This window comes from Oncorhynchus kisutch, linkage group LG5 (genome assembly GCF_002021735.2).
Source record: "Oncorhynchus kisutch isolate 150728-3 linkage group LG5, Okis_V2, whole genome shotgun sequence".
Lineage (NCBI taxonomy): Eukaryota > Metazoa > Chordata > Actinopteri > Salmoniformes > Salmonidae > Oncorhynchus > Oncorhynchus kisutch.
In genome coordinates this window covers 14976949-15265306 of record NC_034178.2, presented here as the reverse complement: position 1 = coordinate 15265306, position 288358 = coordinate 14976949, and the positions used below count along the sequence as shown (strand labels likewise).

Here is a 288358-nt window from a genome sequence, read left to right as displayed (position 1 = left end):
TGCACAAAGATCGTACTTTTTGGAGAAATGTCCTCTGGTCTGATGAAACAAAAATAGAGCTTCTTGGCCATAATGACCATCGTTATGTTTGGAGGAAAAAGGGGGATGCTTGCAATCCGAAGAACACCATCCCAACCGTGCACAGGGGTGGCAGCATCATGTTGTGGGGGTGCTTTGCTGCAGGAGGGACTGGTGCGCTTCATAAAATAGATGGCATCAGGGGAAGGAAAATGATGTGGATATTTTGAAGCAACATCTCAAGACATCAGTCAGGAAGTTAGAGCTTGGTCGCAAATGGGTCTTCCAAATGTACAATGACCCCAAGCATACTTCCAAAGTTGTGGCAAAATGGCTTCAGGACAACAATGTCAAGGTATTGGAGTGGCCATCGCAAAGCCCTGACCTCAATCCTATAGAAAATGTGTGGGCAGAACTGAAAAAGTGTGTGCGAGTAAGGAGGCCTACAAACTTGACTCAGTTACACCAGCTCTGTCAGGAGGAATGGGACAAAATGCACCCACCTTTTTGTAGGAAGCTTGTGGAAGGCTACACAAAACATTTGACCCATGTTAAACAATTTAAAGGCAATGCTACCAAATACTAATTGAGTGTATGTAAACTTCTGACCCACTGGGAATATGATGAAAGAAATAAAACCTGAAATAAATCATTCTCTCTCCTATTATTCTGACATTTCACATTCTTAAAATAAAGTGGTGATCCTAACTGACCTAAGACAGGGACTTTTTACTAGGATAAAATTTCAGGAACTGTGAAAACGGAGTTGAAATGTATTTGGCTAAGGTGTGTGTAAACGTCCGACTTCAACTGTACCTGTCTCAAGGCGCTCCATCAGTTTGAAATATTAATGGCGCTGCGGCTGCAAAGCTGCTGCGATAGGTTACATGGACAGTTACTATGACTAAGGGAATGAGAGAGGCAGCACCAAAGACTATGTGGGATGGACGATGTGCAAGAAATAGACTAGTGACATGAAATATTACAGTAGAGTGACCTTCATCCCTTTAAGAAAAGAAGAAAAAGTCTCCAATCGATCTCTAATGTAAGAGAATATCTCAGTGAATAGAACCAACACAAATTTCTTTTTGTGGCTTTAAGTATGAAAATAAAATATGTTCTCACAATCTAGCTCTCTATTCACATTACTGTAATGATTGATGGAGCTGTGCATTTCATTGCTCAGTGAATACAATAAACATGAATGAAATGAAAATAAGGTATGTTCTCTCACAACTGCATCGATGTTGCTGCGCATTTAAAAGGTCAGTGAATGGAAAAATACAAACATTTTCAGTCATTAGTGTGTACTAGTCATCCATCAAGACATCATTAAAGTCCAGCAACTACTGTAGTGTATTACTGTTACTATGGTAATATGTAACAGGTGATGTGGACCAATAAAATGGCTATATTTGATTTAAAGATAAATGTACACCCTTGCGGCCACATAATTCTCTAGTTTTTCAATAGACATAATATGGACACAGTATACAGAAGCTAACGGATACAGTATGTATGTAATGGATATAGTAGCAAGTGTTTGCAGTAGCTAATGATGCATACAGAACCTTCAGAAAGTATTCACACCCCTTGACTTCTTCCACATTTTGTTGTGTTAATTAAATTCAGATTTTGTGTGACTGGCCTACACTTGCCACATAATGTCAAAGTGGAATTATATTTTTTTGATATGTTTACAAATGAATTCAACATTTAAAGCTGAAATGTCTACAGAACATGCATCCTGTTTGTAATAAGGCACTAAAGTAAAACAGGAAAAAAATGTGGCAAAGAAATTGACTTTATGTCCTGAATACAAAGCGTCATGTTTGGGGCACATCTATCACAACACATCAATGAGAACCAGTCTTCATATTTCCAAGTGTGGTGGTTGCTGCATCATGTTATGGATATGCTTGTCATTGGAAAGGAGTAGGGATATTTTTAGGATAAAAAAAAAATGGAACAGAGCCAAGCACAGGCAAAATCCTACAGGAAAACCTGTTTCAGTCTGCTTTCCAACAGACACTGGGAGATGAATTCACCTTTCAGCAGGACAATAATCTAATACACAAGGCCAAAAAATACACTGGAGTAGCTTACCAAGACGTAATTGAAAGTTCCTGGTGAGGCCTAGTTACAGTTTTGATGTAAATCGCCTCAAAAATATATGGTAAGACTTGAAATTGGCTGTCTATAGCAATGATCAACAACCAGAGTTTGAAGATCTAAAATAATAATATGCAAATATTAAAAATATACTTTAATTTTGTCATTATGGGGAATTGTGTGTAGATGATAAAAAAAAAATATATATATATATACATCTCTCTCTCTGGCCAGGCACAACACCAGTGAGGATGGGGGGGGTGGGTGGCAGGTCAGTGGGAGAGAGGAGCCAGGAGCGAAACCGCCCACACACCTCCCACAAGCCCTGCCAGACCTGTCAGTCACACACACACACACACACACACACACACACACACACACACACACACACACACACACACACACACACACACACACACACACACACACACACACACACACACACACACACACACACACACACACACCACACCTACACACATTGAACTTATATGGTGCCAATGTTTCTGTTGATTTTAAAAAGACAATAGGAGGGGAGATGAAAAGGAAAAGAATTAGGAAAAGAGAAGATGGTTTTTAGAGGTAATCAGGGGGGGTGAGCAGAAAATAAAATGAGATGACCTTCCGACAAACAAAAACAATAAGAAACAAGATAGACTACAGTATTAATGCAATCATAAAATCTACATGCAAAGTTACCATTTTAGCCTGTGGTACCTGGTACATTAATGACAATGTGTTACTTGTGATATGTAGACCTATCACCACTGAAATTAAGCTTATCCACCTCGTGTTCTTCAAGTTAAGTGTTGTGGGATCAAATATTGAATTGTATCCAATAGTCAAATGTTGCTGTTTAATTTTTGTAATTAGAGTCTATTTAAATATACTGTTTCAGATACACACAATAGTTTAATTCTACTATTGAAAGATGTTTGCAAAATGATACAAAGCTGCAGAAAGTTTCAGTGAACACTTCCATGTTGACTGTTCCCCATCTAGTGGGCAATTCTGGTACTTCTTGTATTATATTGCAAGCGCTCGTTCAGGTGTCCCCAATTACATTCAGACTTGTGACGATTTTTCCTTGAGGGTATGGTTCAGGGGGCCTGAACAGAGTGCAAATTGTACAGTGCAAATGGACTGCCTCTCTATTTATGCGTGGGATTACTTGGGAATCACAGGAGGCTGCTGAGGGCTGGACGGCTCATAATAATGGCCAGAACGGAGCGAGTGGAATGGCATCAAACCCATGGAAACTAGGTGTTTGATGTTTTTGATACCATTCGACTTACTGTGCTCCAGCCTATTCCAAGAGCCCATCCTCCCAAATTAAGGTGCCACCAACCTCCTGTTTTGGGAACAGATTTTCTAAATTAAAATCTATTTGAGCTAATTTCCTGGTGATTTTTACAGTCTTCTAGTCCAAGAACAAAATTACTCCAAGAACGAAAATGTTAATAATATATAATAAAAATGGCACCGGAGGGAGATGACTGCCATTTGAACCAATTGTGGCATTTTATGTGTTTTTTCACTTTGTCACTTATTTTGTACGTAATGTTTCTGCCGCTGTCTCTTATGCCCGAAAAGAGCTTCTGGATAACAGGACAGCGAATATTCACCTCGAACTGGACTAAGATCTTTTCTTTAACAAGTCGGATGCGAAAGATTTACTCCAGATACCAGACCAGGCCCAAATGCCTGTCATTCACACGAAGAAAAGACGCCGATACAGGAGACGCAGGTCCGGGTGCCGAGTGAGAATTTGTTGGCGAGTGGGTAACACGCCTCTACCATCCTTCCTATTGGCCAACTTGCAATCAATGGAGAATAAACTGGATCAATTTAAGACTATCCTACCAAAGGGACATTAAAAACTGTAATATCTTATGTTTCATCGAGTCGTGGCTGAACGACGACATGGATAACATACAGTTGGCTGGCTTTTCCATGCATCGGCAAGACAGAACAGCTGCCTCCGGTAAGACAAGGGGTGGCAGTCTGTGTGTATGTCAATAACAACTGGTGTGTGAAATCAAATATTAAGCAAGTCTTAAGGTTTTGCTCACCTGAGGTAGAATATCTCAAAACCAGATGTAGGCTACACTATTTACCAAAATAATTTTCATCTATATTTTTTGTAGCTAGACCATAATTCTATTCTCCTGAATCCTGCTTACAAGCAAAAACTAAAGCAGGAAGTGGTCAGATGACGCAGACGCTAAGTTACTGGCCTGTTTTGCTAGCACAGACTGGAACATCCGATGGCATTGAGGAGTATATCGCATCAGTCACCGACTCCATCAATAATTGCTTGATGGTTCAGCATTGCAGAATTTCTTATAAGCTTCCGTGTTAGAGTCCAGCTCCTTGAAAGCATCAGCTCTACCCTTTAGCTCAGTGCGGATATTGCCTGTAATACATGGCTTCTGGTTGGGGTATGTATGTACTGTCACTGTAGGGACGACATCATCAATGCACTTATTGAGGAAGCCAGTGTACTCCTCAATGCCATCGGAGGAATCCCGGAACATATTACAGTCTGTGATAGCAAAACAGTCCTGTAGCTTAGCATCTGCTTCATCTGATCACTTTCTTATTGACCGAGTCACTGGTACTTCCTGCTTTATTTTTTTCTTGTAAGCTGGAATCAGGAGGATAGAATTATGGTCAGATTTGCCAAATGGAGCGTGAAGGAGAGCTTTGTGTGCGTCTCTGTGTGTGGAGTAAAGGGGGTGTCGAGTTTTTTTCCCTCTAGTTGCACATTTAAGATGCTGATAGAAATGAGGTAAAACGGATTTAAGTTTTCATGCATTAAAGTCCCCGACCACTAGGAGCGCCATCTCTGAATGAGCACTTTTCCCATTTGTTTAAAGCCATATACAGCTCATTGAGTGTGGTCTTAGTACCAGCATTGGTTTGTGGTGGTAAATAGACAACTACAAAGAATATACAGTGCCTTGCGAAAGTATTCGGCCCCCTTGAACTTTGCGACCTTCTACCACATTTCAGGCTTCAAACATAAAGATATAAAACTGTATTTTTTTGTGAAGAATCAACAACAAGTGGGACACAATCATGAAGTGGAATGACATTTATTGGATATTTCAAACTTTTTTAACAAATCAAAAACTGAAAAATTGGGCGTGCAAAATTATGCAGCCCCCTTAAGTTAATACTTTGTAGCGCCACCTTTTGCTGCGATTACAGCTGTAAGTCGCTTGGGGTATGTCTCTATCAGTTTTGCACATCGAGAGACTGACATTTTTTCCCATTCCTCCTTGCAAAACAGCTCGAGCTCAGTGAGGTTGGATGGAGAGCATTTGTGAACAGCAGTTTTCAGTTCTTTCCACAGATTCTCGATTGGATTCAGGTCTGGACTTTGACTTGGCCATTCTAACACCTGGATATGTTTATTTTTGAACCATTCCATTGTAGATTTTGCTTTATGTTTTGGATCATTGTCTTGTTGGAAGACAAATCTCCGTCCCAGTCTCAGGTCTTTTGCAGACTCCATCAGGTTTTCTTCCAGAATGGTCCTGCATTTGGCTCCATCCATCTTCCCATCAATTTGAACCATCTTCCCTGTCCCTGCTGAAGAAAAGCAGGCCCAAACCATGATGCTGCCACCACCATGTTTGACAGTGGGGATGGTGTGTTCAGGGTGATGAGCTGTGTTGCTTTTTGTGTTGCCAAAAAGTTCAATTTTGGTTTCATCTGACCAGAGCACCTTCTTCCACATGTTTGGTGTGTCTCCCAGGTGGCTTGTGGCAAACTTTAAACGACACTTTTTATGGATATCTTTAAGAAATGGCTTTCTTCTTGCCACTCTTCCATAAAGGCCAGATTTGTGCAATATACGACTGATTGTTGTCCTATGGACAGAGTCTCCCACCTCAGCTGTAGATCTCTGCAGTTCATCCAGAGTGATCATGGGCCTCTTGGCTGCATCTCTGATCAGTCTTCTCCTTGTATGAGCTGAAAGTTTAGAGGGACGGCCAGGTCTTGGTAGATTTGCAGTGGTCTGATACTCCTTCCATTTCAATATTGTCGCTTGCACAGTGCTCCTTGGGATGTTTAAAGCTTGGGAAATCTTTTTGTATCCAAATCCGGCTTTAAACTTCTTCACAACAGTATCTCGGACCTGCCTGGTGTGTTCCTTGTTCTTCATGATGCTCTCTGCGCTTTTAACGGACCTCTAAGACTATCACAGTGCAGGTGTATTTATCATCATTGGTCATTTAGGTCAACATTGGATCATTCAGAGATCCTCACTGAACTTCTGGAGAGAGTTTGCTGCACTGAAAGTAAAGGGGCTGAATAATTTTGCACGCCCAATTTTTCAGTTTTTGATTTGTTACCAATAAATTTCGTTCCACTTCATGATTGTGTCCCACTTGTTGTTGATTCTTCACAAAAAAATACAGTTTTATATCTTTATGTTTGAAGCCTGAAATGTGGCAAAAGGTCGCAAAGTTCAAGGGGGCCGAATACTTTCGCAAGGCACTGTATATAAACACCTAGATAGTAAACAACCCCAAAAACCTACAAAACCCCTAGACAGTACAAAAACACATACATCACCCATGTCACACCCTGACCTAACCAAAACATTAAAGAAAGCAAAGAATACTCAGGTCAGGGCGTGACAGACGAGCCATAAATTTGGCATCTGAACTGTGCATGAGATTACCTTTTTTTATATCCATTCCCATGTATAGATATTTCACCTCATGATTGCTGTTTTTGTCTAACTTAAGCAAACATCATTTTATTAACTGAAATACACATTCAAATGAAACCATTTCAAATGAAAAGAGGTGAACAAAATGCAAGAGCAGAGAACGCAGGAACACTGGTTGAATGACACATCTTTGGGTATTCTACAATGCAATGAATCTTCGTGTCTCCCCCCCCCCCATAGCCTGTCCATCTATAGTATCTATATCGATTCTATCACCTTGAAGAGACATATGATATCGGATTCTGTTCTTCATCTTTACTAAGGGGAGAATCCTATCTTCCACTTTGGTGACATTTTCACTTAGTCTCCCATTGACATCAATGCATGACTAAGTGAAAATACAACTAAAAGTTAGGATTGCACCCCTAATAAAAAATTGTTTTAAACAGGACAGGTGAAAGCAATATGGAGGATTCCTACCCGGAAAATGCTGTAACCTGTCCAATTTCTTTCCCATTACTCCAGATGAAGGAAAGTAGTGGAGGAGAGGAAGCCATATGGGGATGCACTCACGCTATGAATTATGTTTTGAACACATAGTGCTTGAGCTGCAGGGGGCAATATTGCTCTTCTCTACAGATTTCACTGCACTATCATCCCACACAGTTCTTGAGCTGTGAGGGAACAGTCGAGGTAAATCTGCCTTCACTGTATGGGAGGGATACGTTTCTTCTAGGCTATACCTGGAACTGGAAGAAAGACTGATGACCACTCAAATACAACAACAGAAATACTCATTTAAATATAGTTGACCTTACTCACTCACGTAAAACAGAGAAACACACTTGACAGGTAATCAATTGTGTAGATGAAACACTAAGTGTACAAAACATTAAGAACACCTGCCCTTTCCATGACATAGACTGACCAGGTGAGTACAGGTGAAAGCTATGATCCATTATTGATGTCATTTGTTAAATCCATTTCAACCAGTGTAGATGAAGGAGAGGACAATTGAAACAATTGAGGCATGGATTGTGCTCTGTCAAGGCAAAAAAAATGTAAGAGCTGTCAAACAGGGTATGGTATTAGGTGCCAGGCGCACCGGTTTGTGTCAAGAACAGCAAAGCAGCTGGGTTTGTCACACTCAACAGTTTATTGTGTGTATTAAGAATGGTCCACCACCCAAAGCACATCCAGCCAACTTGACAAAACTGTGGGAAGCATTGTTTACATAGGCCAGGGGGGGGGGGGGTGCAACTCAATGTAGACTGTTGGAGTGAAAACGGATTATTTAATTTGAATTAGAGCAATCCCCCTACCGAGGGTGCTACAGGACGGTATATCACTGTGTTGTGTGCACATTTGTTTATTTTCTCTATGGAGCAGCGCTGTCTGGCTCTCACTCATCCTCACCGTTTCTACCCCTCACCTGAGAGATCGACATGTCCTCCAGCTCGTGTCTCCAGCCAATCGGACAATAGCCATGTGTCTCACTCCTGTGCACTCTCTAGCCATGCAGTCTATCTAGGCCTTGATTGGTTAGTAGCCTAACGCATTCTCTCAAAGGGAGTACATTTTCCACACACCGAACGGTCTTTTTCCATTCTGTGAGTGTCGGTGGACTTGTATACATGTGATGCTTGAGAACATGTACATTTGTATCACTATTGTTATGCCTGTTGGACATGTTACTGGCGTGTTTACTACATACAGTGCCTCCAGAAAGTATTCATATCCCTTAACATATTTCACATTTTGTTGTGTAACAGCCTGAATTGAAAATATATTATATATTTTTTAAATCTCATCCATCTACTCACTGATGAAGGTTTGCACATTTATTGAAAATAAAATACAGAAATATCTCATTTACACCCCTGAGTCAATCATTTGGAGAAGCACCTTTCTGAGAAAGTCTCAAAGAGCTTTCCACACCTGGATTGTGCAACATTTGCCCATTCATTTTTCAAAAATGATTCAAGCTCTGTCAAATAGGTTGTTGATCATTGTTAGACAACCATTTTCAGGGCTTGCCATATATTTTCAAGCACATTTGAGTTCGAACTGTAACTTGGCCACTCAGGAACACTCATTTGCACATGCTGTATATAGATTTTTCTACTGTATTATTGATTGTATGTTTGTTGATTCCATGTGTAAATCTGTGTTGTTGTATGTGTCAAACTGCTTTGCTTTATCTTGGCCAGGTCGCAGTTGCAAATGAGAACTTATTCAATCAATCCTTATCCCAGTCTGCTGTTCCCACATGCTTCAAGAGGGCCACCATTGTTCCTGTTCCCAAGAAAGCTAAGGTAACTGAGCTAAACGACTACCGCCCCATAGCACTCACTTCCGTCATCATGAAGTGCTTTGAGAGATTAGTCAAGGACCATATCACCTCCACCCTACCTGACACCCTAGACCCACTACAATTTGCTTACCGCCCCAATACGTCCACAGACGACGCAATCGCACCCACACTGCACACTGCCCTAACCCATCTGGACAAGAGGAATACCTATGTGAGAATGCTGTTCATCGACAACAGCTCAGCATTTAACACCATAGTACCCTCCAAACTCGTCATCAAGCTCAAGACCCTGGGTCTCGACCCCGCCCTGTGCAACTGGGTACTGGACTTCCCGACGGGCCGCCCCCAGGTGGTGAGGGTAGGTAACAACATCTCCACCCCGCTGATCCTCAACACTGGGGCCCCACAAGGGTGCGTTCTGAGCCCTCTCCTGTACTCCCTGTTCTCCCACGACTGCGTGGCCATGCACGCCTCCAACTCAATCATCAAGTTTGCGGAAGACACTACAGTGGTAGGCTTGATTACCAACATCGACGAGACGGCCTACAGGGAGGAGGTGATGGCCCTCGGAGTGTGGTGTCAGGAAAATAACCTCACACTCAACGTCAACAAAACAAAGGAGATGATCGTGGACTTCAGGAAACAGCAGAGGGAGCTCCCCCCTATCCACATCGACGGGATAGTAGTGGAGAGGGTAGTAAGTTTTAAGTTCCTCTGCGTACACATCATGAACAAACTGAATTGGTCCACCCACACAGACAGCGTTGTGAAGAAGGCACAGCAGCACCTCTTCAACCTCAGGAGGCTGAAGAAATTCGGCTTGTCACCAAAAGCACTCGCAAACCTTGACAGATGCACACTCGAAAGCATCCTGTCGGGCTGTATCACCGCCTGGTACGGCAACTGCTCCGCCCACAACCGTAAGGCTCTCCAGAGGGTAGTGAGGTCGTCACAACGCATCACCGGGGGCAAACTACCTGCCCTCCAGGACACCTACACCACCTGATGTCGCAGGAAGGCCATAAAGATCATCAAGGACAACAACCACCCGAGCCACTGCGTGTTCACCCCGCTATCATCCAGAAGGCGAAGTCAGTACAGGTGCATCAAAGCAGGGACCGAGAGACTGAAAAACAGCTTCTATCTCAAGGCCATCAGCCTGTTAAACAGCCACCACTAACATTGAGTGGCTGCTGCCAACATACTGACTCACTTTAATAATTGAAATTGATGGAAATAGATGTAAAAAATGTATCACTAGCCACTTTAAACATTGCCACTTAATATCATGTTTACATACCCTACATTATTCATCTCATATGTATGTATATGTATATACTGTACTCTATATCACCCACTGCATCTTGCCATCTTTATGTAATACATGTATCACTAGCCACTTTAAACTATGCCACTTTTATTTTTACAATACCCTACATTACTCATCTCATATGTACAGTGCCTTGCGAAAGTATTCGGCTTTGCGACTTTTTGCCACATTTCAGGCTTCAAACATAAAGATATAAAACTGTATTTTTTTGTGAAGAATCAACAACAAGTGGGACACAATCATGAAGTGGAACGACATTTATTGGATATTTCAAACTTTTTTAACAAATAAAAAACTGAAAAATTATTCAGCCCCCTTAAGTTAATACTTTGTAGCGCCACCTTTTGCTGCGATTACAGCTGTAAGTCGCTTGGGGTATGTCTCTATCAGTTTTGCACATCGAGAGACTGACATTTTTTCCCATTCCTCCTTGCAAAACAGCTCGAGCTCAGTGAGGTTGGATGGAGAGCATTTGTGAACAGCAGTTTTCAGTTCTTTCCACAGATTCTCGATTGGATTCAGGTCTGGACTTTGACTTGGCCATTCTAACATTATTTTTGAACCATTCCATTGTAGATTTTGCTTTATGTTTTGGATCATTGTCTTGTTGGAAGACAAATCTCCGTCCCAGTCTCAGGTCTTTTGCAGACTCCATCAGGTTTTCTTCCAGAATGGTCCTGTATTTGGCACCATCCATCTTCCCATCAATTTGAACCATCTTCCCTGTCCCTGCTGAAGAAAAGCAGGCCCAAACCATGATGCTGCCACCACCATGTTTGACAGTGGGGATGGGGTGTTCAGGGTGATGAGCTGTGTTGCTTTTACGCCAAACATAACATTTTGCATTGTTGCCAAAAAGTTCAATTTTGGTTTCATCTGACCAGAGCACCTTCTTCCACATGTTTGGTGTGTCTCCCAGGTGGCTTGTGGCAAACTTTAAACAACACTTTTTATGGATATCTTTAAGAAATGGCTTTCTTCTTGTCACTCTTCCATAAAGGCCAGATTTGTGCAATATACGACTGATTGTTGTCCTATGGACAGAGTCTCCCACCTCAGCTGTAGATCTCTGCAGTTCATCCAGAGTGATCATGGGCCTCTTGGCTGCATCTCTGATCAGTCTTCTCCTTGTATGAGCTGAAAGTTTAGAGGGACGGCCAGGTCTTGGTAGATTTGCAGTGGTCTGATACTCCTTCCATTTCAATATTATCGCTTGCACAGTGCTCCTTGGGATGTTTAAAGCTTGGGAAATCTTTTGTATCCAAATCCGGCTTTAAACTTCTTCACAACAGTATCTCGGACCTGCCTGGTGTGTTCCTTGTTCTTCATGATGCTCTCTGCGCTTTTAACGGACCTCTGAGACTATCACGGTGCAGGTGCATTTATACGGAGACTTGATTACACACAGGTGGATTGTATTTATCATCATTAGTCATTTAGGTCAACATTGGATCATTCAGAGATCCTCACTGAACTTCTGGAGAGAGTTTGCTGCACTGAAAGTAAAGGGGCTGAATAATTTAGCACGTCCAATTTTTCAGTTTTTGATTTGTTAAAAAAGTTTGAAATATCCAATAAATGTCGTTCCACTTCATGATTGTGTCCCACTTGTTGTTGATTCTTCACAAAAAAATACAGTTTTATATCTTTATGTTTGAAGCCTGAAATGTGGCAAAAGGTCGCAAAGTTCAAGGGGGCCGAATACTTTCGCAAGGCACTGTATATACTGTACTCGATACCTTCTCCTGCATCTTGCCTATGCCGTTGTGTACCATCACTCATTCATATATCTTTATGTACATATTCTTTATCCATTTACCCTTGTGTGTATAAGGTAGTAGTTGTGGAATTGTTAGGTTAGATTACTCGTTGGTTATTACTGCATTGTCGGAACTAGAAGCACAAGTATTTCGCTACACCAGCCGTCATACCGCTCAGGAAGGAGACGCGCTCTATCTCGTTGAGATGAACATACTTTGGTGTGAGAAAAGTGCAAATCAATCCCAGAACAACAGCAAAGGACCTTGTGAAGATGCTGGAGGAAACAGGTACAAATGTATCTATATCCACAGTAAAATGAGTCCTATATCGACATGACCTGAAAGGCTGCTCAGCAAGGAAGAAGCCACTGCTCCAAAACCACCATAAAAAAAGCCAGACTACGGTTTGCAACTGCACATGGGAACAAAGATCGTACCTTTTGGAGAAATGTCCTCTGGTCTGATGAAACAAAAATAGAACTGTTTGGCCATAATGACCATCGTTATGTTTGGAGGAAAAAGGGGGAGGCTTGCAAGCCAAAGAACACCATCCCAACTGTCAGGCACGGGGTGGCAGCATCATGTTGTGGGGTGCTTTGCTGCAGGAGGGACTGGTGCACTTCACAAAATAGATGGCATCATGAGGGAGGAAAATTATGTGGATATATTGAAGCAACATCTCAAGACATCAGTCAGGAAGTTAAATCTTGGTCGCAAATGGTTCTTCCAAATGGACAATGACCCCAAGCATACTTCAAACGTTGTGGCAAAATGGCTTAAGGACAACAAAATCAAGGTTTTGCAACTTCAATCCTATAGAACATTTGTGGGCAGAACTGAAAAAGTGTGTGCGAGCAAGGACGCCTACAAACCTGACTCAGTTCCACCAGCTCTGCCAGGAGGAATGGGCCAAAATTCACTCAACTTATTGTGGGAAACTTGTGGAAGGCTACCCAAAATGTTTGACCTAAGTTAAACAATTTAAAGGCAATGCTACCATACACTCACTTAGTATACAGTATGTAAACTTCTGACCCACTGGGAATGTGATGGCAGAAATAAAAGCTGAAATGAATCATTCTCTCTACTATTATTCTGACACTTCACATTCTTAAAATAAAGTGGTGATCCTAACTGACCTAAAACAGGACATTTTTACTCGGATTAAATGTCAGGGATTACGAAAAACTAGGTTTAAATGTATTTGGCTAAGGTTTATGTGAACTTCCGCCTTCGACTGTGTAAATGGCTGGAATATTTCCATTTTGGATAATCTCTTATACAGTGGGTTAAAGTTATTTATATAAAACATATTTAACCTTTATTTAACTAGGCAAGTCAGTTAAAGAACAAATTCTTATTTACAATGACGACCTAGGAACGGTGGGTTAACTGCCTTATTCAGGGTGGAGAAGGACTGAGTTTTACTTTGTCAGCTCGGGGATTTGATATTGCAACCTTTCGGTTACTGGCACAACGCTCTAACCACTAGGCTACCTGCCGCCCCATAGTGTGAAATAGTAAATAATGGCTACTTCTCATAAAGTGTTAAACTGTCAAGAGAAGTAAAACAAGGTTGTCCACTATCGGTATATGTATTTATTATGGTCATCGAAATGTTAGCTGTTAAAATCAGATCCAACAATAATATCAAGGGGCTAGAAATCCAGGGGATAAAAATAAAGGTGTCATTGCACGCTAATTATTCATCTTTTCTTTAAATCCATAATTTGGATCCCTCTACAGCCTCATAGAGGATCTAGATAATTTTTCAAACCTCTATGGATTTCAAACTATTGTGTAGTTTACCAATAAAAAGGTCTGACGGTGAAATGGACATGCTTGATATTCATAACCCGAAAGTGATCTCACTAAAACACATTTTAATAGAAAGTTACCAAAAAATAGACAAGATCTTGCTACTGTGGAAAGGGAAATACCTGTCTATTTGTGGAAAAATTCCCCTAAATCAATCTTTAGTCACATCCCAGTATTTGCTCATATCCTTGCCTACACCTAGAGACTTGTTTTTTAAAATTATATTTTATTTTATTTGGAATGGTAAGCCAGACAAAATTAAAATGGCCTATTTATAGAATGAATATGAATTCGGAGGGCAGAAATGATGAAATATTAAAGCATTAGACCTCTCACAAAGGCTTCAGTCATACAAAAGTTATACTTAAATCCAAACTGGTTCTCTAGCAGATTAGTAAAAATGGCTCACCCCATGTCCAAGAATGGCATTCTTCACAAAACTATGAAATAACACATATGGAATCATGTAGTAACAAAAAAAGTGTTAAGCTTTATATATTTTATATTTGAGATTCTTCAAAGTAGCCACCCTTTGCCTTGTTGACAACTTTGATCACTCTTGGTGTTCACTCAACCAGCTTCATGAGGTACAGTAGTCACCTGGAATGCCTTTCAATTAACAGGTGTGCCTTGTTAAAAGTTAATTTGTGGAATTTCTTTCCTTCTTAATGCACTTGAGCCAATCAATTGATTTGTGACAAGGTAGGGGTGGTATACAGAAGATAGCCCTATTTGGTAAAAGACCAAGTCCATATTATGGCAAGAACAGCTCAAATAAGCAAAGAGAAATTACATCATTATTTTAAGACATGAAAAAAAAAAGTTTATTCAAGTGCAGTTGCCAAAACCAATCAAGCGCTATGATGAAACTGTCTCTCATTTTTTTATTTTTTTTATTTCACCTTTATTTAACCAGGTAGGCTAGTTGAGAACAAGTTCTCATTTGCAACTGCGACCTGGCCAAGATAAAGCATAGCAGTGTGAGCATACAACAAAGAGTTACACATGGAGTAAACAATTAACAAGTCAATAACACAGTAGAAAACGAAGGGGGGGTCTATATACAATGTGTGCAAAAGGCATGAGGAGGTAGGCAAATAATTACAATTTTGCAGATTAACACTGGAGTGATAAAAGATCAGATGGTCATGTACAGGTAGAGATATTGGTGTGCAGAAGAGCAGAAAAGTAAATAAATAAAAACAGTATGGGGATGAGGTAGGTGAAAAGGGTGGGCTATTTACCAATAGACTATGTACAGCTGCAGCTGCTCAGATAGCTGATGTTTGAAGTTGGTGAGGGAGATAAAAGTCTCCAACTTCAGCGATTTTTGCAATTCGTTCCAGTCACAGGCAGCAGAGTACTGGAACGAAAGGCGGCCAAATGAGGTGTTGGCTTTAGGGATGATCAGTGAGATACACCTGCTGGAGCGCGTGCTACGGATGGGTGTCCTTCATGAGGACCGCCCCAGGAAAGGAAGACCTAGAGTTACCTCTGCTGCAGAGGATTTCATTGGAGTTAACTGCACCTCACATTGCAGCCCAAATAAATGCTTCACGGAGTTCAAGTAACAGACACATCTCAACATCACTGTTCAGAGACTGCGAATCAGGCCTTCATGGTCGAATTGCTACAAAGAAACCACTACGAAACGACAGCAATAAGAAGAAGAGACTTGCTTGGGCCAAGAAACATGAGCAATGGGCAAAAGACGGGTGGAAATCTGTTCTTTAATCTGATGAGTCCAAATTTGAGATTTTTGGTTCCAACCGCCATGTCTTTGTGAGACACAGAGTAGGTGAGCGGATGATCTCCACATGTGTGGGTCCCACCGAGAAGCATGGAGGAGGAGGTGTGATAGTGCTTTGCTGGTGACAGTGATCTATTTAGAATTCAAGGCACACTTAACGAGCATGCCTACCACAGCGTTCTGCAGCGATACACCATCCCATCTGGTACTATCATTTGGTACTATCATCTGTTTTAAAACATGACAATGACCCAAAACACACCTCCAGGCTGTGTGAGGGCTAGTTGACCAAGAAGGAGAGTGATGGAGTGCTGCATCAGATGACCTGGCCTCCACAATTACCCGACCTCAACCCAATTGAGATGGTTTGGGATGAGTTGGACCGCATAGTGAAGGAAAAGCAGCCAACAAGTGCTCAGCATAAGTGGGAACTCATGCAAGACTGTTGGAAAACCATTATGAAGCTGGTTGAGAGAATGCCAAGAGTGTGCAAAGCTGTCATCAAGGCAAAGGGTGGTTACTTTGAAGAATCTCAAACACAAAATATGTTTTGATTTCTTTAACACTTCTTTTGTTACTACATGATTCCATATGTGTTAGTTCATAGTTTTGATGTCTTCACTATTATTATACAATGTAGAAAATAGTTAAAAATTAAGAAAAACCCTTTGAAGGAGTAGGTGTGTCCAAACTTTTGGCTGGTGCTGTATATTTCCCCAACAAATATATGTGAAGTGGAAATGATGCAGACAATTACATTGATTGAAGCCTATCTGTAATATTAAAGCTGCTCTACCCCCTACAAAAACACATTCAGGCTGTAACACAACAAAATGTGCGAAAAGTCAAGGGGTGTGAATACTTTCTGAAGGTACTGTAAGTCGAAATGAACTCTTTTTGCCCGTTGATGTTGCCTATTTGGGTGTAGCTTCACTGTCTCCATTGAATGTCATTAGGTAACCTGTGTATTGTTAGCATGAGTGCCGTTTGTGAATTTTGTTACTATGCAATACATGGTTATTAGATACAGTCCTTTGCTCAAGTTGTTCAATTCATTATCGTTCCTTCGCGCAAAACTTATCCCACTCTATTCCTTCACGCATAACTTATCCCACTCTATTCCTTCACGCATAACTTATCCCACTCTATTGCACTCTGCACATATCGATGCAGTGTATTTACATCCTGTGTATTATATTCATCATCTCTGTCTCTGTACGTTTGCAGAACAATCCCCATGTTCATCTTCATCAGTGTGTTTAAATAAAGTTCCTGTGTGTGTTAAGTCTTGGGCTACTTGATTCCCCTCTCACGGGGGTGTCAGTGGGTCACAAACCAGTAAAACACATAGAGCCAGGGCGCTCTCTTTGGGTCCAGATTGGGATACTGTAAAGCAATTTGTGACAACTGCTGCTGTAAAAAGGATTTTCTTATACACTGTATTGATTGATTGACAGATGGAAGTTGTGGTTGTTATGAGGAACAGATTGTTTTAGATGGTGTAACCAAGGACAATCCAGTTTTCATACTTGGGTCCTTCAGCAAGGCCGTAGATTTATCAACTGGTGAAAGATATACCAGAAACACAGGAATGGGCATTTCGCTAAAAGGTGACTTCTCTAACGTGTGACTACACACACACACACACACACACGCACACACACACGCACACTCACGTGTACAAACACTCGCACCAACTCACACGCACACACACACACACACACACACACACACACACACACACACACACACACACACACACACACACACACACACACACACACACACACACATACATACACACACACACACACACACACACACACACACACACACACACACACACACACACACACACACACACACACACACACACACACACACACACACACACACACACACACACACACACACACACACACACACACACACACAGAAATCCATTGAGGCAATGAACCAGGATTCTATTTCTCTGTGTAGCAAAGGAAAACCAAAACAAAAGTGCTGACGGCTCCCTTCACTCAAACCCAATGGGAGCGTTTATCACATTGGTGCCGCAAGATAGAAATCTGCTTTATTTATTCAGGTTGATGGTTCATCCTCATTTAAATGATAAGGAATGCATTGTTATGCTGGTGTGATGCCGTTTCCTATACGCCAATCAGGATTTAAGGTCACACTCTATTAGACATGAACAATATTGGTATATTAGGATTCATAAACGATGAGCAATTGCACATTTTTTGCTACTCCATGGAGGAACACTCTTTAGTTCCCATCTCAAAACGGGGCTCAGAGATAGGTTTCCTATAATCTGCCCTCCTCCCATCTCCCCAATACACACTCGGTGTATGACTGCAAACACAGAAATACAGTACACGTTTTGTATACGTACACAGACGCGCACACACAAATACACTACCGTTCAAAAGTTTGGGGTCACTTAAAAATGTCCTTGTTTTTGAAAGTAAAGCACCTTTTTTTGTCCATTAAAATAACATCAAATTGATCAGAAATACAGTGTAGACATTGTTAATGTTGTAAATGACTATTGTATCTGGAAATGGCAGATTTTTTGATGGATTATCTACATAGGAGTACAGAGGCCCATTATCAGCAGCCATCACTCCTGTGTTCCAATGGCACATTGTATTAGCTAGGCCAATTAATCATTAGAAAACACATTTTCTAATTATGTTAGCACAGCTGAAAACTGTTGTTCTGATTAAAGAAGCAATACAACTGGCCTTCTTTAGACGAGTTGAGTATCTGGAGCATCAGCATTTGTGGGTTCGATGACAGGCTCAAAATGGATAGAAACAAAGAACTGGCAGCTTCATTAAATAGTACCGCAAAACACCAGTCTCAACGTCAAAAGTGAAGAGGCAACTCCGAGATGCTGGCCTTCAAGGCAGAGTTGTGAAGACTGACCAATAAAAATAAAAGATTAAGATGGGCAAAAGAACACAGACACTGCTTGGAAGGCCAGCATCCCGGAGTCGCCTCTTCACTGTTGACGATGAGACTGGTGTTTTGCAGGTACTATTTAATTAAGCTGCCAGTTGAGGACTTGTGAGGCGCCTGTTTCTAAAACTAGGCACTCTAATGTACTTGTCCTCTTGCTCAGTTGTGCACCGGGGCCTCCCACACCTCTTTCTATTCTGGTTAGAGACAGTTTGCGCGGTTCTGTGAAGGAAGTAGTCAAAATAATTCACATTTTATTAGTCACATGCGCCCAATACAAAGCAAATAGTCTGGGTAGCCAGTTGACTAGATGTTCAGGAATCTTATTGCTTGGGGGTAGAAGCTGTTTAGAAGCCTCTTGGAACTAGACTTGGCGCTCCGGTACTGCTTTCCGTGTGGTAGCAGAGAGAATAGTCTATGACTAGCGTGCCGGGAGTGTTTGACCATTTTTAGGGCCTTCCTCTGACACTACCAGGTATAGAGATCCTGGATGGCAGAAAGCTTGGCCCCAGTGATGTACTGGGCCATTCACACTACCCTCTGTTGTGCCTTGCAGTTGGAGGCCAAGCAGTTGCCATACCAGGGAGTGATGCAACCAGTGATGCAACCATGCTCTCTATGGTGCAGCTGTAGAACCTTTTGAGGATCTGAGGACCCATTCCAAATCTTTTCAGTCTCCTGAGGGGGAATAGGTTTTGTCGTGCCCTCTTCACAACTGACTTGTTGTGCTTGGACCATGTTAGTTTGTTGGTGATGTGGATACCAAAGAACTTGAAGCTCTCAGCCTGCTCCACTGCAGCCCCGTACTCACCCTCTTTTTCCTGTATTCCACAATCCTCTCCTTTGTCTTGATCACGTTGAGGGAGAGGTTGTTGTCCTGGCACCACACGGACAGGTCTCTGACCTCCTCCCTATAGGCTGTCTCATCGTTGTTTAAGGATTTAAGGATGGTGTTGGAATAGTGCCTGGCCGTGCAGTCATGAGTGAACAGAGGGGACTGAGCATGCACCCCTGAGGGGCCCCTGTTTTGAGGATCAGCGTGGCGATGTGTTGCTACCTACCCTTACCACCTGGGGGCGGCCTGTCAGGAAGCCCAGGATCCAGTTGCAGAGGGAGGAGTTTAGTCCCAGGGTCCTTATGCGCTTTGAGGGCACTATGGTGTGGAACGCTGAGCTGTAGTCAATGAATAGCACTCTCATATAGGTGCTCCTTTTGTCCATGTGCGAAAGGCCATTGTGGTGTGCAATACAGATTGCATCATCTGTGGATCTGTTGGGGCGGTATGCAAATTGGAGTGGGTTTAGGGTTTCTGGTATGGTGTGTTCATGTGAAGCCATGACCAGCCATGACCAGCCTTTCAAAGCACTTCATGGCTACAGACGTGAGTGCTACGTGTCGGTAGTCATTTAGGCAGGTTACCTTAGTGTTCTTTGGCACAGGCTGCTTAAAACATATTGGTATTACAAACTCAGACAGGGAGAAGTTGAAAATGTCAGTGAAGACACTTGCCAGTTGGTCAGAGCATGCTTGCAGTACATGTCCTGGTAATTCGTCTGGTCCTGCAACCTTGTGAATGTTGACCTGTTTAAAGGTCTTATTCACATCGGCTGCGGAGAGCGTGAGCACACAGTCTTCCGGAACAGCTGGTGCTCTCATGTATGTTTCAGTGTTATTTGCCTCAAAGCGAGCATAAAAGTAGTTTAGCTCGTCTGGTAAGCTTGTGTTACTGGGTAGCTCCCGGCTGCGCTTCCCTTTGTAGTCTGTAATGGTTTGCAAGCCCTGTCACATCCGAAAAGCGTCAGAGCCGGTGTAGTACGATTCGATCTTGGTCCTGTATTGAAGCTTTGCTTGTTTGATAGTTCATCGGGGGACATAGCGGATTTCTTATAAGTCCCGCTGCTTGAAAGCGTCAGCTCTACCCTTTAGCTCAGTGCGGATGCTGCCTATAATCCATGGCTTCTGGTTGGGGTATGTATGTACGGTCACTGTGGGGACGACGTCATCGGTGCAGTTATTGATGAAGCCAATGCTAGCCAGTGCTAGCAAAATAGTCCTGTAGCTTGGCATCTGCTTCATCTGACCACTTTTTTATTGATCTAGTCACTGATGCTTCCTGCTTTAATTTTTGCTTATCAGCAGGAATCAGGAGGATAGAATGATGGTCAATTTGCCAAATGGAGGGCGAGGGAGAGATTTGTATGCGTCTCTGTGTGTGGAGAATGTGTGGAGTATAGGTGGTCCAGAGATCTTTTTCCTCTGGTTGCACATTTAACATACCGATAGAATAGAAATTTGGTGAAATGGTTTTAAGTTTCCCTTCATTAAAGTCCCCGGCCACTAGGAGCGCCGCCTCTCGGCGTGGGTTTTCTTGTTTGCTTGTGGCGGAATACAGCTCATTCAATGCTGTCTTAGTGACAGCCTCTGTGGTGGTATGTGGTGGTATGTGGTGGTATGTAAACAGCTACGAAGAACACAGATGAAAACTCTCTCGGTAGGTAGTGTGGTCTACAACTTATCATGAGATACTCAACCTCAGGCGAGCAATAGCTCGAGACTTCCTTGGATATTGTGCAGCAGCTGTTATTTACATAAATACATAGTCCGCTTTCCCTTGTCCTGCCTGTACATCGTATAACCAGCCAGCTGTATTTTGATTTTGTCGTCGTTCAGCCATGACTCCGTGAAGCATAAGATGTTACAGTTTTTACTGTCCCGTTCGTAGTTTAATCCTCCTGTAACTCATCAATTTTATTCTCCAAGGACTGCACGTTTGCTAGCAGAATGGAGGGAAGTGGGGGTTTATTCGATCGCCTACAAATTCTCAGAGTAAACAAAAACTCTGCCTTGAAGGCCAGCATCTCAGAGTTGCCTTTTCACTTTTGACGTTGAGACTGGTGTTTTGCGGGTACTATTTAATGAAGCTGCTAGTTATTTGTTTCTGGCCATTTTGAACCTGAAATCTAACCCACGAGTACTGATGCTCCAGATACTCAACTAGTCTAAAGAAGGCCAGTTTTATTGCCTCTTTAATCAGAACAACAGTTTTCAATTAGCCTTTTAAAATGATTAACTTGGATTAGCTAACACAACGTGCCATTGGAACACAGGAGTGATGTTTGCTGATAATGGGCCTCTGTACGCCTGTGTAGATATTCCATAATAAATCAGCCGTTTCCAGCTATAATAGTCATTTACAACATTAACAATGTCTACACTGTATTTCAGATCAATTTGATGTTATTTTAATGGACAAAAAAATTTGCTTTTCTTTCAAAAACAAGGACATTTCTAAGTGACCCCAAACATTTGAGCGGTAGTGTACATATATGCACGCACACACACACACACACACACACACACACACACACACACACACACACACACACACACACACACACACACACACACACACACACACACACACACACACACACACACACACACACCTGGGATCAAAATAACATTTTCTACACTTCAATCCACCAAAGGAAAAACAATTGCAGACTTTATTGCCCAGTGTTTAATACCACATAAAACCACATTAAAAGTAAGACAAACAGTGCTTTTGGTAGAGGTTCTTCTCATAGCGGATGGAGGCAATGTGCCATGTTTGCTTTGGGATGGATTTCTGCTTTGTCAGAGGAGAAAACCATCTGCTCCACAGTAAGAGATATCTGTGTTAAGTTCCCTGTTACAAACGGTGCCTTGGGCCAACCATTTATTTGTATCGTGACGCTGGCTTCGAGGTGAGCGAGAGGCCTCCACCTCATGCTAGCACAGCTGATATGGGAAAATAGGGAATCATAGGAAAATATGTCAAGAAAAAGGTTCTTCTGTCTTCAGCTGAAGTCTGTGATGATAGATTTACTGTCCAATTGAAACACAAGGAACATATGCATGGCATGTCATCGATAGTCAGAGTAAATGGATAGGCTATTACTTTAATACTTCTCCAGGCATCGGGGGATCTGATCATATGTGCAGCCCAACTGCAATAAAGACTACCTGGAACATACCCAATAACAAAGATATAAGAAAACTAGCAAGGCTGTAAGCTATAATACTGAGGTTATATGCTACTGATGTAGGTTTTATTCACTAAGAGAGTACACTGTGACACGTTGCTCTGGGTTAGAGACTAGAGAGAGAGCAACCTCTGTCAAATGATCTCTTCCGACGATCTCCATCACAGCCCATAATGAACTCCGTTAATTAAGATCCTGGTCAAGGAAGAAAAAGAAAACGAGGTTGATAATGGAGGAAGATTATTTAATTAGCTTCCTCCGATCCAGACTCACAGGACATAATTAAGGATCTCTTATCCTGCCTTAATGGGCTTCAGGGAGCCAGAGCCCCTAATTCATTCTCTTATTTAGTCTTTTGCTAACATGCTGATGACATGCTACCACTAACCTCTTTTAGAGCAACACAACACGGATCGAAATGTGTGTCAGACGTTGTGGCTAAGTCTATCGGTAGAAAAATGAAAAGGTTAGAAAGAACGGTTTTGAATACATTGAAAATAGTTCTTCGTGGAGATCACTCTGCAACAATAGGTTCCCCTCAATCGGTCTTTACTGTAATTTCCATATTTTATTCGGAATTGTGGGTTGTTTTCATTTCTTCGTCTGGAGGAAATTGATATTACTGTCTCCAGAATGGAGGGTTTTGTGTGGAGTAAATAGAGGGGTGGCGAGCTATCCTGTCTCCGCATCTTCTAGTACATCTGTCTGATAATCAGTCTCCTGATGTTCCAGTCCCTTTCGTCCATCCATCTGTGTGCGTTCACGCGTATTTGCGTGGTGTGTACGTATGTGTGTGTGCGTGTGTGTGTGTGTGTGTGTGTGCATTTGTGTGTGCTTAGGAAGAGAGAAAGGCTGCGGGACAACCTTCGCCTGCAATAAGGTCACTGTCCCTCCCAATGGAAGAAGAAGGGGTGACTGCCCTAAAGAACCACACCTCAAACCCCCCCCCCCACCACCACTCACTCCAAAACGTCCCCAAAGGGAGCTGCAAGAATTCCTGTGATCTTTTTTTTGTTTTGTACCCTAGGCTCAATTGATGCTATTGTGAGATTTGTTTTCCCACTCATGTTCAAAGCCATCCATGACCACTTGGTGTTAACTATCCTTTGTTTGGGACAAATCCTTCCTACTGACAGCAACTTGCAGATCCACTTCCTATGTCTCAACCACACTACGCCTCAGGACGACAACTAGGGCTAAAGTGAGGAGAGTAAACATCTCAGGAATCACATTGATATGATGTGCAGCATGACTGCAGTCAGAAGAAGACCTGTAATTACGACCGGTTATTCGGTTAATGTAATTGATTGGCTGGTGAGCACATTTATTTCATTTATATGAATAGGCTCGATTTTAGAGAAAAGACCAGCATTTACAAGTCGACAACTAAAACGTAATATAGGGCTCTATTAACTCTATATTGATGAAGTATTACTGATTGCGCAATATACATTTTAAAGTCAGCGGTTTACCGTGAATGCAGTCTCCACTAAGGTGGGAACATTGCCTTTACGTTTCAACCACGCTGGACTTCCGCTATCAGGGTTGAATACAGCCCAGACACTTTTCCTTCGCAAAAGCACTTCCTACAGAACCATATTTTCACATTTGCCATGGCCATTACCAAACTAGCGCTGTCACAAGGTTAGCCTCGGCTAGCCTGGTTAATCTTAAAATAGACTGGTGAAGATTCTGGTAATTCTGTTGTTTTTATTAGTGTACGACAATCTAGAGCTAGGATTCCTTTAGAAACAAATAAAACGACAGTCCAACAAGATGGGTCTTCCTTCTCGCGGTGGCCTTCTCACCGTACCAGCGGCGGTGAATTCATGAAACGTGGTGCTCATCATGAACTGTTGCTTACCAGCCTCGGAAGATGAATAGACATGATTAAAAAGACCATTGCTGTGAGCCTTTATTACAGTCATATGTAACACCCCACCTTAATAGGGTGTTTGCTCCCATGTGCAGGCTTGGCGGCTGTGTGTGTGTGTGTGTGTGTGTGTGTGTGTGTGTGTGTGTGTGTGTGTGTGCATATGTGTTGCGTGCTTTGTGCCTGCCGGCTGGGTATTTGATTGGTGGGGTAGGGGCCTACAGAGGGCGCTATGGGGTAATGAAATAATAGAGCGTGGGCAGGCCACATGACAGCAGTTTCCCCCACATGACGGCAGTTTCCCCCACATGACGGCAGTTTCCCCCACATGACGGCAGTTTCCCCCACATGACAGCAGTTTCCCCCACATGATGGCAGTTTACCCCACATGATGGCAGTTTACTCACATGACGGCAGTTTCCCCACATGACGGCAGTTTCCCCCACATGACGGCAGTTTCCCCCACATGATGGCAGTTTCCCCCACATGACGGCAGTTTCCCCCACATGACAGCAGTTTCCCCCACATGACAGCAGTTTCCCCCACATGACAGCAGTTTCCCCCACATGACAGCAGTTTCCCCACATCACGGCAGTTTCCCCCACATGATGGCAGTTTCCCCACATGACGGCAGTTTCCCCCACATGACGGCAGTTTCCCCCACATGACAGCAATTTCCCCCACATGACAGCAGTTTCCCCCACATGACAGCAGTTTCCCCACATGACGGCAGTTTCCCCCACATGACGGCAGTTTCCCCCACATGACAGCAGTTTCCCCCACATGACAGTAGTTTCCCCCACATGACGGCAGTTTCCCCACATGATGGCAGTTTCCCCACATGACGGCAGTTTCCCCACATGACGGCAGTTTCCCCACATGATGGCAGTTTCCCCCACATCACGGCAGTTTCCCCACATGACGGCAGTTTCCCCACATGACAGCAGTTTCCCCACATGACGGCAAGTCAAGTAACGGGACAAAAGCAAGGCCCGAACGAGACTTTAGATAGTGTGTGTCCTACAACTTTCATCTTTCCAGTCGTTCCATACGTGTGAACACAGACCCTCCTACACCTTCTAAGGCTTAAGCCAAGGAGTGGGCTAGGACCAGGCCAGAGAGAAAAGAGAATTTGAACAATTGAGAATAAATTCAGTGCATCATTCTACTGTTATTGCCCGAATGTGTTCACAGATGTCTAACTGTTATCGTTTTGTGGGGGCGCAAATTGACAAGTTAAACAGTGAGAGTGTAAGAGTGCGTGTGAGTCTCAATTTGAATGAGTGTGTATCAGCCATTTTGCCTGACAGGATACATGACCTGGAGGCTAGCCACACATCAAACGTAATGGCTGTGTCCCTAGCTACGGAGAGAGGCCTGTCACATGTCTAGCACACAGATCGAGTGTGATGTTGAATAGATATTGCTCCATGACATTGGTATGCAACGGCCATATACACATACTTTCATACCACAGCCGTGTTCGATGACAGCACCGAGCATGAAACACCAGACGGCATGTAATTGTGATGACTGGGATCAGGGCTGGCCTTAGCCTGCTTAAACCAGACTGAATGTTGTTCTCACCATTGAGTGAGTCTGGTTCAGTCGGATTTAACCACGCTAGCCAACAGTAGGCAATACTTGGTTCACAATGTAACCGTTTTGTAATGGTCGCCGCAACTTTGAATACGGTTTATGTCAGTGATTTGGGGAAGTAAATGTTATATTGCGTTCAGGGTTGGGTAGGTTACTTTCTAAAAGTAATCCGTGAGTTACTAGTTACCGGTCAAATTGTAAAAATCTGTGATGTAACTTTTGGATAACCCAAACACAGTAGCATATTCAGATTACTTTTAGATTACTTTCCCCTTAATAGGCATTAGAAAAGTAAAAAGGATCCATCAAACGCATTTAGTGTGTCAGTGGTCTCAGGCTTAGGGTCAGACTCGCTCAGATAGAACAAACTCAAACTCAATGCTGAATTGAATGTCATTGAGAAAACAGAACAATGTCATAATGTATTTATTTTTGCGAACATCCTTTCTGAATTTAAAAGTAATCCATTAAGTAATCTAGTTTCCAAAATGATCTAATTACAATATTTTAACTGGTAATGTAGTTACATGTAATCAGTTACTCCCCAACCCTGATTGCATTTTATGTGAATAGATTTTTCAAAATGAATGGTTGAACGTGTTACCAAGGAGTTGTTACTGCTTACTGGCTCGTTGATTTAGCTTCCGTCACATGGGGCTGCAGTATATGCTGTTTATTGTTCTCAAATCCCGCCTATTAAATGAGAAACCGAGCCGGACACCACAGCCTCAATTACATTAATTAATCAGATAAATTGGTATTCCAGGTCATCTTCCTAGCGACCGGGATGAAAACTTGCCACATCATAATAATGGACTTCAATGGGATCTGATCATCTGCCTCGGCGCAACTACGATAACGATCTGGAACCTACCCTATTCCAAAGATAGTAAATAAGACTGCAGAGAACTGGAGTCAGTTCACAACAGGTTTATTGTCATCTACATGGTTGCTTGCCTGTGGGGTTGGCGTAGCCTCAAATACAGCAATGTCGCCAGTGCAAGTGAGTGAGACCACTCCCACAGCAGCCAGCATTATCCCCATGAGAGACACGCCTGAGGAAGGAGGTTCAATTACTTCACTCGGAATACAATACAGTGTTATCATACACCTGAGTAATACAACATTTCTGTCCAAATGTTTACCTACAAGCTCTTGCTTATAGCATGTGTTTTTAGCAGTTTCTCAAAGCTTCAGTTAGTGGAAAACATTGTGAAATAGGGAGGTATCTTAATTTGTCCAATAAGAACGCAGAGTTTTACTTAACATTGCTAAATGTTTCCTTAAGGTGTGCCCTAGTGAACAACTACAGCTAAATGCAAAAGTCCTTCACCTGTTGTGCTCTGGTAGTTAACCTCTAGTTGAGACGCCTGCTCCTCAGGGAACTCATTCGTCTGTAGCCAGTCAGAGTCCTGGACTAAGATGGAACCGAGAAAACCATGTATAGCTTTGGGTCCTAGCTCTACACAAATCCAATAAAGAAACATCCATGTTTGCAGAATTATAGTTTTGTGCAGTTTAAACTCGATCCCCATAGACAAACCGGTTTGCCACTGTAGTAAACGAGCAAGCCTCGTGTTCTGGGTCAATGGAAGCAGAGGCCGACCTTGCTCTCAGATGACATGTGATGTACATTTATAGGAAGGTAGGAGAGATATGACCTGTACAGGGTTGTGTTCATTAGAGTACACAACAACAGAAAGTCAAAGTCAGTGTTTCTTATTGGAAAAGTCCAGGTATTCCCTATTTGTTTCTTCCATTTAGTGCCTAATGAACATGACAGGTGAGTACAGTACATACAGACTAAAAAATGAAATGGCCTTCAGGTGAATGCGTCGTTACTCACAGAACTCCTCTCATCTTGGTGGAACCTGAAGGCCTCAAGCTGAAACTGAAGTTTGTCATCCTGGGTTTGCTGCAGGAAGTGGGACTTGGAGCCTGTCTGTCTAGCATCAGTCAGACACCTAATGGGATGAAATAAAAACAAAGTTTAATTTACATTCACAATATACAGAAGTATAGTAAGGGGAATGCACACGCACCGCTCACGCACCCATGGTTCTCAATGAAGGAATATCCACGGTTTAGAAGCCCTTTCAGGGGCCAGCGTAGCCACACAGCTGTCCACGGAGACACGGAGAGTTGTGTGGTGGGCTTGGATAATGGAGGCTCACAACTCATGACATACCCCAGAAAGTAGACACTGGAGGGCCTCTCAAATCGCCAGTCATCTGAAAGAGAAGAAAAGCTAAAGCAGCAATAGGGCCCTAGAGTTGAGGTGTCATAATACCCATAAAACCTAGCAGTCAAACAGGGAAATGGTTCCAGTTGTTTTTCCACCATTCATTTTTTTTGCTCTGCTCTCTTTACTCTCAGATTCTAAAATGCTAATTAGCATCCATGTCGACATCATGCAAGACTCATGCAAATCCCCGCAAGGACCTGTATGTCATCTCTAGCTGACACCTTTGCTAGCAGGTATTGTGTGAATTTCAAACTTGCACAAAACAGTACAGAGAATTGTCAATTTAAATAGACTATGCCAATGTATCCATTACTACATTTAGCCATCATTAGATAGTTAATCCAGAGATTCTTACCTTTGCCTTGATTCGGCAGTCTCGTCCAGATCATCATGGCATTTGTAGTGCTTTATGATAGCCACATTAGCATTTCATGGGGGGGGGGGGGGAGGGGGGTAAATACAGGAGAATACATAAATTAAAGTGACTGTCCTAGAGAGATTGACACAGTTATCAAAACATCATGGCAGAGTAAGCCTACATAACAATGCCCTATGGGGAATATGAGTGGAACCACTTCCCTGTTTGACCGCTAGGTTATGGGTATTATGACTGATACGGTGGTTCTCTATAGCCCAAAATGGCAGAGGTCAACTTTAAAGGTGTAGCCTCACCTTTATTTCCAGTCAAATATGCGGCCCCTGCGCTTGTTTTCAAAGTTTGAGGGCAGGCCTTGGGGATTAAGAATTTGCTTTGCTTCTTGGCCAAATGTGTTCACAGTATCTCAAGTTTCTACTGGAGTGATGAAAGTTACAGATTCCACCTTTAAACCCTATGTTCTATACCCACCTGTCAAGAGCCTGAGAGAGATAAGACCAGCTGCTGCTCTGAGACCTTGGTGGAGGCGAAGGGAACCCAGGTAGGCTTCAGAGCATTACTGGTCACATTGTGCTTCCTGATGGATACAAACGTTTTACAGCCAGAGCCAGGGTTGTGTTCATTAGAGCATGACACAGAAAACATTTGAAAAGTGAGAATTAAATAAATGTCCTTAGCTTTGATAATGGCATTCAACTCCAAACTCATTTGTTCTTACAATGGGAGTGCCTTTCCCAAGGACATCCTGCTTGACCTCCACCCGAACCACGTCCTCCCTGCACTGGACCGCTACACTGGTGGCAGACACTGGATTCTTCCGCTCAAACTTATCCGGCTCTTTTGCTTCCTCCTTCACCATATGGTTCCGGACTCGGCCATGCACAGGCGGTTTCCCTGGTTGAAACGCCGGTTGCTTTCTGGCAGGCTGTTGAGGTTCATATTTTACAGGCACCTGGGTTGGTTACTGAACAGGGTTTCTATGTTCAAACTGTACAGGAGATGGTGCAGGTCTCCCGTGCTCAGTGTGCACAGGGACTTGAACAGGTATCCTTTGTTCAAATGGCATAGCGGTCTGAATAGATATTGGGTGGGTATCCTTGAGTCTGTGCTCACAGGCTCTGCGGCTTGCTGCTGTGGACCATAGCTGGCAAGGTTAGATGTTTCTTGACTACGTGATTGCATTGGAAAACGTCAACTCTGAGCATAACTAAATGACCTGAATGAGACAAGCACAACAAACCCGACCAAATCTACTCGCAGCCCCATTCTGATTTTTGGACATAGTGTCCATTGTGGATTCAATGACATTTCATTTTAAAGCAGAATCTGTGCGCTTGCTCCTGACTCCTCCCGCTTGTCGTAAGTGAAATTGCTGCCCGGAGAGTTGCACAAGATTATGGGTGTGTCTCAATACTCTTTTGTGGTTTTCTATCCTTGTCTCCTGTCACTCATAGAGGGTAGGGCATGAAAGGACTCTACACTTTTGAGATGCACCCTCAGTATAACTGACTTTTGCTTATAAGCTGTGTTCGAATTCTCATACTAACTGTACTATTTGTGACGTAAATTGAGTATAAAGTATGCTTATTGGTCATAGTATGGATATAGTTAGTATGCCAAAAGTACCCGGATGTCGTACTAAGTACTTTCTGGGCCCATATTGCAATTCTTCCGAAAATGGCGGAAAATATGTAGCCTAAGTCCGACAACGCATTGAAGATTGGGGCAACATGTAGCCTAGTGGTTAGAGTGTTGAACTCGTAACTGGAAGGTTGCAAGATCAAATCCCCAAGCTGACAAGGTAAAACATATGTAATTCTGCCCTTGAACAAGGCACTTAACCCACTGTTCCTAGGCTGTCATTGAAAATAAGAATTTGTTCTTAACTGACTGCCTGGTTAAATGAAGGTAAAATTCTATAACTGAATGATATTTATAGTTTTGGTTATGACAAGAGGACAGATAATTAGGGCTTTCAAAAGATTCAAAATGTAATCAAGTTAATCACAGGATTTCCTGTGAATAAATTCTGAATTTGCTAAAATGAAGTTGTAATTTAGGATTTTTCATATTAAAATAGAGCGAGTGCCCATTTATAAGCCCTATGAGGAAAAGCCATCACACCCTGGGGGTTTGAAGCTTGGCCTCTCTACGGGGATCTTAAACGTCCACGTCAGATGATCAAGTGGCTCCAGTGGCTTGAAGAATGTGGACTGTGGCTGTGTGTGTGTGGCTGTGTGTGTGTGTGTGTGTGTGTGTGTGTGTGTGTGTGTGTGTGTGTGTGTGTGTGTGTGTGTGTGTGTGTGTGTGTCCGTGTGTCAGGTGATTTATGATCGTTCCCAGTGGTGCGTCAGATGGAGGGGAGTGTGAGGGACAGTGAGCAGGCCTCATCTGGAGCCTATATGAGCTGTCAACAGGCCTGTCAATCACACCTAAGGGGCGGGGAGACAGAGGGCCAGGAAGTACATGGCTCCAGTCTTTATGGTTGAATTACAATATGAAAACGTCCTCATTTACTGACCTCTACCCTTGTTGATTTTCTTGTAAAGAAATAGGAAAATGCTTGGATGGGTATCAAGAATGTGGCAATGTAGTAGAAATGCTGTCTAGGCTTCAGTTCAACAGGCTAACCCTCGATGACTTGGGTTTAAACACACACACACAGCCACACAAATAGACACACACAGACATTCACCTACTCATCTGTGGAAATTCTGAAAAGAAACATCACATATTAATCTGTAAGGACTATTCTTGGAAGAATCAGCAAACCCATCTCCCGTAACTCATAATACAATACCGTAGCTACCTTTGCGTTGAAATACTGGAATACATTAACTAACTTTCCTCAGCCGTTTTTTTCCGAAATACATCCCACCTGAAAACCCTCCATTGTCGGGAACTGCCTGTTATCTCCTGATCAGCAGTCAAACAAAAGACAGAGGAGAGAATAGAGACTATAGCCCTGAGATGAGTCTGAAGTCGCCCCAAATGGCACCCTGATTCAGTCTGGCAGTGCACTATATAGGGAATAGGGTGCCATTTAGGATGCAGTCTGAGCCCCGGTCTGTCAGTCAGCTCCCTTGGTCAATTTCTCCATCTAACTTAGTTAACAGGCTTTAATGTGGCCTATGGGGAGCCCTAATTTGGCCCCCGAGGGCCTCCAGATAGGGCCTGGCAACCTCTACGACTCTGTTTCCAATAAGCCTGGCCCATCTGGAGCTGAAGGGGAGCACAGGAAGAAAGGTAGCCATGACAACAACCCCCCTCACACACACGCACACTACACATACACTTGACACACACAAACACCCACACTCTGCCACACCAGCAAACCAGCTGCTCATGTGTTTATTAAATGAGAGGGCAGGGATTGGGGAAAGCTGTTGACTATAGGAAGAGCACTGTGCTTTTCACTTGACCCATCGTGTCTGACTCCAAGGGATACAGTCACCGATACAAAGTTTCAAGTTAAACGTTTTTTTTAAATTAGTTGTATGGCATACACTGTCCAGCAAAAATGCTTACTTGCAGGTTCCTTCTCGACAAAAAGAAATTTAAAAAAAGACAAGAATAAGTTGTGTCTTTGAGATCCTAAAATTCACCTACAGGGTTCTGTACTTAACTCTATGTTACACCTACTCAGATTTCTCATGGACACAGATGAGCACTGTCCTGTTATGAGCCTCGTCAAAAAAGTGTTGTCTGTGTGAGGTAAACGGGGTGGAAGCCAGCACAGATGTTCTATAACACCAACACACTGAAATAGACCAACACAAATACACACGTATAATACAACCTCGCAGAGTCAGAAATGAGGTGATTTTGCCACTGCTCCACAGTGGAACATATGGGTAACGGTTATGATGCTCAATTAGGATGTGTAGGAGACACAGAAGGAGTTATAGCCTTCTGCTTTGGGGAGAGAGAAGTGTTCAAGATTAGCAGGTTTATTGCTTGTTCATCATCATTCCGCAACGGTGATTGCAAAATGTGGATGGCTGTTTGGGACATGGTTGGATTCTGTGAGGATTTTATCACACCATCCTCTCCCAGTGACTGCCTTTGCAGTCTTGGCATCTGTGATTACGTTATTTTACAATCATTAGCATGATTCACATAGCTGCTTGCTTTATGGCCACTGATACAATGTACAATTGTCTTGTATTGTGTTCCATTGGGGGCCGTTTTTAATTTTGAATCTGGTGGAGAATGAGAATAGGTAGAAGAAAAAAGCTATTGAAGAGAGGGGCGGAGATAAATAGAGAAGGGAGAGACAGACAGACAGACAGACAGACAGAGGGAAGAAAGAGAAAGAGAAAGAGAAAAAGTGAACGAGAGAAAGAAAGAAAGAGAGAAGGGAGAGACTGCACAAACAATGGAGATACAGGAGGGGCAAAGGGAGGATGTTTTACTCTGGGTGCAGAGAGAAACATCAGAACCCCCCCCACCACACACACACACACACACACACACCACCCCTGGTGATATCATACAGAATTATCCACAGAATGATCCACTGTACACCGAGCGTACAAAACGGTAGAAACACCTTCCTAATATTGACTTGCACCCCTTTCTGCCCTCCGAACAGCCTCATTTCGACGCAGACATGCAATCACAACAACAAGGCTCTCTGATTCACGAGCCATCAGACTCAATTTCCAGCAGCTTAGCTTAGAAGATGGTCTGTCTGTTCCACCACAGCTCTAATGTACTGTTATTAAAGATATGCATCTCACCACATCCCCGCAGACCACACCAGACCACACCAGACCACACACACACGGCCTTAGGCAGGCAGGAGCACACACACACACACACGTCACACACTAAAATAACACTTTCTCCGGCATAGCTGCTGTATCACTTAGCAAAGCGGTGCAATGACGTAACATGGTGCTGTCAGAGGCAGGTTGATAGTTTAGACTTGGTCTGTGTCCCAAACAGCACCATATTCCCTATGTAGTCAAAGGTACTGTAGTGCACTGTATAGCGAATCGGGTGTCATTTGGTTTGCACTCTTGGTCTACTGTTACACATCTCATTCCTAAATGGTAGCCTATGTACAGTGCATTTGGAAAGAATTCAGACCCCTTCCCTTTTTATACATTTTGTTACATCATAGCCTTATTCTAAAATAGATTCAATTGTTTCCCCCCCCCTTATCAATCTACACACAATACCCCATAATGACGAGGCAAAAACAGGTTTTTAGACATTTTTGCAAATTTAGTCAAATAAATCAATTGAAATATCACATTTACATAAGTATTCAGACCCTTTACACAGTGCTTTGTTGAAGCACCTTTGGCAGTGATTACAGCCTCGAGACTTCTTGGGTATGACGCTACAAGCTTGGCTCCCCTGTATTTGGGGAGTTTCGACAGATCCTCTCAAGCTCTGTCAGGTTAAATGGGGAGCGTCGCTGCACAGCTATTTTCAGGTCTCTCCAGAGATGTTAGATTGGGTTCAAGTCCGGGCTCTGGCTGAGCCACTCAAGGACATACAGAGACTTCTCCCGAAGCCTGTGTGCTTAGGGTCAATGTCCTGTTGGAAAGTGAACCTTTGCCCCAGTCTGAGGTCCTTGGCTCTCTGGAGCAGGTTTTCATCAAGGATCTCTCCGTTCATTTTTCCCTCAATCCTGACTGCCTTTTACTAATGGGTGTCTTCCGTCTGGCCACTCTTCCATAAAGGCCTGATTGGTGGAGCACTGCAGAGATGATGGTCCTTCTGGAAGGTTCTCCCATCTCCACAGAGGAACTCTGGAGCACTGTCAGTGACCATCGGGTTCTTGGCCATCTCCCTGGCGGAAGGCACTTCTCCTCCAATTGCCGGCCAAATTGCAGTTTGGCCGGATCGGCCAGCTCTAGGAAGAGTCTTGGTGGTTCCAAACCTCTTCCATTTAATAATGATGGAGGCCACTGTGTTCTTGGGGACCATCAACGCTGCAGAATGTTTTTGGTACCCAGATCTTTGCCTCGACACAATCCTGTCCCGGGGCTCTACGGACAATTCCTTTTGACCTCGTGGCTTGGTTTTTGCTCTGATATTATATAGAACAGGTGTGTGCCTTTCCAAATCATGTCCAATCAGTTGAATTACCCACAGGTGGACTCCATTCAAGTTGTAGAAACATCTCAAGGATGATCAATGGAAACAGGATGCACCTGAGCTCAATTTCGAGTCTCATAGCAAAGGGTCTGAATACTTATGTAAATGAGGTATTTCAGTTTTCTCTAAAAAACAGTTTTTACTTTGTTTTTATGGGGTATTGTGTGTAGATTGAAAGCAGGGTTTTCCTGGTCAAAATTAGTGCACTTCTATAGGGAATAGGGTGCCATTATTGATGCAGCCTATGCCATTACGAGTGAAAGGTTTTCCGTCTGAACAGGTCATAGGCCAGATGTTATATGGAGCAGCAGACTGATGTCACATTCTAAAGGTTTTCCAGGCGATGACTGCAGGTGAAGCAGTGGACAATCGCGTGGTCATACACTTCCTTGTGTGTAGCAGAGAGCTGTGGAAAATGTTACGAAAACCATACAAACCAAAACTTTTGTTGTTAAACGTTATTGTTTTCTCAGCTGTAACCTAGTATTGACAAATGAAAATGTAAATGATTTCACATTTAAAATGCAGGATATCATGAAAAAGATCCATTATATGGGAATTGCTTTGATAATACACTATTGTGGTACGGTGCTGTATATAAAAATCCCTGGTCGTGATCAAGAGTCCCATAGAGCAGCGCACAATTGGCCCAGCATCGTCCGGGTTAGAGGAGAGTTTGGCCGGGGGGGCTTTACTTGGCTCATCGCGCTCTAGCGACTCCTTGTGGTGGGCCTGGCGCCTGCAGGCTGACCTCCGTAGTCAATTGAACATTGTTTCCTTCAACACATTGGTGTCACGAACCCCGCTTCCTGAGTCTGTGTTTGCCTGTGTTTCTGTCCTGGAGTGTGTTTCCGGTGTCCTGGAACGCACCCTGTCTGGTTGCCGGGCAGATTAGCTTGTTGGGAGATCGATGTTCACCCGCACCTGTATCCCATCAGTAATCTGCACACCTGTCCTGATCATCACCTCTCCCCTTCAAAAGCTCTGACCTGACATCCATTCCCTGCCGGATCGTTAGCCATGAACAGTATGTTGTGCCATAGTATCAGCCTCAAGTTGGATAGAATTTGTTTTGTTGTTTTGTACGTCTTGCTTGCCTTCAACTTACCTCCGTTTGTTCTGTCTTCAGTTACTCACCCGGATCATTTACCCCATTCCCGCCTGGTCATCGGAGGATTCCGCTTCCCCATTGGATCCACCTATTTACTCCCATCAACTCACCACCGCTGCCCGCTACGCCACCTGGATGTATCTACCCACTCACATTCACTTGTAAATAAATACTCACCTTCTTCCTACTCTTCTTGTCCTGGTCTGCTTCTGGGTTCGATTTTGAAGAAACGTGACAATTGGTGCGGCTGGCTTCTGGGTTAAGCGGGTTAAGCGGGCGGGTGTTAAGAAGCCCGGTTTGGCGGGTTATGTTTTGGAGAACGCATGACTTGACCTTCACCTCCTGAGCCCGTTGGGAATTTGCAGCGATGAGACAAGATCGAAATTGAGAGAAAAAGGGGTAAAACACCAAAAAATCTAAAAATGAATAAATACAAAAATCCCCTGCACTCACACACACACACACATCAGAGCAAGGTTAATGCCTCCTGCTCCCCACTGAATCGCTGTCATTTGTACAGCAACCGAACCCCTTTTGTTTAATAAACAATTTGTCAGTGATGTATCGAAAGCCAACTCTAATTTGATTTACCCATGAAATGGGGCAGTCGGCGGATGTGCATGGGACATTTTACTTTCTTTGTGAGGGTAAACATAAATGTTATAGCCAGTGTGTGTGCGTGTGTGTGTGTGTGTGCGAGCGAGCGAGCAAGCGCACACTGCCTGCATATGTGGAGAAGCGATCCTTAGTGGCTTGAAATGACATCTAAATGACATAATCAGTCAAGATGGATGACTGCCTCCCGTCCAGAGTGTTTTGAACTCTCAGCCGATCCAACTTAATCACGTCTGGAGGGAAATGATGGAATGTCTAATGGTTTCCCTCTGTGTTGCTCTTATCCCCTCCCCTTTTTACATAACATGATTGTTATTGTGGTTTACTGACTCTGCTTACATATCTGAAGGAGGCTGACGTAACTAAAGACGGAATGTGATTTGTGTCTATAGTCTTGGGCAGCGTCTCAGATGTCACCCTGTACCCCTTTATTGTGCACAACTTTTGACCAGGGCCTATAGGGTTCTGGTCAAAAGTAGTGTATCCTTCTATATAGGGCAGGGATGGGAAACTTTGATGGGGGTGGGGGCCACACAAAAAAAATACACATCCATACCCATACATCTAGTCAGAGCCGGCCCTAGCCTTTTGGGGGCCCTAAGTGAAATGTTGTTTCCCCAACCTTGCGAGTGAAACATTTTAGGGGCCCACCTCTTGACAGCGGAGAGAAAGAATTCAAGTTTTAGAGTTAATTTCCTGCAATTCTACACATTTTGCCATGGGGCGTAGAAAACATGTTGAAGTTTTAAATTAAGCAAGTTTTTACTGCAAGTATACATGGGGAGGAGTGAAATGTAGAAATTGTATAACTCATTTCATGCAATTCTACTCATTTTGCCATAGGGTGGAGAGCAATATTTGCAGTTTTTAATATGATATATGAATGAGAGTAACTAACAAAATCAAAGGGGGCCCCCTGGTTGGTAATTCGACCATGATTACTACAAGTTTAGTGCAGTGAACAGTTAAGATGTCACGACATCCGCCGAAGTTGGTCCCACTCCTTGTTCGGGCGACGTTCGGCGGTCGAAGTCACCGACCTTCTAGCCATTGCTGATCCACTTTTCATTCTCCATTGGTTTTGTCTGGTGGCGCCGGTAGTGTGGGACCTGGACACGGACATTGAGCAGGCGTTACGTGCAGAGCCCGCTCCCGTCCAGTGTCCCGCTGGGCGTCTGTACGTCCCGTCTGCTGTTCGTGACCGGTTGATCTATTGGACCCACACGTCACCCTCCTCTGGTCATCCTGGGATCGGTCGGACAGTGCCCTGTTTGAGCGGGAGGTACTGGTGGCCTACCTTGGCTAAGGACATGAGGGTTTATGGTTCCTCCTGCTCGGTGTGTGCCCAGTGTAAGGCTCCTAGACACCTGCCCAGAGGTAAGCTACACCCCTTACCCATTCCACAGCGGCCTTGGTCGCACCTGTCGGTGGATTTTCTGACTGATATCTCACATGGTAACGCCGTGATCCAGGTCATTGTGGATCGTTTCTCTAAGTCCTGTCGTCTCCTCCCTCTGCCTGGTCTCCCTACGGCCCTACAGACTGCGAAGGCCTTGTTTACGCACGTCTTCCGGCACTATGGGGTGCCTGAGGATATTGTGTCTGATCGGGGTCCCCAGTTCACGTCTAGGGTCTGGAAGGCGTTCATGGAACGTCTGGGGGTCTCGATCAGCCTTACTTCAGGGTTTCACCCCGAGAGTAATGGGCAGGTGGAGAGAATGAACCAGGATGTGGGCATTGTTCTGCGGTCCTATTGCCAGGACCGGCCGTGGGAGTGGGCGGCGTTTGTGCCCTGGGCCGAGATGGCACAGAACATGCTTCGCCACTCGTCCACTAACCTCTCTCCCTTCCAGTGCATACTGGGATACCAGCCGGTTCTGGCGCCTTGGCATCAGTCAGACCGAGGTTCCTGCGGTGGACGACTGGTTCAGGCGCATGGAGGAGACATGGGAACCTGTCCGTGTTCACCTTCAGCAGGCCGTGACATGCCAAAAGAAGAACGCAGATCGCCACCGCAGTGAGGCCCCGATGTTCGCACCGGGGGACCGGGTCTGGCTCTCGACTCGAAACCTGCCCCTCCGCCTGCCCTGCTGGAAGCTGGGTCCGCGGTTTGTGGGGCCATTTAAAGTCCTGAGGAGAGTGAACAAGGTTTGTTACAGGTTACAGCTTCCACCCGATTACCGTATTAACCCCTAGTTCCATGTGTCTCTCCTCAGGCCGGTGGTGGCTGGCCCGCTCCAGGAGTCTGAGGTGCGGGAGGTTCCTCCGCACCTTCTAGCCATCGCTGATCCACATTTAATTTTCCATTGGTTTTGTCTTGTCTTCCATCACACCTGGTTCCAATTCCATCAATTCCATGTTGTGTATTTAACCCTCTCCCCCCCTCCCACCCGGGTTTTGTTTGACCCATTTATTGTACTGTTCTGTAGACGGTGGTTTATGGATATTAAACGGCACCGTTGTAAATCAGTTTTCGTTCTCCTGCGCCTGACTACTCTGCCGCCAGTACGCACCTCACTACATAAGAGCTGTCGTCTGAATCTGAAGGGAGCATACAGTAATAATCAACACAGTGCTTCATTTGCAACCCTTGTAGAGACGTCAATAAAACATTATTTTTTTTATCAAGGTGTCTCTGTCATATTCTTTTCAAATAATAAAATGACCGGTTGAGAAACCTTGCAAAGGCTATAACCATGGTTGCCTTGTTTTTTGGCTTCTGTCCAAAAACAACAACTTTCAAGCGCGAATTGTTTGTGTCATTACCCACAATTCCTGGGCCGGCGAAGAGGAGATCCTCTGCCTGGCGAAGCCGCCGCTGCCGCCTTCCTCGCTCTGTGCCACGCTGTCTGTCACACGGTAGACCAAGACAGATGTTTCAGGTTACGAAAAACAAACAAACAACAAACAACTTAAAAATAGAAAAAATGTCAATGGGTGATACTTGAGATGATATTGAGTGTGATTGGCACATTTCCTCTGATCTTTTGATTACCCTGGAAACGGGATGAAGCAGTAACGCAAGGCGGAGCTACTTTCCCAGTAGATTTGTGTCAATATTTTTTGTTTCCTTATGATCCTGTCAATGGTGAGTACGGGAGGCGAAGTCAGGTGCAGGAGAGCAGAGTGTAGTGAACAGGCGCACTTGAATTCCGTTCCACAATGTACAGCACATAAAAACAACAACGTGCCAAAAACATGGAACATGGCAAAAGTAAAGCTCCCGACAATAATCCACATCACAAACAATTACACACAAAGACATGTAGAATGATTAGGGAATGAATACCAGGTGTGTATGGGCTAGAAAGCTGGTGACGCCGAACGCCGCCCGAACAAGGAGAGGAGCCAACTTCGGCGGAAGTCGTGACAGATCCAGGCTAACCTACCTGGGCCAGTTCAAGACCATTTTCACACTACTGTGACGACCCAAACCATTTTTTCCCTTCATATTGTCCTTTCCAGAACTTTCCAGCTTCTATGGTGGATATGTAACCAGGCCACCCCAGCTCGGCTTGATTTGATGGTATAACATACTGGAAATGACCGGCTTTGAGCTGTATGCGTATGGCCAGACAAGTTCAAGTTCAAGTTTAATTCTAGTTCCATGTAACTACAAGCACATACATCAGGGAATGAATTCTAGACTATAACCTAATCCAGGCTTGTCAACCTACCCTATCCCACCTGCCTTACACCAACCTATGGCCTATAGGATGTGTAACGAGTTACCTTAGGCATTGCCTATTTTCCGTCCACTGCCTGTGATCTCCACTGCCACATAGTGTTTGTGTGTATTTCAAAGCCTTCTCAAAGCCTCCACAAGCATAACAGTCCTCTCTTGACCTCCTCTCCTGCACCATAACAGCCATTAGAATGCAAACACCCACGCCACAACGATCAGTGAAAATACGACAGAAACAAATGACTCTGAGAGAAGCACCCATGGCAGAAAAATCATTCATTCCTAATGTCAGCCCCGATCTTGACAATGACAAACAGAGAAAGGACTCAGAGGAGGAAAATAATTTCGGAAACCCTCCAGGTGACATTTGAGAGATATTTACCTTGTGAAGATCTTGACATTTCACTGTGGCTGTCTAATAATATCCTGTATATGAATAACAGTTTGTGTGGAGTGTCTCGGGGTCCGAGGTAGCTGTTGGAAGATATTGATCGCTCCTGCAAGAGTGAAAACTGCCACCAGCATATAGACACCTCCGAGGGGTTTACCTTGTGTGTGTGTGTGTGTGTGTGTGTGTGTGTGTGTGTGTGTGTGTGTGTGTGTGTGTGTGTGTGTGTGTGTGTGTGTGTGTGTGTGTGTGTGTGTGTGCCTACCAGACTCAATGGACTAAGCTATTGACATGATGATTTAAAATGCTTCTCTTATAAGTCAGTAACAAAGAATTATACTGTCATATTTTATGATGAATAGGGCATAATGCTCATTAAATCAATGTGTGGCTTTACATACTTTAGTAAACTTTATTCTACTTTCAGAGATGTAATGAAATTGTTTAGATAGATTTTTTTTTTAAAGATACTTTACTGCAGTCAATGAAGGTTGCACGGTTTTCTAAAATTGCCGCTATTGATCACTGGTTGTCATTCATTTTAACTCAATTTTAATAGATTTTTTAAAAGCGGACAGAGGAGAATACTGCCAGGGTTTCTTTGTTGGAGAAAATGTCTTATTGTTCGTTGACTGTACTGCTGGGGGTAAAATGAAGAGGCTTGTCGGGGAAAAAAAAAGGCTTGTAAGAAAACCCAGATCAATCATCCAAGAAAACTATTAAATATGTGTTTGCATCGATTCGCTAAGTGGATCCGACTGAGACAGAAATGTTGTGAGTTTGAGTGAAAAGTTCAGCATCTTCAGTGAGTTTTCTGTGTAAGTGGCGATGCATTCAAAGATTTTCAAATGTAGTCTGCCAACCAGGCGGTGGAAGAAAAATAAAGGACTATGGCTAGTGTTTTTAGTTGACCAGCAGTGCACTTTCCACCGATATAGAAACAGAATGTTCTTCTATCTTCGAACAGCTCTATTGCCTTCTCCTTATTTGCTCACATACGTACAGTACAGGCTCACCAACACTCCAGTCTTAGACTGCATCCCAAATGGCACCATATTCCCTTCCCATAGGGCTCTGGTCAAAAGTAGTGCATTATATAGGGCATCATGTGCCATTTGGGATGCAGACGTAGGCTCGAAGAATGGTATTAGACAGGTGTATTATGGTCTGGATGTTGCCATGACTGTTGCCAGGTAATGCACAGGTTATTGATGTGTTGTAATGGAGGCCATACTCCCTCCTCCACACTCCCTCCTTCCTCACACACAAATCCCCCTTTAGGGAGGATAATCCAATGACATACAATTTAGCTGGAGGGATTGACATTTTATTATTTATTTATACATCTCTTTTGTTTTTACAAGGCAATTGTTTTGGTGGCAAATAGAGAGAGTGGGGGAAGAATTAATAACCTATCTTTCCATTACTTTTCCCTTCTCTTCTTCTCCTCCCTTCATCCCCCACCAACCACCACCCCCTTATCCTTTCTAGATCAAGCTGACCAAGAGAAAAAAAAGGCGTGTGTCACAGTGTCACATTTCAGCAGTGGAGGAAAGAGGGTGAGGTGGGCTTTAGGGTCACAAAGTCTTTCTCTCTCTTACACACACATTCTCTCTCTCTCTCTCTCTCCCCTTTGTGATTAGTCTTGGCGGGGGTATAATCAGAGACGGCAGTAATGTATACAGTAATCAGAGACGGCAGAAATGTATACAGTAATCAGAGACGGCAGCAATTTATACAGTAATCAGAGACGGCAGTAATGTATACAGTAACCAGAGACGGCAGTAATGTATACAGTAAATCAGTGAAGGCAGTAATGTATACAGTAATCAGTGAAGACAGTAATGTATACCGTAATCAGTGAAGGCAGTAATGTATACCTTAATCAGTGATGGCAGTAATGTATACAGTAATCAGAGATGGCAGTAATGTATACAGTAATCAGTGAAGACAGTAATTTATACAGTAATCAGAGACAGCAGTAACGTATACAGTAATCAGTGAAGACAGTAATGTATACCGTAATCAGTGAAGGCAGTAATGTATACAGTAATCAGAGATGGCAGTAATGTATACAGTGACCAGAGACGGCAGTAATGTATACAGTAATCAGAGATGGCAGTAATGTATACCGTAATCAGTGAAGGCAGTAATGTATACCGTAATCAGTGAAGGCAGTAATGTATACCGTAATCAGTGAAGGCAGTAATATATACAGTAATCAGAGATGGCAGTAATGTATACAGTAATCAGAGATGACAGTAATGTATACAGTAATCAGAGGCGGCAGTAATGTATACCGTAATCAGTGAAGGCAGTAATGTATACAGTAATCAGTGAAGGCAATAATGTATACAGTAATCAGAGACGGCAGTAATGTATACAGTAATCAGCAAAGACAGTAATGTATGCAGTAATCAGAGACGGCAGTAATGTATACAGTAATCAGAGATGGCCGTAATGTATACAGTAATCAGTGAAGGCAGTAATGTATACAGTTATCAGAGAAGATGGTAATGTGTCCAGAAACCAGAGATGGCAGTAACGTACACAGTAATCAGAGAAGACAGTAATGTATGTATACAGAAACCAGAGATGGCAGTAATTTATACAGCAATCAGTGAAGGCAGTAATGTATACAGTAATAATAGACAACAGTCATGAATACAGTAATCGGTGAAGGCAGTAATGTATACAGTAATCAGAGACGACGGTAATGTATACAGTAATCAGTGAAGGCAGTAATGCATACAGTAATCAGAGATGACAGTGATGTAAACAGTAATCAGTGAAGACAGTAATGTATACAGTAATCAGTGAAGGCAGTAATGTATACAGTTATCAGAGATGATGGTAATGTATACAGTAATCAGAGATGGCAGTAATGTATACAGTAATCAGTGAACGCAGTAAAGTATACAGTAATCAGTGAAGGCTGTAATGTATACAGTTATCAGAGATGACGGTAATGTATATAGTAATCAGAGATGGCAGTAATGTATGCAGTAATCAGAGCCGACGGTAATGTATACAGTAATCAGAGATGGCAGTAATGTATACAGTAATCAGAGATGGCAGTAATGTATACAGTAATCAGTGAAGGCAATGTATACAGTAATCAGATACGGCAGTAATTTATACAGTAATCAGCAAAGACAGTAATGTATACAGTAATCAGAGACGACAGTAATGTATACAGTAATCAGTGAAGGCAGTAATGTATACAGTAATAAGAGACAACAGTAATGAATACAGTAATCAGTGAAGGCAGTAATGTATACAGTAATCAGAGACAACATTAATGTATGCAGTAATCAGAGACGGCAGTAATGTATACAGTGATCAGTGAAGACAGTAATGTGTACAGAAATCAGAGATGGCAGTAATGTATACAGAAATCAGAGATGGCAGTAATGTATACAGTAATCAGTGAAAACAGTCATGTATACAGTAATCATTGACGGCAGTACTGTATCCCTAACCAGTCTGCGGCCAATTACCCAGTCAGAGCCACGGACTCTCACCTCCGCTGTGACTGGCAGGATTAGTGGCTAAGTCACTTTACCTGTCATTCCAACATCAAAAACCCTTTTGCCTCATGACTTCTTCATGAGTCAATACAGAAATACACTACAGAAAAAGAAGGAACAATATGTCAGAAATCAGCTCAATATAATTGAAGACTATCCACTTCTGGGAAAATTGGAAAACACAAAACAAACAGCCACACAAAGAGTTATCTATCCAAAATAGAGATGTGTGGGTAAACCACTTTCATCCTTAGCTCTGGCATCTTCCCCCATATTTGGAACCAAGGACTCATCACCCCAATCCACAAAAGTGGAGACGAATTTACAAAATAACTACTGTGGGACATGCGTCAACAACAACTTTGGGAAAATCCTCTGCATTATCATTAACAGCAGACTTGTTCATTTCCTCAGTGAAAACAATGTAGTGAGCAAATGTAAAATTGGCTTTTTACAAAATAAACGTACAACAGACCACATATTCACCCTGCACACCCTAACTGACCAACTGGCAGGTGTCTTCACTGACATTTTCAACATGTTTGAGTCTGTAATGCCAACATGTTTCAAGCAGAACACCATAGTCCCTGTGCCCAAGAATACAAAGGCAACCTGCCTGAATGACTACAGACCCGTAGCACTCATGTCCGTAGCCATGAAGTGCTTTGAAAGGTTGGCTCACATCAACACCATTATCCCAGAAACCCTAGACCCACTCCAATTTGCATACCGCCCAAACAGATCCACAGATGATGCAATCTCTATTGCACTCCACACTGCTCTTTCCCACCTGGACAAAAGGAACACTTATGTGAGAATGCTATTCAATGACTAGAGCTACTACAGCGTAGTAGCTTTACACTGGAGCTCCCCAGGGGTGCGTGCTCAGTCCCCTCCTGTACTCCCTGTTCACTCACGACTGCATGGCCAGGCACGACTCCAACACCATCAATAAGTTTGCAGACGACACAACAGTGGTAGGCCTGATCACCGACAACGACGAGACAGCCTATAGGGAGGAGGTGAGAGACCTGGCCGGGTGGTGCCAGAATAACAACCTATCCCTCAGCGTAACCAAGACTAAGGAGATGATTGTGAACTACAGGAAAAGGAGGACTGAGCACTCCCCCATTCTCATCGACGGGGCTGCAGTGGAGCAGGTTGAGCGCTTCAGTTCCTTGGTGTCCACATCAACATCAAACTAGAATAGCCCAAACACACCAAGACAGTCATGAAGAGGGCACAACAAAGCCTATTCCCCCTCAGGAAACTAAAAATATTTGTCATGGGTCCTGAGATCCTCAAAAGGTTCTACAGCTGCAACATCGAGAGCATCCTGGTTGCATCACTGCCTGGTATGGCAACTGCTCGGCCTCCGACCGCAGGGCCGTGGGGTGAGACAGGGATGCAGCTTAAGTCCCACCCTCCTCAACAAAAATATCAACGAATTGGCGAGGGCACTAGAACCGTCTGCATGCAGCACATAATATGACAATTGAAATGTCTTTATTCTTTTCGAACTTTTGTAAGCGTAATGTTTACTATGTAATGTTTACTGTACATTTTTTATTATTTATTTAACTTTTGTTTATTATCTATTTCACTTGCTTTGGCGATGTAAACATATGTTTCCCATGCCAATAAAGCACTTAAATTGAAATTGAAATTGAGAGAGAGCGAGAACGAGCGCGAGAGACCGTCTTTAGGTTGAGGAGGGGGAGGAAGAGAGAAAAGTTCAACTAGTGAAGAACAAACACCACCGTAAATACAACCCGTATTTATGCACATCGTTATAACACTGTATATAGCCATAATATGACGATGGAAATGTCTCTATTCCTTTGGAACTTTTTTGTGTAATGTTTATTCATTTTTTATTGTTTATTTCACCTTTATTATCTATTTCACTTTCTTTTTTCAATGTAGACATATGTTTCCCATGCCAATAAAGCCTTTTGAATTGAATTGAATTGAATTGAATTGAGAAAGAGAGGGAGGTCAGTGGCAACTCTCTGTGGCTACTCTCCAAAAAATCATCCCTCCTTCTCACAAAAAAATACACATTTTAAACACAAGACTGAGGATCTGCCTCTCACAACAGATTGGCTCAAAGAGCTTGAATTGCTCTTGGCTTAAATCCCTCATGTATCTCTCTTTCTCATTTCAAATGGCCTTTATTGGCATGGGAAACATGTGTTTACATTGCCAAAGCAAGTGAAATAAACAAGCAAATATGAGAAGAGAATACAACATCAACAAGAAACTATTTGAATTTAACAGTAAATATTGCACTCAAAACGGTTTCAAAACTCTCTCTCTCTCTTTCTCTCCTTTTGAATTGTTCTCTGAAGTTGAGGGAGGGAGAGTATTGGGTTGAAAGGAAAACAGACTGTCTCTGCTGAAAAGTAATGCACCAGAAAGGGAATTCGGTGCCATTTGGGACGCGCAGAGGAAAAGCAGACAGTCCCTGCTCAAAAGTAGTGCACCAGAAAGGGAATAGGATGCCATTTTGGACGCACAGAGAACACGTCCTCTGCATTAAGAGGTCTAGTTGGTTGGAGACGCCGAGTCTAGGCCTTTGAACTTTGTGACACGTCCAAACTGAGGAGAGCTTATCCCTATCACTTCAAAGCGGAGGACAGTTTATCCGTATCACTTCAAAGCCTCGTCAGGTGAGGCAATGTTACGTCAGTGTCAGTATCTCCATGGTCTCGTTGAGACCGGCTGCATGCTCTCGGACCAAAAACCGAAAGCTAAGAGAAGTGTCAGACTTTTAATCTTCGTTTACATAGAGCCTTTCATGTGTGATAGAATGTGTCTCAAATGACACCCTATTCCCTATAAATTGCACTACTAGTGACTTTCTAGGGAGTTTTTCCTAGTCACTGTGCTTCTACATCTGCATCTCTTTGGGGTTTTGGGCTGGGTATCTGTATAGCACTTTGTGACAACTGCTGTTGTAAAATGGGCTTTATAAAGTACATTTAATTGATTGACTAGGGAATAGGGTTCCATTTGGGATGCACACCTAGAGCAGTAAAAGCTTTGGGTCACCTCAGTGTGGGAAGTTTGGGTCATAGAAATCAAATGTATTAAATTCATTCTATTTCTATGGTTTGGGTTTTGTTCGCAGTCTGAGTGGTACTGTGACTGTTCAAAATCATATGGTCTCACACTGTGCAAGTGGGGATTTTCTCCAGAAATTGCAATACGTGTTTTTGGTGTGTAAGACAATGCATTTCTTTTTACCACTGAAATGTCAAGCATCTCAGTCTCTCAAGGCAAAGTTAAGTTTTCCCTTTGTTGGCATCTTTAACCCACCACCCAATAGCCAGGTTAAAGGTCCAATGCAGATGTTGTTTTTTTTATATCTCAAATCAAATCAAATTTATTTATATAGCCCTTCGTACATCAGCTGATATCTCAAAGTGCTGTACAGAAACCCAGCCTAAAACCCCAAACAGCAAGCAATGTAGGTGTAGAAGCACGGTGGCTAGGAAAAACTACCTAGAAAGGCCAAAACCTAGGAAGAAACCTAGAGAGGAACCAGGCTATGTGGGGTGGCCAGTCCTCTTCTGGCTGTGCCGGTCTGAGATTATAACAGAACATGGCCAAGATGTTCAAATGTTCATAAATGACCAGCATGGTCCAATAATAATAATAAGGCAGAACAGTTGAAACAGGAGCAGCAGCATGGCCAGGTGAACTGGGGACAGCAAGGAGTCATCATGTATGGTAGTCCTTAGGCATGGTCCTAGGGCTCAGGTCCTCAGAGAGAGAGAAAGAAAGAGAGAAAGAGAGAATTAGAGAGAGCACACTTAAATTCACACAGGACACCGAATAGGACAGGAGAAGTACTCCAGATATAACAAACTGACCCTAGCCCCCCGACACATAAACTACTGCAGCATAAATACTGGAGGCTGAGACAGGAGGGGTCAGGAGACACTGTGGCCCCATCCGAGGACACCCCCGTACAGTGCCAAACAGGAAGGATATAACCCCACACATTTTGCCAAAGCACAGCCCCCACACCACTAGAGGGATATCTTCAACCACCAACTTACCATCCTGAGACAAGGCCGAGTATAGCCCACAAAGATCTCCGCCACGGCACAACCCAAGAGGGGCGCCAACCCAGACAGGAAGATCACATCAGTGACTCAACCCACTCAAGTGACGCACCGCTCCCAGGGACGGTATGAAAGAACCCCAGTAAGCCAGTGACTCAGCCCCTGTAATAGGGTTTGAGGCAGAGAATCCCAGTGGAAAGAGGGGAACCGGCCAGGCAGAGACAGCAAGGGCGGTTTGTTGCTCCAGAGCCTTTCCGTTCACCTTCCCACTCCTGGGCCAGACTACACTCAATCATATGACCCACTGAAGAGATGAGTGTTCAGTAAAGACTTAAAGGTTGAGACCGAGTTTGCGTCTCTTACATGGGTAGTCAGACCATTCCATAAAAATGGAACTCTATAGGAGAAAGCCCTGCCTCCATCTGCTTGCTTAGAAATTCTAGGGACAATTAGGAGGCCTGCGTCTTGTGACCGTAGCATGCATGTAGGTATGTACGGCAGGACCAAATCAGAGAGATAGGTAGGAGCAAGCCCATGTAATGCTTTGTAGGTTAGCAGTAAAACCTTGAAATCAGCCCTTGCCTTGACAGAAAGCCAGTGTAGGGAGGCTAGCACTGGAGTAATATGATCAAATGTTTTCGTTCTAGTCAGGATTCTAAGCAGCCGTATTTAGCACTAACTGAAGTTCATTTAGTGCTTTATCCGGGTAGCCGGAAAGTAGAGCATTGCAGTAGTCTAACCTAGAAGTGACAAAAGCATGGATTACTTTTTCTGTATCATTTTTGGACAGAAAGTTTCTGATTTTTGCAATGTTACGTAGATGGAAAAAAGCTGTCCTTGAAATGGTCTTGATATGTTCTTCAAAAGAGAGATCAGGGTCCAGAGTAACACAGAGGTCCTTCACAGTTTTATTTGAGACGACTGTACAACCATTAAGATTAATTGTCAGATTCAACAGAAGATCTATTTGTTTCTTGGGACCTAGAACAAGCATCTCTGTTTTGTCCGAGTTTAAAAGTAAAAAGTTTGCAGCCATCCACTTCCTTATGTCTGAAACACATGCTTCTAGCGAGGGCAATTTTGGGGCTTCACCATGTTTCATTGAAATGTACAGCTGTGTGTCATCCGCATAGCAGTGAAAGTTAACATTTATGTTTTCGAATGACATCCCCAAAAGGTAAAATATATAGTGAAAACAATAGTGGTCCTAAAACGGAACCTTGAGGAACACCGACATTTACAGTTGATTTGTCAGAGGACAAACCATTCACAGAGACAAACTGATATCTTTTCCGACAGATCTAAACCAGGCCAGAATTTGTCCGTGTAGACCAATTTGGGTTTCCAATCTCTCCAAAAGAATGTGGTGTTCGATGGTATCAAAAGCAGCACTAAGGTCTAGGAGCACGAGGACAGATGCAGAGCCTCGGTCTGATGCCATTAAAAGGTAATTTACCACCTTCACAAGTGCAGTCTCAGTGCTATGGTGGGGTCTAAAACCAGACTGAAGCATTTCGTATACATTGTTTGTCTTCAGGAAGGCAGTGAGTTGCTGTGCAACAGCCTTTTCTAAAAATTTTGAGAGGAATGGAAGATTCGATATAGGCCAATATTTTTAAATATTTTCTGGGTCAAGGTTTGGCTTTTTCAAGAGAGGCTTTATTACTGCCACTTTTAGTGTGTTTGGTACACATCAAGGTGGATAGAGAGACGTTTATTATGTTCAACATAGGAGGGCCAAGCACAGGAAGCAGCTCTTTCAGTAGTTTAGTTGGAATAGGGTCCAGTATGCAGCTTGAAGGTTTAGAGGCCATGATTATTTTCATCATTGTGTCAAGAGATATAGTACTAAAACACTTGATCCAAGGTCCTGGCAGAGTTATGCAGACTCAGGACAACTGAGCTTTGAAAGAATACGCAGATTTAAAGAGGAGTCCATAATTTGCTTTCTAATAATCATGATATTTTCCTCAAAGAAGTTCATTAATCTATCACTGCTGAAGTGAAAGCCATCCTCTCTTTGGGAATGCTGCTTTTTAGTTAGCTTTGCGACAGTATCAAAAAGGAATTTCGTAATGTTCTTATTTTCCTCAATTAAGTTAGAAAAATAGGATGATCGAGCAGCAGTAAGGGCTCTTCGGTACTGCACGGTACTGTCTTTCCAAGCTAGTCGGAAGACTTCCAGTTTGGTGTGGCGCCATTTCCGTTCCAATTTTCTGGAAGCTTGCTTCAGAGCTTGCTTTATCTCAATAGCAAATCATTTCTGGGTAACAATTAAGTACCTTAGTTTTCAAATAAAACTGTAAAAAAAAAAAGGAGAAAAAAGCTTCTAAGCAAAGAGCAATTTCTCAAGCAACAATTTTGCTTGGACTGTCTAGGAGTGGTCTGAGTGGGAAGTGGAAAACAGACAACTAGCTGTTATTGGCAGAGGGGTTTGGAACTCTCTTTCTTATTGGTCTATTAACTCATTTACTGCCTGGTGATGTCACAAGGCAGGCCAAAGCTCCATCCCACCAAAACAGGCTGAAATGTCAGGCAGTCTTTTCAAACAGCTCTTACACTAAAAGGCAGTATCATCATTTTCCCAATTTCACAGTATTATTCCAACCTCAAAAGCGTGGAAATATAATAAAACACAGGAAGTCACGCTTTTGACTGCACTGATCCTTTAAGCCAGACTGAGTGTTCCACTCACTATTGCACCCATCACCCCAAACCCCTTGTCTGTGTTCTCACATAATTTATTCATGATCCTAAAACTAGAGAGGACCTCCACAATACCCTTGGCTGCTCCTGATCACTGCCCAGGCACCATTTTATTTATTTTTTACACACCCCTACTCAGTTTCCACATTGAGAAAGATAGACAAGGAGATTGAGTGCAGTAGATCCAACATCGCCTCCACATGCAGTGAATATGACTCACAGGAACAAGCCCCCAATCTGCAGGTTTCCCTTCACACAGAATAAAAGAGAGAGAAAGAAAGAAAGAAAGAGTGGATGGAAACGGGGGTTCAGGAACACCCCCCCCACCTATTGTTTCTCCCCAGCCGACCCCTAGCGTGCCATCTCGGGGCAGAGTGTGCCACCGTTCCTTCGCTCCTCCCCCTCTCCTTTCCCCCAGGTTTCCATGGCCCCCCCCTGTCCTCTCACCCCCTGGCTCAGAGTGAAAGTGCTGGGGTCAGAGAGGAAACGACTACCTCAACTCCTCTGGTTCTCTCAGAGGAAAGACACAGGCAGAATAGGAGACGACAGGAAGTCAAAATTAAATAATAGGAAAGGGAATAAAATGAGTAAAAATTTCACAAAAAAAAAGTACTGTTTTATTGAACCTTTATTTAACTAGGCAAGTCAATTAAGAACACATTCTTATTTACAATGACAGCCTAGACTATGTCTCTGTCATCTAGATAATCAGCATTTTTGTCAGTGAAAGCTAGTCTTCATCCCTTCCCAGACTAGCTATTCTTTTGGCAATTTCCTTTACCATAATTTTGCAAGAATAAAGCAATATCTTTATCCCCCTCTTCCTCCTTTCTTTTGCTGAGGAAAAACACTAGTATCGATTGAATCACGACAACGGCAGTTTCTCCAAGTGTTTAAGTCAATTACAGCCCCAGCACGCTGTGAAGGTTGGGAGGCTATGGGTTCACCCACCACCCAAATTACAGAGGAGCTGCAGACAGAAATAGCTTCAGCTTTCATCTAAACCTTGAGTTAGAATGCATCTCAAATGGCGCTCTATTACCTACATAGTGCCCTACGTTTGACCAGAGCCCTATGAGCTGGTCTTATGGACAGTGGTGTACGGGAGGGTAAATGCATGTAAACGCACTTTTCCTTTTTATTTTGGCCGAGTGTTCACCCACCTTTTGCGGAAAAGTGCATTGGAAGTATAGGGAGTGTTTCTCCTCTCATCCCGATCAGCATTTACCCATGTACATATCGACCACTACATCACTGCCTAAGGGCCCACTTCAAAAGAAGTGCACTTTGAAAGTAATATGGGGCCTTTTGGGGTTCAAGCAAGCTGTGTAGACATGATTTCAGCTCTGTAATCAACACAGCTATCAGGTACGAAGGTAAGACCGAAGTGCAGACGGTGTGAAGTAACAATGCTTATTGTAACACCGGGACCAGGCAAACGACAGGTCAAGGCAGGCAGGGGTCGATAATCCAGAGTAGGAGCAAAATACAGGACGGCAGGCAGGCTCAGGGTCAGGCAGAGTTCAGTAATCCAGAGGTGGCGAAAAGGTACAGGACAGCGGTCAGGGACAGGCAGAGAGGTCAGGCAGGCAGGTACAGGGTCAGGACAGGCAAAGGTCAAAAATCCGAAGCACGAGAAAACGAGAGGCCGGGAAAAGACAGGAGCTGACAGAACAAACGCTGGTAAGCTTGAACAAACAAGACGAACTGGCACAGACAGACAGAAAACACAGGTATAAATACACAAGGGATAATGGGGAAGATGAGTGACACCTGGAGGGGGGTGGAGACAAGCAAGAGGACATGTGAAACAGATCAGGGCGTGACAACGGTAAGTAGACAATACTATTGCATGGTTATAGCCTACATATCAGTTGTCTTGAGAAGGGAAAATGCACATCTACAAGAAATACTTAAAGATAAAAAAAATAAGGTAGCCACAAATTACATAATTGGTTAGAGTAGACAATAAAATCACAGTTTTCTAGGATTGTATTCCCTAGCACCAAATGGAAGAAATCAGACTGAAACAGGCAGCGATTACCTAAACTTGTCCAAATGCAGATTGGATTTTTTGTTGCGAAACACTTTGCTACTGTGTGCACAGGAGCGCAGTACATGACTAGGTAGTACCTAGTTGAATGGATCAATGAGAGAAAGGACCACTGAGAATGGGAAGTCATGTGCTGCGTGTAATGAAGAACACACCTTTAGGGGGCAGTGTTCATCCTCTATGAGAAACGAGAGACTGTTTCCATGATGTGATGACAGAGCGATGCAGCCAAGCTTCCTCTAACAGGTGAAAAGAAAACAGACACATTTTCTTATGTCTTCCCTTGACACCAGTCGGAACTGTTTCTTAAAGACTTCTGAGAAAAGTAGCAATCAATTGGCAACGTAACCATGTGGCGAGGCAGCGCCTGGGTAGGGTTAGGAAGCAGATCGACAGACGGACATACAGACTGCACAACCATCTGTTCACACCTCCATGGAGGTAATCAGATATCCTCAGCTGTACAACGTGACTCCGGACAAGCCCCGACTGGTTCCACTTATCCCTCATCGACCAGTGTTCCCCCACCTACCATCTCCACAGACACAGGGGATGTCCGCTCTGCTCCAGTGAACAGTCAGCCTTACCGGTTATTTGTGTGAAAGACCTTTTAAAAAAACACGTTTTTGACTAGGCAAGTCAGTTAAGAACAAATTCTTACTTACAATGATGGCCTAAGAACATTGGGTTAACTGCTTTGTTCAGGTGCAGAACAACAGATTTTTTTTTTCCTTGTCAGCTCGGGGATTCAATCTTGCAACCTTTCAGTTACCGGCCCAGCGCTCTAACCACTAGGCTACCTGCCGCCCCATTTAACTGGGAAGACAGAGAGCTTGAAGCTCAATAGTGGATGGATGAGACACACTCTACCCCAAGTCATGTTTCTATGAAAAGCTGCCGTGTTCATTACTGCACAACATAGCTAAACGCCTTGCAACGGATAATGAAAACAAGAGTTTACTTTTTTGGACGAGTTTGGGTAGCCCCTCCCTGTGTCCGTTTGTTGTCTTCAGTTTGGTGCCTAGTGAATACGACCCTGGTCCTCGTACAAGGCCTTGTGACAGACTAGCGTCCTGTCCAGGGGATGTACTTGTACATCAAGTCGCCTCAGGCAATCTACAGAAACAGGAGATAGGCTCTTGCTCTATGGGCCATTCCGGAACAAGGCTTACCCTCGTTCAAGTCCAAAACAAATCTATTGACACGTTTTTAAGAGTCCATTTTTTTGCTGCTGTCGCATCAATTTCAGTGGCACATCGTTCTCTGAACATCCAGTGTTTGGATCCAACATAAAAGTCAAAGTCAGGTGAATCCGAGTTGGTCTGATGAACCAATTATACAGTAATTGTTCTGGTCTAGACGAGTGATCCATTTTGTGAAAAGGTTGCATTGTGCCTGTCTCCTACAGATTTGGAATGATTATTGTTTTTTGAATGGCAGTAGGGCCATATTGATCTCTGTTATTCTCTTTTCTTACTATTTTCGCTGTCTCCAACCCCCCATCCTTCTCTCCATTCTCTCTCTATTGACTATGGCCATCAATGTGTGTGTGTATGTGTGTGTGGGGGGGGGGGGGGGTAATACAGACAGGGAACCAACCGTACTCTTATGCACTATAAGCTCAGCGTATAGTACCTTTTGGAGGGGGCTATTGCGGTTAAATGACGTGTGATGGGTGTGGATTTGTATTTAGTGCATATTTACATAACTTATTTGACTGTGTTTGGTTGAGTTCTAGTACCGCCGTTGACACGTGTGAATGTGGTGTGATGTGATGACGAGTACCACACACACACACGCACGAATGCGCTCACGCACACACCAACAAGCTCATCTTGACAGAGAAAACTGCCGTAACCTTAAATGAGTTAAGGGGGGGGGGGGACACACACACTTTGGCCCCATCCGACGATACCCCCGGACAGGGCCAACCCGGCAGGATATAACCCCACCCACTTTGCCAAAGCACAGCCCTCACACCACTAGAGGGATATAAACAGACCACCAACTCACTACCCTGAGACAAGGCTGAGTATAGCCCACAAAGATCTTCCCCACCGCAAGAGCCAGAGGGGGCGCAAAACCTGGACACAAAGATGGCAATGAAGCGGAGGAGACCGGTGGTTAAAGAAGGATTGTTAGGCCTTGACACATGGATTGTGCATGTGTGCCATTCAGAGGGTGAATGGGCAAGACAAAATGTTTCAATCCCTACCTGGTAGTAGGTGCCGGGCTTACCGGTTTGTGTCAAGAACTGCAACGCTGCTGGGTTTTTCACGCTCAACAGTTTCCTGTGTGTATCAAGAATGGTCCACCACCCAAAGGACATCCAGCCAACTTGACACAACTGTGAAAAGAATTGGAGTCAACATGGGCCAGCATCTCTGTGGAATGGTTTCGACAACTCAATATTAGGAAGGTGTCCTTAATGTTTTGTACACTCAGTGTAAACATACTGTATTCTTGACATAGCTCATCCTATACAACCACATATCTTTTTCCTACTTATATTTTGTCCAAAATGTCTATATACACCACATATTTGTATTCTGCGCCAGGGAAAATGGCGCAGAACATCTTCCAGAAAAACAAAGGTTTTCAAAACACAGGAGGTTAATGGCACCTTAATTAGGAAGGACGGGCTCATGGTAGTGGCTGGAGTGTAATCAGTGGAATGATATTAAATACATCAAACATGGTTTGATGCCATTCTATTCGCCATCCTCCCCTCAGCAGCCGCCACTGCTTTAAAACTAGGGGTTTGGTGACAGTAATTCTGCTCAAAGATTATACATTGACACATCCAGCTCAAAGCGGAACGTTTAAATAATACTCAGTAGTCACACGTCACAGTGTGACAGGTTCTATCTCAATTAATTTCCTGGGATTCCTTGCATCCTAATTTCTCGCCTTCTTCCCAACCCTATTGGCCTTCTTCTCCAATGGGGTTTGAGAAGGAGGCGAGTAAATAAGTTGCAAGGAAATACTGATAGAGCCACTGTGTGTGTGGCATCAATCTCTTCACTCGAGGGAACTATATCTAAGCAAATCTTTGTAGCTACTGTAACAGAACAGCTCAAGACTGAATGATATCACCAAACGTATCCCTCCGCCCCTTCATAAACTGGACGCATATCAAGATGAAATAGAGAAACCCCTTGAATATGTGAACGTATAGTATGACTCTCAAGCTACAGAGGTTTATCTCGACTGTGCAGACAAGCAGGATATTTCGAATGCCAAGGAAAAAGGTGCCATGTAGGCTCATTAAAAGTGTGAGATTCACGGCAGCGCCAAGCCAGTTTCCCTCTGTTACCTTGCTTTTTCATGTCGACCTCGTTTGCTTTTGTTGTAAACACAGCACAGTCGCCATGGACAATAATATTTTTTTGAAATATCTCCCGCAAAGAGAGTGCATGGTGGTGAGGGTAGGCAGCAACACATCTGCCATGCAAATCCTCAACACTGGAGCTCCCCAGGGGTGCGTGCTCAGTCCCCTCCTGTACTCCCTGTTCACCCACGACTGCATGGCCAGGCACGACTCCAACACCATCATTAAGTTTGCAGATGACACAACAGTGGTAGACCTGATCACCGACAACGACGAGACAGCCTATAGGGAGGAGGTGAGAGACCTGGCCAGGTGGTGCCAGAATAACAACCTATCCCTCAGCGTAACCAAGACTAAGGAGATGATTGTGGACTACAGGAAAAGGAAGACCGAGCACGCCCCCATTCTCAGACGGGGCTGTAGTGGAGCAGGTTGAGAGCTTCAAGTTCCTTGGTGTCCACATCAACAACAAACTAGAATAGCCCAAACACACCAAGACAGTCGTGAAGAGGACACAACAAAGCCTATTCCCCCTCAGGAAACTAAAAAGATTTGGCATGGGTCCTGAGATTCTCAAAAGGTTTTATAGCTACAACATCTGGTTGCATCACTGCCTGGTACGACAATTTCTCTGCCTCTGACCGCAAGGCACTACAGAGGGTAGTGCGCATGGCCCAGTACATCACTGGGGCTAAGCTGCCTGCCATTCAGGACCCTCTACACCAGGCGGTGTCGGAGGAAGGCCCTAAAAATGGTAAAATACAACAAAAAAAACAACAGGATGAGAGGAGTAAGAAACACGTTAGAGAATGTGTGCATGTGTGTGTGGGCGTCTGGTACCTATCTGCTTTTTACAGCTTCCCATTTACCCATTGAGGTAAATAGAAAATAGGGAACAGGGTGAGAAACTCAGACTTCAATTGTTATACTCTTCTATTCACCACCGTTGCATGGAGATATGACTCTTATTGTGGTAGACATGTATAGAGTGTTTCTTGACCATGTTACTGGCAAGGAATATATCCGGGCCCTAAAGCCTCATGAAAACCTGGTCAGGTCACATGGTAGAGAAAAGCTCCTGACCATATTATCACACATACACCTATTTTCTTTTATAGTTTCCCCATAGGAAACAATGAGGAAACGTAAATACATCCTTGTAATGACGAGACACAAACACACACAGGCACAGACACGCATACACACACACACGATAACACATGCACTCTACACACGTACACATGGATTTTGTGTTGTAGATATGTGGTAGTAGAGTAGTGGCCTGAGGGAACACAATGTGTTGTGAAATGTAATGTAATGTTTTTAATTGTATACACTACCATTCAAAAGTTTAGGGTCACTTAGAAATGTCCTTGTTTTTGAAAGAAAAGCACATCTTTTGTCCATTAAAATGACATCACATTGATCAGAAATACAGTGTTGTAATGGGTGTCGTCTTCTGAAGAGGAGGAATCGTGGTAAGTGTTCATTACTTTTTATTTAAACTGAACACTAAACAAAAATAACAATGTGAATAACCGAAACAGTCCTGTCAGGTGCAAAACAGAAAACAACTACCCACAAAAACCATGTGGGAAAAAGCTACCTAAGTATGGTTCCCAATCAGAGACAACGGTAGACAGCTGTCCCTGATTGAGAACCATACCCGGCCAAAACAAAGAAATACAAAAACATGGAAAAAGAACATAGAATGCCCACCCAAATCACACCCTTACCAAACCAAAATAGAGACATAAAAAGCTCTCTAAGGTCAGGGCGTGACAAGTGTAGACATTGTTAATGTTGTAAATGACTATTGTAGCTGGAAACGGCAGATTTTTTTTATGGAATATCTACATAGTCGTACAGAAGCCCATTATCAGCAACCATAACTCCTGTGTACCAAGGGCAGGTTGTGTTAGCTAATCCAAGTTTATCATTTTAAAAGGCTAATTGACTATTAGAAAACCCTTTTGCAATTATGTTAGTACAGCTGAAAACTGTTGTTCTGATTAAAGAAGCAATTACAACTGGCCTTCTTTGGACTAGTTGAGTATCTGGAGTATCAGCATTTGTGGGTTTGATTACAAGCACAAAATGGCCAGAAATAAAGACCTTTCTTCTGAAACTCATCAGTCTATTCTTGTTCTGAGAAATGAAGGCTATTCCATGCGAGAAATTGCCAAGAAACTGAAGATCTCGTAACCCACCCAACAGCCTTCCTTCAGGATATGGAGGATGAGAATGGTTCCATGTTTATTTTTTCATTGTGGAGGTTTTGTGCCTGGAGAGAATAGTTGAATGGAGAGAGAATACTGTACTCAATGCATGTCAACATTACTAAAGCCATCTACCCACGAACCCGCCTCTTGATACATGATCACCCTGGTGCCCTGACAAAAAAGATGCACTCACATGCACACGCGCATGGATAGACACACACACGTGCATGCAAGCACCTATACACACACTATTTAGATCCCAGACAGTGTAAAGTGGCTGACATTAAGAGTAGGTAGACCTTAACCATTGGTCTGGGTTGACATATTCTCCTACCCTTCTTTTGGTTAAGGCCAAGATTGGGGACTGGTTAATATATAGGCTGAAGGTCCTGCATTAGCAGTTAGGGGCAACTTTGGGCCCTTATGGACTATACTTAAAACTTACATTAACACAATGAATTATCAATGACATAAGCGCATGAAATGTGCAGTTACATCATCCTGTTTCTATCTACCTTGTCTCCACCACAACAGTGGGAGTTCAAGAGATGGCCCGAGGCGGTTCTGACACATAATCCCGCCGTTGTTTGGTTACCAGCTGAAATTGAATTGGGGTTGTTAAAACATTGCTAGCTGCCCGCCGAATCCTCAGCTGAAAATGAAAACAGAAGACCTGGCACTCCCTCTGTTTGCACAGCTCTATGTTTGCGTGTGTGTGCAACTCTCTCACTGTGAGTGAGTGTGTGTGTGTGTGTGTGTGTTACATTCTGATTCCCACGGCCTTATCTCCCATAACATTTATGGAGAGAGAATATCCCTGGAAAAACAATACATCCAAGGCAAAGGCATCCTTTGATTTATCGGCACACATACTGTATGCTTAACCTCTAACAACAGTGACGACAGATCAAATGCATTGGATCTATGTCTTCAAGTTGTTGAAAGGAGGATGACAAAACCCTTGAGAAAGAAGGATGTGGATATGTTTCACACACACACACACACACACACACACACACACACACACACACACACACACACACACACACACACACACACACACACACACACACACACACACACGAACAAACATGACGGTCTCTCTGTGTGGCTCTTGAGTAATCCGTGTTACTGTTTTAGCCTGTTATTGTAAGTAGGAGGACGGCTATTGACAAAACCTGATCCCACACTGAGCTAAAACACAGGGGTGGTGGCACGACTGCTGAGAACCAGTCGATTCTGCTCTTTAAAAACCTGCCACTGATCGAAATCTGAAAGCAAATCAACAACATTATTGACCGTGACAACTACCCTCAAAATTGCACTCCCAGAAAGTTAGACACAAAACCATCCTGCGATTTTTATTGTGTAATATAGCAGAAGTTCATAAAATTCCAAATGCACGCGCGCGCGCACACACACACACAACCGCTCTTTCGCATTCTCTGTAGGGATGGATGACAGTGGGAACTATTTTGTGCTGAGCATATTGCCCAACACATACACTAATGTTTTACCTCTACCTGCCAGACCAGTGGGACAGGTGAATCAGCAAACAGCTACACTGGCTGATCAAAAGGGAAGTGACATAAGAGAACAAAGAGTCAACAGGACGAAGGACCTTATGAATGTGCTTTCTATTGTTCTTCCCCTTCTAAAAGGTAGGTATTGTGTGCAAAAAGGATCCATATTGAGAAAAAAAGGAACTATGGGTGGAGGACGTTCCTCTTGCGCCCGAAAAGTGTAACAGTAGAAAGAGGTGTGTGATACTTTGTTTAGCGTTTCAATCAGGATGTATAGACTCCCACTTACCTCTGGTAGCATCTATGACGTCGACTTGCTCCTACTTACCTCTTCTCTCCAATTTGGTACTGCCGTATATACCTTCACATACTCTACGGTCACAAGACACAGGCCTCCTTATTGTTCCTAGAATTTCTAAGCAAACAGCAGGAGGCAGGGCTTTCTCCCATAGAGCTCCATTTTTTAAGTAATGGTCTGCCGATCCATGTGAGAGACGCAGACACGATGGCGTGAGTCATCCCATCTAAAATGAAATACATCAAAAACAAAGGACATGGTGATTGACTTTCGAAGGAACACTGCCATGCAAACACCATCACTGATAAAAGGTGAGCCCATTGAGATAGTGGAGTACAAATACCTTGGGCTTGTCATTGACAACAGCTGTCCTGGTTGTGTACTGAAGCTATTTTTAAGAAAAACCAACAGAGACTGTATTTCCTACGGAAACTGCACTTAAAAAAAAATGTTGATCTAACCATCATGGTTCTCTTTTATGAATCATTCATAGAGAGCATTCTGTCCTACTGCTTAACCTGTTGGTTTGGGAATATCAAGGTTGCACAGAAAAATTGGTTGGGCAAGATAGTCAAAACTTGCAGGAAAATCATGGGGCAGCAACAGCAAGAACTGTCGTCTCTCTACCTGGGCAGATGGAGAATAAAATAGCGGTTGACTCTTTCCATCCATTCCACACCTGAATTCAAGCTCCTTCCCTCTGGCCACAGGTACAAACTACCTAAGGTAAAAAAAAAAATTGGGCCAAGTACTCTTTTATTCCGAATGCAATTCTGCAACTTAACAAAATGTTAGACTCAATGCACTTAGCCCTTGCACTATGAAACTGCACTTACCCTGCCCATTTACTTGCAAATATCCTTAGCTATTTATTTATTTATTTGTGATATGTTTTATGACTGCTGCAAGATGAATTGCCTCTCTGAGGACATCTGAATCTCAACCTGAGACTCATCTCTTTAGTAGGTCCTATGATTGAGTACAGTCTGGCCCAGGGGTGCGAAGGTGAATGGCAAGGCACTGAAGTGACGAACCACCCTTGCTGTCTCTGCCTGGCCGCCTCCCCTCTCTCCACTGGTATTCTCTGCCTCTGACCCTATTAAGGGGGCTGAGTGACTGGCTTGCTCGCACTTACCCATGCAGTTCCTAGGAGGGTCAGGGAGCATCATGTCATGCCAGCTATACTCAAATTGAATGGCTTGAGTCACTGACGTGATCTTCCTGTCTGGTGTTGCGCTCCCTCAGGCTTGTGTGGTGGGGAGATCTTCGTGGGCTATACTCAATCTGGTCTCAGAGTAGTAAATGAGTGGACTTGATATCCCTTTTGTGGTGTGGGGGCTGTGCTTTGGTAAAGTGGGTGGGATTATATCCGACCTAACTTTGGAGGGGGCCACAGTGTCCCCCGACCCCCTCTGTTTCAGTCCCCAGAATCTATGCTGCAATAGTCTATGTGTCGGGGAGTTAGAGCCACTCTGTCCTATCTGGTGTAATTCAATTCAATTCAAAGGGTTTTATTTATTCAAAGGGTTTTATCTATTTCACTTGCCAAAGCAAGTGAAATAGATCATAAACAAAAGTGAAATCTCTCTCTCTGTCTCCCCTCCCAGTGGACCTGAGCCATAGGACCATGACTCAGGACGACCTGGCTTGACGACTCCTGGCTGTTCCCGTCCCAAGTCCACCTGGTCGTACTGCTGATTCAGTTTCTGCTGTTCTGCCTGCGGCTATGGAACCCTGACCTGTTCACCAGATCTGCTACCTTGTCCAGGACATGCTGTTTCAAGCCTCCCCACATGAAAATAATACATTTGATATTATGGCACAAATACTATAGTATTCACGGGAACACCGGCCTCCCGTGTGGCGCAGTGGTCTAAGGCTGTCTAACTGTTCCGCTACAGATCCTGGTTTGAGTCCAGGCTCTGTCGCGACCGGGAGACCCATGGGGTGGCGCACAATTGTCCCAGCGTCGTCCAGGTCAGGGGAGGGTTTGGCTGTCAGGGATCTTCTTGTCCCATCACGCTCTAGCGACTCCTGTGGCAGGCCCGACACATTGGTGTGGCTGGCTTCTTGGTTAAGCGGCATTGTGTCAAGAAGCAGTGCGGCTCGGCTGGGTTGTGTTTCGGAGGACACGCGGCTCTCGACCTTCGCCTCTCCCAAGTCGGTACGGGAGTTGCAGCGATGGGACAAGACTGTAACTACCAATTGGATAACACAACATTTTGGAGAAAAAAGGGTAAATATTTTTTTTTAATGCAAAATAAAAACTTGTAGGGAACACAATATATGGTCTGTACTTGGCATGTAGGATTCTCACTTATGTGTGACACAAATTGAGATATGAGGAGGGTAATGAGCAGGGTATCTGCAAATGAAATACTGTAGTATTTACTATAATAAAAAAACTGTAGTGTTTCTGCAGACTAGTGTTTTTGTGGACATTACTGTAGTATTTAATAGTTTTTTTTTGATAATACTGTAATATTTACTATAGACAATATGGGCAACTTTGATTGGCGTGGGGGTCACAGAAAATCTGAACTCATCATGAGGGGCCGCAGTGGATCATAGATCTGTGTACCCACATCCAGTCAGAGCCTCCCGCTTGACAGTGGAGAGAAAAATATGAAGATTTAGAGCTAATTTCCTGGAATTCTATACATTTTGCCACAGGGTGGAGAGAAATGTTTGCAGTGAGAGTGACTAACAAAAACAATTGGGACCCCCGGTCAGTAATTCAACCATGATTACTACAAGTTTAATTAGCTGGCTAGACAAATGTACCAATCTACAAAATGTTAGCTGACTAATTGAGTAAAAGTCAGTGACTGACATAACAAGAGAAAAACTACTGCTGCTGCACAACCACATTTCGAAATTGCACCTTGTATATCCTATTATTCTAACTCTCAACAGTAAGTGGAGACCCTGACTGAGTTCCAAAAATGTATCCGTTTGCCTACAAAAGGGGAGCCGCCAGTTGCCCATCCCTGTACTGCATAGTATTCTATACTACAAAATGCTATCGTAAGTACTACAAATAATTGAGGGATACTATACAGCGCCTGGTTCCTCTCTAGGATTCTTCCTAGGTTCCTGCCTTTCTAGTAGGTTTTTCCTAGCCACTGTGCTTCTACATCTGTATTGCTTTCTCTTGGGGTTTTAGGCTTGGCATCTGAATAAGCACTTTGTGACAACTGCTGATGTAAAATACATGTGATTGATTGATAGAGATAAAGGAAAGGACAGCAAGATTAGTGTGTGTGTGTGTGTGTGTGTGTGTGTGTGTGTGTGTGTGGGCCATAGTCGACTGAACCGCTCTCACTGAGACAATAATGTAGCTCTTTCTTTTGTGTTGAGTCTTAATGCATGACCACACTGAAGCACCAATGTCTGTGTAATGGCTTTCATCCTTCACCTGCCACTGCTCCAGTATGGACATTGACAATACCGCAGCACAATAATAACCCTACAATGACACCCATTTCATGTAAGTTGAATGGGTTTGACCACTGCCAAGTCCGTGCACAAAAACCGAAGTCCCACAGTACTATACAGTTAGTCCGCCTCCTACTACAATCACATTGTGGGGGAAAACACCAATTGAATCATATTTCTCCTCAATGGCGATGCAAATGCTAGGTGTAACACTGTGTAATCCAACATACATTTTTATTCTGAGTGTGTGTGGGATAAACAGACCACCAGAGAGGAGGAGGACAGGACACAATAAAGGATTGGCTAGCTTGGCCTGGGCTACCTACACAGATGGCTTTTCTCTCTCTCTCTTTCTCTCTCTCTAATGATGAGATGAGCAGAGGGAAGGAGGCATTGTTCAGTATCTAGAGGGGGATTACAATGCCAGAAAAAGTAATTGATTGTTGTGATTATGACTGCGTCCCAAATGGCACCCTATTCCCTGAATAGGGTGCCATTTGGAACGCATCCTATATGAATCCATCAGTTTGCGCTTTTGGGGTAGATGTGGCCAAAGAAACTCCCTTTAGAAAAAGGAAACAGACAGAATAAGAGGGGGAGTCTGTCTATATGCATTAATGTGCGATTTAAAATGTAAAAGCAATTTACCAGCTGTTTACAGTAGTAATGAGATGACAGAATAATTCTATGATTATTTTGAGGATAGAAGAGAGACGGCGGGGTATTTATGGGATCTTTTCAGGAATGGGAGGAGGGGATGAGTTGAGTGGATGTGATAGAAGAGACGAGGGTAGTGAGTTGTGGGTGCGCTGTAAATGGGGTGAGGGAGTGGACTAATTCTGAATTCCAAATAGACTGCAAACAAGGAAATTGGATAGGTGGAAGCCATTTTTTTTATTTCACATTTATTTAACCAGGTAGGCCAGTTGAGAACAAGTTCTCATTTACAACTGCGACCGGGCCAAGAAAAAGCAAAGCAGTGCGACACAAACAACACAGAGTTACACATGGGATAAACAAACGTACAGTCAATAACACAATACAAAAACCTATATACAGTGTGTGCAAATGTAGTAAGATTAGGGAGGTAAGGCAATAAATAGGCCATAGTGGAGAAATAATTACAAATGAGCAATTAAACAGTGGAGTGATGGATAGTGCAGTGCAAGTAGAGATACTGTGGTGCAAAGGAGCAAAAAAATAAATAACAATATGGGGATAAGGTAGTTGGGTGGGCTATTTACAGATGGGCTATGTATAGATGCAATGATCGGTAAGCTGCCCTGACAGCTGAAGCTTAAAATTAGTGAGGGAGATATAAGTCTCCAGCTTCAGTGATTTTTGCAATTTGTTCCAGTCATTGGCAGCAGAGAACTGGAGGGAAAGGCGACCAAAGGTCGACTTGGCTTTGGGGGTGACCAGTGAAATATACCTGCTGGAGCGAGTGCTAAGGGCAGGTGCTGCTATGGCGACCAGTGAGCTGAGATAAGGCGGGGCTTTACCTAGCAAAGACATGTAGATGACCTGGAGCTAGCGGGTTTGGCAATGAATATGTAGCGAGGGCAAGCCAACGAGAGCATACAGGTCACAGTGGTGGGTAGTATATTGGGCTTTGGTGACAAAATGGATGGCACTGTGATATACTGCATCCAATTTTCTGAGTAGAGTGTTGGAGGCTGTTTTGTAATTTACATCGCTGAAGTAAAGGATCGGAAGGATAGTCAGTTTACGAGGGTATGTTTGGCAGCATGAGTGAAGGATGCTTTGTTGCGGAATAGGAAGCCGATTCTAGATTCAATTTTGGATTGGAGATGCTTAATGTGAGTCTGGAAGGAGAGTTTACAGTCTAACCAGACACCTAGGTATTTGTAGTTGTCCACATATTCTAAGTCAGAACCATCCAGAGCAGTGATGCTAGACGGGCGGGCAGGTGCGGGTTGCGATCAGTTGAAGAGCATGCATTTAGTTTTACTGGCATTTAAGAGCAGTTGGAGGCCACGGAAGGAGAGTTGTATGGCATTGAAGCTCGTTCCGATTAATCGGAATGGCCGATTAATTAGGGCCAATTTCAAGTTTTCATAACAATCGGAAATCGGTCATTTTGGACTATTTAACTAGGCAAGTCAGTTAAGAACACATTCTTACTTTCAATGACGGCCTAGGAACAGTGGGTTAACTGCCTTGTTCAGGGGAAGAATGACAGATTTTTACCTTGTCAGCTCGTGGATTCAATCTTGCAACCTTACGGTTAACTAGTCCAACGCTCTAACCACCTGCCTCACGAGGAGCCCGCCTGTTACACGAATGCAGTAAGAAGCCAAGGTAAGTTGCTAACTAGGATTAAACTTATCTTATAAAAAACAATCAATCAATTATAATCACTAGTTGGTTGATGATATTACTTGTTTATCTAGCGTGTCCTGCGCTGCATATAATCAATGCAGTGCGCATTCGCGAAAAAGGACTGTCGTTGCTCCAAAGTATACCTAACCATAACCACCAATGCCTTTCTAAAAATCAATACACAGAAGTATATATTTTTAAACCTGCATATTTAGCTAAAAGAAATCCAGGTTAGCAGGCAATATTAACCAGGTGAAAATGTGTCACTTCTCTTGCGTTCATTGCACGCAGAGTCAGGGTATATGCAATAGTTTGGGCCGCCTAATTTGCCAGAATGTTACGTAATTATGACATAACATTGAAGGATGTGCAATGTAACAGGAATATTTAGACTTATGGATGCCACCGTTAGATAAAATACGGAGCGGTTCCATTGTTTTCGAGATGATAGTTTCCGGATTCGACCATATTAATGACCTAAGACTCGTATTTCTGTGTGTTATTATGTTATAATTAAGTCTATGATTTGATAGAGCAGTCTGACTAAGCGATGGTAGGCACCAGCAGGCTCGTAAGCATTCATTCAAACAGCACTTTTGTGCGTTTTTCCAGCAGCTCTTCGCAATGCTTCAATCATTGCACTGTTTATGACTTTGAGCCTATCAACTCCCGAGATTAGGCAGGTGTAACCGATGTGAAATGGCTAGCTAGTTAGCGGGGTATTCATCGGCCTTGGTGGTGGCTATGATATCATTTAGGACCTTGAGCGTGGCTGAGATGCACCCATGACCCGCTGGGAAACCAGATTGCATATTGGAGAAGGTACGGTGGGATTCGAAATGGTCGGCAAATTGTTTGTTAACTTGGCTTTCGAAGACTTTAGAAAGGCAGGGTAGGAGAGATATAGGTCTGTAACAGTTTGGGTCTAGAGTGTCTCCCCCTTTGAAGAGGGGGATAACCGCGGCAGCTTTCCAATCTTTAGGGATCTTAGACAATAGAACAGGTTAGTAATACGGGTTGCAACAATTGCGGCGGATAATTTTAGAAAGAGAGGGTCCAGATTGTCTAGCCCAGCTGATTTGTAGGGGTCCAGATTTTGCAGCTATTTCAGAGCATCAGCTATCTGGATTAGGGTGTCGGAGAAATGGGTAGGATTGGGCAAATTGCTGTGGGGGGTGCAGAGCTGTTGACCTTGGTAGGGGTAGCCAGGTGGGAAGCATGGCCAGCCATAGAAAAATGCTTCTTGAAATTCTCAATTATAGTAGATTTACCGGTGGTGACAGTGTTTCCTAGCCTCAGTGCAGTGGGCAGCTGGGAGGAGGTGCTCTTATTCTCCATGGACATTACAGTGTCCCAGAAATATTTGGAGTTTGTGCTACAGGATGCAAATTTCTGTTTGAAAAAGCTAGCCTTTGCTTTCCTAACTGGCTGTGTACAGTGGTTCCTAAATTCCCTGAAAAGTTGCATATCGCAGGGGCTATTCAATGCAAATGTAGTACGCCACAGGATGTTTTTGTGCTGGTCAAGGGCAGTCAAGTCTGGAGTAAACCAAGGGCTATTTCTGTTCTTAGTTCTACATTTTTTTGAATGGGGCATGCTTATTTAAGATGGCGAGGAAAGCACTTTTAAAGAATAACCAGGCATCCTCTGACTGAATGAGGTCAATATCCTTCCAGGATACTCGGGCCAGGTCGATTAGAAATGCCTGCTCTTTGAAGTGCTTCAGGGAGCGTTTGACAGTGATGAGGGGTGATTGTTTGACCGCGAACCCATTACGGACGCAGCCAATGAGGCAGTAATCGCTGAGATCCTGGTTGAAGACAGCAGAGGTGTATTTCGTGGGCAGGTTGGTCAGGATGATATCTATGAGGGTGCTCGTGTTTACAGATTTAGGGTTGTACCTGGTAGGTTCCTTGATAATTGACGATATGGCGACATTTTCTACTTAGCAGTTAGAAGATGCAGAAAACCTGAATTTAAGATGAAGTAATAATGTTCCATCTCACAAAATTAAACAGACTTTTTCAGGGATTTCAAATGAGCAAAGTTGGCTTGCTTGAGGAATGAATTGAATAACCTAAACAAAAATATTCCATATCAACAAATCTCTTAGGCGAAGGTTGAGGCTTGAATACCATGGCTATGTGTTGGAATTACATGGTGACCACACCACTCGCCCGCATGTGCCATCACACGTGTAACAGTATAACTTGAATCCGTCCCCTCGCCCATACCCTCACCCACGAAGCATCGTTACCCATCGCTCCACAAAAGCCACGGCTCTTGCAGAGCAAGGGGAACCACTACTTCAAGGTCTCAGAGCAAGTGAAGTCACCAATTGAATTGAGGCGGCAGGGTAGCCTAGTGGTTAGAGCAGTGGACTAATAACCGGAAGGTTGCAAGTTCAAATCCCCGAGCTGTACAAATCTGTCGTTCTGCCCATGAACAGGCAGTTAACCCACTTTTCCTAGGCCGTCATTGAAAATAAGAATTTGTTCTTAACTGACTTGCCTAGTTAAATAAAGGTAAATAATAATAACTATCTAGCGTGCACCACTGCTAACTAGCTAGCTGTTACTTTGACCTCCTCCTTTTCCGCAGCAACCAGTGATCCGGGTCAACAGCATCAATGTAGCAGTATAACTTTAAAACGTCCCCTCGCCGGGCGCGAACCAGGGACCCTCTGCACAGACAACAGTCACCCACGAGCATCGTTACCCATCGCTCCACAAAAGCCACGGCTCTTGCAGAGCAAGGGGAACCACTACTTCAAGGTCTCAGAGCAAGTGAAGTCACCAATTGAAACACTATTTAGCGCGCACCACCGCAAACTAGCTAGCCGTTTCACATCCGTTACACAAGCTTGTTGATTTTGTCCACCCCACCAGACATGATCAGGACACGCAGGTTGAAATATCAAAACAAACTCTGAACCAACTATATTATTTGGGGACAGGTTGAAAATCATTATACATTTATGGCAATTTAGCTAGCGAGCCTGCTGTTGCTAGCTAATTTGTCCTGGGATAGAAACGTTGAGTTGTTTTTTTATTTTTTACCTGAAATGCACAAGGTTATGCCCCCGACAATGAATCCACAGATTAAACCCAGTTCATTTCTAGTAATCTTTCCTCCTTCAGGTTTTTTCTTTTGACTTTATATGGCAGTGGTTAGCATGTTAAACTCTCAATCCCTCGCCATAAATGACGTATTGGCCCTTTAACAAAGTTTAGGCAGTGATTTGCTCGTGGTTGTTTGGTAAGCATGATGCCGCTTTGAACTTGTATATTTTTAGGGTATAAAATCAAAGCAGGGTTTATGGTAAACTGGCTCTACATAGTTTACGATCATTGTCATGTTAAAAAGAAAATGGCTTAAAGTAGGAAAGACGACGAAGTTGAATCTTTGAGAAGATAAATATTCGAAGCAATCGTTGATACGTTTTCAACAGCCTAACATTGGGTCATCACTAGTTACCACAGCCACAGTCATAAACCATGCCCATTTCAAAAATGTATCTTCTTAAAATCTGATTTTAGAACTAACCACACTGGTAACCTTTTCCCTAACCTTAAATTCATCTTTATTTTGATACATTTTTACGATAGGACAATAGCCAATTTTGACTTTGTGTTTGTGGTAACTAGTGGAAACCTACCATGACGTGATTTATGTTGATCAACTTCCGGATGTCAGTGCAATGACCAACAGGTATAGTTCAGCCGACAAAACAATGAAGGCTACTTCGTTTATTAATTTGACCGATAATTGAGAAAAGCAAATGTTTTTTATTATCGTAAATTGTAGTTTTGAGTAGTACTTTTTAATGCACGCGTGTCATTTTGTCATTGTAAATTTGTCCAGTGACATCTTTGCTCCGGTTTCGGTTGAGGCTTGTGCGGTAACAAGCGCTTCGCAGCCTCTCGCATGTGAAGGAATCACAGAGGAATATACAGATTATCAAAGAAGGCTGTTCTTCAAATAACTTTTTTTCGGATTACAAGGACAACATGAAAGTCACTGTAACTTTTGGAGCAACTGCAGTGGTCGTTCCGTGTAAAGTAGAATGGACAGTTCGGGAGTTGGTAGACCAAGCCAACCAGAGGTATCGAAAGATTCTGGAACAGGTAAGCAAAATGGGCTCTTTTGAAATATATTGACGTATTTTACTTTGGCTGACGTTTGTTTTTATACCCTCCCTTTTAATCCGGTTTGTTTGTCATTTTAATTATTTATAAAAATTTTAAACAATAGTCTACTACATATTTTCCTACATTAGGCTATATTCATTAACTCTTGAAACGGAAACCGTTTACCATTAACCAAGCGGAAGCAAATGGTACGAAACGGGGAGGGACTTACCTGCATTTGTCCAATAGAAACTGGATTTCGTTGCAAAATTTCCAAGCCATAGATACAGATACTTGAAACCACCATGTTATTATTCTGGACAGTGTATATGCCAGGGTACAAATCAACGGGACACATTGTAAATAACTTTTAATCACTTTCTTTGTAAGCACCAGAAAGCCAGGTGTTAGTGGTCTATATGAGTATCATGTGCCCCAGCTAGCATGCAGCTGTCTAGAGATGTTCTATATGGCTCTGTTGAAACGGTCAGTATCTCCCTGTGCAGGTGGGACTCTGTTTGATGTGCTCTGCATCGTTTCGCCTAGCCTGTGTGGCGGACAACAGCCTTTGTCCTCTGATTGATGGGGGATTAGGGTGGCTGACAGCTCAGTGTTATCAGCTGGTTTTTCCCTGGCGCGATGGCAGGAGGCCCGTGATGGACAGGGTTATGCCAGGCAGGCAGTGGGGATGGGTGGCTTCCACCCAGGCACCCACCTGCGTTGGTGGGCTCTCATCTGCCAGGTCTCCCCAGGCCCTGGGCTGACTGGGTTTGTGTCCCAAATGGCATCTTTTCCCTATAAAGTGCACTACTTTTGACAAGGCCCTAAGTTGAAAAAGTAGTGAGCTATAGTAGTGAACTATATAGGAAATAGGGTGCCATTTGGGATGCACACTGGATTTCAGTTGCAGCCCAACATCCAGGCAAGTTTTCCCCCTGTCATTGGTTATAGGACCCTGAGTTTGTCCTGATCAGGTCACATGGGAAAAAAACTCAGGGACTTACAATATGTGGCTGCATAGCTACCCTTGTCTAAATTATGTTTGGCTTCAATTGGTAGAATTAGTAGAAACCTCTTTGTGGCCAATTATGTGTGAAACACATCTCACTGACCTAGAAATCCCTCGGACATGATCAAAACAAACCCAGGGTCCCACAAAGTGAAATTACCTGCGTCTAGTGAGATTCATCCTAGGAACAATCAAGGGGTTGGCTGGTGAGGATCCACTCTATCGTAAACCATGAACTTTGCAGCTCTCTAATTGCCTGCCACTGGTGTGACAGCATTCATAGACAGTGTCCGGTGTCCTTGGCTTAAACAGAGATATCCTGGGTCTGTGTGGAGAAGGCACACGGAGGAATGTCAGTCAACCTCTCTCAGTGGAAAAGGGAAGGTAGTGTAGCTGCATGGTTTGTCCCTGCCACTCAGGTTACAGCCATAGCCCGTGCCAATATGGTAAGACTCAGACAGCCATGAGTTCTCTGTAGCTATGTGTCCATCAATATTATATTTGCTTTGAGCAGTGGAGGCTCCTCAGAGGAGGAAGGGGAGGACCATCTTCCTCAGTGAACTTCATGAAAATATAAATTGTGAAACATAAAAAGAATATACTAAATATATTCACTTGTCACCAAATAATTGATTAAAACACACTTTTCTGCAATGAATGTCAATAGTAGCCTGAGCAGCACACACAGCTAGCTTCTGTCCTCCACTGGGTACATTGACTTCAATACAAAACCTCGGAGGCTCATGGTTCTTAACCCATTCCATAGACTTTCACAGTAATGATGACAACTTCTGGAGGACGTCCTCCTGTCAGAGCTCTTGCAGCATGAATTGACATGTTTTCCACCCAATCAAAGGATCTGAGAATGAATCTAGTACTGAAAGCATAAGCTACAGCTAGCTAGCACTGTAGTGTGCAAAATGTGGTAAGTAGTTGACTCAGAGAGAGAGATTAAGGGGGAGTAAGCAAGACATGGCAAGCTATATACACTGCTCAAAAAAATAAAGGGAACACTAAAATAACACATCCTAGATCTGAATGAATGAAATATTCTTATTAAATACTTTTTTCTTTACATAGTTGAATGTGCTGACAATAAAATCACACAAAAATGATCAATGGAAATCAAATGTATCAACCCATGGAGGTCTGGATTTGGAGTCACACTCAAAATTAAAGTGAAAAACCACACTACAGGCAGATCCAACTTTGATGTAATGTCCTTAAAACAAGTCAAAATGAGGCTCAGTAGTGTATGACCTCCCTACAACGCCTGGGCATGCTCCTGATAAGGTGGTGGATGGTCTCCTGAGGGATCTCCTCCCAGACCTGGACTAAAGCATCCGCCAACTCCTGGACAGTCTGTGGTGCAACGTGGCGTTGGTGGATGGAGCGAGACATGATGTCCCAGATGTGCTCAATTGGATTCAGGTCTGGGGAACGGGCGGGCCAGTCCATAGCATCAATGCCTTCCTCTTGCAGGAACTGCTGACACACTCCAGCCACATGAGGTCTAGCATTGTCTTGCATTAGGAGGAACCCAGGGCCAACCGCACCAGCATATGGTCTCACAGGGGGTCTGAGGATCTCATCTTGGAACCTAATGGCAGTCAGGATACCTCTGGCGAGCACATGGAGGGCTGTGTGGCTCCCCAAAGAAATGCCACCCCACACCATGACTGACCCACCACCAAACCGGTCATGCTGGAGGATGTTGCAGGCAGCAGAACGTTCTCCACGACGTCTCCAGACTGTCGCGTCTGTCACATGTGCTCAGTGTGAACCTGCTTTCATCTGTGAAGAGCACAGGGCGCCAGTGGCGAATTTGCCAATCTTGGGGTTCTCTGGCAAATGCCAAACGTCCTGCACGGTGTTGGGCTGTAAGCACAACCCCCACCTGACCGTTTCTGACCGTTTGAGCAGACACATGCACATTTGTGGCAGTGCTCCTCCTGCTCCTCCTTGCACAAAGGCGGAGATAGTGGTCCTGCTGCTGGGTTGTTGCCCTCCTATGGCCTTCTCCACGTCTCCTGATGTACTGGCCTGTCTCCTGGTAGCGCCTCCATGCTCTGGACACTACGCTGACAGACACAGCAAACCTTCTTGCCACATCTCGCATTGATGTGCCATTCTGGATGAGCTGCACTACCTGAGCCACTTGTGTGAGTTGTAGACTCCGTCTCATGCTACCACTAGAGTGAAAGCACCACCAGCATTCAAAAGTGACCAAAACATCAGCCAGGAAGCATAGGAACTGAGAAGTGGTCTGTGGTCCCCACCTGCAGAACCACTCCTTTATTGGGGGTGTCTTGCTAATTGCCTATAATTTCCACCTGTTATCTATTCCATTTGCACAACAGCATGTGAAATTTATTGTCAATCAGTGTTGCTTCCTAAGTGGACAGTTTGATTTCACAGAAGTGTGATTGACTTGGAGTTACATTGTGTTGTTTAAGTGTTCCCTTTATTTTTTTGAGCAGTGTATATTCACTTAGCTAGCAAATGCAGCTAGCTAGTTTAGCCCACTCAAACACCCGGCACAACACTGGAACTCTTCCTGGTCGAGGTAAGCTTTTGGTTTTATTAATTTATTACCATCGTGGCCCCCCTGTGTAACTGCTAAACTGATTTCTGACTGTACACTGTACTGCATGATTGTAGCGGGTTTACTAACGCCTTAGTTCAAATTGACTATGACATGATGACAATGTAGGCTCTTTGTAGTGGTTAACTGTCATGATATGAAGGTTTGGCTTGGAAAGGTTTTTTCACCTGTTCACAGACCGCTGATGTGTTGTGCACTGAAGGTAAAAGGAGGAGAACACGTAGAAGGAATTATTTATGTGACTGACCGGCTCAATTTGGTCTTATGTAGGAAAATTTGAAATTGTGTTTTTTACATTGGATAAAAGTAGAGACTCGGCACTAGAAAATGGTATATCATACACTACAGTTGAGGAACAATGGGAAAGTAATTCTGCTTTGAAAGTTGATAAACTTGTAACGTCACTTTTTGAGGAAATGGCCCTTGAATGTTTTGCTACACCGACTAGAGAGCTCTTCTTTGTCTGCACCCATTCAGCATTGTTCACACCCTCTTAAGCCTTAGCCCACCCATCTCATTAAGGATTCACATGTGAGGCCATGTACTAAACATTCAAAGATGTCAAGAGTGAAGGTGGGTTTATACTACGGGTGTGTTGTAAGTTCAACAGCAGTCAAGCACCCAAGCTAACTGGCTAGCTTGCTAGCTACTTCCAGACACATGAGGGAACAGCTCACTTTTACCATTTTACTTGCCCTAGCAGACTTGGTTAGGCTGTTTTTATGTTATCCAGAGCGTTGGTGACTGTACCTGTGCTTCTGGCAACAATTTTATTACGTTTTTTTGCCAACGTTTACTGACCCCGGCCATATTCAATGGGTGTTGAGCATTCGTAAATTCATCAGTTATTCTGCGGTCTGGCACACTCCGACGTGAACGCTCTGAAATCAGAGTACATAGTCAAAGCAAATTTACGGAGACTTGATTACACACAGGTGGATTGTATTTATCATCATTAGTCATTTAGGTCAACATTGGATCATTCAGAGATCCTCACTGAACTTCTGGAGAGAGTTTGCTGCACTGAAAGTAAAGGGGCTGAATAATTTTGCACGCCCAATTTTCCAGTTTTTAATTTGTTAAAAAAAAGTTTGAAATATCCAATAAATGTCGTTCCACTTCATGATTGTGTCCCACTTGTTGTTGATTCTTCACAAAAAAATACAGTTTTATATCTTTATGTTTGAAGCCTGAAATGTGGCAAAAGGTCGCAAAGTTCAAGGGGGCCGAATACTTTCGCAAGGCACTGTATATTGGTTTCCAGGCATGTCCATATTTTTTGGTAATACTGTACATGGTGTCCAGGTCAGGATAACCAAAACATTTCTTTATTAAAGACTATAAGAAAGCATGTTGGTACTTATTTATTTTGATACAAATCCATGAATGAGTGAGTCACTCAGTTGTATGTAGGTGCCGGGCTATATGACTGTGCAATCAACTTGATAATATATAATGATTTTTATTTAGGTTATTTCATAAAAAAAATAAAAAATAAAGTGAGCGATCGTAATCTGAATAATGGCCAAAACATTTATTTCTGTTTTTAGAGGGAGCGAAACGCTGGGCCAATTGTGCGCCGCCCTATGGGACTCCCAATCATGGTCAGATGTGATACATAATAATAATAATAATAATAATAATAATAATACTTTTTGTTCTATTATTTGTTTTGTCTTTTCTGGTGGATTAAACTGAAATTGTAACCAATCACTGCCGGTTGTGATACAGCCAACCTAACTAAGAAATACATTTGATGATAGCATTCTCCCCTACCCTCCTAGGCAAGTCTATTGTCCAGTTACCTGCTAATAACCTTAATGGTGCTGTACAACGTGACCGTGTGTGGTTGAAAGAGTATTTTCTGGTAAGCAACAATTTGTTTGCCTTCATTAGACAAGTTTGTTCCAATATTTCTGTAATTCAGTGATATTTATTCCCATAGTAATTCATTATGTATCCATCACTAAATAAACATTGGCATTTTGAAAGAGTATTTTTATCATTATTTTATTAACGAAAGCATCAAGATGCCATTATCAGTTACATTGTTTTGGTTTGAACGTGCAGACTGGCACTAAGAACAGCGGCAACGTTTCCCTAGTCAGTGCCATTATTAGTGCAATGCCCCTTAAAGTGTTGCTCTGTGCTACCCAGTGTGGCGGGGTGGGGGTCCATCCCCGCTCCCCTTTCCTCCTCCTCCCTTCCCCAAGGTCTAGGTCTGTCTTCTCTGCGGCCCATCCCTGGATACAGCTGGAGAACTGCAAGGCAATCCCATTGCGTGCCACTCGGGAACCATGACCAATATATATATTGTCCTGTTAATAATATATTTGTGAGAATATCCAAGGGGCTTTTATATAATTCTAAATTAATAATATTAGCTTTATTTAAAAAAATAAAGAAAAAATATTTGGGAGATTTTGTTTATAAATAACGTAAAATTTGCGAGGAAAAAGGCCATTCTTGAACATGGGTTGAGACATTGTTACTAATTTGTAAATAAAGCCAGTTTGTTATTTAGAATTAGTTATTTCTGTTTTTAGAGAGAGAGAAACACAAAACCTACAGTCAACTCATGGGTCTCCCAGTCGAGGCTGGCACGGGTATTGAACCAGCATCTGTAGCAACACCAGCCTTTCAAAGCAGTTCATGGCTACTGATGTGAGTGCTACAGGGAGGTAATCATTTAGGCATGTTGCCTTTGCTTTCTTGGGCACAGGGACTATGGTGGTCTGTTTGAAACATGTCGGTATTACAGAGTCGGCCAGAGAGAGGTTGAAAATGTCAGCGAAGACACTTACCAGTTGGTCTGCTCATGCTTTGAGTACACGTCCTGGTAATCAGTCTGTCCAGGTCTCACGTGGAGAATCTGTAATTCTGTCCACAATCATGTTGTTCTGCTGTGATTGTCCCTTGAGCTCATCAGATTTCTCTTTCATTATTATCATGGATTCACATACAGATCTGATGCCCCTTCTCAATGACTTACAGATTGCTTTCATCTTGCCATTCTCTTGTTTTAAACTCAACGAGCTGACCCTGGGGGAACTGCAAACTCCTTTTCAGGTTCTGGACCGTTCTGGTTAGGTCGTCCATTCTTTTATTAGTTGACTCCACCAGTATTTGGACAAAACACTATTTTCTTGTTGCTTTTTTCTTGTTGTAACAACTGCGTGTGTAACACTTTATTATTATTTTTTAAAGATCCTTCACCTTATGATACCACTGTCCTCAACGGTACTCCCGACCGGCTTTGGGCTTCGTCGTGGTAACAATGTAGGTTACGCTCTTACTCCTCGCAGTTCCAAACAGGGCAGGTTGCAGCAGGGGTCTAGACAACTACAATCCTGGGTCAATACGCATTTCCATCCACAATGGCTAACCGCTTCGCGGGCTGTGTTAAAGCCCTCAACAAATCCATGCTAGCTTGATGGGTAGCTAGCTTGCAGCTAGGCTGCCTCCTAAGACCCTGCCTTGGTTGGCAGGATCACTGGACAGATGGTAGTGGTCCCAGTAACTGATCCCAAATGCGTTACAGGATCCAAACTCATAAGGTAGCGAGCTAGAAATGAACTTTTCAATAGACTTTCAATCCTTCCCAAAGCAACAAACTGAGCTATCCCTCATTCCGCATTCAACAGGAAGTGACGACAGGAAGGGATGTTTGTGTCACGGTCTGTCACCTTGATTACTGAAAATGATCTTGACCTGTGCACCTATGTTGTAAGCATTCATTCATAAGCTAGGTTGTAGCAACCTCACAATGGGTACAAGGAAAATTTGAGTCATGTAGTAGCCTAAGCCTGTAGCCTGTTACATATGTTACATTGAGCTGGGTGAATAGAATATGCAATAACAGAAATAAGGCCATGCTCATGAAAAAAATAATATTGTCCTCCCTTATCTTAAACGGCACTGACCGCCACTGTTGTCAAAATTAATGAAGTTTGCATAGAAAATAGATTTGACAATTGCCTGTTATGGTGCATTTCCATTTAACAATCTTGTGTTTATAAAAACAGCTGGAAGTAATGACGTCACACCTAAAAATAAAAAATAAAAAAAATAGTATAGAAAAAAGTGGTTGAAGTGTTTCCATTACCCATTTAGGCAAATTCCTCATTATTAAATTGGCAACAGTTTGTATGCCCTCCCACCTATCTGTTTCATGTCTCAGGTCGCCCGCAAAAGCCAGCAAGCATAGAATGCAAATTGAGTAATATTTGCCATTATTCTAATAATTCTCATGCCATGGTGAAACTTGCACTCCTGGAGATCTGTAATAATTGGATGGTGACCAGAAACGCAAGGCGATGCAATTGAGCATTTCTTGAAAGTCAGTACAAGGATCCTGCAAAGAAACATTCTATTTATAGTTGAAACATTGATTTAGTAGAATGAAATGTGAAGTGGAGCTTCACAGTTATGTGTTGACATCACGTGCCCCGCCTAACAAATTTGAGAATCACAGTTTCCATCATTTGTCGCGATAAATAAACAAAATAACTGCACTCCTGTCGAACGGGTCCCAAACAATTTGGGGAGACATTGCTTTTGTCGAATAAACCAGTGTTAATTGTAACCTGCCTTGTGTTGACATTTGACAGCGGGGCATTTTCCTCTCTCATAAAGTTGTTGCTGTTCGAAAAGTGGGCATCCAAAGTCTTTTACGGGTTTCTCACAAACTCAAACATTCTCCAATATCCTTTTTACGTTGTTGTGCCGACACTTCTATAACCATTTTCACTGTCTGTACTGTAGCTAGAGCAAAGCACTGCTTCCTATGTACAGTAGCTACTGTAGGTAGAGCAAAGCACTGCTTCCTATGTACAGTAGCTACAGTAGGTAGAGCAAAGCACTGCTTCCTATGTACAGTAGGCAGAGCAAAGCACTGCTTCCTATGTACAGTAGCTACAGTAGGCAGAGCAAAGCACTGCTTCCTATGTACTGTAGGTAGAGCAAAGCACTGCTTCCTATGTACAGTAGGTAGAGCAAAGCACTGCTTCCTATGTACAGTAGCTACTGTAGGTAGAGCAAAGCACTGCTTCCTATGTACAGTAGCTACTGTAGGTAGAGCAAAGCACTGCTTCCTATGTACAGTAGCTAGAGCAAAGCACTGCTTCCTATGTACAGTAGCTAGAGCAAAGCACTGCTTCCTATGTACAGTAGTGTAGCTAGAGCAAAGCACTGCTTCCTATGTACTGTAGCTAGAGCAAAGCACTACGTCCTATGTACAGTAGCTAGAGCAAAGCACTGCTTCCTATGTACAGTAGCTAGAGCAAAGCACTGCTTCCTATGTACAGTAGCTAGAGCAAAGCACTGCTTCCTATGTACAGTAGCTAGAGCAAAGCACTGCATCCTATGTACTGTAGTGTAGCTAGAGCAAAGCACTGCTTCCTATGTACTGTAGCTAGAGCAAAGCACTACCTCCTATGTACAGTAGCTAGAGCAAAGCACTGCTTCCTATGTACAGTAGCTAGAGCAAAGCACTGCTTCCTATGTACAGTAGCTAGAGCAAAGCATTGCTTCCTATGTACAGTAGCTAGAGCAAAGCACTGCTTCCTATGTACAGTAGCTAGAGCAAAGCATTGCTTCCTATGTACAGTAGCTAGAGCAAAGCACTGCTTCCTATGTACAGTAGCTAGAGCAAAGCACTGCTTCCTATGTACAGTAGCTAGAGCAAAGCACTGCTTCCTATGTACAGTAGCTAGAGCAAAGCACTGCTTCCTATGTACTGTAGTGTAGCTAGAGCAAAGCACTGCATCCTATGTACTGTAGTGTAGCTAGAGCAAAGCACTGCATCCTATGTACTGTAGTGTAGCTAGAGCAAAGCACTGCTTCCTATGTACAGTAGCTAGAGCAAAGCACTGCTTCCTATGTACTGTAGTGTAGCTAGAGCAAAGCACTGCTTCCTATGTACAGTAGCTAGAGCAAAGCACTGCTTCCTATGTACAGTAGCTAGAGCAAAGCACTACATCCTATGTACTGTAGCTAGAGCAAAGCACTACATCCTATGTACTGTAGCTAGAGCAAAGCACTACATCCTATGCTGCTGTTCCTCTCCCTTCTAATAATACATTGAAGTGCTATGTTCATTACAGTTCCCTTTCTCTTGTACTTCCTCTGAGGTACTCCATAGCTTTCTATTGGCTTGTTCATTAATGCTTTTTCTTCTCTTACGCTAATCCAACACATTTCCCTTCAGCTGTGTAATTGTGTTGGGAGGATTAAAGTGTGAAAAACCAGCGCCCCGAATTTAGCGACGAAGCGCTTCACTAATCGTTATGCGCTTCAACGCTCTCGAGATATCGCTTCAAATGGGCGACTTAGCGGTGTAATTTGCCGAAATGTACCCTCTGACTGTCACTGTTAGGCCTAATTCTATTGTGTTGACTGATCCACCATTGCCACATGTCCCGTTGGTTTGAAGGGGACCCAAGAAATGTGAATGTCCATGACACATGGGAATTTATGGAGTTTGACAACAAGAATTTAAGACAGATTTTTCTGTCCTGATTTTGTTTCTCAATGTACTCTCTTGAAGTGTCACGTAATGAGACAGGATTAAGGAAGAGTGGTAGAAACTAGGCAAGATAATAATTCCATTTTCTTTTTAAGTGCCTTGAGATGTTTGGCAAAATAATCTACATACTAACCAGATGGGAGTATGCATATATCAAGAGAGCTAGCTGAAATACTGCCAATTAGGCTAAATCCTGATGTGTAGTAATATGCACCGAGTGATTTGAATGAGCAGTCAGGTGCAGTGTCTCTCTAGTGTTATGGGTGTTTCCTTTAATTCCTCTGTCACTGGGAGAGAGCCAATCGGCAGTCTCCATTCCTGAAGGTTGGCTGGTGAGGTTACCCTGATATGCTGATCCGGGTTCACTTTTGGTATTTTACCCACTAATGGTTAAGGTTTGGATTGGGGGAGGGGAAGGTGATCATATATCTGTACCTAAGGGAAACTTCACTCTCCTACAACTGTGCCATGCACCTGCTCAGGGAGAAAAATGTGCAGGTCTTCCCACAGGTGAAACCTGTTTTTCAAGGGAGGTATTCGTGCTATGCCTGGAGATTAGATGTGCTACAGTTGGGTTCTTGTTTTGATGTGTGAGAGAGGATCTGTGTAAGCCTAAATCCATTTCTCTGCTCCCACAAGGTAACACTGAGTACCCTCGACTGTGTGTGTGTGTGTGCGCGCGTTGAGCCAAACACACACACAGCTTTTCGTTATAATTCACAATTAATTTAGACTTGTACATTTGATTATCTCTTTCTCAATTGTTCTATTTTACACCACTATCAAGTGTGGTTGTATCGTTCTGGTACCCCATACAGTACCACTCAAGGAATGTCGAGGCTGGCTCTGTGTCTGGCATTGAGATTACAGCTTGACTATTTGTTTTAAACAAATTTACTTTTTTTTTTCTCTGTCATGGGCCATTGTTAAAGCCAGACCCCTATTGATAGTGTAAGCCTGACTTTGATGCAGCAGAGTAAGATGCCCATTCGTAACACGATGATGCTCCACTGACGCCGGGTTACCAGTCTGGTACCCAGGCTAGCTCCACTAATGATCCACTAAAACACTGAGACTATTGGCCGAGTAGTTGCCTACACACTTGCTATTGTAAATATCATTGAGCTGTTAGCAGGTGAATCTGAGCAGGGTCAATCTGATTTGATTTATGTTGCATGAAGCTTGACACTTATTCTTTGCATAACATTAGGGACTATTGTAACACCTAACACAATGGCGCAAAAGGGATTGGTTTTGATAAATGAACAACTTGTGGGTGTGACCCTCAACTGGCCAATCAGGACGTGATCCACGGCGAAATATGGTTGCTTCAGGTTGTGTATTTATGGTCTTATGTATTGCCTTGGAATCAAATCTAATTCCAATGTTAGTCCATTTATAGTTTAAATGGCTTACAGAAACTAAATAACAAAATGTAGGCCTAACTTGAACACATTTGCAGTCCACATTGTTAAGTAATTGTATGTCTTCAACAGCATTCACACTGATATAGAGGCTAGGCCTACTGTAAATTGCATTATGGCTGAGCATGGACATGCCAAACGTTGTCAAACAAGATTAAATTCGTTTTTGATAAGGCCTAACAAATTCGAAACAAAACGAAACCAATTATCGTTCTGCCAAGGATGTATAATATTAAAACAATGCAGACGATGGAGGGTTTTACGCACATCCAAAATGTGGCCTGCTTGGCTAAAATAATGTGGCCCTGCCTATAATGCATAGCTAAAAAGTCGGCTCACTGTTTTAGTCCTCTCAAACATGATATATTTTTTTATTTTAAATACATTTTACCCCCTTTTCTCCACAATTTCGTAGTATCCAATTATTAGTAGTTACTATCTTGTCTCATCGCTACAACTCCCGTACGGGCTCGGGAGAGACGAAGGTCGAAAGTCATGCCTCCTTCGAAACAACCCAACCAAGCCGCACTGCATCCAACCCGGAAGCCAGCCACACCAATGTGTTGGAGGAAACACTGTGCACTCTGTGCACTCTCTGGTGGCACAGCTAGCACTGCGATGCAGTGCCCTAGACCACTACGCCACCTGGGAGGCCCAAACTTGATATTTGAATAAAGCTTTGGTGATTAACATTTATTTCCAAACGGTCTCAAGAGCCAATCCCTTTATCGACAGTCTTGAGTACTTTGCGATTGCATTGGGGAGACACAAAAAAAGCCTTAACCTCCCCTCTCAAATATCATAGGGAAAAAACATTAGTTTATGTTTCTAAATATGAAGAATACAGGCACCAAAAGCACATTAGGCTACTCTTACTCCATGTGTATATGGGCAGTGTAGATAGGCTGCGTTTCCGCTGTCAAAATTCATGCCATAACCAACTTTGTTTCTGCTAAAACCTTTGTTTGGACATAAATATCCCTATCAGCACTGCCTGAAATTAGCAGCACACACCTCAAATATTTCCACCCCGCCCATCTGAGCGCAAGCGTGCTGATATAAGACAGGTAAATTGCCGAACCCAGCGTTAAGGGCTGGAAAATGCCAATGCACCAGTTTTTACAGTAGCTTGCGAAAGTATTCACCCCCTTGGCATTTTTCCTATTTTGTTGCCTTACAACCTGGAATTAAAATATATTTTTTTGTGTAATTTGATTTACACAACATGCCTACCACTTTGAAGATGCTAAATATTTTTTATTGAAACAAACAAGAAATAAGACATCAAAACAGAACTTGTGCGTGCATAACTATTCACCCCACAAAGTCAATACTTTGTAGAGCCACCCTTTGCAGCAATTACAGCTGCAAGTCTCTTGGGGTATGTCTTTATAGGCTTTGCACATCTTACCACTGGGATTTTTGCCCATTCTTCAAGGCAAAACTGCTCCAGCTCCTTCAAGTTGGATGGCTTCCACTGGTGTACAGCGATCTTTAAGTCATACCACAGATTCTCAATTGGATTGAGGTCTGGGCTTTGACTAGGCCATTCCAAGACATTTAAATGTTTCCCCTTTTTTATTTTTTTATTTTACCTTTATTTAACCAGGTAGGCAAGTTGAGAACAAGTTCTCATTTACAATTGCGACCTGGCCAAGATAAAGCAAAGCAGTTCGACAGATACGACACAGAGTTACACATGGAGTAAAACAGACATACAGTCAATAATACAGTATAAACAAGTCTATATACAATGTGAGCAAATGAGGTGGGAAGGGAGGTAAAGGCAAAAAGGCCATGGTGGCAAAGTAAATACAATATAGCAAGTAAAACACTGGAATGGTAGTTTTGCAATGGAAGAATGTGCAAAATAGAAATAAAAATAATGGGGTGCAATGGAGCAAAATAAATAAATAAATAAAATACAGTTGGGAAAGAGGTAGTTGTTTGGGCTAAATTATAGGTGGGCTATGTACAGGTGCAGTAATCTGTGAGCTGCTCTGACAGTTGGTGCTTAAAGCTAGGGAGGGAGATAAGTGTTTCCAGTTTCAGAGATTTTTGTAGTTCTTTCCAGTCATTGGCAGCAGAGAACTGGAAGGAGAGGCGGCCAAAGAAAGAATTGGTTCTGGGGGTGACTAGAGAGATATACCTGCTGCAGCGTGTGCCACAGGTGGGAGATGCTATGGTGACCAGCGAGCTGAGATAAGGGGGGACTTTGCCTAGCAGGGTCTTGTAGATGACATGGAGCCAGTGGGTTTGTCGACGAGTATGAAGCGAGGGCAAGCCAACGAGAGCGTACAGGTCGCAATGGTGGGTAGTATATGGGGCTTTGGTGACAAAACGGATTGCACTGTGATAGACTGCATCCAATTTGTTGAGTAGGGTATTGGAGGCTATTTTGTAAATGACATCGCCAAAGTCGAGGATTGGTAGGATGGTCAGTTTTACAAGGGTATGTTTGGCAGCATGAGTGAAGGATGCTTTGTTGCGAAATAGGAAGCCAATTCTAGATTTAACTTTGGATTGGAGATGTTTGATATGGGTCTGGAAGGAGAGTTTACAGTCTAACCAGACACCTAAGTATTTGTAGTTGTCCACGTATTCTAAGTCAGAGCCGTCCAAAGTAGTGATGTTGGACAGGCGGGTAGGTGCAGGTAGCGATCGGTTGAAGAGCATGCATTTAGTTTTACTTGTATTTAAGAGCAATTGGAGGCCACGGAAGGAGAGTTGTATGGCATTGAAGCTTGCCTGGAGGGTTGTTAACACAGTGTCCAAAGAAGGGCCGGAAGTATACAGAATGGTGTCGTCTGCGTAGAGGTGGATCAGAGACTCACCAGCTGCAAGAGCGACCTCATTGATGTATACAGAGAAGAGAGTCGGTCCAAGAATTGAACCCTGTGGCACCCCCATAGAGACTGCCAGAGGTCTGGACAGCAGACCCTCCGATTTGACACACTGAACTCTATCAGAGAAGTAGTTGGTAAACCAGGCGAGGCAATCATTTGAGAAACCAAGGCTGTCGAGTCTGCCGATGAGGATGTGGGGATTGACAGAGTCGAAAGCCTTGGCCAGATCAATGAATACGGCTGCACAGTAATGTTTCTTATCGATGGCGGTTAAGATATCGTTTAGGACCTTGAGCGTGGCTGAGGTGCACCCATGACCAGCTCTGAAACCAGATTGCATAGCAGAGAAGGTATGGTGAGAATCGAAATGGTCGGTAATCTGTTTGTTGACTTGGCTTTCGAAGACCTTAGAAAGGCACGGTAGGATAGATATAGGTCTGTAGCAGTTTGGGTCAAGAGTATCCCCCCCTTTGAAGAGGCGGATGACCGCAGCTGCTTTCCAATCTTTGGGAATCTCAGACGACACGAAAGAGAGGTTGAACAGGCTAGTAATAGGGGTGGCAACAATTTCTGCAGATAATTTTAGAAAGAAAGGGTCCAGATTGTCTAGCCCGGCTGATTTGTAGACCAATCAAGTGTTGTTTAGCAGTATGCGTAGGGTTATTGTCCTGCTGGAAGGTGAACCTCATCCCAATCTCAAATCTCTGGAAGACTGAAACAGGTGTCCCTCAAGAATTTTCCTGTATTTAGCACCACCCATCATTCCTTCCATTCTGAACAGTTTCCCAGTCCCTGCCGATGAATAACATCCCCACAGCATGATACTGTGACCACCATTCTTCACGGTGGGGATTGTGTTCTTGTGGTGATGGGAGATGTTGGGTTTGCTGTGGTGACATATTCTTTCAATTATTTTAATAATGGATTTAATGGTGCTCCGTGGGATGTTCAATGTTTCAGATATTTTTTTTATAACCAACTCTGATCTGTACTTCTCTACAACTTTGTCCCTGCCCTGTTTGGAAGGCTCATTGGTCTTCATGGTGCCGCTTGCTTGGTGGTGTCCCTTACCTAGTGGTGTTGCAGACTCTGGGGCCTTTCAGAACAGGTGTATATTTACTGAGATCATGTGACAGATCATTTGACACTTAGATTGCACACAGGTGGACTTTATTTAATTAATTATGTGACTTCTGAAGCTTATTGGTTGCACCAGATCTTATTTAGGGGCTTCATAGCAAAGGGGGTGAAAATATATACTCAGCAAAAAAAGTGTCAACTGCATTTATTTTCATCAAACTTAACATGTGTAAATATTTGTAGGAACATGACAAGATTCAACAACTGAGACATAAACTGAACAAGTTCCACAGACATGTGACTAACAGAATTGGAATAATGTGTCCCTGAACAAAGGGTGAGTGAAAAGTAACAGTCAGTATCTTGGTGTGGCCACCAGCTGCATTAAGTACTGCACTGCATCTCCTCCTCATGGACTGCACCAGATATGCCAGTTCTTGCTGTGAGATGTTACCCCACTCTTCCACCAAGGCACCTGCAAGTTCCAGGACATTTCTGGGGGGGAATGGCCCTAGCCCTCACCCTACGATCCAACATTTCTGTCTTGCATGAAATCACGCACAGAACGAGCAGTATGGCTGGTGGCATTGTCATGCTGGAGGGTCCTGTCAGGATGAGCCTGCAGGAAGGGTACCACATGAGGGAGGAGAACGTCTTCCCTGTAACACACAGCGTTGAGATTGCCTGCATTGACAAGCTCTGTCCGATGATGCTGTGACACCGCCCCAGACAATGACGGACCCTCCAACTCGATCCCGCTCCAGAGTATAGGGCTCGGTGTAACGCTCATTCCTTTGACGATAAATGCGAATCCGACTATCACCCCTGGTGAGACAAAACCGCGACTTGTCAGTGAAGAGCACTTTTTGCCATTCCTGTCTGGTCCAGCGACGGTAGGTTTGTGCTCATAGGCAACGTTGTTGCCGGTGATGTGTGGTGAGGACCTACCTTACAACAGGCCTACCATCCCTCAGTCCAGCCTCTCTCAGCCTATTGCCACCTTGTACCTGTCCCGCAGGTGTGATGTTCGGATGTACCGATCCTGTGCAGGTGTTACACATGGTCTGCCACTGCGAGGATGATCTGCTGTCTGTCCTGTCTCCCTGTGATGCTGTCTTAGGCGTCTCACAGTACAGACATTGCAATTTATTGCCCTGGCCACATCTGCATTCCTCATGCCTCCTTGCAGCATCCCTAAGGCACGTTCACGCAGATGAGCAGGGACCCTGCGTATCCTACTTTTGTGGTTTTTCAGAGTCAGTGAAAAGGCCTCTTTTGGGTCGTAATTGTCTATCGTCTGTAAGCTGTTAGTGTCTTAATAACTGTTCCACAGGTGCATGTACATTACACTTTTATGGTTCATTGAACAAGCATGGAAACAGTGTCTCTGGGATATATGGGACGGTAGCGTCCCACCTCGCCAACAGCCAGTGAAAGTGCAGGGTGCCAAATTCAAAACAACAAAAATCTCATAATTAAAATTCCTCAAGCATACAAGTATTTTACACCATTTTAAAGTTAAGATTCTCGTTAATCCAGCCACCGTGTCTGATTTCAAAAATGCTTTGCAGCAAATGCACCACAAACGATTGTTAGGTCACCACCAACTCACAGAAAACACACCCATTTATCCACAAAAAGCACAAATAGAGAGAAAATGAATCACTAACCTTTGATCTTCATCAGATGACACTCATAGGACTTTATGTTACACAATACATGTATGTTTTGTTTGATAAAGTGCATATTTACATAAAAAAAATCTCATTTTACATTGCCGCGTTACGTTCAGTAATTCTAAAACATGCAGTAATTGTGCAGAGAGCCACATCAATTCACAGAAATACTCATCATAAATGTTGATGAAAATACAAGTGTTATACATGGAATTAGAGATACTTCTCCTTAATGCAACCGCTGTGTCAGATTTAAAAAAACTTTACGTAAAAAGCAAACCATGTAATAATCTGAGTATAGCGTTCAGACAACAAAGCAGCCAAAAAGATATCCGCCATATTGTGTAGTCAACATTAGTCAGAAATAGCATTATAAATATTCACTGACCTTTGATCTTCATCAGAATGCACTCCCAGGAATCCCAGTTCCATGATAAATATTTGATTTGTTAGATAATGTCCATCATTTATGTCCAAATAGCTTCTTTTGTTAGCATGTTTGGTAAACAAATCCAAACATGCGTTCAGGTCCAGCCGAACGTCGGACGAAAAGTTAAAAGTTATATTACAGCCCGTAGAAACTTGTCAAACTAAGTATAGAATCAATCTTTAGGATGTTTTTATCATAAATGTTCAATAATGTTCCAACCGGAGAATTCCTATGTCTGTAGAAAAGCAATGGAACGAGAGCTAACTCTCGTGCACACACCACTTTTCCATTTTAAAATATTTTTTTGTCCTTTTTGTTTAATTTTACCCCTTTTTCTCCCCAATTTCGTGGTATCCAATTGTTTAGTAGCTAGTATCTTGTCTCATCGCTACAACTCCCGTACGGGATCGGGAGAGACGAAGGTTGAAAGTCATGCGTCCTCCGATACACAACCCAACCAAGACGCACTGCTTCTTAACACAGCGCGCATCCAACCCGGAAGCCAGCCGCACCAATGTGTCGGTGGAAACACCGTGCACCTGGCCACCTTGGTTAGCGCACACTGTGCCCTGCCTGCCACATTAGTCACTGGTGCGCGATGAGACAAGGACACCCCTACCGGGCAAGCCCTCCCTAACCCGGATGACGCTGGGCCAATTGTGCGTCGCCCCACGGACCTCCCGGTCGCGGCCGGTTACGACAGAGCCTGGGCGCGAACCTAGGGTCTCTGGTGGCACAGCTGGTGCTGCAGTACAGCGCCCTTAACCACTGCGCCAGCGCCCTTAACCACTGCGCCAGCGCCCTTAACCACTGCGCCAGCGCCCTTAACCACTGCGCCAGCGCCCTTAACCACTGCGCCAGCGCCCTTAACCACTGCGCCAGCGCCCTTAACCACTGCGCCAGCGCCCTTAACCACTGCGCCAGCGCCCTTAACCCACTGCGCCAGCGCCCTTAACCACTGCGCCAGCGCCCTTAACCACTGCGCCAGCGCCCTTAACCACTGCGCCAGCACTTTTCCATTTTTTTAAGATTATTTTTAAAACCAGTTGTTTTTTTCATTTCCCTTCACCAATTTGGACTATTTTTGTGTATGTTGATTACATGAAATCCAAATAAAATCAATTTTAAATTACAGGTTGTAATGCAACACAACAGGAAAAATGCCAAGGGGGATGAGTACTTTTGCAAGGCACTGTACATAATTAAATTGCCCACTAATGTGCATTTGACGCTAGTGCCACCTTAACGCCAGCCAAAAATAGAGCCCTACATCCTAAACTTCTCCAATTCTGGCTTTTTGTGCATTTGACCTGTTGGCCACAAAAAGGGGAAGCTAGAGTTGTGTGACCATCTCTCAGACAATACTGTTTAGTAGTGTTATTATTATTATTTTTAAACGACTAATTGACCAATGTCAGTTCAATTATTTTGAATTCTATTTTGTTCATAATTTTCCGTGAGCTAGATGCACACATTGCTGAGTTTCTCTAGAGATAAATCAGATCAAGCCTGAACTGTGTGATGTCGTTGGGAGTTGTAGTTTCCAACAGGCCAATATTCGACATAGTTTAGCTCAGAAAACGTGGTAATTAACTACAATGACCATAATGCATTGCGCGCCAACTTTTACACCTGCTACTGATCTGTAAAAGGGACAGAAGAATGTGCGATCAAGGGGATAGACTTGAAAATACATGAGCGAAGGGTTTGGTAGTTGGCATTCATCAAGTATGCCTTATTTACTTTGAAGAACTACTATGGTAGTGATTTTGTCAGACAGCATAGGCAGCAGCTCTATAGAGATCAGGTGACTTGGAATAAAATAATAAAGTCATCAAATGTAATAAACACAACTGAAATATTTTAGTAAAGATATATATATATATATATATGAATAAATTATGTGATAAGCAGTAATGGACAGTCAGTACCATCATGGGACTTTTTATTAATTGTTTTATTCTGTGTTACAGCATTCAACCCACAATGCATAGTGCATTTAATGTAAAAAAATATATTATCGAAACCGTAATCGAACTGAATCCGAACCTTATAAAAGCACTAATCGCTCAGCACTACTGTTTAGTAAAATGGCACAGATTTCAGATCATGTCCTGAACAAAAGATACCAGGAAGATGGTTTCCTATCTGTTCTCAGACCTGTGTTGCTATAGTGACGCTTCAGGAATGTGCCCACCACTCTCACGGAGTGGGGAGGGGGGAACTAGAAATGCGTCCCCCCCCACACGCCCCCAACACCACTTACACAAACACAACTACTGTAATTGGCTATTGTCATACATTTTGATAACCTGTTGTTAGGAAATAATAATGAGGTAAGTAAACAAAAACAACACACACAATGTGTTATCCTCTTCTCAACCATATTTCTGAATCTGTAAAGAGGAAACGGTGCAGCCATTTGGTGCTTCATAACCCAGTTTTGTCTTATGAAGGTTTGAGGAAGTTACGCTTTTGCTGCAGTTTACCGTATTCATATTAGCAGGTTGCAAAAGGTACCATTTCAACAATAACTGCTTTTCAGAAGTGTAAATCTATACCATTTAGCGGCTGCTTTGATCCAAAGTGACTCGGTCAGGCGTGCATACATTTTATGCATGGGTGGCCCCGGTAATCGAACCCACAAACCTGTCGTTGCAAGCGCCATGATCTACCAACTGAGCCATAAAGGACCATTAAAGTGTGTTTTTACCCAATAACCACCTGATCAGGTTCTTATCAGGCTCATGTCTCCATGTTTTCTTTGTGCCTACCAGAATGGGGAGGACTTCCTGGTTCGGACCCACCGCATGGAGTACTGTGACGGGGGCATCTTGGACCTGGATGACCTGCTTGCTGACCTGGTGGAGGACCGAGACAAGGTAAGGCCCAATGATGTCAACATTAATATACATCATGAAAATATCTACGTCTGGGTGGACAGGGGCAGGGTGAACTTGCCCCTAGACCTCTGGTCAGTTATGCGTTTTCCCCGCTAATGGTTAAGGTTATGAGTGTGGAAGTTGATCCTAGATCTGTACCTAGGGTACACTTCACCCCAGAGCAGGTGAACAGAGTAGTACAACTCGATGCCTGGTATTAACACAACACGCATGTAACCTCTCACAGGCGGGATTGGAGAAAGTGGTCATATGTCTCATTGCCTAAACACTTTTATCAAGTGTCATGAAGGGATGACAGCAAGATGCAGAAATTAGTTACTGGCTTTCAAACAGAGGCAAACAACCCATACCATGTACGTACATACAGTAATTTGTGAACTATGACTGTAGTGTGTGCTGACGACTCTGTGGACTTGCTTATCTGGTCTGGCCTGTCTGATAATGGTTGGTTGGTGCATGATGGATTGCGTCATACATCTCACTGAGAGGCAGGGTTTAGTTATAGTCACATGATGGATTGCGTCATACATCTCACTGAGAGGCAGGGTTTAGTTATAGTCACATGATGGATTGCGTCATACATCTCACTGAGAGGCAGGGTTTAGTTATAGTCGCTTAGTGTTTTGCAGTTCATCTTGTTCACGCTTTTTCTTTTTCACTCTGAAACAACTGAACCATGAGGGAAGGGAGTTCCTCAGATAGGGAGCAATGGTTCGGTGTGAGAGTCAGCGGATGGACAACCATTGTTAGTGTATCATGCCTTACCTGTGTGGTCTCCTTCACCTGCTGTGTACGCACGAACCCACACAAACTGCTCCACTTTCTAGGAAGAAAAAAAGATTTGGCATTATACATTCCTAAAATGTGCTAATAACGGCTTGTAAGCGGGAAGCAGAATAGAATGATAAATTACCAACACTTACTCAGCAAGAACGGAATACAGAATGAAAATGGAATATTCATAATTTATTCGGTGGCGGTGCTGTGTTCTGCAACAACCATTTATATTTAAACTTACTGGGCGAGTGGAACTCGCACTGTGCTTGTCCTGTGCCTCCAGGACTGAAACTAAAATTATAGTTAGTTCTGAATATTAAAGGGATAAATAATAGATGCTTGAACTCGGTTGTTAACTTTTAAAAAAAGAACTTCTCTTTCTTTTGTGATATGCTCTGTGGTCATTTTTGTCGATGTTAAAGTTTCAAGTTTTATTAGTTGTGTGTAGGGAATGCACATGGTCTACTCCGTCCAAGGAAATGCTTACTTGCAGGTTCCTTCTCGACAATGCAACAACAATAAGAAATAATGAAAGATAAGAATACAAACGATAAAGGAAATCTACAAGGTAGGTGAAGTGTGTTGCATCATTGTTTTTACAAGGCTTTGTTTATGAGTGAGTGGAGGGTTGGGGGCGATTTATTACGGCATAACCGAATGCCGGTAAAAGCTTGCAAGCGGGATAGCATAGCAAACATGCACTTGCTTTTCTGTTAAAAACACTCAAATCCTAATCCTAAACACTCAAATCCTAACTCAAATGAAATTAAGCTTGATTACATATGATTTATTTCTGTGACTGGATTTGTCCCAAATTGCACCCTATTGACCTATGTAGTGCACTACTATCGACAAGCCATCAGACTGCTGAACACTTGAACTGACCCCCTGTCTGATTCTCTGCTCCTTAGCATACATGCACTCACTCATACAAACAAGCGCACAAATGTACGCACACATGTACACTGAGTGGACAAAATATTATGAACATCTTTCTAATATTGAGTTACTCTCCCTTTTGCCCTCCGAATTCGCCAGGGCATGTGCTCCACAAGATGTTGGAAGCGTTCCACAGGGTTGCTGGCCGACGTTGACTCAAAGGCTTCCCACCGTTGTGTCAAGTTGGCTGGATGTCCTTTGGGTGGTGGACCATTCTTGATACACACGGGAAACTGTTGAGCATGAAAAATCCAGCAGCGTTGCAGTTCTTGACAGACTCAAACTGGTGCGCCCGGCACCTACTACCATGCTGCGTTCAAAGACACTTAAATCTTTTGTCTTGCCCATTCATTCGCTCTCTAAATGGCACACATACACAATCCATGTCTCAATGCTTAACAATCCTTTTTTAACCTGTCTCTACACTGATTTTGAAGTGGATTTAACAAGTGACATCAATAAGGGATCATAGCCTTCACCTGGGGCAATCTAAGTCATGGAAATTGCAGGTGTTCCTAATGTTCAGTAGGAGTACATTCATGCAACACACACATCACAGCTGCTGCAACCACACCCCACTCCTATTATACGGCTCAATTTATACACTTGCCCCCCCCCCCCCCCCGCCCCCTACCCAATACACGTGTAAATATTGGACTATAAATTCTGCTGCCATTTACTTTGGTTGTATTCTAATCTTTTATTATTTGTTATTGCAGTTACATTGTCGAGAAGGAACCTGCAAGTAAAGCATTTCGTTGGACGATGTATACCATCCATATCCCGTACATATGACTAATAAAACTGGGCCCTGGTCAAAAGTAATGCTCTATAAAGGAAATAGAGTGCAATTTGGAACGCAGCCCATGTCAATGGTTTATTAGAACTCCTCTCTGTGATGGGAAAAAAGTTTTTATCTTTATTGCTTTTGTCCTCTCATTCCCAGCAGCACTCCTCTCTCCATCAATGATCTATGAGGCGTCCGTTGTGAGACCGTCCACTGCACAGTATGTGTGCCGCGTTAGCCACGGATGTTAATGGTAGATAATGACCGTCTATTTGTCTGCTAGCGTAGCGACTAGCGAGCCCTTCACATCCGAGGCTCTCCTACCTGTGGAGCCGTGGGCAAGCAGGTTAGCATGGCGCTGTATGTGTGTAGCGTAGCTCCCGCTCCACTGGTGGTAGATGAGGGGCAGGAGTGATTTGATTACAGTACACACACACACACACGCCAGAGGCTCCATTAACCCCCCCAGTCAGGAACTCAGGCCAGAAGTCTCCTCATGAATATTCAGGCCTGCCTGATGAATGATGAGGGGAATGCAGAAAGAGGGAGGGAGGGAGGAGTGCGGCTCTATCTGTATATGTGACCCCCTGGAACAACAAGGGGCTGGAGCCACACCACAGAGGAGAGGGAGCTACCTGCTCAGTCGTTTAAATGCTTACATGTTTATCACCCATCCAACAATGTCCCACAGTTTATCTCTGTGTCTATAGTAACAGAAGCAGGGCCCTCCTAGGAGGCAGCTGGTGGTACCCATAAAGAATGACATTCTACATTCATTCTATTTCTATGGTGGTATCAAATTATATTTGTCACATGCGCCGAATACAACAGGTGTAGACCTTACAGTGAAATGCTTACTTACAAGCTCTTAACCAACAATGCAGTTTTAAGAAAAATATGTGTTTAGTGAAAAATAAGAAATAAAACTAAAAAAGAACTAAGCAGTAAAATAACAATATTGAGGATATATACAGGGGGTACAGGTACAGAGTCAATGTGCTGGGGCACCGGTTAGGTGAGGTAATTAAGGCAATATGTACATGTAGGCAGAGGTAAAGTGTCTATGCATGGATAATAAACAGAGATTACCAGCAGTGTAAAAATGGGGGTGAGGGGGACAATGCAAATAGTCCTGGTTGCCATTTGATTAGCTGTTCAGGAGTCTTATGGCTGTTAAGAAGCCTTTTGGAGCTAGACTTGGTGCTCCGGTACTGCTTGACACGCGGAATCAGAGAGAACAGTCTATGACTAGGGTGGCTGGTGTCTTTGACTATTTTTAGGGCCTTCCGCTGACACCGCCTGGTATAGAGGTCCTGGATGGCAGGAAGCTTGGTGGCCCAGTGATGTACTGGGCCGTACGCACTATCCTCTGTAGTGCCATGCGGTCAGATGCTGAGCAGTTGCCATACCAGGCGGTGATGCAACCAGTCAGGATGGTGCAGCTGTAGAACCTTTTGAGGTTCTGAGGACCCATGCCAGGTTTTGTCCTGCCCTCTTCATGTCTGTCTTGGTGTGCTTGGACCATGATAGTTTGTTGGTGATGTGGAAACCAAGGAACTTGAAGCTCTCAACCTGCTCAACTACAGCCCTGTCGATGAGAATGGGGGCGTGCTTGGTCCTCCTTTTCCTGTAGTCGACAATCATCTCCTTTTGTCTTGATAACGTTGAGGGAGAGGTTATTGTCCTGGCACCACACGGACAGATCTCTGACCTCCCTATACGCTGTCTCGTCATTGTTGTTTATCAGGCCTACCGCTGTTGTGTCATCGGCAAACGTAATGATGGTGTTGGAGTCGTGCCTGGCCATGAAGTCATGAGTGAACAGGGAGTGCAGGAGGGGACTGAGCACGCACCCTGAGGGGCCCCCTTGTTCAGGATCAGCGTGACAGATGTGTTGTTACCTACCCTTACCACCTGGGGGCAGCCTGTCAGGAAGTCCAGGATCCAGTTGCAGAGGGAGGTGTTTAGTCCCAGGGTCTTTAGCTTAGTGATGAGCTTTGAGGGCACTATGGTGTTGAACGCTGAGCTGTAGTCAGTGAATAGCATTCTCATATAGGTGTTCCTTTTGTCCAGGTGGGAAAGGGCAGTGTGTAGTGCGATTTGTAGATGGTTTTGGGTGGATTTTGGGTGGTGAAGTGGAGTGGGTCTAGGGTTTCTTGGATGTGGGCCATGGCAAGCCTTTCAAAGCACTTCATGGCTACATTTGTGAGTGCTACGGGTCAGTAATCATTTAGGCAGGTTACCGTAGTGTTCTTTGGCATAGGGACTATGGTTGTCTGCTTGAAACATGTTGATTTTACAGACACCGACAGGGAGAGGTTGAAAATGTCAGTGAAGACACTTGCCAGTTGGTCAGCGCATGCTCGGAGTACACGTCCTGTTAATCTGCCTGGCCCTGCGGCCTTGTGAATGTTGACCTGTTTAAATGTCTTACTCACGTCAGCTACGTAGAGCGTGATCACACAGTCACCCGGGAACAGCTGATGCTCTCATGCATGTTTCAGTGTTACTTGCCCCGAAGCGATCATAGAAGTAATTTAGCCCGTCTGGTAAGCTCGTGTAACTGGGCAGCTCGTGGCTGTGCTTACCTTTTTGTAGTCTTTAGTTGTCAGCAAGCCCTGCCACATCCGACGAGAGTCGGAGCCGGTGTAGTACGATTCGATCTTAGCCCTGTATTGACGCTTTGCCTGTTTGATGGTTTGTCAGAGGTCCTAGCGGGATTTCATATATGCTCCCGGGTTAGAGTCCCGCTCCTTGAAAGCGTCAGCTCTACCCTTCAGCTCAGTGAGGGTGTTGCCTGTAATCCATGGCTTCTGGTTGGGGTATGCACGTACGGTCACTGTGCGGACGATGTTATTGATGAAGCCCGTGACTGATGTGGTGTACACCTTAATGCCATTGGAGGAATCCCGGAACATATTCCAGTCTGTGCTAGCAAAACAGTCCTGTAGCTTAGCATCTGCTTCATCTGACCATTTTTTTATAGACCGAGTCACTGGTGCTTCCTGCTTTAGTTTTTGCTTGTAAGCAGGAATCATTAGGATAGAATTATGGTCAGATTTACCAGATGGAGGGTGAGGGAGAGATTTGAGTGCATTTCTGTTTGTTGTATAAAGGTGGTGTAAAGTTATTTAATAAAAAAATGTACTCTGGTTGCACATTTAATATTCTGGTAGAATTAGGGAAAATGGATTTAAGTTTCCCTGCAGTGAAGTCCCCGGCCACTAGGAGTGTCGCCTCTTTATGAGCGTTTTCCTGTTTGCTTATGGCCACATACAGTTCATTGAGTGCGGTCTTGGTGCCAGCATTGGTTTGTGGTGGTAAATAGACCACTACGAAGAACATAGTTGAAAACTCTCTTGGTAAAAAGCGTGGTCTATAGCTTATCATTAGGTACTCTACCTCAGTGTAGCAAAACCTCGAGACTTCCTTAGATATAGTGCACCAGCTGTTGTTTACAAATATACATAGTGTCACCCCTTGACTAACCAGAGGCAACTGATCTATTCTGCCGAAAAAGCGTAAAATCCGCCAGCTCTGTTATTCATGTCGTCGTTCAGCCCTGACTTGGTGAAACACAAGATATTTCCCTTTTTAATGTCCCGTTGGTAGGGTATACGTTCTTGTAGTTAGTCTTTTTATCATCCAATAATTGAAGAGGACCGATGGTAAAGTCAAATGACCCACTCGCCACCGAATCCTTACAAGGCACACGACCTTCGTTCTCAATATCGCCGTCTCTTTCTCCTGCAAATGACGGGAATTAGGGCCTTGTCGATTGTCTGGAGAGCGCCTTGTCAAGTGTCTGGAGTAATTCCCTCTCGTCCGACTCGTTTAAGAAAAAATTGTCTTTCAATACGAGGTGAGTAATCGCTGTCCTGATTTATAGAAGCTCTTATCGGTCATAAGAGACGGTGGCAGAAACATTATGTACAAAATAAGTTAGAAATAATGCCAAAAAATACACACAATAGCACAAATGGTTAGGAGACCGTAAAACGACAGCCATTTTATCCGGTGCCATCTGATCAATTATGACTGGACTTGATAGTAGGGGGCAGCCAGGTTACTATGACGTGGTCACTGCCAAAGCAGCAGCTGCTCTTCCTGGGGTCCAGCAAAATGAAGGCAGTTTATACAATTTCAAAACATTATCATAACATTCACAGATTTCACAACACACTGTGTGCCCTCAGGCCCCTACTCCACCACTACCACATATCTACATTACCAAATCCGTGTGTGTGTGTGTGTTGCTTCACAGTCCCCGCTGTGCTAGTGATTAGCCAGCTAATCTTTATATTTCAAGTTCAGCCAACTTGGATCTAAACTAAAAGTATGTGGACACCCCTTCAAATTAGTGGATTTGTCTATTTTAGCAACACCCGTTGCTGACAGGTGTATAAAATCAAGCACACAGTCATCCAATCTCCATAGACAAACATTGGCAGTACTGAAGAGCTCAGTGACTTTCAATGTGGCACCATCAGTTTGGAGGGTGTTGTTTGACAAACAAGTCCGTTTGTCAAATTTCTGCCCTGCCCGAGCTTCCCCACTCAACTGTAAGTGCTGTTATTAAGTGGAAACGTCTTGGAGCTGCAACAGCTCAGCCACGAAGTGGTAATCCACACAAGTGTACAGAACGGGACCACCGAGTGCTGAATCAAAGCGCGTGAAAAATCATCTGTATCCTGGTCTGGGGCTGTTTTTTGTGGTTCAGGCTAGGCCCCTTAGTTCCAGTGAAGGGAAATTTTAACGCTACAGCATACAATGACATTGTAGACGATTCTGTGCTTTCAAATTTGTGGCAACAGTTTGGGGAAAGCCCTTTCCTGTTTAAGCATGACAATGCCCCCGTGCACAAAGCGAGGTCCATACAGAAATGGTTTGTTGAGATAGGTGTGGGAGAACTTGATTGGCCTGCACAGAGCCCTGACCTCAACCACATTTAACACCCTTGGGATGAATTGAAATACAAAAACTGCGAGCCATGCCTAATAGCCCAACATCAGTGCCTGATCTCACTAATGCTCTTGTTGCTGAATGGAAGCAAGTCCCCCCCAGCAATGTTCCAACAACTAGTGGAAAGCCTTCCCAGAAGAGTGGAGGCTGTTAAAGCAGCAAATTGGGGACCAACTCTATATTGGTGCCCATTCTTTTGACCATTTAGTGTATTTGCTAGCTAACAAGGTTGAACAGTTGAATTGTTATGAACACACCCGTAGCAAGTTGAAACCGTTTGTCAGAGAGGAAGTTGTGATCTCTTAACTTTGTTTGGTGGGGGTGGGGGGCTTAGAAGAAGAGGCTAAGCAAAGTTCTCGCTAAAATTGGTCCAAAATAAGGCCAATGCATTTCTTTGGGCTTATTTTGGACCGAAGCTTGTCGCCTGCCTTCCGCCTTTGGGACAATGACTCCCATTGTTAGGACGGAGACGTACATCTTGTCATTATGCACAGATCTCTGGTGTAAATGGGAAGGTGCACAGAGGAGCGGAGACGACGAGACTAAAAACACAACATGAGAACAAGCGGACAAGGCATTTGGAATATCGTGCAAAAACATACATTCAAATTAATCGCCCAGCCCTGCTTATAGTCTTACTTTTTTTGTAGCACACATACACACACACACACTCCCCTCTACACACCCACACCCGCACCCTCTCTTGACAGAACCTTTTTGTGCTAATCAGAGCTCCAGCTCTCTACTCTCCCTGTGTGACTAATCCCCATAATCAGCCCTCCGTTCCTGATGAGTGCCCATGATTATGTGAAAGTAGTCCGTTTCTCAATGTAAGGGGATATGCAGCGCGTTAGAAGAACATCCCCGGAGAGCCTCTCTACTCCTCGTAATAACTGGTGGCAGCACTTTTTACCTCTCCCCGACAGTCATTTACCCAGGTAGACCTGTCATTCACTGCATTCAACCACCAGAAAGGCTACATTATCACAGCAATTAGCCTACCCTCTAAGTCTCGGGCTCTCCATATTGAAGTCCTGTCATAATCATTTAGCATTGGGATAGTGCATCATTTAAATGGAACTAGATGGTAGCATATGTTTTCTGTAGGCCATTAAGTCTATAGGTACTTAGGAAGTTGATCATTTTGCTGGTAATAAGTAGGATTTCATAAGTGCACTATGCTTGGTTGCTGTACTATTTTACCAATTCGTATGGATCGACTCATCAGAAATGGCTTGAATTTCTGTGTGTGCGTGCGTGTGCATGTGGTATACTCGCTGTGTATGCGTGTGTTTACGCATGTGTCTTTGTGTGTGTGTGTGTGTGTGTGTACACTCACTGTCTTTCCCTTCTCATGTGATGGTCTTGTCAAGCAATGTAATTAAACCCAGGGAGCATAGCCGTCCTCATGAACGGACTGTCACTCCTTATTACACATATGCACGCACGCACGCACGCACAACCCCTAACCCATACGGACATCCACTCTTCAAAAAGGAAACACCCCCACACTATCAAACGTGGCCAAATTAGAAATCTAATTTCATGGGAAATGTAATATAAAAAAACAACTCATGATTCAATCCATCTCAACTAATTTGCCTTTTTAATTGCTGAGTGTACAAGTCATCAAGGGCCCCGGCTCTGTTCACACTGTGGTACCTTATTTCCTATTGAGTGCACTACTTTTGATCAGGACCCATACAAATCAAATCAAATTTGTCACATACACATGGTTAGCAGATGTTAATGCGAGTGTTGCGAAATGCTTGTGCTTCTAGTTCCGACCATGCAGTAATATCTAACAAGTAATCTAACAATTTCACAACTACCTTATACACACACGTGTAAAGGAATGAATATGAATATGTACATAAAAATATATGAATGAGTGATGGCCGAACTGCATAGGCAAGATGCAGTAGATGGTATAGAGTACAGTATATACATATGAGATGAGTAATGTAGGGTATGTAAACATTAAATAAAGTGGCATTGTTTAAAGTGGCTAGTGATACATTTATTACATCACGTGTTCCGTTATTAAAGTGGCAAGAGTTGAATCAGTATGTTGGCAGCAGCCACTCAATGTTAGTGGTGGCTGTTTAACAGTCTGATGGCCTTGAGATAGAAGCTGTTTTTCAGTCTCTTGGTCCCAGCTTTGATGCACCTGTACTGACCTTGCCTTCTGGATGATAGCAGGGTGAACAGGCAGTGGCTCGTGTGGTGGTTGTCCTTGATGATGATCTTGGCCTTCCTGTGACATCGGGTGGTGTAGGTGTCCTGGAGGGCAGGTAGTTTGCCCCCGGTGATGCATTGTGCAGATCTCACTACCCTCTGGAGAGCCTTACAGTTATGGGCGGAGCAGCTGCCGTACCAGGTGGTGATACAGCCCGACAGGATGCCCTCGTTTGTGCATCTGTAAAACTTTGAGTGTTTTTGGTGACAAGCCAAATTTCTTCAGCCTCCACGCTGTCTGTGTGGGTGGACCATTTCAGTTTGTCCGTGATGTGTATGCCGAGGAACTTAAAACCTTCCACCCTCTCCACTACTGTCCCGTCAATGGAAATAGGGGGCTGCTCCCTCTGTTTCCTGAAGTCCACGATCATCTCCTTTGTTTTGTTGACATTGAGTGTGAGGTTATTTTCCTGACACCACACTACTCCGAGGGCCCTCACCTCCTCCCTGTAGGCCGTCTTGTTGTTGTTGGTAATCAAGTCTACCACTGTAGTGTTGTCTGCAAACTTGGTGATTGAGTTGGAGGCGTGCATGGCCACGCAGTCGTGGGTGAACAGGGAGCACAGGAGAGGGCTCAGAACGCACCCTTGTGGGGCCCCAGTGTTGAGGATCAGCAGGTTGGAGATGTTGTTACCTACCCTCACCACCTGGGGGTGGCCCGTCAGGAACTCCAGTACCCAGTTGCACAGGGCGGGGTCGAGACCCAGAGTCTCAAGCTTAATGACGAGTTTGGAGGGTACTATGGTGTTGAATGCTGAGCTATAATTGATGAACAGCATTCTTCTTGTCCAGATGGGTTAGGGCAGTGTGCAGTGTGCAGTGTGATGGCGATTGCGTCGTCAGTGGACCTACCATAAGGATCTGGTCATTAGTAGTGCACTTTATAGGGAATAGGGTGCCATTTGGGACATGGACTTTGTAAATGGTCCGTGGATGTCTCGACCGATGTCATTCATGCATATATCAATGGTAAAGCATTGGTGCCGGTCAAACGTGATCATATGTATGGGCTCATCTATGACTGCGTCCCAAATGGCACCATATTGCTTATTTAGTGCACACATTTCGACCATGGCCTATAGGCCTCTGGTTATTAGTAGTGCACTATGTCGGGAATGTGGAGCAATTTGAGATGCAGACTATGAGTAGATGTGAATGTTGGGTTATGTTTGGAATGGATCTGATAAAGGGAATGGGGAGGTTGAATGGATCTCATTTGGAATTGTGATAACTCAGGAAATGGAGAAGGATATAGGTCTATGTATTATTCCAAGGATAATCATTCGGATGCATCGCTCTCAGTCCTATGGAAAGCTTATTGAAAAACCCATTTGTTGACATACGTTTATAATATTCAAAATTCAGATTTGTACATTTCTTTCAACAAAAGCTAAAGCTTTTCAGATTCCATGAAAAGTATAGATTTGTGAGTCACAGAAAAAGTTCACTGAATGAAGACGTATTTCAGGAAATAGGCACCATGCAAGACGTGTTGATTAGCCAGTGACGTTGGCTACATTGGGCTTTGTGAGAGTCGTTCAATCCATTCAGTTTGCACAGATGGCAGTATTTGACTGGCATCTGATGAGGAATATTCTTCTACACATGTAAAAAAAAAAATAAGTAGTGCTGAATAGGGTTGCACATTTTGGCGGAATATTCAGAGGTGAGAACATATGCAAATTAATATTAATACCATTTAAATGTGGATGTGTTATTGGATGTATTTACCATATCATATGGAGACAGAAACATGAACCTTTTACCTTATCATAAGTAGATATAATTGCAAATGATTTAAATCATTCCAATAAAAAAAACTATTTAGTTACTAATTGAACTTTAATTAAATGAGTTGACTCTTCACATGGGATGATTTCACTGAACAGCAAAAGAAAGGAAATATTGAATGATCCCCAATGATCCATCGCATCTCCCCAAAACCTTTTCAATATACATCTGTAAAATGTTTGTCTTCCTCTCAGGCTTCCACGTCTTCTCCCTGGACCTCCTCAATGTCCACCTTTTGACCATCAGACTCTGAGGCCTCATCTTCACCGTCACTTTCCAACCTTGTTGATGATGGCTTGTTGTCAGGCTCAAAAAGCCTCACATTTGCCCGCATGGCCACCAATTTTTCAACCCTTGTATTGGTCAGCCTGTTGCGTGCTTTGGTATGTGTTCTCAAACAAGGACCAGTTGCGCTCTGAGGCGGCTGATGTTGGTGGGATTTGGAGGATAATGGAGGCAACAGGGGAAAGAGCCTCAGATCCACAAAGTCCCTTCTACCAGGTGGCTGATGAGATATGTTGGCACGACTGCCATATTGCATCTCCATCCCAAAGCCCTTGCTTGGAAGTGTACTTCACCAGACGGCAGACCGTGGCTCTCTTGTAGAGTGTATCCATTGTTTTCAGTGCCATGCTGTCCTTGAGGAGCAGATTCAATGTATGAGCTGCACAGCCAATGGGTGTGATGTGAGGGTAGGACTCCTTCACTTTAGACCAAGCAGCCTTCATGTTCGCAGCATTGTCTGTCACCAGTGCCAAATACCTTCTGTGGTCCAAGGTCATTGATCCCCAACCAGTAAACACAAGGCAGTGCCTTCAGCTCATCTGCAATGTAGAGACCGGTGTGTCTGTTGCCCCTTCTGTTTGTGCTCTTGTAGAATACTGGTTGAGGGGTGGAGATTATGTTGTTAATTTTTCCTTGCCCATGAACATTCGACCACCCATCAGAGATGATTGCAATACGTTCTGCTTTCTCTGTAATTTGCTTGACCACTTGAAATCTGCATCCAGCAAATGAGTAGAAAAAGCATGTCTGTTTGGAGGGCTGTTTGCTGGGCGAAGAACATTCAGCAATCTCTTCCAATACACATTGCCTGTGCGCATCAGAGGTGAACCAGTTGCATGCACAATTTGTGCAAGACATTCATCAGCATTTCTCTGACTATGTTCCTCCATGGAGTCAAAAAAAAACCTTCTGATTCAGGAGGACCATGAGCTGTTGCTATTGATAAGGTGTCTGATTCATAATTTTCACCTCAAATAGAAGTAGAGGGACTTTTGTCAGAGGTTACTTTTTGTGAGCGCTGAGGGAACTTTATGCACTTGGCCAGATGATTCTGCATCTTTGTTGCATTCTTCACATATGATTTGGCACAGTATTTGCAAATGTACACAGCTTTTCCTTCATTAGCTGCAGTGAAATGTCTCCACACATCAGATAGTGCTCGTGGCATTTTCCTGTAAAGATGAGAAAAAATAGTTAAAAAAATAAAAAATAAATACAATTCCATGTTCAGATAAATAGTTAAGCAGTTAGATTAAACAACTCCAAGCAGTTCGCTACACTCGCATTAACATCTGCTAACCATGTGTGTGACCAATAAAATTGGATTTGATTTGGTTATCAAATGAAACATGTATGGAAACAAGTGAATTAATACTCCTCAGTTAGCAGACTCTAGCAAGCTAAAAACCCACATGGTAGCAAAAACTAACTAGCAGAAATTGTTAGAAATTGTTAAACACACTTTGCTGTAGGCTACTATTTACTAGTTAACAAAAAATTATGTTTGTCATATAAAATATATTCACCCACCCTGTATTGTAATCAAAACTTACCACGAAGAATGTAGTCCTTGGCTTAGACAGTGTAGTAGTGTGGGCTCAATAGCATCTCATTAGTGTACAAGATTTTGAGAATCAGCTGTACATGTGATGGAAGAGTGCATTGTCCATGTGATGGAAGAAAAGGTTCACTGTTGTAAGCTAACTTTGTTTTTGATGAATTTAAGGAAAATTACCCAAATTCCAGGGTTCAACTTCCCATTAAAATGTTTGGAAATTTACCCGAGTATTTCCGACCCTTTGAAACCCTAGTGATGAATATGAGCTCAACTTAAACCAGTATCACAATCCAGACATGTCTGTAACCATATATTGTAATTCAATTTTCATTTATAAAAAATGGATTGTGATTTAATAGTGTTTATCAGAATTTCTAGGCTTATGAGAAGTCTAGGCCTTTAAAAAGATCTGATATTTTTTCCCCATATTGTTTGAGCCCACCACGTGACGTCTTTCCTCTCACAGATAACAAAAGCATTAATTTAGCCTACGGTCAGGTTCTGCCCCTACTGTGGAAACCTTTCGACAGCAGTTTGGACAAAATGTTTATTTTGAAGTGGCCGTCAGGTTTCGTATGGTCGTGAAACTCCTGGAAAAGTCATGGAATTTTAAAATGGTGTCCTTGAAAAGGATCAAATCCTAATCGTTTTGGAAAAGTCATGGACATGTATTTCTGTTAATGTCATTTATTTAGTCTCGGTTAAAAAAAATATTTTATCAATCAAATAAAAATCCACACCAGCCGGGATCGGAATGAAGCTTTACCGCGTGACCGGATCACATGACCTGCATATGTGCGGCTGATTCTCAAGGAGAGAGAGACAGTCGGACATTGCTGCATCAGGTAGGCATAGCCTATAAAATAGGATAGAGTGCAGACTTACTAGGGTACCCTGTAGTTAACTGTTTAGCCATTATTAACATGTAGGCTATTTAATGTTTTCTTCATGTCATGTCCCAAAAATCGTATCCCTTGGACACTTGTGAATAAGGCCATACAAAGTCAATTTACTATTTTGAACAATTCGTATGATTTCATTTAAACATTTATTTTTGACCAAACAAACTGTTCACTTAGTTGGTATTCGGTTCAATTGCATTGAAACAAATCATGTGAATCGAAATAAAAATTTGTCAATCGTGAACATTTAAATTTTAGGGATTTTTTTTTGATGTAGCCTTTCTTTTGGATTATGTGGCTTCAAAAAATGTTGTAGATTGATTAGGGCATCCAACGTATGCGACATTGCAGGCTGACTAACATCTATTGAGTTGCAAAGTAAACACTTAAGGTAGCTAAGATACATTTGACTAAACTAGAAAATGTACATTTCATGACAAAAATAATGTGGGCATGCTTCAGCTGAATAAAAAGATTTGTAGCCTTCCATATTATTTGATTTTTGATATATTGAATGAGTGAATTATTTCAAAAGCCATTAAATGTATTTGGTTGGAATGTTGCAGGGTTTTACATCAAGGGTGGTCCACCATCCTTCCAGGAGAGCTAATGCATGTGCAGACTTTTATCCCTGTCCCCCTCTAACAAACCACATTTTAGAAATGAGCTGCTCAACCAGACCTTGATCAACTGGTTTCATCAGACCAGAGAATCTTGTTTCTCTGGTCCTTTTAGGTGCCTTTTTAGCAAACTCCAAGCAGGCTGTCATGTGCCTTTTACTAAGGAGTGGCTTCCGTCTGGCCATTCTGCCATAAATGCCTGATTGGTGGAGTTCTGAAGAGGTGGTTTTCCTTCTGGAAGGTTATCCATCTCCACAGAGGACCTCTTGAGCTCTGTCAGAGTGACCATCGGTTTCTTGTTCACCTCCCTGACCAAGGCCTTTCTTCCCTGATTGCTCAGTTTGGCTGGGCGGCCAGCTCTAGGAAGAGTCTTAGTGGTTTCTAACTTCTTCCATTTAAGAATGATGGAGGCCACTGTGTTCTTGGCAACCTTCAATGCTGCAGACAATTTTTGGTACCCTTCCCCACATCTGTACCTCGACACAATCCTGTCTCGGAGCTCTATGGACAATTCCTTCAACCTCTGACATGCACTGTCAACTGTGGGACCTTAAATAGAGAGGTGTGTGCCTTTCCAAATCATGTTCAATCAATTGAATTTACCACAGTTGGACTCCAATCCAGGATGATCAATGCACCTGATCTCAATTTCGAGTCTCATAGCAAAGGGTCTGAATACTTTTGTAAATAAGGTATTTATGTTATTTATTTTTAATGAATGTGCAAATTTAGCTTTTGCTTCGTCATTATGCAGTATTTTGTGCATAATGAGAATAAACATGTATTTAATCCATTTTAGAGTAAGGCTGTAACGGAACAACATTTGGAAAAAGTTAAGGGGTCTGAATACTTTCCGAATACATTGTAATGTACCCTGCTGCGTGTTCCCGCCCCATCCAGCCTCCCGGCTAATCGCTCCAATTAACTTGAAGTCAAACATCTCTGTGAGACCGGTGAGAGTGTGAAGGGGTGTGCGTGCTCTGTGCAGCATGTGGACCCGGGTTGTGGGGTTAACAGAACGAGGGAGCAAAACGCACGGGGGGGGGGGATGCTTTAGCGTGTTCCAGCCGCAATTAAACGTCAAACTGCACCTGCATCCTCTCTGACAGGTCATTGACACCGTCATCATTATTTTTTTAATCATCCGTCACAATCAATTTACACCAGGCGCCACCCGCCCGTACAAATGAATTGATTGTCTTAATGAATGGACATCTCTTGATTAGACAGTAATGCATCTGAATGGCCCGCTTGAGTTGTTATTGTGACTTTCCATAAGCCTGACATGGAAGTGACAGGTAATACCATAGACCTCACAAAATGTAGGAAATTCATGGATTTACATGAAACCCTTGCCAAGGCTTGCCACTTCTCTTTAACAGCTGAAAAAATAACTATATCTCACAATTTCTAACAGGGATTTTTCTATATGCTCTTCTGTCTTTAAACACCCCCCCCCCCCCCCAACATGATATTTTATCTTTTTTTTTAACATGTTCTATTTACATTCTTTGAAGTCTAAACATGATCAACCACCATCCACGGTACAACATGACGCTCTATTTCATATAGTGCACTACCTTTGCACAGAAAGTAATTAGCAAATAGGGTTTCAGATTTAACCACAGTCTTAGCCATTCATAATTCCGTTCGACATTCATACTTCCGTCTTGGAGATTCTAGAAGTCTCTCTAAAAGATTTGAAATCCCTAGCCATAGCTGCGAGGGTTAGCTCACCATGGCAACAGTAAGTATGGTGAAGCCAGTAGGCTGAATGTACTGCACGTGACTTTATTATGATATGAATGGACAGAGTGCTTTCTGAGCCTTGGGTCAACACTGTAAGGAATGAGGATATTAGCAGGGTTGTCGGCCAGAGGCTACAGGGAGTATAGTGACTCAACTGTAAGCCTTGATCACATCTGCTATTTGTGACACTTATGAGCGGTGGCAGAAACAGACGGGCCAAAGGGCAGTTTAGGCAAATGCCAGATAAGCTGGTCCATCTTTAGCCCAGTGGGCCAGTCTAAAAAAATGTGGGCTAAAAATGGGGTCTTGAGGAAAATAATGAATCGGTATGGGAAATGCATGTTAGAAATGCCCAGGCCGATTTCTATTCCCTGTCCTTGAGTCGTGGCATGGAACAATACCTGTGGCATGGAAAAATATTCTGTGGAGCATCAGTCTGATTAAAAAAATGTTTTACTCAACTATATTTGTGTCCCAGGTGTTTCCAACACCCACCAGTATTATTCTGCTGTGAGCTTGAGAGAGCAGACACCCACTCACTACTACAGAGGTTGAGATCACCAAGACACTGTAATTGTTCTTATTGCTTACTTGCAAGGTGAAGTTGGAACAAACATTATATGAAGCGGAGCCTGCTTCTCTTTTACTTTCTCCTCCTTTCTCCCCATCTTTCCCTTTTCTGCTCTCTCTCCTCACTCCTATTTCTCTCTCCTCCTTTCTCCCCATCTTTCCATTTTCTGCTCTCTCTCCTCCCTCCTATTTCTCTCCTCCTTTCTCCCCATATTCCCTTTTCTGCTCTCTCTCTCCTCCCTCCTATTTCTTTCTCCCCATCTTTCCCTTTTCTGCTCTCTCTCCTCACTCCTATTTCTCTCTCCTCATTTCTCCCCATCTTTCCCTTTTCTGCTCTCTCTCTCCTCACTCCTATTTCTCTCTCCTCATTTCTCCCCATCTTTCCCTTTTCTGCTCTCTCTCCTCCCTCCTATTTCTCTCTCCTCATTTCTCCCCATCTTTCCCTTTCTGCTCTCTCTTCTCTCTCCTCCCTATTTCTCTCTCCTCCTTTCTCCCCATCTTTCCCCTTTCTGCTCTCTCTCCTCCCTCCTATTTCTCTCTCCTCCTTTCTCCCCATCTTCCCCCTTTCTGCTCTCTCTCTCCTCCCTCCTATTTCTTTCTCCTCCTTTCTCCCTATCTTTACCTTTTCTGCTCTCTCTCTCTCTCTCTCCTCACTCCTATTTCTCTCTCCTCCTTTCTCCCCATCTTTCCCTTTTCTGCTCTCTCTCTCCTCACTCCTATTTCTCTCTCCTCTTTTCTCCCCATCTTTCCCTTTTCTGCTCTCTCTCTCTCCTCCTTTCTCCCCATCTTTCCCTTTTCTGCTCTCTCTCTCTCCTCCCTCCTATTTCTCCCCATCTTTCCCTTTTCTGCTCTCTCTCTCTCCTCCCTCCTATTTCTCCCCATCTTTCCCTTTTCTGCTCTCTCTCTCTCCTCCCTCCTATTTCTCCCCATCTTTCCCTTTTCTGCTCTCTCTCTCCTCCTTTCTCCCCATCTTTCCCTTTTCTGCTCTCTCTCTCCTCCCTCCTATTTCTCTCTCCTCCTTTCTCCCCATCTTTCCCTTTTTCTGCTCTCTCTCCTCCCTCCTATTTCTCTCTCCTCCTTTCTCCCCATCTTTCCCTTTTCTGCTCTCTCTCTCTCCTCCCTCCTATTTCTCCCCATCTTTCCCTTTTCTGCTCTCTCTCCTCCCTCCTATTTCTCTTTCCTCATTTCTCCCCATCTTTCCCTTTTCTGCTCTCTCTCTCCTCCCTCCTATTTCTCTCTCCTCCTTTCTCCCCATCTTTCCCTTTTCTGCTCTCTCTCTCCTCCCCATCTTTCCCTTTTCTGCTCTCTCTGTCCTCCCTCCTATTTCTCTCTCCTCCTTTCTCCCCATCTTTCCCTTTTCTGCTCTCTCTCTCCTCCCTCCTATTTCTCTCTCCTCCTTTCTCCCCATCTTTCCCTTTTCTGCTCTCTCTCTCCTCCCTCCTATTTCTCTCTCCTCCTTTCTCCCCATCTTTCCCTTTTCTGCTCTCTCTCTCCTCCCTCCTATTTCTCTCTCCTCCTTTCTCCCCATCTTTCCCTTTTCTGCTCTCTCTCTCCTCCCTCCTATTTCTCTCTCCTCCTTTCTCCCCATCTTTCCCTTTTCTGCTCTCTCTCTCCTCCCTCCTATTTCTCTCTCCTCCTTTCTCCCCATCTTTCCCTTTCTGCTCTCTCTCTCCTCCCTCCTATTTCTCTCTCCTCCTTTCTCCCCATCTTTCCCTTTTCTGCTCTCTCTCTCCTCCCTCCTATTTCTCTCTCCTCCTTTCTCCCCATCTTTCCCTTTTCTGCTCTCTCTCTCCTCCCTCCTATTTCTCTCTCCTCCTTTCTCCCCATCTTTCCCTTTTCTGCTCTCTCTCTCCTCCCTCCTATTTCTCTCTCCTCCTTTCTCCCCATCTTTCCCTTTTCTGCTCTCTCTCTCCTCCCTCCTATTTCTCTCTCCTCCTTTCTCCCCATCTTTCCCTTTTCTGCTCTCTCTCTCCTCCCTCCTATTTCTCTCTCCTCCTTTCTCCCCATCTTTCCCTTTTCTGCTCTCTCTCTCCTCCCTCCTATTTCTCTCTCCTCCTTTCTCCCCATCTTTCCCTTTTCTGCTCTCTCTCTCCTCCCTCCTATTTCTCTCTCCTCCTTTCTCCCCATCTTTCCCTTTTCTGCTCTCTCTCTCCTCCCTCCTATTTCTCTCTCCTCCTTTCTCCCCATCTTTCCCTTTTCTGCTCTCTCTCTCCTCCCTCCTATTTCTCTCTCCTCCTTTCTCCCCATCTTTCCCTTTTCTGCTCTCTCTCTCCTCCCTCCTATTTCTCTCTCCTCCTTTCTCCCCATCTTTCCCTTTTCTGCTCTCTCTCTCCTCCCTCCTATTTCTCTCTCCTCCTTTCTCCCCATCTTTCCCTTTTCTGCTCTCTCTCTCCTCCCTCCTATTTCTCTCTCCTCCTTTCTCCCCATCTTTCCCTTTTCTGCTCTCTCTCTCTCCTCCCTCCTATTTCTCTCTCCTCCTTTCTCCCCATCTTTCCCTTTTCTGCTCTCTCTCTCTCCTCCCTCCTATTTCTCTCTCCTCCTTTCTCCCCATCTTTCCCTTTTCTGCTCTCTCTCTCCTCCCTCCTATTTCTCTCTCCTCCTTTCTCCCCATCTTTCCCTTTTCTGCTCTCTCTCTCTCCTCCCTCCTATTTCTCTCTCCTCCTTTCTCCCCATCTTTCCCTTTTCTGCTCTCTCTCTCTCCTCCCTCCTATTTCTCTCTCCTCCTTTCTCCCCATCTTTCCCTTTTCTGCTCTCTCTCTCTCCTCCCTCCTATTTCTCTCTCCTCCATCTTTCCCTTTTCTGCTCTCTCTCTCTCCTCCCTCCTATTTCTCCCCATCTTCCCTTTCTGCTCTCTCTCTCTCCTCCCTCCTATTTCTCCCCATCTTTCCCTTTCTGCTCTCTCTCTCTCCTCCCTCCTATTTCTCCCCATCTTTTCCCTTTTCTGCTCTCTCTCTCTCCTCCCTCCTATTTCTCCCCATCTTTCCCTTTTCTGCTCTCTCTCTCTCCTCCCTCCTATTTCTCCCCATCTTTCCCTTTCTGCTCTCTCTCTCTCCTCCCTCCTATTTCTCCCCATCTTTCCCTTTTCTGCTCTCTCTCTCTCCTCCCTCCTATTTCTCCCCATCTTTCCCTTTTCTGCTCTCTCTCTCTCCTCCCTCCTATTTCTCCCCATCTTTCCCTTTTCTGCTCTCTCTCTCTCCTCCCTCCTATTTCTCCCCATCTTTCCCTTTTCTGCTCTCTCTCTCTCCTCCCTCCTATTTCTCCCCATCTTTCCCTTTTCTGCTCTCTCTCTCTCCTCCCTCCTATTTCTCCCCATCTTTCCCTTTTCTGCTCTCTCTCTCTCCTCCCTCCTATTTCTCCCCATCTTTCCCTTTTCTGCTCTCTCTCTCTCCTCCCTCCTATTTCTCCCCATCTTTCCCTTTTCTGCTCTCTCTCTCTCCTCCCTCCTATTTCTCCCCATCTTTCCCTTTTCTGCTCTCTCTCTCTCCTCCCTCCTATTTCTCCCCATCTTTCCCTTTTCTGCTCTCTCTCTCTCCTCCCTCCTATTTCTCCCCATCTTTCCCTTTTCTGCTCTCTCTCTCTCCTCCCTCCTATTTCTCCCCATCTTTCCCTTTTCTGCTCTCTCTCTCTCCTCCCTCCTATTTCTCCCCATCTTTCCCTTTTCTGCTCTCTCTCTCCTCCTCCTATTCTCCCCTTCCTTTTCTGCATCTCTCTCTCCTCCCTCCTATTTCTCCCCATCTTTCCCTTTTCTGCTCTCTCTCTCTCCTCCCTCCTATTTCTCCCCATCTTTCCCTTTTCTGCTCTCTCTCTCTCCTCCCTCCTATTTCTCCCCATCTTTCCCTTTTCTGCTCTCTCTCTCTCCTCCCTCCTATTTCTCCCCATCTTTCCCTTTTCTGCTCTCTCTCTCTCCTCCCTCCTATTTCTCCCCATCTTTCCCTTTTCTGCTCTCTCTCTCTCCTCCCTCCTATTTCTCCCCATCTTTCCCTTTTCTGCTCTCTCTCTCTCCTATTTCTCCCCATCTTTCCCTTTTCTGCTCTCTCTCTCTCTCCTATTTCTCCCCATCTTTCCCTTTTCTGCTCTCTCTCTCTCCTATTTCTCCCCATCTTTCCCTTTTCTGCTCTCTCTCTCTCCTCCTTTCTCCCCATCTTTCCCTTTTCTGCTCTCTCTCTCTCCTCCCTCCTATTTCTCTCTCCTCCCTTCTCTCCTCCCTCCTATTTCTCTCTCCTCCTTTCTCCCCATCTTTCCCTTTTCTGCTCTCTCTCTCCCTCTTTCTCTCTCCTCCTTTCTCCATTTTTCCCTTTTCTGTTCTCTCCTCCATCCTATTTCTCTCTCCTCCTTTCTCAATCTTTCCCTTTCCTGCGCTCTCTCTCTCTCTCTCCTCCATCCTATTTCTCTCTCCTCCTTTCTCAATCTTTCCCTTTTCTGCGCTCTCTCTCTCTCCTCCCTCCTATTTCTCTCTCCTCCTTTCTCCATCTTTCCCTTTTCTGCGCTCTCTCTCCTCCCTCCTATTTCTCTCTTCCTCTCGCCGTCTTTAAAAAAATTATATCTTTCCCCCTCCGCTTTCCCTCGTCGCCTTCTCTTTCCTTTTCTGTCTCTCTTATCCTCTCCTCCTCCCTCTGTTCCTCTCATCCAGTCGGCGCACATCAGTAACGTAGTTGGCTAGTCCAAGGCTTTGTTAAATGAGGAGAATAGGAGGAGGTGTCTGTTATTAAGTGCCTATTAAGAGGTGGTTTAGTGTCTATTAAAAAAACTAAGCGTGTGCCAGTGGTAATTAATTAAGGAAAGGAAATGTCCTTAATTAAAGAAGAACAATTTAGGAGATGATTAACAGAAGTGGACTTGATTGACAGCAAACGATGAAGTGATGGGGGAAATATAAAAACAGAGGTGGCGTTATGAAGAGAGAACAAGTGAGTGTGTGACTGGAAGAGCGGACAGCAGATCTCCACAGGTGTCATGGTTGCTCCAGCCTGCCAGCTTCCAAGTTAATCACTTCTTCCATTTCTCTCCCTGACCCTCGGGGGGTGAATGTGGTAAAGGAGGGAGGAAGGGTGGTTGCGGGGAGCAGCTGGCCTTGTGTTCGCCACAGGATAAAAAGAACCCGGTTTTATTAGCTTCTCACAAGGACTTTTGGGAGGATGTGGATGGTGGAAACGAGTAGGGGAGACAAGTCAGTGTGACTGTTAGTGATGTGTTTGCACTGTTGGGGTGATACAGTCATTAATATTTTTTTTGGTCTGTGACTTTGTGTTGTCACAAATATATGAAGCCTCAGGCCCCTCCCTTTCCTCCCTCCCATCATAAATTGACAAAGACACACACAGCTAGCAAACAGTACCTCAGCTGATTGTGTGTGTGTTTGCGTGTGGGTGTTTTTGTGAATTAAAATCATCAGTCAGAAATAGAATGTGTGGGTGGAGTGGGCACACACCAGAGAGAGCACTCCGTCATCACAGTGGTTGATGGAAGAGATCAGGCATGGGAGAGGGAGACAGCTTTTACACCTGGAGAGAATGAGACATCCAGCTTTCTGGACAGAGTAACCCTTCAAATCAACCTTTATATGTCGATGTTAAAGCAGGTGCAGCGAAATGCTTGTGCTCGCCAAAAAAGCAAGAAAAAAAGAAGGAACAAAGAAATATCAGCGTGCGATGTCTGAGTCCGGAATATACATTTTAAAAAATTATATTTTTATTTTATTTTACCTTTTATTTTACCAGGTAGGCAAGTTGAGAACAAGTTCTCATTTACAATTGCGACCTGGCCAAGATAAAGCAAAGCAGTTCAACAAATACAACGACATGGAGTAAAACAAACAGTCAATAATACAGTAGAAAAATAAGTCTATATACGATGTGAGCAAATGAGGTGAGATAAGGGAGGTAAAGGCAAAAAAAAGGCCATGGTGGCGAAGTAAATGCAATATAGCAAGTAAAACACTGGAATAGTAGATTTGCAGTGGAAGAAAGTGCAAAGTAGAAATAAAAATAATGGGGTGCAAAGGAGCAAAATAAATAAATAAATACAGTAGGGAAAGAGGTAGTTGTTTGGGCTAAATTATAGGTGGGCTATGTACAGGTGCAGTAATCTGTGTGCTGCTCTGACAGCTGGTGCTTAAAGCTAGTGAGGGAGATAAGTGTTTCCAGTTTCAGAGATTTTTGTAGTTTGTTCCAGTCATTGGCAGCAGACAACTGGAAGGAGAGGCGTCCAAAGAAATAATTGGTTTTGGGGGTGACAAGAGAGAGATACCTGCTGGAGCGGGTGCTACAGGTGGGTGCTGCTATGGTGACCAGCGAGCTGATATAAGGGGGGATTTACCTAGCAGGGTCTTGTAGATGACCTGGAGCCAGTGGGATTGGCGACGAGTATGAAGCGAGGGCCAGCCAACGAGAGCGTACAGGTCGCAGTGGTGGGTAGTATATCTGGCTGGCACTGTGGATGGCACTGTGATAGACTGCATCCAATTTATTGAGTAGGGTATTGGAGGCTATTTTGTAAATGACATCGCCGAAGTCGAGGATCGGTAAGATGGTCAGTTTTACGAGGGAATGTTTGGCAGCATGAGTGAAGGATGCTTTGTTGCGAAATAGGAAGCCAATTCTAGATTTAAGTTTGGATTGGAGATGCTTAATGTGAGTCTGGAAGGAGAGTTTACAGTCTAACCAGACACCTAGGTACGTGTGTGTGTGTGTGTGTGTGTGTGTGTGTATGGACAATATATACTGTAAATATGGAAAAGCTTTGTACAGCAGTAGTTGTGTAAGATGAGCTACTGTATGTTGAATACAGTATGTACACTGGGTGTACAAAAACTTTAAGGACACCTTCCTAATATTATTGATTTTGTCCTCAGAACAGCCTCCATTCATCGGGGCATGGGCTCAACAACGTGTCGGAAGTGTTCCACAGGGATGCTGGCCCATGTTGACTCCAATACTTCCCACAGTTGTCACGTTGGCTGGATGTCCTTTGGGTGGTGGACTATTCTTGATACACACGGGAAACTGTTGAGCATTGCAGTTCTTGACACAAACTGGTGCGCCTGGCACCTACTACCATGCGCCGTTCAAAGGCACTTGGAAAATCCTTCTCTAACATGTCCTCTTCATCTACACTGATTTGAATTGGATTTAACAAGTGACATCAATAAGAGATCATAGCTGTTTTTCAGTGTCTCGGTCCCAGCTTTGATGCACCTGTACGGTCTCTGCCTTCTAGATGGTAGCAGAGTGAATAGGCCAGGGCATAACATTTTCTATTTGGTCCTCCAGCCACAGTGGTAGGTAGATTTAAAAATCTACCAGCTACTCAGATTTTGTACCAGCAAAATATTTTTTCCCACTAATATTACAACATCAAAACCAAAAAGGATGAACCTGCTTTATAATGTTTCAAATACAAATGTATAACTAGTAAGAAGTAATGTGGTATATTGTTTAATTACATTTTTTGTGGCCTACATCTTTTAACCTAAATCTCACAGATGAGACAAACATGGCACGTGGTTACCGTGGTAGCGGGACTCCAGACGTGTTTGTGCCTGTTGTGAGATTGAGGATGAATAGTAGAAGCATTGTCTTCTCTTCCTTAGCAGTTGAAACTCAAACATGGAAAAACAACTGAGCATGTGAATAAAACAATGTAGCTAGCCAAGAAACACAAGGACAAAGTCTCACTTCAGTAGACTTTCGTTTCAAGTAAATTAGACAGACTTTTATGCTTGTGAGCTCCGCTGCTAAAAATGAACCTTTCACTCAGCTCTTCACGTATGCACAACCCTCAGCCAGGCTGTGTTGCTGCACAAGGTGAAATAGCCTATATATGATTCTTAGTTCTTTGACTTAGTACGATTTCATTTACCAGCTATGAAATGAAAAGGCAGAAATACTTTGAAAACACCTTCTGCAGCAATTATTTTACTGTGATCATATTTGACACTTTTTGTATTCACAAATGCGATTGAAATGCTCCTGTTGAGCCCTGACCACCTGCCAACGTGTCTGGTGAATAGACATCTTACCCGCCAATGCCAAAATCTACCAGCGTTTGGCAGGTGGCGGGTGTTCATTTTAGGCCCTGGAACTGGACTTGGCTCGGGTGGCTGAGGTCGTTGATGATCTTCTTGGCCTTCCTGTGACACCGGGTGCCGTAGATGTCCTAGAGGGCAGGCAGTGTGCCCCCAGTGATGTTGGGCTGACCGCACCATCTCCTCTGGAGAGTCCTGTGGTAGCGGGCGGTGCAATTGCCGTACAAAGCGGTGATACAGCCCAACAGAATGCTTTCTGGTGCATTCTGTAGAGGTTTGTGAGGGTCTTAGGGGCCATGACCAATTTCTTCAGCCTCCCACCACGGTGTCGGTGTGGAGGGACCATGCCTGGGTATTTACGTCTCCGCCGAGGATCTTGTGGATGTTTTCTCCTGTAGTCCACGATCAGTTATTTTGTTGACGTTCAGGGAGAGGTTATTACACCTCCCTATAGGCTGTCTTGTCACTGTTGTTAATCAGACCTCCCCAAGGCCCATGTAGTAGGGGTGTGTGTGGTTATTCATGGTGTGCGAGAGTTGGGTTGGCTGATGCTCACAGCCATGTCTGTGCGGTAGGAGTGTATGTGTGTGTGTTTTGTACTATGCATTTGTGTGAGACTGGGGTATGCTAAAACCCAGATGTGTGTTTTCGAGGAGGGCTCCTGAGTAGCGCAGCCGTCTAAGGCACTGCATCGCGGCGCTAGTAGGCGTCGCGGCAGACACGGTTTCTATCCTGTGCTGTATCACAACCGGGCCGTGATCGGGAGTCCAATAGGGCAGCGCACAATAGGCCAAGCCTCATCCGGGTCAGGGGAGGGTTTGGCCGGGGAGCTTTTCAAGTAGGCCATCATTGTAAATAAGACTATTTACCATGTTAAATAAACAAAACGTCTGGATGTATGTTAGACACACAGGGAAGTAGACGTAGTATACTTAGTCCAGCTGGTAATCGGTTCAATTCCCTACTTGCTTTAACAGCATTGTGTGTTAGACTGACCACGTGTGTGTGCGCAGATGCATTAAGCGTTGCATCATTGGAGTACATTTGGGTATGCATGTACTTTTAGCATTGCACCACATGAAATGATAACCTGCCTACTGATGTCATGAGTCTTCTTCCATTCATCACATCCTCAGATACCAGAGTCGCCTGGCACTGGAATACAAAATGCCAATCAGGCAACGCTCAAATGCATTCTTTCTTCCTCCCTTCCTTGATGACTTGATTAGTGTAGGGTTAGGACTGGTTCTATCATATCCAGTAAGTAGCCTTTCACCAATCTAGCAATGTCAGATCAGTGATTGCTCCAAGGAAAGGAGCAGGGAGGGATGCAATTTTAAGGGCCCAGCACTTTTCCCTTCGTTCTATTTTTTCACTATTTTGACACGTGATTCCACAGGCATTTCAGTATCTAAAAAGCGTCTTCCATCAGGTTTGACATCTGATTCAACCTATGAATAAGGCTGTGTACCAAATGGCACCCTATTCCGTATGGGTCCTGGTCCAAAGTAGTGTACTACCTAGGAAATATGGTACGCTTTTGGCAAGCAGACTGTGTGCTGACAGAGGTATAAAGTGTTCTACTTCTGTCAGAAGTTTAGGGGAGACCCTATATTTAAGAGAAGGCCCTCCCACACTTTAAGCTGAACAGTTTCCTGGCAGTTTGTGCGTATGGGGGGGGGGGGGGGGGGGGGGGGGGGGGGGGGGGGATATAACTGTATTATCATCAGGATGCGGGGGGGGGGGGGGATAGGGAGAGAGAGGTCGACTCTTAAGATACATGACAGGCAGACGAAAGCACAGCGGCCCCATAGAGATGTGGCACACACCAACGGAGAGGATGAGGAGTAGAGAAGGAATGGTTGGAGAGAGATTAACTATGTATGTGGGGAGGGGCAGGTGTAGGGTATTGTGGTGCAGTGGTTGTGACTGTGTGGGGGTGTGTGTGTGATATGTTTGAAAGACGCTGAGCTGTAGTTGCTGTTGCTTCGAGCTAGGTGGCACTGTTCATCTGTTCCCCTGTAGGGTGTGTGCGCAAGCATGTGTTCCAGCAGCTCCTATATGTGAACCTCGAGACTGAAATGAACAATAGTGGAAACTCCTTCCAGCTAATGATTCACCAATCCAATTGTTTTAAACACATGATGGGAAGTGTGCCCGTCCACACTTTGGGTAACGGGTGGAGAATCGGGATGGTGAGACCGTGTCCCCATCCAACCATTGGGCCAAATAGGACCCCACTGATTCAGAGACTTTTATATAATTGAGTTGAGATGGCATGGTGTGGTTGACACCACGTGTCACCTGTCAGTAGGGTTGGGCGGTATACCGGGGTATTTGGAAATGCACACTGGATGGTGTTTACATATACCGTTGAAAGTATCTTCTTCAAGTTATTTGAACACATTTTGAATATTTGTAGCTACTTTTTCAGTAGAAACCTACAGTCAACTTGTCCAATGCGTTAGGAGATGAAAAAACAGACCGCGTTCTTCATTTTGCCCGTCACACAATTTTTCTTGATTGAAGCTTACCGTAGATCCCCAGAACAGCAGCCAGTCGAGTGTTGGTTGTGAAGAGCACAATGGGAGAACGCAGGAGCTGCTGTGTCCACTGCGTTCTGTATCTATCGCCGAGTCTCTCTCTGCTGTGCGTCGCACAGGAGGTGATGCACTTGTGTGCAATTCACGACTAAATGTCTGCTGTCGGATATCTTCTAACTGTCTAAGATGTGCTACGCTCTCCAGGCGGGTTTTCGTTAGTTAACTAAGTAAGTGGCTGAATTAATAAGGAGATGGGGTGTTAGCTTTCTGCTGTGTTTGAGAAGTCAGAGGTCTGGATGAGATATCTGTACAGCTGCCATCCCCCCCCCCCCCCCCCTGTGGTTCCCACTAGCGTTTTTCCCCTCTCCTCTCTGCTCTGTGTACACATCAAATCAAGTAGCAGCAGTGTAGCAGCAGTGTACAAAACAAATGGAGTGGGGTGGTCAATCTATATAGTCTGGGTGGCCATTTGATTAATTGTTCAGCAGTCTTATGGCTTGGTGGTAGAAGCTGTTAAGGAGCCTTTTGGTCCTAGATTTGGCGCTCTGATACCGATTACTGTGCGGTAGAGGAGAGAACAGTCTATGACTTGGGTGGCTGGAGTCTCTGACAATTTTCTGGGCTTTCCTCTGACACCGCCTATTAAATAGGTCCTGGATGGCAGGAAGCTTGGCCCCAGTGATATACTGGGTCCCAGTGATATACTCGTATGTACTACCCTCTGTAGCGCCTTACGGTCAGATGGCGAGCAGTTGCCATACCAGGCGGTGATTCAACCCGTCAGGATGCTCTCGATGGTGCAGCTGTAGAACCTTTTGAGGATCTTGGGACCCATGCCACATATTTTCAGTCTCTTGAGGGGGAATAGGCTTTGTGCCCTCTTCATGACTATCTTGGTGTGTTTGGACTATGATAGTCCATTGGTGATGTGGACACCAAGGAACTTGAAACTCTCGACCCGCTCCACTACAGCCTCGTCGATGTTAATGTTCTTCCATTAGACAAGCATGCATCACAACTTTGTAATCTTTCACTTTCGCTTGTAAATGTCCACGCTCTAGCTATAGCTATACTTGTATATCTTCATGAGCTGGATTTGCCCGTCATTGCATTTAGTGCACTCGTTAGCATTTTAGTTAAAAGCTTCCATAAAAATTTGCACTGACTGCCTGTACGTTTGACTCATTAGCTGAGCCGAGCGTTAGATAAACAGTAAACTGACACACAGTCACAGACACACACACAGACACAGAAGACGCCAGCGTTTTCCTAACATAGTATAAAGAGGTTGGGACTATGTTGAAGTCCACTACCTACTGTTCCTACTAAAACATGGCTATTGGCTAGATAACCTGTATAGCCCTCTACTACCAATTTACATGCTCCTCTAGGCTATCCTCTGCACTAGTGCCCAGAGGCAAGACTAATTGAGGAGAGCTGTGTGTGTGACACTGACAACGTTTGTATCAAGGAGTACAGATGGCTCTCGCTCTCTACAGGTGCTTGTTTTTCAGCTCTTCGTGACACTGTGGGGTTTCTCTGACTCTCACCTCATCACATCCACATTGGTCAACTCTCTCATCCTCTCTGAGGGACAAGGCCATCTGATTTAGAAAGCGGTAGAGAAGGAAAAGAGCAGAACTGAAGGGACTGAGGCATCCATCAATCACATAGTGGATATGCTTTTCTCTGATGGCCCTTCCCTCCCTCCAGCTGATGCTCTGATGTGGCCAATTTCCTCTGGTTTGGGGCGTGGAGGTGTCAGGGTATTGAATCATTGCAGAAAGGGAGAGTGAGAAGCGTGACATTCACACGGTGATGTATGATTGATTTCTACCCACCGTGTTATTCCTTATTGTTTTCTCCCCCCAGTTATGGGTGCATAAGATTTTGAAAAATTCCCCCTCTTTCTCTGTGATTCTCTTCCTCTTTCTCACTCATTTCCTCTCACTCACTCCCTCTCGCTCCCTCACACACACACACACACACCTCCCTCCGATTCATCTCTGGCTCTCTCTTTCTTCATGCATTAATGTCCCAGTGTTCTTCCTCTTGGTCTTGTTTTCTTCCCCCTGTTCTGATTGTCATTCTCTCTTTCATTAAGTGGTCATTTCCTGTGCTAGCACTGTTTAATGAGAGGGCCACTCCACAGTGCTAATTTGTCAAATGACAAATTCACGGCAGCGTATCGGAGGAGCGCTACCCTTTAGTCTCTGTCTGTCTCTCGATCTCTCTCATTTTCTCTCTGTCTCTCTGTCTCTCTCTCGGTCTCTCTCTCTGTCTCTCTCTCTTCACCCTCTGTTCTCCATCCCGGTCTCCATCCAGCTCGTGGAGGCAACTATGTCATTGTGTTTGACAGGTTCTGATTCTCCTGTCAGATTTAATTTGACTATTTATTCCGATGCGTACACACCTCAAATGTTAAGTGTGTGTGTGTATGAGAACACAGTTTACCAGTAGTGACTAACACACGGGAACACAGACAAACAGACACACACTGTGCATATGTATGTTTCTGATTTTGTATGTCTAACTGGGTTTACTGAACTGGCCTCATGGAATGCATTTTGATGCCACGATAAGACAAATTAGTCCTAACTTCAATGTAGTATTATTATTTTGGAATGCACAGATCACATTCGTATGCTGCTCTTGTTGGTATGCACTCACGCACAGGCTTGGGTTGACAGAGAGCGATAGAGACGTTTTGATCCCTATAAATCACATTATGTGGGAGGGGAGTAACGGTAGAGTTTGGCTGGCATTCTCACACACACACACATTTTCATTTTCTCTCTCTCTCTCTCTCTCTCTCTCTCTCTCGCTCCGCTCGCTCCGCTCGCTCGCCATCCCTCACGCTGTTGATTGATGGTATTTGCGGAGCGCCACGCACTCCTCCTGGCCTCGAGAATGCACAGCCCTCTCCCTACTGTTTGGTAGATAAGTCTGTTTGTGCGTACGCGGAAGCGGGAGACGGTGTGTGTCTGTCAGGCTTATGCTAATGTTAACTGCATTTCCCACCTGTTTTTCTTCCCACAGAGTTGAATCGCAGCTGTATGTGCAAAGAGCATGAACATGAGCATTGACTGGTGTGACACCACTACATCTGTAAAAGGGTCTAACTAGACCAGGTTGCCCCCCCCCCCCCCCCCGCTCTCTCTTTCTCTCTCTCTCTCTCTCTGTTGACGGTCCGAACGCTTTCACACATTCTGACACCCACCCACTCAGGTTTGACTTGCCATCCATTTGGAAATGGGCCATTTGACTGTGTGTGTCCGGTTGGTGTACGGTATGACTCTATTACAGCATGATAATATTGTATTTAAATGAAGAAAATGCAAGTTTTATTGTCACACACAATGACTAGGTGCAGTGAAATGTGTTGTTTTACAGGGTCAGCCATAGTAAAAGCCCTGGAGCTCAGTTATTCGAACCGCTAAGCAACCATTACCGCCCTATTGTTTCTCCTCCTGTATGATTCCAGTCCCGTTGTGCGTCTGTGATTGTATTTCAGCTGGTGGCAGTGTTCGAAGCACAGGAGCTCCAGAGGGGGGCGACAGTGAGCCCAGCGGGCAGCGGCGGAGGCTCCACGGGCCACTCCAGCCCCAGCCTGTACTCCGATCCTGACCCCTACGAACGCCAGCCCCCCTACTTTCAGCCACCAAGAGGAGGAGAGATAGAGGTCAACGCCTACACCCTCAAGGCCAGTACGTACCATAGTACAGCACCACAAACAGATTTTAAGGTTCAGGGCTATATGGCATAAACAGTAAAATAACACCTATGATTTGGTGTTACATGTTGGTTTCGGACAGTGTTTGAATTGGGCCAGTGCACAACTCAAATGTTCAACTGCTTGAGTACCGGCACCTCTTATGGAATATTGTCTTTAAAAATACCTAAATAAAAGGACTAACTGCAGTCAAAATGTGTATTGGCACATAGAGTATTTCAGTCCACTTAAACTATTGGTATAGGATAGGAACACTGTTGGGTGGTAACATAGTAATTAATTCTGAAAGGATGTTTTTGTCCCCCTCCCCCCAGTTTTATCATTGGAATGCGATACAAAACAAGGCAACGATGTGCTTTAGGACCATGTGGATGCATCCGAGCGGTCTGGTAGTCTGTTTGGAGTGTTTTATCTGACTGGATAACAAAATGTATGTACAGGAATTACGTTCCCCCACTTCTAAAACCAAAGTTGCTCGCCTGGTTTACGTGTTCCTTGTATTAGTTCGTAGTGTTGCTCGGCCCTGGCCTATTGGTGGGGGAAACACCACGGCCGTGTCCGAAATGTGCCTTGCCTACTACTTACCAAAACTACATAATCTGCACTAATCAAACTACATACTATTTAGAGCGTACTGTTTAGTCAAAATGGATGCTGTAAGTAACAAATATCAACATTGTAGGCTCACACACACCGAGAATGTCATCTTTTGCTAAATTGTTTAGTAGATTCTCTTCCTCCATAGCCTGCAGTGGATTTGTACTAAATGAGTGTAACATTCTGGCATTTATAAGCATACTCAAATTCACATATTATACATTTCACATACCCATAGTTGCATCCTAAATAGTAGGCCGCTGGGGTATCTGGACACTGCCCACATCTCATGTTTTGTCATATGTTGTTTCACTGGCTGTGTGACAAATATGAGCATCCGACAGCGAAGTATGGCTGTTGAGCCAGAGGCTCTCCCTGTATATCCCAGCTTGGGTCCCTCCTAGACAGCTGAGCCCTTTTTGGAGGCTCTCCAGGGTTAAACAAACACTACGTTTCCCAGGGCTCCCTGGGTCGGTTTCACTTTAGCTGACTGCCAAGGCCAGGCTGAATGCAGGCACACGCGCACACACACACTCACTAGATGCGGCAGGGTAGCCTAGTGGTTAGAGCATTGGGCTAGTAACCGAAAGGTTGCAAGTTCCACTCCCTGAGCTGACAAGGTACAAATCTGTCCTTCTGCCCCTGAACAAGGCAGTTAACCCACTGTTCCTAGGCCGTCATTGAGCTGACTTGCCTAGTTAAATAAAGGTAAAATAAATAAAAATGGTAAAAACATCAGGGGTTTCTGTCTCTGTGTGTGTGTGTGTGTGTGTGTGTGTGGGAGAATGTGAACGAGTGAGTGTGTATGAGATGGTGCAACAATGTACGTTTGTGAGTATACGTGTGCAGTTGCAGGTGAGTGGTTGCATGACTACGCATACTTGCTTGCATGTTCATTTAACAACATCACATAATTTGAAACTGCTATGTAAAGAGAAGCTCAGCTTTTAATTCACTGCCTTTGAAAGAGGATTTAAGTGTGGCTCTGGCATTCTTTGGGATAAGTCACGTCCTTTAATGTAAACATCTAGACCAAGGTGTACCGTTACAGAAAAAACTTAACCTCTCACACTTTTCCCTACTCCACTTTTCCCGGCCTCCCCAAGTTCTCTCTTCTCCTTTCCCTGTCCCCCCCTTTCTCCTCATATTCTATGCTTTCCTTAGTCTCCTTTTCTCTCTTCCTACTCCCCCTTTCTTTCAGTCTCTCCTCCTCTCCCACCATCCTTTAGATGTTCCATGACCCAGAGCAGAGTGCCAGCCCCTCTCTGACCCCCCCCCCCCGGTCTTCTTTCTGCCACCCCCTACCACAACATTCACCACCTGCAAGTCACTCACTCACCCCCCCCCCCCCCCCCAAATCCCTCTCACCGCGTCCTGCCCTAACCCCTGCTGTTCTGGGGCACAGCTCCTCGCTAACTCCTCCAGCACTCTGGGATGGGGCTCGGCCACTAACTGGATTAGCACTGTAGCCTGTTAGCTTGCCCAGGGTCCAGCCGTGCATGAACACTTTTTTCAATGCCTCTCTTTTTAACCCTTTTTTAAACCTTTTAGGACCCCTTCCTGCCACCCCTCAACCCCTTACTAACCAAGTTAGGACGTGACCCTGTGGAGCTCCCCCACATCGACTGAGACTAATTCAATAAGGCTGCTTTTGTCATCTCCACCTACTAACAAAAGCCTGGGTGGAGAATTCACTTAAACAGGCTCAGCCTAAACCCGATCATCCAGCCACTGCTATGACTGTCTGGCGGGGACCACTCTGTATGTGTGCACAGGGGCCTTTTTTTGTTTTCTTTATCACTTAAGTTAAGCAGATTGGCTGTTAGCTGCATATCGTATCACATGCAGCTGGTGGTCGGTGTGGGGGGGGGAGAGAGGGGCAGAACACACAGAAATCTGGACTGAAAGTCAGTTCTACCAGTAGCCATTCTACTAGCTCTGTACCTTATAAGTATGTCCCACTCGTTATATATTCATGTGTTAGGCTACTTCGCCTACACAGTGCTACACTCAGCAAAAATATAAATTCAACATGCAATATACCATAACCCCACCGCCACCATGAGGCACTCTGTTCACAACGTTGACATCAGCGAACCGTTTGCCATCTGCCAGGTACAGTTGAAACCGGCATTCATCCGTGAAGAGAACACTTCTCGAGTGTGCCAGTGGCCATCGAAGGTGAGCATTTGCCCACTGAAGACGATTATGATGCTGAACAGCAGTAAGGTCAAGACCCTGGCGAGGGCCACAAGCACGCAGATGAGCTTCCCTTTGTGCAGAAATTCTTTGTTTGTGCAAACCCACAGTTTCATCATTTGTCCGGGTGGCTGGTCTCAGACGGTTCCGCAGGTGAAGAAGCTGGATGTGGAGGCCCTGGGCTGTGATCTGCGGTTGTGAGGCCGGTTGGACGTACTGGGAAATTCTCTAAAACGACGTTGGAGGCGGCTTACGATGGTGAAATTAATATTAAAATCTCTGGCAACCGCTCTGGTGGACATTCCTGCAGTCAGCATGCTAATTAAAATAAAATCAGATTGTATTTGTCACTTGCGCCGAATACCACAGGTTTGGACCTTACCCGTGAGATGTTTACTTTCAAGCCCTTAACCAACAATGCAGTTAAATAAATAGAGTTAATAAAATATTTACAAAATTAAAGAAAATCTAAGGTAACACAATAAATGTTCATAACAATAACGATGCTATGGACAGGGGGTGCCGGCACCGAGTCAATCCCTGGGGTACAGGTTAGTCGAGGTAATTTGTAAAGTGAGTATGCATAAATAATAAACAGCGAGTAGCAGCAGTGGAAAAACAAAGGGGTGGGAGGGTCAATGTCAATAGTCTGGGTGGCCATTTGATTAGTTGTTCAGCAGTCTTATGGCTTGGGGGGGTAGAAGCTGTTAAGGAGCCTTTTGGTCCTAGACTTGACGCTCCGGTCTCGTACCATGCGGTAGCAGAGAGAACAGTCTATGACTTGGGTGACTGGAGCCTTGGACAATTTTTGGGGGCCTTTCTCTGAGACCGCCTAGTATATAGGTCCTGGATTGCATGAAGCTTGGCCCCCAGGGATGTACTGGGCCATACGCACTACCCTCTGTAGTGCCTTACAGTCAGATGCTGAGCAGTTGCCATACCAGGCAGTGCTGCAACTGGTCAGGATTCTCTCGATGGTGCAGCTGAAGAACCTTTTGAGGGTCTGGGGACCCATGCCAAATCTTTTCAGTCTCCTGAGGGGGGAAATGTTTTGTTGTGCCCTCTTCATGACTGTCTTGGTGTGTTTGGACAACAATCGTTTGTTGGTGATGTGGACACCAAGGAACTTGAAGCTCTCAACCTGCTCCACTTCAGTCCCGTCGATGTTAATGAGGGGCCTGTTTGGCCCTCCTTTTCCTATAGTCTACGATCAGCTCCTTTGTCTTGCTCACATTGAGCAAGAGGTTGTTGTCCTGACTCATTAATTTAAAGAAAAACCGTCCAGTTCGAGGTGAGTAATCGCTGTTCTGATGTCCAGATGCTTTTTTTTCGGTCATAAGACTCGGTAGCAGCAACATTATGTACAAAATGAGTTACAAACAATGCAACAAAAAAGAATAAGAAAATAGCACAGTTGATTAGGAGCCTGTAGAACGACAGCCCTCCCGGTGTCACGCTCCTTCAAAACATGAGACATATGTGGCATTGTGCTGTGTGACAAAACTGCACATTTTAGAGTGGCCTTTCATTGTCCCCCAGTTCAAGGTGCCCCTGTGTAATGATCATGCTGTTTAATCAGCTTCTTGATATGCCACACCTGTCAGGTGGATGGGATTATCTTGGCAATGGAGAAAGGATCACTAACAGGGATGTAAACACATTTTGTGCCCAGAATTTGAGAGTAATAAGCTTTTCGTGCGTATGGAAACATTTCTGGGGTCTTTTGTTTCAGCTCATGAAAGATGGGACCAACACTTTACATGTTGCATTTATGTTTTTGTTCAGCGTCCATTTTTGTTCAGCGTTTTTGTTCAGCGTCCTTGTGTTATGATCGGTCATGATGTCCTCCTTATGTGCCTGAGTGGAGTTTTTTATCTGGTCATAGTTTTTTTTCCAGTGGTGAGTACGTTTTTCACTTCAGTTTGCTCCTCAATTCATGTACCTTGATTGGAAAGCAAGATAGCGGCGGACAGCAGTAGTTCCTTCGCTAGGCTCTGTGGTGAGGAAATCCGCCCGGCCCCAGTCATTACACTGGGTGTTGTTTTTAATGGTACAATTTGACAGCTGTGTGTGGATGTGCTATAGCGGTGTCGAGCAGGTAGAGGACAGGATTGGAACTTGGTTGTTTTAACAGTGTGATTGAGCCCCACCAGAGCCCCAGTTGGATGATTAGACCTGCATCGATCGCTGTACTGCACTGAGCACACACTGGTGTCTGCACACTCCCGTCGACACACACACACATACTCCTGTCGGCGAGAGGGGAAGACGGTCCTTATCACTGCGTCCCACAAGCACCCTGGGCAGGAGGATTCTATTGATCTGACGAGACAAGATCACTCTGGGCACACACACGACTGCATGCAGCCAAATGGGAAGGGTTATTTCATTTGTGGCTGTCCCCTAGTTTAGCCATTTTGAAGAGCGAGTTTTATTTCCATTATAATTTTTCTGTTACACATTGCAAACTGAATTAGCTGTCCATTTAGGATACATACTCCTCAATGGGATTATCATTAAACTAAACATTGTGACAAATACAGAGAAGACTGAACAATCTACTGCCCTCCTCTTCTGGGCCATGATCTCCCATGCATGTCTGCGCCTAGGGTCAGAGGTCGAAGACGTTTATCTGTGTGGGGCGGGACCTCTGAGAATTCTACTTAAAAGTGTGTGTTTAGGACTTGCCTCTTAAAGTGGGAGCATTGAAGAGAGACATTTAACTGATCTGTAGTTAACCTCTACCTTGGTGATCAGAGTTTTTCCTGGTCAAGTCAGGTGAGGACAAACTCTGCCCTAATTATGTGTACTCAGCCTCTTCACATAACCAAAGCATTGGTACTTTTCATGACTGAGCTGGTATTTGGTAAGTCTGGCAATTGCCAGGGACCTCTTGATACGATGTTATCATGATCCTTACTTGCCGATTATGATACTGTGCCTTCAGAAAGAATTCATACCTCTGGACTTAATTCACATGTTGTGTTACAGCCTGAATTCAGAATTCAACAGTTTTGTTTTTTTTACTCACCCATCTACACGTTATACCCCATAACGACAATGTGAAAACATGTTTTTTTGCCAATTTATTGAAAATGAAATACAGAAATAACCCTGTTTACATAAGTATTCACACCCCTGAGTCAATACTTTGTAGAAGCGCCTTTGCCGACGATCTCAGCTGTTTGTCTTTATGGATAAGTCTCTTAAGAGCTTTGCCTGGATTGTACAATATTTACCCATTATTCTTTTTAATGTTCATCAAACTCTGTCAAGTTCATTGTTGATCTTTGCAAGACAGCCATTTTCAAGTCTTACCATAGATTTTCAAGCCAATATGAGTCCAACTGTAACTCGGCCACTCATGAATATTCAATGTCGTCTTGGAAAGCAACTCCAGTTTTGGCCTTGTGTATTAGGTTAATGTCCTGCTGAAATTAGAATTAATCTCCCAGTATTCCGTTTCTCCCCCCCAAAAAAACAGCCCTTGCCGATGACAACCAAACCCATAACATGATGCAGCCACCACATGCTTGAAAATATGAGGAGTGGTACTCCGTGATGTGTTGTGTTGGATTTGCCACAAACAACCCTTTTTCCCCAGTATTACTTAAGTGCCTTGTTACAAACAGGATGCATGGTTTGGAATATTTGTATTCTGAACAGGCTCTCTTCTTTTCAGTCTGCCATTTGAAGTTACTCCATTATGTTAACCTAAATGTTGTTGATCCGTCCTCTGTTTTCTCCTTTCACAACCATTAAACTCTTAACTGTTTTAAAATCACCATTGGCCTCATTGTACCGGTCTTTTATATGCACCGCAGAAGAAACAAGAAATGAAGAGCGACACCATGGCTGTTTTTTGGGGATTTTATTGTCGATCTGCAAATGGTGTTATGAAAAGTCAGTTTAGGAACACATCAGTATTCAATGCACCATCGGACAAGTTGTTCTTTCTGTTTTCACGGACCCACACAATCACATTTATAGCTAAGGCAATAATGTATAGAATAAAATAATGAGCAAATTTCAATACAAAGACTGTATAATAGTAATTCTTAGACAATATAACCATATCGGCAATGGTATTATGAAAAGTCAGGACAGGAACACATCATTCTTCAATGCACCATCTGACAAGTTGTTTTATAGAGGAGCATGAAGAAAAGTAAAACGCATATCCTCTCTCACATCACCATGTATTTGTGTGCTTAATTTAACATGATGGACTTCGACACAGGAGTAATCAGCGACACATACATTTCTCTTTGTGTTTTCACGGACTGAGGAGAACGGGAGCTACGGGTAGTACCAGGGTGTTAGTAGGTGACGTAAGCGCCCAGATGAAATAAAATAAAAACCGAATATGTTAATATCATCCAGCTATTATAGCTAGCACCTTAACATCAACAGGCAGTGCTAGTAATGCAACAAATGAAAATATAAATCAAAAGTATGACTCCTAGAGATCTGATTCCCCCTTCTGTCTGAACTTGGAACATTCTTGTTCGTGAGCTTGGGCCTCTGAACCTTAACCTGGATGTTCTGTTCTGTGTTGTGTACTATTCTAAGGCACTGCATCTCCGTGCTAGAGGCGTCACTACAGACCCTGGTTCGATTCCAGGCTGTATCGCAACCGGCCGTGATTGGGAGTCCCATAGGGGGTGCGCACAATTGGCCCAGTGATGTCCGGGTTAGCGTTTGGCCGGGGTAGGCTGTTATTGTAATAAGAATTTTTTCTTAACTGACTTACCTGGTTAAATTAAATAATAATAAAAAATATCCAGCTGTGTGTATCTGTGCTCTTACTTAGGTGTGTGTGTGAACGTAAAGTGTTAATTCATATGTGTTTTAGTTTGTGTTTAAATCATATTGAGATGTCATGCAGGTAGGTCCACCAGTAAGAGAGACTAGGCCAATATTGGTTGTACAGCCCATCCATTAAGGTTTTACTAGGATACTGCTTCTATATACAGAACCCTTTTTAAATCTACCCTAAGTGTACAAATGGAAATCTGGGTTTGGGGTGTACCTAGAGTTGTTGCCTGGTCTCAGCATCTAGATGTCATGAGACACTTTGAGACATTCTGAAGTATTTAAAAAATATATATAATGTTTAGTTAATTTAAGCATCAGTCATGGAACCTAGAGTAATTGAGAGAGAGAAAGACACACACACACACACACACACACGTGTACAGAGTAACAGACAAAGACTGTGACAGTGAGACAAATGGGACACAGATCCAAGTGACATAGAGAGGATTAAACACAGAGCTTTACCACAGACAGACAATACATCATCCCATAACAGCAGCAGTGTTGGGTTAAACATTGGGGACACTATTCTAAGGTGTCTGTTTCTATGTACATCCTTGGAAAAATGGGCTTCCAGATGGTAGACCTATTATAGGAGCATGGCACTGTAGGGGTTTGGAAAGTGGTCGTTGAGGTGGATGTATTTCTGGATTCCTTTACTTCTGTGTTTGTGTGTGTTTACTCGAGTAGAGAGCACCTCCTGGTAGGTCTGGTCTGAGGTTGTCTGCCCTCTGTCAGACAGCCAGTATGGTTGAGCGTGACTTGCTTTCCTGACGTGGTCAGCAGCCCGGGTGGGTCAACGTGGTCAGCAGCCCGGGTGGTCCGACATCCTCTGTAGAGGACAGCCACTACCACCGGGACGGAGCTTCCATCATGGCCCAAACGTAGCAAGGTCTAAGGAGCCAAGTGGGACTGGCCGATACAGTGCCGTAACACTTCTCCCATTAACTGTTTTCGAACCAACCCTCTTTAGGTTACAGTTGTATAAAAAGCTCCGCTGTCCCTACAAGCTCTTAGATGTGATTTCACATGATGGCACCCTATTCCCTATGTAGGGCACTACTTATGACCAGGGCCCACCCTGTGCCCTGTATAGTAGTGTACTATATAGGGAATATAGGGTGCCATTTGGGAGCTTGCCTGTACAGTCTCGGCCCGGGCCTATTTGAGGTCTGGCTCTGATGTCGCTTTTAAAAATAGAGTCAAAACGTTATTCCTCCCCTGTAGGTCAGTGTACCTCTCTGGTACCCCAAGCCGTTTCATGTGGTGTAATTGTCTTGACTGCGTAAGGGGGAGTGGGCTAGATTGCAAGGCATGGGTGGGATGGACTTTCCATTTAAGGAGGGATGGGGGGCTCTCCCTCCCTCCTGCCCTCTGTCCCTCCAGTACTTATTTCATCCACTTGTCAAAAAGCTACTCTGGCACCACGAATGCTCCTCAGTCACCAGGTATCTGGACGATTTGAAATCTTGGGCAGATTTACAGGGGATTTGTGTTGTTGGAGTTTTAATTGGGAAAACAGTGCTTAACTTAATACCAGGCGTAGATCGGTTTACACAAACACAATCCGTGTACTACTGCATGAGGCTCACATTTGCATTGATGGGAAACATTCACCTCCTCTCTGTCTGTCTTTTCCAGACACCCCTCTACTGGTGAGAAGCAGCAGTGACTCTGCCCTGGCTCCGCCACTGGAAATTGTGACGCCTCCCCCAGATGACCTCAATGCCAGACCAGCCGAAACGGTGAGAAAGACTTCGTCTTAAAGTGCAACCTGTGCTCAGCTGAGTAAAATACAGCAAGCCTAGAAAATGTACCACAAAGACAAACAAAACCAAAAAAGTCCATGAGTCTGTTTGTGTCCAGAAATGTGGTTGGAGTCTAGTGGCCACAAATTCAAATCTGTACTTCAAAGACAGTTCCACTGATTTGAAAAATAATAATAATCTTCCCCAGCTAATCAGGGACTGGTTGGGGACTGATTTAGACCTGGGAAACCAGGTTGGTGCAATTAATTATCAGGTACAACCGAAACCAGCAGTAATTTGGACCTCCTGCAGGGCCTAGAATTTAATTTACAAATTCATTTCTACCGTTTTGTTTAATATCTAGTAATGCACAAAGAAATCTGACTCCTGCCGTTATAGCTATCCCACCTCGCACAGCAATACTGCCTGTGAGTGAAGTGCTGAAAGTTGGTTTTCGAAGCAATGCGCACAGGCATAAAAGCTTGTCTAATTTACTCTAAAGTGAGACTTTGTCCTCGCGTTTCTTGGCAATTTACTTTTGTTTTGTTCACATGGTTGTTTTTCAATGTTTTGATTTTGCTTCCACTGCTCGCAAAAAGAGACGTGGTCAGCCTCTACTAGTGAGATTCTCACAGGCACAAGTGATGACTTGAGTGGCCCTCTTACCAAAGCAACCTTAAAGGGTCAGCTGAACATTTTTGGGTTAAAAGACTCATGTTACAAGAATATTAAATTAAATTGAGCAATATACCACATTTTGAACTATTAATTCACTTCTTGTTTTAAAAATATTGGTAAGCATTCTCATCTTTTTTTGTTGTTGTATGTAATTATGCCAAAAACAGTATTTTGGCTGGTAAAAAATCTGAGTGGCTGGTAGATTCCTTTATCTTCCTGCCACAGTGGATTATAACACTCCTGGTCTAGAGGTTAGTTTATTTATTCTCTCTGTTTGAGACTTGACTATGTTTCCACCACCTGACAACTGACGTCCTGTAACCCAGACAAATCACAATGTTGCCCTGTCCCTGCGTTGGAGGACATGCAGTTGTACTCTTACCCCTATCTTTACCTCACACCTGTCCCCTCTTCAGAAAGCAGCCTCCTACAGTCACTCCTTATAAGAGGCTCTGCCGAGCGCGTATACACTCACACACACACACAATTGTTCCCTCAGCCTCCTAAACAGTCCGTGACCGGGGCATGGAAGTATGATCTGTCTGGCTTGAAACGTCTGTGTCTCTCCATTGTCTTTACCCGTCACCCTCTCTTCCCCTGTTTGGGAACGCTCCCTGTATCACCTATTGTATTCACATCCTCTCCTCCTAGTCTGCAGGCTATTGCTACCTGTAACTCCTCCATGCCCCCCCCCTTCTCCCTCCCTCCTTTTTGTCTCTCCTTCTCTAGCACACCCTCTCCCTCCTCCTTGCGCCCTCTAGCTCATTCTGCCCTCCTTTTCCTCCGAGCAGCCCTGTGGTCTCAGTAATTTCCTCTCTCTGAGGTTGTTTTTAATCCTCAATGCTAGCAGCACCTGCGGCCCTCTGTGAGACCTCACCACCAAGCCCCCCCCCCTCCAACCACTGAGTTATTTTTGTCTTGGGTCTCACAGCACACATGTCTCTGTGTGATCATGGGATGTGGCTTGTGTGATTTTATATATTTCTGCCCATTTTCCTCTGAGACAGTGCTTCCCAATGTTCCCCCCCCCCCCCACATTTTACATTGGTGTAAATGAAGGTACATGTGTAACTGGCCTCTGTCCTGTAAAACCTATACCTTGCGTACCAATCGTAATAACAGCATTGGATTGGTGGAGGCATGGGCTTTCTTATACCGGTAATTTCCTTTCAAATCAGTGAAGGGATGTGAACAAGAGAACATTTTGGGATGAAGAAGAGATAATTGGGACACAATCATGGTTGGAGAGAGAGAGAGAGCGAGAGAGAGAGAAAGGGATGCCGCCCCATCTCAAAATCAAATCACATTTTATTTGTCTGTCCTTCTCCTGGCTCCTGCATGATGGGATGGGGTTTTTGCATAATATTTGAGTCACTCTCTCTTTCTGATGGATGGGAGAGAGGGACTACCCCCCCCCCCCCCAAATACAGACCCAGAGGCAGGAGTTTGAAAGGGTTCAGCGTTTCAAGAACTCTCTCCTTTTGAAAATAGGGAACTGTGAAGGAAGCCCTCCACTGTCTTTTCTCTTCAGCGGTGGTTTTGGAGAGACAGGTTGAGTGGGGCCAGAGTGTTTTGGCTCATGTGTGCAGGGTTGGGTAGGTTACTTTCTAAATGTAATCAGTTACAGTTACTAGTTACCCATCCAAAATTGTAATCGGTACTGTAACTTTTGGATGACCCAATCTCAGTAACGGGATATTACTATTTTCAGTTACTTGTAGATTACTTCTCCCCTTAAGAGGCATTAGAAGAAGACAACATTGAATATTACCAATTAAACCAGATCTATTGCAAGGTAAATCAATGTTTAGAGTTAGATAGCTGTCCATAAATTGAGGTTGCATTTTACGTTATGGGTTGGTTATGTTGGCTTCTTCTAACCCATTGCTTTTAACTATAGATAATAATATGATTGAACTATATCTTTACATTAAAAACAAAAGTCGATCTGAATTCCAGTCATTGCAATTCATTTAATACCCCTTGATCTTAAATAACCCCAAAAGGACTTACAGTGCCCTGAGAAAGTATTCACACCCCTTGACTTTTCCCACATGCTTTGTTACAGCCTGAATTTAAAATGGATTAAATTGACATTTTGTGTCACTGGTCTACACACAATATCTCATCTTTCAAACGTGGAATTATGTTTTAGACGTGGAAATGTTTACTAATTAATAAAAAATAAGTATCCAACCCCTTTTTGTTATGATAAGCCTAAATAAATGCAGTAAAGATTTGTAAAGATTTGCTTAACAAGTCACGTAGTGAGTTGCATGGACTCACTGTGTGCAATAATAGTGTTTTAACATGATTTTAGATTTGTCTACCCCATCTCTGTACCCCACACATACAATTATCTGAAAGGTCCCTCAGTCGAGCAGTGAATTTCAAACACAGATTCAACCACAAAGACCAGGGAGGTTTTCCAATGCAACACAAAAAAGGGCACCTACCTATTGGTAGATGGGTAAAAAAAAAAAGTAGACATTCGATATCCCTTTGAGCATCGAAGTTATTAATTACACTTTGGATGGTGTATCAATACACCAAAAGATACAGGTGACCTTCCTAACTCAGTTGACGGAGAGGAAGGAAACCACTCAGGGATTTCACCATTATGCATGCCAATGGTGACTTTTTAAGAGTTTAATGGCTGTGATAGGTTAGTATTGTGGAGTAAATCCTAAATGAGTGAAAAGATGGAAGCCTGTACAAGATACAAATATTCCAAAACATGTATCCTGTTTGCAATATGGCAGTAAAGTCAAATGTGGCGAATAAATGAATGGCTGCATCATGTTATGGGGATGCTTGTCGTCAGCAAGGACTAGGGAGTTTATTTTACAAAAGAAATCTAGGGAATAGAGCTAAGCACAGGCACAATCGTAGAGGAAAAACTGGTTCAGTCTACTTTCCAACAGAGACTGGGAGACAAAATTACCTTTCAGCAGGACAACCTGAAACACAATGCCAAATGTACCCTTAAGTTGCTTACCAATAATACATTAAATGTTCCTAAGTGGCCAAGTTACAGTTTTGACTTAAATTGGCATGGAATTCTATGGCAAGGCCTCAATGGTTGTCTAGCAATGATCAACAACCAACTTGATAGTTTAGAAGGGAGGAACTCCCTCTAACATGTATTCCATCAGCTGGGATCCGCACCATGCAGCTGTTGCAATAGCACATTTTTCACTGGCTGTCCACTGGTCGCAAAAACAGCGATTGATAGGCAGCTTAAACTTTTAAATTCAACCATGATTGGGTTAAAATACACAAACATTTGTGAACAGCCATCCACAGCAATCAAGATCTGTAAAGCACAAATAGCTAATAGAGGGCAGCAGTGTGATTCACACCAATGTGGTACAGTATGTAGATATCAATAAAAGTGATATCTGTATCGCCCATAGGCTACACCACGGCTGTCGTCCTTACCAGTTGGAATAGCTTGTATCTGGTGGCAACCCTACCTCCCTTACTGCCATGCTCCTAAACCAGATTGAGGCTGCAGCCCAAATGGCACCATATTTCCTATGGTGCACATCTTCTGGCCAGAGCCCTATGGGGGACCTTGTCAAAAGTAGTGCGCTATGTAGGGAATAGGGTGCCATTTGGGACGGACTCTTTTTTTCCCCCAAGGATCGATGCACTACCATCTCATCCATACTCATCTACTGCATCCTTGGCTTCCCTCCTTTTGATCCAGCTCTCTCTCTCTCTCCCTCTCTCCTTCCTTCCCTCCCACCCGTCTTCTCCTTTACTCTCTTTCCTTGGGAAGATCTCTATTGCATACTCTTCACGTCATCTCTCCTCATCTCCTTCTCAAAACTCATTGGATGTGAAATCCAGAGGTCCCTCCCATCTGACCTTCTCCTCCAATGGGTTTTGAGGAAGCGAGGAGTATGCAATTGAGTTTCTCTCTCTCCCCTCCCTGCCTCACTCCCTCACTCACTCACTCACTCCCTTCCTTCCTTCCCTCCTTCCCTCTTCTCTTTCTGAAGAGGGGATGGTGAAAGTAAGATTGTGTAATTAAGGTCAGTGCAGCGATAAACATCCCAGTTCGTCCCGTAATACAGTAGATGTTTCTGCAACGGTGACGTTCTGGGACGATGCACAGATTGCGGAATCAAAGTGTGCGGAGTGTGCGTTTAAAAAAAAATTATAATAATAATTATGAATTGTTCAGCAGTCTAATGACTTGGGGGTAGAAGCTGTTTAGGAGCCTTTTGGTCCTAAACAGCTTCTGCCGTGCGGTAGCGGAGAAAACAGTCTATAACTTGGGTGACTGGAGTCTCTGACAATTTTCTGGGCTTTCCTCTGACACCTAGTATATAGGTTCTGGATGGAAGGAAGCTTGGCCCCAGTGATGTACTGGACCGTTCGCACTTTCCTCTGTATCGCCTTACGGTTAGATGGCGAGCAGTTGCCATAACAGGGTGGTGATGCAACCGGTCAGGATGCTCTCCATGGTGCAGCTGTTAGAAACCCACCCCCGAAGATCGAAGCACCCATGTTGCAGCCATTTCAGCTGTGAATCATTTGGAATAAGACACTACCAACTTTACTCTTAGGGCAACATATATCCATTGTTTTTGTCAAAATTACTCAATCTTATTCAATTTGAGTGGGAATCATTAATGGACAGCAATATTCAAATCATGTCTCTGATTTTTAAGCAGATTTAAGTCAGGACTGAGACTAAACCACTCAGGAACACTCAGCACCTCATGGAAGGTCATTCTGGTGTGTCTTTTGCATATAAAAATGTGTATAATTGTAAATAAAAAAATACTTTTTATCAAATTCTTATTTACAATGATGGCCTACCCGGACGAGGCTGGTCCAATTGTGCTCCGCCCTATGGGACTCCCAATCACAGCCGGATGTGATGCAGCCTGGATTCGAACCAGGTACTGCAGTGTCTTAGACCATTGCGCCACTCGGGAGCCCAGATGTTTATGCCAAAGACACACCAGGTTGTCTTTCCAAGAGGTGTTGAGTGTTCCTTAGTGGTCTAGTCAAGGTTTGAATATTGCAGTCCATCACTGATTCCCAACTAAATGTAATGGAGAAATTTTGTCAAAAGAAATGTACACTGAACAAAAATATAAACACAACATGTTTCATGAACTGAAATTAAAGATCCCAGAAATCTTCCATACGCACAAAAAGCTTATTTCTCTCAAATTTTGTGCAGACATTTGTTTACATCCCTGTTAGTGAGCATTTCTCCTTTGCCGAGATAATCCATCCACCTGACAGGCGTGGCATATCAAGAAGCTGATTAAACAGCATGAACATTACACCAGCACATCTTGTGCTGGCCACGATAAAAGGACACTCTAAAATGTGCAGTTTTGTCACACAACATAATGGTAATTTTTTTTGAAGTTATCTGTGATAGTCATGTGACCGTCATGTGAAATCCTTTGTTTAGGGCCTAATGCATTTATTTCAATTGACAGATTTCCTCATATGAACTGTAACTTGTTGCATGTTGCGTTTTATATTTTGGTTCCTTGTATATATATATATATTATATGCTGCCATATGAGTTCACAGCTGTAATGGCTGCCGAAGGTGCTTCCACCAAGTGGAAGGGGGGTGGAGACTTGTCCAATTCTGGGTGGTGGGGACTTGTCCAATTCTGGGGGGGTGGGGACTTGTCCAATTCTGGGGGGGTGGGGACTTGTCCAATTCTGGAGGGGTGGGGACTTGTCCAATTCTGGGGGGGTGGGGACTTGTCCAATTCTGGGGGGGTGGGGACTTATATTCTGATATTTCAGTTTTTAGGTTCTCTCTTAATTTGGGAAATTTTCTACAACTTTCTTTCACATTGAAAATGTGGAGTAAGTTGTATAGATCTGTATGAAAACAATGTCATTGAATCCCTTTTTAGTTGACATTTTAAGGCAGCAAAATGTGAAAAAAGTTCCAGTGGTGTAGACTTTCTATAAGCACTGTATTGGGACGTAGGCCATATTTCACCTCCAAACAATAAAGCTGACATGTTTTACCCTGCATGTAAAGAAGGGGAGCGAAGAGCGTGAATGTAGTGAAAGATTTAAATGGCGTCAATTTTGGTTTGGTTTTACTGCTCATACCCTGTAATGTTGAGTGAGAACTGTACAGAGGAGGTCACGTCAGTTTTTGTGTGTGTGTGTGTGTGTCCTGACCCCTTCCCTAGCGGGGTAATGCTTCAGCTGTGAGTAAGGGGCAAGTCTGTGATGGATATGACAGGGGTCAAGGGTCACAGGAAAGTACACCCAGCCCCACACACACCATTTCTCACCACATCTGACGTGTAGCAGATCACAGTAGCGTTCCCAGAGAGAACACACTCACACCTCATTTCTCATGCGCATGACAACAAACACACACACACCTCATTTGTCATGTACGTTGGCATGTATTTGACCACAGAATACTTAATGCCTCCTGAGGAAAAAAAACAGTCACACGAAAATAAAATAACACAGCAGCATACTATTATATTTTTTTTACTTTTATTAAATTCAAGCCTCAGTGCGTTTTCATTAGAATGTATTCGATACTAATCATGGGAGATAATTAATAACGCAGTTGGATATTTTGGTCAATGGTTCTGAATTTGAGTACCGCAAGCAACAAGAAGTTGCCCACATTCTTCCCGCTAATTGGGCAACTTTTGCTAATGTTTTGTTGTCTGAGTGAGGGCAATGCTGTAATTAAAGAGAACTCGATGTGTTTCGAAAGATGAGACCTTGAGAATTATAATAAATATACCGCTTTGATGTCATACAAGCAAGCCAAACAGTCCAAATGTGCATTTCACATTGGCGTTTCAGAAAACTCATGTGTAAACGTTTACGATCACAATGTTTGATGTACAGTTACAAGATGACATGCCGTCATACCCTGGTTTGCTCTGAACAGAATGAACCGGTGTTAGTCTATTGTTGTGAAAATTCGCTGTGGAACACTCACCTGAATGCACTCAAATAACAATCTGTTTCTCTGAATTGCCTTGTGAAAACCTAACTACCATCTTACAGTGTTTTTTCAAACTTAGCATGTTGACAATAGAACAAGCTTTCAAATGATGCCCACCTGACCCAGATAGTGATTTTAAAATGGGCTGTTTTTGGATTGTGGAAACGACAAAAGTAATTGTGTTATATGCGAGGATGCTGGATTTCTGTTCCAAACAAAACAACTACAAGTGTACTTGCTCTAGTTCCTCAACGGCACAGCGAGGAGAGCTAAAAATAAATAAATAATATGTATTGCTGACTGTTCTTTGAGTCATAAAACTGCATTGAAATAACTTAGGAACTGTGTACACTTTGGAGGTGTGTGTGTGGCCACTTGGAGACACCAGTTAGTCTTCTCTCTCAAACCCTTCAGAATGTGTTGTCTTATGTTGCACCTACCCCAAATCTTACAACAATATTCTTATGATGTTACTGAATGTATCCAGAGTATTTTCACATTTTGTACACAATGTAAAATGCACAAAACCAACAGTGTAATGTTTGGTTTCAGGCTTGTCCGGTGAACTGTTGTGTCCTCGACTTTGGTCTAATAATTTTCTCATATTCTCCAACACGTCCCCTTGCAATTGCTACCATGCTTATGCACATTTCTTCTGTAAGAAACATTTTAATTTACCCCTTTTACATATAGACCAATTCCCACGAGTGTAAAGGGTTAAACCCAATCTTAGCCTGTCGTCCTCTCTCTCCCCCTCCTCCTCTCTCACTCGCCCTGTCCCCTTCTTTCTCTGTCCATTTCCCCCTGGGCCGTGTGAATATAGCAGAGCTCTTAATGGATGAGATAGAGGAATAGAGGGGCGATGCACAATAACAATGGAGACATGGTAACATGTGGCCCATTGTGGATAACCGCTTAGTGGCCTAATAACTGGGTCACCATTTGTCTATCTGTGCACGGAGCATCATGTGCGTGGTTGTGGTGTGGAGATGTGTGTGTGTTTAAGGGGAGGAGAAGCGGGGGGTTGGACTGAGGGTCCTGGCTGGCCAAGGGCGTAGGGATCGGGGGAGGGGTGAGGTAAGTGGGAGGCCCCCCTGTATGTGTCATTACGAGGGGGTTGAGACAATGAAAGTGACAAGGCAGAAGGATGTAATTGGGACCCTCCTTTTGTATTGGCCTTTTTTCCCCATTCAATTTTTTTTCTTCTACCGTCAACAGTCTGATTGCCACGTTTTTTTATTTATTCTTTTCCTCTTTCCTTTACATTTCACCCCGAGGCTGTTGTTGTGGCGCTAGCATGCGTGACTTAAAAATAGCCTCTCTCTCCTGAGAGATACGGCAGGAGAGCAAATCAGAAAGAAGAACCGATAGTTGACGGAGGAGAGAGGGACACTCCGGGAGGAGGTTGGAACCCAGGTCCTTCTGGCCATTGTCTTGTCTTAAAGGTCCTTGACTAGGTGGTTGATATCAACTGAACATCTTGTTTGATTCATTACTTGATTGTTCTCCCTGTTAGTGGACTAATGGAGAGCGAGTGACTGAGATACCAACAGTAGACTTGGCTAACTGTGTGTGTGTGTGTGTGTGTGTGTGTGTGTGTCCGCATTTGTGTGTATACACAGGATGCCAGCCATGCACTGACCAACAGAAGAGAACCCAAAGACCGATTGAGGCTTGACATCCCCACTACAGCCAAGATGAGCCGGGTCACACTCAGGTAGGTGTGTGTGTGTGTGTGTGTACGTACACACACACCTACATATTCACATGTGTGCGTGGGTTGATATGTTTACAGGGTTTGTTTGTTTCATAAGCATGTTTATGTGTTTGCATATCTGCAACTACTTGTGTCTCTTATGTGTGTGCATCTCGCTCTCTCTGGGCTTGATTGGGCTGGACTGACGATATTGAGAGGGATTACAAATGCCTCCGTTCTTTGTTCTCCTGCCGTGACTAGATTAAACTGCTTTGTGTGTGTGTGAGAGTGCCAGTGCGAGAGAGTTTTTAGTCCACCATACCTTTGACTCCTGCCCAGTAGCCAACCAGAGACTTCTCACTCTGGGGGGGTGTGTGTGTGTGTCTCTCTCCATGGCAACCTCTGCTGTCTGTCAGTGCCGCCCATGGCTAGTGCCCCAAGGGACCATAATATCCCAGTCTATCAGTGGTAATGTGACACCCTGTGGTGTGTGACTGTGTGTGTGTGTGTGTGTGTGTGTGTGTGTGTGTGTGTGTGTGTGTGTGTCTTCACTCCCTGTAGTTGTCACAGTCCCAGGAGCCAGGATGCACAACCTAAACTGATATACAACAAACCGTGACCAATATATTGAGCGTGTGCTCCAGTATTTTCCTTATAATTTAAGAATGGATTCGATGCGTACAGAGTTTAAAGAGCTTTACTTTGTAAATGGAGAGAACTCACCTAGCTTACTAGCAGTGAAAACGCATTCTACACCAGCAATTGGCTTCGTTTAACACCAATGATTTGCCGTTGACATGGCGACAAAAGAAAAGGAAAGCAAGTTTGTTAGTAAGGAGAATTCATCAGACCAAAGTTGATCTATGACTACTCAGTAAAGAGTGGGTGTTCCATCTCTTTCTCCTCTCGCTCTTTTCATCCCCCCCCCCCTCTCTCCCGCTTTGCCTCCCTCCACCACCTCAGAGGAATGGATGTGTTTGTTTGTGTATGCACGGGATGCTAAAAAGGGAGAGGAACGTAAAGCATGCATGTATTATAGCCTGGCGCTAACAAGCTCTGGCTTCCTCTGATGAGCTTGTTTGTGCCAGCGTTTGATTTTATGAATGTAAATGTGTTGCAGAGAAGGTGTGTGTGTGTGTGTGTGTGTTCCTGACCCAGGGATGCAGGTGTACTCTATCTATGAACTTCCCCATCAACAAAAAGGACAGAGGAGAAAGGCAGGAAGAGGGGGAAGTAGAATAAATGACAGTGATGAGTTTGAGTCCCTCGTTCACCAGTTTCTCTCCAAAGCAATGAGCTGGGGCTTTCAACCAGAGGTGAACAAGGACAACACAGCCCGATACTGCGAGAGCACGGCCTTTGATGGAGATAGAGGTCCCGTGGATGAGATCAGAGGAAACCGCAGTTTGTATGTGTGTGCGTTTTCACATGTGCGTGTGTGTGATTGTGCAGGGTGTGGGAGTTTGCACAAGTGTGTGTTTGTGTGTGTGCGCATGCGTGTGTGTAGAGCTCAGGGACAAGACTAATGTATGAGGATCATTATGGTAGTCATTAGTGTGTGCAGTATAATGACTAGTGAAGGGTTGTTGTTCTGAGAAAGGACAGAACAGAAGACAGTCACTGTGGGAAGTCCGGGGATATGTTAGAATTGACTACCTGTTGTATCTGGGTGGAATGGGTCAGGTTTATTACCTGCATGGCTGGCATCATTTGAGGAGAGGACTCCTCTGTCTCTGTCACACTGTCCTTTTTAAACTCCGCAAGGGTCACACACGCACACACACACAACCAAACTGCATACATACAGTACTGGATTGTACTGTACACAACCTCTATCAAATGACATTCACACCAATTATATCCACTATACATTCAGGCGAACACGCATTCACACAGCCTTACCTAAATTGTATGCATGCAAACATGCATCCATACTAGTGCATGTACAGTACCTTAAAATTATGAATATTCACCTACCTACCTTTTAATTTAGTTGTCTAAATGCACAGTTGCTGACAAATCACGTGCGCACACATGCATGCTTTCTCTCTCTCTCTCCTTTGCTCTCTGTCACTAACGCGCGCACACAAACACACACACCCTTCTTTCCTCCGTTGTTCCTCCTTGGCAGACCTACCTTCAAGCTCATTTGTTTGTCTATTAATGTAGCCCTCAGGAAACAGCAAATGGATCTGAAGTGGATGCTGGGGAGAGGGCGAGTGTGTGCATCTGTGTTTCTCTAGTGTGTGGGTGCCACTGTGTGTGGGTGCCACTGTGTGTGTGTGCCACTGTGTGTGCGTGTGCCACTGTGTGTGCGTGTGCCACTGTGTGTGCGTGTGCCACTGTGTGTGTGTGTGCCACTGTGTGTGTGTGTGCCACTGTGTGTGTGTGTGCCACTGTGTGTGTGTGTGCCACTGTGTGTGTGTGTGCCACTGTGTGTGTGTGTGCCACTGTGTGTGCCATGTTCTTTCTGCTCTCCACTAACACATGGTCCTATGTTGTTGACCAAGGCTTATACGATAGACAGTTGATTACCTTGCTCATTCAGGTTGATTTGCTTACGTCTAATTTTCCCTCGTCCTCCCTTTCATCCTTTTATTCCTCTTTTGCTGACTTGCCTAATGCTCTTCCCTGCCTCCCTCCCTCTTACTTTTTCTTTGATGCATAACCACTGTAATCAGGCTTCTGTTCTCCTCCTCTCTCTCCCCCTTTCTCCCCCTTCCTTCCCTCCCTCTCTCCTGTCTGTGTGTATGAGTGACAGTCAGTTCTCCTGTGTTCGTAGCAGACCCCCCCCCCCCCCCCCCCCCAGAGCCACACAACTAATTACACTGCCCTAATGAGCACAGTGCAGGACAGGCAGCCAGCCAGCAGGTCATCCCTGGTGTGTATGTGTGCGCGCGAGGGAGAGTGTTTGCTTTTGCGTGATTTGATTGGATTTATTTGTATTATAGTGGCATCCATCTTCAGGATGCCCAGCACACATGGGCCTATAAGACAATGAGTATGTTTCCATCACACTAATCATTTGATATTAAACTGATTATGGCAGTAGGCTGAGTATGGTAAGTCATTTAAACACTTTACTCTGCCACACTTGAAAGGTCAAAAAATAAATCAAAGAAAGCATACACTGATTAAAACACCTTGTTGTCTGAGCTTTCAAATGATTAGGACATGTCAACAGCTTAATCAGCGTTCCAGCTTTGTATTTGACCTGCGCCTGTGCCGGCAACGGTAGCGCAAGCCTCGCTCTTATGTGCGAATGATGAGTTCAAATATGTCGGAAGTTTACATACACTTAGGTTGGAGTCATTAAAACTTGTTTTTCAACCACTCCACAATTTCTTGTTAACAAACTATAGTTTTGGAAAGTCGGTTAAGACCTCTACTTTGTGCATGACAGAAGTCATTTTTCCAACAGTTGTTTACAGACAGATTATTTCACGTATAATTCACTGTATCACAATTCCAGTGGGTCAGAAGTTTACATACACTAAGTTGACTGTGCCTTTAAACAGCTTGGAAAATTCCAGAAAATTATGTCATGGCTTTAGAAGCTTCTGATAGGCTAATTGACATAATTTGAGTCAATTGGAGGTGTACATCTGGATGTATTTCAAGGCCTACCTTTAAACTCAGTGCCTCTGCTTGACATCATGGGAAAATCAAAAGAAATCAGCCAAGAGTCCAGAAAAAAAATTGTAGACCTCCACAAGTTTGGTTCATCCTTGGGAGCAATTTCCAAACGCCTGAAAGTACCACGATCATCTGTTCAAACAATAGTACGCAAGTATAAACACCATGGGACCACGCAGCCGTTATACCACTCAGCAAGGAAGAAGCCACTGCTCCAAAACCGCCATAAAAAAGCCAGACACTACGGTTTGCAACTGCACATGGAGACAAAGACCGTACTTTTTGGAGAAATGTCCTCTGGTCTGATGGAAACAAAAATAGAACTGTTTGGCCATAATGACCATCGTTATGTTTGGAGGAAAAAGGGGGAGGCTTGCAAGCCAAAGCACACCATCCCAACCGTGAAGCACGGGGGTGGCAGCATCATGTTGTGGGGGTGCTTTGCTGCAGGAGGGACTGGTGCACTTCACAAAATAGATAGCATCATGAGAAGGTCAAATTATGTGGATATATTGAAGCAACATCTCAAGACATCAGTCAGGAAGTTCAAGCTTGGTCTTACATGGGTCTCCAAATGGACAATTACCCTAAGCATACTTCCAAAGTTGCAAAATAGCTTAAGGACAACAAAGTCAAGATATTGGAGTGGCCATCACAAAGGCCTGACCTCAATCCCATGTAAAATGTGTGGGCAGAACTGAAAAAGTGTGTGTGAGCAAGGAGGCCTACAAACCTGACTCAGTTACACCAGCTCTGTCAGGAGGAATGGGCCAAAATTCCCCAAACCTTATTGTGGGAAGCTTGTGGAAGGCTACCCGAAACGTTTGACCCATGTTTAACAATTTAAAGGCAATGCTACCAAATACCAATTGATGTATGTAAACTTCTGAACCACTGGGAATGTGATGCAAGAAATATAAGCTGAAATAAAATTCTCTCTACTATTATTCTGACATTTCACATTCTTAAAATAAAGTGTTGATCCAAACTGACCTAAGACGGGGACCTTTTACTAGGATTAAATGTCAGGAATTGTGAAAATGGAGTTTAAATGTATTTGGCTAAGGTGGATGTAATTTTCCGACTATGTCCGAACTCCGAGTCAAATTGTGGTCAAATTTTGATTTTGGTTGTTGATTTTCTGCATTTATTTAAGTCCCATCAGTAGCCTGATTTCAGATGTCCATGTAAACAGGATTATTAGGGGAATCATTATTCTTACAAAGCATGTAAACGTTTTACACTATTTAAGTATTTGGACAAGTTCACCTATGTGTATTAAAGTAGTCATAAGTTTGGTATTTGAAATTGTCATTTTGGAGTCACTTATATTGTCAATAAGAATAGAATGATTTTAACACTTCTACATTAATGTGGATGCTACCATGATTACAGATGATCATGAATTAATTGTGAATAATGAGTGAGAAAGTTGCAGAGGAACCAAGGTCATACCTGCAAAAAAAGGTTATCCTCCCCTGGTTCTGGTAATGGTGAGAGGTTAACATCTATTGGGGGCATCTTTGTGCTCATCATTATTCACGATTCGTGCACATTTAAGTGTGTACGTGTGTAAATTTGTGGCCAGCCAGATCTAGTCATTAGCTCCATTCCCCTGCTCAGTGGTGTGTTGGTAAATCTATGCAGGTTCTCTGTGGGAATCCTTCCCCACTTGTCTACTAGGGTGTAATGGCAGCCTGGTGTGTGTGTGTGTGTGTGTGTGTACCCGATAAAGAGGGTGTGTGTATACAGTCTTGGAATGCTTCCCAAATGATACCACATTCCCTCTATAGTACACTACTTTTGAACAAAGTCATAGGGCTCTGGTCAAAAGTAGTGCACTATATAGGGTGCCATTTGGGACACACATTAGGTCTAAGGACAGCCTGCCCTGTGGCCTGAAGCCAATCATGATCGAAAGGCAAGCAGCTAAACCTAGCATCACACACCTCTCCGCTCCACCACGCTCCAGCGCCGTACATACACAACCTGACAGGGCAGGTTTCACACGCTTGCATAAGCGCAGCTGGACCATGTAAATGGCAGTTAATTCACCTTGACCTTGTCCACTCAACAACTGTCTGTCTCAGAGAGCTAGTGAAGGGGGAGAGAGAGTGACTGTATGTTTTTGTCTTTGTGTCTCAAGGGTTAAAGATCTCAGTCACTGCGACGGATATCCATCATATGGTTTCTGGAGAGGTCTTTTTTGCGATCTGTGTAGATAAATAAACATCTCTGGGGGAGGGGGGGGGGCTGTTTTGGAGATAACAGCTTATTACAGAGAAGCATGTCTGTTCTACAAAATAGATGCCGTAATAAATGTATTCTCAAACATGTCATTTTTTTCTGTTACGCTTTGTGTACTGAACTGACATGCATGATTGTTGCTGACACTGATGTCCAGACGAAGGGAATGAAACAGTCGATAATGTTCCGCCACCACCACCGCGGCGCTCAACTAGAACTGTGGTGCGTGGCTCACTGCAACTGCTGGGAAAGTCATTAAGACTCAACTTGATCACTCGGGATTTAACTTTCCAGTGCTGCTATTTTTTTCGCCATGTGATGTTATGAAAACAAAACCAGACAACCTACTAGTAGAATAGTTGACCTATTTACCTAGTTGACTAGTTGTTGTGTGTCCTATGAGAGAGAAATAGTCTTCCCAAGGCACGTTGAAGTTGTAAGTGGGAGGAGACATGTATTCTGACAAGCAATCATTATAACAATCAGGATGTTGTGTCCAATGGGGTAAATGCAGATGGACCAACCCCATGTGTCGGCCTATATTTACTGCCACGATGCTGCATCATTTGGGGTACAGGTGATAATGCTTATGGCTAATGGCACACAATAACATAATAAATTGTACGTTATTTTTTTACCAATATGTTATTGGGCTAATTTCTGAAGGTGGAAATTATATTTTTTTAATGTGTCAGTATAATTAAATGTTTATTAATTTGTTAGTACTATGTCCTTTTAAGAACTTACCGGACCCCCTAAATAATGGGATTGGAATTGGTCTAACGTGCAGGTAAATACACGTACAAAAGCATGATGGTCTTTACTTACTGAGCGCACTCTAGATAAGTGATGTGGGTGTGTATGTATTACTGTGTGTGTGCCTATTTGTGTGTTTCTGTGTTCCTGTTAACATTTTTGTGTGTGATTGAGAGTTTGTGTTTTGTCTCTGCAGCCCCCTGACCGAGACGGTGGAACTCTCTGGAGAACAGGGGCCGCTGGGGATCCACGTCGTCCCTTACTGCTCCTCACTGAGTGGACGGTGAGGAACACACACATTTACTTTCAGTCACTCACTGTAACTCACTCACTTTCTAGCACATTCTCTCCCCATCCATTGAAGACTGCTTGTGTGTGTGTGTGTTCAAACTGTATTTATCATCCATTCTCAGGACCCTGGGCCTGCACATTAAAGGTATCGAAGCGAACAGTCGCTCCAAGAGAGAGGGCATATTCCAGGAGGATGAGTGCATCGTTCAGATTAACGGCACCGAGCTAATGGACAAGACATTTGCCCAGTACGTACCTCGGCTCTACGCTATCGCAGGATGAGTCTCAAATGTCTCCGTATTCCCTCTATAGTGCACTCCTTTTGACCAGGCCCGTAAATCCCTGGTCAAAAGTAGTGCACTATGTAGGGAATAGGTTGCCATTTGAGACTCATCCTTGTATCATTTTGGATGCAAGCCTGCTCTACACTATCCCACATCTACCATTGTGAGGCCGGTCTGTCACTCAGTTTCCCTTTTCTTAGGAGCCCTTAATCCCTGCTCTTACAAATCCTCCGTATTTCTGGATTTATCTCACACCACATCTCCACAGCAACAAAAGAGTGTGAGAGAGAAAACGAAAGCGAGAAACACTCATTCTCTCACTTCACTGTTGTCGGGAATAGGTTAATTTAGTACTATCGCAACATTGGTTAGACTTCAAAAGGAGTGGGACAGTAGCTGTGAGGGCTAGTGAGTGAGAAAGATAAGGGAGAGACGAACAGTAAAAAGAGAGAGAATTGGGGGTGTATCAAGGAGGATTGTCTAATGCCCTAACTGAATGAAAGGCCCAGTAAAAGAGGTGGACCTTGTTAGGTCTGATAATTTAGCCCAGAAGAGGCTTGACAATAGGTCTGACACTGCTAGCCTGGTCCTGGATAACCAGTTGCTACTAGTGACTACTACTATAGATTACTTGTCTAAAGACTACTTGTCTCTGGCGAATTTACTCTTGATGGTCTAGTCTTTGACCGTTAGTCAATGCGGGTGTTGAACATAGTAAGCTTGAGTTTGTACTGGTGTTGATACCTCTTTGGTGTTGAAGCTCTGTGCTTGGTGTACTAGTAACTACTACTAGAGTGACAGTGTGATCTTCCAACACATTTCCATAAATACATAGGGGAAAACTGTACAATCAAGTCTGATATCACAGTATTCTCAACCTTCAGTCATGTCCTCCGAAGACGGACATTCATGATGTCTCTTCCTCCCACACCCACAGGTCACAGGAAGTGTTCCGTCAGGCCATGTGTTCCCCTCTGGTGCGCCTGGAGATCCTGCCGCTGGCCAACAAGCAGCGCTACGAGAAACGCCTCATCGGGCAGCTCTTCACCGACGGTCACGACTCCATCCCCAAAGCCAAGAGCCCCCTCATGATCCACCAACAAATGGACGCTAAACCAGAAGGGAAACCAGAACAGATCAATCCCAAACTGGAGCCGAGACGTCCAGACCTCCATGTCCTCCGCTCCAAGAACCCCGATCTGCCAGCCTCTCTCACCCCGCTAGGGGAGCACCAGACTGGGCACGTCCCAGAGGAGATGCCCCTCAGTGTGTCCCCAGCCCCGGTGGTCAGGGATCGGGATGGGGCCTCCCCTGCGGCGGTGGGGGGCAGCGAGAGCCCTCTGTCCCGGGGAAAGAGTCCCACGGGGCTCCCTAACCTGGCCAACCTGACCAACCAGAAGGGAGGTCGGAAGCTGAAGATTGACCTGAAGAAAGGTATGGGGAGGCACTATGGAAAAGGGGGACACTACAGCTGTGTTCAAATACCCATACTAACATACTACATACTTAATGAGTATATACCATTAGTACATTTTTTTGTATACGGGAAATGAACAATATCGTATCAGTTGAGCGTAATAGAGCTTCACCTGTCAACCGGTAGTTGATGCTGTTGCTATGCAACCTCGTGCTAGCTTGTTAGCTTAACAAATTACTAGCTAAACATTTGATGTTTCCGGGTGTGTTCGTGAATTCGATTCGGAGTGCCAGAGTGTGCTCTGGGCGTTCGTAAATCCAGAGCGTTGTCAGATTGTCTGTTCATAAATTCAGAGTGTTTCGCTCTCGTAGAGTTCAGAGCGCACACTGGACGCTCTGGTCGAGGAGTAGGGTTGATCAGAGCGTTCAATAGCAGTCAAGCACTCACGCTAACTGACTAACGTTGGCTAGCTACTTCTTTACACGAATGAGAGAACACCTCACTGACCATTTTACTCTTCCTAGCAGAGCTGGTTAGGCTGTTTTCATTATCCAGAGCTTTGGTGATTGTAACTGCTGCTGGCAACAATTTAATTACACTTTTTTTTGCTGACGTTTACTGACACCGGCCATATTCAACGGGTGTTGAGCTTTCGTAAATTCAGCAGTTATTCTGCGCAATAGTGTTCTGAAATCGGAATAGATAGCCATTGAATCGCACGACTATACCACTTAGCAAAGAAGGATGTGAATAATCAAGTCAATAAATGTTGGTTAGTTAGTTAGTTAATATGCTGCCTGGCAAGTTCGATGTATCAGTAGCCAAGTAACTAGCTAACATACTTGGTACATACTGCTGTAATGCTATGCGGTTTGTAAGGATAGCATAGCTAACAAATTGTCATCCAACATAATGTATAACATAACTTATTTACTTTATTACATTTTCTGAACATTTGTCATAATTAGTTTGTATCCTCTCTCGTTGGACTTCCATTTTCTTCAAATCTGAAAAGTTCTGAAGTCATGCCCATTTTCGGAAGAATTGCATTGTGGGGCGGCAGGTAGCCTAGTGGTTAGAGTTTTGGACCAGTAACCAAAAGGTTGCAAGATCGAATCCCTGAGCTGAAAAGGTAAACATCTGTCGTTCTGCCCCTGACCACGGCAGTTAACTCACTGTTCCCCAGTAGGCTGTCATTGTTAATAAGAATCTGTTCTTAACTGACTTGCTTAGTTAAGTAAAAATACTACTAATAAAAAATAAATATGGGCCCTAAAAGCATGGAAATAGTGTCCACTGCATGTATACTTCATCTGGGAACTTTTGGCATACTAACTATATCCATACTATGACTAATAGCATAGTATATACTCAATTCACATCACAAATAGTATAGTTAGTGCTGTTGGTATGAGTATTTAAACACAGATTATGTGTTATAGAGCACACCGAGATCATCCACCACGTTATTGGTTCACAACATTTCGATCAAAACAGATCTTCAACAGGTTTTTATTATTTTGTAAAGATTTAAGGTGTTGTAGTATTGGGTTCAATTTAGTTTTCAATCCAGTCGATTCAGTGAAATGAAATTTAAATCATGAATTGAATCATCGTAGAAAACAACGGACAAATCAGAGTTTTTAATTGAAACTGAATTCTTAGGCTGCGTTTACACAGGCAGCCCAAATCTCTTATTTTGTCATAATATCAGATATTTTGCCAAAAGATCAGAATTGGGCTACCTGTGTAAACCCAGACTTAGAGATAATGTGGTTGTGCTCTTCCATGGTTAAAGCGGCACTCAGCTGTAGAAACAATAACAATTTGATCCCCGCCCCTGTTTCGGGTAAAAAGCTGAGGCATGGGGCTGGAGAAATGTAACCACTCTCAAATCGATAGTTTAGGTAGTTTTAACCATGTTTTGAGGCTATATAGAGTTTTTTTTTTTTACATTTTGTACATTTACTTTGTTTACGAACATTTGAGTACATTTTTTAAAACCTTTTTATTTAACTAGGCAAGTCAGTTAAGAACAAATTCCTATTTACATTGACGGCTGACACCGGCCAAACTCGGACAACACTGGGGTAATTGTGCACCGCCCTGTGGGACTCCCAATCACGGTCAGTTGTGATACAGCCTGGATTTGAACCAGGGTCTGTAGTGACACCTCTAGCACTGAGATGCAGTGCCTTAGACCGCAGTGCAACTCGGGAGCAAACAAGCTTATATTTTGTGATCTGATGAGGTACGACAGTTGAACTAAGCTCATGAGGCATTTATAAATTATGTTCTTCAAGAATCAATGGGTACATAGCAGTAATTTATAAGTCCAAAAATGGATGTAGCAACTAATGATTACACCTTTAAAGACTTCTCTCCCAGCGTGAGTGACTGCAAGGAGGTTTAGAAGCATTAATGGAAGGTAGGCAGAAGCTTAGCTGCCAGATGAGATTTGATCACTCGCTATCTTTTAGTATGCCTCTTTTGGCTTTTCTCCACCGCTCACCATGGTGGCAGTTTTCACTCATTGCTTGGAGGCACGTACACACACAGGCATGCACGCGCAGATACAAATAGATACACATGTGAGCTTGGACACACACACACACACTTGGATACACACACACACACGCACTCTTGAAATCACCGTGTCCACAGGGAGAGGAGCCATGGGAGGGAATGATATCTCAGGATACCTCTCTCTCCCTCGCCTCTCCTTCTTTCTATCCCTTCACCTTCCTCCATCAGGCAGTGTGAGGCCTGCTCACACGTGAAATTGAAGGCAGCCCTCCTCTTAATCCACATAAGAAAACAGTTGTCTCTGGCTTTGAGGCTGAGGTCGCGTCCCAAATAGCACCCTATTCTATTTGTAGTGCTATACTTTTGACCAGGGCCCATGTGCACTTTAAAGGGAATAGGGTGCCAGCAGAGTGGGCTCCACAGCAGACTGGTGGAAGTTGATCACCAGTTTACTCAGGAGGAACCCACTAAGCCCCACACAGAATGCAGGGTGAGTGGAGAGATGTCGCCCTCCATTTATTGGCACATGTGATGGGATGATGTGGGGTCATGATGATGGGGACAGGTCTGTCCGTATTGAAGAAAGGCTCTGCTTTTTTGACTCCACAATGCAAGTCCTGCAGCTTGTAGTTTTATCTTATCTTGATTATTGTCCAGTCATATGATCAAGTGCTACAAAGAAAGAGCTAAGCTGTGTTCGAATACCCATACATAATGAGTATATACTATATATACTATTAGTTCATTTTAGTATACTGTAAACGAACAGTAACCTTTCAGTTGCGCGTACTTGCTCTTCACCTGTCTAGCGGAAGTTGGTGCTCTTGCTAGCTAGTTAGCATAACAAATGACAAGTTAGACATTTTACGAATTTGGATGTGTTCTTAAATTCAATCTGGATTGCTAGAGTGCACTCGTAAATTCAGAGCGTTTTTTGCACTTGGAGCGCACACTGGATGCACAGGCCGAGGAGTAGGGTTGTTTGGAGCTTTCTGGCCTTATAACGGCAGTCAAGCACCCATGCTAAAGTTGGCTAGCTAGCTAGCTACTTCCAGACACTGACCATTTTACTCTTCCGAACAGAGCTGGTTAGACAGTGTTCATGTTATCCAGAGCGTTGGTGACTGTAACTGTGCTGCTGGAAACAATGTAACTAGGGTTTTTTTTGCCGACGTTTACTGACACCAGCCATATTCAACCGGTGTTGAGCGCTCCTAAATTCATTATTCTGCGCTCTGGCACACTCAGACGAGAGTGCTCTGAAATTGGAGTAGATAGCCAGGGCGAATTTACGAATGCACCCGAATGTCCATTGAGAGCGCACAATATATACCATTTAGCTACGCTAAGAATGACGGGAATAATCAAGTCGATAAACATTGGGTGGGTAGTTAGTTCGCCTATAGTTAATATACTGGCAAGGTTGATGTATAAGCAGCCAACTAACGTTTGGAATTGTAATGAAACAGGCAGGGAGCAGGTCTCGAACCCTCGACCTTCGAGCCAGAGGTCCGGCGCGCTATCGACTGTGCCGCAAAAGTCGATTTCCGCGCTTATAAACTCAGGGTCGCGAACATAATGATGTAACCATCTGTTGTGTGGTTGGTTAGGACAGCGTAGACCTTGAAGTAGTGGTTCCCATTGCTCTGCAAGGGCCGCGACTTTTGTGGAGCGATGTGTAACGATGCTTCGTGGGTGACTGTTGTTGATGTGTGCAGAGGGTCCCTGGTTCGCGCCCGGGTATGGGCGAGGGGACGGTCTAAAGTTATACTGTTACATTGATGCTGTTGACCCGGATCACTGGTTTCTGCGGAAAAGGACGAGGTCAAAAGTGGGGTGAGTGTAACGGATGTGAAACGCTAGCTTAGTTAGTGGTGGTGCGCGCTAAATAGCGTTTCAATCGGTGACGTCACTTGCTCTGAGACCTTGAAGTAGTGGTTCCCCTTGCTCTACAAAGGCCGCGGCCCTTGCAGAGTGATGGGTAACGATGCTTCGTGGGTGATTGTTGTTAATGTGTGCAGAGGGTCCCTGGGTTTGCGCCCGGGTATGGGCGAGGTGACGGTTGAAAGTTATACTGTTACACATGGTGTACACACAGGTACCCCACCAGACATGCCACCAGGGGTCTTTTCACCGTCCCCAGGTCCAGAAAGAATTCAAGGAAACATACAGTATTATACAGAGCCATGATTCCATGGAACTCCCATCCTTCTCGTATAGCGCAAGTAGCACAGCAAACCTTTTTTTTTTTGTTGTTTTACGAATAAAGCAACACCTCACGGCACAACCCCCCTCCCCATGTCACCTACTTGTGTGTATGTACTGACATATGTGTAACTGATAGATGTGCACACACTACATGTGAATGTTTTTAAACATATGTAAATTGTGAAGTATTTTGAGTGCAGTCTCTTTTTCATTATGTCAGACCCCAGTAAGACCCCAATGGGGATACTAGTCAATCAACTCAAGGATGGGAAAGATAGTATAGCAAAGACGATCAGGATAACTGATCAAATCCCTCTGTCCCTCACTCTCTCTCTCGTTTTTTCATCTCTTTTCCTCTCTTCTTCATTCTCTCTTTCTTTCCCTCTCTCTCTGTCCCTCTATCATTCCTTAAAAATATATATATATATATATTTCACTCCCTGTTTCTCTCTCCCCTCCCACCCTCCCCTCTCTTTGCTCTCCAGGTACCGAGGGGCTAGGTTTCACCGTGGTGACCCGGGACTCGACGGTCCATGGCCCGGGGCCCATCCTAATCAAGAACATCCTCCCCCGGGGTGCCGCCATCAAAGATGGCCGCCTGCAGCCCGGCGACCGCATACTGGAGGTGAAACAGTCATTTGACCTTTTGAATTCCTTAAAAGTGCGTCCTTCCTTCCTGCCATCCTTGAAGTAATGACTGATTCGGCATGATTCGATAGGTGAACTCAAGTGTTCCGCCACATGGCATTCACCTGTCCATTCATTTCTAATCATCAGTGATTGCTTCATGGAATGGAGGAAGGAAGCACCTTTTCAAGTATTCAAACAGTGCTGTCTGTGGCTGATAAACGAGTTGTATTTTTGTTCCCGGAAGGTGGTCATTTCAAACCTTTTAAATATCTAGGTGGAAGAAAGTATTCTATGTATTTATAAGCACTGTGAAGCACATTGTGTATATACTGTACATATTTGAACCATTTCCTGTGACGTGTGTGTGTGTGTGTAGGTGAACGGTGTAGACATGACTGATCGAACTCAGGAGGAGCTGGTGGCCATGCTGCGCAGCACCAAGCAGGGGGACTGTGTCTCTGTGGTGGTAGTCAGACAAGAGGATCTCTTCCTACCCAGAGAGCTGGTGAGAACACACACCTTTTATCTCTCCTAGCCACCTCCAATTGCTCTGGACTCTGCATGGTCTTTGATGCAGATAGGTTACCAGGAATTTCCACCTTTCCCCTCTTTGTCTTAAAAATGTTGTTACCCCTCAAAACGCCTTTCTCTTTCTATTACTATTGAAGGGCGTTCAACCTCTTTTGAACTTCCCTTTTGCCCCCTGCATGCATGCCCTCACCTACAAACAAGCACAGACACCCACACACACACACACCCATTGAGGCCCGGCACACGTACCCAGCGCCCCATTCCTCTTCCTGCCCTTATCTGGGTTTGTTGACTCAGAGGTTGACAGGAAGTCACACGCACGTCCCTGCGGCCTCGCAGGAAGTGGTGCGTGTCGACACACACGGGTGTTAAGTGACCGTTTAGATGTGGCCAGAGACCTCTCTGACTCCTCGCCGAGTGGCGTGTTTTTACCCCTTTATCTAAATAAGCTGACCGTCAGCTGCCCAGGTGGTACCCTACAGCAGCGTGTGTGTGTTCTGTGTATAACTGTGTGTGTGTGTTGGTCCTCTCCGGAAACAGCGCTCTGTCCTTGTGTGCCACTCACTACTCCTGTGATTATTCACATTATTCCGTTTCCTCAACTTCAAAGCATTCAGGAGGGACAACTCTGACGCTTTGTAGTGAACGATGCATATTCACATGGAACACGCACTCAAGCACACACAAGCATGCATGCACGCAAACATACACACACATGTGCACACACATACAAACACATGAACACACAGTGCTCACATTAGCCCTCATTAAAATACCCTACATTTCCACAACATCCACACTAAAGCGCTTCTTCAATTCCTCTTTTGTCTTGTTCTTTTGAACTCTGTCTTGATCTGGGCTGTTGAAGTTAGAGGCCCTTAAAGATAAACTCCTTATCGTCTCTGCAGGCCTCTTCCTCAAAGATAGTTTCATGTCCCTCAAGCTCATGTACATGTTCACACTCACTCAAGTTCAGCAATGCTCGCACACAGAACTTATGCAGGCAGGCACGCGCGCACACATGCACACGCACACACAATCAACCGCAACTCATTCCAATACCTTAAACTTCCACATTTAGATGCAATGGTGGTCCGTTGTCCAGTTGATGCATACATGTATAACACTTGTCTTCTCTCCTTATTATGCCTCAGTCACAACCCTAATACTGCAGCTGCACTCACAAAGCCCCCAACACAAATACCCATCTATTTAGCCTCAGAACATGACACCGGGCCTGAATACATGTTTATGAAAATTAAAAAATCCTCCCCAACCCATTCTAATGTCATTGGGTTAGTATCTCCCAGGGGCCAATTATAGCTGTGTGTGTGCATATGTTTCTATAGGCTATAGTAGTGATGGCCAAAACACATAAAATTATTCATACCTAAAGGGGACCAAAAATGTCCAAATCAAATAGCTAAATGATCCATGGTATGCCCCCCAGACGCCTCATGGGTCTCCCAATCACGGCCGGATGTGACACTGGGATCAAAACCAGGCCTGTAGTGACACCAAGTTTTGTTCACTCGGGAGAACATTTTTTTTTCTTATTTTTCATCTGCGTTTCTTCTTCCGAAAGCCGCCATTTACTGGCTAGCGGAAAACCTGGTGCGTGTGTGTTTGGACCACACTCAGGAGAATGGCTTCTTCTATGAGCCCAAGATTAAAATATGAAAAGACCAAATGATGAGATTGCAACGCATTTGTGTGAAGATGTGCATGTGATCAGAATTTGACTTTAAAATGCCAGTTAGACTCAACTACATTACATCCCACACTATTGTAATCAAATGTCCTATCCACCCAAAGAACTGCGATCTCCGCTTTTGTGTGTGTTTGGTGTCCGAACGCGCGCGCGCGCACACACACACACACACACACACACACACACACACACACACACACACACACACACACTCACACACTCACACACTCAGAAAAGCGTCCCTCTGTTCCTTGTGGAGGAGAACACACTTTAACTGGCCCTGTCTTCCTCTGTGAGGTGTCGACATAGTTGTTGACATGCAGCTCTTCAGCAGAATAACATGGCGTAGTTGAGTGACGGATTGACAGCTGCATATCCTGTCATTCACACAGAGACTGAATGACTCCCACTGTGCTGTTGGAAAAGGTTCATGGCCATATCCTAGGACCTTAAAAGTTCCTACTGATGTTTCCCTGTGACATTTTCCGTGCTGATGTTTAGGATGATGTCATTATTTAACCTACATACAGTTCAGAGTGTACAAAACATTAAGAACACCTGTTCTTTCCATGACCTAGACCGACCATGTGAATCCAGGTGAAAGCTATGATCCCTTATTGATGTCACTTTGTTAAATCCACTTCAATCAGTATAGATGAAGGGGATGAGACCATTTTAAAGAACGATTTTTAAGCCTTGAGACAATTGAGACATGGATTGTTTCTGGGTGCCATTCAGAGGGTGACAAATATAAGTGCCTTTGAACGGGGTATGGTTGTAGGTGCCAGGCGCAACAGTTTGAGTGTGCTGAGAACTGCAACGCTGGTGGGTTTTTCACGCTCAACAGTTTCCCGTCGGTATCAAGAATGGTCCACCACCCAAAGGACATCCAGCCAACTTGACACAACTGTGAGAAGCATTGGAGTCAACATGACGAACCCTGATAAATTCAGGCCCTTCTGAGGGCAAAAGGGGGGGGGGGGGGTGTAATGTTTTGTACACTCAGAGTAAACTGCCATCTAAATTACTGACACTTGCTCATTAATATTGTTAGGGAATATTCAATCAAATCACAAACTAGGCTGTCTGTCAGATGAGCTGAGACCCTTGTTTAGAAGCAAAATGATAATTCAATTTCATTTGACATATGTGCAGAACGGGACTTCGGTTATTTAGACAATAAGAATAGGCGTTCGGGTCCCGAAAGCGAAGCCTGGGACTATACTTAGGTGTGATCCTCGCCTTTCAAGAAAAACTTGATGATAAAACCTGATCTGGACTTGATTGTCAGTGTTTAGTTTGTCCCTCGGATTGGATGTGATGTGGATTTTTGGTTGGGGAGGTGGATGGATGTGCACTGGGCAGGATCGAGGGGTCACGTCACACAAGGCTAACCTGGAAGTGTGGTCATGAGACAGGAAGCGTAGTGGCCTTGCAGCTAGCCAGACCTGTATGTTTGGTCGTGTTCGAGAGAATTAAAATCGTGATGTATCATGGATAAATTGAGACGGACTGATTTTACAAATAATATTGAGTAGTTATTTGCGATGAAAGGTGATTTGTAGGACAATCAGTCTGGACTCGCCTTTAAAAGTGGTCCAACGCTCCATTTGTCTTTCTGTCCATCCATCCATCTTGTCTTCGGACGAGCTCAGAGTGGTGGTCACCTAATACGTCTGCATACCCATCACGCATAGACCTGTCAGCTCCCTCTCCTCTCCACTCCACTCTGCACTTCTTTTCTCATTGTTGGATTGGCACCAGGATGATTGTGTCCTGTAACCGTGGTAGCTTACCACTCAAGGTGACAAACACACACATGTGCGCGCGCACACACACTAAAATGATCCCAAACATCAGCATTTTGTCTTTTCTCTCCTCCCCCTACTGAGGCACAGGTACAGAGAACAGAAAAACCCAACATTACTTCCCATAATTGGAGGACTTTATCCGTCTCCGATCGAGCGGTGGCGAGAGATACCTCATCTTAATTGAATGTCGCTCTCGTCGCTAATCTGCATCTTTGAAAGCGTCTATTCAGAAGCCCGGTTGACAAAAGAGTGTGTATTAATCGGCCTCCTTACACCCCCACCTCTTCTTCTTCCCCATGGGTAGAGAGGCTCCTTTTGTCTTCGTCGTTCCTCTGATCAGGGGTGGTCTCCCCTCCTCTTAAAGCCTGTTAACAAGCACTTGAGGAGAGACAATGAGGCGTGTTGTGTGCCAGCGGAGCCACAGGGCTCAGGAATGGAAGGGTTTGGCTCTGCCCCTAAGGAAGGTATTACGGGATATTAGGGGGGGGGGGGGGGGGGGGGGGGGATTGTGTGTGTGGACCACCAGGGTGTGTCTCACACCGGGAGATTTATTTGGCTGTATAAATGTGTTTTAATCCCTTAAGGACATATCTGATGTTCGGTGGACATATCTGATGTGTGTGTGTGTTTTGAACTCAGCCCCACCACACAGTGACCCAATAAGACCGCTCTTTGCATCAACAGATCAAACCAAAGGCATTCATCAAAAAATTTAACGCTTCTTTGGTTACAAAGTGCTGCTGGAAGATCTCTCCCCTCACGCTGACAATGGAATATCCTGCAGCTGTTACGTCTCTTTGGATTCCACCTCTCCTCTTCCCTTCCTCTCCCTTATGGATGTGTGTCAGGGATAGAGATGCCCAACGAGACCTGTCCATCTGTCACGTCTACTGTCAAAGTGTCGAGCCTGAGCTGGATTGCTGGATCCTTGCGTCTCACTGACTCCGTTGAATAAAGACTCAATGGCGCCGCAGTCAGAAGGAACACTTCCCAACTTTACCACTCAGTGTACAATGGAGCTTCCACAATAGCTTGAGGTGATTGAGCTCCATGAGAGGGAAGGCCCAGACTAGACTGCCCATTTGCCTAGGGGCTCTACCCAGGAAAAGAGTGGGTTGAGGGTGTAGGCTGAGGACCCGGGGGGGGGGGGCTGGTTCTGTTGGCTAAACAAGAGCATCCTCAGGACTCGGGTGCATGTCCTCAGGACTCGGGTGCATGTTTTTTAAATTTTATATTGGGCAGCTGTGAAAAAAATTCATCACACACTTCACATACACACTCTTGTGTGTCCCTTAGTTTAAAACACACACAATTATTGTTAACAAATGTAAACATATACAGTACACACAGTATTTTTCCTCACCTGCGTTGTTCTCTCTTCTCCTCACAGGAAAATAGGCCGGCGACGTGAAAGAGCCTCAAAGCACCTCTTTATAGGCCTGTTTCCCTGGTGACAAAACCCCAGCACCACTTTCTCTCTCACCGCTCTGTCATAATGACAGACATTTTTCTTTTGTCTCCATTTCTTTGTCTTCTCTTTCTTTCATTTGGTAGCCAATTCTCGCTCCCCGTACCACCGGGTCATTTTGTTCACGTTAAGAGTAGGAGGAAGGAGGAGAGAGAAAAGGGAGTGAATGGGAGAGTGGGTATCTCCAGGGATGGGTTATTACTTTTAAATGATCCCCCTGTCGCCCTCCCTCCATCGCTCTCAAGAAGGATGTATAAAAAGGTTATTATGTTTCCTTTTGAAATGGCACGCGCTCGGTCTGCCTTTCATGTTCAAATGGAGTTACCTCTCTGCCTCCCCCGTTCTCTCTTTCTCACCACCTGCTCCTTCTCGCTTCCCATCTTCTCCCTCTTTTTTTTTTTGTTGTTCCCTCCCCTGTTTTTCACCACCTTCAATCCGTAATGCAAATATCCCTCTTAATTTGTTTTGGTTTCTCTTTCTCCCTCAACCTGTCAACCTCATTCGCTGAGTTCTCACATCGATGAGGTGTTTCTCTTTCTGTGTCTGTCTATTTCACTCTCAGCATTGTATTTTAGAATTTTTATTGACTGCACTATGCTTGTTTCAATATCAAAAACAATCCCTCTCTCTGTCCTCTTCTTCATCCTTCTCTATCCCTCGCTCAGAAAGGGGGGGAGGAGGCAAGCCCCCTGGTGCTGGAGGATGGGCGGGAGCAGCTGATGTTCGAGGTGCCCCTGAACGACACGGGCTCGGCCGGCCTGGGCATCAGCCTCAAGGGCAACAAGTCCCGGGAGAAGGGCGAGGACCTGGGCATCTTCATCAAGTCCATCATTCACGGAGGGGCCGCCTACAAGGTACAGGCGCAGGAATGAACTATCTGATGTGCTGTTTTTGCTTCCATCTCACTGTTTCTGTTCTCTGTCTGTCTCCAGTTTCTCTGTTGTCTGTCTTTTCCACTTTCCAATTCTCACTCAGCTTGCTCTCTCTCGCTCTTTATCTCGTTCTGTCTCCATCTCCACCCTGTGGTTCCCTTTCTACTGTCTCTTTCCTTCTTTCTTCTGCTCTCTGTGCCATCTGTTTCTCTTTACTCTGTAAACCCCAATACTCAGCAGTCCTGCGTAGTCTGAAGCCCACATCGGTTTCAGTTCCCCCTGACCTCTGACCCCTGGTGACCCCATTGACCTCGTCCCTCTGGCAGTGTGCTCAGACTTTTGTGGATCAGAGTAGGGGCCCTTTCTAGCATCTTCCACTGAAGGGCACACTCCATCTCTGTAGTGACACTTGGAGTGGATAGATACTCTCTGAACTCCCCTGGTTCCCATATTTTTCCACAGGTGTTGTGTCCCTGTGTAAATAAGGTCTGCACTGGGAACAGGGTGATTAGGTACTTAAGCGATACTAGTACATCCGAGCATCGACGGAAGCCTCAAACTGGACTTATAAACTCGTCTCTGAGGTATTTGGTATTTATGAGGATCTCCATTTCACAGTCCCTTTTGTGCAGCAAGGTATTCTTTTAGCTGTTGTTTAAAATCTAGTTTAATGGGTAGTTTGAGTTACCTGGTTTGGCAGAGAGTTCCGTGTAGTCATGGCTCTATTTAATACTGTGTTTTTCCCAGCCTTTGTTCTGGACCTGGGGAATGTGAAGAGACCTCTGTTTCCGTGTCTTATGTTGTACCGATGAGTTTCCGTACTGTGTGCCAACTGCTTAAACAGACAGTTCACTACCTTCAACACATCAATACCTCGCACCAAGACCAATATTGATGCTGTCAATCTCTCCTTAACTTTGAGCCGGGAGAGATTGACATGCACGTTACTGACAATTGCCATCCGTGTCCATCAAGGCTTGATATGTGCTGCTTTGTTCTGCACCAAATGCAATTCACCTACAGTACCACTCAACAGTTTGGACACACCTACTCAGTCAAATGATTTTTTTTATTTGTACTATTTTCAACTTTGTATAATAATAATGAGGACATAAAAACTATGAAATAACATGCATGGAGTCATGTAGAAACCAGAAAAGGGTTAAACAAAAATATATTTATATTTTAGGTTCTTTAAAGTAGCCACCCTTTGCATTGATGACAGCTTTGCACACTCTTGATATTCTCTCAACCAGCTTCATTCTCTCAACCAGCTTCATTATCCAAAAGTCTTGAAGGAGTTCCCACATATGCTGAGCACTTGTTGGCTGCTTTTCCCATCTCAAATCTCTAATGAACTTATCCTCTGCAGCAGAGGCAACTTGAATGAGTAGGTGTGTCCAAACTTTTGACTGGTACTGTATGTCCCTCCACACATCTGGACAGTAATCCAGGTGCGACTGAACTAGGGCCTGCAGAACAACGCCCTATCATGGACAGACCTCTTCCCATTTTATGTTTTGACCATGACAGCTTGGCCGTTACTCCCTCTATCCTCCATCTCCTCTTCTGGTTGCCTTCTCAAAGTGTCTCAGTCCAACCCTTTTTTTTCAAAAACAATCAACAGGGAAAAAAAGAAAGGCCAACTTGGAGTGAGAGAAAGTAGAGATATTTTAGCATAAATTGAAAATGCGTATGTGTGGTGGGCCGAGGTGTTGTGTGCGTGTCTCTCTCTCTCTTCTTGTGTGTTGCCTGTGAGTGTTGCCTGTTGTCGCAGGCCCCCTCCCTGCGCTGTGTGTGTGTGAATGCTAATTAAAAACTCTTAAGAGGCTAGCTAATGAGCGTGTGCAGGGAGGGCTGAGACGCTCTCTCTGTCCCCAGTGTCTCTCTCTCTGGCTGTCACAGTCTCTCTACAGGCAGCCAGGGGAGGAGGAGCCACAGCCTCACACTGAAACTGGGACCTAACCCCAATTCTGACAGTGTGTGTGGAGGTGGGGGTTACTATCCTTGTGGGGACCAGAAGTCATGTAGAAGTCAGTTTCCTTGTGGGGACCAGAAGTGGGGACATTTTCCTGGTCCCCACAAGGAAAGAGTCTTAGGGGTTAATTTATTTATATATATTTTTATTTAACCTTTATTTAACTTTAGGGTTACAATTACGGTTAGGTTTAGAATTGGGGTTACGTTTGGTGTTAAGGTTAGGGTTAGGTTTAGGGGTTAGGAAAAATAGGATTTTAAATGGGATTCAATTATTTAACCCCACAAGTATTGTGAAACAAACGTCTTTCTAGGTGTGTTTGTGCATGTGCGCTTGGTCGCACACATGTGTGATTCTGTGTGTGTGTGGGCTTCTGCTTGCCCATACGTAGTGTGTCTCTTGGGAATTGTGTGTGTGTGTGATCTGATAGGATCAGAAGGTTATTGGCGGTGTGAGAGGTCAGGGCCTGGCGGGGGCTGCTTAATGACTGAGGTCAGAGGTCAGTGGTGACTAATGGCGTGATGGGGCTGGTGGGCACTAAGGAGTCTTTAGTACCTCTGGCCATGTTTCAGTGTCTGTCTCTCCCTCACTCGCTCAGATCTACAGGTGTGTCTTGGTCTGTAGTAGCTGCTACATACAAATGTTCTCCCTCTCTCTCCACCTCCTTGTCTCTCTCTCTTTCTCCTTAATCTCTCCATGCCTCTTTCTCTCCCTCTCACTCTATCATTGTTCCTACCTACCTCTCTCTTTCTCTCTCACTGCTCTCCACCATTTCCCACCGACTTTCCTCTCCAGGACGGCCGCCTGCGGGTCAACGACCAGCTGATTGCGGTGAACGGCGAGGCGCTGCTAGGCCGCTCCAACCACGTCGCCATGGAGACCCTACGCCACTCCATGTCCTTGGAGGGCAATGCCCGCGGCACCATCCAATTGGTGCTCCTCCGCCCCGCCCCCTCGTCTGGCTCCGCCCACAACACCAACGCCCAGGTACGCTACCAACGGGACAACGATCACCGTGGTTCACTACTTCGCCGTCGAGCCTCTGACCCGAGGGGTCTCCGATACAGGCACAGATATATGCAGGGGTCAGCTCAAAGCTATACACTTAGTGATACACGCAGGTACACAACGCAAGGAAACTTGCGTAGTCAAACACTCGGTAACATACACGAACACACGCAAGGCGCAGCCGACAGCGAGGTACAGAGCAGCACACACAGATACTCTGAAGGCCTGGTGCAGGTATACACACAGGAGAACACACACAGCTACACGGATGACACCATGCAGAAACACACACTCGGCAATGTGCCACACAGCCCCACGACAGGCGACGTAAAGAGCAACGCGCACAAGTTTAGGTCCTTAGACGACAATGTCGACCGATACACACGGGAATGCACGCGCAGGCACACACCCGACAACATACACAGACCTATACGCAGCCACACACCCGACAACGTACACAGCCACACAAACCGTTACACACACAGTCAAACGCATGACAACACACGCAGTCACACACGTAGCCACTCACCCGACAACATGCACATCAGCAACACACATGCCTATGCAGAGAGCATAAGGGCGCTGACAGGGGCAATGTACGGTGACTTACACAGATACGACAAAACACACAACCACTTAGACATAAACAGAAACGCACACGGATCCAACTACACACACAACCAGGACCTGAATCAACATCACCACCACAGGCTCTCGGGACTCTGAGAGAACACATACATGTTTGTGCATATATATATATATATATATGTATGTGTATATGTATGTATGTATGTATGTATGTATGTATGTATGTATGTATGTATGTATGTATGTATGTATGTATGTATGTATGTATGTGTGTGTGTGTGTGTGTGTGTGTGTGTGTGTGTGTGTGTATATATATATATATATATGTTTGTGTATGTATATATATATGTATGTTTGTGTATGTATATATATATGTATGTGTATATATGTGTGTGTGTGCATTTATTGACGTGTGTATTTCTGTGAGTGTGTGTGTGCAGCATTAACTCTTTCCCCTGCCCAAAACTGTTCCCTCTTCCCACAACGACCACCTTCATACAGGCAATGACTGTTAACTGAAACTCAGGAGAAAATGTCTGTGCACTACGTATGAATCTTTAATTGCGTGTTATTGATCATTATTAAAAAGTTACCACTCATTCTGCCGACAATAGTTGGGCACAAAAATGGCCACTGGTTGTTTCACCGTCTTTAAATCTTTGTCCGCAATGCTACTGACAATCTGGCAATATTGCCAATATCCCTGAAATGCTTTTTAAACCTATTCTGTTTCTTGTGTTTTACTAACTTATTTATTTACTTTCATAATTGTTTTTGTATTGTTCACTTGTCACCAGACCTGTCACTCAATGTTGTTGTTTTTAATCTCACAAAAAGTCCTTTGTTGAATAAAGAGTCTTCCTAAAGTCTTCCTCTTGCATGCTGTCTGTCTGTTTCACTGTGGTGGTGGTGGTGGTGATTCCCTGCTTTCTACTGGCTAGTATTCCTGTCCTCTCTCTTTATAAACCTCTGCATCTCTTTTTGGAATGATTTGTTTCTATCTCTCACTCTCTTTCTCTCTCGGGGCTTGTTCTTCTCTCTCTCCGCTGGGTATCGTCCCTATCCCCCCCATACTGACCCCTAACACACAGTCAAGTGGCTCACTCAGTCTCATCTAAACAGGCCAAAGAAATTTGGAAAACTATTTTTTGCCCCACCTTTAGGGATGATCATGTTTTCTACTACGGTAGTTTACTGCGCTGTCCTCGTTCTGTAAGTATATGCACTTCAGAAAAGGAAAAGCAGTATATAACTGGTCTATAGCAATATCACAGCAAACCAGACGCATGACAATATAATACAGACAGACTTTCCATACTCGGCTGTTGTTTGCACTAATACCAATTATTTACACGGTTTTGTTACTGATTTGTACTCATTCTCAGTTAATAAAGACGTCAACGTTTGTGATGTTCTCTTGTGCAGTGGTTCCCAAACTGTGGGGAAACCTCAGTCTTGTTTTAAACGTGAAATTGTAGTAGTAGAATGCTACAAAGGTGCAATTTGGAAATTGGGTAGTGTATCATCAGTTCCTCTTGTCAGTCATTGTATACCTTAGAGCTAGCTACAGGTGAAATTGGAAGTTTACATACACTTAGGTTGGAGTCATTAAAACTCATTTTTCAACCACTCCACACATTTCTTGTTAACAAACTATAGTTTTGTCAAGTCGGTTAGGACATCTACCTTATGCATGACACAAGTCATTTTTCCAACAATTGTTTACAGATTATTTCACTTGTAATTCACTGTATCACAATTCCAGTGGGTCAGGAGTTTACATACACTAAGTTGACTGTGCCTTTATGCAGCTTTTAAAAGTCCAGAAAATGATGTCATGGCTTTAGAAGCTCCTGATAGGGTAATTGACATAATTTGAGTCAATTGGAGGTGTACCTGTAGATGTATTTCAAGGCCTACCTTCAAACTCAGTGCCTCTTTGCTTGACATCATGGGAAGATCAAAAGAAATCAGCCAAGACCTCAGTAAAAAGAATTGTAGACCTCCACAAGTCTGGTTCATCCTTGGGTGCAATTTCCAAACGCCTGAAGGTACCACGTTTATCTGTACAAACAATAGTAAGCAAGTATAAACACCATGGGACCACGCAGCCATCATACCGCTCAGGAAGGAGACGCGTTCTGTCTCCTAGAGATGAACGTACTTTGTTGCGAAAAGGGCAAATCAATCCCTGAATAACAGCAAAGGACCTTGTGAAGATGCTGGAGGAAACGGGTACAAAAGTATCTATATCCACAGTAAAACGAGTCCTATATTGACATAACCTGAAAGCTGCTCAGCTCCAAAACCGCCATAAAAAATCCAGACCCATGTTTGCAACTGCACAAGGGGACAAAGATTGTACTTTTTGGAGAAATGTCCTCTGGTCTGATGAAACAAAAATAGAACTGTTTAGCCATAATGACCATTGTTATGTTTGGAGGAAAAAGGGGGAGGCTTGCAAGCCAAAGCACACCATCCCAACCGTGAAGCACAGGGGTGGCAGCATCATGTTGTGGGGGTGCTTTGCTGCAGGAGGGACTGGTGAACTTCACAAAATAGATGGAATAATGAGGGAGGAAAATTATGTGGATATATTGAAGCAACATCTCAAGACATCAGTCAGGTAGTTAAGGAAGTTAGGAAGTTAAAGCTTGGGTCTTCCAAATGGACAAGGACCCCAATACTTCCAAAGTTGTGGCTTAAGGACAACAAAGTCAAGGTATTGGAGTGGCCATCACAAAGCCTTGACATCAATCCCATAGAAAATGTGTGGGCAGAACTGAAAAAGCGTGTGTGAGCAAGGAGGCCTACAAACCTGACTCAGTTACACCAGCTCTGTCAGGAGGAATGGGCCAAAATTCATCCAACTTATTGTGGGAAGCTTGTGGAAGGCTACCTGAAACGTTTGACCCACGTTAAGCAAATTAAAGGCAATGCTACCAAATACTAATTGAGTGTATGTAAACTTTTGACCCAATGGGAATGTGATGAAATAAATAAATGCTGAAATAAAATTCTCTCTACTATTGTTCTGACATTTCACATTCTTAAAATAAAGTCGTGATCCTAACTGACTTCAGACAGGACATTTTACTGGGATTAAATGTCAGGAATTGTGAGAAACTGAGTTTAAATGTATTTGGCTAAGGTGGATGTAAACTTCCCACTTCAACTGTATCTATACCTTGTCAGAAATGCCAAGATCAACTAGCCCATGTCACTTTAAAAAAGCTGATCTGTTTTTTTAGATAGTAGATTTTGTTGTCATTTTTTTGTCACTCAAATACACGTTAGACAATTTCTTTGCACCCCATGACAAAACGTGTAGAATTGCAGGAAATAAGCTTTAAACCTGCAAAATTATCTCCACCAACAAGAGGGGTGTGAACAGTTTCTGTCATTAACAGTGCTTGTGCCCATAGACGTAGACGTGTCACGTGTGCACAGGTGTTCCCCAATGCTGGGAGGGGAGGCCCCCCCTGAGTGAAAACGTTTGTGAATCCCTGCCCTAGTGGACAGCTACATCTTGGGTTTATCACAACAGCCACTCAGAAGCAGTGTGAACCGTGACGGGGTAGCTAATTGGTGAAGGAAGAAATACTAGAACAAAATGAACTATTACAGTGTTAATGTCTGATGGTAGAGTATAATGGAGGGACAGGGTGGAGAATGAGATGAGACAGCAAGGGGTTATGGGAGTAAATCGGTGTGACCAATGACCCTCCCCTTTTGTGTCCTCCTGTCAGTCTCCTTGGCCACAGCCCTTCTGGATGTCAGGCCTGAGGACAGGGCAGTGGTGCAGTCTTAAGAAATTGCCATGGAAAAGTGTATGTGTGGGTGCTCCCTCAGAGCCTATAGAAAAATTGTATAACTGCCAGTGCAGTTCTCACTGCATATCGCCGTAGGCCTCAGCCTATGTTCACTCAGCAATCCACACACACATACACACACACACTCACACTAGGTCTAATCTTATCAGACAACGAGACCCAAAGATGAAAGCCCAAAGCGTTGAGGGTAGCTCCAGGACCCCCAGCTCTCTCTAACCCTACCAACTCAGAGGGGTGTTCCTCATATCCTCATTGTGTTGACCAGCAGGTTCTTATTGTTCTGTGGATTAGGAAGTGAGCTCCTCTCTGGCTGCTTTGATGGCTCTGCCTGGCTGTCAAAGACCCATGAGACAGATGGGTGGATGGATGGAGCGGTACTGTGTGTGTGGGTTGGGTGGGTGTTGAGCCATTCTGACAGACGAAGATGTGTGTGACAGTAATACATGTAAAGAACCGTGGTTGCCGCTAATGATACCATTGGGAACGTGTGTGTGACAGCACGCAGGAACAAAAGCACAACGGACACCCCTCCCCAAAAGCCGAACTCACACACTGTGCTACCGAACGCACACAATTGAAAATCCCCTTTGATATGAGGATAATGGCCTAATGAAAGGAGTTAGCACAGAGTGAGACGGTGAACGCATTACGCCACTACTGCTCATTACGTATAATGTGACAATGATGCAAAGCCCATAGCCACACACCCACAGAGTTGGAGAGAGACAGGGTGTGGGTGATTTTGTGTCTATCCATTTGTGTGTGTGTGTGTGTGTGATGCTGTAGATCCCACCACACCATCGCTCTCAAAGGAGAGGCTTTCATCTTTTATCTACAGTACGTCTCACTCTGCCACCAGCCCTCTCTATCTGTCTGGGTGCATCCCAAATGGCATCCTATTCCCTACGTAGTGCACTACTTTTGACCGAGTTCCATAGGGTGCCATTTGGGATGCCGCCTCTATCTGCTACTCCATCTGCTCCTCTGCGGCGGTGGAGACTGTCCGATAACATGCCTGTCGTCAGCATGAGGGATTAACGTAATTACTCCATTTCCAACCCTCAATCAGCGAGTCTCAGTGGTGCTACTGTCCTCTTACTGATGAAGCACACGCAAAACACAATGTCAGCCAATGGGAAGCTGTCTGTTATGATTTCAATATGAATTAGGTAGAGTTCGTGCACAGTGCATTAGGTCGAGTTTGTGTATAGTGCGTTGATACTGTGCAATAGCCGTTTTAGACGCTGATACTATACACATGCGAGCCAGTGCATGCTACTGCCAGATAAGCGTGAAAATCGATCGACTCAATAAGTGATTTGATTACTTCCTGAGGTCTCCCATGTGCATGAGGAAGATTCAGGCTGAAGTCAATGGAAGAGTGGCACATTCTTATTCACTGGCGTGTTGAGGGTCTCGGTTTTCAAGCTTCTCTGACGCTAGCCCACTATGGCTCGAACGGAAATAGAATGTTAGTGGGTTAGTCGGCTACTGTGTCTCCGGCTGTAGTCATAGATGCAGTGCTCTGATACTCAAAGATATTCTATGATCGTAAGTACACGTCAACACAACATATGGGCATCTATACTATGCACTTATTTTCCCCATAACTTTTCAATTAAGGAGCACATAAATATTTTTTTCTCACTCAATGATTTAATGACCAGTGTCATCCTTCGCATATTTTAAATGAACCTCTCACATGAAAACCTAAAAACACATTCGATGTGTATCCAATGTAGGAAAAACTCTGGGCCATTCCAAATCAAGTGATCAGGAAAAAACTCTAGGCCCTAATGCAATTCACTGACCTCTGCTCCTCTCCCCCTGGCTGTGACAGGAGAGCCAAGAGGCGGCTAGACACCATGTCCTAGACGGCCCCTCCGGAACTCCGGCTCAAGCTGCAGCCCTGGTGTCCCACCACCACAGCAACGGTCCCAGCCCCAAGCCGCCCAGCCAGCCACCCAGCCAGCCGCACATGGTCCCCAACCACATCTACTCCAGCTTTAGAGGTGAGAGGACACAGTAGGGCCTGAACTAGAGAAGAAATGGACACACTCATAGTGGTGCTTGACTTACACACACAGATGAATATGCTTGACATCATGACATCAATATGCACAGTCAGTCACACACACACAGTCACTCACACACACACAGTCACTCACACACACACAGTCACTCACACACACACAGTCACTCACACACACACAGTCACTCACACACACAGTCACTCACACACACACAGTCACTCACACACACACAGTCACTCACATACACACAGTCACACACACACACACAGTCACACACACACACACAGTCACACACACACACACACACACACACACACAAACATTCACACTTGCTTTTTTTTTTAAACAAACATTGTACAGCGTCTTAATCACCGGTTATATACACTGAACCAAAATATAAACACAACGTGTAAAGTGTTGGTCCCATGATTCATGATTCATGAGCTGAAATGTTCCATACCCACAAAAAAATGTTACATTTTGTGCACAAATTTGTTTACAGCCATGTTAGTGAGCATTTCTCCTTAGCCAAGATAATCTATCCACCTGGCAGGTGTGGCATATCAAGAATCTGATTAAACAGCTTGATCATTGCACAGGTGCACCTTGTGCTGGGGACAATAAAAGGCCACTCTAAAATGTGCAGTTTTGTCAAAGGTCCTACATATGGATCAAGTTTTGAAGGAGATTGTAATTGGCATGCTGACTGCAGGAATGTCCACCAGAGCTATTGTCAGATAATTTAATGTAATTTCTCTACCATAAGCCGCCTCCGTCGTTTTAGATAATTTGGCAGTATGTCCAACCGGCCTCACAACACCAGACCACGTGTATGGCATCATGTGGGCGAGTGGTTTGCTGATTTAAACTTTGAAGAAGTTGCCCCATAGTGGCAGTGGGGTTATGGGCAGGCATAAACTACGGACAACGAACACACTTGCATTGTATCAATAGCAATTTGAATGCACAGAGATGCCGTGTGTTGTGTGTACATTATATACACTACCATTCAAAAGTTTGGGATCACTTAGAAATATCCTTGTTTTTTTAAGAAAAGCACATTTTATGTCCATTTAACATAAAATTGATCTGAAATACAGTGTAGACATTGTTATTGTTGTAAATGACTATTGTAGTTGGAAACGGCAGATTTTTAAAACTGAATATCTACATAGGCGTACAGAGGCCCATTATAAGCAACCATCACTCTTGTGTTCCAATGGCACGTTGTGTTAGCTAATCCAAGTTTATAATTTTAAAAGGCTAATAAATCATTAGAAAACCTTTTTGCATATACGTTAGCGCAGCTGAAAACTGTTGTCCTGATTAAAGAAGCAATAAAACCGTCCTTCTTTAGACTAGTTGAGTCTATGGCGCATCAGCATTTGTGGGTTCGATTACAGGCTCAAAATGGCCAGAAACAAATAACTTTATTCTGAAACTCGTCAGTCTATTCTTGTTCTGAGAGATGAAGGCTAGTCCTTGCGAGCAATAGCCAAGAAACTGAAGATCTCGTTGTGTACTACTCCCTTCAAATGTATTTATATAGCCCTTCTTAGATCAGCTGATATGATACCCAGCCTAAAACCCCAAACAGCAAGCAATGCAGGTGTAGAAGCACGGTGGCTAGGAAAAACTCAATAGAAAGACCAAAACCTAGGAAAAACCCTAGAGAGGAACCAGGCTATTAGGGGTGGCCAGTCCTCTTCTGGCTGTGCCGGGTGGAGATTATAACAGAACATGGCCAAGATGTTCAAATGTTCATAAATGACCAGCATGGTCAAATAATAATAATCACAGTAGTTGTCGAGGGTGCAACAGGTCAGCACCTCTACTATTCCTGCTGTCTCTAGAGAGTTGAAAATAGCAGGTCTGGGACAGGTAGCACGTCCGATGAACAGGTCAGGGTTCCATAGCAGCATGCAGAACAGTTTAAACTGGAGCAGCAGCACGGCCAGGTGGACTGGGGACAGCAAGGAGTCATCATGCCAGGTAGTCCTGAGGCATGGTCCTAGGTCGAGAGGTAGAGAGGTAGAGAGAGAGAGAGAGAGAGAGAGAGAGAGAGAGAGAGAGAGAGAGAGAGAGAGAGAGATTAAATTCACTTCACACAGGACACATAAACTACTGGAGCCTGAGACTGGAAGGGTCAGGAGACACGGTGGCCCCATTGAATATACCCCCGGACAGGGCCAAACAGGCAGGAAATAACCCCACCCACTTTGCCAAAGCACTACCCCCACACCACTAGAGGTATATCTTCAACCACCAACTTACCATCCTGAGACAAGGCCAAGTATAGCCCACAAAGATCTCCGCCACGGCACAACCCAAGGGGGGGCGCCAACCCAGACAGGAAGACCACGTCAGCGACTCAACCCACTCAAGTGACGCACCCCTCCTAGGGACGGCATGGAAGAGCACCAGTAAGCCAGTGACTCAGCCCCAGTAATAGGGGTAGAGGCCAGTGGAGAATCCCAGTGGAGAGAGGGGAACCGGCCAGGCTAAACTCAATCATAGGACCCACTGAAGAGATGAGTGTTCAGTAAAGACTTAAAGGTTGAGACCGAGTCTGCGTCTCTCACATGGGTAGTCAGACCATTCCATAAAAATGGAGCTCGATGGGAGAGAGCCCTGCCTCCATCTGCTTGCTTAGAAATTCTAGGGACAATTAGGAGGCCTGCGTCTTGTGACCGTAGCGTACGTGTAGGTATGTAGGGCAGGTCCAAATCAGAAAGATAGGTAGGAGCAAGCCCAAGTTATGCTTTGTAGGTTAGCAGTAAAACCTTGAAATCAGCCCTTGCCTTAACAGGAAGCCAGTGTAGGGAGGCTAGCACTGGAGTAATATGATACATTTTTTGGGTTCTAGTCAGGATTCTAGCAGCCGTATTTAGCACTAACTGAGGTTTATTTAGTGTTTTATCCGGCTAGCCGGAAAGTAGAGCATTGCAGTAGTCTAACCTAGAAGTAACAAAAGCATGGATGAATTTCTCTGCATTATTTTTGGACTGAAAATGTCTGATTTTTGCAATGTTACGTAGATGGAAAAAAGCTGTCTTGATATGTCTTGTCTTGATATGTTTGTCAAAAGAGAGATCACGGTCCAGAGTAACGCCGGGGTCCTTCACAGTTTTATTTGAGACGACTGTACAACTATCAAGATTAATTGTCAGATTCCACAGAAGATCTCTTTGTTTCTTGGAACCTAGAACTAGCATCTCTGTTTTGTCCAAGTTTAAAAGTAGAACGTTTGCAGCCATTCACTTCCTTATGTCTGAAACACAGGCTTCCAGCGAGGGCAATTTTGGGGCTTCACCATGTTTCATTGAAATGTACAGCATGTGTGTCATCCGCACAGCAGTGAAAGTTAACATGATGTTTTCGAATGACATCCCAAAGAGATCAAATATATAGTGAAGAAATAGTGGTCCTAAAACGGAACCTTGAGGAACACCAGAATTTACAGTTGACTTGTCAAAAAACAAAACATCCACAAACTGATATCTTTCCGACAGATAAGATCTAAACCAGGCCAGAATTTGTCCGTGTAGACCAATTTGGGTTTCCAACCCTTCACAGAATGGCTCAAACTGTCTCTAACCAGAATAGAAAGAGTGGGAGGCACCGGTGCACAACTGAGCAAGAGAACAAGTACATTAGTGTCTAGTTTGAGAAACAGACGCCTCACAGCTGGTAGCTTCATTAAATATTACCTGCAGAACACCAGTTTCAACATCAACAATGAAGAGGCATCTCCGAGATGCTGGCCTTCTAGGCAGAGTTGCAAAGAAAAGGCCATACCTCAGACTGGCCAATAAAAATAAAAGATTAAGATGGGCAAAAGAACACATACACTGAACAGAGGAAGATTGGAAAAAAGTGTAATGTACAGACTAATCTAAGTTTGAGGTGTTCGGACCACAAAGAAGAACATTCGTGAGACTTAGAAAAAATGAAAAGATGCTGGAGGAGTGCTTGACGCCATCTGTCAAGCATGGTGGAGGCAATGTGATGGTCTGGGGATGCTTTGGTGGTGGTAAAGTGGGAGATTTGTACAGGGTAAAAAGGATTGTGACGGAAGGCTATCACTCCATTTTGCAACGCTATGCCATACCCTGTGGACGGCGCTTAATTCGAGCCAATTTCCTCCAACAGGACAATGACCCAAAACACAGCTCCAAACTATGCAATAACTATTTAGTGAGAAAGCAGTCAGCTGGTATTCTGTCTATAATGGAGTGGCCAGCACAGTCACCGGATCTCAACCCTATTCAGATGTTGTAGGAGCAGCTTGACCGTATGTTACATCAGAAGTGCCCATCAAGCCAAACCAAGTTGTGGGATTTTCTATTTGAGATTCTTCAAAGAAGCCACCCTTTGCCTTGATGACAGCTTTGCACACACTCTTGGCAAAATATATTTTGATTTGTTTAACACTTTCTTTGTTACTACATGGTTCCATATGTGTTATTTCATCGTTTTTGATCTCTTCACTATTATTCTACAATGTAGAAAATAGTCCAAATGAAGAAAAACCCTGCAATGAGCAGGTGTGACCAAACTTTTGACTGTGTGTGTGTGTGTGTGTGTGTGTGTGTGTGTGTGTGTGTCTGTGTATTTATATCATCACAGCTTTGAACCACCACATCTCCTCATGACCAACCACATACTACAAACATTATGGCTGCTGTTTGCAAATGTACCATGTCCTACATATTCCAACCCACTCCATTTCACTTTTATACTTAACTTCATCTGCGCCTATTTATAGCGAGGGGGGGGGGGGCTCATTAGCCATGTTTTTCCCTGTACGTATCTCCCTCGCTTTCATGTGCAAAGTTCTGACCTTGGAATCATTACGCTGATGAAATGGCTTTCTAAGTGGGCCGGATTTGCATACGGACTATTGTGCGAGCAGCAGAAGTGAGGACTACAAACTGTTTTACATGTATTCTTTTTCTTTTTTTTCTTTACCTCCCCGGGGGGGGCAGGAAGCCCACACGAAGCCTGTGCTTTCAGAGGAAGCAGTTTGGAAATGGAAATACAGAAGGGACTTTTTGCTGTGGTAGTGTGCGAGGTATTGTCGTGTGTAGTCGTACCTCGTGGAAATGCTCACAACATTATACGAGCTTAGCTTTTATCCACTGATATTCACGTACTGCTCAATTTGACACACTTTCGACATATATCGCTGTGGCTTGTCTCTCTCCTACTCTAACTGACTTAGGGGGGTGTTTGTGTGCTGTGTTTGTGTGTGTTCTGTACATGTTTCATGTGGCGTACAGAGTTTGTGTGTGTGTGTGTGTGTGTGTGTGTGTGGGTGCGCACGCAGTTGGAAATCCATCCCTCAATACCGTTTGCCTCTGTCAGATGATTGAGTGTGTGTGTCACTGCATCACTGTCCTAGGCAGGCAGTCTTACAGACAGCTAGCATTGACACAGCTTCCAACAGAATGGCTGTATACCAGAAGTATTGCACTATATAGGAAATAGGGTACCATTTGGGACATATCCAATGCCTCCTGTCTCAGTGGCCCTTCAGGAAGGTGACGACTGCTTTAGCTCTAGCCAGAGGAAGATATATTTTTCTCTCTAACTGGACTATCACTTTGGCCACGTGATCCTGCATTTACATGGCACAGACCTTCTTCGTGTGTCTGAGATTTCATGTGTGCTTGACACGGTGGTATTGGAGTAGAAGTTGCCTGTCAGCTCTGATCTAGGTTCAGCTTAACCGCCCTCAATCCTAACTGTAGTCTTTAGGGCGTTAGCCTCAAAACTGACCTTAGATTAAACACTCCGTCCTACTCTATTAAAGGCGCTCGTCACTGGTGGAATTTCTGATTGATGTGTGTCTGCCTGTGCTGTTTGTCCCCATCCTCTCCCATTCCAGCTCCTCCCACGAATGGTGGCCACACCCATTACGAGGAAGAGGAGGAAATGGAGGAGGATTTCCCCTCGCCGCCTTCGCCTGGCTCCGTGGAGGAGATGAACGCTAAACTTCAATACACAACACATCCTCACCGGAGGTAATTACACTGTGGCCCCGTTTTGAATTCCAGACCAGGTCAAAAGTAGTGCACTACATGGGGGATAGATTGCCATTTGGGACGCATTCCTTAAAGTTCCTTTAAAATTACACATTGGTCATATTCATTGGTGTACATCGTAGCAAAACTTTCTGTAACGGAAAACGAAAACAAACATTTCTTATTGGACAAAGATAGGTCCAAGGTATGTCCCTCCAAGGTATGTCCCTCTGAACGGGGTATTTAGCTTATGCTGTTGAACGCTGATATTCGGGATCATATTTAGAGTTATTATACCAGTAAACTTGTATTCTTGGGGGAAAAACAAATGTTGTAAACGCACTCAAAAGTCACATTTGTTGTCAGCCAAGGACACATTTAGTTTTTTACAAAGCTATTTCACTATCATTATGGATAATGAGTTATGAATAATGTTGAGTGAGAAAGTTAGAGAAAAAAGGGCGGCAGGGAGCCTAGTGGTTAGAGCGTTGGGTCAGTAACCGAAAGGCTATCTTTGTAAATAAGAATTTGTTCTTAACTGACTTGCCTAGTTAAATAAAGTTGTTCATTTTTGGTGTCGTAAAAATGTTAGCTAACGGGTCAGCAATTAGCATGTTTGACATTTCAGTGGAAATACTACTACTATCAGCTTTTTGATAAGCTGTTTAGCAAAAAAAATATAATCGGCACCTTAAAATGTTGTTCAATTACAAGATATATCCGTTTAAAAAAAGGGACACCAACCTCGTATCCAACGTATTTACGAGATAGTTGATTAGTTGGCTAGCCTTCTGGTTAAAAAATATATATTTCAGAGGTAAAAAGTGGATATTAAATTATGTGTGGTCTGTCGTGCAATATATATATATAAATTGCAATGAGAATCTTTAGTGGCAAAATTGACCGTTATTTCATTTAAATGTTGTGCTAGAGGTGATTACAATCCTCTAACTGCTAGTGTGTTCTGAAGTTAGGTGGTGTCCGATGTTGGGGGGGGGGGGGGGGGGGGGGGAATGATCTAATACATTGGAACAAGATTAGTATACATGCTTGGAAATATGTTTCCTATTCATTTAGGTGGCCCACTGCAGCTATATGTTTGTTGTATAATCATTTTTGCCAAGACGTGCTTTTAAATGGACTGTCGTTGGCTCAGTGACTGGCAGTCTATGGAAACCGCTACAATGGTATTTCTCTAATACTAGTAGCATGACCATCCTTGCCACCACTGCTGGAAAATAAACAACACCAAGTATATATATACATAAAATACCCTATAAAAGAGTTAAAATAGGACATAACAAAAGTACAGGCTACAATGTTAGCAGTGTTGATTATAACTTTGTATATTTTATTTTCTCAGTGAGTGGAGCAAGGCCCCCAAGATTCCTGAGGGTCACCTTCACCCGGACACACAGACAGCACAGCAACCCGGGCAGACTGACAACCCTCAGACAAGGAACTCTAAGAGCATGGACCTGGGTGAGTTCACACATGCACGCGCACACAGTCCGATATGGAGGGATTTCAGTGCCAACAGAGATTGTATTTGAATTCCATAGTTTTTAATTGGTATAAAAAATTTGAATTTATATATATATATTTTTATTTATTTGTAATGCACAAATTGAATCATTTCATAAAGGCCTGACCTTTTCAAGACAACGGTTCCTGAACGAGACTGTCTAGTCAGTCTAGCACTGCTCTGTGTGCGTGCATATGTGCGCACGTGTCCACACTCATACCCAACTTGTTCCCCGAAATGATATTGCTCTAAGCAGCTTATTTCCTCATATTAGCACCTGGGTGACCCTGCCAGCATCTCTCAGTTTTTTTTGTTGCTCCCTTCTCTCATTCTTCTCCCATCTCTCTCTTTTCTCAATCCCCCACCCGTCTCCCTCCCTTTCTCCCTCTCCTCTGTTTCAGAGTGAGGTATATCTTACTCTGTTAATTATTTTTTGCCTGTCGCTGGTTTCCAATCGCAGTTCATTAGGGCTGTGGATTGGGTTCCCCCTTCTAAACTAGTTGCACGCCGCTACTGCACATTGATTGGCTTTTGTTAGGAAGAGACCCCCCGCATCCTACTCGCTGCTTCTCTTGTCTTTCTCTTTTTTCGTAATCTCTCTTTCCTCCTTGTTCTCTTTCACTCCATTTCCGTCCTTCTTTCTCATTTTTGCTCTCTCTCCATATTTCTCCCTCACTTCACCTTTCTCCTACTCTCCACCCCCTTGAGGTTGTTATCTGAGGATGTGGGAGCATTACCAGAGGCATGGAGACTGTATGACACTGTGGCCCTGTGCTGTGTGTCACATTTGTAGGGATCATCCACTTTAATAGGGGGTAGTTTCACCATTTCCAAATGGGGGTTAAGCCGGGGTGAGTCAAGTCTGCTTTAAGCAGAAAGTAATAAGCAATATAAGCTCTGGTGCTTAGCAAATGTTTTCCTACGGGGACTGTAGGGTGCACAAGCAAAACACGGGCTTGCATCTCAAATGGCACCCTATTCCCTATTCAGGAACTTTTTGACCAGGGCGTATACTTATACATCAAGCTGCCTCATGCTACAAAGCTATTTATTTGTATATGGAATAGGGTGGCATTTAGGACGCACACATGACTTGTTTAGCGTTTCAGAGGTATCCGACGTTGGTTTAAATGGGCTTAGCCAAGACTGTGGTCCTACACGCTCACTCTCAAGTCTGTCTTAATGGCTGCACCTGGACCTGTATTTATAAAGCCTTTCAGAGTAGGAGTGCTGATCTAGGATCAGCTTGGCTTTTGAAATCATAAGGAATGTAAGGTGGGAACTAAGTCAGCACATCTACTCTGAGACCCGTTTTGAATTTAGACCCAGGAGTTTTTCCCCCTGACGACATGACCTGATCTGACAATCGTTGAGTCATGTATATGAACGCACACACGTGGAGAAGAAACAATGCGGTTCGCTGAGCTGTAGTCATAATGATCTCACCAACACCAGCAGCAAATTCCTGTCCCAGCAACAGAACATTTATTTATCTGTGTGTGTGTGTGTGGGGGTGTGTGTGTGTGGGTGGGTGAGAGATTGTTGATGCTGCTCTCCGTCTCTGTAACAATAGAAGCAGATTCATATGCACATTATTTTTAGCTTCGAGCCACACAGCTCACACACACACACACACACCCGCCAACACAACCTTTTTGTGGCTACTGTATTTGAGGGAAAATGCAATGCGTGAAGCCAGCAAATATAACAGCCAGTCTAATCCATTGTCCCCTCCGTCACAGCTGCATTTTCTCTCCCTCTCTTTTTTATTTTTCTTCTGCTCTCCCGTTTCTCTGCCGGGAGAAAGTTGAACTCATAAAATATGAAAAGGGATTATTTCAGAGAAATTGCGACGTAATGAAAACCTATTATTGTGTCCTGTGGCGCAGTGCCCCTCTGGCAGCTGATGCCGCTCCCTGCCTGCCTCCTCAATCCTGTTGGTGTGGATTAGAGAGAGGGAAAGACTGATGTGGGCGAGAGAGAGGGGGGAAGGTAGGGAAATAGGGGGGGGGGGGGGGGGGGTTGAGGGAGAGTACCCCATTCTTGCCCTCCCCACCCACCCTCTCTCTCTCTCCTATACCATATCTCTTTCCCTCTCGCTCTTCTGTCCGTGTCTTGCTCCCTCTCTCTCTTTTTCTCCATCTCTGCTCAGAGAAAACAGACAAAGGCTACCCTTATGGTGTTCCAATATTCACTGTGTGTGTTTTCTGTGTTTCAGTGGCTGATGAGAGCAACATGAGATCCCTGGCAGAGCAGAGGCCAGGTGAAGAAACGTGCTCTTCCCTCTATCTGTATATCCAATACACAACACACCCACACTCTTCAGACACACACAAACACACACCTTCTCAAACAAAGAAGGTGGGTAAACATTGAAAAAATGTATGAAAAATAATCATAATTTTCAGTGTGCTGTTAAACTGACTGCACAACACATTACGACCTGTTCAGGACTCCTCGAACTCCTCTAATGGTTAAGGAAAGGATTGAGGGAAGGGGAAGCTGATCCTAGATCTGTACTTGGGGGGGGACTTCCCCCTGGAACGGACAAACTTCAGCGGGGAGATGCTTTGTGTCACTGAACCTGATTTATGTGTTCTGCTTACTCAGCTGCAAGCAGCAGGAAGTGGTTTGTTAAGCTACCTCTTTGCTCCGACAGCCCTAGATTGCATTAGACCGGGATGTTCTTAATTTGTCTTCTTTCACTTAAGTGAGAAAGAGGGTGCAGGGATTGAATGAAAGGCTTGTACGCACGCCCCCCGCAGACGTGCGCACGCACACACACACACACACACAGTAACACACACACCTTAAATCTACCACAGCATAAACTGTTGCCGCATAACGACGACTCTACAAGTCCCACCCCCACAGTAAAGTACCACACTCAGCTCTCCCCCCCCCCATACACTCAAACCTATTTTTACCCATATGATTTCCCTCAAAGGCCATTTCTGATCGGTAGTCACAATCACCCTTATGGGCTATGATAAATAAATATTCATTTTCTACATCAGCCTCTAACTGATGTGGAAGCTAATGCGTATTGACAGGCTGAGTCCAGTTTGCTGACGGGGCCGTATTTGACGTGGCCCCCGTGCATGATTCTTTAAATGGCCACATGCTTCTTTATAGACCTTGACATATTTCATTAGTAGGATGGTCTTTAAGAGGGGCTCCGCCTCCGGCTTTAATCTGGCTAAAACCGCTGTGTGTGTGTGTGTGTGTGCGCAAAGAAACACTAACGCGTAGACACACGCACCTGAGGATTACACATGTGCATGTGTGTGACATAGAAAGAGGGATAGCTCCAGTAATCTTCAGGCCCTCTGAATAGACTAGAGTGTGTGTATCAACAGCCAGAGGAGAACATGCTCATTTAGGAGAGGGGGATAAATGGATGTTTGGAGGGAGCCTCTCTCTCTCCATCTCCCCGCTGTGGTCTCTGTCTCCATCTCTCCATCCTCCTCTGGCTGTCCCCCGGCTCTTAACATCTTCCCCTGGCAGCTCTACTCATACACAGGTCTGGGAAGGCTTCCAGCGCGCGCACACACACACACACCACTTAGTAGCCCTGCGCACACACAGCTTCTAACACATTTTGTCTCAGCTGTTTCAAGCGTTTGGTGCGTGCGTGTTGTGGTGTGTGTTGTGGTGTGTGTGCGTGTTGTGGTGTGTGTGCGTGTTGTGGTGTGTGTGCGTGTTGTGGTGTGTGTGCGTGCGGGCTATGTGTGTGTGCGTGTTGTGTGTCTGTGTTGTGGTGTGTGTGTGTGTTGTGGTGTGTGTGCGTGTTGTGGTGTGTGTGTGTGTGTGTGTGCGTGTTGTGGTGTGTGCGTGTTGTGGTGTATGTGCGTGTTGTGGTGTGTTGTGGTGTGTGTGCGTGTTGTGGTGTGTGTGCGTGTTGTGGTGTGTGTGCGTGGGGGCTATGTGTGTGTGTGTGTGCGTGTTGTGTGTGTGTGTGTTGTGGTGTGTGTGTGTGTTGTGGTGTGTGTGCGTGTTGTGGTGTGTGTGTGTGTGTGTTGTGGTGTGTGTGTGTGTGCGTGTTGTGGTGCGTGTGTGTGCGTGTTATGTGTGCGTGTTATGTGAGCGTGTTATGTGGTGCGTGTGCGTGGTGTGTGTGTGTGTGTGCGTGTTGTGTATGTGTGCGTGTTGTGGTGTGTGTGTGCGTGTTGTGGTGTGTGTGCATGTTTTGCTCCACTGATGCCTGGTTTAGTTTCTGTTGGAGATGGGGGATATCCACCCACGCTGAAGCCCCGTTAGATGCGGCAAACACTGGCTAGCTTCTGGCCCGCTGGGCAACTGGCAGTGCCCGTTATTTAGTTTTGTTCCCTTCTGCAATTAGACTTGGAATACATGTAGCCTTCCCTTTCCCCTGCCAACACGGAACCCTGCTTTGTTGTAGTTCGTATCGCTCTCTCTCTCTACCCAGCCCCATTCTCCCTCATCTCACTGTTGTTGATTCAAGTTGAAAGTCACCATGTTGGGCTGATTTGAATTGATGGATCACTCTGTAGCGGGAAGGGCCATCTGTCTGTGTGTCTGTGTGCTCTGCCCACACTACATGCTTTGTGGTCTATCGCAGTGTAGTAGTGCATTTATTAAACCTAGCTTTAACAAATGATACATGTCCCATCTCTAGTCCCTGCTCCCCCCTCTCCCCCTCCCATCCCTCCACGTGACTAATCCACTGAAGGTGAGTCTGTAATTATGAAATGGCCTTTTAAGTCTCTGACCATTATTAGAGCCATACGTCTAACTGAGCAAATATGCAGCCATAGGCTCCATCTATACATCTAAACACGATTACTGCCTTCTGCCTGCATCTGTGTCCCGTCCAGGGATGCATTGTTAGTGATTTATCAGAGTGCACTCGGGCAGCAGATAAGCTATGATTGGTTGCAACGTTAATTGGAATTAAATTGTGATTGGTAGGGACCTTAATTGAACTGTACTTTGATTGGAACTTTTGAGTTAAGTTAATTATTTCACAATAGACAAGGTAGTGGCCACTTACAGTTGAAGTCGGAAGTTTACATACACATTAGCCAAGTACTTTTTCCACGATTCCTGACATTTAATCCTAGTAAAAATTCCCTGTCTTAGGTCATTTCGGAACACCACTTTATTTTAAGAATGTGAAATGTCAGAATAATAGTAGAGAGATTGATTTATTTCAGCTTTTATTTATTTCATCACATTCCCACTGTCAGAAGTTTACATACACTCAATTAGTATTTGGTAGCATTGCCTTTAAATTGTTTAACTAGGGTCAAACGTTTCAGGTAGCTTTCCACAATCTTCGCACAATAAGTTGGGTGAATTGTGGCCCATTCCTCCTGACAGAGCTGGTGTAACTGAGTCAGGTATGTAGGCCTCCTTGCTCGCACATACTTCTGTTCTGCCCACAAATGTTCTTTGGGATTGATGTCAGGGCTTTGTGATGGCCACTCCAATACCATGACTTTGTTGTCCTTAAGCCATTTTGCCACAACTTTGGAAGTATGCTTGGGGTCATTGTCCATTTGGAAGACCCATTTGTAACCAAGCTCTAACCTCCTGACTGATGTCTTGAGATGTTGCTTCAATATATCCACATAATTTTCCCATCTCATGATGCCGTCTATTTTGTGAAGTGCACCAGTCCCTCCTGCAGCAAAGCACCCCCACAACATGATGCTGCCACCCCCGTGCTTCACAGTTGGGATGGTGTTCTTTGGCTTGCAAGCCTCCCCCTTTTTCCTCCAAACATAATGATGGTCATTATGGGCAAGCAGTTCTATTTTTGTTTCATCAGACCAGAGGACATTTCTCCAAAAAGTACGATCTTTGTCCCCATGTGCAGTTGCAAACTGCAGTCTACCTTTTTTATGGCGGTTTTGGAGCAGTGGCTTCTTCCTTACTGAGTGGCCTTTCAGGTTATGTTGATATAGGACCAGTTTTACTGTGGATATAGATACTTTTGTACTTGTTTCCTCCAGCATCTTCATAAGGTCCTTTGCTGTTGTTCTGGGATTGATTTGCGCTTTTCACACCAAAGTACGGTCAATTCAAGGAGACAGAACGCGTCTCCTTCCTATGTGGTATGACGGCTGTGTGGTCCCATGGTGTTTATACTTGCGTACTATTGTTTGTACAGATGAACGTGGTACCTTCAGGCGTTTGGAAATTGCTCCCAAGGATGAACCAGACTTGTGGTCTACAATTTTTTTGGGCTAATTTATTTTGATTTTCCCATGATGTCAAGCAAAGAGGCACTGAGTTTGAAGGTAGGCTTTGAAATACAATTGACTGAAATGATGTCAGTTAGCCTATCAGAAGCTTCTAAAGCCGTGACACCATTTTCTGTCATTTTCCAAGCTGTTTAAAGGTACAGTCAATTTAGTGTATGTAAACTTCTGACCCACTGGAATTGTGATGCAGTGAATTATAAGTGAAATAAACAATTGTTGAAAAAATGGTGTCATGCACACAGTAGATGTCCTAACCGACTTGTCAAAACTATAGTTTGTTAACAAGAAATGTGTGGAGTGGTTGGAAAAACAAGTTTTAATGACTCCAACCTAAGTGTATGTAAACTTCTGACTTCAACTGTACATGTGCATTGCTTACTGTACCACTCTGAAACCTGTTTGTTTTGTTGCATCTGCCTCTCCTATACATTGCCCTATGAACACTAAGTTATTCTGTTTTCATCGGGTACAGCTCAAATGTCAACACCCAAAGGTTGTGGTATTAAAATAGGTTTGAAGGTGTCCACCCCACCCACGTTATATACCTTTTCCATTTATTGGAAAGGGGAAAGTCTAGGTTGTTTTACTAGTTTGCATCACAGATGGGAGATGGAAAGGTAAACCGATAATGTCTATCCTTCATGATGATGAGAAGAAGAGCGAGGCTCACACACACACACACACACACACACACACACCCCGACACGGACAGAGGTGTCTCCATGACAACTGACCTTTTTAAATCATCCACTGCAGGGAGAGGCTGCTTAAAACGTGGCATTTCCGTCACCGGTGGCGCCCTTGCTCAGTTGAGCTGCAGAAATGCTCGCTCTCGTCAAAGAGGGGAAATGCTCGCTCTCGTCAAAGAGGGGAAATGCTCGCTCTCGTCAAAGAGGGGAAATGCTCGCTCTCGTCAAAGAGGGGAAATGCTCGCTCTCGTCAAAGAGGGGAAATGCTCGCTCTCGTCAAAGAGGGGAAATGCTCGCTCTCGTCAAAGAGGGGAAATGCTCGCTCTCGTCAAAGAGGGGAAATGCTCACGCTTACAAATGCATCAATATCTCAGGTGCCACCTACTGCCAATGTTCCCTTGAGCAAGTAACTTAACCCCCAAAATTGCTCGTTGGTCGATGCACTGTGGCTGCCCTCTGCTCCAGCCTCTCCAATCTAATGTGTGTTTGTGTATGAATATCGGGGGTTGGATTAGAGCAGAAGACAAATGTCCATCATCACGTAGACGAAGAAAGTATATATTCTCTTAGTCTCTCTATCCTAGCGCTTGGTGTGTTTCTGCTGTCGGTTTGAAAACCCTGTACCTTACAGTGTGCTGCAGTATTCGAGTCGTGAAGCATTCCGGTGTGTGCGTCTATGCTTCTCTGCATCGTACATGTGGTTCTAATGTGTTTTGATTTGTATAACGCAGGTGTGTGATGCTAGAAGTAGTTGCATAACATTACTCCTATTGCTCAAAGTTGTATTCAGATGGGCAGTATTGGTTTGTGTGGGATCCCTTACAGCGTTCCTGTCTTGCGCTGCACTGTCAGAGGATTGCACCGGTCACCAATGATTGTTGACCTGACATCATGAGTGAGTGAATGAACGAACCCACATTGAGCATCTGGTCCACAGCAGGCAGTGATCGTAGTCTAACGTTATTAATTTACATCTACATTCATCCATATATATATATATATATATATATATATCCAGTGTAGGTATGTCAAATGGGTGAACGTATGTATGTGTATACATACATACATACATACACACACACACACACACACACACACACACACACACACACACACACACACACACACACACACACACACACACACACACACACACACACAGGTGGTGTTGTGCTTGCAAATGCACACAAGCGTGTACTACACACACACACACACACACTCTGAGCCCAGCGTTCACTGCTGCAACCCAGCAGCAAGCGGCTTAATTCTATCAGGCTGCTAGCCGGACAGCCACAATTACATTTGTGACACAAATCCTGCTTCTCAAATTGAGCATTTTATTCCTGAACGCATCCGCTCTCTATTTATAACCCCTTATTTCACACAAATCCCACTTCTTCCTCAGTCAATTTAGGACTTAAAAGCCACAGCTGCTGCAGCCCTGCTCACTTTCCCTCCTTTCCCCTCGACTCTATCGCCCACTCTCCAAAAAAATCAATTTCAAGAGGAATATTCTCAAGCTTTGAAGACTGACTCGACAAAAGAGAGTCTAAAACGAGAACATTTTGAGCGTTTGCCTTCTCCGAGAACGTTTTGAAGAATAAATGTCTTGCAAATCCCTGGTGTGAGTTAGAAATAAACACTTAGAAATAGTCACTTTTTCAGTCAGTTTGAAACTATTTTCTGTACCTTTTTAGCAAAATAGCCAAATGAAGGATTGGGGAACGATTTGGGACTGGCTGTGTGTTTCTCGCCACATCCCCTTTGCTTGTCTGTCTCTGCGGCCTACTTATGCATGTCCTGGTCTGGTGATGGACCTCTGTGACTAACCTACAACACTAGCCATTGGACCGACCTTTTCTCCTTACAGAGCTATACCGTCCTGCAGGCTTTTTGCTCCAACCCTAATTTAGAACACCTACTGCTCTAGCTGCTCACCAGGACCTTTTTGTTGTTTGTTACAGCAGGGTCGAAGCAAAAAAACCTGTGTACCCAGGAGCTCCCCCATGAAGAGGGTCTGGCCATGTGTTTGACACCTTTTCCGGCATGACCCTTGTTGTTCCTTTTTCTCTTCTGTCTTTATCCGCTCCCTTCTTCGCTCCCTCTGTGCCCTGTTTTTTTCTGTTGGTTCTCACCCTCCTCACTTCTCTTTCTCTTCATTAACTGGGATCTTCCTCTTGTAGTCTGTCCTATCGTCTTCATGTGCCTCCTCCTCTTGCTTTCTGTCTCTCCTCCTCCTAACTGTGGCCCGTGCCTGTGTACTCACGGCAGTCCTTTGGCACTCCTCCACTCCCCTTCATCCTCTTCCTTTGCTTCTACATGAATGCATCCCTCTCTCTCGCCTCCGTATCTTTTACACTCCCCAACTCCCCATTTTAAATTCATCCATTTCTCCCCAACCGCTCCTCTTCTCTCCCCCTCTTCCTCTCTTTCCACTTCCTGTCCTCCTTCTCCTTCCTTCTATCCATGCTGACCGGGGGCTCCCTCCCCGTCTCTCCCCTTCTCAGAGTCCTCATCCAGGGGGAGTGACCTGGGTCCCACCTTGGGGCTATGGAAGTCCTGCTCCTTGGAGAGTCTCCAGTCGGCTGTGTCGGAGGCCCGGCAGCAGAGCCAGGTGCCCTTCCACCGCCCCAGGCCCCACATGGTGCGGGGGAGGGGCTGCAACCAGAGCTTCCGCACCGCCATCGACAAGTCCTACGATGGGCCCTCGGAGCCGGAAGACGGTAAGGGAAATTAGCATCATCTTTAATACAACACTGAGCATGACTATGTTCCCTGGGTCCTATGTTCCCTCAGTTCCCATAGCCCTATGTTCCCTCTCCCCTATGTTTCCTTAGCCCTATCTTCTAAACCAGGGGTCGAGGGGGCGGGGTGGACACATACATATTCCAGTTTTTAGTATTTCACTGTCCTGAACTACAATACAATGTATTGTATAATAAAATACAAATACTTTTCTATACCATTTTTATAGCGGTTCACAATTTTGTGGCCCCAAATTTACTGCATTGGTGTCAGAAGTTTGATGGCACTATGTAGTGTGATAAAAGCTTCTGTTAAATGTAAAAAATAGACACTTTCCAAGCACACTGGGTATCATTCTAATTATCCTCATCCCCAAACAAGGCCACATCTCATTACAATACCAATTATTTGTAAAACAAGCGTTTGCACGTTTGATTGAAATTGGTCATTGGGTGCAGAGGGAACATACGTGGGGCCGAGGGAACGTCCGAGGGAACGTCCGTGGGGCCGAGGGAAAGTCCGAGGGAACGTCCGTGGGGCCGAGGGAAAGTCCGAGGGAACGTCCGTGGGGCCGAGGGAACGTCCGAGGGAACGTCCGTGGGGCCGAGGGAACGTCCGAGGGAACGTCCGTGGGGCCGAGGGAACGTCCGAGGGAACGTCCGTGGGGCCGAGGGAACGTCCGAGGGAACGTCCGTGGGGCCGAGGGAACGTCCAAGGGAACGTCCGTGGGGCCGAGGGAACGTCCGAGGGAACGTCCGTGGGGCCGAGGGAACGTCCGAGGGAACGTCCGTGGGGCCGAGGGAACGTCCGAGGGAACGTCCGTGGGGCCGAGGGAACGTCCGAGGGAACGTCCGTGGGGCCGAGGGAACGTCCGAGGGAACGTCCGTGGGGCCGAGGGAACGTCCGAGGGAACGTCCGTGGGGCCGAGGGAACGTCCGAGGGAACGTCCGTGGGGCCGAGGGAACGTCCGTGGGGCCGAGGGAACGTCCGAGGGAACGTCCGTGGGGCCGAGGGAACGTCCGAGGGAACGTCCGTGGGGCCGAGGGAACGTCCGTGGGGCCGAGGGAACGTCCGTGGGGCCGAGGGAACGTCCGTGGGGCCGAGGGAACGGCCGAGGGAACGTCCGTGGGGCCGAGGGAACGTCCGTGGGGCCGAGGGAACGTCCGTGGGAACGTCCGTGGGGCCGAGGGAACGTCCGAGGGAACGTCCGTGGGGCCGAGGGAACGTCCGAGGGAACGTCCGTGGGGCCGAGGGAACGTCCGAGGGAACGTCCGTGGGGCCGAGGGAACGTCCGAGGGAACGTCCGTGGGGCCGAGGGAACGGCCGAGGGTGGGGCCGAGGGAACGGCCGAGGGTGGGGCCGAGGGAACGGCCGAGGGTGGGGCCGAGGGAACGGCCGAGGGTGGGGCCGAGGGAACGGCCGAGGGAACGGCCGAGGGAACGGCCGAGGGTGGGGCCGAGGGTGGGGCCGAGGGAACGGCCGAGGGAACGGCCGAGGGAACGGCCGAGGGTGGGGCCGAGGGTGGGGCCGAGGGAACGGCCGAGGGTGGGGCCGAGGGTGGGACCGAGGGTGGGGCCGAGGGTGGGACCGAGGGTGGGGCCGAGGGTGGGTCCGAGGGTGGGGCCGAGGGAACGTCCGAGGGTGGGGCCGAGGGAACGTCCGAGGGTGGGGCCGAGGGAACGTCCGAGGGTGGGGCCGAGGGAACGTCCGAGGGTGGGGCCGAGGGAACGTCCGAGGGTGGGGCCGAGGGAACGTCCGAGGGTGGGGCCGAGGGAACGTCCGAGGGTGGGGCCGAGTCCGAGGGTGGGGCCGAGGGAACGTCCGAGGGTGGGGCCGAGGGAACGTCCGAGGGTGGGGCCGAGGGAACGTCCGAGGGTGGGGCCGAGGGAACGTCCGAGGGTGGGGCCGAGGGAACGTCCGAGGGTGGGGCCGAGGGTACGTCCGAGGGTGGGGCCGAGGGTGGGGCCGAGGGAACGTCCGAGGGTGGGGCCGAGGGAACGTCCGAGGGTGGGGCAGAGGGTGGGGCCGAGGGAACGTCCGAGGGTGGGGCAGAGGGTGGGGCCGAGGGAACGTCCGAGGGTGGGGCCGAGGGTGGGGCCGAGGGAACGTCCGAGGGTGGGGCCGAGGGAACGTCCGAGGGTGGGGCCGAGGGAACGTCCGAGGGTGGGGCCGAGGGAACGTCCGAGGGTGGGGCCGAGGGAACGTCCGAGGGTGGGGCCGAGGGAACGTCCGAGGGTGGGGCCGAGGGAACGTCCGAGGGTGGGGCCGAGGGAACGGCCGTGGGGCCGAGGGAACGGCCGTGGTGCCGAGGGAACGTCCGAGGGAACGGCCGTGGGGCCGAGGGAACGTCCGAGGGAACGGCCGTGGGGCCGAGGGAACGGCCGTGGGGCCGAGGGAACGGCCGTGGGGCCGAGGGAACGGCCGAGGGAACGGCCGAGGGAACGGCCGAGGGAACGGCCGAGGGAACGGCCGAGGGTGGGGCCGAGGGAACGTCCGAGGGAACGTCCGAGGGTGGGGCCGAGGGAACGTCCGAGGGTGGGGCCGAGGGAACGTCCGAGGGTGGGGCCGAGGGAACGTCCGAGGGTGGGGCCGAGGGAACGTCCGAGGGAACGGCCGTGGGGCCGAGGGAACGGCCGTGGGGCCGAGGGAACGTCCGAGGGAACGGCCGTGGGGCCGAGGGAACGTCCGAGGGAACGGCCGTGGGGCCGAGGGAACGTCCGAGGGAACGGCCGTGGGGCCGAGGGAACGTCCGAGGGAACGGCCGTGGGGCCGAGGGAACGTCCGAGGGAACGGCCGTGGGGCCGAGGGAACGTCCGAGGGAACGGCCGTGGGGCCGAGGGAACGGCCGAGGGAACGGCCGAGGGAACGGCCGAGGGAACGGCCGAGGGAACGGCCGAGGGAACGGCCGAGGGAACGGCCGAGGGAACGGCCGAGGGAACGTCTGCGGGGCCGAGGGAACGTCTGCGGGGCCGAGGGAACGTCTGCGGGGCCGAGGGAACGTCCGCGGGGCCGAGGGAACGTCCGAGGAAACGGCCGTGGGGCCGAGGGAACGTCCGTGGGGCAAGTGAATCCAGGTAAAAGCTATGATCCCTTATTGATGTCACTTGTTAAATCCACTTCAATCAGTGTAGATGAAGGGGAGGAGACGGGTTGAAGAAGGATTTTTAAGCTTTGATACAATTGAGACATGGATTGTGTATGTGTGCCATTCAGAAGACGAATGGGCAAGACAAAAGATTTAAGTGCCTTTGAATGGGGTATGGTAGTAGGTGCCAGGCGCACTGGTTTGAGTGTGTCAAGAACTGCAGCGCTGCTGGGTTTTTCACGCTCAACAGTTTCCCGTGTGTATCAAGAATGGTCCACTACCCAAAGGACATCCAGCCAACTTGACACAAAGGTGGGATGCTTTGTCGTGAACATGGGCCAGCATTCCGGTTGAACGCTTCTGACACCTTGTAGGGTCCATGCCCTGACGGATTAAGACTTTTCTAGGACAAAAGGATTTGCAACTCAATATTAAAGTGTTCTTAATGTTCTGGACACTCAGTGTATAATTGCCTTTGGACCGATTATTCAGAAATATCCACACATGAGTTGTATAAACTTTGGTTTATCGCTGATATATAATAATGAGTAATTTAGCCATTGCGTAACTCGCTGACGTTCGCTGCAAAACGCAGAGGTCGCAAAAGGACACACTGTTTAGCGGCTCAATGTACATGTAGTCAGCGTTTCTGGGCAGAGAACTTTTTTAATCCCACAGCTGCACATTTTTTATATAACATCTTTCATGTGAAGCTAAAGATCTGTCTGTGTGTCTGAGCTGTGTGTGTGTGTGTGACCATCTGAGCATCCAAACTGAACCATAAACCACTAGAATTGCCTCTGACTCATCCTCTGGCCTCACGGAGTGGTTGCCTCAGGCTTAGAGGGGGAACCAGTGATTCTGACTACAAGATTGGAGGCAGCACCCCCCCCCCTCTCCCACTTTCCCAAAAAGACATGTTGGTGAACCCGGCTGCAGAGTATTGAGTCACTGCAGGGGGGATGGGGGATGTATATGAGTATGTGTTTGTCTGCCTGTCTACTTCATTGTGTGTATGGCATCTGTGTCGACTTTAAGGCTGTCCCGGCAAAAAAAAATCTTGGTCGACCAAGAGTCGTCCTGTTCTTTAAATGTGTAAACGTATTTTTCCATATATAGACACACATCCAATGTGTTTGAACAAAAGCAACTACATATGCACTGAGCTTGTCTGATGCTTTAAGCACACTGTTTGATTAAATAATTAAGACACACAAATGACTTGAGAAAGAGCCCGATGGTCACACTGTTAAAAAAATGACAGCGAGTGCCTGTGTGACTGGCACACGTTGTTTCGCTCTCCTCCCTACTGCAGTGTGAAGGCTCCAGAGCACAGCAAGTATTTATTGCACTGTGTTAGCTGCAACATCATTTCAGCCATTTAGTTTATTACTTGTTTCTGACTGAAAAGTTATGTTACCGAAATCCCTAATTTGTTGAGTAAAAACATTCCCTATTCCCTCAACCGTTGCTCTCTTTACTTGACACATGTAAGCTTCATAAGTATGTGGCCAATAGGGCCTGACCTATAGCCTTACATAATCACAGCAATAAATTGGTTTGAACAATCTCTGAACACAGTAACACGTGACAGAAAAATGGAGGCGGAGGATGTGAAAAAGAAACTCGGAAACGGGTGAATGTTTACTGTTTGCTCAGGAGGGAAAGGGGAAGTCCGATATGTGGAAGACATTTGACTTAGTTGTGGAAACTACTGGAAAGCCAGGAAAAATGAGGGCATAGGAGCAAGCGCTGCGTGAGTATTATGTGTGCCAAACAGTTGCTGTTAGATTACAATATTATATATTTTTCTGACCATTTGGAACAGTGTAAACAACACAAAATATGTAAGTGTACCAGAGTCTGTGCTAATTACAGAAAACTAAAAACAGTTGCATGCATTGGTGAACTGCACTTTATTTATCGTTTAGACTAATTATTCAGAGCTCCCTTTATTACATTTTTAAACTAAAATGCTTGATTGCATTTCAAAGTATGACCGTCTCGTATGCTGTGTGATGGCATGAATGAATGAATGAATGAGTGATAAATACAATATATTGAAATATAGGCCTAAATAAGTTATGGTATTAAGACTAAACTGGATGTGCTCTTAAGCCTACAGCTCCATGGTGGTTACTATACAAAGCCTACTAATGATAACGACATGGCTTATTATTACAATGACAGTGACCGTATCCAACGCAGGAAAAAGCGCATTTGTTATAAAAGAATATTAGATTCATTTGTGTTGCATTATTATTCTTTACATAATATAACCATATACAATTGTATGTCTTAGAGTGATGGACTGTGCCCTCCCCGTGGCCTCCGCAATGGATAAGTCCACTGAGAGAGGCACGAAACAGACACCATGAAATGTTTTTTTCTTGCGAATGCTCGACTAAAGAAATCTTGGTCGACCATCAGTCTATTGACCAAACAATCGTCCAGTCGACGAAATGGGGTCAGCCCTAGTTGACCTTTTTATCCTTTGCTACCTCCCTCTCAGATGACCTGTCAGAGCAGAGCTCAGGCCGAGACACACCCGTCAGTGGCTCATCCCGCCAGGACCAGATTGAATCAGAGGCAGGGAAGAAGAAGAAGAAGACCAAAGGGAAGAAGAAAGAGAAGAAAAGCAAAGAAAAAGTGAAGAAGAAAACCGAGGATTCTGAGGACCAGGAGAAAAAGGCCAAGAAAAAAGGATTTGGGCTCTTAAGGTAGGCAACCATTTACAATTTTACAATTCCGTAATTTAGTAGATGCTCTTATCCAGAGCATAGATTTTTGTACCGGTCCCTTGTGGGAATCAAACCCACAACCCTCTCGTTGCAAGCTCCTTGATCTTCCAACTGAGCCACACAGGATCAATGTTTCCACTCTTTACGTTCATAATATGTATCTCTGAATTCTTGTTCCACTCTTGCCTCTTTTAGCACTCCCCTTTTCCAACTGTTCAGGTCATTCAACCACTGCTTTTTCCAGTATGACTTACCCAATGATTTCACCATCCCAATAAGCACCTAACACAAATCTCACAATTTCTTTCATTAGTACAGGGCATTCCAAACCTGTTCCTAGAGAACTACCCTCCCTGTAGGTTTTCACTGTAAACTCAGTTGTAAACTAACCTGGTTCAGGTTATCAACTAGCTAATTATTAGAATCAGGTGTGCTGGACTAGGATTGGAGAGAGAACATACAGGAAGGTAGCTCTCCAGGAATAGGGTTGGAGAGCCCTGCACTAGTTCTAAGCTAAGAATGATCTTGCTGAGATTTAGGGTAAATGTGGTACTGTATAGTAAAAAGATGGTTATCGATCTAGTCTTGTTATTACACCGTAGAAGTTCAAACATTTGTCATTCGATTGCGATGCGATCAGTGTCTATCGATTTTAGGCCCTCGGATAAGAATCCAATCGTCCAGCATGTCAGTGGTAATGGTGGGGAGATGTACACAGTTAACATCTGGCTTGGTAGCAGGATGGACACACACACACACACACACACAACCTTTCACTTGGTTGGTTTCTGGGAGGGTTGTTGGTTGCAGGTGGGAGATGGAGAGGTCACAGGGCTGTTGTTATTGGACCTCTTATCACACACGCGCACAGATACAGTGCCTTGCGAAAGTATTCGGCCCCCTTGAACTTTGCGACCTTTTGCCACATTTCAGGCTTCAAACATAAAGATATAAAACTGTATTTTTTTGTGAAGAATCAACAACAAGTGGGACACAATCATGAAGTGGAACGACATTTATTGGATATTTCAAACTTTTTTAACAAATCAAAAACTGAAAAATTGGGCGTGCAGAATTATTCAGCCCCTTTACTTTCAGTGCAGCAAACTCTCTCCAGAAGTTCAGTGAGGATCTCTGAATGATCCAATGTTGACCTAAATGACTAATGATGATAAATACAATCCACCTGTGTGTAATCAAGTCTCCGTATAAATGCACCTGCACTGTGATAGTCTCAGAGGTCCGTTAAAAGCGCAGAGAGCATCATGAAGAACAAGGAACACACCAGGCAGGTCCGAGATACTGTTGTGAAGAAGTTTAAAGCCGGATTTGGATACAAAAAGATTTCCCAAGCTTTAAACATCCCAAGGAGCACTGTGCAAGCGATAATATTGAAATGGAAGGAGTATCAGACCACTGCAAATCTACCAAGACCTGGCCGTCCCTCTAAACTTTCAGCTCATACAAGGAGAAGACTGATCAGAGATGCAGCCAAGAGGCCCATGATCACTCTGGATGAACTGCAGAGATCTACAGCTGAGGTGGGAGACTCTGTCCATAGGACAACAATCAGTCGTATATTGCACAAATCTGGCCTTTATGGAAGAGTGGCAAGAAGAAAGCCATTTCTTAAAGATATCCATAAAAAGTGTTGTTTTAAAGTTTGCCACAAGCCACCTGGGAGACACACCAAACATGTGGAAGAAGGTGCTCTGGTCAGATGAAACCAAAATTGAACTTTTTGGCAACAATGCAAAACGTTATGTTTGGCGTAAAAGCAACACAGCTCATCACCCTGAACACACCATCCCCACTGTCAAACATGGTGGTGGCAGCATCATGGTTTGGGCCTGCTTTTCTTCAGCAGGGACAGGGAAGATGGTTAAAATTGATGGGAAGATGGATGGAGCCACCATTCTGGAAGAAAACCTGATGGAGTCTGCAAAAGACCTGAGACTGGGATGGAGATTTGTCTTCCAACAAGACAATGATCCAAAACATAAAGCAAAATCTACAATGGAATGGTTCAAAAATAAACATATCCAGGTGTTAGAATGGCCAAGTCAAAGTCCAGACCTGAATCCAATCGAGAATCTGTGGAAAGAACTGAAAACTGCTGTTCACAAATGCTCTCCATCCAACCTCACTGAGCTCGAGCTGTTTTGCAAGGAGGAATGGGGAAAAATTTCAGTCTCTCGATGTGCAAAACTGATAGAGACATACCCCAAGCGACTTACAGCTGTAATCGCAGCAAAAGGTGGCGCTACAAAGTATTAACTTAAGGGGGCTGAATAATTTTGCACGCCCAATTTTTCAGTTTTTGATTTGTTAAAAAAGTTTGAAATATCCAATAAATGTCGTTCCACTTCATGATTGTGTCCCACTTGTTGTTGATTCTTCACAAAAAAATACAGTTTTATATCTTTATGTTTGAAGCCTGAAATGTGGCAAAAGGTCGCAAAGTTCAAGGGGGCCGAATACATTCGCAAGTCAGTGTATGCATGCACACACATGCACACACACGTATGAATGCACGCACATTGGCACAGTGTGCATACAAACAATTACAGGAAAGGGCTGTTGAAATCCAATTAGTAGTTACGATCTTGTCTCATTGCTGGAACTCCCCAACGGACTCGGGAGAGGCGATGGTCAAGAGTCATGCATCTTAACTGCTTCTTAACACACTGCTCGATGAGCCCGGGAGCCAGCCACACCAATGGGTCGAAAGAAACAGTCCAACTGAAAACCGAAGTCAACGTGCAGGCGCCGGCCCGCCACAAGGAGTCGCTAGAGCACGATGAGACAAGGAAATCCCCCCCCTGCCAAACCCTCCACTAACCCGGACGCTATGCGTCGTCCCATGGGGCTCCCGGGCTGTAGTGGCGCCTCAGAACTCCGATGCAGTGCTTTAGTCCTCGGCGCCACTCGGGAGGCCCTTCACACACACACAGACTTGCAAGTGTACACACACACACATCCATGCTCACACACTCACGCACTAACCACACTCACACTTTCTCTCACTCTCACTTACACTCACCACACACACACTCCATCACACACTTTCTCGCTCTCCGGCTTGTTCGAGACATAGCCTAGTGCTCTCTCTGACTACTTACTGGGTTGAAGGCTTTAGCCAGGACATTCTTGAACCGTTTGACTGAATCAAAATTCCGGGAAACATTTATATTGCAATTCAACATCCAGCCAAGTGCAGCCTTAAGCGCAGAGTGCAGCTGGAGCACAAGTGGAGGGCAAGACACTTAAACGCTCCCAGATTTCCCACCAAACACAGGCTCGGTTCACTCTGGCCTGATGATTGCATGTGAACTTTGACTTAATTAGCTGGAATACGGCATAGCTCCAAATCTGCATCCCAAATGGCACCCAAGTCTCTATATATGTCACTACTTTTGACCAGGGCCCATAGGGCTGTGGTCAAAAGGAGTGCACTATATCGGGAACCGGGTGCCATTAGAAACACATCCAATCTAATTGTAGATCACAAATGTTGTTTTACTCTGAAGGCAGTATTTCAAACTGGGAAAAATTAAAAGACACGTGATTCCAATTCCCCTCTGATCGAAAGCGTGTAGCGGGACCGATGTATTTTTCTCATGGCCGTTATTGTTTTTATGCATGTACTGTATTATTTTTGGGGTGGCCAGATCCTTTGTTTGTGTAGGCAGGACTTCCACAATCCATTGTGTTATTTGGACTTATTTGGACTCAACAGGGCTATTCTGAAATCAAAATACTGACAGTGCCAATATTAGCTGGATTATTGCATGTTTCTCTTTATATTGCTCTTTCTTTGTCCTGAGTTTCTTTATTTCTCCCTCTTTTTTTGTTCCCTTTTCCGTTTAATTTCATTTGTTCTCTCATTCCGAGAGGACAACAGTATGGTCTCTGCTTTCACAAAATCTAGTCAATACTTCCATCGCAGCTGCACTGCCACCCCCGCCATCCACACACTCCTACACACTTCATATTCATACCCCCTCCCCCCCCCAACCATAAAGACAGTCTTCGATGCGAGATGACTGGTTGTCCCTTCGGTACCTACAATAGTAGAGATTGAAGTGTCCTTGCTGAGCGAACCGCCTGAGGGAGTTTCGGCATTGACAGGCCTTTTGAAGATCAGCCACATTACTCGTCAGCCACGTGAGACTCCTCACCGTGTGCATACATATACAGTACACTCTCTCATAGGCTCTTATGAAAGATGTGTACGGTATGTTCAGTTCAGAGACTGGTGTGGCAGCTTTTTCAAAGTGCCGGTGGGAGCCTAGAAATGACTACATATTCTCATGGGTATATGTGCAAGATGTCTACATTTTCTGTATGTTGAGGTGTCTCAATGGTCCTGTCAACACGAGCCTGCCTGTTTTGAGGTCCTCTTCCTGACTGTAGCCGGCTGGCCGGGCCCGAATACCCCACCCCGTAATTGTGTTCTCAATAGTAGGCTGATTGGGTATGCGAAAATAGGAAGTTTTATAGTAAGTGACATTTATAAAGTTTTGTGTGCTTCAAATGCCAAGATGTCATACTCATTTCAGATTTTCATCTAGTACGATTTCGCTGCATATTAAGGAAAGAAATGGTCTTTTCTGACCCACGTGTGTTTGACAGCAGCTGATAACGAGATAATAATCAGATGAGTGCAGTTCCACAGTTACAAAGATTTTTCACCTTAAAATGTATGTTAAACAAAAACCAATCATTGCAAAGTTAAACAAACATTAACTCTACGCACAAGGACTACTTTAAACAATTTCCCCCCATAAAATATATATATATATTTTAAAATGACCTGAAGAACAGCGCAGATGCAGAGTTGGGTAACAGAATGACAGTTTGTGCTGTTTGTGCAGTCATTCTGTTACCAAACTTTGCATCTGCGCTGTTCTTCATGTAAATGTGTTTTTGTGAAACGTTCGGTGGAAATATGATGAAAGTCGTTCTTGTGTATAGAGGTACATGGTTCATATTTTTTATTTTTTCCCTTAAGGGTTGGATCAGCTAAATATTGAGGAAAGAATATTGGTTCCATCAATGTAATTGTCTGCATCATTTCCAATCCCCCATATATTTTTTGGGTAAATATATATATCCATACGCACATGCATATACACATATATACATACACATACCTATATAGACATACATACTTTTTTAAAGAATATACCTTTGTTATTATTCCCCCTCAAACCCTACCACCGATCCCCCAAATGGACTAAACTGATAAACACTTCGGCTTTTACCTTCAATTTATACATCTTATACACATTTTACATACACAGTCTATTTTACAATAGTTATTTTTTGTTTGTTTTTAGTCCTCCCTCTATTTCTGATGTCCATCCAGTTTGATTTCTATTTGTAACTGTGCTATTTCACAGACGTTCTGAACCTATTATACATTTTACAGACCACGTATGTTTTACATGTTTTATCTTGCTATTAGTCCCACCCTTCAGCTCCATTCAACCCCTCCCATCTATCTCTCAACATCATCCATTTTGGATTTCTATTTGCCATATATTTTTCAACTGTGCTGTGATGTTTCACAAAAGAATTGAACCTTCCTATTCTCATGGATTATACAGATTGTAAATTATAAATAAACATTTTTGGTAAAATAATTATTATATTATTGATTGATTGACTATGTCTTTTCAAATCACCCAGTATTGCTGTCTGCAGTGTTAGTTCTAGGCAAATGTTGCAATTCTTCAGCCAGTCCTGGACCTGTGACAAAAACGAGCTGGACAATGGACAATACCAAAATAAATGATCTAATGACTCTGCCTCCTCACAGCAGAATCTGCAGAGCTGGGAAGATTGTATCCCCCATATATATAACATTCTATTAGTTGCAAGAATTTTGTATAGTAATATACATTTTTTTTTAAATTGCATCCGGCGTTGGTTCGTGGTTCAACTTTGCAATCATTAGTTTTTGTTTGGCTTCCATATTAAAGTAAAAAATCGGAGTCTCCGTCTCTTTGTGTTACCAAGGAATTACCCATAAGGAGACTCGTTGTGCCAAAAGGAATGAATGGCACCAGACCTCCACAATTGCGCATCAGTGGACGCATTCTCAGTATGGGTGAGTCTAGTATGATGATATTTGTTGTACCCAACACGTCATTTTATGTGGTATTATAAGTACACAGTATTTTGTTTAGTAAGTAGTAGTTAAGACCGATTCCGGACACGGCCTGTGTGTATGTATGTATGTATGTATGTATGTATCCGTACATTTGTCTGTGTATTTGTGTGACTGTTTGTTAGTTGTATTTACTCGTCTGCCTGATCACAGCTTCCATAACAGGCACTTTCCTGTGAGCTGTGCGTGTGTGAGCTGCGTGTGTGAGCTGTGTGTGCGCGTGTGTGAGCTGTGTGTGAGCTGTGTGTGCGCGTGTGTGAGCTGTGTGTGCGCGTGTGTGAGCTGTGTGTGCGCGTGTGTGCGCTGTGTGTGCGCGTGTGTGAGCTGTGTGTGAGCTGTGTGTGCGCGTGTGTGAGCTGTGTGTGTGTGTGTGTGTGTGAGCTGTGTGTGTGCGTGTCCTTATACATTTGTGCGCCCGGTCTTTCTATCCCATACTGTTTCCTCTCTCTCTGTCACCCTCCCCTCCCCACCTCTTCTGCCCGTCACTCCGGCTCAGAGTGGCTGTCACTAAGGCCTTCAGTGTGATAGACAGACAGGACACGGCCGTCCCCACTGCTATTGCCAATTTGGGGACATGAAAGCCTTGCGCGCTGATCCGCTGTTTACAAATCCCCCTCCGCTCGCGTCGATCCTCTTTCCTCTCTTTCTCTCCCTCTTCCCGGGGACGGATGAAATCCGACAGGGAACCAAGCCAATTAGCGGGGCCAGTTTCCATCATTTCCATCAAAAAGCCCAGTATGTGGTTGTGTTGTCCTAAAGGATGGGCGCAATAGACTTACCACACCCTCCTCAGACCTACTGTAAATCCCCCCCGTATATGGCATGCATCCCGATTTGCCACCCTTCTCCCGAAGTGTCCACTTGCCCTTTTTCCATCGTGGATTTGACAAATGTGGAAAACTCCCTTCGGCCAATGCTTACACCAATCCAATGCTTTTAAATCCATGACAGAGTGTGTTCAAGGGCACACCTTGGGTGAATTGAGACTAGTTCTTGTAAGTGGACGAGAGTGATGCTGGAGTTGTAGGACGTGTTTAGATGTGTTTGCGTGTCGGTGACATTATAGGTGTGACGAGCTGAAGCTGAGATGTTTTTCTTAACCGTAATGTTGTTAGCGAAGTTTGTCATGGTTTGTCACGTCATGGGTTGACCTTGTTGGCGCTTTGAAGGCCGGTGGCTTTTTGTCCTCACAGGAGGGGATTTGTTGACCTTGAAAACATGTCAAGTTGTCTTGGAGATGTTTTTGTCTGTATGTTTTTTTTTTGTGTGTCTGTTTGCAGGTTGTATTTACACCCGAGTTTGTCTCACCACTCATCCTTTGGGTAAAGGATTTACTATAACTATAATCTTTGAGTACTCAGGGCAGTAGTTCTCATTCCATAGTTATTTTTTTTCTTCAGATTTATGGAATGTTAATTTAAAAACCAGTCCAATGTCCACCAGCAACCACCAGCCAAATTGCCTCCTCCCTGAAAATGTTTTGTTGTTCTGAGGCACGGCGCATACTGTATCCTATACCTCACATGGCGCAATTCTAATTTCTAACTTTCCTATGGACGTCAACAGAGGGTCGCGCTATCGAGGTGCACAGCCCGAGAAAAACAAATGAGATGTATGTTTTGCCTCATGTTGGACTGCTTCCTGAAATGATTTGGTCATTTACTTGTTGCTGTGGTGACCTGTCAATCAAGCATTAGAGGGATTTTGGAAGAAGAACAAAAAAACAGTGGAAGAAAGGAAAATCCCCATGCATATATATCAGCTACTAAACAGGCAGGCTTCTTCTTTCCTGTAGAGCGTAGCTCCCTTAGTAGGGCGTAGCTCCCTTAGTAGGGCGTAGCTCCCTTAGTAGGGCGTAGCTCCCTTAGTAGGGCGTAGCTCCCTTAGTACAACACCATTTGTCTATGTCAAGAGGTTTGGACCTCTTGGGGTAATGGCTTGGGCTTTGGCCTGACAAAACAAAGGGCGGTGGGTTCAAGTCCTTTTAGGTCTAATCCCGGATTCAGTGCAATATATATGCATGTACGATGATGGATAACAAGACAAATGGCTTCAGGATAAGTATATATGGACGTCTGGATATTCCAGACATATCAATATGGCTAGACGAAAACACTGGTCAACCTCAGACAACGGATGCTCATCATCGACCAATGAAAGCAGCTCATTGAGCCATCGGGGAGTTGTCTCCTAGTTATCTGATCTCCAGCACTTCAGGTCCTTCACTTATCTGGCTGAGTTTGACTTTGCAGTCGAGACTGACTGATCTACGAGTCTCCTTGCATCATAAATAACTACTCAATATTATTTGTAGATCAGTCACAATTCACCCATGATGCATCATGGTTTTATTCTGTTAATCATGGCCTATGTCTTCATGGAGGCTGATCCACCAATGAAAGAAGCCCATTAAGACCTCTTCAACCAATGTAAGAAGCCCATTGACCTATCAGGAAGTTGTCTCCTGGTCATCTGTTCCACAGACCTTCAAGTCCTTCACTCTGTCTTCATCCAGCAACATGGAGGCTCATCGACCAATGGAAAAAAAGCCGATTGAGCCATCAAGAAGTTGTCACCTTTTACTGGTCATCTGATCTCATTGCTTCAGGTCATTCACTCTATCTTCATCCAGCAGCAAAGGATGCCAGGAAGCGATTACACCTCTTCCAATGGCCGCCATCCCGTCATCAAGCTCAATGTGATCGATGGGCTTCCTCTGCCATTAGGTGTCTGCCGGCCATCTGTCCGTCCCAGGCTGTGTGTGTGTGAGAGACATTCCTCCCTCACAGGAAAAGATTAAGTGGCTCTTATGAGGTCTAAGGAGAAGGGCAGGAGTGGTCACAGCACGTTAACCTCTAATCCTGCCCTTTTCATGGGGTAGGAATGCTGTCTGCAGGGGGGAGTTGGGGATATGGAGGGTCACACTTCTTTCTTCTCTCATTTTCTTCCTTGGACTACTTGTTTTGAAATCAAAGTGCAGTGCAATTATTGGCTGGCCAATGGTGCCTCTTTCTCTCGCTCTCTCTTTTACCTTTCTCTGTCACACACATTCTCTCTTTCCTCCCCCTCTGTCTCTCATTACACCTGCTCACTGCTTGTTCGGGTCTATGTCATTGTTCAGGTGTGTCTGAATCCTCAACACCTTTAGTAGTCTGGATGGAGTCGTTCTAACTGGGACCTTTTGATCAGTCACTCTCACCCAATGGTATCTCTTCATCCCGGATTCTGTGTGCTGTCCTGGACTCAATGACTGGCACAAACAGTGCTTGGATAAACACACACACACACACACACACACACACACACACACACACACACACACACACACACACACACACACACACACACACACACATGAGCACACACACACACACATTCGCACATTCGCACATTCGCGCACACACACACAGATGTGCACACACAAACGCATGTACACACACAGATGCTCACTCACACACACACACACACACACACACACACACACACACACACACACACACACACACACACACACCAAAGATCACTCTCTCCCTCAGAAATGAGTGTGAAAGTAAGACGTGTAACTGACTCGTTAAATATTCATTTGTTTTTGACAGAAGTGGGGGGAAAAGGAGACAAGACAAATTGCCTGGAGCTAGTGCTTTGTGCATGAATCGTTAAAATATGCCAGAAATCAGAAAAACAAACAACTAAAATAAAGCCCATATTTCACGTGCCGCCCTTGGGTGACAGATGCATCTCTCACTCTGTGGCCGTCAGAGAGGGAGCGCCTCTCTCCTCTCATTCCTCTCTCGGGCTAAGCAGTCTGATTGACATGGCATTACACCCGGGACTGGCCAGACCCGGTTTAAAGATGCACACTCACACACATACACACACCTTTCACTTTTCTCACACACACACACACACACCTTTCACTTTTCTCACACACACACACACACACCTTTCACTTTTCTCACAGACACACCATACACCTTTCACTTCACACGTACACACTCTTCCCACATTAATGAAGACACTCCTGAGAACATTATCTATCACACCAGTCAGACCTCACACCCCGAAAATATCTTTCTCCGTCTCGTCTCGCTCAACTCACTATCTGCTTACTTCCCTGGTTCTTTGTCCATTCCCTATTCTCTTCATACTTTTGTGTTGTTTTCATTTCTTCGACTGTGCATCGGAGGTTCCTGTTTGTCTAGATTTGGTCTGGGCGTGCTATTGGATGTCCATGCAGCCGGATGTGTTGCGGGCGCACGCAGTGTGCTTGTGCTTGCATGCATATTGCATCCAGCGAGAAACTGATAAATCAATAACAACACGGTACATTATTGGCCTACAGCTGAACTAATCGTCGTTTCACTCGAAGCTGGCTTCAACACCGTCGGCAATAGATTCATCTGGGAGGGTGGTTTTGATCTATTTGGTCGTATAACTCTTAATACGAAGTGTTAATGGGAGGTGATTTAGCCCAAATTGCCGCCGCCTGCTGCAGTATGCATATGGAGAGAAATAAGATAAATAGATTTAATTATGCCCAGTGGGAATAATGAGAGACGAGAGACTCTGTTTTAATTATTGAAGGGGGGGCGTAGCTTTCTGCTGCCAGGAAGGAGCTGTGATTAGCTTCTCACGCTGTCAATCGGGGGAAGAAGAAGGTAGAGAGGGGTATAGTGAGGAAGTGTGTGCAGGGTGGCTGAGTTCTGTGTGCTTGTCTGTGTTTCCGAATGGAAGAAAAAAAACACAAATGAGAGTGATATGACCCCCTGCTTTTAGAAGGAGCGTTTTTAATTATTTCTCAACATACCTGTACACTTCGAGCTTCATAACTGTCCTCTGCGTGATGTACACTACTGCAGTATTCCAGTGTTCTGTACCAGAAAACACCAAAGAGCTCCTGTTACATCACACCTCTTTATGTTGTTTCTAATTGAACTCATCCCTACTTGTCTCTCTGGCTTCCAAAACTTCCAACTCCACTGAGGTACCGGTAGAAAATACACACAGCAATCTAATTACCGTGATAACATTTATAGGCTGTGAGATGAAGTGTTCTCTCCATCTCTCTCGCCGCCTCTGGAAGCCTCACTGTTCTCTCTATTTCTAAGCTCCAGCCGTGCCACACTTTCATGGGAGCTTTGGCTTATCCCTCCCCCTCTCTCTCTTTCTTTCTCATTTTCTCTCTCTCCCTCATTCTCTCGTTCATTCTCCATTTGCTCTCTTTCTCTCTCTCTCTCTCGCTCTCTCTCTCTTCTCTGTCTCCTATCTCTCTCTCTCTCGTTGTCGTTCTCGCTCTTTCTCTCCCAGCTTGTTATTTTGGTACTCAAAGGCAGATGCTTATTTTGCAAGGCATTATCCCCGCTTCTTTATGGGTGATCAACTCCTCATCCTCTGGAATGTGTAGGAATGGGTATATCATCATATGTGTATTTCTATCTCTCTCTTTCGTGTGTGTGTGCTTCAGCGGGCCTAAGAGGTCAGGCCTACCCACCTGGAACAATGTCTGTGTGTGTGTGTGTGCATGAAACTGGAAGTGTGCGTGTGTCCGCAGTGTGTGTACACATGCTTGCATGCGTATTGCATATGTAACACCAGACGCACTGCGGGCACATCTCAGCTGTTAGCCTCAATCAATTCCATCATAGATGACGGCCGTCGTCAATGAACTCCCCTGACAGACCCGACAGACAGACTGTAAAACTGTCTCCTGACACCATCACTCTTGCCGACTGAATAGCTGCTTAGATAGTCGTTAGCGCTTCACCGGTAACCAGTTTCCCACTGGCCCCATCCAACAGCGCTGATGGAAGCCTATTTATTTACCACTCCCTGCTCTCTGCTTGTTGTCACACAGTAAAAAAAATAAAACCAGCTTCATTTCCTGAGCTGCCAACCACAGATGATAATGGAGGAAATGAGTCTAGCACACATACTGGTAAATAGGCTACAGTATGTTTCCTTACTCTGTCTATTTCCCTCCCCCTCCCTTGTACCTCTGTCTCCGTCTCTGTTTCTCTCTCTTTTTCCCTCCCCTCCCTCCCTCCCCAGGGAGCCTATTCCACAGGTCGCAGGGCAATTACATCACCCAGGCTGTCTGTGATCTCACTGTGTTTTGAACCTCATTAGAAAGAAGACACAATCCTTTTCTTTTCCTCTCCCCCCCCCCCCTTCTCTCACCCACTTCCTCAGAATGTCATGTAATGAGCATGGAGAAGCTTCTGGAAGCGGTGATTAAGATGATGAGGCAAGGCGCCTTCCAAAAAAGCAGATTTTCACTGGGACTCAACCGGACAGTCTTTTGTCTTGTCATACTTGGACATTTTGGGGATATTGGTTCTAGTTTCTTCATTTCCTCTCACAAGGAGTGTCACTGTCGTAGACCCAAGAGCCATTCTGGTGATTCTGGCACACCGGCAGAGGCAGACTAATGATGAGAGCGCTCTGCTACTAATGGTTCCGTTTGGCCCCTTGTGACAGTAGGATCACATTAAACCGCGACACCAATGACCCAGTAACCCAGAGCATCCATCTTACACCATTATGAGAAAGTAATGCAGCCAGTGCTATGATGTAGGTGTTGTGTGTTTTTAAATGAGATCTCCCACTCTTTGTGCGGCTGTGTGTGGCTCCCAGTGAGCTTTCCCACACAGAGTGGTGTCTCGGCATCAAACGAGAACAGGAAACGACAATGAGAGATTACATCCGCATTTCTGAACGAACATGATTTCTAAGGACAAAGTTACACAGCGAGATTGTTCGGAGCTGGATTCTGTCTCGCTCGATACGTTTTTGTTGTCGTTGTCTTATAGCAAATCAGACTTCAAGTCTGACCACCAATTCAGATCTCCACACCACCTGATTGTCTTGGGAAAAGAAATGCTGAGGGAAGGGTAGAGGGAGAGATTAGCGAAATGAAGGAGTGAAATGATGATGGAGGAGAAATGGGTTTGTACCTTCCCCACGGCAGATACATACACTGAGTGTACAAAACATCAGAACATGCTCTTTCCTTGACCAGGTGAAACTATGATCCCTTATTGATGTTACTTGTTAAATCCACTTCAATCAGTCTAGATGAAGGGTAGGAGACCGGTTAAAGAAGGATTTTTAGGCTTTGATGCACAGATTGTGTATGTGTGCCATTCAGAGGGGGAATTGACGATTCAAAAGATTTAAGTGTCTTTGAACAGGGTATGGTAGTAGGTGCCAGGCACACCAGTTTGATTGTGTTAAGAACCGCAATGCGGCTGGATAGGCTTGGGCGGTATACTGTATACCGGGGTATTTGGGAAAGGACACAGGATGGTTTTCAATACCTTCAAAAAAATATTGATTTGAAGTTTTTCAATACATTTTAAATTAGTACTTGCCGTCAACTTGTGCACCTGCCACATCATTTTACATTATGAAGCTTGTCGTAGTTCCTCAGAACAGTTCCGCCAGTTACGTGTTTGTATGCAATTCACTACTAAATGTTTGCCATCAGATATTTTATAATGGCTTTCTGCAATCTGGTTTTCTCCCATTTGCTCCATGTACCCATACTGCTCTTCCTTACAGGAAATAATGAATCACAGGTGTTCATTTGCACAATTTCTCTTGTTAACTTAAGCTTGAAAAGGTCTACACATTCAGTAGCTACTAGCTGTGCTTGTATAACTTTATGAGCTGGATTTGCCTGTGTTTGCAATTGCTTTGTTCGTTTTCTCTCATTAGCATTTAGCTAACAGTGTCGATATGTAATTTCGCTATTAGATTTTTCACATTTTGTTAGCATTCTTGTAATAGAAGCCCAAAAGGCTTTTCTTGTGATGTTAGTGCCCCCTTGTGTGCTATGCCAGTAATACCGTAAAACCTGGAATTAGAGAAGGATGGTAATGATGATCTGAAAATCTGCAGTTTCCCGTGTGATATGAAATGCTCGACAGTTTCCCGTGTGTGTCAAGAATGGTCCACCAGCCAAAGGCCATCCAGCTAACTCACAACTGTGGGCAGCATTGGAGTCGACATGGGCAAGAATCCCTGTCGGACGCAATCGACACCTTGCAGAGTTCATGCCCAGACGAATTGAGGCTCTTCTGAAGGGACAAGGGGGCGGGTCTAAATATTAGAAAGTGGTTCTTAATGTTTTGTACACTCAGCGTCTATCTAATTGTGAGTCTCTCTCTCTCTCAAACAGACAGTAGAAGTGAGAGATGCTCTAATTTATGTACACATAATGATCAGGCCAGCTGTAGGCCTCCATCACACACGCACTACTGTGTGAAAGAGGGGGACGAGCTCACTTCTCTCATGGAGGGCCAGACTGCCAGTGTCATTGAAGTGTCTGTGAAATAGATACTACTGCCAGCACCATGCTAAGAATGGGCAATCATTTCACCCATTCATATTACTGTTCTTCTGACAGTGATTCGGTGTCTGCAGGTTGTACGGGAAGCACTGATAGGCTATTTGGGCATGAAGAAGTGTTATCAAGTATCTTAGAGTAGTTTGCTGATCGAGGATCAGGTCCTCCCTGTCTATAATTTTAAAAGGCCAAGCTGACGCTTAAAAAATATGGCTTAGGACTAACCCATGCACCTGGGTCAGGTGCAAAAGTGAAAAGGCTAAAATACTGTTACATTCCGTGATAAATTCCCCTCCAATCTGGCGATCCAGCAGCAGTGCAGTGACCCTCGGATGATTTGAGTGTGTCCTCGGTCTTCCATTAGGGTTGCCATTCACACCATGTCCCCCTCGGGGCTGTAATGAGAAGAGCCAGTGACAAGAATTAAGAAAGGCCCCCTGTCCCTAATGAGCTGAACACAGACATCAGATTGGACTCGGCAGGGAGCCGACTCGCACGCACAGGGCACACACCAAACACCGCAGTCGCGTTCAGCATAAGCAAAAGTCGCCGATAGAAATGTCATGAATAGAGCTGATTGCGATCCCTTCCTCTCTACGTCAAAGAGGCGTGTTCGTTTTTACATATATTTCTAGAAACGTCATGATTTCTTATTCTATATTGTCACAGAGGTGTTTGTTCTACAATCATGTGTTTCTATCTGGATGTTTTCTGCGGCCCCCATCGGAAAGGGTTGTGGCAGATTTGCCCCCAGGCCATGCCCCTGGTAACATGGGGCTATAAGACCAGACATACTCTACCTGACAGAACACCCATTGTGTAATAAAGATATGCGAATTCATCCATGGATTTGTATGTCTTACTTGCCTGTGAAGGCCATTGGGGGAATAGTTAGTGGATCAGAGAACCGTGTTTTGGTTGAGTGTCCCTTCGGAAGCTTGAGAGCGACATGTGATTCAACTCCATGACTGGAGGGAAAAAACACTTTCGGGCCCGTAACCACAGTGTGCTGTCGAGGATCAGTTTTGCCTTTTGCGTCCAAATGATTGGAGGGGAGATCTGTTTCTAGATCAGCACTCCCACTGATGTTTTGTGAATACAAGTCCTGGTTTGCAACATGTAAAGTGTTGGTCCCATGTTTCATGAGCTGAATTAAAAGATACCATAAATGTTCCATATGCACAAAAAGCGTATTTCTCTAATGTTATTTCTCTCAAATGCACAAATTTGTTTACATCCTGTTCTTGAGCATTTTTCCTTTGCCAAGAAAATCCATCCACCTGACCAGGTGTGGCATATCAGGAAGCTTATTAAAAAGCTTGATCATTATACAGGTGCACAATGTGCAGTTTTGTCACACAACACAAGGAGTATCTGAGGAGTATTTGTGTCTGTAATAAAGCTATTTTGTGGGGGGGAAATATTTCTGATTGGCTGGGCCTGGCTCCCAAGTGAGATTAAGGCATATTTACCATGTTGCATTTTATATTTTTGTTCAGTATATGTGAGAAAATAACATTTTAGGGGTCAGATAGATGCTGACTCTGGGTCCATTTTGCGTTTTCCCCGCTAATGATTAAAGTTAGGATAGGGGGATGGGAAACTGATCCTAGATCTGTACCGAGGGGAAACTTCACCCCGGAGCTACACGCACTCACCTCTGTCTGTCAGCATGTCGTATCACTTCAGAATACATACTGTATATTAATACCAGTTAATCATCTCCTCAAACACATTTCCAACTCACACCCACTGCATTAACCCACTCTAACAAATGATCACACTGCATTATCACCAACCTTTATCCATTGTACCAGAGGAAAAGGCAATAATAAACATGTGGGAGTGAGTTTGGTTCGTATGTGTGTAATAGTGTTTGTGTGAGCGATGGACAGTGTTTCTCTGCTGTGAATTGCTAACGTGTGTGTGTGTGTGTGTGTGTGTGTACGCTAGTGCATGTGTGTGGTTGTCATGGTATCTGTGTGTGCACATACGTACAGTACCAGTCAAAGGTTTGGACACACCTACTCATTCATTTGTTTTTCTTTATTTTGTACTACTTTCCACATTGTAGGGTAATAGGGAAGACATCAAAACTATGAATGAACACAAATGGAATCATGTAGTAACCAAAAAAGTGTTTAACACTTTATTATATTTTATATTTGAGATTCTTTGAAGTAGCCACCCTTTGCCTTTGACAGCTTTGCACAGTCTTGGCATTCTCTAAACGAGCTTCATGAGGTAGTCACCTAGAATGCATTTCAATTAACAGGTGTGCCCTGTTAAGTCAATTTGTGGAATTTATTTCCTCCTTAATGCGTTTGAGCCAATCAGTTGTGACAAGGTAGGTGTGGTACACAGAAGTCCATATTAGGTTAAGAACCGCTCAAATAAGCAAAGAGAAACAACATCAAGGTCAGTCAATCTGGAAAATTTCAATTACCATCAAGCGCTATGATGAAACTGGCTCTCATGATGACCGCCACAGGCAAGGAAGACCCAGAGTTACCTCTGCTGCAGAGGATAAGTTCATTAGAGTTAATGGCACCTCAGATTGCAGCCCAAATAAATGCTTCACAGAGTTCAAGTAACAGACACATCTCAACATCAACTGTTCAGAGGAGACTGCGTAATTAGGTCGAATTGCTGCAAAGAAACCACTACTAAAGGACACCAATAATAAGAAGAGACTTGCTTGGGCCAAGAAACACGAGTAATGGACATTAGACTGGTGGAAATCTGTCCGTTGGTCTGGAGTCCAATTTTGAGATCTTTTGTTTCAACTGCCGTGTGTTTGTGAGACGCAGAGTAGGTAAACGGATGATCTCCACATGTGTGGTTCCCATTGTGAAGCATGGAGGAGGAGGTATGATGGAATGGTGGTGCTTTGCTGGTGAAACTGTCAGTGATTTATTTAGAATTCAAGGCACACTTAACCAGCATGGCTACCACAACATTCTGCGGCGATACACCATCCCATCTGGTTTGCGCTTAGTGGGACTATCATTTGTTTTTCAACAGGACAATGACCCAACACACCTCCAGGCTGTGTAAGGGCTATTTGACCAAGAAGGGGAGTGATGGAGTGCTGCATCAGATGACCTGGCCTCCACAATCACCTGACCTCAACCCAATTGAGATGGTTTGGGATGAGTTGGACCGCAGAGTGAAGGAAAAGCAGCCAACAAGTGCTCAGCGTATGTGAGAACTCCTTCAAGACTGTTGGAAAAGAATTCCAGGTAAAGCTGGTTGATAGGATGTCAAGAGTGTGCAAAGCTATCAAGGCAATTGTTTATTTAACCTCTATCTAACTAGGCAAGTCAGTTAATAACAAATTCTTATTACCAATGACGATCTACCCTGGCCAAACCCGGATGACGCTGGGCCAAATTGTGCACCTCCCTATGGGACTCCTAATCACGTCCGGATGTAATACAGTCTGTAATACAGTCTGGATTCGGACCAGGGACTGCATTGAGATGCAGTGCCTTAGACGGCTGTGTCACTCGGGAGCAGCAAGGCAAATGGTGGCTACTTTGAAGAATCTCAAATATAAAATCTATTTTGTTTTGTTTAACTATTTTTGGGGTTACTACATGATTCCATATGTGTTATTTCATAGTTTTGATGTCTTCACTTTTATTATACAATGTAGAAAATAGTCAAAATAAAGAAAAACCCTTGAATGAGATGTGTCCAAACGTTTGACTGGTGTACTGTATTTGTGTGTGTGTGTGTGTGTGTGTGTGTACAGGGTCTATGTGTGTAATCGATGCTGTGCAGTGTCCTGCTGTGTGGAAGTGTGAACACATGTTTGGCTGCGGTGTGAACTGGATTCTGCTGTTTGGTTCCAAACATGAAGCCTCGGGTCCACTCCTTCTCTCACCTCTTGTCGTCTCTCCACTGCTATGTGGCCTGCTGCTCAACTAGTTCCTTTCATAATCTCTGCAGCCTCTATTGTCGCTTTACGAACTGCCACAATGTTTTGAATCCCAAATGAAACATCTTACAATTCTTTTCACTTTGTCTCTCTTTCTTTCTCTCTCAATCCCCCCAGGTTTGGCAAGAAAAAGGAGGAGAAGAGCAAGGCGGAGGTAAAGGCTGCCAAGCAGAAGTTGGAGGCTCTGAGCGAGGAGGAGCTGAACAAGATTGAGGAGGGAGTGAGGTGAGCTCACACAGTTTGCCCTGTTATCTGTGTGTAGACACCACGCTATCACATATATACAATGTATGCCGTTTTTTTGTCCAATCCCATCAAGTTAATGTGAGTTTGATTCAGACAGTGAGTGACGGTATCTATCCCCTCTTATATAACCGACAGACACGAGCTCCGATACATGGAGGTGCGGGACGGCCACGTGACCCCCGACCCCCTGCCACCCGACTTAGAGGACGATGACCATGACCCCAACTACGCCCGTATCAACACCTTTCGGGAGCCCCCCAAGGGCCCTTCGCCCTCCTACCTCAGCCGCACCCCTTCTCCTCAGCGAGCCCTCGGGGGACCACCCCCCGGCGGACCCTCACACAGCCGCCAGCCCTCGGCAGAAGACTTAGAGGGGCTCTATGCCAAGGTTAACAAGCAGAGAGCCCCGCCCTCAACTTCCACGTCACAGCTTCAGCCCCCTCCGAGCGACAGGTGAGTTGATCCAAAAAACAAGAAATCACTCCTTCACAGTGCACTCCAATGTATGGCCTAGCGTTGCTGTAGTGGGTCATACTGTCACTATGGGGTCAGTGGGATTGGGCAAGCATGGGGGGCATATTTTGTTATCTTTGTTGCCTTCAAAGATCCATTTAAAAACATAAATATCCATGATAATGTATTTATGTTAAAAGTTCTGTTTTTATTTAATTATTTCACTTATTTTTCTATACAAAATTTTGTATAATAAAAAATAAAAATAAAACGTATTTACATAAGAATTCAGACCCTTTGCTATGAGACTTGAAATTGAGCTCAGGTGCATCCTGTTTCCATTCATCATCCTTGAGATTTTTCTACAACTTGATTGTATTCCACCTGTGGTAAATTCAATTGATTGGACATGATTTGGAAAGGCACACACCTGTCTATATAAGGTCCCACGGTTGACAGTGCATGTCAGAGCAAAAACCAAGCCACGAGGTTTAAGAAATTGTCTGTAGAGCTCTGAGACAGGATTGTGTCGCAGATCTGGGGAAGGGTACCCAAAAATTCCCCAAGAACACAGTGGCCTATTCTAGATGGAAGAAGTTTGGATCCACCAAGACTCTTCCTAGAGCCAGCCAAACTGAGCAATCGGGGGAGAAGGGCCTTGGTGAGGGAGGTGAACAAGAACCCGATGGTCATGCTGACAGAGCTCCAGAGTTCCTCTGTGGATATGGGAGAACCTTCCAGAAAGACAACCATCTCCGCATCACTCCACCAATCAGGCCTTTATGGTAGAGTGGCCAGACGAAAGCCACTTGTCAGTAAAGGGCACATGGAGTTTTCCAAAAGGCACCTAAATGACTCTCAGACCATGAGAAACAAGATTCTCTTGTCTGATTAAACCAAGATTGAACTCTTTGGCCTGAATGCCAAGCGTCTGGAGGAAACCTGGCACCATCCCTACGGTAAAGCATGGTGGTGGCAGAATCATGCTGGGGGATGTTTTTCAGCGGCCGGGACTGGGAGACTAGTCAGGATTGAGGGAAAGATGAACGGAGCAAAGTACAAAGAGATCCTTGATGAAAACCTCAGACTAGGGAGAAGGTTCACTTTCCAATAGGACAACGACCCTAAGCACACAGCCAAAACAATACAGGAGTGGCTTCCGGACAAGTCTCTGAATGTCCTTTAGTGGCCCAGCCAGAGCCTGGACTTGAACCCGATTGAACATCTCTAGAGAGACCTGAAAATAGCTGTGCAGCGACGCTCCCCATCTAACTTGACAGAGCTTGAGAGGATATGCAGAGGAGAATGGGAGAAACTCCCCAAATACAGGTGTGACAAGCTTGTAGCGTCATACCCAAGAAGACTTGAGGCTGTAATTGCTGCCAAATATTCTTCAACAAAGTACTGATTAAAGTGTCTGAATACTTATGTAAATGTATAATTTCATGTATTTCTTTAGATTTGCTTACATTTCTAAAAACCTGTTTTTGCATTATTGTGTATAGATTGATGAAGAAAAAAAACAATTTAATCAATTTTAGAATAAGTCTGTAACGTAAGAAAATGTGGAAAAACTCGAGGAGTCTGAATATTTTCCGAATGCGCTGTATCGCTAACAACCCAACACACAGCCGTGAATGCATCATTTATGAGAATACTGTGGCCATTTCTCAGCGTGAGGGTTTAGGGTCCGCAGACCCTCAAGCTTTGCCCGAAGCAAACATTTTAAAGTACGCTGTTTAGAATCATTAAGTAGGTGGTGTCATTTTAAAGGGAGAGAGAGGTAACAAAGTCTACACCAGGAAAAAATGTCAAAGCCGGTTCTCTTTGCTACCACACGACAAGCAGAACCAGTGCACCAAGTCTGTAACCAACAGGACCCTGAACACCCCCAAGCCATACAACTGCTAAACAAGACTGCTACATAGCTAATCAAATGGCTATCCGGACTACCTGCATTGGCCCTTATTTGCACTAACTCTCTTGTGCTGACTCTGAACACACAATTCGACCCTACCCACACACTCACACATACTTACACTGAAACCCCAACACACACACACATACACTACATACGCCCACACATAGAATGCACGCACATGCATACTGACACCACACGTTCACACTCACCACATATGCTGCTGCTACTGTCTATTATCTACCGTGTTGCCTAGTCACTTTACACCTACCTATATGTGCATAGCTACTTCAAATAACTCATATCCCTGCACATCAACTCTGTGCTGGTGCTCCCTTTATATAGCCATCTTGTTTTATACTCCTTATTGTCATTCATAATTCACTGTGTGTTTCTTCCTCATGTCATTATTATTATATATATATATATTTTTTTGTTATCTTAACTCTGCATTGTTGGGAAAGGACCCCTAAGTAAGCATTTCACTGTTAGTCTACACCAGTTTACGAGGAATATGACGAATAACGTTTGATTTAATTTGAAAGTTTGAGGGAGGTTGCGATAGAGGGAAGGAAAAGGGAGCGAGAGGGACGGGAAAGGAACAGATTGACTGCTGTGAAGGGAACGAGTTGGACAGAGGGGGGGGGGACAAAAGGGGAGGATAATTAGCCCACAGTCTAGCAGCTTGACAGACCAGTGAGGCTCCTCCCCTCTCGTCTAACTGGCCACTTAATTCTTTCTATTTCTCCACCTTGCTGTCTCTTCGTCTCTCCCTCTCCTCTCCCTGCTTGACTACAGCAGCATAATTTGAACACTCCATATTCTACTGACATTTGTAATGGATGACTAATTCGAGCTAGCAACAGCGTGACATGATCAATTTAGTCTGGTTGGAATTGACTGTATGATAGTTTAGTTACGCCACATAGTCCTGGGTTCCAAACACACACACGTTTACAGACTTACAACACACATCTGCTTGCGAAACGCACCCATTCATTGATTCATTCATGCATATGGACACACAGCTTTGCCCGACACACACTCAAACCCGCTCAGTGTTTTTTTTTCAGCGAAGCCTTTTTGTAACCTAGCAACACTCCAGTCTAGAATCCAATGTCGCTTTTAGAGGACCAATTTGGATAGGGGAGAATTATATTATATTGTGGCTTCATTTGTGTGTGTGTTTGATGTGCACATGCTCAGTAGTGGTAGTCCTCCTCCCCCCTCACCTGTCAGAGAGGAGAAAGTTGACTCTGGAGTGTCTACATCATTTAGTGCTGGAAATGTTTTCATTAGGACTTCGATGGCAGGTGTGTCCATGGATGGGCGTCACATTTGATTACAGCGACACTAGAGGCTGACCTGTGGAGAGAAAAAACGTACCTACGCTTGTCAAATATTATTAGAGAGTAGGTCAGCCAGTCTCTCCACAGACCAGGGGAAGGAAGGAAGGAAGGAAGGAAGGAAGGAAGGAAGGAAGGAAGGAAGGAAGGAAGGAAGGAAGGAAGGAAGGAAGGAAGGAAGGAAGGAAGGAAGGAAATAGTCACCTGAGGAGTTTCTTATCAAGCCTTGTTGCTTTTGTATTGTATTTCAATGTTGTTAAATAAAAAATATGAACGTCAGAATACAAAGTATCTGGCCATAATTCTAGACACTAGTCCATCTGCAACCCATAAGGACAGTATGCACTCGTGGTGTCAGTTGGAAAGTGTGGGTTGGAGTTCTCCAGAACTATGCTGACCGAATCGTTGTACACACGCACCATTGCCCTCTCAGCCACCATAATTGCAACGTTCCTCAGCGGATGATCAACACAGCACCATTTCCGTTTCCTTAAATATTCCTTTGTCCTGTCCTGTCCTCTCTTTGATGTGGCCAGTCAGAGACAGTCCCAGTCCCGGTGGCCCTAGTTCATTGGCCAAGTCTCCCTAATTAGTCCTCCTGAGGTTGGACGTATACACACACAGGTTTGACAAACATCCCTGAAATCAAAGGGAATGGAAGGTTCTGAAAGTTCTGGCTCCCCCAACCCTCCCCCCTGGAAAAGAGGGAAAATGGATATCTTTACCCTTTACTGAACTTTCCACTGGCGCTCTGGTCTCCCTGGTGTCTGGCTGGCAAACAAGAGGAGAAATTAGCTTCTGATGACAACCTGGTCCGAGGCTCCAATAGACATACACGAATGGACTTACACACACACACACACAGACAAAGAAACACACGTGCCTGCATAGACATGGTGCAGCTGGGTGGACCTGACCTCAAAGGCCAGCTGAATCACCAGTTCTGTATCCAAAATAGCTTCTCAGTAATCTTAGTATTTCTGCTTTCTGCCTAAAGTGTATGCTTAATGGAGGAGATATAACCTCACACATTATTCTGAAATGTTTGTATTCTCTTAAACAGTTGAACTAAGTACAGAACCCTCTGCCCAGTTCCCACTAGGGTTAAATATCATCCCAGGAAAATGTTCCATCCCGAGAATAAATCACTTTTCTCCCAGGTAACCCGGTATTTCCCGCCAAATCCGGAACTATCCTTCAAAAGCATTATAAAGCATATAATTATGCCTATGTCCGGATTTGATTAGAGCCTGATGCTACCTGAGCCTGATGAGCCATACATGAAATAAATGGCATGAGCCCTACATTAAAGACATTTAAATGAGGCCAAGCCCAAATGATTGTGCCGTTACCCAATGCATATATGATATAGGCTACTGCACATTACGCACAGCAGAAAAACATGAAAGCCCATAGATGTAGATAGCTATATGCCCTCTTGGGTAAACATGTTTTTTTCTTATCTCCAGTAGTCTATATATAGGGTGATTATATTGTATCACTCTAGAACAGGATGATCTATTGTTGGGTGCAGTCTGAATGAAGTTGATGGAGGGCGAACGACTTCGAGAGAGGGCTCCCGCGCTCACCGACGTTCAAGCGACAGGCTGTTTTAAAACTCTGTAGCTGCAATATGTTAGTTTTTTTTATATCATCTTTATAATAAAGTGACCCCCGAAAGCCAGATGGAGATGGGTAAATCAGACACGCCCTCCTTCTTTATATTACTGCATAGACTATGCTGCAGAAAAAAGCAGGCCTACTTGTCACAAAAAAATACATTTACCATGGTGAGATGAAAGGTCTACGCATTGTGAACTGCGCTCAATACTGAGATGGTGCTGTCTGTCCCCACCCTGAGCGTTTGATTATCATGCAGAGGCTGCACTGAACCAATATTTAGACATGGCATATAATTGAACAGTTCCATTTCACACCATGTGTTCATATAAATAATTAATTTCAATTTACCGGGGTTATTTATCCTGGGAAAAGGGAGTCGTTTTGGGCGGCATATCTCGGTAGCCGTTTGTAATAATCTTGCACCCTCAAGATAGTGGACACTCGAGTGGCGCAGCGGGCTAAGGCACTGCATCCCAGTGCAAGAGGCATTACTACACTCCCTGGTTCGAATCCAGGGTATATCATATCCGGCTGTGATTGGGAGTCCCATAGGGCGGCGCAAAATTGTCTCAGCATCGTCCTGGTTTGGTCGGGGTAGGCCGCCATTGTAAATACTTGCCTAGTTAAATAAAGGTTCAAAAAAATGTAAACTACACAGAGGGCCTAGTGTCTGCAGGTTTTCTCTCCACCCTTGTAGTTGATTGATAAATTAAGATCACTAATTAGTAAGGAACTCCCCTCAACTGTTTGTCTAAGTCTTAATTGAAAGGAATAATAAAAAACCTGCAGACACTCTGCCCTCCGTGGAGTGAGGTTGACACCCCTGCTTAAATACTCTTCCTTATCTGTTCGTTGATTCATCCTTCCGTGCCGAGATCCAAAACATTACATGAAGGCTGAGACCTTGGGGTTGAATAGGCTATTCATTTGAAACTTCAATCTCTTAAGGACACCCATGGCCGATTTTTATGGCTCAGGGGCTCAGATACCAATTACTAAGACTTGCTTTACGGTAACCTCTGACCTTAGAGAGGGTACCTAGAGACCAAATTCCAATAGGGAATAATCATCAAACTAGGGTTCTTATAAACAGAATGAATGGGGAGTCATTTAGTAGGTACGGGCTGAACCTTCACATGGGCTGTGTCTAAAATGCCACCACCCTATTCCCTAAAAGAAGTGCACTACAAAGTGCAGGGCTACTCAACCCTCTTCCTGGAGAGCTACCCTCCTGTAGGTTTTTGCCTATCCCCAGTTGCAACTAACATGAGCTTATCAACCAGTTAATTGTTAGACTCAGGTGTGCTAGATTAGGTTGGAGCAAAAACCTACAGGAGGGTAGCTCTCCATGTACAGTCTGCTGCCTCAGTTTGTATGATGGCAATTTGCATATACTCCAGAATGTTATGATGAGGGATCAGTCCCTCTTTGCCATGCAAATGAACTGAATCCCCCCCAAAAAACTATTCCACTGCATTTCAGCCCTGCCACAATTGAGAACTTGTGGTCAATCCTCAAGAGGCGGGTGGACAAACAAAAACCCACAAATTCTGACAAACTCCAAGCATTGATTATGCAAGAATGGGCTGCCATGAGTCAGGATGTGGCCCAGAAGTTAATTGACAGCATGCCAGGGCGGATTGCAGATGTCTTGAAAAAGAAGGGTCAACACTGCAAATATTGACTCTTTGCATCAACTTCATGTAATTGTCAATAAAAGCCTTTGACACTTATGAAATGCTTGTAATTATGCTTCAGTATTCCATAGTAACATCTGACAAAAATATCTAAAGACACTGAAGCAGTTTGTGGGAGTTAATATTTGTGTCAATCTCAAAACATTTGGCCACGACTGTACAGGGTTGGGCAGCCCTGCACTTTGTAGTGCACTACTTTTAGGGCATAGGATGTCATTTTGCACACATCCATGATCTCTCCTCTGAGGAAGAATGTCATGACTTGCTGCCCTGTAGTTTCAGCACAAGACCTAATGGTATTTATTTATTTCTGCAACACTGATATCTGGAGGGTCTCCGATGTGCCGGGGAACATCATTATAATAATTTTTTCATTACGAGAGACGACATGCACGCTCAATCAAGATGGCAGCCCTAACGACGGATCGAGGACCGCATCAATGGGTTTTTGAAAATGGGTTCTCTCTCTGCTCTGAATGTCCCTGCTCAGCTGCTGTAGCTACTGGGGTGGGGGGGGATTGCTAAAACATTTTTTTAAACATCCCCACCTTAAACAGTGAAGTCTTCAATTTCAAAACAAACAGCATCAACGATGCTACGTGAAGAACGAGGGTCTGTCTTCACCTGTTCCTTTCGGGCCGAGTCCTAATTTGGACCTTCTTGTAAATTGCGCATTTAAAGCAATGGAAGAATTAGGCAAGAAATACATTTATGTGCCCAAATTTCAAGTTGGTATTGCGCCCCGAGTGGTGGTAGCTGCAGGGTATTGTGTTTGTGTGTTTGTCTATGTGTCCGTTTGATTGTGTGGCAGGTGAGGGACTGCAGCTCTGTTCCTCTGTGTGTCAGGCTGAGCTGGGTTGTGGAGAGAGAGAGAGAGAGAGAGAGAGAGACTCTGCATACAAATCGATGTCTGCCTCAGTCTGTCCCCATTGACTGGCGTTAGGATGATTTAGAACAACACATTCACATCCTCTTGTCAGCGCACCACCAGAGCACCAGCCAGGCCTGCTAATTAAGGCCATGGTCATTAATGAAACTTTTAGCATGTATGCCTGTGCTGGTTCCCCTCTAATGAAGCTCTCACTCCTGCCCAAGAATCAATACCTGCCGTTGGTCACATCATTAGTATGAGTGGGAGAGGTTGGGAGTCTAGTTAGTTTGTGCATTATGTGGGTGTGTATGCATCAATTAGTATGTTTGTGTGTGTGTGGGTTACCGAACTTGGTAAGTTCTTTCTCTCGCTCTTCCTCGCTGTCTCTCATCTTATATCGGTCAGTGGTCTCTTTCCGTGTAATACACAGTACATTTTACATACGGTCTGTATATGGTTCCTGTGTTATATGGTTGATGTGTCAGCCTGTGATTTTATTGGAACTCTTTCTCTTGTATTTCTCTTTCTCTCAGTGAGCGTGTCCAGAAGCTCAGGAGAGAGCTCCAGCAGGCCCGTGCTGCGCCCGCTTACGAGGAGCTAGAGGTCATCCGCCGCAGAGCCCTCGACCACGACCCACCACGAGTGAGTGTGAGCGTGTGCACGCGCATGTGTGCTCTCGGGCACATGATGCATCTGTGTGCATGCTTGAATGCATGAGTGCGTGCATGTGTACATGAATGTGTGTGTGTGTCCTCACTTGGAGACCTCGGGCTCGCCTCCCGTTGTGCCTACGCAGATCACAGCGACGAGATGAACCACCACAAGTGGTTTACATGCATCTTCTCAACAGAACATGGAGATTAACTCCATGATAATCCATACTTCAAGTCCCTGTCCACTGCCTAGAGACACCAAGTGTCTTTCTCTGGCTGATTCCCAAATGGCACCCTATTCCCTATAAAGTGCACTACTTTTGACCAGAGCTTGAACTAGGGTGCCATTTGGGACAAGCACACTCTGGCTCTGAGAGAATGGAGATCCTAAACGGACTATATACTGAGTGTACAAAACATCTCTTTCCATGACATAGACTGACCTGGTGCATCCAGTTGAGAGCTGGATTTTGAGGCCCACAAGCCCCAAAAGGCCCACAAGCCTCAAAAGGCCCACAAGCCCCAAAAGGCCCACAAGCCCCAAAAGGCCCACAAGCCCCAAAAGGCCCACAAGCCTCAAAAGGCCCACAAGCCTCAAAAGGCCCACAAGCCTCAAAAGGCCCACAAGCCTCAAAAGGCCCACAAGCCTCAAAAGACTCGCCTGAAGGTAACCCGGTAACAGTTTTAAAAAATTTAATGAATGGAAGTATACACTGAGTATACAAAACATTAAGAACGCCTGCTCTTTTCATTAGACTGACCATGTGAATCCAGGTGAAAACTATGATCCCTTATTGATGTCAACTGTTAAATCCTCTTCAATCAGTGTAGATGAAGGGGAGGGTGGCGTGTGGTTAGTATGTGTTAAAGACAGGTTTAAGCCTCGAGACAATTGAGACATGGTTTGTGTATGTGTGCCATTCAGAGGGTGATTGGGCAAGACAAAATATTTCAGTGCCTTTGAACAGGGTATAGTAGTAGGTGCCAGGCACACCGGTTTGATTGTTTGAAGAACAGCAACGCTACTGGGTTTTTATACCCTCCTGTGTATCAAGAATGGTCCAGTTTTTATACCCTCAACCGTTTCTCCTGTGTATCAAGAATGGTCCAGTTTTTATACCCTCAACCGTTTCTCCTGTGTATCAAGAATGGTCCAGTTTTTATACCCTCAACCGTTTCTCCTGTGTATCAAGAATGGTCCACTACCCAAAGGACATCCAGCCAACTTGACACAAATGTGGGAAGCATTGGAGTCAACATGGACCAGCATCCCTGTGGAACAATTTCGACACATTGTAAAGTCCATGCTCTGATGAATTAAGGCTGTTCTGAGTGCAAAAGGGGGTTCAACTCAATATTAGGAAGGTGTTCTTAATGTTTTGTACACTCAGTGTGGATCATAATATGGATCATTCCATAGGATATCACCAGGCAGTATTATCATATGGGGATGTGATGGTGTACTTATTCATTTCCCTTTGTGCGTATGGTAACTAAGGATGATTTTGCAACAGGCAATTGTAATAAAACTGTGTGTGTGTGGGAGTTTGTGTGCAGGCGTTGGCATGTTTTGCTCCCAATTGTGGAGCCGAGTCACAGACGATCCATGTTGTCTTAAAGCCTGGCCGGGTTTATTTGGAGCTCTCTCTTGTTAGTATGAAGTATTCTACAGTGGCAGCACCCTCTTTCTCTCTCCATTTCTCTCTCTTTAAGTAAATAAACATTAAGGTGGTGACATTTTCATATGCTCAACCTAAACAAACATGCTCTCTTTCACTCTCCTCTCTCTCTCCCTCTCTCTTTCTCTCTCGCGCTCTCTCTCTCTCTCTCTCTCTCTCTCTCTCTCTCTCTCTCGCTCGCTCTCTTGCTCTCTCTCGCTCTCTCTCGCTCTCTTGCTCTCTCTCTTGCTCTCTCTCTTTCTCTCTCTCTTTCTCTCTCTCTCTCTCTCACACTTCTGGTTGCGTGTGTGGAACCGTCTTCTAACGTTGCCCAAGCACTGAGACCGTTAAAGCATCCTTCTGATCCCCGGTTCTGTTTTGATCCATCGAAGAGCATTATTCACACGCTGAAACAGCCTTAACGATGCCTCTTGGAATCGGTTGTTGTGTGTTCCTTCGAATGCCCTTATTCAAACGTGTAGACAATTAGGAAGCAGTGATTGGGGAGGCAACTCGCCATCTGATTGTTAGTTGCAGTAGAAACAAATGCAGCGTCAACAGCACAGCTGTAGGGTGCTTCCCCTGAGGCAGCTGCCTATGGAAAATGATCATTTAAACAGAGACTCCGATGAAATCAAAGGCTGCGACAGAAAGCATATGTTAAACCTATAAACTGTATAGCCCATGTAGAATGTGTGAGGTAAACCTTGAGACCAAAAATAAATACTGTAAGTTAAATGGAAATAGACAGCAGACCAATAGTTACAACATCTACAGAGAGAGAGAGAGTAAATCAAATGTTTCAACGTTTCATTCACTCTGGCATTTGTTGCGCCCATGTCTCCCTGCGTGTAGCCTGTTTTTGTGCCCTCCTTTCAGCTGTCTTTCTTTGCTCTTTTCAGCAGCCTGGTCTGGTCGCCTTGAATGTTTTCAAAGATTTAATGACACTTGAGTATTGCGCTGCTCATACAAGGTCACACAAGGTCCGTCCTTCCTTTATGTAGCTCGTGCCGCGCTGGGAAACATTGCTTAATTGAAAAGATTATACGTAGCATTTCTCCATCTTTTAAAAAAAAGATATTATTTTTCTACATCTTCAGTTTCACAGACAAACAATAACAGCAAACATAAAATACAATAAGAGTAGTTTTTATGTGTCCTTTCTATTGAATTATTTGTCACTGGGAGTACACTATCCTGCTTAGTAACCTGCATACCTGATACTCCTCAATAACAAGTATTTGGAACATTAAATACAGTAAGGGAATTTAACCAACAAGATATTAGATAGCCCCCCCCCCGCCCCCACTCTCCATCCCCTGTTAAAACATCTCCAACTTAATACAAATTAAACCATTTGATGCTTCATTCAAAGCCTTTATCCACACATTAAAGACTTTTTTTCTCATCAAGGTGTGTGTGTGTGTGTGTGTGTGTGTGTGTGTGTGTGTGTCTGATCCTTTTCTCATCTTTTCTTGCCTGTGACTCCTGCATACTCTCTCTCGTGTGTTCCCTCTCTCCTTTTCATCCCATGTTTCCCTTCATCTCTACCTTTTTGCCTTGACCATGTCAGTCTCAGTACACACCCACATATACCATCTGTCCAAGCACAGGGGCTGCGTCCCAAATAACACCCGATTTATCAAAATAGCTCACTACTTTTGACCAGGGCCCTATGGGGAAAGAGGATACCTAGTCAGTTGTAAAACTAAATGCATCCAACCTAAATGTGGCTTTCCCATTTAACCCAACCCCTCTGAATCTTAGATGTGCGGGGGACAGCCTTAATCGAATTTCACACCATCAGTGCCCGGGGAGCACTTGTTTTTAGGGGTTAACTGCCTTGCTCAAGGGTAGTGCACTATATAGGGAATACTGTGCCATTTGGGACAGGGCTCTATAGCTTTTTATCCTTTCGAGACATGATAATGATAGTGTATACGATGTCATGTGTACAGACTGGCCAGTTTCTGGTATTTTTAGATGTGGCTGTCCATTTGGCTGCCACAGTAGCTGGCAGTGATGTCCCCTACGCGGTAAGCCACATGCAACTGGCAGCCATTTTGGAGTTCCGCTCTACCACAAGCACGTGGCATAGGCAAGGAAAGGATGCGTCCAAAATGAGCCCTGGTTAAAAGGAGTGCACTATTTGGGGAATAGGGGACATCTTTGGTATTCGGTAAATGTCTAACCGACTGAAAAACACCCAGCTAAATGAAATAGAATTAAGTGTTTTACAAGTCCTTTTCTGAAACCTCCATGTACCAAAGCTTGGGATTTACAGTGGAAAATGCCCTTGACCATGGAGGATGGATAGAAGACACATTGGATTTGTCCCAAATGGCACCTTATTCCCAACACAGAGCACTACTTTTGACCAGAGACCTACTGTATGGGCCATGGTCAAAAGCATAGAACCATATAGGGAATAAGGTGCCATTTGGGATGTAACCATAATTGAAGTAATGAAAGGAGGGGAAATGAAGGCTTGAGGAAGTGAACTGGCTACAAGAGATGCTAACTCGGATATCAGGGCCGATTCGTGCAGGAGGAATATAATATTATCAACAACTTATCTCCAACTCATTACCCTGGGAATCACACACACACACCACAGGGGCAGTGTGTGTGTGTGTGTGTGGCACATTAATGAACACAAATCACAGACGAGCACACACTCTATCAAACACACACCTACTCTATCACACACATACACACACTACCCACACTCCCCCATCCCACACATTAACACACTCCGCAAAAGATGTGACCCGTCAGCTCCGAAGCAGTCCACACCCCCCCAATGTTGTCGGGCGGACATCAATCACGCTGATGATGTTTTAATGTCAACTCCTGGGGGCAGATGATGCGAGCTGTGGCGGGCGCGGCATTCGCTTCATAAACACCCTCCACATCATTAAGTAAGCAAAAACCACCGCCGTCACAGTGATGGATGGCTAGCGTGCCTCTCGTCTGATGGTGATGGTCTACTCTACCCCCCAGGAGCACTGTGGGACGCCCAGGGGGCAGGAGGACCCCCTAGTGCCGCACAGGTGCCCAGGCATAACCATAATTGTGTGGTGGGTGTGTAGAGCCTAGTCTTTTTAGCAGGATGTTCCCTTTAGATGAGGGGTGGGCGCTGCAACTGGGGGCCACGGCAACCGCAGGCTTTTGTTCAGGCACTAACAACTCAAACAATGACTTGATCATGTGCCCGTTCAATTTCGACCTCAATAAGTTTGAATATAAATGTTATTCGAGCTGGAACAAAAGCCCGTACAGCACACACTTACGGTCCTCCAGGACCGGAGATACCGGCCCCTACTGCAGTCTAGATGATCCCTGCTAGCAGTAGTCGGACCATTATCTTCTCCTTAATCTACCATATCAAAGCCTCATAGGAGGGAGCTAATGCTGTACTACAGAGAAGTGACCCGTGTTTAGAGCAGCGACTGATCTACCACTGACCAGAGATCAGTCTTGTTTTGGGCCTGACAGCCCAGCAGCACCAACACAAAGGGATAATGGATGAGCTGGTGTGCTACCTCCTGCTGTGTGTTTGCTTACTGTTGGGGGCTGCTGACATACTGTAGCACAGCGGGTAGCCCTACTGCAGAATTATGTTGTGGACTGGAGGAGAGAGGGGGGGAGGAGAGTGGGAGGGAGGTGAGGGGGGTGGAGAGAGAGAGGGGTCGAATGATGGGAAGCAGGGAGGGTGAGATTAAAAGAGAATGCTTTGTGGAGAGACTGGTGAAGAACAGGAAGGTGTAGCAAGAGAGGGGGAAAAGGGAGGCTTATCACCAGAGAGAGTAGAAGTGAGAAAGGGGAGGTTTATCAACAGAGAGTAGAAGTGAGAAAAGGGGAGGTTCATTAAGAGGGGGAGAGAGGGTAGAAGAGCCATTCAATGCCCTTTCAGCAAGCCATGACACCCACCATCTCATAATGTTCTTGAAATCGTTTCTGTAGTTAGAAACAGGTCAGATTAGCATTCCTGAAACATTTGGGTGAAATCTTTTTTTGATCTAAGCGAAATTAGCCTAATTGATTGCACTACAATTGGCCGTCTTTTAAATTATAGGATTCAGATAATATTAAATAAATAAACCCAACATCCGATTTGGACCAAACTTTCAGGAATGTTAATCGTGTCTGTTACTAACTTCAGAAACGATTTCAGAACAATCTGAGATGATGGTTTTTGAAATCCTCTTTCTCTCGCTATTTGAGGTGGAACGACCCAGAAGTGAGAAAATTGAGGATCATCAAGAGAGGGAGAGTGTAGAAATAAGGATAAATATTTCCCCAAAAATCGACAAAGTTTCAGTACCGGAAATAATTAATATCCTGAGAGTCCCTTGTAATACTGCACAACTCGGAAGTGCCCATATAAAGCGTTTACAATCAGGATATGGCTAATACGCGAGGCTTCTCCCAAAATAAGAGTGACTCCCAGGACGCACAGAGCGCACCCAGAGTAGGCTATAGCGTTGTCGAATCGTACAAACTTTAACGGCAATCAAACAAAAGTCAAATGACCAACGTTGCTAAACTTGCAAGATCACGTCATTCAACGAATGGCAGAATATCTCTGATACTTGACAAAATTGAGTTGACGAATATACAGATGGCAGATCAGCTCATGAATAATGGGGTGTTGAAGAGTGGAAATAGTTTAAATATCAAGATATGTTAACAGGGACCCAACACTGTTTAAGAAAATATCCATATCTACTCTCATACTGTTGATCACACATTCTCTACCGATGCTCTCATAACGGGCTGCAAGTAAGAGAAAGCGCAGAGAAGCTGGGGGAAATTTTAGAGCAGTATTTTGACATGCATAGGTAAGAGATGTGCTTTCTACAGATTTAAAATTAGGAATTTTTCATGCGAGACAGGAGTCAGGATTTTGGGTTTCAGTGGGATTGGGACTGGATAGGAAAATAGCCTAGGCTCTATATAAGGTTACTACGTGAGTTGAGAGTAAAATAATGCACTTGATTTAGGCAACATTATTGTATGCTAAATGTTTCTGGTCAGTGATAGATCAGCAAATGAATAATTACTGGACAACTTCCACTTGTCCAGTAATGGATCAATTAACCAAATGTACAGACGGAGACACAGCTAACAAAATCACATTGATTGGGTGGCTAGGTGAATATTTTATCTGAAAAAAATGTAATTATTTATGACAATACATAACTTTGTTTGGACCAGTACCATACTTCGACGTCCGAGTTTTTAGTGATGGGTCATTCATGAACCGAATCGCGTTGGTGAAAGAGCCGTTAATTTGGTTCCCCGATTTTGCGTAGGGTTACTATTGCTTTTTCAGCTTCAAACAATATTTTTCTGCAGATAAGTTACAAAATAATTATCTTAAGATGTTTTATTTTTTTGAAGTGTCTGTCCTATATCTGAGATGTATAAAGAAAGATCAGGAAGCTGTTTGTATCATTTTTTAAACACATTTAACCCCCTTTTTTTGGGGAACTAAACTACTTACATACTGAGTATACGAAACATTAGCAACACCTTCCTCATATTGATTGCCCTCCCCCCTTCTTTTGCACTCAGAACAGCCTAAAATCGTTGGAGCATGGACTCTACAAGGTGTCAAAACCCTTCCACACGGGATGCTGGCCCATGTTGACTCCAATGCTTCCCACTGTTGTGTCTAGTTGGCTGGATGTCCTTTGAGTGGTGGACAGCTTGATACACACGGGAAACTGTTGAGCGTGAAAAACCCAGCAGAGTTGCAGTTCTTGACACAAACCGGAGCGCCTGGCACATACTACCCTACCTCGTACAAAGGCACTTAAATGTCTTGCCCATTCGCCCTCTGAACGGCACACATACACAATCCATGTCTCAGTTGTCTCAAGGTTTAAAATCTATAACCGGTCTCCTCCTCTTCATCTACACTGATTGAAGAGGATTTAACAGTTGACATCAATAAGGGATCATAGTTTTCACCTGGATTCACATGGTCAGTCTAATGAAAAGAGCAGGCGTTCTTAATGTTTTGTATACTCAGTGTATACTTCCATTCATTTTATTTTTTTAAACTGGTACTGGGTTACCTTCAGGCGAGTCTTTTGAGGCTTGTGGGCCTTTTGAGGCTTGTGGGCGTCCTAGTTGCAAACTCTGCCCATCTGGCTCTCTAGGCAGGCTAAAGCAAATGCTACAATTATTTCAAGTATTTCAACCTCGGTCTACTCTCTCCTTTCTCTCGTTCTCTTCCCTCTAAGCTCTTCTCATGTCAGCATGTCTATTGGACACTTTGGTATAACTGATCATAGTCTCCCTCCCTTTCTATGCCAGTCGCTCAGTTATTCCTGGAGTATTATACAAAAACTTCTAACAGACCCATATAATTACATAAGCTTCAGTATAATTGAGAAGTTCGGCCTAGCCCAAATCAGAAGTGGGGACAAACACTAGCCTTTAATCCCAGTAGCTATAGGCTGTAACTGCAGCTGGTCAGGACAGTGGCCCTCGCTTCGGGGGGGGCTTGTTGGCTTGTTTCAGCCACACCTGTTGCTGACAGCTGTATAACATCGAGCACATAGCCATGCTATCCCTGTAGACAAACATTGGCAGTAGAATGGCCTTACTGAAAAGCTCAGTGACTTTCAAATGCGGCACTGTCATCAGATGCCATCTTTCAAATAAGTCAGTTTGTCACATTTCTGCCCTGCTAGAGCTGCCCTGGTCAAATGTAAGTGCTTTTATTGTGAAGTGGAACAACAGCGGCTCGGCCACACAAGCTCGCAGAACGGAACCGACAAGTGCTGAAAAATCGTCTGTCCTCGGTTGCAACACGGCTGAGTTCCAAACTGCCTCTGGAAGTAACGTCAGCACAAGAACTGTTTGTCAGGAGCTTCATGAAATGGGTTTCCATGTCCGAGCAGCCGCACACAAGCCTAAGATCACCATGAGTTATGCCAAGCGTCGGCTGGAGTGGTGTAAACCTCGCTGCCATTGGACTCTGGAGCAGTGGAGCATGTTCTCTGCAGTGATGAATCCCGCTTCACCTTCTGGCAGTCCGACGGACCAATCTGGGTTTGGCTGATGCCAGGAGAACGCTACCTGCCCCAAAGCATAGTGCCAACTGTAAAGTTTGGTGGAGAAGGAATAATGGTCTGGGGCTGTTTTTCATGGTTCGGGCTAGGCCCCTTTGTTCCAGTGAAGGGAAATCTTAACGCTACAGCATACAATGGAATTCTAGACGATTCTGTGTTTCCAACTTTGTGGCAACAGTTTTGGGAAAGCTCTTTCCTTTTTCAGCATGACAATACCCCCATGCACATACATAAATGGTTTGTCGAGATCGATGTGGAGGAACTTGGCTGGCCTGCACAGAGCCCTGACCTCAACCCCATTGAACACCTTTGGGATGAACAGAAACGCTGACTGTAAGTCAGGCCTAATCGCGCGACATCAGTGCCCAACATCACTAATGCTCTTGTGGCTGAATGGAAGCAATTCCCTGCAGCAGTGTTTCAACATCTAGTGGAAAGCCTTCCCAGAGAGTGGAGGCTGTTATAGCAGCAAAGAGGGGACCAACTCCATATTCATACCCACGATTTTAGAATGAGATGTTCGACGAGCAGGTGTCCACATACATTTGGTCATGTAGTGTATTTTAATTGAACTGGAGACCAATGGGTCTGGCCAAAGAGAGACTGGGACCCTGCACCCCAGACGAGCAGCATTCGAGATCGAAGTTAGACCTATGCACAGATCTCGGATCAGCGTTCTTCCCTCACATCCCAAGCCATAACCATAAGAGGGTGTAATGACAAATTGAACTTAGATCAGCATCTAGAGACAATGTCATCTTCAACCCTCAATCTGTGTCATCAGTGGCTTCTTTGTTCTGTTTTGTTTCTAAGTTTTGTCGGTGGTTTATCTTGCTTACCTCACGTTGGCTTTGGAATGGCTTTTGATATTTCCTTTTTTCTCCTGTCCGCTCTGAGGTTTCTTTGATGAATGTGTTTGCAGACACCCTACATGTAATGTGCAATACAAAAACACACATTTTTTTTTATGTGTCGCATCAGTTCTCTCAAGAGTTTTCCTCCACACTTTTCAAAGTCACAATGAGTCATTCCGAACACGGAACCCCCCCCCCCCCTCTCCTCTCCGTCCTCGTTCCCCGGCGCCTCCTCCTCATCCCCAGACACAAAGCGCTTCACTTCTCTTCTTCTCTTTGTTTTATGTCGGTTCATTCTGAATTCCGTAAGCGCCGTCCCGACTAGGTTATCTCTCCGACGAAGGCTACCGGGACTGATTTTGGGCCTCTTTATCCCTGAGGCGTCGTCTTTGACCTACAGGAGAGTGTGTGTGATCTGTTTGCAGTTTAAACTGCAATCAAACGCCATCCCCGATTCCCTGCACACTCTCATTCCCTTGGGTTGGGACACAGCACCTCATCACCTTTCCCTCAGTTTTATTTTTCATGGGAGGTGTGTGTGTGTGTGTGTGTGTGTGTGTGTGTGTGTGTGTGTGTGTGTGTGTAAAGGTCATCATAATTTCCCATCTTTAATGTTGGTAGGCTCCCTGGGGGTGCATGCTGCTATGACTTGACAGAATACTCATGACGGAATGACAGAATGCTCATAGAACTGGAACCACTCTATGTGAGTCTAGACTATGGGGGACATTTTCCTCTCACAAACACACGCGCCGTGAGCAAAACGCACCGTAACATTTTAAATAGACGATACTGCAGCTCACCTGGAGCCAGAGAGGCGGAAAATACCCCTTTCCTCACCACCTCCACCAAAATCATTGGTCAGACCCTTTGTGGATTTTCCTCACACCCCTACCTTTGGAATCCAAGTTGTAACCCTGAACATGAGGAGAACACCACTCAAACCCACAGTTGCCAATACTTCCTCCTGGAGATCTACCTCCTGCAGGCTTTTGCTCCAACCCTAATCGAGCACACCTGATTCTACTAATCAGTTGCTCACCAGGACCTTTTGAGGACCGGTATCCAAACCAGCTGTGTTACAACAGGATTTAGCTAGAACCCTGCATCCTCATAGCTCTCCAGGGAAGGGCTTCTTCGGCTACCCCTGCCGTCGAAAAGTCAATCAGAGGCCGAGAGGACAGCGCACCCCCCAAATGCTACAATCAAGTTGATATGAACCTCACACTACCCCTGCACCCACCATCCCACCCCAATTTCCCAAAACAATTCAATATAATTACAGGCAGATTGTGCCATGTACTTGCACTGATCGTGCTGGCGCTCCGTTCCACTCTGTTTGGAAGTAACCTTACATGGCTGTAAGGGGAGGCATGACTGGGCCCCAAATGAGCCAGTCTTACCATCTGCTGCTAACTGCTAACAAGCTCTGGGAGTGTTTAGGGGGCATTGGGCGGCACGGGCCTGCATGACTATAGCAGTGAAGCATCAAACAGACCAATACCACACGTACTGTAGGGCCGGATTGGCCAACCATGGGGGATAAGATCCGCAGAGTGAGAGTTGATTAGAGGCTGACTGAGTTAGGTTTGTTTGTTTGTTTTACAAAACACCAAGAGCACCATGAGCACAGTTTGAGTTAGTAGCGAGACACAGTTTGTGACTTCAGTCCCCCTGAAAGCCCCCACCCTCCTGCCATGGCTAAAACTATTCCCTCAGTGCTAGTTTGTTTCCCGAGCGGAAATCAATGGAATCTCATTACGGAAAATGATGAGGAATGGCAGATATTGGATGGATCTCACTGCCGCTGCTTCATGCCAGCCGACTGCAGGCGGGCGCGTCCGGTGCCAGCGGGAGGTGGTTCAGGGGATTCGGCGGAGGGGGGTGGCATGTGCCAGGCGCCAGGCTGTGATTCCTCGCTGAGAGATGCGGCTAATTAGCATCAGAGATGGATGGATAGCAGACAACACAAGCAATTACTCTTTTCAAAAAGAGAGGGAGCGAGAAATGAGGCTCAGAAGATTATTTTTTTCCCCCCTCTCGTACCTCCGTTTTACCATGAAAGCATTGCTCGTATTTTATGTCAAGACATTCAGGCCCTCGTTTGAGGCTTATTGTGCGCACGTGACTATAAATTGCGAGGAGAGCAAAGTGCTCCGGGAAATTCATTTCCTGTATATGCACCGTATTTTTGCTGAATGCGACAGCTGGCTTTAGCTACTTGATTGGTGTGTTTTTGTGGCACACTTAGTGGCACTCCAGACGCTTAGTTTTCTGGCAAAAAACGAGCAAGAAAGGGTGATTTTATCGAGCTTGAAAATCAACTTGTCCTTTACTCAAAAGCCCCTGTACTTGCTGTGTGGTTCTCCATTGACTATGACTTTTTGTGTTTTACTGTAGTCAAGTCAAATCCGAAAAGTTTCATACGACAACAGGGTCCTCCATGGTGGGAAGAGTGGGCTGCCACATGGCACTCTAAACGTTCCCAGTACAGGAGGGAAACCCCAGTCTCTCACAGTGCCCCATTGGCTGCTTGTGGCCTGGCCTCAGCTGCTTAGTGTGTCCAGAGAAAGTCTGGTCCTCTGTAAGCTACCATGCCTGTAGAACACATTAACACTGGCTCTGCGACACACACACACACACACACACACACACACACACACACACACACACACACACACACACACACACTTACACGACATCATCAGGCTCATAACCAAAATGTCTGTGAGTTGTAATAGGAAACAAAATGTTGTATGATCTTCTCTGTTTTGTGTCCAATAGTTGTTGGAGAGACTGCCGTGAATATAATTTGTCTGCTCGTATGTGGTTAATTCAAATTCACTGACTCTAGATTTATACTCTACCCTGTTGCCATGGTGAGCAGTTATGCCCCGGTTTATGCATGGGTGGGTGGGTGGGTGGGTGGGGGGGGGGGGGGGGGGGGGGGGGGTGTAGGATGGAGGTTGAGGGGTCAGACAGACTCTAGGAAGTGTTAACCACCACCAGCCCAGAGGAGTCCAGGCCTTTGGGCACACACACACACACACACACTTATCAACTGTTCACTACTCATAGAGACCAACCCGCTCAATAGCTAAAACATGAACAAAATGATCATGTTATATTCTTGTTTGATAGTCCACTAGTAGTCCACTGCCAATCAAATTCACTCTTCCAACTCTGTTACTAAAATGTTTGGAGTGAATTTCCTCTCTCTATGCAGACATTCTCTCTGTCCTCTCTTTTTTTCTCCCCTCTCTCTCGTCTTTCTTTCTCTCCCTCTATCTTTCCTTCTCTGCCTCTCTCTCTATCTCTCCCTTACCACTCCCTCCCCTTTCTCTGCCCCTCTCTACCCCCGCTTTCTCGTTCTCTCCCGCTCTTTCCCTCTTCTTATCTCTTTCTTTCCTTCTCTCTCTCCCTCTTATCCCCCCTCTCTCCCTCTTCCCCAGAGACACATATGACCAGACTTAACATGCAACCGAGCGGCTCTAACCTGAGCTCTGGCCCCCGGCTTACCGCTCTCCCTGGCTTTGTCCCAAATAGCGCCTTATTCCCGGTAGTGCATTACTTTTGACCTGGGCCCATAAGACCAGCTCATAGGGCACTGGAGTGAACTGTGTAAGGAGTAGGATGCCATTTGGAACATGGCCGACGAGACAAATGGCACACAGCGACTACAGCCATTACCCCGCACCTCTTTGCATAATGCCTTTAACCTTCACACAAAGATGGAGCGGCTCAATACTCAATACCCAAATGGCCTACTCCTCGGCATAATGTGGTTTATGCTCATGGTTTATGTCTAGCTCGAGACATGGAGGGTTTCTACATACATTTTCAGAGGAGAGTAGGCTACGGGTGTGGCGGTATGGTTAGGAAAGCCTTGTCGTAGCTAGTTACAGTTGCAGCCAAATACAGCATATTGGCACCCTTGCACTTTTTAAAAATAATTCCCCATTTCTTCTTAAATAAGTTGGAGAAAAAGGATTGGTCTCCACACCTTATTGGATTTTCAACATTGGCGAAGCAATTACATTTTAGTATAGGATTTTAATTACAATTATTGGCACCCCAGAGCTACCAAAAATCCCAAAAAAAGTATTCAAATTAAAGAACACCCTCCCGACAATCAAACATTGGGGAGGTTCAATAATGTTGTGACATTGCTTTGCTGTCTGTGGTTCTGGAAGCCTTAAATGTGTGCAAGACATCATAAAATCAGCCAATTATTAAGGTTTTTTGGAGTGCAATGTTCAACCCAGTGTCCAAAAACGGTGTCTCTGTTGAAGTGTGTGCACACGCACCCCTCAGCCCAGCCCTGTGGATAAATTGATAATATACTGTACAAGGCAAAAGTTTGGACACACCAACTCATTCCAGGGTTTTTCTTTATTTTTTACTATTTTTTACATTGTACAATAATAGTGAAGACATCAGAATGATGAAATAACACATATGGAATCATGTAGTAACCAAAAAAGTGTTAAACAAATCTAAATATATTTTATATTTGAGATTCTTCCAAGTAGCTACCCTTTGACTTGATGACAGCTTTGCACACTCTTGCCATGCTCTCAACCAGGTCCTCCTTGTTGTCCTGGCACCACACGGCCAGGTCTCTGACCTCCTCCCTATAAGCTGTCTCGTCGCTGATAAAGCCTACCACTGTTGTATCATCGGCAAACTTAATGAGGGTGTTGGAGTCGTGCCTGGCTGTGCAGCCATGAGTGAACAGGGAGTACAGGAGGGCACTGAGCACGCACCCTTGAGGGGCCCTCGTGTTGAGGATCAGCGTGGCAGATGTGTTGTTACCTACCCTTACCTCCTGGGAGTGGCCCATCAGGAAGTCCAGGATTCAGTTGCAGAGGGAGGTGTTTAGTCCCAGGGTCCTTAGCTTAGTGGTGTTGAATGCTGAGCTGTAGTCAATGAACAGCATTCTCACATAGGTGTTCCTTTTGTCCAGGTGGGAAAGGGCCGTGTGGAGTGCAATAGAGCTTGCATCATCTGTGGATCTGTTGGGGCGGTGTGCAAATTGGAGTGGGTCTAGGGTTTCTGGGATAATGGTGTTGATGTGAGCCGTGACCAACCTTTCAAAGCACTTCATGGCTACAGATGTGAGTGCTACGGGTCGTTAGTCTTTTAGGCTGGTTACCTTAGTGTTCTTGGGCGCAGGGACTATGGTGGTCTGCTTGAAACATGTAGGTATTACAGACTCGGTCAGGGACAGGTTGAAAGTGTCAGTGAAGACACTTGCCAGTTGGTCCGCGCATGCTCGGAGTACACGTCCTGGTAATCCGTCTGGCCCTACAACTTTGTGAATGTTGACCTGTTTAAAGGTCTTTCTCACATGCTTCGTAAACAACAGGTGTAAACTAACAGTGAAATGCTTACTAACGGGTCCTTTTTCAACAGTGCAGAGTAAAATATTTAAAAATACATATATTAATTATAGTGACACGGAATAAATACACGTGGAATGTGTTGTGTGAGGAGTGGGATGTGGAGGTGAAGAGCTCTCTTCAGGGGATTGCATGTTTTTGTTGTTGTCGACCACCCCTAACACTGCGAGTAAAATGGTCACTCTGTAGAGCCCTCCCCTACCACTAAGCCATTCTGAGGCTTAACAAGTGGTGGTGGTGGTTGACAGATGTACAGTGGGGCAAAAAAGTATTGTCAGCCACCAATTGTGCAAGTTCTCCCACTTAAAAAGATGAGAGGCCTGTAAATGTCATCATAGGTACACTTCAACTATGACAGACAAAATTAGGGAAAAATTTTCAGAAAGTCACATTGTAGGATTTTAAATTTATTTATTTGTAAATTATGGTGGAAAATAAGTATTTGGTCAACTACAAACAAGCAAGATTTCTGGCACTCAGACCTGTAACTTCTTCTTTAAGAGGCTCCTCTGTCCTCCACTCGTTACCTGTATTAATGGCACCTGTTTGAACTTATCAGTATAAAAGACACCTGTCCACAACCTCAAACAGTCACACTCCAAACTCCACTATGGCCAAGACCAAAGAGCTGTCAACGGACACCAGAAACAAAATTGTAGATCTGCACCATGCTGGGAAGACTGAATCTGCAATAGGTAAGCAGCTTGGTTTGAAGAAATCAAATGTGGGAGCAATTATTAGGAAATGGAAGACCTACAAGACCACTGATAATCTCCCTCGATCTGGGGCTCCACGCAAGATCTCACCCCGTGGGGTCAAAGGGATCACAAGAACGGTGAGCAAAAATCCCAGAACCACACGGGGGGACCTAGTGAATGACCTACAGAGATCTGGGACCAAGGTAACAAAGCCTACCATCAGTAACACACTACGCCGCCAGGGACTCAAATCCTGCAGTGCCAGACGTGTCCCCCTGCTTAAGCCAGTACATGTCCAGGCCCGTCTGAAGTTTGCTAGAGAGCATTTGGATGATCCAGAAGAAGATTGGGAGAATGTCATATCGTCAGATGAAACCAAAATATAACTTTTTGGTAAAAACAACTCGTCGTGTTTGGAGGACAAAGAATGCTGAGTTGCATGCAAAGAACACCATACCTACTGTGAAGCATGGGGGTGGAAACATACATCATGCTTTGGGGCTGTTTTTCTGCAAAGGGACCAGGAAAGAATGAATAGGGCCATGTATCGTGAGATTTTGAGTGAAAACCTCCTTCCATCAGCAAGGGCATTGAAGATGAAACGTGGCTGGGTCTTTCAGCATGACAATGATCCCAAACACACCGCCCGGGCAACGAAGGAGTGGCTTCGTAAGAAGCATTTGTCCGTGTTGAAAGTCCGTGTTGCCCAGCAACAGCCCCAAAACATCACTGCTCTAGAGGAGATCTGCATGGAGGAATGGGTCAAAATACCAGCAACAGTGTGTGAAAACCTTGTGAAGACTTACAGAAAACGTTTGACCTCTGTCATTGCCAACAAAGGGTATATAAAAAGTATTGAGATAAACTTTTGTTATTGAACAAATACTTATTTTCCACCATAATTTGCAAATTCATAAAAAATCCTACAATGTGATTTTCTGGATTTTTTTTCTTCATTTTGTCTGTCATAGTTGAAGTGTACCTATGATGAAAATTCCAGGCCTCTCTCATCTTTTTAAGTGGGAGAACTTGCACAATTGGTGGCTGACTAAGTACTTTTTTGCCCCACTGTATTATTTGTCCTTTCTCACTTGACTGTAGACTACAGCTACAACTAACCAATATTAACTCTTACCCGTATAACTAACGCTAACCCTTATATGAACCCTAACACTAAGCCATCCGCAGGCTTAGCCAGTGACGTTGGGGGGGGTAGACAGAAATCGACAGACAGGTGTGTAATAGTAATAATAACATGAACCATTATGTGCCTCTCCTCTACAGATGGCCGTGAGAGGACCTGATACCGGTCCGGCACCCCGCTATGAGGACGTGGAGCGACAGTACGCAGCCCACGCCAGGTTAGGCTGTGTTTGCCTGTCGGGGTTGGGCTCAATTCGAATTGAAGGCAGTTCGTTTCAGGAAGTACATTTTGAATTACGATTCAATAATTAGAAAAAAAGGGCATTTCTTATTTTCAATGACTTTACAATAAATTGACAAACTAAAGCTATTTTATTTTTTAAGTTTTTACATTTCAGAATTTTTATTTCAAACCACTTCCTGAATTGACTGCCTTCGATTTTGAATTGAGCCCAACCCTGGCGTGTGTGTGTGTGTGTTCATGCAAATCTGTCTGTCTTATCTGTTTTAGGCCACCATCAACACACACACACACACACACACGGCAGCAGAGTGAGTAATCCTCTTTAGAGCTTATAATTAAATCTGGAGTGTTTGCCTTGGGAGCGCCTCCTCATCCCGGGAGTAGCCCCGATCAGCTCCTGGGAGACAGAAAGGATAGACGGTGGATGGATCCTTTCTCTGCGCCACAGAGGTCCACCTAGATTATGCATGAGCATGATGCGGTTCTGTGCAGCTCAGTTTAGTAGAGCACGGCCCAATGCCAAAGTCGTGGGTTCGATTCCGGCTGGGACCACCCATACGGAAATGTACGCACGCTCTACTACTGTAAGTGGTTTGGATACACAGGGTCTGCTAAAATGGTATACATTATATTATATAACAATTACCATGTTACTCTATCCGTCTGACTCAACATCCTCATCCTGACTCAACATCCTCAAATGTCACTTGCACACATGTCGACTTAGCACCTTCTGTACATATACACAAACACTCACACGCTCTTTCCCGTCTACCCCCCCCCCCCCACACACTCTGCTGTGTTAAAGTCCCCCAGCGCTAACCAGGAGAACACACCCCATAGATGGATACAGTGTGGTGGGCCTGGGAGACAACCAGAGCACACAGTGGAGCGGTGCGGAGAGCAATCATTTCACGGGTTATTGCTCCGGCTGATATGAGGGGCACCAAGGAGAAGGGAGTGGAGCCACACGGACTGAGATGCACTATGACTAAATGGAGCATAGACTGACAGGAGCAGTGTGACTGATTGGGTCTGGAAAACAGTGTCTGTTCTCGGCTGTGAGCTCATGCTAAGATGATGCTAACACATGTCTGACTAACTCATGGTTACTCGCACTCGGCCCGGCGTCGAATCGCAGGCGGTGAAATGAACTGTCGAGAGAAATGTCCGAGCTGTCGCTTAGCCCTCTCTTCTGATTTTCAGTGAGAGGTGTCAACCCCGTAAGCCTCTGTTCAAGTCTCAGTGTGAGACTACAGTGCACAGAGTTGACAGGGCATTAAACCGCTGGTGGGGAGCAGCACGTTTTCAGCACCGGAACAAAGAGAGGACAAAGTGCCGCACGCACTGCTTCCGAATGATTCATTCCAAACCTTGTATGTTTGCTCTCTTGTTTGAGATGTTCACTCGAGGATGAAACACAAGCCCTGTACCCCAGAAACACCACATCTCTCCAGGAATTTGACAAAACAAAGAGAGAGAGATTGGGGGAATATATTTCTGGATTTTGGAGGGGGGACAAATACAGAAAGACGAAGAGCGATATGGAGAGCGAAATAGAGAGGGAAGTGAAATGTGTTTTTCAAACCGAGCAGAACTTTGTGGCGAGATCCCCCCCCCGGGGCCCAGCTCATTGAAAGCCATTTCCTCTCAAATGAGTGTCTCTGCTGTGCGGCTGTGTTGCATTAGCATACATTTTGCCTGTCTTTTGTGAGGATGGAGCCGACACTGGCTGCGGAAGGGGCTGGGGCTGCAATGTCTGGAAGTCCAGTGCCTTAGGGGGGAATGGTAGTACCCCTCTATTCTCCCCATCCCAGCCCCTGCTCCTGTAGCGGGGATCAGCTTTTCCCTAGACTGGGGTTTTGGTGCTGGGAGGGACAGGGAGAGAGAGAGGGAGGGGTAAAACACACACACACTATCCCATATGGAGCACATTAAGGTCATTACTGTTCTGAAGCACTGGGTCATGGGCTCCACGGCTCAGCCCCAGGTTAGCCAATCAGAACGGCCCATGACCCGTAGATGATTGGATTAGACTGCTGATCTGGGGTTGTGTGCGTGAACGGTGGTCGCTGGGCTGATAATTGTGTGATTTAATGTGTAGCCGGTGGCCAGTGCTTCAGATAGAGGACTGATATTACCCTCATGAATTAGGGTGTGTGGGGGTGTGTGTGTGTGTGTGTGTGTGTGTGTGTGTGTGTGTGTGTGTGTGTGTGGTCTGAATGGCACATATAACTCCAGAACTACTGCAATAATGTAAATGTCTTCACAAAGTGCAAGGCTACGCGATAAACCAGAAGGGTTGTCTGTGTGTCCTCCTAAATACCTGAGGACCAATCTGACCACACAAACACACTGCCCCTGACTTTAACCTTCCCCGGTCTCAGCTCAGTCGTTTTGTTCCACGGCACGTACACCTACAGTGTCTCCCGACCCACTGATCCGTGGTCCCTTCCCTCCTAATGATCCGTGATTGGAGCTGTGTGTGGGTGTGCGCGTTTTCTCCCTTGTGAGCACACGACTGAGCTCCCCGACAGACGGCCACGTCAGCACTGTACGTCACTTAAACAGGTGCATGCTGGGCAAATGTTTGATCAGCACAGGAGCGTTGGTCTCTCACTCTCCGCCTCCCTTACTTCTCGTTTCAATCCAGATCATTTCAATTCATTGACCTTTATCGGCACGCCCAGTCACCCGTAGGTTTCTCAGAGACCCAAGAGACAAGTTGAACGGTCGACTCTCCATCCCGTCTTCCTCGTTCACGGCGCTCCTTGACACGACGGGACGGGATCTGGCTCTGTGTGTGTCAAGCGTCTCAGAGTCGGACAACAATCACAAGGACAAGGGGTGAACTGATTCTAGATCAGCACTCCTACTGTGAGAAACGTTGAATAAGGGTCCTGATCGGTTCTTCAAGTCCCTGCGGAACCTGTTTAGAAGGGATTTGACCTTTTTTGTTTGGGGTCGCAGAGTCATTGCTCCCTTTTTGCGACCTTGTGTTGCCGTTTCGGTCCGGAGTAAATGCACTCTTTCCCCCGCTAACTCTGTTTTCGATGAAACCGAGGGGCCCGTAATGAAATCAGTGTTGTTGTTTTTTCGGAAATGAAACTGGTTTAGCCGTTAGGCTTTCTTAAAGGCATCGCGTCAGTGGGCCCTGGCTGCCTGCAGAGACTCCGCTCTTTCGGGCTCCGACAGTCACCGAGGCAGGCACAAGCTGCGTTGGAAAACGAAATCATGGCTTTATAAATAAAACAAAGGATAAACACTTTGAGTGAGTGAGTCATCGACTGCCGACCAATGAAGTCACAAAACAGACGGAAAGTTCTAGTCAAGGCTGACCATGTGTTTTAGCTCTGAACCAGTTGAAGTACCAGTAGTCAAATCTGGAACGTTTCTTTTTTACCACTTAGTAATTGGCCACCAGGATATCTGATAGAATTGTTGATGCTATTCAGTCTCATTTTAGTCCGTGTTACTCCTGTGTAAAGGTCTCAGTGGTATACAGTGCTGCAAAGTGTAATCCACGCTGTACTCACTATAGAGTAGACAGAGCGATGGCAAACAACAGACATTTTGCGCGTGGCTGGGTGCATGCTTGTCTGTGTGAAAGCCCTCTCCCTAATGTTTATCTAGACTGGTTTGATAAACATGAACCTCTCTATAGCAGCCTAATAGTTTTCATTAAAGGGATAGTTTGGGATTTTGGCAATGAATACCTTTTATCTCCTTATCCGGAGTCAAATGAACTCGTGGATACCATGTGTATGTCTCTGTGTCCAGTACGAAGGAAGTTAGAGGTAGTTGTTGCGACTAGCGCATGAATGGAAATCTATGGGTGTCTAGTCCTGGGGAAGAAGATAAAATGCCACGTTGCCAAATATCCCTTTAATGTGAAACCAGCCTGATCTGGCCTCTGTCTCGAGCACTCAGCCTGCCATGTGTGTATGTCTATCCCGCCGTCTGTCCGTTAGTTTGGAAAGTCCATAGCACAAACTGAAACACTCGCACGCATACACACACATTTATGCAGATTGTCAGTAAGTGCTATGGACCCTCCAGAGAATGGGTTAGATCCCCTCCAAGCAACCTCTCCGTAGCCTCCATGGCTGCTAGCTACCAGCTGTGTTCCCTCCCACCAATGGAGTTTATTGGGGGTCAGATAAGAACCACAGGGCATAATTATCCTTCCGTTTCCTTGGGCAGGTGCAAATAGCCCTCACTTACCAGGGCCAAATTCCTCCTTGTCGTAAGGTGGAAACTATGCCCAAATGTCATTGCGCACTCGCGCACACACACACACACACACACACACACACACACACACACACACAAAAAAAACATGCCACATAGAGACACACAGACCACATAAACACACACCCCAGCACACACACACACACACCATCTCCCCATTTTCAGGCCACATCTCAAGGGCTGTTTGCATGGTATAGTTTGTGTCCCAAAATGTAAATAGCACCCTATACCCTACATGGTGCACTACTTTTGACCAGAGCCTTATGGACCCTGGTCAAAAGTAGTGTGCTATATAGCGAACCGGGTGCCATTTGGGATGCAGCTTTAGAGTGTTGACAGTTGAGAGGTGTGAGTCAGATTCATTACATGACCATGTTATTGGTTGCGTTCACTTGGCCCATGTGGATAGGATCACACCTCCCTCTGTCAGGTTGTATTACATGACCAAAAGTATGGTCTGTATGGTCATGTAATACATGACCACGTCGAACATCTCGTTCCAAAATCATGGAGTTGGTCCCCCCTTTGCCGCTATAACAGCCTCCACTCTTCTGGGAAGGCTTTCCACTACATGTTGGAACATTGCTGCTTCCATTCAGCCACAAGAGCATGATGTTGGGCTGCTCCCATTCAGCCACAAGAGCATGATGTTGGGCGATTAGACCTGGCTCGCAGTCGGCGTTCCAATTCATCCCAAAAGTGTTCGATGGGGTTGAGGTCAGGGCTCTGTGCAGGCCAGTCAAGTTCTTCCACACTGATCTCAACAAACCATTTCTGTATGGACCTCGCTTTGTGCATGGGGGAATTGTCATGCTGAAATAGGAAAGGGCTTTCCCAAAACTGTTGCCACAAAGTTGGAAACCCAGAATAATCTAGAATATGCTGTAGCGTTAGGATTTCCCTTCACTGGAACTAAGGGGTCTAGCACAGACCATTACTCCTCCTCCACCAAACTTTACAGTTGCATTCAGACAGGTAGTGTTCTGGCATCGGTGAAACGTGATTCATCACTCCAGGGAACCCGTTTCCACTGCTCCAGAGTCAAATGGCAGTGAGCTTTACACCACTCCAGCTGACGCTTGGCATTGCGCATGGTGATCTTCGGCTTGTGTGCAGCTGCTCGGACATGGAAACCATGAGCTCTTCAGTAAGGCCATTCTATTGCCAATGTTTGTCCATGGAGATTGCATGACTGTGTGCTCAATGTTATACACCTGTCAGCAACGGGTGTGGCTGAAATAGCCAAATTCACTAATTTGAAGGGGTGTCCACATACTTTGTCTATATAGTGTATATTACACACCTTACAGAAACAAACATGCACACATACACACACATCCATTATACTGACATACATTTAGATACACGCGTACATCCACCATCACCTTTACACTCACATACATGTATACATGGAGTTTGAAAGCCCTCCTCTGTCTATCTCTCCTAGAGTTAGTGAGAGTAGAGCTCTCACTGTGCACTCCCAGGCGTGCTCAGTGTGGCGGCTCTGCACCTGTTGACTGTGCGTCGTAACAAGCCGTGTATGTTCTTCCCTTGGGAGATCTCTGGTGTGTGGGGCAGTGGACTAGGCATGCCAGATATCAACAGCATGTGGTTTATGTAGACTTGACACCCACGTGGTCCCTTCTCATTCAGCACAGGGGCCCCTATGATGTCACTAAGGGCTGAGAGAAGCGACAAGGAGGGAGAGAAAGAGAGCGAGATATGGAGAGAGATGAAGGCCAGCAGGGGTTTTGAGGGAGGGGAGAGCGCCTGAGCCTTGACCCCAGCTCAAGGCCTCCAAACAGGCTTTCACCTCCACATCCTCCTCCATCTTCCCACTAGCCTAAACATCTTTCCACCAGTTTACACAGGCCAAATCTGCCCCGAAATGACCCTTTCACAGCATCACATCTATTAATCTATCCCTCTATCTGTCTCTCCATCCAGAGATTGAGGGATGGCTGGATTGATGAATAGATGGACATGTTATTGTCCTCAGAGGATGTAGAGCTGGTGGGTGGGATGTGGTCTATGGTCGTGTGTGTGTGTGTGTGTGTGTGTGTGTGTGTGTGTGTGTGTGTGTGTGTGTGTGTGTGTGTGAAGCAAGTTGGTATCACAAATGCATCTATGAAAATGAACAGGGAATTTACCAATGCAGTTACCCCTCTACTATCACCTCTATCTGACCTGGGAGAAGGCCTAGTTTTGGGCTTTGGTCCTGGTTGTTGGCTGTGTGTGTAACTTAGCCCAGGCAGAGCGTGAGCAGGGAAAAATGTGAATGGTGCTGTGAAAGGTGATCCATCCTGCCTCTGTGAGTCGCCCTGCGTGTCTCCTTACGCCAGGAGCTTAGCCCCCTAATCATCCCACAGTCACTGGGAGGGAATCGGAGACACCCAGCTGCTTGCAGCCTCCTTACTGCGCTTCCCCCCCCCCTCCCCCTGGGTCACACACTCACACACTCAATCAGATATGTGCATTTACACACAAGCGTATGCACACACACAAGTTGACTGAAAACACATTTTTAGGGAACAAATGCTCTACACTCTCTAATGTTTCTGTCCTCTGTATGTGGGTGATTGTGTCGCAGGAGAACAGATCCGAATGACTACCCCACCCAGTCTAGAACAGCACCCGGTTACCCCGGCCGCGACAACTACTACCCCCCTAGAGAGGCCCAGCCCCACCCCTCCAGCCTGCCCCGGGTCACCTTGCCCGCTGGGCCACCCCAGGTGGACCCCAGGTACTACCAATCCTCGCCCCACCGGGCTGCCCAGTGCCAGGATGTGCCCCCCACACCAGGCACCCGCGCCCCCCGCTATGAGACAGTGGGCAGGGGCGGTTACCGTGACGCCAGCCCCGAGCGCCACGGCGACGGCTACAGGGACGGCAGGCAGCCGGACCCACGCCAGAAGAACTCTATGATCGGAGCGGTGTAGGTGTGATAGCTAGATGGACTCAGACTGGGGTTGCAGAATTCTGGTAACTTTCCCAAAATTCCAGATTTCCCAGAAATCCCAGTTGGAAGATACCCATGTTTCTGCCTTATTTGATTTGATTTAATTTCTTCTTGATTCGCTGGATCTTCCAACCTGGGATTTCTGGAAATCCTGGGAATTTTGGAAAGATTACGGACTACTCCAACCCTAAATCAGACGCACTCGTTGCTTCTCTACAGCCCCCCCGTCTGAAAACATCCCCCCTATCTCGTTTGGTGTCTCCGGATCTGAACGTATCGGACTGGTGTAAGTAATAAGGCTCCCAACTAGACGCCCAATAGGCTTTAGCCATACTGCTTACACCTATCCAGGTCTTTGAGATCTACAAACATCAAAGCAGTAGGGAGGGGTTGCATCCCAAATGGCACTCTGTTCCCTATCTAGTGCACTTCTTTTGACCAGGTCAAAAGTAGTGCACTATGTAGGGAATAGGGTGCCATTTGGAAGGGGTAGTTTAATGGACCAGGCAATCATCGGAACACCACTCCTCTCAGCTGCTGACATGTTTTAGAGGCAGTGAAGGTCTGTGTGTGTACTGTATGTATAGAGGTATGTTTAGAAATGTCTCTTTATGCATGTGTGGGGGTGTAAATAATGACTTTAGATTCACAGGGGTCCAGAATTACTGGAGGTAGACATAATGTACAGATTGGAAAGAGACTTTTAATTGAATACCAGACGAGCTCTTGCGGGGTTGCTGGCTTGCACAAACTTAAAGACACCCCCCCTTCCGGAACAACAGTGAGAGGCCAGGGATGGTAAAATTAGGGTTTTGAGATAACGGAAGACAAAATGACAACTGGACAAGAAGTTGACACTGGACAGGAAGTTGTTCGTAAGAAACAAGGTCGGAGGAACAGGAAGGGAGGAACAGGAAATGAAGACCACATCGAAGCATCTTTCCCTCCTGCCGTGTCCCTTCCATCTGCCTTTTAGATGTGGGTGTTTTTTGCATTTGGTTTGATTTGGTTGTGGCCTTTTTGCTAAAAACCTTCCATTAACTGTTGTTTGCCTGTGACAAAATTCTGCTGCCCATAATGTATTATTTTTTAAAGTAAAGTATAATGCGTGTGGTGTTTATGATTTAAAATGGCTATGTCAAATTTGGGTTATGTAATCATAAAGACACTGTTGAACAAACTAAATGTTCTGTGTTGACCTAACTATATTCCTCACCACACCTGTCCCGAATGGCACCCTATTTCCCTATATTCTGCACTTTTGAGCAGAACCCGTATGGGCTGTGTCCTTAGCCTTATGAGGCCTGGTCAAAAGTAGTGCACTAAATAGGGAATACGGTGCCATTTGGGACAGAGCCACAGTCTCCAGTGATGAAGGCCTAAGAGAGACACTTAAACATGTCACTCATATGCACCGGGATGATCCTTTCTCTCCATTTATATCATTTCCCTTGTGTGATGTTCAAGAATCACAACGCTGACCGCTGATCATGTACGTTAATGATGATACAGTTTAACCTTTGTTTGTAAATGGATGTTTTTATATTATGCGGTGCATTAAATATACATTGTAAAAGATCATATACAATATGCAAAGATGAATCCATTTATTGTTCACCAATTTAGCCGTCTCATTTTACAGGATGATGAAATTGCGAAGTTATGCCAATGATCCCGATTATCAATCGCCAATATGATGACTCATCTCGCCCAAATGATTCATTAAGATTTTCAACCCAGTTTAGCCTTCCCATTGGAGATAAATTAGCCCCCTACGATAACAGAGAGGCCCATGGTGCGTCCCAAATGGCACCCTATTCTCTACACAGTGCCATGCTTTTGACCAGGGCCCATTGGACCAGCTCATAGGGCTCTAGTCAAAAGTATTCCACTATTTAGGGAATAGGGTGCCATTTGGGACGCAGACCCAGTCTTACTTCTGATAAAGACTGAATCACCCTCAACAATTAAGACTGAGGAGATCTCTGTGCTGAAGTGATTACCTCCTAAATTGCTCCCACAGAAATGGGAGATCTGGCTGATTGGTGGAATTAGAGGTTGAAATTAGGATAATTAGAATCTGTTGAGGGCTCATTTTATCAGTTAGTGTTTAATTGCTGCCGAGGCCAGTCAGTGTGTTTCAGACTTCATCCCAAATGGCACCCTATTTCCTACATAGTGCATTGCTTTTGACCAGGGCACATTGGGGACGATTCTGACCCGAGTTAAGCATGCGTAAATGGAACGTAATTCCCTTTAATGCACTCTCTCTCTGCGTAATCTGACCTTGAATTTATGCATGATAATAGCATGCTGTTAACCCGCTATTCGTTTTGGGTGGAGATCTCAGAAATAAAGGTGTGTTTGAGGTATCTACAGCTGTACGTGCAAGGAAACCATGAATAACATGTATTGTGGCTCATTTTCCTCAGTGAATTAGTCTAGAAATAGCTATGCAGTTATTCAAACGTTTTATTGTGTGCCCTCATAATTTGTGTGGATGAAATTTGGAAGACCAAGCTATAGGTTTGTAGGGCTGAACCTGCCGAGTTAATGTATGCACTTTAAAATGTTTTCATTATATACCCAAGATTTATTCAGTTTTATTTTACAATTTGTATCATGTTAAATATTAGCCACTATCAGGAGTCACTGTCAGTAATACCCACAGACATTTATACACTGAATAAAAATATAAATGCAACATAAATTGTTGGTCCCATGTTTTGAGCTGAAATAAAAGATTCCATAAATGTTCCATTCTCACAAAAAGCTTATTTCTCAAATTGTTTGCAAAAATGTGTTTTCATCCCTTTTAGTTAGAAATTCTCCTTTGCCAAGATAATCCATCCACTTGACAGGGGTGTCATATCAAGAAGCAGATTAAACAACGTGATCATTACACATGTGCACCTTGTGTTGGGGACAATAAAAGGTCACTCTAAAATCTGCAGATCTGTCACACAACACAATGCCACAGATGTTTAAAGTTTCAAAAGAACGTACAATTGGCATGCTGACTGCAGGGATGTCCACCAGAGCTGTTGCCAGATCATTTCATGTTAATTTCTCTACCATAAACTGCCTCCCAACATAATTTTGGAGAATTTGGCAGTATGTCCAACCGGCCTCACAACTGCAGACCACATGTATGGCGTTGTGTGGGCAAGTAGTTTGCTGATGTCAACGTTGTGAACAGTGTGCCCCATGGTTGAGGTGGGGTTATGGTATGGGCAGGTATAAGCTACGGACATCGAAAACAATTGCATTTTATCGATGACGATTTGAATGCACAGAGATACCATAACAAGATCCTGAGGCCCATTGTCGTGCCATTTATCCGCCACCATCACCTCATGTTTTAGCATGATAAGGATCTGTACACAATTCCTGGAAGCTGAAAATGTCCCAGTTCTTCCATGGCCTGCATACTCACCAGACATGCAGCAATGTGTATGACTTAGCACAGCCATTGAAGAGTGGGACAACATTCCACAGGCCACAATCAACAGACTGATCAACTCTATGCAAAGGCCATGTGTCACGCTGTATGAGGCAAATTTTCTGATCCTCGCCCCTACCCTTTTTTTGAAGGTATCTGTGACCAACAGATGCATATCTGTATTCCCAGTCATGTTCCTTATATAAACTGTAACTCAGTCAAATCTTTGAAATTGTTATTTATTTTTGTTCACCGCAACAATGACTTTAGTGTTAGTTTTCTTAATTACATTTAGCTTCATTCCATTCCGTTTACCTTTAAACCTTATGATTCATTCATACTTTCCTAACCCGAACCTAAAATGTGCATAAATAAGGGAACCACACCTGCATAGGAGGAATGGGAAAAAATGTAAGTCTCTCGATGTGCAAAACTGATAGAGACATACCCCAAGCGACTTACAGCTGTAATCGCAGCAAAAGGTGGCACTACAAAGTATTAACTTAAGGGGGCTGAATAATTTTGCACGCCCAATTTTTATGTTTTTGATCTGTTAAAAAAGTTTGAAATATCCAATAAATGTCGTTCCACTTCATGATTGTGTCCCACTTGTTGTTGATTCTTCACAAAAAAATACAGTTTTATATCTTTATGTTTGAAGCCTGAAATGTGGCAAAAGGTCGCAAAGTTCAAGGGGGCCGAATACTTTCGCAAGGCACTGTACATGTCCTAAGTCTGAATCGGGCCCATAGGGAATAGGGTGTCATTTGGGATGTATCCTTAAACTTCCACAGATCACTGTCTGTACCCTGTACCCAGACTATGGTGAAACACCTTGACACCCTTCACTCTACCTGGGTCTTGTTTATTAGTGCACACTGTATCAAAACTTTTTTGCAACAAAAAAAAGAAATGTGCATTTTGTCCAGGTAGCAATTTGTTTTCTTCTGTTTGATGCCTCGTCAATACAACCCAGACTGGGTTGAAACACCCTGACCCATTTACCTTATATGGGTTGCGTTCATTAGTGTTGTGTTCAAAATGTTCTGCAAAGGAAAATGTGAATGAGCTTTCTTATTGGACAAGACCAGGTAGTCCATTCGTGTTTCAGGCCATTTTTCTGCATTTGGTGCCTAATGAACACGATTCTGACAAAAAAGAGATTATCCAGACGTGATATTATGTATTTGTAATGCGTGGAATCTATGCATGTTTTTGTCTCTAATCTGTAGGATATACCATGTAGGATACAGAGATCCTCAAAGATATTGTGGTAAGCATCAATTTAAGGGGAACTACAAACAAACTTAAATATGGCTGTATGCCTCACTCTATGCATTACTATAAATTTGAGTGTCTGTCCCATTACGCTCCTTCTACTTCTGAGAGCCAGGAATGTCTGTCAGTTTGTGCGAGTGCGTTGTCTGTGTCAGTGTCTGTCTGTAAGAGTGTGGGTCTGTATCAACGTGTGTGTGTCTCACTCCCACTCAAGCACGGTCACGGAAGGACACAATATATCCACTATCACGCCGCATGACAAATCCACTGTCACACCCCATTATATGGAGTCGGCCACGTTCATAGGGTCACGGTCCCTCATTTGGTGCCTCAGACATCTTTTCATGCTTTGTTGGGTTTGTTTCTAATCTTCATGTCAAGGTCTTATCATTTCCCCACTTTGAGACAGAAGTCGTCTCGCTCTAATAAAAGGTCTATCTGCTGAGTCACATTTCGACTCTTCCCCTGCCAGCTCTGAATACCTGGCCTTTGTCTTTTTGATATCCTAGAAATTCAGCTAATTTCTTAGCTTTTTTTCTCTTCTACTTATTTGTCAGTAGTGAATGTCTGTCCTTTGTCTTTTTTGATCGCCTCAATTTGACAAATGTTTGACCTTTTTATAATATATTTTTTTACTGGTTTTCTTTTTCGGGGCTAGGTCGAAGGGGCGTTGTGAATTCATTTGAAACCTCATTTCACATTCTAATGTGAATCACCCAAAAAAACACGTAATCCTAAAAAAAAAACAAGGGTGCTCTAGTCATTTCTCGAAAGCAGAAAATAGGCAGACACGGTATTCCCTTGATATGTTCCTGAGCTTCCCTATTCCACCAGCGCCTCCGAGCACACCAACATGTGTCAATCAAAGCCCTACTCTGGAGAGAGTGAAGCGGGAAAGAGTTATCACTCCCATGCGGCGGCTAAAAAAAATTATAGAGCTGAGCGTTCAGGAGCGTGTTGGAGTCCCGTATGCCCTCGCATTGCCCGAACCGCAATAACAGACCGATGTTCGCTCTCTTTATGACCTCACCCTCTTCATAAAACCACATTCCGATGCATTAAACCTTATTCCATCGTCCATCACTGCTGTCCCGCATTCATTTCAACCCCTCCTTATCATGACATCATGAGCTCAGTATCGGAGCTAATCAGACTTCACTGCGTAGCCTGAGTGCATTTCCTCATTTCATTATACACTCCATTATAAAGCCAGAGACTCCTGGGTTTGGGTCCCAAATGTCACCCTCTACCTATATAGTGCAGCAATTTTGACCCGAGTTCAAAAGTAGTGCTCTATGTAGGGAATAGGGTGCCATTTTGGGATGCAAATGGTCTTGGGGTTATATGGGAATAGGAAAGTGGGTGGGTAACGTGGAGTTAAAACGGGGATGTTTAAGTGGGTGCTTCAACGGAGATGGGAATGATGGTCTGATGAGTTAGTCAGTCGTTGACTGGACCTTCACCTGTCCTCGTACCCATTGGACTAACACAGTAGTCTGCAGAAAGCGCTGTGGCTGTTTCAGCTGGCTCCGGGGGTGAAATTTTCCCTAGGTACAGATCTAGGATCAGCTTACCCTCCCCTAATCTAAACCTTAACTGAACTCGAGAACCAACTTCTCTCGTTGAAAATCGCATATATGACATCGATAGTAGTCAGAAACATCTATGAATGCAAAAATTGACAAAGTGCAAGTAGGATCTGACCCTTTTTTTCAATTATCGCCTAAAATGACATACCAAAATCAAACTGCCTTTTGCTCAGGACCTGAAGCAAGGATGTGCATATTCTTCATACAATTTGAAACGAAACACTTTGACATTTGTGGAAATGTGAAATTAATGTAAGAGAATATAACACATAAAATCTGGTTAAAAAAATAATAATACAAAAGAAAAAACGTTTTTTATTTTTATTTTTTTAAACCATCTTCGAAATTCAAGAGAGACAACCATAATGTATTACTCTAGCCCAGATGCAATTTAGATTTTGGCCACTAGATGGTTGCAGTGTATGTGCAGACTGATCCAATGAACCATTGCATATCTGTTCAAAAAGTTGTATCAAGACTGCCCAAATGTACCTAATTGGTTTATTGATACATTTCCAAGTTCATAATTGTGCACTCTCCTCAAACAATAGCATGGTATTCTTTTAATGTAATAGCTACTGTAAATTGGACAGTGCAGTTAGATTAACAAGAATTTAAGCTTTCTGCCCGATCCTGTAGAGGTTCATTTTGGTCGTAAAGTCAGTATCATCCAAACTGAGTTTTGTGAGATTTGTGTACAAGACTTCATCATGACTTACTTGAGGTTTTTGGGTTTTGATTTCAACAATGCCACCTACCACGGGATAAACAACTGCGGTGATTGTGGCCTATCCAATCGTACAGCAGAACACACAGTGAGACAGACCGCATAGCAGATTGGACTCACATTTTTTTACTTGAGAAATACTGCACCAAACACATTAGCTACAGTTGAAATCGGAAGTTTACATACACCTTAGCCAAATACATTTAAACTCAGTTTTTCACAATTCCTGACATTCAATCCTAGTAAAGATTCCCTGTCTTAGATCAGTTAGGGTCAGCACTTTATTTTAAGAATGTGAAATGTCAGAATAATAGTAGAGAGAGTGATTTATTTCAGCTTTTATTTATTTCATCACATTCCCACTGGGTCAGACGTTTGCATACACTCAATTAGTATTTGGTAGCATTGCCTTTAAATTGTTTAACTTGGGTCAAATGTTTCAGGTAGCCTTCCACAAGCTTCCCACAATAAGTTTGGTGAATTTTGGCCCATTCCTGCTTGCTCACACACACTTTTTCAGTTCTGCCCACACAATTTCTATAGGATTGAGGTCAGGGCTTAGTGATGGCCACTCCAATACCTTGACTTTGTTGTCCTTATGCCACTTTGCCACAACTTTGGAAGTATGCTTGGGGTCATTGTCCATTTGGAAGACCCATTTGCAACCAAGCTTTAACTTCCTGACTGATGTCTTGAGATATTTATTCATTTTCAGACATCATTTTCCTGCCTCATGATGCCATCTATTTTGTGAAGTGCACCACACCCTCCTGCAGCAAATTACCCCCACAACATGATGCTGCCACCCCCGTGCTTCACGGTTGGGATGGTGTTCTTCAGCTTGCAAGCGTCCCCCTTTTACCTCCAAACATAACGATGGACATTATGGCCAAACAGTTTTATTTTTGTTTCATCTGACCAGAGGACATTTCTCCAAAAAAGATGATCTTTGCCCCCATGTAAAGTTGCAAACTGTAGTCTGGCTTTTTTGTGACAGTTTTGGAGCAGTGGCTTCTTCCTTGCTGAGTGGCCTTTCAGGTTATGTCGATATAGGACTTGTTTTACTGTGGATATAGATACTTTTGTACCTGTTTCCTCCAGCATCTTCACAGGGTCCTTTGCTGCTGTTCTGGGATTTATCCTTTCTGAGCGGTATGATGGCTGCGTGGTCCCATGGTGTTTATACTTGCATACTATTGTTTATACAGATGAACGTAGTACCTTCAGGTGTTTGGAAATTGCTCCCCAAGGATGAACCAGACTTGTGGAGGTCTACAATTCTTTTTACTGAGGTCTTGGCTGATTTCTTTTGATCTTCCCATGATGTCTAGCAAAAAGGCACTGAGTTTGAAGGTAGGCCTTGAAATACATTCACAGGTACACATCCAATTGATTCAAATTATGTCAATTAGCCTTTCAAAAGCTACTAAAGCCATGACATCATTTTCTGGACTTTTCCAAGCTGTATAAAAGCACAGTCAACTTAGTGTACGTAAACTTCTGATCCACTGAAATTGTGATACTTTGAAATAATCTGTAAACAATTGTTGGAAAAATTACTTGTGTCGTGCACACAGTAGATGTCCTAACTGACTTGCCAAACTATAGTTTGTTTTTAACAAGAAATTTGTGGAGTGGGTGAAAAACGAGTTTTAATGACTCCAGCCTAAGTGTGTGTAAACCTCTGACTTCAAATGTAGATGTAAAATTGTGCTACTGAAATCCCCACTGTAAAAATGTCACTCTATTAGAGATTTCTTCAGATTTCTGCTTTCAGTCGCTCTTTAATCATTAGTGGGCGAAAGCAAAACTGACCCAAGATCAAGGGCAACGTTGTCCAATTCAGTTTTTTGTTTCTAACTGGTAGTTATTTGCACTCACCTGGTGTCCCCGGTCTGATTCGGTCCTTGATCAGAAGGAGAGGATGCAAATGAGTCTTTTGGCCGTTCAGGACCGACATTGAACAGCCCTGGTCTAGGGGCAACTTCACCCAATTTCAGACTTATTTTATGTATTTGGCTGACTTATTTGTGAGATTTCTCCTTTGAATCAGACTTAGTACATGGTATACGTGTGCAATACTGTGCTGTGTCTATTCCTTCTTGTATAGTAACCTGGTGTAAATTTGTGCCACATTTTACCATGAAAGCACTGGCTACTTCCCCTACTTTCAGTCAGTCACACATGAAAACCAACCACCATCTTTTTCAACCGACCGTCGTCATAGCAATGCCGTGGCTCCTGGCACAGCATGCCTCACTGTGGGGGCAGGGGGCCAATGACATTGCCGTGGCAACACTGAGATGGGTTCCACATGCCACGGTTAGAGAATGAACATGCTAGTCTGTTTGTCATTCAATACCTCCGAGCAGAGTTATTAGCTCAGGTGTTAGCATGTGGCTAACATAACCTCTACAAGTTTACACTTTGACTCAGTGATATGACGTTGCCATGGGCAGCTGTTTACTTTGCATCAAACTAATCAAATTATCAGAGTTATCTGGAGGGAAAATACTCCATTTAAATACATGGGAACTAAAAGATGGATTGTGTCTCAAATGGCACCCTATTCCTTATTTAGTGCACTACTTTTGACCTGGGCCCAAACACATGAGCAATGGTGATGTGGCCATGGTGTGTTGAAACTCAACAACTGGATTCCAAGGCTTGGGAGCCCATCCATCTGCCTTTCAGCACCAGGCAGGATCCAGGTGACATGTTTCCGTTAGGAACAGATCTAGGATCAGCTACCCCTCCCTTAATCCTAACATGAACCATTAGTCTGGAAAATGCAAATCTGACCCATGATCAGCATCTATGGTAAACTTTAACTGCCAGACCCCTGCGCTGAAGGAATGTAAGCATAAAAGGCGATTTATTTTTTAATTTTTATGCATCTTAATTTAACTAGGCAGTCAGTTAAGAACAAATTCTTATTTACAATGACGGCCTGCCGGGGAACAGTGGTTAACTGCCTTGTTCAGAGGCAGAACGACAGATTTTTTTACCCTGTCAGCTCGGGGATTCGATCCAGCAACCTTTTGGTTACTAACCACTAGGCTACCTGCCGCCTCAAGGAGATGCTTGAGTTGTGCCTGATCCAATCTCATACATTAGCATTCACACACCCACATAGAGACATACACTCAGTCAACACACACACACACACTGACAAATAGCCTACACACATACACTGCACTTGTGTTCCATGTGAGTGACCGAGACTCCGCTGACAGCTTGGCACAAGGCGTGAAATTGGCGCCCTTTCCAGAAAAATGCCAGATGTTTTTGTTGGCAGTCACAGTGGTGCCAGGGTCAGAAGTACTAGGTTGCCCTGTGATGGTATGTCAAGTATTCCTGTTAGCTTAACACTCTGATTGATGTGCCTGAGTTTAGTCGAGCAGTTAAGACTGCTGCCCTTGGTACATGTGGCGACAGGATAGCCTGGAGGTTGGAGTGTTGGGCTAGTAACGGAAAGGTTGCTGGTTCCTAACCCGGAGTTGACAAGGTGCAAAAAAATATGTCGCTGTGCTCTTGAGCAAAGAAGTTAACTCTCCAAGGGCGCTGGAAAATGGTGACCCTGGTCGTGACCCCACTCTGCGGGTGTCTCAGGGGGAGTTGGGATATGCAAGATACACATTGTACAGGTGTGTAACAGGACAAATATAAGCTCCCACCGATGTATTATGATAGGCAGACCTCTGCCTGCTTGGGATCGAGTCCTGGTCCCACAGCACTTCTACGCAGTATGTCCTCTATCGATCTCCTCATTTCATCTCCCTGTCAATATAACCCCAAAGAATGTAACACCACTCAAATTGACTTAGGGTGTGGGGGCATACCATCCCTTTGTTCCTGAAAGAAGTTTAGCAATGATTCCTATGTTGACGTAAAGAATATTTGTTGGTCCATGGTGTGTAATGAGGCGCAAACAGATGTTGCACTTGACACATTTATGAAATGACTTATCCCAGTTACTAATAAGCATGCAGCCATTAAGAAAAATACATGTTAAAACTGTTAAATCCCTGTGGATTGATGAGGAATTTAAACATTTTATTGTTGAGAGGGATGAGGCAAAAGGAATGGCAAATAAGTCTGGCTGCACAACCGATTGGCAAACGTACTGCAAATTGAGACATCATGTGACTAAACTGAATAAAAAGAAGAAGAAACTACACAATGAAACAAAGATAAATGACATAAAGAATAATAGTAAAAATCTTTGGAGCACCGTTAATGAAATGTTGGGGGAAAAAAGGAAAACTCCACTCCATCATTCATTGAATCAGATGGCTCATTCATTACAAAACCGACTGATATTGCCAACTACATGAAGGATTTTTTAATTGGCAACAAATGCTGACGCTACACATCCATGTATATCTGGCAAAAATTATGAAAGACGAGAATTGTCATTTTTAATTCTGTAAAGTGAGTGTGGAAGAGGTGAAAAAATGGTTTATCAACAATGACAAGACACAGTGGTCTGACAACTTGGTTCGAAAATAATCAATTTACCATATCTTCAGTTTAATCCTACTAGAAAGTGTGTACCCTCAGGCCTGGAAGGAAGCAAAGTCATTCCGCTACCTAATAATAGTAAAGCCCCCTTTACTGGCTCAAATAGCCGACCAAATCAGCCTGTTACCAACCCTTAGTAAAGTTTTGGAAATTTGTTTTGACCAGATACAATGCTATTTTACAGTAAACAAATTGACAACAGACGTTCAGCACTCTTATAGGGAAGGACATTCAACAAGCACAGCCCTTACACAAATGACTGAGTGGTTGAGATAAATTGATGATTAAAAGGTTGTGGGGGCTGCAGTCTGCTACTAGAAAAATGTATGTGTCATGGCTTTATACCCCCTGCTATACTGTGGATAAAGAGTTACCTGTCTAACAGAACAGAGAGGGTGTTCTTTTAATGGAAGCCTCTCCAACATAATCCAGGTAGAATCAGGATTCCCCAGGGCAGCTGTCTTGGCCCCTTACTTTTTTCAGTCTTTACTAACGACATACATAGATAGACACACTGGCTTTGAATGGGTGACAAGGAATAAGTTCATCCTAAATATTTCAAAAGCATTCTATTTGGGACAAATCATTCACTAAACTAAATCTTTAATAAATGTGGAAATTGAGCAAGTTGACGTGACTAAACTGCTTGGAGTAACCCTGGATTGTAAACTGTCATTGTCAAAACATATTGATACAACAGTAGCTAAGATGGGGGCGAAGTATTAAAGCGCTGCTCTACCTAATTAACAGCACTATCAACAAGGCAGGTCCTACAGGCTCTAGTTTTGTAGGACCTGGACTACTGTTCAGTCGTGTGGTCAGGTGCCATAAATTGGGACTTGCAATTGGCTCAGAACAGGGCAGCATAGCTGGCCCTTGGATGTACACAGAGAGCAAACATGAATAATATGCATGTCTCTCTCTCCTGGCTCAAAGTAGAGGAGAGATTGACTTAATTACACACAAAAATCCATCCCCCCTTTTTTTACCCCCTTTTTTCCTCCCCAATTTTGTGGTATCCAATTGGTAGTAGTGTTACAGTCTTGTCTCATCGCTGCAACTCCCGTACGGACTCGGGAGAGGCGAAGATTGAGAGCCATGCGTCCTCCGAAACACAACCCAACCTAGCCTCACTGCTTCTTGACACAACGCACATCCAACCCGGAAGCCAGCCGCACCAATGTGTCGGAGGAAACACCGTACACCTGGCGACCTGGTCAGCGTGCACTGCGCCCGGCCCGCCACAGAAGTCGCTATTGCGCCGGCCAAACCCTCCCTAACCCGGACGATGCTGGGCCAATTGTGCATCGCCCCATGGACCTCCCGGTCACGGGCCGGGTGCGACAGAGCCTGTGCTCGGGACTTAATTACTACTTGTATTTGTGAGAGGTATTGACATGTTGAAAGCACAGAGCTGTCTGTTAAAACGACTAGCACACAGCTCGGACACCCATGCATGCCCGACAAGACATGCCACCAGAGATCTCTTCACAGTCTCCAAGTCCAGAACAGACTATGGGAGGCGCACAGTACTCCATAGAGCCTATTCTATTCCACATCAGCTAATTGGTGCTAGAAGTAGTTTCAGATTTTTAAAAACAGATAATAATACACCTTATTGAACAGCGGGGACTGTGAAACAACACAAACAGACTGACATGTGTGCAGACACACACATGACAATATACATACTATACACACACGTACACATGGATTTTGTGTTGTAGATAAGTGGTATTGGAGTATGGGCCTGAGGGCACACACTTAGTGTGTTGTGAATTCGGTAATGAATGTATTGTGATGTTTTAATTCTGACGGACCCCAGGAAGAGTAGCTGCCTTGGCAGCAGCTAATGGGGATCCATAATAAATACAAATACAAATAAGAAAAAGACCTGTAAACTCTTAACCTTGTCAAATAAATATGTGGCACGTGTGTTGTGTAAAAAGAGATGATTTGGTGGCTGCTGATTGCAATAAAGTTCAAAGTTGAACTCGAACATGTAAAACAAAGATACATGTGGGTAAATGCAGAGTTACATCTATGAAATTAGGCAAACGATGCTGTTTTTATGCTCTGAAAACCTTACTCGATCATCCATTTTTAAGAAGCACAATATAACAGCGTCTGCTAATGACAAATGTTAAGACGTTTGTAATTTACTTTTTATTGATAAGCTACGATAACGTTTGTACGCGTTTTCTCAATATCTGAAATTATTTGTGAGAAACATTTAGTTTAAGCCTGGGGACATTTCTGAAAATGTTTGCCTTACCCTACAGTAAGCCTCTTTTTTGACATTATGGTTGTATTCCAATTGTATTATTTTCACCCTCTCAACCCCTTGCTCGACCCACTTGTTTCAGGTGGATACCCTTTGAAAACCCGGGTGCAGTTTCCCCACCATGTTAAAAGCGTCATTCAAAAACCTAGGTGTGTGTTGTTATTCCCTCAGGCTACAGTGAATGATTAATTTAAAACGACTGTGGGATGGTTTCACGGACACAGATTAAGCCTAGTACTTGTCTAAAAAAGAGAGATTTAATGGCGAATCATCATAAACAAAAGAAAGAGTGTCCAGTGCTAGGCTTCATCAAAAAGGAAAGTAAGGAAAGTTTGACAAAAGAAAAATCCATCCCTTTGGGAGGGATACAAATGTTGTCAATATTTAGAACATTTCTCCGACAAGCTGCCATTTCCATTGCACCTGTCGCAATATTAATTTTTTTGCGACATTGTTTTCAATGGAAACCTGCATAGTGTTCTCGTTTCACGCGGATATATAAATGATGATTGGTGGCTGTATCTAAACACAGTAGTCAATATGGATAATGCGTGGCTCCTGTATTATTGTAACCACATTGTGTTTTTACCTTGTAGAATTCTACTGTAATGTGTCAGCATATTCATTATTTAAATATGTAAAGTTCCCTATTTATGGGACCTGCATGGTTCTGGTACCGATTCCAACCATAAATTGTGCTTATAAATTGATCTGGGGGACAGTGTAGATTGAAATGGTTTGCATTGAGCGGTATCCCTGATTCTCATGGACACAGGAGTATGTATCTGCCTGTGTGAAGCAGGATGTGAAATCTGCCACCACTTGAAGCTGGAATGTCCATCCTACATTTAATTCACACTTCCGACTGTCCATCAACTGACTGCTACGAAGCCACTAACAATGCTGTCCACCTGACTGCTACGAAGCCACTAACAATGCATATGCATGGAAGCCTTACATCATAATGCAGAAGGAGAGAGTGGTTTCATAGCACATTCAGAGATAGATTCATAACCAGTAATATAAAATAATAACTTCATAGCTTTTAAAGAAAATAACATTTTCTGTTTGTCATAGATGGACGAGATATAATATGAGATAAAAGGTAAGTTCCTAACGAGTTCAGGAAACCAAGCTAGAGCTCTGTGAGACATTAATAGTGATGGGGCAGATTGTGATCAAGAATCAATTCAAATGTATTTATAAACTGTTATAATGGCGCCCTCGGGGACGGCTGCCGTTTTACGCGTTCATAACCAACTGTGCTGTTTTTTTGGGGGTTTTTGCGTCGTTTGTAACTTATTTTTGAGCTTATTTTGTACATAATGTTGCTGCTGTCGTCAATGACCGAAAATATCTTCTGGACATCAAAACTCACCAATAACTTTTTCTTTAACGTGTCCGACTTGAAGGATATACTGCTTTCTCGGGAAAGGGCCCAAATCCCCATCATTTGCATGAAGAAAGGGAGAAAAAAGGGGCGGAGGTCGGGCTGCCTTCTGAGAATTTGGAGGCAAGTGAGTAAACTTCCACTACCATCTGTTCTATTGGCCAATGTGCAATCATTGGAAAACAAAATGGATGACATACGATCAAGACTATCCTACCAACGGGATATTAAAAACTATAATATCTTATGTTTCACAGTTGTCGCTCAACGACAACACGGATAATGTAGAGACAGCGGGATTTTCCATGTATCGGCAGGACAGAGAAGCTACGCCTGGTTTGACGAGGGGATGGGGGTGTGTGTCTATTTGTCAATAACAGCTGGTGCGCGATGTCTAATATTAAAGAAGTCTCGAGGTATTGCTCGACTGAGGTAGAGTACCTTATGATAAGCTGTAGACCACACTACCTACCAAGAGAGTTCTCATCTGTATTATTCGTAGCCGTCTATTTACCACCACAAATCGAAGCTGCACTAAGACCGCACTCAACCAGCTGTATTAAGCCATAAGCAAACAAGAAAATGCTCATCCAGAAGCGGCACTCCTAGTGGCCGGGGACTTTAATGCAGGCAAGCTAAAATCCATTTTACCTAATTTATACCAGCATGTCACATATGCAACCAGAGGAAAAAAACTCTAGACCACCTTTACTCCACACAGAGAGAAATATAAAACTCTCCCTCGCCCTACATTTGGCAAATCTGACCATAATTCTATCCTCCTGATTTCAGTTTACAAGCAAAAACTAAAGCAGAAAGTACAGGTGACTCGCTCAATACTGAAGTGGTCAGATGACGCGGATGCTATGCTACAGGACAGACTGGAATATGTTCCGCGATTCATCCAATGGCATTGAGGAGTATACCATCTCAGTCATCAGCTTCATCAATAAGTGAATAACTACGTGGTCCCCACAGTGACCGTACGTATATATCCCAACCAGAAGCCATGGATTACCAGAAACATCCACATCGAGCTAAAGGCTAGATATGCTTATAAGAAATCCTGCTATGGCCTCAGAAAAAAATCCCGCTATGACATTTTCAACCTCTCCCTGACCGAATCTGTAATACCTGCATGTTTCAAGCAGACCACCCCATAGTCGCTGTGCCCAAGGAAGCGAAGGTAACCTGCCTAAATGATTACTACCCCGTAGCACTCACGTCGGTAGCCATGAAGTGCTTTGAAAGGCTGGTCATGGCTCACATCAACACCATTATCCTGGATACCCAAGACCCTCTCCAATTCGCATACCGCCCCAACAGATCCACAGATGACGCAATCTCAATCGCACTCCACACTGCCCTTTCCCATCTGGACAAAAGGAACACCTATTTGAGAATGCTGTTCACTACAGCTCAGCATTCAACACCATAGTGCCCTCAAAGCTCATCACTAAGCTAAGGACCCTGGGACTAAACACCTTACTCTGCAAATGGATCCTGGAAGTCCTGACAGGCGCCGTCAGGTGGTGAGTGTAGGCAACAACATGTCTGCCATACTGATCTTCAACACTGGGACCCCACGGGGGTGTGTGCTTAGTCCCCTCCTGTACTCCCTGTTCACCTACGACTGCGTGGCCAAACAGGACTCCAACACCATCATTAAGTTTTCTGACGACACAACATTGTTAGGCCTGATTACAGCCTATAGGGAGGAGGTGTGGTGCCAGGACAACAACCTCTGCCTCTATATGAGCAAGACAAAGGAGCTGATCGTGGACTACAGGAAAAGACTGGCCGAACAGGCCCCCATTAACATCGACAGGGCTGTAGTGGAGCGGGCCGAGAGTTTCAAGTTCCTTGGTGTCCACATCACCAACAAACTATCATGTTCGAAACACACCAAGACAGTCACGAAGAGGGCACGACAACACCTTTTCCCCCTCAGGAGACTGAAAAGATTTGGCATGGGTCCCCAGATCCTCAAAAGGCTCTATAGCTGCACCATCGAGAGCATCCTGACCGGTTGCATCACCGCCTGGTATGGCAACTGATCGGCATCTACCCGTAAGGTACTACAGAGGGTAGTGCAATCAGCCCAGTACATCACTGGGGCCAAGCTTCCTGCCACCCAGGACCTCCATACTTGCCGATGTCAGAGGAAAGCCCAAACAATTGTCCGACTCAAGTCACCTAAGGCATAGACTGTTCTCTCTGCTACCGCATGGCAAGCGGAACCGCAGCGCCAAGTCTAGGACCAAAAGGCTTCAACCCCCAAGCCATAAGACAGCTGAACAATTAATCAAATGGCCGCCCAGACTATTTACATTGAACCCCCCCCCCCCCCCATTTGTTTTTACACTGCTGCTATTCGCTGTATTATCTATGCATAGTCACTTTACCCCTACCTACATTAACAAAATACCTCAACTAACCTGTGTGCCAGTATCCCCTGTATAAAGCCTCATTATTGTTATTTTATTGTGTTACTTTTTTAATAATTTTTTACTTTAATTTATTTAGTAAATATTTTCTTAACTCTTTCTTGAACTGCATTGTTTGTTAAGGGCTTCTAAGTAAGCATTTCACAGTAAGGTGTTGTATTCGACGCATGTGACAAATAATGTTTGATTTGATTTACATCAGCAAATGTCACAAAGTAATTATACAGAAACCCAGCCTAAAACCCCAAACAGCAAGCATTGCAGATTTAGAAGCATGGTGTCTTGGAAAAACTACCTAGAAAGGCAGGAACTGAGGGATAAACCTAGAGGGGTGGCCAGTACTCTTCTGGCTGTGCCGGGTGGAGATTCTATGAGTACATGGCCATTAAGGCCAGATCGTTCTTCAAGATTTCAGAGGTCAACACAGCAGGTGAGGTAGAGAGAGAGAGAAGAAGGGAGGGAGGGAAAAAGAGAGGGTTAAAAACAGTAGGTCCGGGACAAGGTAGCATGTCCGGTGAACAGGCCAGGTGAGATGTGAGAATTAAAGGGTGCATACTGTGGCCCTGTCCGACGATACCCCCGGACAGGGCCAACCAGTCAGGATATAAACCCACCCACTTTGCCAAAGCACAGCCCCCACACCACTACAGGGATATCAGCAGACCACCACATTACTACCCTGAGAGAAGGGGGGGGGATAGCCCACGTAGATCTCCCCACGTAGATCTCCCCACCGCACGAGCATGAGGGGGTGCGAAACCGGACAGGAAGATCACGTCAGTGACTCAACCCACTCAAGTGAAGCCAAAGACATCTTAAATCCATGGGCTTTGTTTACTGTTTTCATGCCATGCGTAGGATATGCGTTTAGGCCCAAGTATTGTGTAATGGCACAATCATGTTTTATCATTCGAGCTTGGGCTCGTAAAATATTTTTTAAATAGGGCTCCGGTAGGATTTGGCTTGAATTTTCCTATGTGTATGGGTGATCTGCAGTCTCTGAAATGCTTTGAATTAATGAGCACCTCAGAAAGCGCTGTCCAATCCAGTACACTTACCATGGGTAGACGGTGGGCTACCTGTTTGATTTGTCCACTGTGCATTGTGTTGGTTACTTTTTTTTCCCCCTCGTGCATTCCTGTACCTCAGAGTACCCCAGGTCATCATTTACCAAGTGGTGATGGAGAAGAGGACCATTTTCTGAGTTTATGAGAAGAGTGCAATTTGCCTGGTCTCATAGGTCATAGGGGAATTCCACAACTTTTCAAACTCATATTCGTCATCTCCAGTACCACCGCAATGTCAACATACAGTATATGACGCAAAAGATCTTATTCTATCTTTTTGACGACAGAACATAGAAACCTGTTGTTTCTATATATGTTGGTGTTGGGCTGGGGATGATGAATTTGATGTTTAAAAAGGGTCAAGTGCCCCTTTTAATGACTTTGGATTCCTTAAGGATGTTTGGGACTCATGTTACAGTATGTTGGCTTATTATTTAGATGTTCTTTTGTTTTACCCTTATTTTACCAGGTAAGTTGACTGAGAACACATTTGTCATTTACAGCAATGACCTGGGCAATAGTTACAAGGGAGAGGATACGTAGAATAGACATAAAGCCGTGAAGAAATCATTGGTTAGTTGCTCTGGAAAACAGTGATGTAATCCAGAGCAACATTCCTGGTGGAGACATCTCTGGAACACACACACACGCACACGCACACGCACACGCACACACCCTCTTGAGTGACACCGGCTTGGCTGCCAGAGGCTTCATTAAGGCTGAAAAATGTGCTGCTCATTAAGGCAAAGCAATTAGTGGCTAATTGAGTGAAAACAAACTTAGATGGTTACTCTCACTCTTCAGCTTAGTGCTCCATGCGTCTAAATCTTTACCAATTTACAGAATTGAATCTCACTTTCAGGTGGTTTTTTTTTGGGGGGGGGGGGTGGCGGTATTCGGCACAATATGGCTTATGGGAATCGGAGAGGACTATATTTGATAAGTTTCAGTTTGTTTGGTCTCAGACTTTGGCAGTGTTTACACAGGGAGTCTAATTCTGATATTTTTTTCCTCTAAATGGTCTTTTGACAAATCACATCAGATATTTTTCAGATCTGAATAGTCAGAAGACCAATTAGTAAAAAATATATCAGAAATGAGTTGCCTGTGTAAACACGGCCTTTGAGATACAGGAACCCCCCCCCCCACACACACACACACACCAGTTATCAGTGTCTCATTAGAGTAAAGTTCCTATGTCTACATTGTAATCTTCTTTACATTCCCTAGATCTCAAAGACATAACAGTCAACTAACCTCCCTGGCCCATGTATTAATACACACACACACACACACACACACACACACACACACACACACACACACACACACACACACACACACACACACACACACACACACACACACACACACACACACACACACACACAGACCCCTCCACATCTCACTACTGCACCCTGTCATAACCAACTGCTTGCCCTTTTCACTCCTCTCCTCCAAGTTTACATCCCTCCCTCCAACCCCCCCCCCCCCCCCCCCCCCCCCCCCCCCCCCCCACCACCACCCACCTGTCTGTGTATTCCACCCTGTTCTGTGTGTGGTTTGGATGCCGGGAGTCCAGAACAGTGATTTATGTGCCTTGCTCCTCTGATTGTCTGAGCTGTGGTGGTTCACTGCCATGTGAGTGCCCTTTGACCTCTGTCCCACATCAGTGCATTCTCTGGGTGGAAGCGCTTGATGAGGTGGGTCCATCCTAGTTTGGAGATAATGAGTTCTGTTGGGCCTGGCTCTCTGGCTCTGGACCAGGATCTAAAAAAGTAGGGACGACCATTGCCGAAAGGGTCTAAGGGCCCAACAGAGTCAGAGGCCTCATTATCTGGAAGGAGTAAGGAAACTTGGCAAACAGTGATTGTGCTTCTGGTTAAAGTGAGGCATATGACCTATAGTGACCTAGAATAGTCAGCTCTTCGTGTTGGCTCTCTGAGACACACACACACACACACACACACAAACACAGTAAGATACTAACACTTTGCTTTGAGAGATTATACATTTCCCACCCAAGCAGTCCTTGCTCTCTGAGCCCAGTTTTTAAAAAACGTTTAATCTGGATAACAATGATCCGAATTCTGCATTCCCCTTTTTGCAACCCAGGATCAGATTAATCTGATCCGATCTTGAGCCAGTTCATTCTGATCCAAATTCCTCAATATCAAGATTGCAAAATTGAATCGGCCTACACCTTGCCATCTACTGGACAGGTTGTGTTACTACTTCTACACTGTCATAGGGAAACTGACATTTTATTTATATTTTTTTATTTCACCTTTATTTAACCAGGTAGGCTAGTTGAGAACAAGTTCTCATTTACAACTGCGACCTGGCCAAGACTAAGCAAAGCAGTGCGACAGAGACAACAAGTACAGTAAATAACACAAAAGAAAGTCTATATACAGTCGTGGCCAAAGGTTTTGAGAATGACACAAATATTAATTTTCACGAAGTCTGCTGCCTAAGTTTGCATGATGGCAATTTTCATGTACTCCAGAATGTTATGAAGAGTGATCAGAGGAATTGCAATTAATTTCAAAGTCCCTCTTTGCCATGCAAATGAACTGAATCCTCCCCAAAACATTTCCACTGCATTTCAGCCCTGCCACAAAAGGACCAGCTGACATCATGTCAGTGATTCTCTGATCACTCTGTCATACTGATTGAGTTTGAATAACAGACTGGAAGCTTCAAAATGAGGGTGGTGCTTGGAATCATTGTTCCTCCTCTGTCAACCATTGTTATCTTCAAGGAAACACGTGCCGTCATCATTTCTTTGCACAAAAAGGACTTCACAGGCAAGGATATTGCTGCCAGTAAGATTGCACCTAAATCAACAATTTATTGGATCATCAAGAACTTCAATGAGAGCGGTTCAATTGTTGTGACGAAGGCTTCAGGGCGCCCAAGAAAGTCCAGCAAGTGCCAGGACCGTCTCCTAAAGTTGATTCAGCTGCGGGATCGGGGCACCACCAGTACAGAGGAAGGAATGGGAATGGCAGCAGGCAAGTGTGAATGCATCTACACGCACAGTGAGGCGAAGACTTTTGGAGGATGTCCTGGTGTCGAGAAGGGCAGCAAAGAAGCCACTTCTCTCCAGGACAAACATCAGGGACAGACTGATATTCTGCAAAAGGTAGAGGGATTGGACTGCAGAGGACCTGGGTAAAGTCATTTTCTCTGATGAATCCCCTTTCCAATTGTTTGAGGCATCTGGAAAAAAGCTTGTCCGGAGAAGACAAGGTGAGCGCTACCATCAGTCCTGTGTCATGCCAACAGTAAAGAATCCTGAGACCATTCATGTGTGGGGTTGCTTCTCAGCCAAGGGAGTGGGCTCACTCACAATTTTGCCTAAGAACACCAGCCATGAATAAAGAATGGTACCAACACATCCTCCGAGAGCAACTTCTCCCAACCATCCAGGAACAGTTTGGTGACGAACAATGCCTTTTCCAGCATGATGGAGCACCTTGCCATAAGGCAAAAGTGATAACTAAGTGGCTAGGGGAACAAAACATTTATATTTTGGGTCCACGGCCAGGAAACTCCCCAGACCTTAATCCCATTGAGAACTTGTGGTCAATCCTCAAGAGGCGGGTGGACAAACAAAAACCCACAAATTCTGATAAACTCCAAGCATTGATTATGCAAGAATGGGCTGCCATGAGTCAGGATGTGGCCCAGAAGTTAATTGACAGCATGCCAGGGCGGATTGTAGAGGTCTTGAAAAAGAAGGGTCAACACTGCAAATATTGACTCTTTGCGTCAACTTCATGTAATTGTTAATAAAAGCCTTTGACACTTATGAAATGCTTGTAATTATACTTCAGTATTCCATAGTAACATCTGACAAAAATATCTAAAGACACTGAAGCAGCAAACTTTGTGGAAATTAATATTTGTGTCATTCTCAAAACTTTTGGCCATGACTGTACAGTGTGTGCAAATGGCATGAGGAGGTAAGGCAATAAATAGGCCATAGTAGCAAAGTAATTACAATTTATCAGATTAACAATGGAGTGATAAATGAGCAGATGATGATGAGCAGATGATGGTGTGTAAGTAGTGATACTGGTGTGCAAAAGAGCAGCAAAGTAAATAAAAACAATATGGGGATGAGGTAGGTAGATTGGATGGGCTATTTACAGGTGGACTATGTACAGCTGCAGTGATCGGTTAGCTGCTCAGATAGCTGATGTTTGAAGTTAGTGAGGAAAATGTAAGTCTCTGGCAGCAGAGAACTGGAAGAAAAGGCGGGCAAAGGAGGTGTTGGCTTTGGGAATGACCAGTGAGATATACCTGCTGGAGTGCGTGCTACGGGTGGGTGTTGTTACCGTGTCCAGTGAGCTGAGATAGGGCGGTGCTTTACCTAGCATAGACTTATAGATGACCTGGAGCCAGTGGGTCTGGCGACAGGTATGTAGCGAGGGCCAGCCGACTAGAGCATACATGTCGCAGTGGTGGGTGTTATAAGGCGCTTTGGTAACAAAACGGATGGCACTGTGATAGACTACATCCAATTTGCTGAGTAGAGTATTGGAAGCTATTTTGTAGATGACATCACCGAAGTCGAGGATCGGTAGGATAGTCAGTTTTACTTGGGTAAGTTTGGCGGCATGAGTGAAGGAGGCTTTGTTGCGAAATAGAAAGCCAATTCTAGATTTGATTTTGTATTGGAGATGTTTGATGTTTGAGTCTGGAAGGAGAGTTTACAGTCTAGCCAGACACCTAGGTATTTGTAGTTGTCCATGTATTCTAGGTCAGAACCGTCCAGAGTAGTGATGCTAGTCGGGAGGGCGGGTGTGGGCAGCGAACGGTTGAAAAGCATGCATTTGGTTTTGCTAGCGTTTAAGAGCAGTTGGAGGCCACGGAAGGAGTGTTGTATGGCATTGAAGCTCGTTTGGAGGTTAGTTAACAGTGTCCAAAGAAGGGCCAGATGTAAACAGAATGGTGTCGTCTGCATAGAGGTGGATCAGGGAATCACCCGCAGCAAGAGCGACATTGTTGATATATACAGAGAAAAGAGTCAGCCTGAGAATTGAACCCTGTGGTACCCCCATAGAGACTGCCAGAGGTCCGGACAACAGGCCCTCCGATTTGACACACTGAACTCTGTCTGCGAAGTAGTTGGTGACCCAGGCGAGGCAGTCATTTGAGAAACCAAGGCTATTGAGTCTGCCGAAAAGAATACGGTGGTCGAAAGCCTTGGCCGGGTCGATGAAGACAGCTGCACAGTACTGTCTTTTATCGATGGCGGTTATGATATCGTTTAGTACCTTGAGCGTGGCTGAGGGGTACCTATGACCAGCTCAGAAACCGGATTGCACAGCGGAGAAGGTACGGTGGGATTCGAAATTAGTGAACTGATTGAAGGTAATTATAAATAAGAAATAGAGGCTGCATTTCACTTGTAAGTACATGCATTTGTATGACACCCAATATTAGGACTGGCCACATACCTATACAGCAGTCAGTTTAACACAATGATGCGTTGCTTTTGACCTTTCTGAATCCACCTTTCCAGTGGGATCAAGATTATCCAGATTGTTAGCATCAAAACTATCCTAATCACTACCATTGGAGTTTTGAAAAAAACGCAAAATTAACATTTAATCCTGATTGGATTGGATTATCCGATCCAAATCCCTATCCGGAGGATCAGAATCTCGTATTTCAGTTTTCAGAATCTGATAGAAATGTTTTGAGAAACTGGGCCCAGATGACTATCCAGCCTAAGTTTAGAAAATCAACTCCCACCCTCCAATAAACAAATTCTATAAACGCTTTGGATAACTGACCTGGCCCCTCTGACCACCCTGTGAGTGTGAGTCATTATAGCAAGCCTTATCTCAAACCACACACAGACACACACAGACACACACACACACACACACACACACACACACACACACACACACACACACACACACACACACACACACACACACACACACACACACGTGGGAAGGGGATTACCCTTCTGTTTTGGTTGAGGCCCAGTCCCAGCACACACACAAGGCCTCTTAAAGAGAGACAGACAGAATAATGTTGCCATTGTAGCCCCCAGTGCGTGTAGCCACCCAGTCCCCATCCTGCATTGAGACTCCAGCCACACGAAATCCAGGGGCAGAGACACTGGCCTGATAAATGACTCATGAAAGATTCCTTCTGGACACACACTGGAGCCCCCAACAAGCACACACACATTTACACACACACACAGGGCGTCCATGGGAGCGAAGGGTTCTCCTCTCGTCCTCTCTCCGAACCCCTCTCTACGTCCATGCAGGGCACGAGGCTCCACTCATGGCTGTTGGGGATGAGCGAGTCATCGCAGGAGAACGTGATACTGCTGTGTTACCGTATGCAGTGATCGCTGCTCCTCTTTTCCAGGAATACAGGAGACATTGGTACCACACAGCACCTTGAAGGGGCAAGCAGGGATTCAAACAACAAGAAAGTAGTCACCCATGCCATGTTTTTTTTGGTAAACAGCTGAGAGATTGAGCTGGAGAAATATAACCACGCTCAACTGTATAGACAGAGCCATGGACGCAAGGGACTGATCATCCATGAGATTGAAAAGGATGGGTCCGTACTTGCGAACACGAGAAAAAGTTTAAGTTGAAACCTTTTCTCCGTCTCAAAATGTGCATCAGCCAATTAAAACAGTTGATCTCGTTGCATGTGATAAAATGATGTACATCTTAGCTGTTCCCATTAGATAACCTGACACATTTCGCCCTATGATAACCTGTGACAAATGCTGCATCAGCCTATCAGAAATCGTAGACTTTATGTCCACCAACTAACGGCATTTCTTAAAATAGGTCAACTTGGGCACCAAAGTGTTATTTTTTTCAATAAAAATAAGACAGAATTGATGTTTGAGGAAAGGGTTTCATTCTTTCTGGATTCCATTAGAATGACGATCGCAGAGAAAGGAGCCGGGCAACAACTCTTTCAACTCCATCTATTGAATCCTGCAAGATACTGTTCTTAATTATACTACCTTGTTTTTTTGCCAAACTTCTAGTTTACATGGAGTAAAACAAGCATATCTTTCTGGATTGCGATGGAGTAAGACAGTCGCACCAAGTTCAAGAATCAATGAGTATATAGAAATCCTTTAAAAGTCCACAAATGGATGTATCAATCCGAGAGCCTCTTTAAAGTGAGCTTCATGTTCGCTTCCCTTTGCATCCCTCCCTGTTGTGTTGAGTTCGAGCTGAACCTTCTTTGAGGTCTGAGGGGGCAGAAAGGATATTGAGAGGAGAGAGACACTTGTCTACACTGATATCATCACAGAGAGCGAGGTAAGTAGAGAAGGAAAGCGAGTCAGAGTGAGATGGAGAATTAAAAAGAGAGAGGGGGGGGGGGGAGAAAAATAGAGGCGGAGAAGGAAGGAAAGAGGGAGGGAGAGAGAAAGAGCGAGAGGGGTCATTGAACTAGGTCGATGAGAAATGAATAGCTAGGGCATTAGGGCACAGCTTGTCAATCATTGGTTCTGAGCTGAACAGGTGAGCTCGCCCCTGACCGACAGAGTCTAATGAGTCAATTACAGAGCAGCGTGTTAGAATGTCACACCGTCGTGGACTCTAAACCTGGGCTTAGTGTCCAAAAAGCATCACTGGGCACTGGGGAAATCCACCAGAGTGCCTCATCTCTAGAGGGTAGACGTGTATTCAACATGCATGCACACATACACACACATGCATGCACTCACATACACACACCATTCTCTCTCTCTTTCTCTCTTTCTCTCTCTTTCTCTCTCTTTCTCTCTTTCTCTCTTTCTCTCTTTCTCTCTCTTTCTCTCTCTCTTTCTCTTTCTCTTTCTCTTTCTCTCTTTCTCTCTTTCTTTCTCTCTTTCTCTCGCTCTCTCTCAGAATGATGAAGTGGCTCCATTTGCTATTCTGGGTGCCTCTCGTTGTATTTGTTTATTCCAAGGAGGCTGTACAGCGCAGCATTTAGTTACAGCTGGGAATGTCAGAATAATGAGCTAGGCTCCTAAATAATGAAACAAAGGATGTTGTGCATCAATTAAGAGCCATTTACTGCATCTGAAATGTGTGTGTGTGTGTTGCTAAATACCTTTTTCTAAACAGATGAATCAATATGGAAGACAACTGATGCTTGTTTGATATTGAAATGAGCAGTCCGCGACCACATTAAATACATTGTCAACCTAATTGCTCATTGATGTCCAGCCTCTCTCGCACAAATATTGAATTGCTTCCAAATGTTTACGGGCAACAAATGTCATTAAACAACAACAACAGTGATAAGTGGAAGAACAACACAGTGCTAACAATTATGACTCTTTGAGTCTATCCTAATATAGATACCAACAATTCTATATCCAGAGGTGTGCTGGTAGATCAGGGTGGTATTCAAACCTCTGTGAACCCTTTTGCAATGTAAACCGATTGCTCACTTTTACTCACAGTAAGCATTTGAACTCATAACTAAAACAGTTTCTGTTGCTAAATGTTTTGTTGCGGTTTGCTTATGGTAATAATGAACACAACCCTGTTTGAGGTGGGGTTGAGATCCTATCATCGACAAATATGTAAAAAGGTTTGCGCATGGGCTACTTTTCTAGGAGTGAAGTAGTAAGGAAATGGACAACGTGCGTTTTCTTTCTTCCTCTACTTTGCTATGGGATGGAGCCGACAATAATTTATTGTGACAAGTGGTATTAATGACTATGGCAATGTGGTGCTGTTGGTTTAACCTTTTAGCATTGGCAACAAATGACTAGCTGACCTCAGAGTGGCCATTAAGAAATAACCTTTCATATGAACCGGCTGACCCCAGAACAGTGTTGTGGAAAATAATGAGCAACGAAACACTCATTTATGCGCGTGAGAGAGTGTGCATGTCTGGGTATGTATTTGATCAACAAAGTCGTCATGCCAAATTTTTGTGTCATTTTGGTGGGGTAGGAGGGTGGGTGAATGATGGTTTGATGGCTTGTGTTCAGTCCGGAATTTAAGACGGTATTTCAAGAACCCCCAGTTACGTTGATGTCACACCACATGGCGTCTCCAGTTCTTTGTCACCCATAGCGTTTGATCAATCGAGTGCATAAAAACGACAAAACTGTCCCCTGCTCAGTTTTGATTGACAACATTGCTAATGCCCAAGTATGCCCCCACTCACACACACACACACACTTATTGCCATCGTCATGGCAACTCCAATCAGGGAAGCACCCCTTCCCTATCACCACTGTGCCATGACAGCTTCCATTGAATCCCCCGCTCCCTCCCTCCCCCTCACTGGTCTACTCATCTAAGTCATTGTTCAGAAGGCCATTCAAAGCGGTTTAGTCTCACCCAAGACAACATCAAAGGGCTCTCGTCTAGTTAATGTTGGTGTATGTGTGAGATTGAGAGAGAATGTTGTCCGTCATCGTTTTTACCAATTGTCCTTTAGGGTTGACAATGATGTTAACATTGTTCATGACAATCATTCCATTTCCAATGTACGCTTTGGCTACATGAACATTATGTTTTGCCAATAAAGCAATTAATTTTTTTTTTTAAATGTAACTTTAAAATGTAAAGAGAGGGGGAGTAGAGAGAGAGAGAGGGAGAGTAAACAAGAGATCAGTTTGCCTGTATACAATCCTTTTGTGGCATTCCTGTAATTTTTATGTTTTTTTTAACCTTTATTTAACTAGGCAAGGCAGTTAAGAACAAATTCTTATTTTCAATGACGGCCTAGGAACAGTGGGTTAACTGCCTGTTCAGGGGCAGAACGACAGATTGTGTACCTTGTCAGCTCGGGGATTTGAACTTCACCCAATCTGTTTTACTTGGTCAAGTACAAGTAGTAGGGGGTGAATGATACAGTGGCTTGCGAAAGTCTTCACCCCCCTTGGCATTTTTCCTATTTTGTTGCCTTTCAACCTGGAATTAAAATAGATTTTTGAAAGGTTTGTATCATTTGATTTACACAACCTGCCTACCACTTTGTAGATGCTAAATATTTTTTATTGTGAAACAAACAAGAAATAAGACTAAAAAAACAGAACTTGAGCGCGCATAACTACTCAACAGTCAATACATTGTAGAGACACCTTTTGCAGCAATTACAGCTGCAAGTCTCTTGGCGTATGTCTCTATAAGCTTGGCACGTCTCGCCACTGGGATTTCTTCCCATTCTTCAAGGCAAAATTGTTCCAGCTCCTTCAAGTTGGATGGGTTCCGCTGGTGTACAGCAATCTTTAAGTCATACCACAGATTCTCAATTGGACTGTGGTCTGGGCTTTGACTAGGCTATTCCAAGACATTTAAATGTTTCCCCTTGTTGGATTCGGGGTTAAACCTGGAACATTGCTGAACTCATACGTATAGGAGAACTCCTTGATCTTCTTGGTGCTGCTTGCTTAGTGGTGTTGCAGACTCTGGGACCTTTCAGAACACGTGTATATATACTGAGATCATGTGACAGATCATGTGACACTTAGATTGTACACAGGTGGACTTTGTTTAACGAATTATGTGACTTCTGAAGGTAATTGGTTGCACCAGATCTTATTTAGGGGCTTCATAGCAAAGGGGGTGAATTCATACGCACACACCACTTTTCAGTTTTTTATTTTTTTGAAAGTTATTTTTATAATTTCACTTCACCAATTTGGACTATTTTGTGTATGTCCATTAAATGAAATCCAAATAAAAATCAATTTAAATAACAGGTTGTAATGCATCAACATATGAAAAACGCCAAGGGGGATGAATACTTTTGCAAGACACTGTATCTATTTGTAATCTTTATATCTTTGCTATCTCTTTACTATCTCTGTTATCTTGGTCACTAGCCACCGCAGGGGGTGATAGCACATACCACTATCAACTTGTTCCCTCCTTTGTGTGTGTGTGTGTGTGTGTGTGTGTGTGTGTGTGTGTGTGTGTGTGTGTGTGTGTGAGAGAGAGAGAGAGAGATGTGGGGGTTAGGCCTACAAAAGCTGTGGTACTCGTTCCTAAATGAACTTGATTGTTTTGTTTAGAAGCCAACGTAATTTCCCCAATCTGTTTTATTTGGTCAAGCTCGGGTTCACACCTAGCAGGGGGTGACTGCTATCTCTTCGTTATCTCTTCACTATCTCTTCACTATCTGTGTTATCTTGGTCACTATCCACCTCAGGGAGTGCTGTTATGTACCACTGTCAACTCGTTCCCTCTGTCCCCTCCCATTTACACATTTCCTGAAACTGGAGACAAGATACGTCCCAAATGGCACCCTTTCCCCCATGTAGTGCATTACTTTTGACCAGGGCCCATAGAGCTCTGGTCAACAGTAGTGTGCTACTGTGAATAGGGTGCCATTTGTGAAATAGACATTGAGCTTTGATAAACACTGTCAGTTGAACAGAAGTATTTTTATGACTGATGGTTATTGGACTGGCAATGCATATTTGTTTTTGCACCGGGTGCAATTGATTGGCTATAGGCAAAAGCAGGAAGGTCTTATTGAATTACCACTCAAATAGATTGAGTGGCGGTCCAATTGGAGCATATCTCTGTCGTCTCTCGTCTCATTCTCAACATTATATCATATTAAAGCCTGTCTCAATAATAGAATACCAATAGGAGAGTCTTGTATCCTATTGTTGATATTCTATATCCTCAACTAATAATGATTCATCCCTGCCTTGTCAATTTAACATGCTCTCTCTCTCTCTATTTTATCTATTTATTGGCAGGATTTCCATACAGGATTAACCCCAGTGTTTTACAAAAACCGCTTAGCCTTCCCCCTGGACACAGACCCAGTACGGCATCTATTCCACGTTGGTTCAACGTAATGTCATTGAAATGACGTGTAAACGATATTGATTCAACCAGTGTGTGCCCAGTGGGTTTTCTGTTTTGACCTGCGTGGGCCAGTAACTGTGTCTCACTAGGCCATGGCTCCGGCAGACCTGCTTTCACCTGGGGCCTAAATGTTTCCCCTTGTTGGATTCGGGGTTAAACCTGAAACATTGTTCTACTCAGAAGTATATGAACATTAGTTACAAAAGAGACATGAGGGGTGGAGCCATAATGAAGCTTGGGAGGGGCTGAGTGCAGGGAACACGATCGCATGTGGCAGTACCGACAAGGGGAGAAACCGTTGGAAGGCTCATATCACTTAGTTCCCTGCTTAGAAAAGATGATGCAATGTTTAGCGATAAGGAAGAGACTCCACCCAAAGTGCGGAATGAATACTACCCCGGGAGAAGCCATGTCTGTGTCTGAATTATAGCTGTATCAACCCTTTGGGAAGAATTCAACTAGGTTAAGCTTTTCTAGTGTGTCAGTAGAGTTATTTACTCTGAAAGTAGAACCTAACACCCTTAAACCATTTGAGTGTTGCTTTAGCAGTTTGCTTCGGGTCATTGTCCATCCCAGTCTCAAATCTCTGGAAGACTGAAACAGGTTTCCCTCAAGAATTTCCCTGTATTTAGCGCCATCCATATCATTCCTTCCATTCTGACCAATTTCCCGGTCCCTGCCGATGGAAAAACATCCCTAAAGCATGATGCTGCCACCACCATGATTCACGGTGGGGATGGTATTCTCGGGGTGATGGGAGATGTTGGGTTTGCGCCAGACATAGCGTTTTCCTTGATGGTCAAAAAGCGACATTTTAGTCTGATCTGACCAGAGTTTCTTCTACCATATCTTTGGGGAGTCTCCCACATGCCTTTTGGCGAACACTAAATGGGTTTGCCTAATTTTTTCTTTAAGCAATGGCTTTTTTCTAGCCACTCTTCCGTAAAGCCCAGCTCTGTGGAGTGTACGGCTTAAACTGGTCCTATGGACAGATACTCCAATCTCCGCTGTGCAGTTTTGCAGCTCTTTTGGGGTTGTCTTTGGTCTCTTTGTTGCCTCTCTGATTAATGCCCTCCTTGCCTGGTCTGTGAGTTTTGGTGGGCGGCCCTCTCTTGGCAGGTTTGTTGTGGTACCATATTCTTTCCATTTTTTAATAATTGATTTAATGGTGCTCTGTGGGATGTTCAAAGTTTTGGATATTTTTTTGTAACTCAACCCTGATCTGTACTTACCCACAACTTTGTCCCTGACTGGGGGAGAGCTCCTTTATCTTCTTGGTGCTGCTTGCTTAGTTGATGTTGCAGACTCTGGGACCTTTCAGAACACGTGTATATATACTGCGATCATGTGACACATCATGTGACACTTAGATTGCACACAGGTGGAATTTATTTAACGAATTATGTGACTTCTAAGGTAATTGGTTGCACCAGATCTTATTTAGGGGCTTCATAGCAAAGGGGGTGAATTCATACGCACGCACCACTTTTCAGTTTTTTATTTTTTAGAAAGTTATTTTTATAATTTCACTTCACCAATTTGGACTATTTTGTGTATGTCCATTAAATGAAATCCAAATAAAAATCAATTTAAATAACAGGTTGTAATGCATCAACATATGAAAAACGCCAAGGGGGATGAATACTTTTGCAAGACACTGTATCTATTTGTAATCTTTATATCTTTGCTATCTCTTTACTATCTCTGTTATCTTGGTCACTAGCCACCGCAGGGGGTGATAGCACATACCACCATCAACTTGTTCCCTCCTTTGTGTGTGTGTGTGTGTGTGTGTGTGTGTGTGTGTGTGTGTGTGTGTGTGTGTGTGTGTGTGTGTGTGTGTGTGTGTGTGTGTGTGTGTGAGAGAGAGAGAGAGATGTGGGGGTTAGGCCTACAAAAGCTGTGGTACTCGTTCCTAAATGAACTTGATTGTTTTGTTTAGAAGCCAACGTAATTTCCCCAATCTGTTTTACTTGGTCAAGCTCGGGTTCACACCTAGCAGGGGGTGACTGCTATCTCTTCGTTATCTCTTCACTATCTCTTCACTATCTGTGTTATCTTGGTCACTATCCACCTCAGGGAGTGCTGTTATGTACCACTGTCAACTCGTTCCCTCTGTCCCCTCCCATTTACACATTTCCTGAAACTGGAGACAAGATACGTCCCAAATGGCACCCTTTCCCCCATGTAGTGCATTACTTTTGACCAGGGCCCATAGAGCTCTGGTCAACAGTAGTGTGCTACTGTGAATAGGGTGCCATTTGTGAAATAGACATTGAGCTTTGATAAACACTGTCAGTTGAACAGAAGTATTTTTATGACTGATGGTTATTGGACTGGCAATGCATATTTGTTTTTGCACCGGGTGCAATTGATTGGCTATAGGCAAAAGCAGGAAGGTCTTATTGAATTACCACTCAAATAGATTGAGTGGCGGTCCAATTGGAGCATATCTCTGTCGTCTCTCGTCTCATTCTCAACATTATATCATATTAAAGCCTGTCTCAATAATAGAATACCAATAGGAGAGTCTTGTATCCTATTGTTGATATTCTATATCCTCAACTAATAATGATTCATCCCTGCCTTGTCAATTTAACATGCTCTCTATTTTATCTATTTATTGGCAGGATTTCCATACAGGATTAACCCCAGTGTTTTACAAAAACCGCTTAGCCTTCCCCCTGGACACAGACCCAGTACGGCATCTATTCCACGTTGGTTCAACGTAATGTCATTGAAATGACGTGTAAACGATATTGATTCAACCAGTGTGTGCCCAGTGGGTTTTCTGTTTTGACCTGCGTGGGCCAGTAACTGTGTCTCACTAGGCCATGGCTCCGGCAGACCTGCTTTCACCTGGGGCCTAAATGTTTCCCCTTGTTGGATTCGGGGTTAAACCTGAAACATTGTTCTACTCAGAAGTATATGAACATTAGTTACAAAAGAGACATGAGGGGTGGAGCCATAATGAAGCTTGGGAGGGGCTGAGTGCAGGGAACACGATCGCATGTGGCAGTACCGACAAGGGGAGAAACCGTTGGAAGGCTCATATCACTTAGTTCCCTGCTTAGAAAAGATGATGCAATGTTTAGCGATAAGGAAGAGACTCCACCCAAAGTGCGGAATGAATACTACCCCGGGAGAAGCCATGTCTGTGTCTGAATTATAGCTGTATCAACCCTTTGGGAAGAATTCAACTAGGTTAAGCTCTTCTAGTGTGTCAGTAGAGTTATTTACTCTGAAAGTAGAACCTAACACCCTTAAACCATTTGAGTGTTGCTTTAGCAGTTTGCTTCGGGTCATTGTCCATCCCAGTCTCAAATCTCTGGAAGACTGAAACAGGTTTCCCTCAAGAATTTCCCTGTATTTAGCGCCATCCATATCATTCCTTCCATTCTGACCAATTTCCCGGTCCCTGCCGATGGAAAAACATCCCTAAAGCATGATGCTGCCACCACCATGATTCACGGTGGGGATGGTATTCTCGGGGTGATGGGAGATGTTGGGTTTGCGCCAGACATAGTGTTTTCCTTGATGGTCAAAAAGCGACATTTTAGTCTGATCTGACCAGAGTTTCTTCTACCATATCTTTGGGGAGTCTCCCACATGCCTTTTGGCGAACACTAAATGGGTTTGCTTAATTTTTTCTTTAAGCAATGGCTTTTTTCTGGCCACTCTTCCGTAAAGCCCAGCTCTGTGGAGTGTACGGCTTAAACTGGTCCTATGGACAGATACTCCAATCTCCGCTGTGCAGTTTTGCAGCTCTTTCGGGGTTGTCTTTGGTCTCTTTGTTGCCTCTCTGATTAATGCCCTCCTTGCCTGGTCTGTGAGCTTTGGTGGGCGGCCCTCTCTTGGCAGGTTTGTTGTGGTACCATATTCTTTCCATTTTTTAATAATGGATTTAATGGTGCTCTGTGGGATGTTCAAAGTTTTGGATATTTTTTTGTAACTCAACCCTGATCTGTACTTACCCACAACTTTGTCCCTGACTGGGGGAGAGCTCCTTTATCTTCTTGGTGCTGCTTGCTTGGTGGTTCCGCTTGCTTAGTTGATGTTGCAGACTCTGGGACCTTTCAGAACACGTGTATATATACTGCGATCATGTGACAGATCATGTGACACTTAGATTGCACACAGGTGGAATTTATTTAACGAATTATGTGACTTCTGAGGTAATTGGTTGCACCAGATCTTATTTAGGGGCTTCATAGCAAAGGGGGTGAATTCATACGCACACACCACTTTTCAGTTTTTTATTTTTTAGAAAGTTATTTTTATAATTTCACTTCACCAATTTGGACTATTTTGTGTATGTCCATTAAATGAAATCCAAATAAAAATCTATTTAAATAACAGGTTGTAATGCATCAACATATGAAAAACGCCAAGGGGGATGAATACTTTTGCAAGACACTGTATCTATTTGTAATCTTTATATCTTTGCTATCTCTTTACTATCTCTGTTATCTTGGTCACTAGCCACCGCAGGGGGTGATAGCACATACCACTATCAACTTGTTCCCTCCTTTGTGTGTGTGTGTGTGTGTGTGTGTGTGTGTGTGTGTGTGTGTGTGTGTGTGTGTGTGTGTGTGTGTGTGTGTGTGTGAGAGAGAGAGAGAGATGTGGGGGTTAGGCCTACAAAAGCTGTGGTACTCGTTCCTAAATGAACTTGTTTGTTTTGTTTACAAGCCAACGTAAATCCCCCAATCTGTTTTACTTGGTCAAGCTCGGGTTCACACATAGCAGGGGGTGACTGCTATCTCTTCGTTATCTCTTCACTATCTCTTCACTATCTGTGTTATCTTGGTCACTATCCACCTCAGGGAGTGCTGTTATGTACCACTGTCAACTCGTTCCCTCTGTCCCCTCCCATTTACACATTTCCTGAAACTGGAGACAAGATACGTCCCAAATGGCACCCTTTCCCCCATGTAGTGCACTACTTTTGACCAGGGCCCATAGAGCTCTGGTCAACAGTAGTGTGCTACTGTGAATAGGGTGCCATTTGTGAAATAGACATTGAGCTTTGATAAACACTGTCAGTTGAACAGAAGTATTTTTATGACTGATGGTTATTGGACTGGCAATGCATATTTGTTTTTGCACCGGGTGCAATTGATTGGCTATAGGGAAAAGCAGGAAGGTCTTATTGAATTATCACTCAAATAGATTGAGTGGCGGTCCAATTGGAGCATATCTCTGTCGTCTCTCGTCTCAGTCTCAACATTATATCCTATTAAAGCCTGTCTCAATAATAGAATACCAATAGGAGAGTCTTGTATCCTATTGTTGATATTCTATATCCTCAACTAATAATGATTCATCCCTGCCTTGTCAATTTTCTCTCTCTCTCTCTCTGTCTCTCTCTCTCTCTCTCTCTCTCTCTGTCTCTCTCTCTCTGTCTCTCTCTCTCTCTGTCTCTCTCTCTCTCTCTCTCTCTCTCTCTCTCTCTCTCTCTCTCTCTCTCTCTCTCTCTCTCTCTCTGTCTCTCTCTGTCTCTCTCTCTCTCTCTCTCTCTCTCTCTCTCTCTCTCTCTCTCTGTCTCTCTCTCTCTCTGTCTCTCTCTCTCTCTGTCTCTCTCTCTCTCTCTCTCTCTCTCTCTCTCTGTCTCTCTCTCTCTTCAATTCAAGGGGCATGGGAAACATATGTTAACATTGCCAAAGCAAGTGAGGTAGATAATATACAAAAAGTGAAATAAACAATACAAATGAACAGTTGACATTACACTCACAGAAGTTCCAAAATAATACAACATTACAAATGTCATATTATGTATATATACAATGTTGTAGTGATGTGCAAATGGTTAAAGTACAAAAGGGAAAATAAATAAGCATGAATATGGGTTGTATTTGCAATGGTGTTTGTTCTTCACTGGTTGACCTTTCTTGTGGCAACGGGTCACAAATCTTGCTGCTGTGATGGCACACTGTGGCCATCACAGTGTGCCATCACTCTCACGTTCTCTTTCTCTCTCTCTATTTTGTCTCTCTCTCTATTTTTTCTATTTATTGGCAGGATTTACCCCAGTGTCTTACAAAAACCGCTTAGACTTCCCACTGGACACAGACCCAATTCAGCATCTATTCCACATTGGTTCAAAGTAATGTCATTGAAATGACGTGTAAACGACGTTGATTCAACCAGTGTGTGCCCAGTGGGTTTTCTGTTTTGACCTGCGTGGGCCAGTAACTGTGTCTCACTGGGCCATGGCTCCGGCAGACCTGCTTTCACCTGGGTCCAAAGCCAGGCTACTGGTACTTTTCAGCTGGCATTTACGTAACAATCTCCAACTGTGAACTTCTCACAAAGTAACTGTAACATCTTCTCACAAAGTAACTGTCTTGATGATGAGGTGGTTGATTCTGTTCTCCCGAAGTTCATTTCACTCATTTATTTGACACGCACAATGCACAACAATTGAAATCTCAAACAATACTGTGGCTTAACAGTGCTGGATTTAGCTAGATAGCTCATTTTCACCCGTTGAGTGTGTGCGTCTGTCTGTGCGTGTGTGTGTGATTGGAAAGGGGGTACATGATTGACACACCTTAATGCTCAGACAGAGGCTGTAAGTCGATTAGGTTTGTCTGCATGGGGATGGGCAGATCGCCGACTCCACGCCACGCAACTAACACTAAATCAAATCTGAAATGCCCTCTCTTCATTTCCCATAGCCATCTCCTGTTTCCTTGTCGGCCTCGACACACGCACTCATATGCTCTCACACACACACACCATGGCCTCGTAGCACCATGGACACATTATTATTTTCCTTTTCACGAGATTACTATGATAATGTGGATGCTACTGGACTAGACTGGTTAAGCCAGTCCTGTTAGAAACAGAAAGTTTAAGGTCCAGAGTTAACTCAACTCTGGACCTTGAAGCCAGTTCCACTCGTTTTCATTATCCCCCTCTAATCAGGGACGGATTTAGACTCGGGACACCAGGTGGGTGCAATTCATAATCAGCTAGAACAGAAAAGCAGCAGACTCCGGAACTGGTAGGGTCAGAGTTGAACACCCCTGCCCACAGTATCCTCAACTGACACTGTCAGAGCAATATATGTCAAAGGCTCCAGTCTCACATGGCAGGTGGGTGAGGGAGGCAAGCGAAGAGATCACCGGTCAGGAGGTCATCACAGACGTACAACATGCTCATAAATGCTATGGCGTTAGACTCCGTTAAACTAAGCAGTAAACGCAGCAGAATTCCGCAATAAGTCACAATAAATCACCTTGAACAGAGGAAGAAGCAAGAACGGTGGTCCTTTACTCGTTTCCTGTCTAAACAGAACACTCCACTAACTTTCTCTCTCTCTCTCTCTGTGTGGTGCGACTGCCTGCGTGTCTTCCTTGACCTTACGATCCCCTTATCCTCTCTCTCTCTCCTCTCTCTCTCTCTCTCTCTCTCTCTCTCTCTCTGTCTGTCAGTGTGGTGCGACTGCCTGCGTGTCTTCCTTGACCTTACGATCCCCTTATCCTCTCTCTCTTTCATACACACACAGGATGCGGTGGGGCAATTCCAGCCTCCTCACAGTGAAACAATAGGGCTCGGCGATTCACCCACTTGAACGGACTGGGGATCATTAACATCCACTTGTAGCCTCCACTGTTATCTTCTCCTAGTTTGTCGAGGGCTGCTCCCGCATATAGAGGCCAAGTGATCTAATCCCCACAGAGCAAACAAGGTGTGGGAGAGTCTGGAGAGACTAACTGGAAGCTGGAGACTGGCTTCCGAGATGTAGAGCTCATTTAATCTACATTCTAAAGGGATTGCGGAGCGAGGTGGCATAACTAAAAAAGTGACGCACAAACACACGAGAAAACGTATGCCAACTCACACAAACGAACATGTGAACACACATATGCATAAGACAAAAAGAGCTTGTAAAGGTCGAAGCTCTCTCCTTCCTTATTTTTCTCTTTCTTTCACTCAGTCTTGCTATCTACAGCCAATTTAATTAAGGCCACTAAATTTGATGATCAACTTCTAAATGTTGAAAATTATACAACGGGTGGGTCTAGTCCTGAATGCTGATTGGTTAAAACCGCATTCCAGCCGGTGTCCACAAGTTACCACCTGCTAAATATATAGTGTTAAAATGCCTATTTATTCTGTTCCATCTGACTGCGCAATCCACTGTCTCATCAGCCCAGCCAGGCAATTTATAGACTTTATCTCCTCTATAAAAAAGCATCTAGACATTATCTCACATTTCTTTTAGACTAACATTTAGTTTTCAACAGCAAAGATTTGTATAAACCTGTCTCTCTGTCTCTACGACATTTGCAACATTGTTTCAATATTCCTCCAGCTGTCCCATAGTAATGAACGTGTCTGGACGAGACAGACAGGCAGGCAACGTTTCTCAGCCAATCGAAATCATGAATCAGCTGCCATCATTTTTATGGATATACTGTATACAAAGAAATGTCAATAGAAATCAGGTAAAAACTAAACAAAGTGCAGCTCGTTTGCAGTCTTTCCATCTTCAGTTTGAAGTGACTGTGTTAGCTGTGTTGACAAGTGAGCACATTTTCTATGCCAGGTGAAATCCTACCTCATTAGCTCATCATTATGAATGTCTCCAAATAAATGCCACTCGAAAGCAACTTAAACAAATGCAAATGCAGCTACTTTGCTGTTATTCTGGCTGCAATTTTTTGACGTAACTGTAAATTAGTAGTTGTCTCGCTAGCAAGCAAGGGATAAGAACGTTGCCAGCCAGTATGGCAATGGAACATTTAGAACAAACGACTGGGTCGCGTCCCTATATACCGAACAAAAAGACTGAATGACTGGGTTGCGTCTCTGCAACCGAACCGATAGAACGAACGACCAGCCGGCTTGGGTAACAACCCTAGATTTGTGTCGGGGACTATATCATGGGGAAGGAAGAAATAGTATGAATAAATTCCTCAAAATAATGTTTTTAATCAAAATGTGTAAATCATTATTTGAACAGGTTGGTAACCCGTTGTATAAAAATGATAATGCTCTCGAAGCTGGTGTTTGGAGGATATATTGGCACGGTTTGCACGGCCTAACAACACCTGTAACAATATATCCTTCAAACACCGGCTTCGATGGGCATTATCACTTAACTAATATTGATGGATTTAACATGTCAGATACATGCACACATTCCACAGAGCCTTCCTCTGGAGTGGGGAATTTGTAGAGGAACGGGATTAGTGTGAAGTTGTCCCTAGACGCTAATCTTGGGTCAGTTTTGTTTCTCAATCCATTAATGGTTAAGGTTAGGATTGTGGAAGGGTGAGCTGATCCTAGATCTGTACCTAGGGGAAACATCACCCCGAAGCAGAGGAACGAGCCCTGGTCTTACTGGGCTTCTTTGATGTGTCTAAAGGACACCCTAGAACTTCTTCTGAGACTACAGGATGACAGAGAAAGTTGGCTCCTGTTAAACATAAATAAAGCCCCAGCTCTTTCTCTGCTCTTGACATGCCAAGGTATAGCGTTCATTTACAGTAAATAAGACCAAGGAGCTATGCATTTGAGGTGGCCGTCTTGTAATTAAGGAAACAACAACAACAACAGTGGAAATCTGACAAGGAAGGCCTATCATCGTCGAGAAGGGTCTCTTTACGGTCTCCCGAGTTCTCGAGATGGTCTAGAGGTGTGTAGAGGATTCTTATCTCACTTGTTTCCTTGGAACTGTTTCCTGGAACACTTCAGAAATAGCCTGCCCCCACATGGCATAAACATGCACTGCACCGCATATCGTCACTGCCAAGTGAGTGAATGAACTGTAGCAATTACTTCTGTTGTTAGCATGTTTTGGTTCAATGGGTATCTGCGAAAGAACTAAGTCAACCCCCGTGGGGCTGGTTGCTATTTTAGCATGAAGACTTTGGCAGGATTGCGAGCTATTCAATACTTTCTGTCTAACCTATAGATGTGACACACAGGGAGGAGGAAACATTTTTTGTTACACTCCAGTCCAGATGTGCACATATCTTACAGTGGAGACAGTCACCAGGCAGATTAGTGGAAAGTGTACGTGTATAATTATTACCCTGGGTTGGGCAGGCCTATGCAGTGGGTGGGCTGGAATTCGGTGGTGAAGAGGAGCCGTTTTGGACAGTAGACAGGCGGGTACTCGAGGGCGAGGTCTATTCTCAGCGAAGGGGAGAACTTGCCCATCAGACATCGGCATGTTGGAAATTAATTTGTCAAAAAAGCAGAGCACTGTGGGGGACCAAATAAAGAGGGTCTTGGCGTTCCCTTAGGATCCAGATTGTGTTCGCGCGTTGCTATATTTTAAGGAACATAATCATGTTTTTCTGTTACGATTTTAAAAATAAGGAAACGTTCTAAATAAAGAAGAAAAAGGAGTAGGACTATTTAAGACTATAGGAGAGGCTATACAATGGAATTTGTGGTATGTGAGTATGGAGAGCAGGTTCCCGATAGTAGACCATTGCATGTGGTGTGATTGATTACAATGAATAACAAAACCTCCCTCTGTTTTGCTCACACTGCCTAACCTTGCCTAACCCAGGACTTTGGGTCAAATAATGTCCAGCCCGGGCCTTATCTTCTGCTCTGAGGAAGTTTAGAAGGCATCTGTTGTTCTTTCAGAGGAAAGAGATAGCTGATAACCATGCTCACTCGACCTCCACTGACCAAACAATTTCAAAGGGTGTTTGATGAGTTGGCTGATGAGTCCCTAACATGAGAGAGAGAGAGAGAGAGAGAGACTTCCCTTGTTTTGTGGGGAAGGAGTGGTGGAGGATGGAGTAGTGGGTGAATGAGTGGAGATGGGGTGACAGCCGGGGTGTCACGTGACACCCCAGGGCTGTGGGCGGAGCAGGAAGTGACCTCGCCTAGGCTGAGGATCCTGGTGGACTGTTCGCTCTCCCTCTTTCTCTCTTCAAATCAAATTGTATTAGTCACATGCGCCGAATACAACAGGTTTTCACCTTACAGTGAAATGCTTACTTACAAGCCCCTAACCAACAGTGCCGTTTCAAAAAGTATGGATAAGAATAAGAGATAAGAGCAGCAGTAAAAAATAACAATGTATACAGGGGTGTTGCCGGTACAGTGTCAATGTGCGGGGGCACCGGTTAGTTGAGTAGTATGTACATGTAGGTAGAGTTAATTAAAGTGACGATGCATAGATGATGAGAGAATGGCAGTGGTGTGGAGGGGGGGGGGGATGCAAATAGTCTGGGTATCCATTTGACTCGATGTTCAGGAGTCTGATGGTTGGGGGTACAAGCTTTAGAAGCCTCTTGGACCTAGACTTGGCACTCTGGTACCGCTTGACGTGTGGTAGCAGAGAGAACAGTCTATGACTAGGGTGGCTGACACATGCCAAATCTTTTCAGTCTCCTGAGGGGGAATAGGTTTTGTCATGCCCTCTTCACAACTGTCATGGTGTGTTTGGACCATGTTAGTTTGTTGGTGATGTGGGCTCTCTCTCTCTCTCTCTCTCTCTCTCTCTCTCTCTCTCTCTCGGCAGGGGGCTGTTGAGTGAGTAAGGCCTGATGCCTCGGCAGCACAGACGCTTTCTGTCTCATAGAGACATGGGGTACCTACATGCATGCACGTACACACACACAATTGGGCACAAAAACAGCACACATGCTCTAGTTGTAGTGTACATATACACTCTAGGTATATTTAAAATATATTTTTAGGGTCTAAGTAACTGTTAACACACACACACTCAGAACCGCATGTGGTACATACGGTATAACCATGTGGGCGAACATGCTCACACACACAGAATGCATAACCCGTAGGGGGCCATAAAACATACAGGCACTGACAAATAACTGCAGGATTCTGCAACATCGGCCAAAGGGGCTGGCAGCCTGTCTGGGGCGACGCCCAGGAGCTCAAATTAGCCAATCCCAAGTGACGTGTGACATGGAACCTCTGAGGCTATAGGTAGAGTCCCGATTGATTGGCGGGGTGTTAGAAATCTGTGAAATGACTGGGTGCCTGAGGGCCAACTTAGATTGACATCAGACGGAGGCGACACACATGCCCTGACACACACATGTCACATGACCTGCACCAAGGGCATTGTGGTCAGACATTCAACTGACGTTTAACTAATGTCCTACATGACTTCTCCACTGCACGCCCATTGAGTCTTAATAATGGACTCGCTAACTGATTAACCCCCTAAAGTCGATTGATGCGCCGATGCGTACATAACAACAAA

The 288358-nt window shown here is 44.5% G+C and overlaps 1 protein-coding gene and 1 pseudogene across 2 annotated transcripts; one reads left to right on the top strand and one right to left on the bottom strand.

Moving 5' to 3' along the window:
• Positions 1–28072: 28072 nt before the first annotated feature.
• On the bottom strand, positions 28073–29803 carry LOC109890451 (zona pellucida sperm-binding protein 3-like; annotated as a pseudogene).
• A 39725-nt stretch (positions 29804–69528) lies between these two features.
• On the top strand, positions 69529–248317 carry pard3ba (par-3 family cell polarity regulator beta a). 2 transcript variants are annotated; one of them, XM_020482699.2, is made up of 24 exons: positions 69529–69559; positions 70306–70428; positions 90805–90909; positions 122189–122381; positions 131663–131766; positions 141048–141142; positions 147957–148043; positions 148174–148299; positions 149273–149769; positions 154972–155111; positions 155493–155621; positions 161303–161491; positions 164283–164474; positions 170757–170928; positions 176840–176975; positions 178339–178457; positions 180719–180763; positions 187927–188142; positions 193762–193969; positions 212573–212680; positions 212837–213154; positions 221143–221251; positions 238247–238323; positions 245191–248317. In XM_020482699.2, the coding sequence occupies exons 2-24, from the start codon at positions 70312–70314 to the stop codon at positions 245537–245539; spliced, it is 3831 nt and encodes a 1276-aa protein (XP_020338288.1). In that variant the 5' UTR covers positions 69529–69559; positions 70306–70311; the 3' UTR covers positions 245540–248317. The 2 variants fall into 2 exon arrangements, with proteins under 2 accessions (XP_020338288.1, XP_031680424.1); XM_031824564.1 differs by lacking the exons at positions 69529–69559; positions 238247–238323 and having other exon boundaries at positions 69859–70428; positions 245191–245321.
• Positions 248318–288358: the final 40041 nt, after the last annotated feature.

What these genes read in the sequence shown, in the direction of transcription:
- pard3ba (XM_020482699.2), top strand. Translation starts at nt 70,312, where the DNA reads ATGAAAGTCACTGTAACTTTTGGAGCAACTGCAGTGGTCGTTCCGTGT. An exon ending in ATGGACAAGACATTTGCCCA is followed by an intron (nt 148,300 to 149,272) that starts GTACGTACCTCG and finishes CCACACCCACAG; the next exon opens with GTCACAGGAAGTGTTCCGTC. An exon ending in ACAACACATCCTCACCGGAG is followed by an intron (nt 176,976 to 178,338) that starts GTAATTACACTG and finishes TTATTTTCTCAG; the next exon opens with TGAGTGGAGCAAGGCCCCCA.